General features: G+C 40.5%; 2 protein-coding genes across 7 annotated transcripts; one reads left to right on the top strand and one right to left on the bottom strand.

The window, feature by feature from the left end:
* Nucleotides 1-56,740: 56,740 nt before the first annotated feature.
* Nucleotides 56,741-195,464, bottom strand: LOC100557693 (cytosolic beta-glucosidase). Of its 5 annotated transcripts, none has more exons than XM_008111286.3 (7): nucleotides 195,176-195,464; nucleotides 146,216-146,305; nucleotides 128,277-128,590; nucleotides 110,887-111,114; nucleotides 104,534-105,339; nucleotides 99,817-99,940; nucleotides 56,741-58,872 (listed from the first exon to the last, which is right to left on the bottom strand). In XM_008111286.3, exons 3-7 carry the CDS (start codon nucleotides 128,398-128,400, stop codon nucleotides 58,667-58,669), a joined length of 1,488 nt encoding a protein of 495 aa, XP_008109493.2. In that variant the 5' UTR covers nucleotides 128,401-128,590; nucleotides 146,216-146,305; nucleotides 195,176-195,464; the 3' UTR covers nucleotides 56,741-58,666. The 5 variants fall into 5 exon arrangements, with proteins under 5 accessions (XP_008109493.2, XP_008109494.2, XP_003221399.2 ...); XM_008111287.3 differs by having other exon boundaries at nucleotides 195,181-195,464; XM_003221351.4 differs by lacking the exon at nucleotides 146,216-146,305.
* Nucleotides 195,465-195,558: 94 nt separating this feature from the next.
* Nucleotides 195,559-258,582, top strand: adgra3 (adhesion G protein-coupled receptor A3). 2 transcript variants are annotated; one of them, XM_003221352.4, is made up of 19 exons: nucleotides 195,599-196,014; nucleotides 217,464-217,535; nucleotides 223,289-223,360; nucleotides 224,542-224,613; nucleotides 226,450-226,521; nucleotides 226,982-227,142; nucleotides 227,732-227,945; nucleotides 230,719-230,883; nucleotides 237,525-237,726; nucleotides 239,362-239,511; nucleotides 243,363-243,524; nucleotides 243,750-243,953; nucleotides 245,325-245,538; nucleotides 245,674-245,882; nucleotides 247,096-247,211; nucleotides 250,634-250,757; nucleotides 254,653-254,798; nucleotides 256,759-256,854; nucleotides 257,005-258,582. In XM_003221352.4, exons 1-19 carry the CDS (start codon nucleotides 195,779-195,781, stop codon nucleotides 258,248-258,250), a joined length of 3,933 nt encoding a protein of 1,310 aa, XP_003221400.2. In that variant the 5' UTR covers nucleotides 195,599-195,778; the 3' UTR covers nucleotides 258,251-258,582. The 2 variants fall into 2 exon arrangements, with proteins under 2 accessions (XP_062838213.1, XP_003221400.2); XM_062982143.1 differs by lacking the exons at nucleotides 250,634-250,757; nucleotides 256,759-256,854; nucleotides 257,005-258,582 and having other exon boundaries at nucleotides 195,559-196,014; nucleotides 254,653-254,792.
* The last annotated feature ends 29,776 nt before the right edge of the window (nucleotides 258,583-288,358 follow it).

The raw sequence follows: 288,358 nt of genomic DNA, 5'->3' as shown, positions 1-288,358 counted from the left end.
AACAGAGGCTAAGATCACAAAAAGAGGCTGAAGAAGAACCTCCATGTGGTAGAAAGGATTTTGAGAGATTGTGGTACTGACTGCTACTATAATTTTCTTGGGAAAGATCTCTACTAAACTCACTGGCTTCTTCACCAACCTTCTTGCCAGAAAATGTTTAGTTGTGAAGCAGTTTAATATGCATATTTATTAGCTGATGTCTGTAGCAACAAGTTATGGTGTCCATATGTGAATGACCCACTCCTTGATCAATTCAAAAAGCTACATTTCCTATTGTGTTTTGTGACCTCAAATACAATGTTTCTCACTTGAGCCATGCCTCACAATCAGTTGCAAGTTACTTTAAGCTGAGTACTCAAAGTGATCCATATGACTATGTAGAACAGGCTAACACAGATTATTTCAAAAGGTCAGAAGTAATGCCAAAAATATAATCAAAACGAATGAAAAACTCACTACCCCCTAGATTCCATAGTGTGTAATTCTATGGAATGGTAAAGGTGGTAAATCCATTATGGGCATTAGACTGAACTTTAAAGAAACTATCCAGGATGCTGAACCTATTGGCAAGTTATGATTTAAAACTTTGGAAAGCTCCTTTAAAGCACATTCTAAACCAGGAAATGTATTTGTCACACGTGAGGTGCCATTCCATTCTTCAAAATACATGAACCCTATTCTTTCATTTGGTATCTGTAGAATGAAGAGACCAGTGGGAAAATACAAGGCTTTATCCATGCCCCTGACCACTTCTACATATGTAGAGTTTTCTCCATAGGCCCCTTCCACACAGCTGAATAAAATCCCACATTATATGCTTTGGACTGGAATATATGGCAGTATGGACTCAGATAACCCAGTTCAAAGCAGATATTGTGGGATTTTCTGCCTTGATATTCTGAGTTATATGGCTGTGTGGAAGGGCCCATAAAGATGGAAGCCCTGGTCAATCTGGAGCCCCATTCCTACAGAAGTGATTTTGTAAACATAGAAGTGGCATGCTTCAAACACACATTGATTTGGACATAATCGTGCAATGAACTTCATGGCTGCACTCATATTTAAACTAAATTCATAGTAACCAACCACTCTAAGTCAATGTACGACACTAGCTCTCTTGATTATGATAAGCTTAAAAACTATGTAAGTTCTGAACAAAGCACACATGCTGAAGATGTGAATGGAATTCAAATTCTGCATTTCAAACAGGAGTAGAAAAGTGATGATGTTAGAGCAACAGACCTGCATTTTGCTTCAGATGTTACTTCTGTTGTCCGTTAGATGGTCTGGAAGAAACTCAGTGCAGGCAGAGGCTCACCACCCTTCTTGTTTTTGTTTTTCAGTTTTTTATTTAAATTATTGAAAAATTTTGAATTTTACATATTCAGTACTTAAAACTTATACATTCTTTAACAAATTGCAATACAGAGTTATGTATATCATAGCTCCTATGGTATTTTCACTCTCTAACTATATTACATATTCATATTATTTACCTTTTGTTATCCTTCACCTAGTGCTATCCCTTCACCCCAGACCAGCCAATTACAATATTTCCAAAATTCCATTGTTTCTTTTACAGGTTTCTCCCCCTTTCCTTCTACGTATACAAACTCTATAAATTTTCCCCATACTTCCCAAAATCATCCTTTTTAATAACCCTCTTTTAATTTTAATATTACATGTCCATTTATCATTTATCGTAATATCCCAAATCTCCTTATACCATTCTTCCAATTGGCACTCCTCCCTTCCTTTCCATTTTTTGGCTATTAACAATCTTGCTGCTGTTACCAAGTTGGCGATTAGTTCCTTTAATTCTTTTGATATTTGAATATTATCCATAGATGACAACAGTGCTATTTCAGGCGTTCCTATTATTTCTGTTTTGGTGATTTCCTTTATTTCTTTAAAAACGTTCTCCCAAAATTTTTGAACATATTTACAGGACCACCACATATGTATATATGTACCGATTTCCTGACAGCCCCCCAGCACTGCTTAGAGTATTTCTTATCCATTTGATTTAATCTAATTGGTGTGAGGTACCATCTCCAAACCACTTTATAATAATTCTCTTTTCTTCTTATAGACATGTTTTTTTTAAATATACGCACATTCTACATTTCTTTCCATCCTTCTTGACCATGTGGCAAGTTTTACCTACATAGCACCTACATTTTTTCCAGAGGTAACAGGTCAGAGATGTCTTGAGAAATTCAATGTTCTCTGCTTGGGGGCCCTTCCACACAGCCATATAACCCAGAATATCTAGACAGGAAATCCCACAATATCTACTTTGAGCTGGAATATATGTCAGTGTGGACTCAGATAACCCAGTTCAAAGCAGATATTGCGGGATTTTCTGCCTTGATATTCTGGGATATAGGACTGTGTAGAAGGGCCCTAAGAAAGGGACAGTTCATATTATATGAGAGATATTGGATCTCAATGGAAGTTACTTTGCTGGTGCTAAAGGATTTGAAATTTTATTGCTTGTGATTTAATGTCCTTTATGCCTGGTCCTCACATGGTCAAGAAGGGGTGTGGTCTTTGTCTGCCTTGAGATCCCTTTCTAGACCATCTTAAGTAACAACAAAAGTTACATCTAAGATAAAATGTAGAGCCTGTGATTCTAGCACTGTCACTATTCTTCTCCTGATCAAGAGGCCAATAAAGCTTCAAAGCTTGCTTGATGGCTTGCTTGATGTATTTTGGTTTTTTTAGGTGGCCCAATATTCTTTTGTATTCTGTTGTATATTGCTGTGTGGCTAATATCCCTTAATATATTTTAGAGGGATGAATCTGTTAAAAATTACTTATTTCCAAATTTGGTTTTAATATAAAACACTTGATTCTGCCAAAGCATTTTCCCACAAAATGCCTATCCCATGTACTCTGGTGCTCTTCAGTCCTTTTTGTTCTCTGTTTGCTGCTACTTCTCAGTAAGATTTAGGCTCTTCACTTTCTTTCTTTGTCATTTAACAACATCTGTGTTGTGATTTAGTTGGATATACCATTCTTATTTTATTGACCAAATCCCACACATTATTATAGCAACATTATTAGGAAGCAGTGTGAGATGCAGCCCTGAAATAATTTTAAAATGTATTCAGAAAAATCATTGGAAAATGTAAAAGCCCCAACAAGTTGAGTAGTATTTTTCGCCAGCAGTTTGCCAGATAATTCAACTGGCAGTTATGCAAAAATATACAAACTTTGCTGATGTGCAATCCAAATAAATATGGGGAAACGGCATGCTTTATGTTGTAATATGACATTTATAATATAGAAACCTAGCTTTCCACTACAGCACAAAACTGTGTGAGTTCTGCTTTTCTCTTTTATGTGGGGGTGAATATTCTGCACTATTAACATCATTAACTTCTTTTTCGCAACTACTCCACTACCTATTACACTAAAATAGAAAAACACAGCAAGCTTCTAATGCTGCTGAACAGCAAGAATTCCTTAAAGCAACTTTGGATAGAGAGAGGCAAAAAAGAAAAAAGAAAAGACTCCAATGAAAATCATTCCAATAAGTATAAAATTATTATAAAACTGTCACATTTCTAATATTTCATATCGCTCCTGACCATAAGCTCTGCAGCTATAAAAGCAATATCTCTGTCTCTTCAATGTACGGAAATGATGGTTTGCATTCTGCCAGACTTACGATGGTAAAATGCCTTTAATTATGTTCCAGACGGCTGTTGGTAAGGAATTCTTAAACTCCCGTCAAGGTCAAAGCTTTACTTTCTTGCCGATCCCGAGATCATCAATCTGTGAATTCTATTTCGCTGACATAATATCTGTATTATTCTGGAGAAACACTATATTACTGTGTAGTCCTCAGAGGTATTGGATAGCATCTACTGTCCCTACAGGTTCAGATGCAACATGCTGATGTCTCTTTCTCCTTTACTAGTCTTTAAAGGTCAGCTAGTCTGAAATCTAATGTATCTGCTTATTCCACAGGTGAAGAGATAGTAATATCACAATATTATAGTTTGGGACTGAGGAGGGGGTTCAGTTGGAGTCTTTAATCTCAACCACACTATAAGCAATGACAACATCCTACAAATGGTCCCAATGATTCATTTTAACAAAAATGAGAGAGTGGAATGATTGGTTGCCAATCATAGCTGCAGCTGGGCACCTTGAGAGGCCCAGCCTCTCTATGTGGTTTTTGTTAAATCTAAACGATTGCTAGCTATTCAGCACACAGTAATACACTCTTACTCCCAAACCATTAATTTAAACTCTGGGACACCAAAACAGAAAGAAGAATCATCTTCATGGATCACTGACCTTGTTAACGAGTATAAAATAGAATAAATTCTCTTAAAGTGATGCCCACGAGCTCTGCTGGATGGAAGGGTCTATTAATATATTTCTGGTATGGCCGAGTCCGAGGAAAATATGACATAATACTTGTAAGATGATATAACCTTGTCTTTTGAGTGAATAATATAAGTATCTTATTTTCAAAATATTCTTTTCTGTTTTCAATGTGCACTGCTGCTTACACACGTGCCAATGGTTTGACATTCTCAGCATTCTTCACCATTTGCTATTCCTGTTAATGTTGCTGGGACTTGCATGCAACAATACCTGGAAAACTGTACAGGGTTCATCTATGTTTTATGTTCAAACATCTTAACTATTTCTGGAAAAGATCTGGAGAAAAGCAGCAGAGAAAGAAGAATAAAACAGCAGAAACTACGAAAGGTTTCCTTGGATTTTTTTTTTTTGGTGCCTCTTTGGAACTGTTTTTTTTTTCTTCCTGAGGGCTCTTCCACACAGTCATATAACCCAGAATATCAAGGCTAAAATCCCACAATATCTGCTTTGAATTGGGTTATCTGCCATATACAGTGTTCTCTCACTTATTCCTGGGGTTAGGTTCCAGGACCACCCGCAATAAGTGAAAATCCACGAAGTAGGGACGCTATATTTTAATATTTATACATTATTTTTGTAGTTATACACTATTTTAAGTCTTTATCAACCAATTGTGTGTTGATAAATCGCCTCCTTCTCCTCCCGTTGCCGCTTGGGCTCCTTTTCTCTCTCTTTGGCTTCTCCTTCCTCCCTTCCCTTAGGCTGTAAATTGTATTTTTTTTATGATTTATAATAGTCTTTTAGAGTTTATTGAAAAACCGCAAAAGAGTGAATCTGCAAAAAGTGAACCGCAAAGCAGTGAGGGAACACTGTATTCCAGTTCACAGCAGAAAATGTGGGATTTTACTCAGCTGTGCGAAAGGAGCCTGAGACACCTGCATGGCTAAGACTCACTACACAGTGCTTTCTTATCTATTCATTACCTGTCTTCCAATTTGTTGATGATCAGATTGAAAATAGCAGATTCTAGAAAAGCTACTGCTGGGACTTGTGTGCAACAATACCTGGAAAACTGTACAGGGTTCACCTCTGTTTTATGTTCAAACATCCATAGCCTCCACAATTCTGGGAATTGTGGCCTGAAAAGTACCTTTTCCAAACTCTGAGTTTCCTACTGCACTCCTCCCTCCCCTGATCTATACCCATCAACTTATTCCCAGTTTGACTAAATCTAAGATAGCAAAATACAGCTCTGAAGTCCCAACAACTCTAGTCTGCTAGAGCCAATGATGAGGAACACTGGAAGCTTCAGGCCATTTTTGACCTGAAGTTCCCAGCAGCCTTAAAAGGAAAACCAATCAAAGGCAGAGAGTTGTAATTTAGCAACATCTGGAGGACTGCATTTCCCATACCACTGAATTACATGGTTCAAATCCCTAAAAATATTTTGCAGTTCCAAAAATTAGCTCCACTCCTCTGCTTTTGTAATGACAACAATATATAGCCCTTATTTTTCATGCATGCTTTTCAATTTGGCCAGATGTCTCTCTTCAGTCTTAAACCCTACAGCCCAGTCCTATGCATTAACACATCTGTTCTCTGATATTTATGTCTAAATTAAAGAAGCAAAATAATAAAGGCACTCAATTGTAAAAAAAAAATGGAAACTGGCCAACTATCAATCACCCTCCAGTACTACAATAAACTAGACTCCTGAGCAATCTTTGGTCACAATAATGCAGGAAGCCATACGTTGCCAAATATCATCTGTAAAATTGGGTAGGGAGATATTCTATTTATTGCCTTTATTTTTAGGTTTCATGTTACTTTATTATTCTGGCTTTTGATACAACAAATTCTTGCCTTATGTACATTGTACCAGCTCAACAATAAAATCTTTTAACGCAGAGGTGGGACTTGAGTAATATTCCAGCTGTTCAGCTATAGCTTCCAGCAGTCCTAGCCAGCACAACCAATGGTAAGGAATGCTGTGGGTTGAAGCTCAATAACCTTTGGAGGGTTACACAATTCTGTGTTTTGGATTTGGATTTTTTTTTCATATTTTGGAATTTTTGCGTAACACATAATGGGTGATTTTGGAGATGGTACCTAAGTCTACAGGGGAAAAAATCATTTATATTTCATATACTCCTTATATGAACAGCCTGAAGATAATTTCTTACAAACTTTTAAAATAATTTTGTGCATGAAACAAAGTTTGGATACATCAAAAGCAAAGATATCACTTTCTTACGCCCTGTGGGGATAATTTTGGCTTTTGGAGCATTTTGGATTTCCGGGTAAGAGATTCTCTGCTTGTATTTTAGAAAAGCACAAAGCTATAACTATTATTTTTTTTTCCAACCCACACTAGGCCATGCAGCAGCATTTTGTACATTGTATTTGTTCAGATTAATGCCATGTTAAATGAGACTAACTACCAGGTTAGACTGTATACTTCACTTCACTTTATTTAATTAGTCGCTCTCCACCAGAGTGCTCCAAGTGACTTACAATTTAAAAAATCATTCCACAATATAAAAACATTCAACATAAAAACATTCAACAGTGACTCTTTGGCAAATTAGATCTGATTTACTTAAATGCACAACCAAACAGCCAAGTCTTGAGCGCTTTTACAAAAGGTCGCAACTCCGACATTGCTCTAACATATGGAGGCAATGAGTTCCACAGAATTGGAGCATAGGTCGAAAAGGCTCTACGCCTTGTAGCTTCCAGGTGTACCTCCCTAGGGCCCGGTACAAGAACAAGAACACAGCTAGCATTGCCAAGTGTTGTTTATAATAAGGGATATCCCCTTTTCATATTGGAAAGATTGTTCCTTATAGGTTGGATAAGTGTCCTTTTAATTTGAGGATAGAGAAGCATTTCCTATAACCTGAACAGGATGTCCAAAATCTCATATTTAAGAGTGCCGTCCATTCATGAGTACACTTTAATTTATGGAGATGGAAAATACATCTGGGTAAATTAACTGAAATCATTACTTACAATTGTTAATTCAGTAGAACACAAACTTAATAGTTGCTTTCTGATTGTGAACCTTGCATGTCATGCCATTCAGTTGTCCTTATTGTTCTGCCTCCGCACTAGCTATTTATTTGGAAGGTGTCTGTGATGCAGGGAACAGATCTAATGCTACACATTTGAAGTAAAAACAACAATTTATTAAATTACAGCTCTCAAACTTCCTCTCCTCCAGAGTTTTACTGCTAGTCTTTGTGAAGGGAGTTAAAAGTCCCTGGAGCACAACCACAGTTCTGACTGGATGTTACTTCTGACTGGATGTTACTTCAATAGCTTCAATTGGATCTCAATCTGTTATATTTTCGACATAGCTTTCCTTTGTGTCTTTACTTTTATATAGCTTTGATGTAACTTGTATGGCATTGACGTGACTTCTGAAACTTCAGCATAACATTCTATTTTGTGGTTCTTCTGTCTTCCGTACTTTTCACCTTCCAATACCACACTGCCTGGCTCCCCAAGTAGCCAGAAGGGACGTGGCCAAGGCTTCGCCCTGAGAGAAGTCTTAAAGGGACAGGGCAAGGAGGAAGAGGCTATCTAGACTAACCCCACAAACAATACATAAAATACTAATCTCCTCCAACTAAATGAAGGCTTAAATGGGGCCGGGCTGTGGCTCAGGCTGGTAAACAGCTGCTGCAATAAATCACTCTGACCATGAGGTCATGAGTTCAAGGCCAGCCCGTGGCGGGGTGAGCACCCGTCAATTAAAAATAAAATATAGCCCCTGCTCGTTGCTGACCTAGCAACCTGAAAGATAGTTGCATCTATCAAGTAGGAAATAAGGTACCACTTATAAAAAGTGGGGAGGCAAGTTTAACTAATTTACAACGTTGGAATGAGGAAGTGAGGAAGTGCTGTCAGAGTGGATGATGAAGCAGCTGCTCCCCCCTGTGGCCAGAATCGAACATCCCCTCAGGAGAAGGTTAAATTGCCTCTGCGTCTGTCTGTCTGTTGTCTCTGTCTCGATGTGTTTATGGGCATTGAATGTTTGCCCTATATGTACATAATGTGATCCGTCCTGAGTCCCCTTCAGGGTGAGAAGGGCGGAATATAAATACTGTAAATAATTAAATAAATAAATAAATAACAGGAGTAAACAGTGAGAAATCTTGCATGGTGACACCCAGTATGACCCTAATTTCTTAATGAATGAGGTTTTCTATCATTTTAAAAAATAGATATTCAATATAGATTTCTTCCTATAACTAAAATACCCAGGGCTCACAAATGTAACATTAATTTTGTTACTTGTAATTAATATTAATCAAACCTGAGGTTTTTAAAGCTTGAAACGCTAAAAGAAGCGGCAGGGTTCAGGCTCCCGTTTGTCAATTTTTATTTGAAACCAGCAGGTGAAGTTTTGATCTGAACAATATTTTGCCCCAAACCATACTGCAGATTGTTTTGTGTGGCTGTAATTGCGAAAAGACAGCTTTGGTCGAAGCTCCTGAACACTTTTTATTGCTAATTTTGGCTGTAAACCTGCAAATTAGTTACTAGTAAAACATTAGTGAATGGAGCAAAAAGGACCCATCTGTTTAGCATTACAAAGATGTCTTCTAGGCATAACATTTTAAAACAATGGTGCTAATTACTGTATCACCTATTTATTGAAGAAAAACCACACCAACATGTCTTCCTTTTCATACTGCCACCACCTATGCTTCAAAAAGCCTGGGCTTCCATGAAAGCTTTTTCACTTTGAAAACATCAGGCAATTTAAGACAACGTATATGAATGACACTTGGCAGAATAAGGAAAAGGATTGCTGAAAAAAGCCTGTCACCAGTATAAGATTTATTTAATATGGCCTTTCCTGTTAGAAGCATAGGGCAGTTCTATACTGACAAATAATGTGGCCTGAATTGGCAATCAAAATGCCAGTTCTGGCCCACATTGTGGTCTGACAGGAACATCCTGAGACAACTTGCTTGCTGGGAGGAGGGTATCCTTACTGCCCAACTGTGCCGAAGCTATTGCTGGGCAGAGACCCAAAAGAAACCCCTTCTCTCATTTCCCCCAGGCTCCTTTGCCAGTCCTATGGCATGGAAACAGAAAGGAAGATTGCCCAGCAGCAGGTAGGTCCCTGTCACTGCTATAGCTGTCAGTCAAAGGGACAGAGAGGGAGGGAGGGGACAGCTATTCCCTGTCTCCAGGCCACCTGAACATGGAGAGTTTGGGATGGGTATGGGATATATCAGCTGCTTCAACATAGGAACTGTCTGCAGGTATTTGCACAACCAGAACACGGGAAAGCCCAAATCCTAGTGAAACATTCAGGTTTTCCCATGTTTCTTTTTCAATCCGGGATGCAATCACATTACGCAGCTTTCTCAAAATTAATCCAAATTTTGTAGCCATCCACAAGCTGATCCAACTCTACATTGACCTCAATGCCACAAAGTTTTTAGCCTCCCACAAAATGAATACTCATTTAGAACACTATTTGACTATTCCAGTTCCGTTACCCTTAAGAAGAATATATACCAGGGCCAGGTTTGAACAACTCGGTATTATGATGCAAACTGGTCGCTACTGTAACATCCCAAGAAATGAGAGATTTTGTGTCTGGGGAGATCAAATAGTGGAAGATATTGAACATTTTTTGATTGACTGCCCAGCATATGCTGAACTTCGACAGTTATTTACATCCATTACTATCTAATTTTAGGTCCCCCAACAGAAATGATCTTCTGACAGTCTTCTTGCAAGGACAAGAAAGATCCACCATAATTAAAGTAAGCCTTTTTATCCTGAAAGCTATCAAGAAAAGACCAACATTTCCTGAAAGAAGAATCAGGAAAATAAGATTTTGTCGGCAAACAGATGGTCAGTTGCCTGTCCTCCCATCCTTTTTGCCTTGTTTTTATTTATGTTGTACTTTGAAATGGTCATATGACTGGTCAAACAAATAAATTATTATTATTATTATTATTATTATTATTATTATTATTATTTTATTATTACATTGACCTCAATATGTAGATGGGGCCATAGAAAACTAGTTATCCAAAAGGCACTTACTATGAGAAAAAAAAAACATTGAGTGTTGTATGGTTTCCGGACTGTATGGTCGTGACATTTTACCTGCATCTGTGGCTGGCATCTTCAGAGGATCATCTGAAGATACCACCCACAGATGCAAGTGAAATGTCAGGAGAAAATGCTGCTAGAACACGGCCATACAGCCCGGAAACCACACAATAATCCAATGATTCTGGCCATGAAAGCCTTTGACAATATAAAAAACATTACTTATATTAGTAACCAAGAAGCATCAATGACCTACTATAGACAGTCTACAAAATAACAAGCAATCCCTAATGCCAATACGCTTTTTTAAAGCTTAAAATTCAGGTCCATCTTACTTATCTGACCACATCTCCTCATATCAATCTGCTCGATCCCCAAGATCATCAGAGGAGACCCTGCTCTCACTTTCACCATCATCCCAAATGTGGCTGACGGTGGTGATGAGGGAGGGGGCCTTCTCGGTGGCCACCCCAAGCCTTTGGAATACCCTTCCCAAGGTAATTAAAAACACTCCCTCCTATTCCTCCTTTCAAAGAGTAGCTAAAAACTTTTCTGTTTAGTCAGGCCTTCAGCAAAGAAATCTAGACTGAAGTGTCAGGAAATGCCAAAATTTTTATTGACTGGAGCATATTGCAATATAACCCTCACAAGATCACTTCACTTCACTTTATTTCTTAATTAGTCGCTCTCCACCAGAGTGCTCCGAGCAACTTACAATTTAAAACACCATTCCACAATATAAAAACATTCAACATAAAAACATTCAACAGTGACTCTTTGACAAATTAGATCTGATTTACTTAAATGCACAACCAAACAGCCAAGTCTTGAGCGCTTTTACAAAAGGTCGCAACTCCAACATTGCTCTAACATATGGAGGCAATGAGTTCCACAGAATTGGAGCATAATTCTGTGGAACTCATTGGAGCCACTTAATGTATATTGTTTTTAAACTGTTTCATTTTAAGATGTTTTTATGTTCATTAATAGTTTTATTTGTCTTAGATATGTGTTTGGATTCTTGTTTGCAATATATTAATATGTTGGAAGCCGTTTTGGGTCCCTTCGTGGAAGAAAAGCGCAATATAAATAAAGATTTATTATAATATTATTGAGAATTCCAACATAATCAATATAAGATGTCTGTTGATAAAGATTGACTTCATTTTACACTTTGAAATCTAAGCAGTGTTCCGCAGACACAACTATGTGAAAGATGGCACTGCCACTGATAATAGTTCGGGAACGATATGCAAAATTAAGAAGATAGTATTCAAGTTGATTCACTACAGAACCATTAAAATTCTTAAGACGTCATACTGGTTCCTTGTCTATTGTGGAACCTAGTTTGAAGTATTGATTTTTTCCCCTTTAAGATCTAAATTGATTAAGCCCAATATCAAGGGAAGTACTCTTTGCTCTGTCTAAAATGTACAAATTTCATCACAAAATCAGATGACAGAACTTGAGATAAAAAATATTTTGAGTGTCAGACAAAGTGAAATTGTGAAGAAGTGTATAATTATATTTTGTTTATAGATGATATGTATATTTGATTTTGTTTGAACAGCCAGGTTTGGCTAAGTTAAAATGGTGAGTATTTAAGTTGACAATATGTATGGGGGAAGGTAGCCATCTTAGAATGCTAGAGCAGGTTACCATAGCAACAGGGGCGGAGCCAACCGCCGCCTGGAAAGGAAAAGGGGGAATATTTCAAAACCCAGCAGTCTGTGATTTCCTAGTCACAGGGAAGGATCTGATTCTTGTGTGGAGAATCAGGCTGGCTTAAATAGAGAGATTTGAGTCAGATTTAGGTTAGACCAGACTAGGCAAGTTAGGTGATTTGTCTAGGGTCAGTTATAGAATCTGTGGATTAGGGAACATTAATCCCAGGGGATCCAGGAGGATCAGGGTTTAGTGTAATCCAGAGAAAGAAGTATTTTGAAAGTTTAACCACCTTATAACTGTTTGTAACCATTAAGCGAAGTGCCTTTAATAAGTTATCTGAAACCATCAAGCTCTGTACCTGCAATAAACTTGTTTTGATTTTATTCTAATTAAGCCTCTGTCATACTCTTATATTAAGTTAAGTAACATCGACATCTGAAGTGGAACAAATAGAAAAAGCTTATAAGAACCAGTACCATCTGCCTGACGTCTCCATTGGTGGCAGCGAAGAAGAAGATAATCAAACAAATAATTAATTAACATCATCTCTCATAAAACATCTTTATTAAGTGGTGGTATCTGTGTGTGTGCGTGTGTGGGATCAAAAGGGTTCCATCCCGGCCTCACATTCCTGTCAGACACCTCACCTCTGTACATATTGGTGGCAAAGCTGAGGGGATTCTAAAGGGATTCCATTCCTCTGCCACATCAAGTCTCCACATAAATTGGTGGCAGCGGTGGGATTCAAAGGGGATTCCATCCTCTGCCCCATTAAGTCTCCACATAAATCAACACTAGATATTTTCCAGCTGTGCATTATCTGGAGCTTCTATGATTTTGTCCCAACTGGACTGTTGTGGTGGAAATCATAAGTCGCCTTATTGCCTGTCGCCATCAGACTAATGTTAGCTCACCTAGCTTGCAAAATTCATCCCCCTCCCCAACTCATTCAGCACTGAATCTCACGGTTTGAGTTGGAACCCCGTTCCTCAAATTTCATTTTGATTGTATCAGAAAATTAATTTGTTCTGTGCTTCAGTTGCTGGCTCATCTATAAATGTGCAGCTTAATACAATACTGTTTATGGTATTATTCATGAACAAACTAGCTCCAGATTGACAAGCAAGTTTCTTTTCTGATTATTTTTTATCAGTAAAAAATGGTTAGTCAGTCAAGACATTGACATGAACCATATTTCAATTGCCAGAATTAGAAATTATAAAGCATAAAAAAACAGCATCAACAATAACATGCAGTAAGAAATATTTTTAAAGTCCTCCAGTATATTAAAAAAAACCACACAAGCTAAAGCAAGCAATCAAACCAAAACAAAGTGAAAACTAATGTTACAAAAATAGCTGGTGCTAAAAGAAACAGTCTTCTAAAATTATTCTTCAAAGGTGAAATGGTTGCAGAAGACACAGTGAAATGCTGGTTGTCAATGCTGACAGCCAAGAGAAAGTTATCTTTAAGTAACTGAAGGACTGTGTTCAATGAAATTACAAATATCAAGAAACTCCAAGAAACTATTTGGCCACTTCTTGTTGGGGAAACCAATACATAAAGACATTTGTTATTTATTTGTCTTCCCCTTCACATATAAAACAGGAGATGGAACACTAATTTTAAGATTAAGCCCTTGAAAGTATCCCTGAACACTCTCCTATTTACCTCCATGGGTCATTCCCATTCTGTTCACTTTTGATAAAGAGCAATCTGGTAAGAGTGGCAAGTTATGGCAATAGACATGTGGAGATATGTTTAGTTGAGCTGCAAGTAGGTCTGAAGAGCTAGCTAAAAGATTATTTTCCCTTTTCCTCACCACTATAATTTTTGTCTGGGGTTTCACTAGACTACAGCCCATGGGACAATGAGTGATAGTAGTGAATGTAGGCTGCAACACTGTTGTTCAAATCAAAGTATAGCCACATTATATTATAAATATAAATAAAAATAATCCAGAACTGTACCTGACTCCTAGAATCCTTTGAACTGGGTAGAATATCTCTTTCTCTCTTTTTCTCTCTCTGTATCAAAAATAAAGCAGAACAGAGAACTATTTATTTGTTGTCGAAGGCTTTCATGGCCGGGATCACAGGGTTGTTGTATGTCTTTCGGGCTGTGTGGCCATGTTCCAGAAGTATTATCTCCTGACGTTTCGCCCACATCTATGGCAGGCATCCTCAGAGGTTGTGAGGTATGGATAAACTAAGTAAGGAAAGGAAAGAATATATATTTGTGTAGTTTTTCAGACTACACAGAGAAGCCATTGAAATCCACAAGCATGTGGACAACTTCAACAGAAAGGAAGAAACCATGAAAATGAACAAAATCTGGCTACCAGTATTAAAAAAACTCTAAAATCAAAACAGTGGATGGGAACCAACACACTGAGGGCAGAGCACAGCTAATGACTAACAAAGGATTCCCCCAGGCAAGAGACAAAAACCTTTCCAATGCTAATTAGGGTGATTAACTGAAGCATTAATGCTGGCTTCCCAGTGACAAAGGACTCTTGCCACACCCTGGACTCTACACAGATATATAATCTTTCCTTTCCTTACTTAGTTTATCCATATCTCACAACCTCTGAGGATGCCTGCCATAGATGTGGGCGAAACGTCAGGAGAGAATACTTCTGGAACATGGCCACACAGCCCGAAAGACATACAACAACCCAACTATTTATTTATTTGATTAAAATATTTATAGGCTATTGGGAGGAGGGACAATAAGATCAGCATTTCATGAGGGTAGAACCCCCAAGTCCTTAGATGGCATTATCCCCAATGAAGATACATAAAAACCATCCAATCGCACAGTATGATTTGACTTTATTCTACCTGTTGGCTCCAATTATACAGCATACCTCAACTTCTGGTGGGGCTGCATCTTAAAGGAGAAGGCAACCTGGCGCTTGGGGGGCTTCCCACATTGCCTTGGATCAATAGAGGGAAGCCGGGCAGTAGACGCTTTCTCCCGTGGGATGGGAGTATAGGTGAGTCGGACAATGTGGGGCGTGGGACAACGTGTTTCCCATGCCCCTGGATGTCCACTGCTGGAATCACCATGATCTGTGGTGATTCTGGCGGCACGTGTGAAGAGGTCAATGGCTTCATTCTATGGAACTCTGGGAGTTTGCTAAGAGTGCATCTACACTGTAGAATTAATGCAGTTTAAAACCATTTGAACTATTATGGCTCAAGGCTATAGAATCCTAGGATTTGTAATTTGACGAGGACCCAGCAGTCTTTTGCAGAGATGACTAGGGACCTTCTAAAACTCCAACTCTGATGATTCCACAATACTGAGCCATGGCTATTAATTTTACAGTGTAAATGCATCCTAACAGAAAATACCAAGTAGTCCACAAAATACAGTAGAGTCTCACTTATCCAACATTCACTTATCCAACGTTCTGGATTATCCAACACATTTTTGTAGTCAATGTCTTCAATATATCATGATATTTTGGTGCTAAATTCGTAAATACAGTAATTACTACATACCATTACTGTGTATTGAACTACTTTTTCTGTCAAATTTGTTGTATAACATGATGTTTTGGTGCTTAATTTGTAAAATCATAACCTAATTTGATGTTTAATAGGCTTTTCCTTAATCTCTCCTTATTATCCAACATATTCGCTTATCCAACATTCTGCCGGCCCGTTTACGTTGGATAAGCGAGACTCTACTGTAGAAGTCCCACCAATAGAACCATGGGAAATTAAAGTGTTCACACTGTTATAACAGTGTAGCACAGATACACTTTACATTTCACACTGAAGTTTTGTGTCCTGCTATAAAAAGATCAAACCAATCCATACTCCAGAAAATAATGCCCAACTGCTCACTGGAGGGAAGGATACTAGAGGCAAAGATGAAGTACTTTGGCCACATCATGAGAAGACAGGAAAGCTTGGAGAAGATCATGATGCTGGGGAAAATGAAAGGAAAAAGGAAGAGGGGCTGACCAAGGACAAGATGGATGGATGTTATCCTTGAAGTGACTGGCTTGACCTTGAAGGAGCTGGGGGTGGCCACAGCCGACAGGAAGCTCTGGAGTAGACTGGTCCATGAGGTCACAAAGAGTCAGAAGTGACTGAATGAATAAACAACAACAAATAAGCACATATTTATAGGGATTGGCAATAGTTGATAGCTAATGGCTTCATATCTTATTGGTAGGCTTCCTATAAGCAGAACTGACTCTTGAACATATCCAGTAGTCCTCTTATGGTTATCATATTACAAAGTGTATATAAATTTGGATAGATTTGAGCTTAGTATAGGGATAAGGAATTCAGAGTCCTCAAGTGCTACTGAATTGTAGCTCCCATCTTTCATCATCACTACTCTCCAAGATGGATGAGAGTTGCAATTTAGGAAAGTTGAAGGTCCACACATTTAAAAGATAAAAACCTTATGCCACAGAAGAGAAACTCCAAGAAGGGACTGGCTAACTTACAATGACATAATTAGAAAAAGAGAGGGGAAGTGGATACTTAAATCACTAGGAAGAAATAAAGAAAATAGACCAAGAGATTTCGTGGTTCCAACACTTTCAAATAAAGGAGTACTTCAATCAGGATAACAAGACTGGCTTTGAGGAAAATGAAACAACATGGGATAGAATTATGAAATCAAATAAGAAATTAATATCGAAAATATACAATAAACTTCTGGAATGGTCAACGCTGACGGAAGGAGTAAAAGACTGTATGAGCATGTGGGCAAAAGATGTAGGCCATACGATAATGTTAGAAGACTGGGAAAAAATGTGGACAATTAAAAATAAATGGACATATGCACAGGATCTAAAGGAAAATTGGACCAAGATGATGTACATTACACCTCAAAAACTGGTGAAAATGTATCCAAAACTGAGCGACAAATGTTGGAAATGTGAAGAAAAAACGGGGACATTTATACATATGTGGTGGAACTGCAGAATGGCTAAGAAATATTGGTTGGAGATCCATGAAGAGATACAGAAAATCTTAAAGGTAAAAATTCGACTGAAGCCAGAATACTATCTGCTGGGAATAATTGATGATAAAATGGCAGAAAACAAAGAGAAACTCTTCCATTTTTTTTATCAACGGCGGCCAGGATCAATTATGCGAAGTCTGGAGATCAAAGGAGAAACCCACAATAGATCAATGGATTTTGAAGATAATGGATATTATGAATATGGATGTACTGACCCAAACATTAAAACACTTCCAAGGAGTGACATGCAAAAAAATAGATTGGTCACCATTAAAGAAATATATGTTACAGAGGAAAATGAAAATGATAATAACGATCTAGAAGAAAATGCAAGAATGAAACAAAACAAGGTCTAGGGAAGAGTAGGGGAAGCCACAGCGATCATTAAAGATGCTAAAAGAATAGGCCGCAAAGAAGGAGATTGGAAGCAGACGACACCCCTTATCCTTTCCCCGATTTCCCGTATCCCATTACCCCTAGTGTTAGATATATAGGATAGAGTAGAGTAGACCTTTAGAGTAGTGCTATCCTTTCCTACTTTCCTATCCCTATGACTGTTCCCCCACTTTTTAATGTATTACTTTTGGAAAAGAGGTTTCACAATAAAAATCTATAAAAAAGAAAAGATAAAAACCTTTAATCTTGTGTTTGATCCATATACAATCAAAAATGATATAGTCCAGGAAAATATTTCCTAAGCAAAATATTACAATGCTGGAAGAACTCAAAAGATCTGAGCCACCATTTCCATGTTGCGTTGGTCTGGGAAATGCTGTATCATAATCTCTGCCAAAATTCCCACCAAGGGCTTGTCACCTCAAATTCACTTTGTATAGGAAGGGGTAAATTTCACTGTCTGCGCATATCACATAACCCTAATTATCCATCTCTTTATATTAATGATGAAATAATACAATCTCCTATTTTCTCTAATTAACTTTATTAGGAAGGCATTTTATGTGCCTATTTTTAAAGAATGAAATTCCATTAAAAGTCAGCATATCAGATCTTATTAATTCTATTACATTACAACATGAAACATTTCATCACAGAAAGGGTAGAAAAAAGAACTGAATCAAACTGTAACACCAAGCTTTGATAATATTGATTTTTTTTTGAAGAAAAAAACCCCAGTGCATTCGCTTTCCTCTCGTTCTCATTTTTTAAATCATTCTGTGAAAACTTTCCTAATGGGAATTGTGTGTGTGGGGGGGGGGGTGTCCTTTACTCACCAACAGAAGTCAGTTTATCATATTCCACTTCAGAAGCATTTTTAATGTATTTGTCTTTAATTCTTCCTAATAGTACAATAAGGAGCCCCGGTGGCAAAGTGTGTTAAAGCACTGAGCTGCTGAACTTGCGGACCAAAAGGTCCCAGGTTCAAATCCCGGGAGCGGCGTGAGCTGTTAGCTCCAGCTTCTGCCAACCCAGCAGTTCGAAAAGATGCCAATGTGAGTAGATCAATAGGTACTGCTCAGGTGGGAAGGTAACGGTGGTCCATGCAGTCATGCCGGCCACATGACTTTGGAGGTGTCTATGGACAACGCCAGCTCTTTGGCTTAGAAATGGAGATGAGCACCAACCCCCAGAGTCAGACATGACTGGACTTAATGTCAGGGAAAACCTTTAATAGTAAAATGGAGTACTGCGGCCTCCAACTATTCCAGCTGTGCAGCACACAGCCTCCAGTTTTAATTAATTTAAAATTTGTACTACTTCTGTTCAAATAATAAGCAAAGTGGATTCTACTAAAGAATCTAAATATTGCAAAATAAAACATTAAATAATGCACTTATAAACACAACAATAAACAAGAAATTTGAGAAGCAAAAGTACAAAAGCTCCAAAGAACACATCATAAAATGACCATATTGAAAGTAAGCTCAGTCAGGTCAGTTCTTTGGACTTGTCTTAAATATATAAAAATAAAATAAAAATAAAAAGTGAATTATACCTTCTTGCATTAGGAGCATATCTCATCTCCTCTCCGCCTCCTTCAACAATGCAAGATTTGTACAAAGACTGCATGGCCAAAGTGTTCCTGGAGCTTCTACTGGCTGTGCTGGGTTTTTCTGCTGCCACTTTGATAGCTCCTGGTTTTGCCCCTGCTTCTCCATGTCTTCTTTCTCCAGGCCTCTTGGCTTCTCTGCTTATATTCCTTTCCACACTTGCTTTATTTTTGAACCAGTTGGAGCAGGGGATAGGAGGAGCAGGGGACACACTTGCAATTTGTATGCTCATGCGTCGTCATTCGATCAGAATAAAGCTAGACATTTTGCTCCATAGCTTGGTTCTTGTAAAGACAAAAAAACTTTGCAGTCGTCTGTGGGAAACAGGCACTTGGTGGAAGACTGCTGATAAGAATCCAGCCAACTGGGTAAAATAGAAACCCGCTTGACCCTGTTCATAATTTGTATCTGCCCAAGAGTGCCATTTGGTGGCTGTGGATTTCATACACATACAGCACCTGGTATTTGATGGTGGTCTCCCATCCAAGTACGACCCAAGGCTGAGCTTCAAAAATTGCCCTTCAAGAGGTTTGAGTCTTACTTTTTCCCTGGTGCTTGTTAATTGCTCTCCAGCACAGCTGTCTGCATTCTCTTCATCATTGATCCTACCTGCAGCTGGGGTTTCCTCAGTTTGGAGAAACAGAAGAGGAGGACATAGGCAGCATGGCAGTCCCCACTACAGTCTAACACAGGGGTCCCCAAACTAAGGCCCAGGGGCCGGGTGCGGCCCTCCAAGGTCATTTACCTGGCCCCCGCCCTCAGTTTTATAATATAATATTTTATATAATTTTAATAATATAATATATTGTATACATATAATATTGATAATAATACAATATAATAATATTAATTATATGTTATATATTACATATAATATTACAGTATAGTGGTATCGTTCAATATAGTAATATATAATGCTAATATTGTGCTATGCTAATAATATAATATATTGTATGTACATACAGCTGCTCTGAGTCCCCTTCAGAGTGAGAAGGGCGGGATATAAATGTAATAAATAAATGTAGTAAATGAAAAAATAAATAATTAGACTTAGGCTCGCCCAAAGTCTGAAATGACTTGAAGGCACACAACAACAACAACAATCCTAATTAACTTGACTATCTCATTGGCCAGAAGCAGGCCCACACTTCCCATTGAAATCCTGATAGGTTTATGCTGGTTACAATTGTTTTCATTTTTAAATATTGTATTGTTCTTTCATTGTTGTTGTTGTTGTTTTGCACTACAATTAAGAGATGTGCAGTGTGCATAGGAATTTGTTCGTTTTTTTTCCCAAATGATAATTCGGCCCCTCCACAGTCTGAAGGATTGTGGATCGGCCCTCTGCTTTAAAAGTTTGAGGACCCCTGGTCTAACAGAACCAAATCTGTTTGCAGTTTCTCCCCTTTTCAAATTACTTCTCTATATTCCACTTCTTGTTTTTCTGCCCTCCACCCTTGTTAGCTTTTAAGGCAGGTGCTATTTTACCCTGTGCTTTAATCAAGGAAACATCTTGGGCCAGCCATGCAAATCTCATGGTGATCTCCCACACAGAAAAGCACAGCAAAACATCACATGGCAAAAGCTGTGACTAAAGGGGATATACACACTGGCTTGTGTTCATTTCTTCTATGTAGAATCATAGAGTTGGAAGAGACCTCATGGGCCATCCAGTCCAACCCCCTGCCAAGAAGCAGGAAAATCACATTCAAAGCATCCCTGACAGATGGCCATCCAGCCTCTGTTTAAAAGCCTCCACCACACTCCAGGGCAGAGAGTTCCACTGATGAACAGCTCTCATAGTTAGGAAGTTCTTTCTAATGTTCAAGTGGAATCTCCTTTCCTGTAGTTTGAAGCCATTGTTCCGCATCCTCGTCTCCAGGGCAGCAGAAAACAAGCTTGCTCCCTCCTCCCTATGACTTCCCCACACATATTTATACATGGCTATCATGTCTCCTCTCAGCCTACCCTTCTGCAAGCTAAACATGCCCAGATCTTTAAGCCGCTCCTCATAGGGCTTGTTCTCCAGACCCTTGATCATTTTAGTCGCCCTCCTCTGGACACATTCCAGCTTGTCAACATCATCCTTCAATTGCAGTATCCAGAACTGGACCCAGTATTCCAGGTGTGGTCTGACCAAGGCAGAATAGAGGGGGGGGGGCATGACTTCCCTGGATATATATATATATATATATATATATATATATATATATATATATATATTTTACAGTATTTATATTCTGCCCTTCTCACCCCCAAGGGGACTCAGGGCAGATCACATTATACACATATAGGGCAAACGTTCAATGCCCATATACACATAGAACCGAGACAGACAGACGCAGAGGCAATTTAACCTTCTCCTGAGGGGATGTTCGATTCTGGCCACAGGGGGGAGCAGCTGCTTCATCATCCACTCTGACCGCACTTCCTCATTCCAATGTCATAAATTAGTTAAATTTGCCTCCCCACTTTTTTATAAGTGGTACCTTATCTCCTACTTGATAGATGCAACTATCTTTCGGGTTGCTAGGTCAGCAACGAGCAGGGGCTATTTTTTTATTTTTAATTGACGGATGCTCACCTTGCCATGGGCTGGCTTCAAACTCATGACCTCATGGTCAGAGTGATTTATTGCAGTAGGCTGCTCACCAGCCTGCGCCACAGCCCGGCCCCTAGACACTATACTCCTATTTATGCAGGCCAAAAGCCCATTGGCTATTTTAGCAGCTGCATCACATTGTTGGCTCATGTTTAATTTGTTATCTACAAGGACTCCATGATCTTTTTCACATGTACTGCTGTCTAGCCAGGCATCCCCCATTCTGTATCTCTGCATTTCATTTTTTTTCTGTCTAAGTAAATATCTTGCATTTGTCCCTGTTGAACTTCATTTTGTTAGTTTCTGTCCATCTCTCTAATCTGTTAAGATCATTTTGAATTCTGCTCCTGTCTTCTGGAGTATTGGCTATCCCTTCCTCTTTGGTGTCGACGGCAAAGTTGATGATCATGCCTTCTAACCCTTCATCTAAATCATTAATAAAGATGTTGAACAGAACCGGGTCCAGGACCGAACCCTCCGGTGCTCCACTCGTCACTTCTTTCCAGGATGAAGAGGAAGCATTGGGGAGCACCCTCTGGGTTTGTTTGCTTAACCAACTACAGATCCACCTAACTGTAGTTTTGCCTAGCCCATTTTGACTAGCTTCTTTGCCAGAAGGTCATGAGGGACCTTGTTGAAGGCCTTACTTAAATCCAGATAAGCTACACACTTGGCGTTATCTGCATCTATGTCGAAGAGATAAGCAAACACTATAAAGGTTCAAAACATAAAAAGAGATGTGTATATTAGAGCATCTTGCAAAGGCCACAGAAATAGTCAGGCCTCTATGAGTATAGAGCTATCTTCCTTCTATGTAAAAAGGATAAGCAAATACTATAAAGTTTCAAAACATAAGTTGCACTACGTAATTCAGAGCACCATATACATACAATAATACCTGAGAGTTAACAACAATAATGAAAATAATAAGTACAGTCAACTGTTATAATCCACAGTAGTATCTTCCAGACTGTAATGTTTAAAGGAAACTGTAATTATCAAGGCTTAAATGTGAACTAAAGTCAAAACATATCAAGTAGTCTCCACTATTTAAACATCAATTGAACTTGGCAACCAAAATAATAGTATTATTTTTATATAATTATAATACAGTAGAGTCTCACTTATCCAACATAAACGGGCCGGCAGAATGTGGGATAAGCGAATATGTTGGATAATAATGAGGCATTAAGGAAAAGCCTATTAAACATCAAATTAGGTTATGATTTTACAAATGAAGCACCAAAACATCATGTTAGACAACAAATTTGGCAGAAAAAGTAGTTCAATACACAGTAATGGTATGTAGTAATTACTGTATTTACGAATTTAGCACCAAAATATCATGATATATTGAAAACATTGACTCCAAAAATGTGTTGGATAATCCAGAACGTTGGATAAGCGAGTGTTGGATAAGTGAGACTCTACTGTAATTATAATAATAATTATAATTTTCATTATTGTTGTTAACTCTCAGGTAATATTGTATGTACATGGTGCTCTGAATTACATAGTGCAACTTATGTTTTGAAACTTTATAGTATTCGCTTATCCTTTTTACATAGAAGGAAGATAGCTCTATACTCAGAGAGGCCTGACTATTTCTGTGGCCTTTGCAAGATGCTCTAATATACACATCTCTTTTTATGTTTTGAACCTTTATAGTGTTTGCTTATCTCTTCGACATTGTCTAGTATAGACATTTGTATTTATCGTTATCTGCATCTACCCAGCTCGTAACTCTATCGAAAAAAAGCAATCAATCCCTGAATACACTTGATGTGTAGCTTCAGTTGTTTGCACTTATGCAAACAAGTACAAACCCTTTCTCTTCCCACCTCGTTTTATCCCTATGGTAGTACATTTCAGGAGAGTAACATCCTGTCCACACCCCCCCCCCCCTTTAAATTACCACTTTTTTGCTATTGGTATTTTAGCCAGGTTTTTTTTAAAGTACTTTTACTCAATTAATAATCTTTCTGATAAACTAACTGCCTGTCCTAGCAAAGGCTCTAACACTCCATAAGTGTGATAGAGTCAGTTTTGCTTTCTGCTGGGGTTCTGTGCTGATTCCCAGGCAAGAATTGATACACTGCAATGTTTTCTTTATCATTACTGGGCAGTGGGGACTTGAGTTTTTAATGATTTTCTGTCACCACCTGAAAGTGATAAGGCCTACAAGCAGCCCTAGCAGAATAAAGGACTCTCGAATACTCTACTGAGAAGATACAATGTGCTGTTGCTTTTCCCAGCACACTCTACAGATGTGGCTCTAGGGTACATACAACCTAAACATTTTGGGCTTAGCCTGAAAACCCTCTATTTCTCACACAGCCATTGCACAGCATGGGTGACATAATACCAGCAAGGGACAGATCTCAGGGGCTAACTGACAAGAACAAACAGTTCCAGCTTGCCAGAGACAGAGATATTCTTATTTGATTGCTGCAGGAAAGACAAGCATAACCATTATTATTTGGCTGTTTTATGAAAGAAAGACTGAATGAACATAGCTGGTGAAATATATAGGCTATGTCAGGAGAGTGAAAATATCACCCAACGCCCAGCGGAATGACTTGTAGTACATACCTAATTGGCTTAAATTGCTTATTTGGGTTTTCCGTACGCTGCAAATGTAGGCCATATAACTTGTCTAGCCACAGCTGTTTTCTTTATTCAACATTTTATCGCCTGGAAAAGAGGTACAGCACAATAAATTATACCTGAAAGGATGAAGAATTTCTAGAGCTTTGTGGAATTTCTTCCTACACTTAGCACTTTCTTTCATGCAAGGATGAGATGGGAAAAGATGCATCCGCTTTGTACCTTCCCTCCATGCCAGAATGAGGACTAATAAGAATAGATGTGGATTTAGAGATAAAAGCACAAACCCCATTTGTGTACTCGCTTGCATAAAACCTAGGTTCAGGAAAGATTAAGAAAATGAGGGGCAGAGCGGAACGGAGGAGGGAGCGAGCTTGTTTTCTGCTGCCCTGCAGACTAGGACGCAGAACAATGGCTTCAAACTACAGGAAAGGAGATTCCACCTGAACATCAGGAAGAACTTCCTCACTGTGAGGGCTTTTCGACAGTGGAACTCTCTCCCCCGGGCCGTGGTGGAGGCTCCTTCGTTGGAGGCTTTTAAGCAGAGGCTGGATGGCCATCTGTTGGGGGTGCTTTGAATGTGATTTCCTGCTTCTTGGCGGGGGGTTGGACTGGATGGCCCATGAGGTCTCTTCCAACTCTATTATTCTATGATTCTATCTTATTTAATGATGGCAAAACATGGGCAATTGCACCATTCTTCAGTCTCAGCTCAGATGCCCTCCCTCTCCTGATATATCCCACTCTTATGACCTCATCAGACAGGCTGTCTTCGGGGGTGGCCTCCCATTCCATGTGAGTTCCTGTCCTTTTCCCATCCTTTCCCTGATTCCTCTTCGTGTTTTTCAATGAAGAGTCGGGTAACACCTGACTCCTACAAAGCCACTCTGGGTTCTGTTTCTCCACATTGGTGAGATGAAGCCCCATGGAGTCCCACCACAAGTTTCCCTGTGTCATGGGATTAGCGCCGTGGGACTCCATTTCAGAAATGTGGATAAATGAGAAGAGCCTTCTCTGTGTCTGGTAAGGTTCTTAGATCCTCTATATTATCTGTAGAGAGTTGGGAGCCACCTGTCTCTGAGACAATCATCTACAGCTTATGCTTTATAAGCTTTTCTCAAAAAGGATGTTGTTTGCAAAGATAACACTGACACAATCAGTTGCACCAACATAGCTGGGTCATTCACAAAGTTGGCTCAAGACATGTTGCAGCCTGAAGCAGAGTAGCAAAGGATGCCCCTCTATGCTGACATAACAAGAATTTTAGGATCGAAATTAATGCCAATTACAGTAGAATCTCACTTATCCAACATAAATGATAAGTGGCAGGCAGAACGTTGGATAAGCGAATATGTTGGATAATGAGAAATTAAGAAAAAGCCTATTAAACATCAAAATAGATTATGATTTTACAAATTAAGCACCAAAACATCATGTTATACAACAAATTTGACAGAAAAAGTAGTTCATTACACATTCATGCTATGTAGTAATTACTGTATTTACGAATTTAGCACCAAAATATCACAATGCACTGAAAACATTGACTACAAAAATGCGTTGGATAATCCAGAACGTTGGATAAGTGAGACTCTACTGTACCTTTGAAGAAGGAGCAGTGTGTTAAAGCGCTGAGCTGCTGAACTTGCAGACCAAAAGGTCACAGGTTAGAATCCAGGTAGCGGAGTGAGTGCCTGCTGTTAGCCCCAGCTTCTGCCACCATAGCAGTTTTAAAACATGCAAGTGTGAGTAGATCAATAGGTACCGCTCTGGCAGGAAGGTAACAGCGCTCCATGCAGTCATGCTGGCCACATGATCTTGGAGGTCTCTACAGACAATGACAGCTCTTCGGCTTAGAAATGGAGATGAGCACCAACCCCCAGAGTCGGACACGACTGGACAATAAATCAGGGGAAAACCTTTACTTTTATCTTACCTTTGAAGAGGGGAGCAAACACTTTCAAGCACCTTTCCTTATCTCTAGCATTATAAATACAACATTATGACTTTTTCCCTATTTTCTCTCACACAATTTAAATTTGCTACCTGAGTTAGCTGCTTCAGTCTATCTAACAATAGGACTCACCCTGGTTATTCATGTCAAATTTTATTTGCATTAATCATTAGACTATTGCATTTCTAACAAACCAGCATATGTACTCAAAGTTTCTCAGGTTTGCATTTTGGGATGGCAAAATGCTTTTATGATTGTAGGTAAAGGTTTTCCCCTGACATTAAATCCAGTCTTGCTGACTCTGGGTGTTGGTGCTCATCTCCATTTCTAAGCCGTAGACACCTCCAAGGTCATGTGGCCAGCATGACTGCATGGAGCGCCGTTACCTTCCCACCGGAGCGGTACCTATTGATCTACTCACATTGGCATGTTTTCGAACTGCTCGGTTGGCAGAAGCTGGAGCTAACAGCGGCTGCTCATGCTGCTCCTGGGGTTTGAACCTGGGACCTTTTGGTCTGCAAGTTCAGCAGCTCAGTATTTTAACACACTTTGCCACCGGAGCTCCTTATGATTGTAGCAATAGTTTTATCACCAAACTGAAACACAGGTAGTGACCATGCTCAGCTGATATACTGTAGGTCTCTATGGCAACCCTCTAATGGCCTATGTTTACACCTGCATCTTTCCTTCTTATTTCTAAGTTGTCAATCATATTGTTCAGTTGTCTCACATGCTTGCAATAATTGTACTGTGTTTGTTTTTGGAGTGACATGTCCCATGGTAGTTTTTTTTTAGGTATTCCACAGTCATCTGACTTTATTAAATGGTAAATAAATAACTACCATAATGAAACACAAAGCAGTAGTTTCTCTGTCCCTCAGGTATTGACCGCATCCTGGTGATATAGGTCTCCATTTAGTTGCTCTAAAGCTCTCTTGCATTCAGTTCTAGCTGGCTGCAACTGACAGCAGCCCCAGATCTGTCTAGAACTTGCAGATGTCCTCCTAATAAGTCAGATGGCTCAGTCTGCCTCTTGGGCACCACCTCCCATCATTGCCAGTCTATATATCTATCTATATCTATATCTAAATCTGCCTTTGATTGTGCAGAACATGATGCATAGCTCTTAAAGAAATAGATGTGCCATAACATTTGATTGTCCTGAGTGATCTATATTCAGAACAAGAGCCTGCAATCAGGAAAGAATAGGGAGAAATGGTTTCCAATTGGCAAGAGGACTTCATCACCTCTCTGTTTAACCAAATTGCTGAATACATGATCCATAGAGCAGAATGATACTGAGACTGAATGAAAATTGGAGGGACAATTTAAGATATGTCAATGACACAATACTACTAACAGAAAATAACAAAGACTTTGAACAATTAAAAAATGGAACTTAGAGCAAAATAAGGCAGAACGATTTGGGACCCGCCTACCTTTGTGACCGCATCTCCCCCTATGAACCCACTCGTCCTCTTCGTTCATCCGGTAGGGCCCTTCTATCGCTCCCGACGAGGGAGCGGGCCTTTTCTATTGTTGCTCCCCAGATCTGGAATTCCCCTCTGGAGGAGATCCGGCAAGCACCCACCCTGACTTCCTTCAAAAAGCTGCTTAAAACCTGGCTCTTCCACTGCGCCTTTGGATAACTGAGCCCATAGCTATAGTAGTTGCACAGGCCATCTCTTTGACTTGAAACACTGCACTTTATTCCTCTGCCCCAAAGTATCTTAGAATATAACATTGCACTTTAGTTCTAGTGGCCCCTCCAGGCCAGTGGTCTTTTTTTTTTCTTCTTCTCTAATTCATATGTTATTTGAGTGATTATATTGCTTCTGTTTATGTGATTGTTTTAGTTAATTGTTATGTTTTTTTTAATTCTTATAGCGTTTTATAGTGTTTTCAGTGTTTTATTGTACAATGTTTTATGCTGATTTTATATTGGAAACCGCCTTGAGTCCCTTTCGGGAGAGAGGGAGGTATACAAATAAACTTTTACTTAATTACTTACTTACTTACTAACTCTACTTAGAAGTCAAAATAATTAAATGGATGCTGTCATACTTTGTACATATCATGAAAATAGATGACTCATTAGTAAAGGCAGCTATGCTTACTAAAGAAGAAGGCAGTAGAAAAGGAGGACTTTATTCCATACTGAGTCAAGGAAGCCGTAGCCCTTTGGTCTGCAAGATGATAGGGGGTCTTGTAGGTTTCTCATTCAAAAAGTCACCATAAGTCTTAGTAGATTTGACAAAGGTCATGACAATAACAGGTAACCCCCAAAAAATACTAATCTTGGTTATTAAATGAAGCTGTTAACTTTGTGTGACATTCTAAGAAACTATGCAGCAAATGAAGTAGCCACTATTAACCCAACTTTCCATTTTTGGTCTTGTTATTCCATGAATGGTCACCAAAAAATGACCATAGATGACTTAAATAATTTTAAAATGAGCAATGAAGTCATTGAAAGATATATTATGCTTTTTTTTAGTTATTAATCAAAATTGAGACTGCAGTCAAGAAATCTGAAAAAAAAACTTTAGGGTGCCAACAGGAAGGGAGGAGGAGAAAAATTGTCCCCCCCCCCCCAATCTGCTGGTGCATCATTGGTACAAGCCAGAAGAGCTCCAGAGAAGGGAAAATGGCTTTTGCATGAGTTATTTTCCTGTTTTTACGGCTTTTTAAAGGGGTTTTGGGAGAGGATGGGGGCTGTCTTGGATTTCTTGGGCTCCGGCAGCCCAAGAAACCTGAGAGAGATGTGTAGCTGAGTACCAGAAGTCATACGACACGATTCCCGGCCTGATTCTTCACAGCACCTGCAGCTGGAAAGAAGACCCACTTCTTACCCACTAACAAATAATCTCAACACAAAGGAGAGTTTCCCTCCTTTGTGCCGAATGCACTCGTTTTTCTGTGGGGCATCATCTGGGAGCTTCTAAGGAGCTGTCTGGAGGTGCCCATAGGGTCTCTGATGTATTGACTGAATCAGATATATTTTGTTATATGCTTTCACGCTTATAGGTTCTCAAAAATTGAAACCATTTCACATAAGGAAATGTCTATCATCTTCTTATGAAATTACAACTAAACCTAATATATCAGCTTTAATAGTTCAATGGCTGAGTAAAAAAAAAAAAAAGGAAACCTGTGCTTTCTTTGATTGTTTCATATAGGTTTTCTAATCATGTCATCTTGTAGAAAGCTGGTAATGAACATGTTGCTTCAAACTGTAACCCCAGCACACTCCTTTCAGAGCACAGAACATGGCCTCTATTTCATTACTGCTTAATTCCAGAATAAATGTTGCCGTCACTCTTTTATAGAGTTATGAACAGTGCCTTTATTTACTCGGAGAGTGCAATTTTCTCACATTTGACAGACCATTGCTCATGCTTTTCATTGTCACAGTGTTAGTGAAATGTAGCGTAAGCTTTAAATCTTCAACCAGTGTCCAATCAATAAGAAGATCCTACCATCCGAATAATGCCATGATATTTGACCAAAATCTATTCAACTGGCTCATTCCTTGTGACTCACAAATGCCATCTCCCTCAAAAGGAACACAGTCTTGAGCCCTGAAATGTTTTTCCCTCACTAGCTGCATTTTGATTCAGTGCTTCTAATGAATATATTTGAAAATGAGGTAGCCGATTAAATAAATTTTATGTGCCATATCAAAACAGTCATATTAACATTATTTGCAACAGCAAAGTTCTGAGTAAATTACAGGAAACTTACATATGCAGTACATTTAACAAGAATGGGGCTTTTGAAAGAACATAAATCTTGGAAGACGTCAACATGCCACAGGAATGATATGTAGACTTTCTTCTCCATATTTCGATGACAGGAACAAAACGTGTTCCTTGGTGTGGCTTTCAAATGCATCAAATTAGTATCCAAACCAGAATTTATTGCTAATGCAATAGCTTTGGAAAGCATGGCCTGTAAACTGTAATAAAAGGGCCCTATATCTCTGGATCCCAAGATGCCCAATCTGACAAGACTATGATTATGCACTCTCCTCACCATAGCTATTTTTCCTTCAGCCATGTTGTTTAATTTGCAGGCTGGCTTGAGCAATGAAATTTTCTTTGCTGAAAGATGTCTTCATTAATAAAATAGAGTCAATTGCCTAAAAAGACTGCCCTGTAGCTTACTGGGCATATCACATATTACCGGATAATAGCAAAGTAGTGAGAATGGTTAATACCTGCAGCATGGCCCAATTTTCCTTTTATAGCTCATGACACAAATCAAGAGGAGAACATGGACAATTCCACTCATGGCCTCACAAACATCTAAAAGATAATTAATGAGATGGCCTTCAATGTGTCAGTCATTCCCTTTTTGCAGGCATTATTCGTTATTCCTAAAAGTTTACAATAAATTAAAATCAATATTTGATGTACATGAAACTCAGGCTCTTATAAACCATCTTGTAACCATACATTTAAAGGGTGATTATGGCATTTTACAGTATCATTTTATCACTTTATGGTACAGTAGAGTCTCACTTATCCAACACTCACTTATCCAACATTCTGGATTATCCAACGCATTTTTGTAGTCAATGATTTCAAAACATCATGATATTTTGGTGCTAAATTCATAAATACAGTAATTACTACACAGCATTACTGTGTATTGAACTACTTTTTCTGTCAAATTTGTTGTATAACATGATGTTTTGGTGCTTAATTTGTAAAATCATAACCTAATGTGATGTTTAATAGGCTTTTCCTTAATCCCTCCTTATTATCCAACATATTCACTTATCCAACATTCTGCTGGCCCATTTATGTTGGATAAGTGAGACTCTACTGTACTTTTAAAATTGATGTGTTTGATAATTTTGACATTTCTCTTACAAAATTCACCACCATGTACAGGCAGTTCCCAGGTTATCAACAAGATAGGTTACATAAATTTATTCTTAAGTTGAAATTGTATGTAAATTGGAAGAAGTATAACTCCTGCCAAATGTATATATTTCTGAGCTTTGGATAGCATAGGGAAGGGTTAACACTATTGTTGTGTTTCTTTTGATGTTTGTGCCCCTATTCAGAAGATTTCACTTTGCTTTCTGCCCCTTTGATAATTGGATTTTGAAAAAAAAATGGTTTGTTGTGGAAACAAAGATTGGTGAGAAAGCTTCCATGTACGCAGAAAACATCATGCGACTTGCGGGGCTTGACGATTCCAAGGCCGGAGTTAAAATTGCTGGAAGAAACATTAACAACCTTAGGTATGCAAATGATACCACTCTGATGGCCGAAAGTGAGGAGGAGCTGAGGAGCCTTATCACCAAGGTGAAAGAAGAAAGTGCAAAAGCTAGGCTGCATTTAAACATAAAGAAAACCAAGATCATGGCAACCAGACTGATTGATGACTGGCAAATAGAGGGAGAAAACATGGAGGCAGTGACAGACTTTATATTTCTAGGTGCAAAGATCACTGCAGATGCAGACTGCAACCAGGAAATCAGAAGACGTTTACTTCTTCGGAGAAGAGCAATGGCCAACTTCGACAAAATAGTGAAAAGCAGAGACATCACATTGGCAACAAAGGTCAAAGCAATGGTATTCCCCATAGTAACCTATGGATGTGAGCAGGGCCGTAGCCAGAAAAATATTTCGGGGGGGGGGGGGGTGTTGAAAATGGGGGGGGGGGGGTTGAACCCCTTACCCCCCCCCCCCCCCGGCTACATGCCTGTCAATATCTGCTTGAGATAGTGCCTGGAGGGACTTTTAATTTGTTGTGTCTCATAGACTTAGCATGGGGATTTGGTTAACCAGTTAAAACTCATGAGTAAACCAGGTTTTTTTTTTCACTGCAGATACAGACTTCAGCCAGGAAATCAGAAGACGTTTACTTCTTGGGAGGAGAGCAATGGCCAGCCTTGATAAAATAGTGAAGAGCAGAGACATCACACTGGCAACGAAGGTCCGCATAGTGAAAGCAATGGTATTCCCCATAGTAACCTATGGATGCAAGAGCTGGACCATAAGGAAGGCTGAGCGAAGGAAGATCGATGCTTTTGAACTTTGGTGCTGGAGGAAAATCCTGAGAGTGCCTTGGACCGCAAGAAGATCCAACCAGTCCATCCTCCAGGAAATAATGCCTGACTGCTCACTGGAGGGAAGGATATTAGAGGCAAAGATGAAGTATTTTGGCCACATCATGAGGAGACAGGAAAGCTTGGAAAAGATCATGATGCTGGGGAAAATGGAAGGAAAAGGGAAGAGAGGCCGACCAAGGGCAAGGTGGAGGGACGGTATCCTTTAAGTGACTGGCATGAACTTGAAGGAACTGGGCGTGGAGACAGCCGACAGGGAGCTCTGGCGTGGACTGGTCCATGAGGTCACAAAGAGTCGGAATCGACTGGGTGACTGAGCAGCAGCAGCAGGCCCACATTCACTTTTCTTCTTTCTTTCCTTCATTTATTCTGTTTACAGTTTTAAAAAATCAACTTAATAAAAAGAAAGCCTAAATGGAAGTTTTTCTCACTCAGTACAACTTAGCATGACTGGTTCCTGCCCATGAATCGGTTTCCTCTTCTTGTAGCTGTTACTGCTGTTCTTCTTGGCCTTATAAATTACTCCTCAATTTCAGCAGGCTAACCAGTTGTGGCAACTGCAACATGTCACTGTGCAGTCAAAGCTAACCTTCCTGCTTTCACTGCTTTGCCTCTTCAAGTATGATGCTCACTTTGCCCTCCTAATGAGACCCACACATTTCAGGTCTTACTCTAAATGAAAATGTTTCAACACTGTGGTGGCAGGGCACAGCTATAGCCACCGGAATCACAGATAAGTGTCAATAACCCTGCCTCCCTTTTTCCTTTATCTTCTGCTCCTGAACCTTCCCAGCATTATCTCAAAGGGCCTTTTCTGCTTCAGTAAATCTGATCTGAACAGGATTAAATGCAATTGAGAGACAATAAGAGAGCAGTAGGTCCTATAGGAGCCCCGGTGGCGAAGTGTGTTAAAGCACTGAGCTGCTGAACTTGCAAACCGAAAGGTCCCAGGTTCAAATTCCAGGAGCGGAATGAGCGCCTGCTGTTAGCTCCAGCTTCTGCCAGCCTAGCAGTTCGAAAATATGCCAATGTGAGTAGATCAATAGGTACCACTCCGGCGGGAAGGTAATGGCACTCCATGCAGTCATGCTGGCCACATGACCTTGGAGGTGTCTAGGGACAACGCTGGCTCTTCGGCTTAGAAATGGAGATGACCACCAACCCCCAGAGTCAGACATGACTGGACTTAACGTCAGGGGAAAACCTTTACCTACCTAAGTCCTATAAGAAAATGGTTATATAGGATTTGATTATATAGGATTTGGAAGCTATATAAAGGCCCCTTCTATACTACCCTATGTCCCAGGATCTGATTCCAGATGATCTGCTTTATAAGAGTCTCTACTGCCAGATAATCTGGGATAAGAAGATAATCTGGGATGAAATACTGGGATATAAGACAGTGTGGAAGGATACATAGTCTTCCCCCACCCTGGGCAAAGAAAAAGAGAAAAGAAAAAACAATTGGGGGAATTCCCAGAATCACTCTCTGTACTATTGACATTGTAAGCATGTGGGTTCAAAATTAGTAAAGTAACTATGTTTTATTACAAGAAAGACAAAGATGGTTGGGTAGTTTCCAATCACAATGGTTTGTTACTACAGAGGTATATGAAAGGTCTTTCATTCTCCATGGCAATGATTTAATTCCCAACTACAGTAGAGTCTCACTTATCCAACATAAACGGACCGGCAGAACGTTGGATAAGTGAATATGTTGGATAATAAGGAGAGATTAAGGAGAAACCTATTAAACATCAAATTGGGTTATGATTTTACAAATTAAGCACCAAAACATCATGTTATACAACAAATTTGACAAAAAAAGTAGTTCAATATGAAGTAATGCTACATAGTAATTAGTGTATTTACGAATTTAGCACCAAAATATCATGATATATTGAAAACATTGAATACAAAAACATGTTGGATAATCCAGAACGTTGGATAAGTGAATGTTGGATAAGTGAGACTCTGCTGTACTTGCAAAAACCACCAGCATCAAAAAAAAAGTTAAGGCTAGATCCCCAGAATGGCATCTAGACTGTGATAACTTCCAGCACATAACTTTCAAAGAACCATTTCAGTATTGCAAGGAATGCATCTTGAAAAGGCCATCTTCAATAAAAGCTTTCTTTCTATCAATGAGGGAATCCATTGAAGAGGAGCTGCTTCTAAGCAGAGTAATACCAGACTGTTTGGATAAAGTTGGTAAAGACATTAGAAACAATGCTGGTAAAAGAGAAACTGGACTCCAGATCCAGTTACAGAGTATATCATCATCCAAAATAATATTGTAATGCACCGATAAAAAACCTAGGACTTCCAGAAGGGTTTATCAGTCAGAATATGGCCTAATTAACAAGTAAATCTTGTTGTATTGGCTCTAGTATTCTGACTCTAGTACCTGTCAAAATATGGCATAATTAACAAGTAAATCATATTGAGAGGTTCTCTTAGAATTATCTTCTGTCCAGTTTAAGTCTTCCAAATCAGTATGGTTTCCTTCCACTTTAATAGGTAAGTCACACTGTCTAATGATATGACCAAAATACAATGACTTCAGTTTGGTTATCTAGGCTTTTAAAGAGATTTAGATGTGATTTATTCTAGGGCACCTTCTTTTGTCTTTTTAGCACTGGATTGGTAGAAGTCACTTCTAGAATCAGCTTTCAAATGTGTTTGTTTTCTTCTTGTAAACTTTCTTCATTGCCCAGCTTTCACCTCCATACATAGAAATCAAAAATATTATATCATGGACGATTTGCGTATATTTTCCATTAAGCATTGTTAAGTAACTTGGAATAGATTTTGGAGCAGTTCAGAAATTCTGTAAGTTGTGGTCCAAAATGCCAGTCTCTCATACACAAATTTTGCATTGCCTAATAGGGAAAGAATTGGAAGAGGAAAAAAGAAATGTTAGAAAATAATATTAAAATGATTGGCATTGTGTTCATTCTCAATCTTGATAAATCATCTACCCAATCGAATAGATATAAACATAAAATTCATAAAGAAAATCTGTTAGTGACATGAAAGATTTTGGCTGGTAACACTAGGAAATCTATTGATTCACCACATACTATAGATTGGCCAAGTAAAGCTAACATTGAGAAATTGATTAGATGTATTTCTTTGCAATGGGCTCGAATTCAATTTTTTCACAAATTAGTATTACACACACACATAGAGCCATATATATGAATGCATAGTTACTACTTATTTATATATACACATAGGCACTATACATATGTTTGCATATGTTTATGTGTATAGTGTGTGTGTGTATGTATATGAATATTGTAATTGTTGAAAATTTTTTACCGACTATTTGACAATGTAGCATTAAAGCTTAATTACTTATAGTTTGAAGAGCCAAAAATTAGTTGCTATTGCAGACACAATGTTGATCATCATTTCCCCATTTATCAAAAATAACTACACTAGCTGTTTTTAGTTACATAAAAAAGAATGCTATAAGTCACTAACCTGGGGTACAAAATGCACTTTCTCCCTGTCTACGTTATAGTTGCCTGAACATCCACAGCAGAGCAAGAGTCACAAGTGTGAAACATCACATGAACCACAGTTACAACCACAGCAATGAACATTTATGAGGGGGCCAGGCTGTGGTGCAGGCTGTTGAGCAGCTGCAATAAATCACTCTGACCATGAGGTCATGAGTTCGAGGCCAGCCCATGGCGGGGTGAGCACCCGTCAATTAAAAATAAAAAATAGCTCCTGCTCGTTGCTGACCTGGCAACCCAAAAGATAGTTGCAAGTAGGAAATAAGGTACCACATAAAAAAAAGTGGGGAGGCAAGTTTAACTAATTTACGACCTGGAATGAGGAAGTGCCGTCAGAGTGGATGATGAAGCAGCTGCTCCCCCCTGTGGCCAGAATCGAACATCCCCCCAGGAAAAGGTTAAATTGCTTCTGCATCTGTGTGTCTCGGTCTCTGTTTGATGTGTTTATGGGCATTGAATCTTTGCCCTATGTGTGTATAATGTGACCCACCCTGAGTCCCCTTTGGGGTGAGAAGGGCGGAATATAAATACTGTAAATAAATAAATAATAAATAAATACCCCTAATTATAAAAGTAACCAAAAGTTAAAGTGACAACTCAAAAAGAATGAAATATCTCTTCTCATATTTCAATTGTAATGTGATGCAATTATTTCTTAGTTAGTGGGAAATGAATTCATTACACATAGTTACTCATTTGTAATTAGCCTTTGCTATAAAAAATATCCAGAGATTGCACTATACTCCAAGGCAGCATATTCTACTGCTGAACAGTTCTTACCATCAGGACGTTTTTCCTGATATTTAGGTGGAATGTCTTTTTCTACAATTTGAATCCATTACTCTTTGCTCTAATCTCTAGAGTAGCAGAAAACAAGCTTACCCCCTCCTCAATGTGATGTCCCTTCAATATTTAAACATGTGGTGCCATCTGCAAAACGTGGAAAAACAGAAAAAATGGTGATTCTAAGACCCCTTCTATACTACCATATGAAAGCCAGATTATGTTTTGAACTGGATTATATGGCAGTATGGAGCCCCGGTGGTGAAGTGTGTTAAAGCACTGAGCTGCTGAACTTGCAGACCGAAAGGTCACAGGTTCAAATCCTGGGAGCGGAGTGAGCACCCGCTGTTAGCTCCAGCTTCTGCCAACCTAGCAGTTCGAAAACATGCCAATGTGAGTAGATCAATAGGTACCGCTCCGGCGGGAAGGTAACGGCGCTCCATGCAGTCATGCCGACCACATGACCTTGGAGGTGTCTACGGACAACATTGGCTCTTTGACTTAGAAATGGAGATGAGCACCAACCCCCAGAGTCAGACATGACTGGACTTAACGTCAGGGGAAACCTTTACCTTTACCTATATGGCAGTATAGATTAATAGAATCCAGTTCAAAGCAGATAATGTGGATTATCTGGTTTGATATCCTGGATTATATGGCAGTATAGAAGGGGCCTAAGATGCAATCCATTTTTAAGGATGTTTAAATGGAGGGGTGTGAATCTTGCAACCACATCAGATGGGCTACTTGGCCCATTGTACACCGCTTGTTCTTCCCTTTCAGGACAGAGCCCATAACACAACACATGTGTACTTCTGGATAGGTTCCATCCAGAAAGGGGAGAAGAAGCTGTGTATGCCACCACTGTGGCAATACTGGAGCCTTCCTGTGTTGCCTTATTAGCAAACCTTCCTCCCATGGGATAAGGATAAAAGCAAATTGCACAAGGTGGGGCATGGAGCAATGGGTTATCCATACCCCTTTCATGATACTTGGCGATCCATGGCCCTTTGTGATGAGGTCCTTAGAATAAAAAAATGTGACATTCCCTTCCTTGTCAGAAGTGGGGAGGTGATTTCATAGGAAAATGGGGTTTGTCTTTTTCCAAATTGGTTAAGGATCCAGGAGGAAACATTCTCGCTGCTTATTGGCTTCTTGTCCAGAATCTGGCAGAAGCATCTCTCTGCCTAAAAGTTTGCCTGCAAACAGGTTTCCTATGAGTAACTGCTCACCCTTTGAACAGAATGTTGGACTAGATGCCATATTTCCAACATTTCATAAATGCAAACTGGGAGACATGTGGCCCAGCTACATCTGAGTGTGGTCCAAATGGAGTGGCCAGGCAATGAGAAAGCAAATCTTATACTAAGTAGTGAAACTCTGGAACATTTTTACTGAGTTTAGAGGAGCCTCCAGTGGCCTAGGGGATAAAAGCCTTGTGACTTGAAGGTTGGGTTGCTGACCTGAAAATTGCCGGGTTCAAATCCCACCCGGGGAGAGTGCGGATGAGTTCCCTCTATCAGCTCCAGCTCCATGCGGGGACATGAGAGAAGCCTCCCACAAGGATGGTAAAAACATCAAAACATCCGGGCATCCCCTGGACAACGTCCTTGCAGACGGACAATTCTCTCACTCCAGAAGCAACTCCGGTTGCTCCGGTTGACATGAAAAAAAAACAACAACTGAGTTTAGAAAAGTTGAAAGTAATCCAAAATAGTAAACAGACATACCTAAACATTTCTAAGCTCCTTTTTATGAAGGATTTGGGCACACATGGCTTTTAGGCGCATATTATTTCCCACTCTCCTGACTTGGTAGAAGAGAAAAGCCCACAAGCAGGCTTGAAGCTACAGTGGTGAATCATCTCCCTCCCTTTGCGGTTTGGACAGAGACTAATCTATAAATTGCTATCGCAGGTTTACTGGAAGTAAAACATACCTGTTTACAAGTAGAGAAGATTAACTCTCTCAGTGGAGAGAGAGACCCACAGAGAGAAGAAGTGGCTATTGGGGATTTTTAACTTGATAGGACATAAGTAAACAAAGTATTTTGAACCTTCCACAGACCACTGGAAATTGTCTTCCAAAAATGCAAGGATATCCGTCTTGTCTTTTTTTATTTCACCACACAGCATCTTGCTGTAGCAATATAAATGAATTCTCAGAAGCTTCTGTTGAAGGACTCAGGCTGAGTCACCAAAATCTGTAGACTACATTTCAGAGAATGGAACTGACAGAACCACCTCTGAGTATTCCTTGCCCAGGAAAAACCTATGAAATTTATGGGGTCACCATAAGTTGACAGGTGACTTGAAGGCATATACACACACAGGATATAAGTTAACTCTACCCTTTCCGTGTTATTTGTTTCTGCTATTACATTTTCTATTAAAGAGGCAACATTCAGGAATACATCTACTTCACTGAGGCATATTTGTACTCTATGTGTGCATGAATGTGTACATCATAACAGTAATTATGATATTGTATCCACTGTAGGTATTCTGTATATGCACTACTTACCCACTCTATTCATTGTATCCACTCTACGTATTCTGTTTATGCACTACTTACCCACTCTGTCCAATGGCGATAGGTCAGATCCCAGTTTCCCCATCACAAAACACTCATGAGGTCATCTCGAGTGTATTGTAGCTTCTCTCTGGTAATGATAAGACTTCGATCCATCTTCTATAATAATAATACCCTGTTTCCCCTAAAATAAGACATCCCCAGAAAATAAGACCTAGTAGAAGTTTTGCTGAGTTGCTAAATATAAGGCCTCCCCCGAAAGTAAAACCTATCAAAGGTTTTGTTTCGAAACATGCCCGCCAAACAGAACACTAGAGCATGCAGGATTGGTAAATGTATGTACCAGAGTGTTGTACATGGAAATAATGGTAGTAATAAGAAATTCTTGATAGGATTCACAGTTTGTCTGGTTATGCAGGTTTGTGATGACAACTACTATAGAGTATATAATAAATGTTCTCTCTTTTTTTTTTGTTCAACAATAAATGTGATTTCTTCTTCATGGAAAAATAAGACATCCCCTGAAAATAAGACCTAGAACATCTTTGGGAGCAAAAATTAATATAAGACACTGTCTTATTTTCGGGGAAACACAGTAATAATAATAATAATAACAAAAACAACAGCAGCAACAACAACAATGACAACAACGACAGCACACCAGACAACACAGTTGTGGAAAAGAAAAAGGTTTGGATTACTGATGTCGCCATTCCTGGTGACAGTTGAATTGATGAAAAACAACAGGAAAAACTCAGCCGCTATCAGGACTTCAAGATTGAACTTCAAAGACTCTGGCAGAAACCAGTACAGGTGGTCCCGGTGGTGATCGGCACATTGGATACCATGCCAAAAGATCTCAGCCAGCATTTGGAAACAATAGACATTGACAAAATCATGATCTGTCAACTGCAAAAGGCCACCCTACTGGGATCTGTGCGCATCATCTGAAAATACATCACACAGTCCTAAACGCTTGAAAAGTGTTCGACTTGTGATACGAAATCCAGCATATCTATCTTGTTTGCTGTGTCATATTATGTTGTTGTGTCAATAATAATAATAATAATAATAAATATTTATTTACACCCCACCACCAACTCCCCAAAGGGACTTGGGGTGGCTCACAGAAGCACTCCAAGTGCCCTATATAAACAACAGTACATAAGAATATACACAGTAACATAAGTATGGAGCCCCGGTGGTGAAGTGTGTTAAAGCACTGAGCTGCTGAACTTGCAGACCGAAAGGTCCCAGGTTCAAATCCCGGGAGCAGCTTGAGCGCCCGCTGTTAGCTCCAGCTTCTGCCAACCTAGCAATTCGAAAACATGCCAATGTGAGTAGATCAATAGGTACCGCTCCAGCGGAAAGATAACGGCGCTCCATGCAGTCATGCCGGCCACATGACCTTGGAGGTGTCTACGGACAACGCCGGCTCTTCGGCTTAGAAATGGAGATGAGCACCAACCCCCAGAGTCAGACATGACTGGACTTAACGTCAGGGGAAACCTTTACCTTTACCTTTAACATAAGTATAAAAACAACAATGCACATAAAATCCCAGCTAATAAAATTGTAAAAACTATAAAAATTATAAAATTTCCTAAAACTCAGCAGAACCTGCGAATAAAGCTGGCTATCTGCAGTAACAAGTCAACGTGCAAAGTGACATAATCGTTGGATCTTCTGTTCTTTTCTCCCTCCAGTTGAACTTATAGTAGTAGAGGACAAAAGAGAAAATGAGAAAAACCAGGATATTTTTCAAACAGCTAGGAAAGTGGGACAGCAGAGGTCCTTCGAACTAAACTGGGACAGTTGTTATGAGATAGACCTTTCGTAGGATCTAACGGGCTATTTCATGTTATTTTGGGCTCTCCATAAACCTTGAGAAACAATAAAGGAGCAGAGGGAATTCATGATGCCACCTTTCAAAAATGCATGAGGTATACCAGAGGTACTGAAGTTTTTTCTGTTTTCTCATAACTACACACTACACCAGTTCTCTCAACTGATCTCTGGGGGATAGAAATATCTTTTGTTACACAACTTGATCTCTCATAGGTCCTCCTGTAGCATCACAAGCATCACAATAGGTAAAAGATGAAATGTGGACTGCTCCCCTCTCTGCTTTTTGCTTTTCTATAGACAAATTTATGTATAACAAACATATGTATATATCACTCTTTTGCTGCAATTTGATGACAATTTGGTAATCTGACAGACCAGATGAAATTACTTTGGGATTGCATTGGCTTCCTTGGGTTCCTGACCTAAAGTGGTAGAGGGAATGTTTAATTTTTTTAACTTTCTGCAGAAGTATTACCATATTAGACTGAATTCTGCCAACCCTCCCTTTTTCAAGTCTTTTGGCATTTCTTTGCAGATTCTTTTAATTCCACATTTCTTCTTGAAATAGCTACTGTGACACTGTTAGTATAAGGAGTGTGGAGCAGGTGGAATGTGTAAACCCATCATCGTGCTGTAGATGAGAAAAGGCTTCCTCTCTAACCCTCTTTGTAAAGTTCACATATATTTTGCTCTCCACCTGACAAAATATAATTACATGCAGACAAAAAGTCTTGTACAGCAGAAGATAGTAGGAACACTATTTTCCAAGGTACTCCCTAAGCTAATTTTATGGAAATACCACATCTCATATGGGACATTCAAAATATTTCCCACATTATTTTCTTTCCCATCTCTTTTAATAGAATTAGTTTCATTTACTTGTAGTATGTTAATAAGCAGCATAAAATGTAAGGATTTTATTTACTGAAGCTTCATTTCAACTCCTCTAAGATTATCACATGCATTTAGGTTTGAAATAATTAAATTTCACCTTCATTATTATTTTCTCACATTTTAGCTTCCGATGACGTTTATCATAGTTTGCACTATGAATTATCATGCTCCAAGGGCAATTACGTGTTAACATATTGGCAATTGTGACTGAATCTGGTACTCCAGGTGAAGTATATACCTGATAATTACAGACTATTAATTTTGGTTTGTTAGATTTATCATCTGAACCTCTGGTAATTAAGCACAGATTTCTGTTTGCTGTGTGATTTTAACACATGACTCTAAACAACAGCTTTGAGGAAACAGATTTTCACTGTACACTTACTGACCAATATGTCAAAAATTAGTTTGAAGAATGGATTAATTATGCATACACAATGTGGCTGCTCTTTTATAGTTAGAAAAACCTTAATGGAGAACATTACTAATCTGTTCAAGGAAAGGAGTATTTGGGGCTTGCCAATTTTTCACGTTTATAACCCCTCTGAAAACCCTTTGCAACAACTTGTGAACCTCACAATTCATTGTCTGAAAGGTTTGGGCTAGGTTCCTTAGTTTTTCTTTCTTTTTAAAATAAAGTTGCTGCAGAGGTGATTTACTCTGTCTATGTGATATATGCTTGTGACCTCATCAGACTTGCAGTTGGAATTGCCACACATTGTGGCAAATCTGGTGATGCCTAGCAGGGGGCATGGGCAACCCCGTGCCACACGTCGCCTGGTTTCTTCCCACCTCATGCCATGTGGGGAAGCATCTCCTGCCCCGACTTTCCCCTGTTGACTCCAATTTAACATGGGAAGCCTCTCATGATGCCGCCATGGTGGTATGCACCAATTCCTTGGTAGTTTTACCTTGGAGCCCCACCTGTCAGGACTCAGCCTCCTCTTAAAGGGCCACACACAATAAGTAGAGTTAACAAATGTTTATTAAATGATATTTTGAACTTAGAAACACTTAAACTCAGTGTTCCCAACAAAAGTAAATGTCCTTGTTGCAAAATAAAGGCAAAAAGTCAGAACAGAAAATAATCTGGATTATCTGGCCTGATAATCCGTCTTAACCTCAACCAATTGTTCACTAGAGTTAGAGTCACGCCCCGCTAATGCACAAAGGGCCAAGGAAGAGTCAAAAGGCCAAGCCGAACCCAGAGACCCAAAAGAAAGCCAACTGGGAGTAAAAATGCTGTCATCAAAAGCCAAGCCGAATTCAGAAACCAACAGGGGAGCAAATCAGGAGTAACGATGCCGTCGTCAGGAGCCGAGCCAAATTCAGGAACCAGCAGGAAGCCACCAAACGCCAAGACAGGAGCGAGCAACGCCGTCGTCAGGAGCCAAGCCAAATCCAGAAACCCAAAAGGAAGCCAGCGAATGTCAAACCAGGAAAGAGTCATCAGGAGCCAAAACTGGATTCAGGAGCCAAAGGGAAGCCAGGAACGAGCATTGTCGTCGTCAGGAGCCAACACCAAACTCAGGAGCCAAAGGGAAGCCAGGAATGAATGTTGTCGTCATCAGGAGACAAAACCGGATTCAGGAGCCAAGGGAAGCCAGGAACGCCAAACCAGGAATGAACGTTGTCATCATCAGGAGCCAACACCAAACTCAGGAGCCAAAGAGAAGCCAGGAACGACGTTGTCATCGTCAGGAGCCAGACCAGATTCAGGAACACGAAGCTGTACAGCCAGGACCCAAGGAGAACAGGCAGCGACAAAGCAAAGTCCCAAAATGACACCTTGCCTTCTGCAAGGGACCTTCACTTCCAACTCCACTTTTAACTTACACCTCGGAGTCCGATGATGATGAGGTCTCCGCCCTGTCATCATTATCCACAGCTGATCTTGATGTCATATGTGAACCTCGCTCATCACCCCTCCAATCACTCCATCTTTGTTCAAGACTTAGAGCTCCCCATGTCCCTGGTGTACCAGTAGTTTGCCAGCCTCCTGATGCACCCTCAGAAACCGGTTCTGCACACACATTTACTTGAGTCCAATCTTCAGCATCTTCCATCCCACTCCCAGACCCATCATCCCCAGAAAAACCCTCAAACATTTCATCTTCCGTGGGAGCAGTAAGTATATCCTGGATCTTCTTCCTTTCCCTTTCCTCATCTGACTCTTGCTCCCGAGCTGACCTCTTAGTTCCTCTACTTTCTGTTAACCCATTTATTTATTTCGTGTCAAAAGCATTGCATAACAAATACATTTTAAAATGATGAAAAAAAAATAGAGGAAATCACAAACAACTAAATAGTTTTAGACCAGAAACGGGCAACAGCAATCGCATTGTCCGTAGCTTTAAACAACTCCTCCTCCGTGCATGAGGCAGGACATTGTGGGCAAGCATACATATGCGGAGTTTTTTGTTCTGCTCCACAGTCACACAAGGTGGAGGATTCCTCCAGGTAGTGCTACCTTGCCAAGTTGTCTTTAGATCTGCCCACTCCGCTTCTGAGTCTGTTCAGGGACTTCCAAGTTGCCCATTCTTGGTTTGCCCCAGGAGGAAGACCCTCATGGGGGGCCATCCAGTTAGAATTGCCAGGTTTAGCTGCCCAGAGAGACAACCTTACTGTTGCTGGAGGAACATCAAGAGGAGTGGTGGTTCTCATGAAGCCCTTCCTTGATTTAAGTCTACTGGGAGGAAGCTGATAGTCATGCAGTGGGTGGCTTTCACAATGTTCAACCTTATTTCTCTCACAGTTGGCAGCAACTTCCCGTCGCACGTCAGGAGGGGCAATGCCAGCTAATTTGTAGAGTTTATCAACAGGTGTAGGTTTAAGGCATCCTGTGATTATTCTGCATGTTTCGTTTAGTGCTATGTCCACTTGCTTCGCATGGGCAGACTTTTGCCAGACAGGACAGGCGTACTCAGCAGTTGAGAAAGACAAGGCCAGGGCTGATGTTCTTATTACTTGTGGGTCTGCACCCCATGAGCTGCCAGTCAGTTTCCGCAGGATGTTGTTGCATGCAGCTACTTTGTGCTTGGTGTTCGATCTATATGTTAGTGTTCGATCTAAGGTGACACCAAGATATTTAGGATGGAAACAGTCTTCGAGCTCTTGGCCTTCCCAAGTAACTTTCAGTTTCCTGTTGGCTTCACGGTTACGTAGGTGGAAAGCACACACTTGTGTCTTGGCAGGGTTGGGCTTCAGGTGGTTCTCTTTGTAGTAGCTGGAGAGGTCTTTCAAGGCATTAGTGACTTGGTTTTCAACTGTTTCAAAATCTTTCGCTTGTGTTGTAAGACCAAGGTCATCAGCATATATAAAGCTCTTTGTGAGTGGTGGTAGTGGCTGATCGTTCGTGAAGATGTTAAATAAGGTTGGTGCAAGAACGCTGCCTTGGGGTAAACCATTCTTTTGCCTCCTCCATCTGCTTTTCCGGCCCTGAAATTCCACATAGAAGCTGCGGTTTTCCAAGAGGGTCTGGACAGTTTTTGTAAAGTCAAAGTCCCGGGTGATATGGTAGACTTTATGCAGCATTTTTCTATGTTGCACCGTGTCATAGGCTGCCGTAAGGTCCACAAAAACTGTTCCCGTAATGCAGCCTTTCTCATAGCCTTCCTCGATATGCTCAGTCAGATGAAGAATTTGACCTGTACAGTTTTTCCCTGGTCTGAAACCTGCTTGTTGTACAATAAGCTTGGGTTCGATAACAGGTCCTAGTCGATTTAATAGCATCCTCTCATAGACTTTATATAGATGACATAAGAAGGAGATTGGTCGGTAGTTCCTGGCATTGGAGGCATCTTTACCAGGTTTTAAAATGGCAATGATCTTAGTTTTCCTCCATGCTCTGAGAATCTGTTTGTGTGCCAAGCATTGATTGTAGAATTTCAAAAGCCAGTTTTCAGCTTTGGGGCCCAAGTGTTTGATTTGCTCCATCATCAGGTCATCTAGGCCAGGTGCTTTACCAGTCCATCATCCTCCAGCATTGACTCCTCTTCACTAGAGAACCCTTCAAACGTTTCATCCTCCTAAGGAGCCATATGTATTTCCCGAACCCGCTTTACTTGCTGTTCCTCATCAAACACCTGCTCAGCATTATCCCTTTTTCTCCTACTAGCAGTTTTACCAGTAGTATCAGAACTGCCCCTTGGCCCAACTACAACACCACCAGAAGTAGTTTTATGTGGTGGGATGGGAGCCGGCGGGCTCCATCATAAAACTATTGAGTAATAATAATAATAATAATAATAATAATAATAATAATAATAATAATAATAATAATAAATTTATTTATAATCCACCCTCTCTCCCCAAGGGTATTGGTGCATGCCACCAAAAACTACCCCATGTGATGACATCATTAGTTTTAATTTGCTTTTTTATTTTCTTTTTTAAAAAAATCTTTGTCCAAAAAGACCCCTTCCAAATTCACCTTGATTTTGACTTTTAGGGGAATAAATATGGTCTATATATTTTGGATTAGAAATGTATACAAAAGGGTTATTCCTTTGCCTAATCTCTCATGTTGTGTGAGCTATTTATTAAAGTCAATCCTAGTTAACCCATCTTGCCTAATCTGAAAAATGTTTCTCACCACATATGGACAATCCTCCCCCCCCCCGCCCCCCGCCCCGCAACTCCCAAAAAAGTTTACATGAAAACAGACTGCATCAAAAAGTAACCAGCAACCAGTTTCAGATGAATGAAACAGGTGCATATTGTTGCTGATCTATCCTCATTGCTTAACTGGAGGATTTCTTCTGGTTCACTTGGCTATATTACTTGTAATGCTTACAACATCTGAATAGACTTTGTATTCCGATTTAGCCTATGTGAATAAGCTAAATTAGATTGCTATACACTTCAATGCAGTGCAAATGCTCAATTAAGTTGTAATTGTTGTTCTGCTCAACTATAAAGGCAACTTAAGATCAAGTGCCCAACCCACTCAAGTCTCTACTAGGATCCTGCAAAGACCATCTGGGAATGATGATCTACAGTGAATTTGAAGCAAACTATTCAAATATTTTAACTTCTTCTTAACAACAGCAGGATTTATATTTTGAATCATAGAATCAGAGTTGAAAGAAGCCACAAGGAAAATTCAGTTCAAGCTCCTGCCATGCAGAAGTACACAACCATCATCACAGGTGATCACTTGTGACTGAGTATGTCTTCCAAGTATAGAGTCTTGGTGTTGGGTCCATAAGTGTCTGTAGAAACCTATTCTGGATCCACATGGTCTTTCACAGTGAAGACATAGATTTCCAGATGGAAAGTAGTCACAACAAGGGTTTGTTTGACACACCTTCCTATTGGCATATTTTCTTCCTTTTGCTCTCTACTCAAAATCCACAGCACTGTTGATAACAGCTGACTTCCAGTTAGAATGGTGAAGGGCTAGGGCTTCCCCTTGATGTTTATGCTTCATTTTTTAAGGTTAGCTTTAAGTCCATCTTTAAATCTTATTTGCTGTCCACTGACATTCTATTTTCCATTCTTCAGCTGAGAGTAAAGTAACTGCTTTGGGAGACAGTAGCTGGTCTAGCAAAGTTGACAACATAGAATCATTGCTTCAGTCTTTGCTTCTTCCAGAATGCTGATGTTTGCCATAAGATGTTAACCATCTTATGGGAAAGAGAGACAAGTAATGTGTCATAGTACATCACTTCAAAGTGTAGTGAACCTTGAGAAAGTTATACCTTTGGATTAAAATTCACAGAAGCCCCAAACCATTCTTAGATGTGTTGATCCCTTAATTGATAAACACAGAAAACTTTCTGATCATTGCCTCCTCACCCTTAGTCTAAATGTTCACACTGGGAATATGCACATATTCCTTGTTCAGATGGATTCCAAGGTATTATGCTATGGAATTTTTTTCTACATTGCTATCCTGAAGTTTTACTAAAATTCTTTCCTGTACTGTATATATGTTTTAATTCAGCAAGGCAGAATGGCCTTGTCTCCGATTTCAGTAGATTAAAAGTGCTATAGTTTGGTGTGTCACAGCTGGGGACAACAGGAGATTGTTATCTCATGTCTTTGGGCCATCTGAGCCTGGGAAATGCATGATGGGAGTGCATACAATTGTGGCTAGTTTCATTTAGGAACTGGCTCAATTGTCTTCACTGGTCCTAGGTCAGGGGAAAGCCTGAATAAGGGTTCAGGCTTTCTCCAAATTTAGCTTAATCCAAAGCAAAGCTACATCAGGCAGGTGTTGCCTATGGTTAAACTGGATCCATTTTGTGCAGTACTTTGCCATCTCAGGGCTAAGTCAGGAATGTGTTAACCTAAGTGGTCAATTTTAGTCTGAACTGCCATCTGCAAACTAGGTTCAGAACCTTGGACAACTTCTTTAAAGTTTGGACTGACAACCAGACTATATTCACTACTGCACTCACATGGAACCACCAGCTACTACAGTCTGACAGTATGATTTGTAGGAGCTGTGGTGGTGCAATGGGCTAAACTCTTATGCCAGCTGAACTGCTGATCTGAAGGTCAGCAGTTCAAATCTGCAAGATGGGGTGAGCTCCCTTCTGTCAGCCCCAGCTTCCATGCAGGGACATGAGAGAAGCTTCCCGCAGGATGGTAACACATCCAGGCATCCTTTGGGCAACGTCTCTGTCGACGATTGATTCTCTTACACCAGAAGCAACTTGTAGTACATTCTCAATTCACCTCTGACACGATAAAAAAAAATCCATGATGTTTATGCCATCACTGAAATACAGCCTCAAAGAAGGTGATGAATGTGGTCTCTTGACATTTATGGATCATAATATTAAACATAGGAATTTCTGTCCTGAAGCATCAACTCTAATGTAGTTGCAAAGGTGCCTCTATTTGTTGTGAAGTAGTATTAAATGTGGACCAAAGTCAATAATTAAGAATGCAGCTAAACCTGTTACTGAGCTTACCTGCGCAAGGATTTGGCTGCCCTTCAAAATATCAAGTGCTGAAAGCCTAGGGCCTTTTTCACTGAACAGATTCTCCACATGGTCAAAAATCTCCATCAACTGATTTTAACAAAGTAACCATTGGGGAAACCAATATTGTCCCTTTCTTATGGTGCTGCCATCTGTCCATTTGTCCATCCTCTGGAAGCAATTGAATTCTTTTTGCAGCATTGAAATTCCCAGAGCTTCAAAAACATTGTGGTTCTTCTGTTGCTTCTGCAAGAACCATCTAGGTCACATGTGCCAAACACAAGATCCATGGGCCAAATGCACACTGATATGTCATTTTATGTGGCCCTCCAGACGCCAGATTACAATGAAGTTATTCCTTTTCATTAGACATCATGATTATCGCTGATGGGAGTTGTGATACAGTAACATCTGGGAGGCTGCAGTCTGTTTGGTTTAGTCAGGATAGTAGGAGCCTCCGGTGGCCTAGGGGATAAAAGCCTTGTGACTTGAAGGTTGGGTTGCTGACCTGAAGGCTGCCAGGTTCGAATCCCATCCGGGGAGAGCGCGGATGAGCTCCCTCTATCAGCTCCAGCTCCATGCGGGGACATGAGAGAAGCCTCCCACAAGGATGGTAAAAACATCAAAACATCCAGGCGTCCCCTGGGCAACGTCCTTGCAGATGGTCAATTCTCTCACTCCAGAAGCAACTCCGGTTGCTCCTGACATGAAAAAAAAAAAAAGTCAGGATAGTGGAGTTTGAATTTAGAGACAAGGTGGATAGGATGTCAGACTTGAAAATGTCATTTAACCTTTTCCCAACCTCATAGCCAAGACATGGCTCTTCCGTTGTGCTTTTGGAGAGTAACTGTCATATACTTCTTTCTTGTTGCTCCCCTCCTATATTTATCCTCTAGACTGTACCACTATCTTATGACCCTGTTCCCTGTGGTTTTTATTCTTATTTCTTTCTCACCCCGAGTTTTAGCTTAGAGTTCATGTGGCCCGCCCTGGTTTTTATTGCTTTTCTGATTTTGTGCTGTATTATGTATATTATTATCTATTGTATTGTTTAATTGTGTTATGATGTGTTGTTTTATATTTTGTTATATTGTATTGTTCTGGGCATGGCCCCATGTAAGCCGCCCCGATTCCCCGTTAGGGAGATGGTGGCGGGGTATAAAGTATTATTATTATTATTATTATTATTATTATTATTATTATTATTATTATTATTATTGCCACAAGTGCCCTTGGGTTACCATTCCCATTATCCCCAGTCCACATGATGGATAATGCCAAGTGATGGGAGTTGTTGATCAGTAACATTTTGGTAAAAACTAGAGCATCGGCCACTATGTAAAGAAGGGAAAGTTGGCCCTTTTTACAGAGATTCTCTGCTCATGGGTGCAACGGCTCTTTGAAGGCAACCATAAGGCTGATGTAGTCTTCCATGAAAATGAGTTTGATACCCCTGATCTCAGTGATGCCAGGCATAGTAGAAAAGCACTAGAAAGTGGTTCTTTCACTAGCACTTGTTGAAAGAATAGCATGGGGAAGTTCCTGGCCGCTGGATAAACTCTAGAAGCCTCCTTTGCCAACTAGGTCTGAGTTTCAGCTTTGATATTTTCTGTTCTAATCTTGGTCTAAAGAAGAACAAACCTTCTAAACTGAGGGACTTCTTAGAAACATCAAGTAGAATGGATTGAGAAGCTAATTTCCATTATTGACTCCATAATCAGGCGACAGGTAATGTTATCTGTTCAAGAGTTTTCGAATAAACAGACTCCAAAACCACACCTACTCTGCTATACTGTGATGACCTTCTAGATTGATATGTATGGTACCTATGGATTTTAAGTATAATTAACAACTTTCCATTCCGTATTTAACAGCTTCAACTGTTTCTTTGATGGTCAAAAGCTAATCAATCTTGTTCTCAAATGCTAATACAAGCAATTAAAAATAACATTAATTGAAATACTGCAGGGGCTGGCTAGTCTCCCCCCCCCCCCCCACTTTAACCTCATGGCAACACTAATTTACTGTACTAATTAGTGAATTGCCCTTTGTATTATAAAACTTTGGAAGAGAGAGATGTCCTTTAAAGCCCAACAGAGAAGTGCAGATGGCCACTGCACTTTTGGGGGGTGGGGTGTCTGCCAGCATTTGGAATATTTATTTCACCTGATAGGCCAAATGTGACTGAGCATGTTATTTAGAAAGAGAATATTAATACTGCTTTGCTGAGGAAAATATATAGCCTTTTGTCTCATAGTAAAACAAATAAATATGCCCACTAGGATAAATAATATTCCACCCAGTGTCCTAATTAAAGGAAGGGAAACTCTTCTATCTTGGATAATAATATAAGAGGATAAAGTGCATTGTAAATAAAGATACACTGTAAAATCTGAGGCGGAGGAACTGTTTAAAATACAAATGAAATAAACCGCAGACATAAATTCATTTTAAAGTTATGTGATTTAAGGATGTTTATTGTGCAATTAGATAGTAACAATTAGCAGACTAAAAGAAGACAGAACTGAATTTATAATCTTGCATACGTATACTTTAATTCACTTTTTGTGAAGTAAGTTGACTTTAAAAACAGTGGGATGCAACTCAGTTCTTTTACCCTTTGCTCCAGAGTAAGTGACAGTATTTTCATTGCCAATTTTTTTCTACCTGCAATCTAACATGAAAGGCATCCAGGAATCAAGGTGCCTTTGATACAGGAAGATAGAGTGCACAATGATTATACTATTGCCTAAACAAATAGGAAATTTGACTTTTTCTTTAAAAAATAAGTTGAGTTTGTTTCTGAGAGGTATCGTGTCCTCTACTCTTTCACGAAACTTAACGAAAGCAGTGTCTAATTAGCCTATACTTTGTTCATGGCTTTATTACCGGAGGGCGTTGCATATATGCATATTAATCACTTGATGCCTAAAACATTCAGAGATAATATTTGCGTGTCTGAATGTACTGTGAACAGGTTAGTTCACATATGCATGTAAAAGTTTTCATAATTTCTATGATGGGTGGAGCAAGCATGCACATGGAAGACATATGTAAGCGGCCTAGTAAACAAGGTCATTTAAGAATCAAAGTGAGGCCAGGAAATCAGTCTCTACATCAGAGCTTTCCAAACTGTGTGTCATGACAAATTAATGTGTTGGCTGCAATGTGTAGGGGCGCATCCAGAGCAGGACTTCCCGCAATAAAAAGGGGGCTGTCTAGATGACGTCTGTGACAAACCCTGGTTTGTGGTGAATTAATTTGATAATGTGTTTATTCCGTGCCTTCTTGGATCCCCAAGCCTCTTTAAAAAGTAAAATAATTTACCTGGCTGGCATTTCCCTTCTGCTGGCCCTATCTTCACTTCACTTTATTTCTTAATTAGTCGCTCTCCACCAGAGTGCTCCGAGCGACTTACAATTTAAAATATCATTCCACAATATAAAAAACATTCATCATAAAAACATTCAACCTAAAAACATTTAACAGTGACTATTTGGCAAATTAGATCTGATTTACTTAAATGCACAACCAAACAGCCAAGTCTTGTGCGCTTTTACAAAAGGTCGCAACTCTGACATTGCTCTAACATATGGAGGCAATGGGTTCCACAGAATTGGAGCATAGGTTGAAAAGGCTCTACGCCTTGTAGCTTCCAGGTGTACCTCCCTAGGGCCCAGTACGTATAGGAGATTTTCCTGGGAAGATCGAGGTGACTACTGATGGAAAAAAGGTCCCTAAGATATAATGGTCCTTGGCCATTTCGTGCTCTAAATATCAGGATCAGTATCTTGTAAGAGATCCAATGTTCTATTGGTAGCCAATGCAGTTGTTTGAGAATCGGTGTAATATGGGATCTTATAGATTATCCTGCTAGCAGCCTGGCTGCCGCATTTTGGACCATTCGGATCTTATGGGTTTTTGTCTTCAGAAGGCCAGCATATAAGGCGTTACAATAATCCAACCTAGTGGTGACAGTTGCATGGATTACTGTTGCCAATGCTTCTATCGAAAGGTAGGATGCCAATTTCCTTGCCTGACGAAGATGAAAAAAGGCCTGCTTATTTATGGCAGTGATCTGGGCCTCCATTGACAGCAATGAGTCCAACACAACACCAAGGCTTTTAACAGTAGGAGATGGAACCAGAACTTCCCCATCAAAGTCAGGCAGTGACTGGATTAACTCTGGTGGCTGGCCGGGCCAGAGTATCTCAGTTTTTGTGGAATTCACTTTTAGTCTACTTGCTCGCAGCCAACTCATCACTGCTTCCAAACATAGCTTGAAGTTCTCAGGAATTGTGGTTGTCCCACGATTAGAGTGTCTGGGTGTTCTGCCAGAAGGTACCGGGAGCACATCTGGACACTCAGCCACAAAAGCACTGGCTTTTGTGGCTGGCGTGTGGACTACAGTCCACCCTAACCTGGGTTTTTTAAACCTGCATCGAAGCAGACTTTTCCACTGTATGGAAGTGCTCTAGGTGTGTCATGGGAACATCATGGGAAACCTCTAAGTATATATGAAATAAGCAATAAATCATTGATTAAAAATACTAATGTGTCCGCATACATTTTATTACAATAGTTTACGTTGTATCTCTTATAAGGGGTTGGTTTAGCCTCCAGTTTACTAATAAATCTGAATTACTGTGCTGCAAAATGATGCATGGCTAAAATGTGTGTCACCAATATGAAATATTTTGAAAGCTCTACTCTACATATTGAAGTCTACACATGTCCATACCAGGGGAGAAATAGTCCCAGAATCAGGAGGAATTTATTTCTGAGTTCTCACTGTGGCTAGGCTTTTGGATTGGTTTTCTCCACAGGAATGGGAATGAATACCAGGCATTCAATTTTGCACAAAGGTATATCCTCAACAGCAGATAGAATTGCCAAGTGCCCCTTATTGTAAGTATCTCCCAATTTGAGGGCTGGGAAGATTTTCATTTTGTGTGAACGGGAACAAGGTGCCAAAATAGCTTGCATTTTGGAGGGCAGGTCCTTTCTAAAAGTTGAAATGTGTACATCACATTTATGAATGTGATCAAGAGGTTAATTTTTTAGAGAAAGGCAACGCTAAGTGAATAGAAATGAACCTTTACAAGCAGAACCACAAACCTGTTTAGAACTACTTCCCGATTGTCAGTCCTGCAGGTCATGAATGTCGAAAGCCTGGTAACACCAGTGATATGATATTGATGGCTATATCTTGCCTTCGTTGATTTCAGCAACTTTGGATCCAGTTTGCTTCTGTCTGTATCTGTAGTCCTATTCTGGGTTCTTTTTTTTTTTTGGTCACTCAATAGTATGAAAGAGTATGTAGAAGAAAGAAAGCATAGGCTAAACCTATTCGATGTGTTCGGTGTATGTATGTATATATATGTACAGTAGAGTCTCACTTATCCAACACTCGCTTATCCAACGTTCTGGATTATCCAACACATTTTTGTAGTCAATGTTTTCAATACATCGTGATATTTTGGTGCTAAATTAATAAATACAGTAATTACTGCATAGCATTACTGTGTATTGAATTACTTTTTCTGTCAGATTTGTTGTATAACATGATGTTTTGGTGCTTAATTTGTAAAATCATAACCTATTTTAATGTTTAATAGGCTTTTTCTTAATCTCTCCTTATTAACCAACATATTCGCTTATCCAACATTCTGCCGGCCTGTTTATGTTGGATAAGTGAGACTCTACTGTATATATATATATATATGTGTGTGTGTTTGTGTGTGTACGTACGTATGGGGTAAATATATGATGGTTACTGTACAGTTGATATCTTCCTCTGTAAAATGAGAATATTGTTTTTGGGAAATTATTCTGTGTCAAGATATGTGTGTATGTATGGATGTGGCAGAGAGAATTTTTAAATAGCACTTAAACCAGAAATGGACAATAATATGTTGTCGAAGGCTTCCATGGCCAGGATCACAGGGTTGTTGTATGCTTTCCGAGCTGTGTGGCCATGTTCCTGAAGTATTCTATCCTGAAATTTCACCACATCTATGGAAGGCATCCTCAGAGGTTTTAAGGTATAGATGCGGGCAAAACGTCAGGAGAGAATACTTCCGGAACATGGCCATACAGCCCGGAAAACATACAACAACCCAATGGACAATTAATTGTTTAGATCATATATTTATTAGTGCACACATAACAAACAGAAATATTTGTTTGTGACTTGAACATCAGAATCAAGACATTGGAGGAAGAAATGGGCAATTTCTAGATATATAGAGCTAACATATAACAGCATACAGCCTCAGCCTAGAAGATAACACTTTTCTTTTTTGAAATATTCTATCTTTTGTACTCGGTAACTGCCGCCTTGGGTATAGCGCGCTTTTATTCAAAGCAGTCAGTGCAAGTAGAAATGACAACATTTTGCCATGATATTAAAATATTTCCATTTGTTAGTCATACCAAGATATATAAAGGTACAGCTACATTGCACAAACAGACACAGTCACTCACTGACTCTTGGGACAACCCACTTTCTTTCTGAATTCCTCCACTGATAGATACTACATGTCAAAGGGAGTACAAGGATGCTTTAATCCCAACATAACACCTTGATGTACCATTTGCACAGGTAAAGTAGATGTGAGATTTACACAAAACAGCAGAACAAAGCCAAGCAATCTTAGACACTTTTGACTTCTAGTCTTTTGTGAACAGCTGCAGAATGTAAGCACTGTGATTTTTTAAAACAAATAAAGCATATATATTTTTAAAACTAAGCAATCAATCCTGTGTGTATTTTTTAAAAAATGCATACAAAAGATGTAACACTTTGTAAGATTACATTTCCTATTGTAAAAGCTTCCTTTATATAGTCTTTTAAAAACATCTTTTCTTCCATTGTTAGCATGGCAAGGTGGCTACTGGTCGCGAGCTCTTTTGTTGTCTGCCTATATTAGTATGACTAAATTTTGGTGAATTTTCTTTGCCTCTGCACACAGGTGGAAGAGAGGGTGAGGAATGGTCATTTCTCAGTACACTAGGTTTTCCCTTAATGGAAGCTTCACTTATCCCTGTAAGCACAGCCTTGGGCATGATGCCTGCCGTGTTTTAGGAAGCACAATGATCTCCCTCCCCCACATTTTTTTGCATTAACCTAACTATTCTATTGGCAGCCCAATGCCTTGGGTTTCCCCCCTAGGCTAATCAACATGAGTGTGTGGCCCTGCAGAGATTCTCCTATTGCTCTGAACCACATTCTGATCAAAATGACGTTTGCATGAGAGAAACTTAAATAGCTCCCAGGCAGTATATTCTCTCTCTCCTTGTTACTCCCTCACACTGAGGTACTTAACCAAAGCATTAGCTCTGAGATAGGAACAAACTCATTTGCTAGCCATTTCTACAGGCAAAAAGGCCTTGGGGTACACCTCTGAAACTCTGTTTGTGCCTTTCTCAGACTTATTTCTTGGAAGCTCAGATAGGCTATTTGGACTTTCCAGTTCTAAAAATTTAATGTGAAAGAGGACTTCATCACATGGAGGCCCCTAACATGGGTGACAGTGTGGGGATTTGCCCTGTGATCTATGGATTGTGAAACATTTGCCTTGTTGTGGAAACAAGGATTGGAGATAAAGCTTCAGTAGAGACACATTTTCCCCATGATAACTCTTCCAGGAGTAAATTTCCCTTCCAAGGGGTAGATTTCTCTCACCTCCTGTTGCTTCACCCCGTTCTTAACTATGAGTCATTTGTAAGTTGGATATTTGTAATTCGGGGATTGCTTGTAGTTTAAATGTTTTTTAATGTTGGTCACAGAAATTACAAGTGCCAGACTGCTAGATTATGATGTTTTCCAATTGTTGCAGCCCTAGGCACCTCAAAATCACACTGGAGCCCTAGAATATAAGCAAAAAAGCTGTTTATTGAAGGTTATAAGTAAGCACAAGCAAATAAAGTTCAGAGTCAATAAAATGGATTTAAATCCACAAAAGTAATGTACTTGAAAATCTTAAAGCAAGAGTTTAAGAAAGTCACCCAAAAACATAGTCCAAACCAGATATCAAACTCAGTCCCAGGAAAGGCATCAAGAATAGACCAAACAAGGTTCAAATCCAAGGCATGAGACAAACTGGAACCACAGGAAACAAGGCTAGGTTGCAGGATCAAACTCCAAAGTAATCCAAGTTAATAGAAATCCAAGCAGCAAAGTTATTGGAACATATACCTGGATCCAAAGGCAAAACAAGGCTGGAATTTGTAGCAAAATCCATGGATGCAAGAATATACAGGAACATGGAACAAAGATCTTTCTCTCTTGAATTGCAATGTTGCCACCTCTGCTATAGCAGAGAAGAGCAAGGCATTTAAGGAAAATCTAAGGTCTTTCTTTCATGAGAAAACTCTTTCTCTCATGAGAAAACTACTCATTAGCAGTCGTTTACTTCTCTGTAAACATTCTCGTTCCTTCCTTCGATGAGTTGTTGCTCCCCTCCTGTCAAACTCATTATCCTCCTCCAAACTAAAATGTCCATCTGACACCTGGTGAACTGGCCTTGATGGCGGAGAGGAATATGATTCAAAATGCCTGCTTGCAACCATTCTGTCTCTGGTCCCAGAATCTACTGGAACAGACTCTGGCTGCATCTCAGGCTCAAACCCAGAGTCCTCTGGTAAAGCTGGTTGCATCTCAGGCCCAAACTCTGGCTGCATGTCAGGTCCAAACCAAGGGTCCTCTGGCAAATCAGGTGCAGGGACAATTACTGGCTGAATGGGCCCAAGCTCAGGCTCAGGCTGAGCTACAACACCAATGGCCTGGTGAGGATTCTGCATCTTTCACAGCTTCTGGACCCTCCCATAGATTACTTCTGTTTAAAATATGGAACTATTCTTTATATCTGCAAAGAGAAAGTATTCTGAAATTTACAGAAAATTGGCATTTTTATTTTTCAAATTCATTTCTCATTCTTTTATGGATCTCATCACATTGATGAGGGGCAGCAAGGGCATTTGCTAGCCTCCATGGCAAATCTGTGGGGTAGCAGGGCAATCCTGGTGCCTGTGTCCTGACTTACTCACAGCGATGTTTCCCCATTACATGTGAAGAAGTGTCACCATGTGGTTTCTTCCCGTGCTGGCCCCATTTCTCCTTACAAAACACCGGGAGGCTTTCGTGTTCTAGGTGAAGTGTCATAGGATGCTTGCGCCACAGTTTATCTACAGAGCCCCATCGGAAGTGAGTGTGTGTCATGTGATGGGCATTGCTGACCTCTGGGGATGAAGTGTGCTGCAAGCATCTTACAACGCGAAAATTTGTGTGATGAAGTCCTATGTGTGCCTTCCCCTTTATGTAATGAGGAGTAGAAATATGCAGCTCCTGTGGCCTCCTCAAACAACCTTCAACTATTATTGAGGATTTGCAAGATGCCTCAAAACCCTGAGGAACTGCTGAATTTTGGTTTCATGATTGCTCAGGCATGCCATTTGCATGTGATTGTCCTGCCTGACCCAAAAGAGAATGTAGCTGAAGTCAGAAATCATCACAGGGAGAGGAACCGGTAGAGTGAACAATGCAAAAAAAATAAAAAGGCAGTCATTTCTCTATTTATTTTTAAAAGGGAAATCACTTAATTACACTTAATACAGGGGATAATAATTAATTATGAATCCAGTTTACTTGGTGGCCTTTTCAGAGGCTTTCTCTTGCTGCAACAGAGGTGCTGTCAAGTAAACTGTAGTGAACATTCTGATTTTTTTTTATTAGCACTAACCAGATTTTGTTTTTTTAAAAGGAAGGAATTTATAAGTAACCCATTGTTAACAGGCATTTGTTACTCCTGTGATTTAACCAGCCCATTGTTGGCAACAACCTTGGCATATTCAATGGCTGATTTATAAGGAACTCGAGGAAGAGCTGGATTTTCAAAGTCGACATGGAAGAGTCCAAAACGAGAGCGGTAGCCACAGGTCCATTCAAAGTTGTCCAGAAGGGACCACACAAAGTAGCCTTTCAGTTGGACTCCATCAATGTAAATTGCTGAAAGAAAGAAGCAAAAAGAAAACCCTATTTGATTCATTTTAATTATATTTACCTTTCTTCCCTAGGACTGGAAGGGATGCATACAGTGTTCATAGGAACACATTCATTCACATATTCACAGACTCAGACATCTTACAGACACACAAACATACATACAGAGAGAGAGAGAGAGAGAGAGAGAGAGAGACATGCAACTCAAAAGCTTAAAGCGATTTATTGATCAGACAGTTGGCCTTATCAAGACACACATACATGCAACTCATTTAACTAACAATGTTTAATTTTTAATATACATTCCCAAATTCCCTGAAGTTTCTATATACCCCATAGGATAATAACCTTCCATCTTTTGGAAATATTTGTCTCTGTTATGCTATTATTATTGATTTTAGCTTGTGATTTTTTTTAGGTTTGTTTTCAGATTAGGAACAGTGGGATACAAATTATTATATGCAAATAAGAAGCATTCCTTTATTATTTAGTCTACAATCTTAACACATTTACTTGCAAATAAGACTCATTGAGCTCAATGAAATTTGCTTCTTAATAAGCATGTTTATGACTGCACTGTTAAGCTCTTAAAAGTTGAGAAAGATTCAGCTATGAAAACAGGAAAGATAAAGCGCAGCACTATCAGAACTGAAGGTTGAAGCACACATGGGGGAAAGAGAAGAGACTGGGGAGCAGTAATATGAATGCAGCTTAATGGAGGGAGCTTTCATCATTTGGGTGAAAGCTTTCCATCAGTTTTGACGATTTTTTTTGCATTTGGCCCTGCTTGGATAAATTCAGTGGAGAAGTGAGATCAAGTCTGTTGTGCCTGCTAGGCCTCTTTGTTCCGTATTTAGATGCAATGGTAACCAATTTGGACAGAAAATATATGCTAGATGAAAAATGCTTACAAAAACATTGGGCTCGGGCTGTGGTGCAGGCTGGAGAGCAGCTGTAATGAATCACTGCAATGAATCACTCTGACCAGGAGGTCGTGAGTTCGAGGCCCGCTCGGAGCCTATGTTTGTCCTGTCTTTGTTCTATGATGGAAGGCATTGAATGTTTGCCTATATGTGTAATGTGATCCGCCCTGAGTCCCCTTCGGGGTGAGAAGGACAGAATATAAATGCTGTAAATAAATAAATAAATAAAAACAATGAATGTTAGTTTGAAACATACATTGCTGGAAATAGCAACCTTCTTCAAGCCTCCACTAGTAATTTGTTTGTATATGATTCTGTTTGCTTGCTGTATTATATCTGTATGTTTTGGTATGCAGCTTTCCCTTTACTCTTTGTTTCTTGAAGTTGTGGGCGGGGCTGCAGACCACATGATCAGATCTAGGACTATTGCTGAGAGCTCAGATTCCATTTTAGACTTCAGACTTTATTAGAACACAGACTCCATAAGATGCCATGAGACTTTGGACAGTTAAGAGCAAACTCATGTTGCTGTTGATTGTAAGAAAGATGCCCTGTGTTATCTGCACAGAGAAACCACTTCAAATCCTATCTGTAACTGGATTGGCAAGTTATGTACCTGTATGCTGAATACATGAAGGTTGTGAGTAAACCAGATATGTTATTTTTAACAAAGTCTATTTTTGTCTCTTGAGAGCATGATATAGAAAAAAGATGTTTTATGGGAGAGTAGATATTTTTGGGCACTGAAAAGAACATTTCTGAAGAACTGCTATATTTTGTGCATTGGCATAATTTCTGTTCCTAACAGATCAGAGACAACTAGAATATCAGTCTAACAACTGGGAACCAAATTGCCTTGCATAAATACATGTGGATATATATCACTGAAGACAAGATTTTACTCAAACTGGTTTTTTTGGCTTTTCTCTGGAGGATCATACTTTTATAAAAGGCTATGCTTTTCAAATTGTTGTGAATGCCATTTTTCTCCAAAAGATTATGGAGATTCTAGTTTTCCAAAAGGTTGTGATCTCTAAAACGCCATGCCTTTCCAAATACATTTGCTTATAAGTTTATTATCAACAGCCCTCAGACACAGCCCATGCATGTAACCGCTATATACCAGTGCTCCCTAGTGGGGCAAAATACGTTATATTCTCTTTCTTCACTGTATTTCTTCACAGCATTTTCCAGAGATTGCTGAACTACAACTTTCATAAGTCTTAGCTCAGCACAGCCAGTAGCGAGGCATGCTAAATGTTGGAAGGAAGCAACATTTACTGTCTTTAAATTGCCCACCCTGATCTAGACCACTGCTTCTTAAATGTGGGTCCTGGCCCCAAATGGGGTCCCCTTAACTCAATGTTGGGATCACAAAAAATTAGCAACAATAAATGATTTCCGAATTCCACCCATTTACACCAATCTGGTAGCAAAAATGTGTAGTTTACAGTGCTTTAGTTGTACTCCATAAAAAGGAAAATCAGCTTGTGTTGATGAAGGTTTTCATGGCTGGAATCACTAGATTGCTGTGAGTTTTCCGGGCTGTATGGCCATGTTAAAGAAGCGTTCTCTCCTGAAATTTCACCAACATCTATGGCAGGCATCCTCAGAGCTTGTGAGGTCTCTCAGGATTCCTGCCATAGATGTGGACGAAATGTCAGGAGAGAACACCTCTGGAACATGGCCATACAGCCCAGAAAACTCACAGCAACCCAAAAATCAGCCTGCTTAGCAAGTCTTGCAAATGCTGATTTATTATCACCAAATGTTTATTTTGTATACGTATTTTATATAACTATATATCCAGTGCCATATAAAAATTTCCCGTGTGGAAAAGTTTAAGAAGCCCTGATTTAGACAACATTCCATTCAAGTATATAATGAACTGCTTCCCTATAGTCTTCAAAACACAACTTAATATATTCTTAAAACTCACTAAAAGGATTTTTTAAAACAATGTGTTAATATGGAAGATATTCACATCAGGGCCATAGCCAGAAAAAAATTCAGGGAGTGGGAGTTTGAAACTCTTTTTAGCGAACAGTAGTTCCATAAAGCAAAATAAAATGGAAATCAGGTTCCACTGATAAACTTCAGTGGATACTCAAGACAGATAAACTTCAGTGGACACTCATGGAGATTTGGTTAACCAGTTAAAATTCATGAGTAAACCAGGTTTTTTACAAAACCTGAAAAATTTCAGGGGGGGGGTTGAACCTGTAACACCCCCCTCCCGCCAACAGCCCTGATTCACATGCAAAGGATAGTTTGTGAAAAATGAAGCATTGTATGGGAAAGCCCCTAAATATAATTGTTGAAACTACTGCTGATTTCAGAGTAAGATTAACTGCACAAGGGCAGCAAGAGAAATCTACTTTTTTTCTCTCTCTCTCAGACACACACACAAAATACACACCAATATAGACACTTATTTAGCTAAAGCTCACCTATGTAGAGTCTAATATAGCCTGGTGAGAATATAACCCTCTGACATTATTAGACAATAAGCCACTGAGGACTCTACTGTATAATCTCTTGGCATACCATAGACAAAACAGGAGGAAACCTTGCCACGTGACTTGTCAGCTTGATTTATGAGGTACCTAAATCTTGGGGGAAACAATCTTTTGTGTATTAAACCTGTGCTCAAAACAGCACTGCATACAAAGATAACTGAGGACGACAGGGATGGTTCTTGGTCCGCCGAAGCTGGAACAAATGTGATAAGGGTTGCTCTTCTTACACATCTACTGTTTTGTGGGGAGGGAGAGATGGCTTTAAACTATTATAAAAGGGAGATGGGTTGCTAAAGAAGGCAAATGTAATACAAAGGTGAGGTAAAAAATAATATCCATGGTGAACTTTTGATGTACTGCCTCCTTGATGATAGGACGTTTGCTAAACATGGTGACTTCATGCCGATACTTTGATTAGAAAACATGTTGGGAGCTCATTATTTCTAAGCCGTGAGGCATGATTTCCCAATATTCTTTGCTAAATTGCACACTGCTGCCATCCTGCACCAGTTATTCAATTCATTTTCTCCCATCATTGTTTGGGCAAGGGGAAGATTCTTAACTAAATTTTGCCCTGGAAGCAGACTATCTAATTTAGAAATACAAAGGTCTCTCATCTTGGAAGAAGGAGGTGAGTTCAAACTTCCCTTCGCCTGTGTAGCACAAACCTAGAACTATGTCACTCTGCCCAGATAATCTTCAAGTGATGGGAGAGACACAAACAAGCCAGATGACTTGTGGGATTCCGACAAAAATTAGGAAGAGAAAATGCTAACTTCTCAGAAATTCTTGAAGGTCTATACGCCCCTACCTTTAACAGAATTCACTATGAAGAACACAAACATTTAAAGCAAGGGTACAAGCTTTCCCTCTGTTACACTTTGTATAATATTCTGTGCTTTCCAAATTATTATTATTATTATTATTATTATTATTATTATTATTATTATTATTAAAAGTTTATTTATACCCCGCCACCATCTCCCCGCGGGGACTCGGGGCGGCTTACATGGGGCAGAGGCCCAAACAACATAGGACAAAATATAGGCAACATAATACAAATCACACTATAAAAAGATAAAACAGTAATACAATATATCAACTAAAACAAAAATACAAGATAAAAAATTGCATTTAAAACACATAAATGGTAAAATCATAATAAATACAGGATAGATTATTAAAAACCCTCTGGGGCTGATTAATTAATGACTGTATCTCCAAAGGCACTATCTCCAATACACTTATTACAGTGGGTCTGGGGCTTAAATTTGGCAAAATAGAATACAGGCCATCCCCAAATTATGAACAAGATAAGTTCTGTAAATTTGTTCATAAGCTGAATTTCTATGTAAGTCACAACTGGTACATTTTGTAAGTGTAACATCAATCAAAGACAGACAGACAGACAGACAGATATAAAAGTTTTGGATAGCAGAGATGGGTTAATACCCCTGTGATGGTTGTTTTGCTGTCTTTGCCCCTGTTCAGAAGCTTTCAGTTCACTTTCTGTCCCTGTGATCATTGGATTTTGGGGGGAAAAAAGACTTGTTGTGGAAACAAGGATTGGGGATAAAACTTCAGTTCAGACATCTTTTCCCCCATAATAACTATTTTAGGAGTGAATTTCCCTTCTTGGAGTAGATTTCTCTCACTTTCTGTTGTCTCACCCCCTGTTCTTTACAATGAGTCATTTGTAAGTTGGATGTTTGTAACTCGGAGACTCCCTGTACCAGATTAGTGCTCATCCTGTAACAGCTATCTGCATATGGTGGAAGATGTTCCAGGTCCCATCTATACTGATCACTATCTGCATATAGTAGAAGATGCTTCAGGTCCCATCTATACTGAAAATCTGCTGGTGACATGGCACAGACCCAGGAAAGAAGGCTGCTGAGGAGCAGGTATGTAGACCTGTCACTGCTGTAGCTGACAGTTGGGCTTCTACCCAGTGTAACTTAACTGGCTTTGGCATGGCTGAGCTGTAGGAACACACACATACCTAGCTGTGCCCCTAAAAGGTAAAGGTTTTCCCTGATGTTAAGTCCAATCATGTCTGACTCTGGGGGTTGGTGCTCATCTCCATTTCTAAGCCGAAAGGCCAGCGTTGTCTGTAGACACCTCCAAGGTCATGTGGCCGGCATGACTGCATGGAGCACCGTTACCTTCCCGCCGGAGCAGTACCTATTGATCTACTCACATTTGCATGTTTTCGAACTGCTAGGTTGGCAGGAGCTGGAGCTAACAGCGGGCGCTCAAGCTGCTCCCGGGATTTGAACCTGGCACCTTTCGGTCTGCAAGTTCAGCAGCTCAGTGCCACCGGGGCTCCTGCCCCTAGCCCCATATATATTGACTTTTGAGGTCGGTGTGGGGTTGGATCAGCCTGTGGGATGATCCAGATTAACGCAGGGAAAGGCTATTCAATGTGGCTGCACCCCAGGATTAAAAAAAAAAACCACAAAGGGGAAAGCTAAATCTTGGTGCACGATGTCTTGACAGCCATTCCATAACTCCCCAGCATCAAGCAGCCCGATGATGGGGGATGGCTGTCTTTTCCTGCCCCCTCTTTCCCTGTCGCTGCCAGAGGACAGAGACGGGGTGGCTATTGGGCCCTTGCCTAGTGGTGCTGAACTAGCTTCAGCACAATTGGGCAGTAGGGACACTCTCTCACTGCTGAGGTGGCTCAGGATGTACCCTCAGGTCACAATGCAGGCTGGAACTGGTGTTTTCAATAACAGTTCCCACCCGCATTATGTGTTTGTGTAGAATTGACCCCAGTTAGCTTCACAATTTGTCTCTACTTTGGGTCCCAGGAAATGGAAATGAAAACAAATAATATCCTCTACCACTTTGTCTACTACCATATCTTTATATCTACCTCCTTAAGATTGGTGGCACCATTCCAGAAACCTCTATAATGAATTAATTTTTTACCCTCCAAGTTTCATTTTGAAGAACATATCCTACTTTCTGACAGCCCCTTGAACCATTAGAATCTCAGTGCTTGGGAAAGACCTCCACAACTGGGGTGCAACAACAGGGAGTACTGGTCGGCACCTGTTTCTGCACAGAGGAGAAGATCAGCCAACAACCTTAGCATTTGAACCAGATGATATGGAAGTCAACTTTTTTCAGAGAGCTGAATCCCAGTGATAGAGCAGGTTGCATGGAAACCAGTGGTGCAGGCACCATCCTTAATATGTCATACATTGGAAATAGAATTCCAAACCCCATTTATAAGCTAGAGTTTACTGCATGGATAACACTCCTATGTGTGGCCATCTATGTGTGTGATGTTTCTACGTGACAGGATACCTACAGACGAAAAACCGTATTCTGAATCCCAGCTCCTGTGCCTAAGTACTCTGATGACAGCCCCATTATTAATTAGCATAGATTTATTTACACCCATTGTGCCATTAATCATTGTATCAGGAAGACTGGCTAATTAATTAATCACCATGGGTGGTCACAACAGCTGAAAGTACCATTTCAAGTATATGTCAGAGTACATCATTTGTCTTGCCTTATACATTGCCCCTCTTCTTCTTGTAGGGTTTCTTCTGCACACTTTCTTTCCTTGATCTTTGTGTTAGCTTTGATACCATGGGACACTCAGTCTCCACAAGGTCTTTCCATCCTTAAAGTGTTATGACATCAATTTACTGGTTCTTCACACTGACAACTACTTGAATTTCTCAACTGAAAGATCTCCATACAGCTAGGAAAAATAGCCTTTCATAGTACAATATGGGGCTGTGCCTCCAGATGTTTGGGCCTCCAGCTCCTATGGCATGACCCATGCTAGTTAGTAACAATTGAAATTGTGTTCTAACATATCTTGTGGCTGTTAGATCAGTGAAGACTGTGATAAAAGCCAAGGGATTGAAACTGCAAAGTTCCTTCAATTAGCCAACTGAGACATACTGTATTTTATGTTTCCTGCATTTGGTGTTCCAAAAAGAAAAGAAAAGAAAATCCTTCAGTTTAACCACTATATACAGAAAGATGTATACTAATTTGTGATAACCATAGTCCCTTTTTGTGCCTAAACCTGATTTTTAATTAATGCAATGGCATGTAATGACATTGATTCATACTATCTACATTTCCATGTAATTTATGCCAACTTGCAGAGCTATATGCTTACATAGGTGATATCTGGGTACCACCAAACATATGAACTGGACCCATATTTACAGTGTTTGGGCTAGAAGTTGTTTGCAACTCACTGACTGTAAACTAAAACAAAATATGAGCTGTCAGTTCAATGTGTCAATGCTGATTTACATTTCAGGTGTGTGTGTGTTTCAGCTGGTAATCGTAGCTATAGTAGAAGACAGACAGAAACTAAACATTTGAGCATCAATAAAGAGGATTAAGGATAAATACTAGGGATTTCTTATGAGTGGCATTTTGCAAGCATTGTTCACAAACTGACAACTTTATAGTGCCTACTGTCTAGGAAGAGACAAACAGCAGATTTGTGACTGTGGAAGCAGGTACAGTGAAAGAGTCAGCATGTTTAATAGGAAAAAATAGGCAGGGGAAAACATCAGGTGAAATTCAATTTATCAAACTTCTCTCGCTTTTATCTGCTTAAGGGTTTCATTGGCAATAAATTGAAGTGCTTTAGATCAGTGCTTCTTAAGCTATCTAGGGAAGGGAGGGGGGAATCAAGTCCCAGGTAACTGTACCATACTTTTGCCTCCCGTTGGCCACATAATTGTTTCTGTCCTTCCTGGAAACTCTCCAGGGATGCATCTTCCTGGTATGTAGTTCCTACATCAATGTGTGGAGGGGAAATTGGGCCTTGAGGCACCCTTGGGAGCAAATCAAACACAGTGATCTGCATACCTCACCACATATTCAGTCTATACACTGTTAGGAGTGTGCAAATCAGCCCCGACATTTAACCAAAGTTTTCTGACAAATCATAACTATATGAGTCGTGAGATATATTTGAGGTAGTGAAGACAGTAAAAACATTTTGCAAACAGGATTTGCTGAAATATAAGGCCCTACTCCTAAGAGTAGAATGAAATTCAGGAAAAGATCATTTGTATGGAATTCTCCCAGTAATATCTAGAGATGTAAAGTTCCTGGGGGAAATTGTCCAGCCAATCAAACAAAAAAAAAACAAAATAAGTGGCGAAATGGGAAAGGCTGCAGTATGAAAGAACCAGTCCCTTCTCTGAGCAAAATGGTGAAAGGTGAGAACTTAGTTCATCCTAGGAAAATCTGAGAAAAAGTACCAATTCCATCTAGTTTCTCCCCCGTGGCACCACCTCTACCCTTTTTGAATGCCAGACAGGGAAATGGTGGTAGTAATGGCCAAAGGTGGTTGGCTCCACGAGGCAGCGCTGGCACTTTCCCCTCTCTACAGAATGACCTTTGACTTATTCATAGTCACATCAAAATCTGTAATGTTAGCCCTTGACTTATATATGAAAATGCAAAGTACTTTAAAATATTTTCATTTCTGGAAGAAGCACTAGTGTAGAAAACTTTGCACCACATGGTTTATAAGGAGTAGGCAAAGGTGATATATGCAACAGAAGAAAGTATCAACAATATAGTCGTGAAGTGATTAGATTTTCTGATCGAATCTTCTCCATCATATCTCAAAATATTTTTAAAGTCAATGCTTTAGTTACACTATGACTTTGTTACACTATGAGTTTGTTATTAATGCATTATTTGTATATTGCTTAAGTATTTTTTTTAAAAAACTCTTAAAATATACAAAAAGGCGTCAATGCTTCCCCAAACCCATTATTTTAGAGTACCGCATAAACATTACGTATTACACCAAGAAACATAACAACATTATCTGTTATTTATATAAAATAGCAATTATTTTGTTTTCATGACCTCAAGAAATTACAACCTAGAGGAACAGTAATGTTGTTACTTTTAAAACACTGTGTCCTCCAGGGAAAGAAAGCCTTCATTCTAAGCTGAGAAAGAAAGGGAGGGGGAGACTCACTGAATACTAATTTTGGGACATGAAACTCTAATCAGTCTCTTTTTCAGAGCTATGACCATCAGCAGTTTTTGCTTCTTTGATCTTTCATTTTTATCGTCTTTATGGACAGCTAAAAATCTAAAGGTTTGCCCAGATTGAGACAAAGTTCTCCACCCCCTTTCACATGCCAGCTATTTTTTGATTTGTTGTATTTCCTAACATAGTGCTGTTTTTATGCTAGAGACAAGAGGGGAATATGAAGCAGGCAAGAAGCAAAAAGTCCAAGGTTGGATCCTGAAAAGGCTCCTGCAGGATGCTACATTTTTTTGCACTTGGCAGAACTGCAGCCTCCATATCCAGATCAAATAGACCTCAAGATGTTTTATATTCTGCAGTGTTTGAAACCTCCATTCCAATATCCAAGCCCTATATGTGCTTAGAAATGATTCTGGGGGAGCAAATACAGTGGGACCTTGGTGTCTGCTGGGGTTTAGTTCTAACAGCCACTCCTCTGTGGATACTAAAATCCATAGATGCTTAAGCCCCGTTATGTATGATGATACAGTAAAATGTGTTCCTTATATAAAATGGCAAAATGAAGGTTTACTTTTGGGAATTTTTTAAATTTGGTATATTATCAAGCTCTGGATGGTTGAATGGATACAGAGGCCCAACTGTACTAGTTAATCAGATATGAACACATATGTGAATATATAATACAAATGAGAATAATTTGGACTGAATGAAAGCAGGAAATAATGAAATTTTTTCAGCTATTCCTGTAACCATAAAACATATACTACACACAAAGAAAGAGCAAGGGGAGAGGAAGAGGCATGGAAAGGAAGCAGAGCGGGTGGAGAAAGTAGTCAGTGCCTCAATCAAAAGTTGTGGGGTTTTTTAATGGAAAGGTTAAAGCTATCTTCCAGAAATGTGGAAAACATACCAGGTTTATCCTTCTCGGTCTATGCTCAAGAGCAGAGCCGGTCCAACAATGAGGCGAATTAAGCGGTCGCTTTGGGCGCCAAACATACCGGGGCGCAGTCGAGACTGCTTTTTCTGTTGATTTGTTGTAAAACATGATGTTTTGGTGCTTGATTTGTAAAATCTTAATGTAATTTGATGTTTAATAGGCTTTTCCTTAATCCCTCCTTATCATCCAACATTTTCGCTTATCCAACGCTTTTATTTTTCAGTGATTGGTTGGGGGGGGGGCGCCAAAATTCTGTTTGCCTACACTTGAAAAATACCTAGGGCCGACTCTGCTCAAGAGGCAGGGTTTTGCTACATCAGGCACTTCAGGGAATGAAAGTATATTTACAGGTCTGCCACATAATGGGAGTATGCTGCAGGCTAGGCTTTTACACAGATTTGGGTTGATTGGGTCCCTTCAGCCAATCTGGCTTGTTTGGCTTGTTCAGATGGCCGTAAGTAAAGGTTCAGCCATCATGTTTTTTTTCGCCTGAAACGGCCCATGTAGCTGACAGGCGTGGCTTCTTCCCTTCAATTCGGGAGTACATGGCACATGCTTTCTTAACCATGTTGCTGAAACCCAGACTCCCTTGAAGGCAAAAGAAAGGAAAGGGTCCTAGGAAAGGTGCTTCCTTAACCCTGTTCCTCAAATCCAGGCAAGAAAGGAAAGGGTCCCAGGAAGGGTCCTTGCTTAATCCTATTGCTGAAACCCAGACTCCCTTGAATGGAAGAAAGGAAAGAATCCCAGGGACGGAAAGGGGAGCCTTGTAAGTTCCCCACTGCCACCAGTTGGCCAGATCTTCCCAGATTTTTCGGCTGCCTAGCTAAAAACATATTTCCATTAGCCGAGTTTTGGGAGGCCGAAAACGGATCTGGGTGCCCAACAAAATTTGGATACCCAAAATGGATCACCCTCCAGCTGAATTGCTCAAGCCTAGTGCTTACCCTGGGATGAAGAATGTAAAAATGGGACAGTAAACCTAAAAAAAGGCTGGCTCTGCTCCATTCTAAAAATACTTTTACACGCTCCACAAATCTTGGTGCAGATAAAAATTACACCTTAGAAATACTCATTATGAAGATGCCTCTCCTGACCACATTACTTCATAAGAGAATCTCTCCCATCCACCGCTACCTTCAAAATGATAATGTGTGAGACTCTCCTTTGTCATGCATTTATCACAAGTGAAAAATTGTTATTCTAATCCAAAGCAAAGAAAAAGAGCTATCAATCTAAAAGCACCTAAAACATTTTTGCTCTCTACCAACACCCAACCATATCCCTTTGAATTAAAAGAAATACTCTCAATTTTGCCTTAGTCTACAAATGGCAGATCAATACTTATTCAGAAAACATTGTTGCTTTTGTATCAGGAGTTTAATGCTATGAAATATGTATTCTACTTGAAAACTTTTTGGATTAAAGAATTATGCATACTTTTCATTTTTGAATGAAAAAAGAACCAGCTCACTCCAGCCTAAATTAACTTTAAGCAATGTCTCCTTGAATTACAATGGTGCTTGGTGGTGAGGTATAAATCGGATTGTGACATGAAGCAATCCAGGAAAACCAGATCCAGATGCAATGAATTTCTCACTACTGCACTGGGTTAATATATTGAATCACCACTGTTTGCTGCTTCCAGTATTCAAATCACCTCTCCCAGTATCATTTGGAAAAGAATAAGTAGAGGCTCAGGTTCCCAGACTGGTGTTTGCCTCTAGTTTCACTTAGTTCTAAACATATATGATGTTGCCTTACTGTGACTAGAGAGCTAATGTGGTTTAGAGCTTTGAATGACAAAATACTTATCTTATTTTACTTATTAAAATATTTATATCTCACAATTTATATCCAAGGATCTTTGGGCAGTCTATAATAAAATCATTATAGGACAATAAATAACAATAACAATATTAAAAGGTTAAACCTGTATTAAATACATATTAGAGGACTAAAACATATAATAATTTGTGGCTTAAAATTAAACATTTTAAGGGAAGCTAAAACATCAAAATAATGCTGGTAATAATAAGTCATGGACTTGCAACTGGAAGGAAATCAGTGTTGGTACAAACTGGGCTTCTGAGGGGAACAAGGGTGCCCTAACAGAAAAAGGTTTATTTATTTATTTATTTGTTAGACTTGTATACCACTACTCCCAATTTGGCTCGGAGCGGTTTACAGAAGTAGATTAAAACAATACAATTAGCTTTAAAATATCAATAAGGACAGACATAGCCCCGAGTTTTTCACCCATCGAAAGCTCGTCGGAAGAGAAAGGTTTTACAGGCTTTCCGAAAGGCAAGTAGGTCTTGGATAGTTCGAGTTTCAACTGGCAAGGCATTCCATAAATAAGGGGCTACAATTGAGAAAGCTCTCTGCCTAGTAGAAGACAAATGATAAGTCCGGATGTTAGGGACTTCAAGCAAATTTTGGTCTTTGGACCGAAGTAATCTCTGGGGTTGGTAGGGGGATAAGCAGGCCCTCAGGTACGCCAGCCCCAAACCATGTAAGGCCTTAAAGGTTAGTACTAGCACCTTGAAAGTAATCTGGTACTCAATCGGTAGCCAGTGCAGCTGTTGTAGAATTGGGGTGATACGCCACCTCGCCGACACCGCGGCGAGAAGACGACAGCCTCCTATGGTATATTGTCCCTAATGACAGAAGACAGAGGAAGGCTCCCTCTAACAAACTCAAATTCTCAGGAAGGTGTAGGATGACGACTGTCTGGGGCACCAGGGACTGCATTCTTGCTTGAGCATGGAAACCTACTCAGTCATGGAAACTCATACTGAGGATAGAGCAAGCTTGTGTTCTGTTGTTCTAGAGACTAAGACATGGAGCAACGGATTCAAACTACAGGAAAAGAGATTCTTCCTAAACATTAGGAAGGACCTCCTGACGGTAAGAGTTGTTCAATAATGGAACTAACTGCCTCAGTGTGATGACTCATGGGCCTTGTAGTCCTGTTCCTAGTACTATTGTGGCAGACGAAGAGGAAAACATGGGGTTTTCGCCGGTTCAGCAAGAGCCGGAGTCTCTTCACCTGCAGGATGTTGATGTTTGTCCTCAAGAATTTAGCCAAACAGGCCTTGGGCAGAACTCCCCCCCGTTTCCCAGAAAAGAATCTTATTCCAGAGAAAGGGGAAACAGAGAAGCTCAACGGAGGAGTTTATGCATTGCTGCCAGAAATCAAGCTGATTAGGCTTGCTTCCCTTGGGAAATTCTAAGGAGTCACACATCTGGACAGAGTTGGGTTTCGCTTCTCGTTCTCTAGGGAAAGAGTTCTGTTGGTGGGAAAACGAGACCCAATATAGGTGGTTGGCGCGAGGAATTCTTTGCGGAGTCAATTGATCAGCTTCAGGAGAGAGATCGTGTGTGGACTTCGTACCCTAGTTCCTTGCTTCTTGGATCAAGTTTTCAAGCCTTGCCTAGCCTTGCAGTTTTACCACGGACCCTGCTCCACGCTCATGTTTTGCCTTTGTTTCCAGTTATGAATCTAGCCAAGAATCAAGTTTAATTCCAGCCTTGTTGTCAAGCTTCATTGAACTCTAGGACTCTGCTAATTCCCCACACTATTGCTTGGAAAAGTGTGTGTTTCGGTCAAGTGGATTAAAACTTTGTACTCTAATATCTCATATTGGACAATACATTTTTGGACTATATTTGACCTCTTTTGAAAGGTCTGCTTCTGAACTATATTCTTCACTTGTTTTTATTGATTTTATATATTTCTTTAATAAAGATATTAGATAGAGACTGGCCTCTGTGTAAGGTTATTGGTGCTCTGCAGCCAGGGTCCTGACGCTCAGAATATGATGGAGTCTTCTTCTTTGGAAGTTTTAAAACAAAGGTTGAATCATCATATATTAAGAGTCCTTTGTATATTCCTGCCTGACAGAATGGTATTGGACCGGGTGGCCCTTGCATCCTCTTTCAGTTCTATAATTCTTTGATTGTAAGCTTTATGCTCTCAGCCTAAAGCAAACACAAAAGCAAACCTTCTCTCAAGATATTTTGCCAAGAAGATCTTTTGATAAGGTTGCCATAAAAATGGCAACTTGGGTCTGTGATGACTGATCCATCCAGGGCCACTACCATGTTAACTGATTAGCAGTTACTCCCAAGAGCCTTATATAGATATATTTTCCAATCTTGCTGCCTAATTCATTTTAACAGGTGTTTTCTTTTTAACAAGGAGGTTTTTATATGCAAAGCAGATCCTATAGCACTAAGCCATGACCCCTTCTCAACACCAACCAGGCACATAGCAGAGGGTCATTTAGAAATCTCATTTAGAATACACACACACTCACACACCCGGATTTATATATTCCATTCTATCACATGACATTTTGACTCGACTTTTCAAATATTTGATTTGCGTGGAATGTTTCTGTCCTTGCTGGTCTAACAAAGTAGAATGAAACTACGAGGCACATTTATTCTTTGAACTCAGCTTGGACTGATCTGCCACTGCAAAAATCTCTGCCGATTATCCAAATTCTGCAAGACCAGCATTCTCCATTCACTACGCAGACGGTGAACTACTTCTTCACCCCAGGAGGGACCAAAAGGTCACCTGGGGTCTGGGAATAAGGTTATTAGTGATATAGCAGCAGCAGCCACATCACAGTGCTGTCTCTCTGCAAAGCACTTAGATTTGCAAATGCTCCAAAGCCAATGGCAACAATGAACAGTGTGTTCTGATCCTATTTTTCTGCTATCTTCTGATGAAGAAGAATTCCTTTCGAATTAGATCAAAGGCAGACCTCATTGCACGCACAGTTCTTGTTATGATTGAGCCTCATGGCTCTGTTACTGACAGACGTGGGCGTAAGACTCCTCGAGAGTCAGATACTCTCGAGGAGCGAGAGAGAAAAAGACTGCGAGACATATTTGCAGCACCATCTGACGAAGAATCTTTCGAAGGGTTTACGGAGAGAATGGAGGAGGGGCTGGTTAGCTCAGAGGAGGATGAGATGGATTGGACTCGGGTAAGGGAGGAATTGGGTGCCACTGGCCATGATGGGACAGAAGATGAATGGGGACCTTCAGGATTAGACCCATGGCTTAGCTGGAGGGATGGGACGGGATCCACAGCTGGAGATGCTGTTGGGCGTAGTCAGAGGTGTTCCAGCTCTGACGAGGAGAGTGATGAGGAAACGCCCGGGTTAAGGAGGACAGCTGACAGTGATGAAGATTTGTAACTGGCATAAAATGGGGCTTGGGAGCAATTGCAAATTGCGTCGGGCAAGGTAATCTGGGCAAACGCTTGGGATCCGTGTGTGTGTGGGACGCTTCCCTGAAGACTTGTGTGCTTTCCTGTGCTGTGACGTAAGTTGATTGAAATCCAGGGTCAGACGGCGGGAGGGATTGTGTGGGCATTTGTTTGTGCAAACCTGTGCTTACTCTTATTAGCTTGACCTTCCGTCGTCTTTCTGACGGACGCCATCTCCTGCTTTGAGAACCCGGACTGAACTGACTACGGCTTGTCTTCCCCCCTTCTTGGACTTGGAAAAACTACAAACGTCTGCTTCTGGCTTTGATTTACGGAACGGAACTGGTCTACTCTACTTCTACAATCCTTGGCTGAATTGCTCGTGTTGGAGATCCTGTCTACTGTGTGTGTGTGGGAGCGACGCAAGTTACTCTAAGCACAGTGCTGGCAGCAGAGAGGAATCTGCTGCCAATTAGTTGCATTCTTTGTATCTTTTGTTCCTTGGCTTTCGTTCTGTTAATACCTAGGCTGAAGCAAGCAGTTTGTTTTTACCCGGATTAAACTCCGGTTTAATCCGGTTTATCTTTTGAACATTTACTTTTGTCCCTTTTTGCTCCTAAAGGCAAAAACTGCCTGGCCCTTGTGTTTTTACGGGCATTTTTGAGTTCTGTAATCTAATAAACTCTGTTACTTTGAATCTTGTGGCGTTCTGTCCTTGACAGATTGCCCGACGCCATAAAAAGTTTATTGCAGCAATAAACCCGTCAGGAAGACGATGGATGAGTTAAGAGCCAAAGTAGACCAATTGCAAACGGCCTTAAGCCAAACAGCTTTTGCTGTGAAAGGACATGTTTTGACTCCTGAACGCTTTGACGGAACCAGGTGCAAGTTGCCAACCTTTTTGGCACAAGTGGAGCTTTATTTTTCTCAGCTCAGTGCTCATGCTTTTCCTACTGACACTAGCAAGGTGGCTTTTATTTTGAGTTTGTTGACCGGTCCCGCAGGACAATGGGCCACTAATTTAATTTTGGGAAATGACCCAGTCAAGGACAATTTGAATAATTTCAAAAGGTTGTTAACTGATACTTTTGGGGATCCTCTCCGCACGGAGAACGCTGGGTGGGCTCTGTATCGGTTGAAACAGGGAAAGGGGACTGTTTTGGATTACTTAAATAAGTTTAACCTGTATCGCCACCAGCTGGATTGGGGGGAAAATGCATTCATGCTTTTATTTACTGCCGGGTTAAGTGATATGCTCCAGGATGAATTAGCACGCTTGGAGCCGGCTGAAAGCTGGGACGCCTTAGTAGCTAAGGTGTTGCGTTTAGACGCAAGGTTCGAGGCTCGTAAACACTCAAACGCAATGTGTGCGCCACCTATGCATGTAACCAGGGCACCTGTGGTGATGGGGGAAGAGCCCATGGAGCTTGGGGTCTTTAAAAAACTGTCTACAGAGGAAAAGAGCCGTAGGAGGCAGCTGGGCTTGTGTTTGTACTGTGGGAATGCTGGGCATTTTGCCAAAAATTGTAATGTGAAACCTTCCCAGCTTTCGGGAAAAGGCCAGCCCTAGTGCGACGTGAGTCCAACGCACTAGGGCTCCTCAAGCAGTCAACTGAGGGGAGGAAGCATGTTTTCGTACCCATTACATTATCTGTTGGGGGAAGGGAACTTGTTTCTACTCTGGCACTGCTGGACTCAGGAGCTACGGTCTCCTATGTAGATATTGAGTTTGCTAAGAAGCATGGCATTCCTAGAGTGCGCAAGGCATGCGACGTGTGGGTGGAGGGAGCAGATGGGAGACTGCTGGAGACTGGGGTGGTTAACCAGGAAACCTCAGCAGTAACGTGGGAGGTGCAGGGAGTAACGGGAACGTTTGTGTGGGATATTACGAGCTTGCCTAGATATGATGTGATCCTGGGGATGGATTGGCTAGCTGTAGTAAACCCACAAGTGGATTGGGCAACACGTAAAGTGATCTTAAAGAGGCAGGATTGTTGCACTCTAAACGTTACTCATGCTGATATGGAGGGAGTGCCTGCTGAGTATGGGGAGTTCTCTGATGTATTTTGTAAAAGAGAAGCGGACAAATTACCACCGCACAGGCCATATGATTGCGCCATCAAGTTGGCAGAAGGTGCGAAACTGCCAGCAGGGAGGCTGTATGCCTTGACTGTACCGGAAAGGCAAGCTTTGCGGGAGTTTTTAGATGACAATTTAGCCAAGGGGTTTATTCGCCCATCTAGCTCTCCAACTGCGGCACCAGTATTCTTTGTAGCCAAAAAGACTGGGGAACTTAGGCTGGTCTGCGACTATCGGATCCTAAACAAATACACCATTCGGGATAGGTACCCGCTCCCTTTAATCTCGGAACTGTTATCAAGGGTGCAAGGGGCTAAGGTCTTTACCAAGCTTGACCTGCGGGGGGCCTATAACTTAATCCGTATACGGGAAGGGGATGAATGGAAGACGGCATTTAACACGTGTTTCGGATGCCACGAGTTCCGAGTCATGCCTTTTGGGCTTTGTAATGCTCCTGCGGTCTTCCAGAGGTTCATGAACGATGTGTTCAGGGACCTAATTGACCAATTTTTAGTGATTTATTTGGATGATATCTTGATTTTTTCTAAGGACGAGAAAGAACATCGTCAACATGTCAAGCAGGTTCTGCACCGACTGCGGGCTAATGGGCTTTTCGCCAAGGCTTCCAAATGCGTCTTTCATGTGCCTGAAGTGGAGTTCCTAGGTCATGTAGTGTCAGGTAGGGAACTTAAAATGGACCCACATAAGGTTGACGCCGTCAACTCATGGCAGGAGCTGAAAACTAAGAAGGATGTACAAAGGTTCTTAGGTTTTGCTAATTACTACCGGGAGTTTATTCCGAATTTTGCAAAGCTCACGGTACCTTTGACGCAGCTTCTGCGCAAGAAACAGCCATTTGTGTGGGGGCGGGAAGCTCACGAGGCGTTTCTACAACTTAAGTCTAGTTTTCAATCAGACAACATACTAACCCATCCTGATGTTGACAAACCGTTCGTGGTAGAAGCGGACGCTTCTAGCTACGCGTTGGGGGCTGTATTGTCTCAGAAAGATTCCTCAGGGACCTTGCGTCCCTGTGGATTTTACTCGCGGCAACTAACACCCTTCGAGCAGAACTATACCATATGGGAGAAGGAGTTGTTGGCGATTAAGGTGGCGTTTGAGGTGTGGCGGCACTGGCTTGAAGGGGCACGGCACCAGATCGTGGTCAGATCTGATCACAAGAATTTAGAGCACTTGCAAACAGCAAAGAAGTTAAACCAGCGTCAAATCCGATGGGCTTTGTTTTTCTCCAGGTTTAACTTCAAGGTGCAGTTCGTAGAGGGGAAGGCAAACTTGCGGGCCGATGCTTTATCCCGCAAGCCGGAGTTTAAGACCAATGAGCAGGTTGTATGTCAGACCATCTTGCCTACTGCCTCTCTGTGTGTTGTAGATAATGAGCTCGGGTTACATGACCAGATCCTTGAGGCTCAGAGGGATGATGTGTGGACACAGGAGCAACTGATGCTGCTCTCAGCAGGTAATCGTACCATACTGCCGCATCTACAAGATCAAGACGGAGTATTGGTACGCAGGGGGCAGGTCTACGTACCAGTGGGGGCCCTCAGGTTGGAGGTGATTAGAGCCCACCATGACGAACCCATGGCTGGGCACTTTGGCAGATTCAAGACCGTGCAGCTCATTACCAGGAGCTATTGGTGGCCAAAGATGCGGCAAGACATTCTGCGCTTTTGTGACAGCTGCGCCGTTTGCCAGCAGAGTAAGACGCCTGTTGGGCGCCCTAGAGGGTTGTTGTCGTCTTTACCTGTTCCGGACAGGCCATGGCAAATCATTTCCATGGATTTCATTTCAGATTTGCCTAAGTCTGGGGGTTATACTTGTATTTGGGTGGTGGTGGATTTATTTAGTAAACTGGCTCATTTTATTCCTTGTTCAACCATTCCGGCGGCCCCTACGTTGGCCTTACTATTTACTAAGCACATCTATCGTTTGCACGGAGCACCCGAGGTGATTATTTCAGATAGGGCTCCGCAATTTGTGTCACGCTTTTGGAAACATTTCCATGAGTGCTTGGGGACTAAGTTAAACGTTTCTTCAGCCTTTCATCCGCAAACGGATGGACAGTCGGAACGGGTTAATGGGCTCTTAGAGCAATATCTGCGTTGTTTTTGTTTAGATCAACCCACGGCTTGGGTGAAGTGGCTACCGGTGGCGGAATTTGCTTACAACAATGCGGTGCACACATCTAGTCAGCATACGCCGTTTGAGCTAACTTATGGTTTTCACCCACGGGGAGGTGTGGCGCCGTCGACCAATGTGGTCTCTTCGGACCCTGTGTACCGCTCTACGGAAATGGCTGCATTGCATGATGTTGCCCGTCGCTTACTGCTGGAAGCTAAGGCAACGCAGAAGACTCAGGCTGACCGCCACAGGCAGGCAGGGGAGGAGTTGGAAGAAGGGGATTTGGTGTGGTTATCTTCCAAACATATTAAACAGGCTGGGGGAAAGTTTGCGCCTCGGTATTTGGGTCCCTTTCCTATCGTTAAAAAGATTTCTTCCGTTGCGTTTCGTTTGCGTTTACCGTCTAGTTTAAAGGTCCATCCAGTCTTTCATCGTTCGCTGTTGAAACTTGATACCTCTAGTCGTCGTGATGCTATAGCGGAGGGTATCACTGCCACTTCTCCGCCATCGGGGGAGGAGGCCTTTGTGAGAGGGGATAGTGTTATGATTGAGCCTCATGGCTCTGTTACTGACAGACGTGGGCGTAAGACTCCTCGAGAGTCAGATACTCTCGAGGAGCGAGAGAGAAAAAGACTGCGAGACATATTTGCAGCACCATCTGACGAAGAATCTTTCGAAGGGTTTACGGAGAGAATGGAGGAGGGGCTGGTTAGCTCAGAGGAGGATGAGATGGATTGGACTCGGGTAAGGGAGGAATTGGGTGCCACTGGCCATGATGGGACAGAAGATGAATGGGGACCTTCAGGATTAGACCCATGGCTTAGCTGGAGGGATGGGACGGGATCCACAGCTGGAGATGCTGTTGGGCGTAGTCAGAGGTGTTCCAGCTCTGACGAGGAGAGTGATGAGGAAACGCCCGGGTTAAGGAGGACAGCTGACAGTGATGAAGATTTGTAACTGGCATAAAATGGGGCTTGGGAGCAATTGCAAATTGCGTCGGGCAAGGTAATCTGGGCAAACGCTTGGGATCCGTGTGTGTGTGGGACGCTTCCCTGAAGACTTGTGTGCTTTCCTGTGCTGTGACGTAAGTTGATTGAAATCCAGGGTCAGACGGCGGGAGGGATTGTGTGGGCATTTGTTTGTGCAAACCTGTGCTTACTCTTATTAGCTTGACCTTCCGTCGTCTTTCTGACGGACGCCATCTCCTGCTTTGAGAACCCGGACTGAACTGACTACGGCTTGTCTTCCCCCCTTCTTGGACTTGGAAAAACTACAAACGTCTGCTTCTGGCTTTGATTTACGGAACGGAACTGGTCTACTCTACTTCTACAATCCTTGGCTGAATTGCTCGTGTTGGAGATCCTGTCTACTGTGTGTGTGTGGGAGCGACGCAAGTTACTCTAAGCACAGTGCTGGCAGCAGAGAGGAATCTGCTGCCAATTAGTTGCATTCTTTGTATCTTTTGTTCCTTGGCTTTCGTTCTGTTAATACCTAGGCTGAAGCAAGCAGTTTGTTTTTACCCGGATTAAACTCCGGTTTAATCCGGTTTATCTTTTGAACATTTACTTTTGTCCCTTTTTGCTCCTAAAGGCAAAAACTGCCTGGCCCTTGTGTTTTTACGGGCATTTTTGAGTTCTGTAATCTAATAAACTCTGTTACTTTGAATCTTGTGGCGTTCTGTCCTTGACAGTTCTGATGTCACGCGAGATTTTGGGATGTGTGTGTGCGTGCATTTTTTTTAAAAAAACAACAATACATTTATAAATACAGGGCACATTAATAAAAGTGAAGTTCTGGAAAAGCTTTTTGTTTAAATAAAAGACATTTTTCATATCATGTTAATCTTCCTTTCCTATTACAAGCTAGCAACAGGTGCACATCCAGAGCTTATTTAAGATCAATAGATTAGAGATGAAAGAATTAAAGGAGACTTTTCTCCCACTAAAAAGGGATATGAAATGGATACAGCAAAACACTGCCACCTCCAGTTTCATAGAATGTACCGTCTATAGCTTGTACAATGCACACACAGATGAAGAATACATATAAAGCAGATGTGAACTCTGGAGGCAGGCAAGGTGTCCAAGGCTAATTGAATGCCAGCGAGGTCTCAGGGAAAGTCTTTGATCACATGTTGATTATTTTCGCTGCTGTGTGTAATTCCCATAATCAAAAAATAGGGTATTAATTCTCAGCTAAGGTTAAGAATTTACAGAGGCCCCTTCAAAAGCAGTGAAACACAAAGGATGGGTCCGGGAGATGAGGTTCAATTTCCTATTCAATCCTTAAGCCAGATATGTGTGTGTGGCCCCACTCCTCCAGGCATGTTTTTGTGGCCCTCAACATTTCCAGAATTCCCAGGTTTACCTTTTTCCTGTCACTACCTCTCAAGACAGTGAAGCCTCCATTTGGAACAACTGACCTTTCAAATAAGTTGCAATCCTATAAATAGGTTCCTATTCTATTTAATATGAGAAATAACATTTTGAGAATTGGAATGAGACTCCTAGACTCTTTAATGTTTTTTTTTTTTTTAATACCCATCTATAGTCCATGTGGCTTTTGGGGCATAAGAATAGCCCTAGACCTGCCTCCATTGTCTGCCCATGTTAAGCTCGTGGGATAACCTTGTGAAGGTACTTCATCTCCAGATTTGTTTTAAGAGTTACCATATATACTCATGTACAAGTCTAGAAATTTCAGCCAAAAACAGACACCCAAAAGCTGGCCAAATTATCCATAGATCAATGTAAGTACAGGTAGTCCCTGAGTTACAAACATCTGACTTAGAAACAACTCATAGTTACAAATGGAGGTGAGACAACAGAAAGTGAGAGAAATTTATCCCTAGGAAAGGAAATTCACTCTTGGAAGAGTTATCATGGGAAAAAGAGGTTTCCACTGAAGCTTTATCAGCAATCCTTGTTTTCACAGCAAGCCTTTTTTTTTCAAAATCTAATGGTAACAGAGACAGAAAGTGAAGTGAAATCTTCTAAACAGGGGCACAGACAGCAAAACAAACACCATGGGGATGATAACCTTTTCCTATGTTAACCAAAGCTTGCTTCTCTCTCTCTCTCTCTCTCTCTCTCTCTCTCTCTCTCTCTCTCTCTCTCTCTCTCTCTCTCTCTCTCTCTCTCTCTCTCTTCATCATCATCATCATCATCATCATCATCATCATCATCATCATCATCTCTTTATCTGGAGTTACACTTAAAAATTTACCTGTTCCAACTTATAAACAAATTCAATTTAAGAAGAAACCTTGGGACTGCCTGTATTGTATCTTAACTTTTATTTTAAAAAAGAACAATCTTTTTCTCTGAGTGACAAAAGCTAAACATTTAGTCCATCCTGGGAGAACCTAAAAGAAGCACTCTACTCTCTCTGCCCCAGCACTGCTTTTGATATTTTTGAACACCTATGTAGGAAATAGTGGAACTGATGGAACTGACAATTTCTGCTCTCTACAAGTTGAATTTTCCACTGGTCATGTAAAAATCCATAACTTCGGCCCTAAAACCTGCCCTCGAAATATATACGTTGGTTGACTTATACATGAGTAGATACATTATTTACAGAGGGAAAAGCACGAAATGGGACAGTCCTTATGTTAAGCACCCTGGAATAATTAGGGGAAGCATGTGATAAAAAGATGTTTATTATTTTGAATTTTGCAAAGCATCTCTGATAAGGTGATCTTCCCCTCAGAACAATCTGAATGATCTATAAACCATTGCTACAGAATATGGGGGGGGGGAGGAAAAATTTCATTGATTTCCATTGGTCAATTAAACTAATAAAGTGGCATTTCCATAAGTGCTGCTTCGGGAAGGCCTGGGAAGGTGCATTCTACTCCCATTAATGTTTTCAATCAATTGTGCAACTTGGAAATAACTTGTTAAATCTAACTAACTAATTAGCTATATATTTCCACCAACAACATTTAGTAAGTTAATTTCTTGCTTAACAGCACTCAGTACTAGGACTGGGGGAAAAAAACCTACACAAGTTATGTGCTCATTTGTTTCTGCCTCCATTGAGGCTTAACTAACACTACTGACTATTTCTATGTGGCAACAAACAAGTTTTGATTCATTATGGAGAAGGAAGAAATCTCCAGAATGGGAGGAGGACCTCATGGCTCAGTGCTGGTGTGCTGTGTTTGAAAAACTGGGGAAGGGATCTTTGTCTGGCTGCCTTTTGGGAGGGAGAAAGCAAAGGACTGGAGACAGCACCATCTAAAGAAACTTAAGGAAAAACAATATTTCTTCCTGCCTCTGCAACAAAAATACAGAAAGAACACTTTTGAAGAAGCTGATAACAAAACTTGTGACTAGCGCAAAATAGTGATGGTGAAACATGACATTCTCTGTAATTCCAGCTATCAGTATATTTAGTGAATAAACAATTAATGCAGCAGTAGCTACCTCCCCCAAATCAATGAAAACATATTTATTTGCCTTTTTTTTAAAGCTCTAGTACATATCAACATTAGTCAGAAATCCCTAAATATATGACACATAGCTGATTTGCCCCCAACATTGAGCAATGTTGGAAAATGTCTTGGAGCCTCTCTGCACTCTGGGACAGTGTGAATAACTAGTTCGGTTTCATTTTGTACTCGCTGACACTGTTCACATGGTCATTCTGGGATTCATGACCTGGGACAGAGGAGGGTCCTTACTTTGGTCATCTTGTCACAATGGTGGTGGTGAGAGCTCATCGCCTTTGCCAATGCTTGCAAAAGTACTAATACGACTCAGATCACACTCTTCCTTTCCCTGCTCCACTCTTGGACATGCTCCCACCTTTGCAAGTGTCGGCAAAGGCAATGAATGCTGGCCACCCCAGGGTATTTGGTCCATGTAGATACCCTATAAGATTCTAGGGCAAAATGTGTGTAGAAATCTCAAACACAGTTTTTCCCTCATCCATCAGGGTGAAATTCCCTATCTAGAAAAGGAAATCTTAATATACACAGAATTATACCTAACTGTAATGCTACAACAGAGGTGGACAAAGTATTCACCACTGGCTGGGGCTTCAAAGAATTGCAGTTCAATAACCTTTGGAGGGTTGCATTTTGCCCAGCCCTGAGGAACACACACTTCCTTGAAGAATCACAGAATCTTAGAGCTGGAAGTGAACATAAGGGCCACCCACTCACAACAGATGGCCATCCAGCATCTGCGTAAAACCCTCCAGAAAAGGGGATTCTGTCACACTCCCAAGGCAGCATATTTCACTGTCAAACATTTTGAAGTTCTTCCTAATGTTTAGGTGGAATCTGAGTTGAGCCAACATGAGGATAACCAGAATTTAGAAACATTACTTTTTGGAATAATGAATTTTCCCATCAAGCATGACTATCAAAATTTTTAGAACAAAACATCTGGAGGGCAACAGATTTAGAAGACTATTCTAGCAATGGGGTAGTAAAGTAAGACGAAGAAGCAGTGTAGGGCAATAATATTTCTTCAAGTGGCAAGAGAAGTCTATTTGTCAAAGAACCCAATTTTCCTCCTCCACTATATTTTGTATTTAGCATGCTTTGTTTTGTGACTGGTCAATGGAAGGCAAATGTGGAATTAATCTACTAGTCTAATGGATAAGGGACGTAACTCTAAGAAACACCCCTGTGGGAAGGAAAATCCATTTTAAGGAATACAAACTGACTCCCTTGTCCAAGGAGTCAATATCCATGGTTCCACTCACTCTCACCCCCCAAAATATCTCATTCTTCTGTGTTTGTGGGTCTCTCTAGGTCCTCCAGTGCAGTTCTATAATTTGCCTCTGACCAAGGTTTAGCCAAACAACAGGGTTTAATATTATCCATGATTTCATGTATCTACAGTGGATGTTGTATATAAGGGTCATACTACATGCATACTCCTTAATCTAGTTGACCCATAAACTCTGAACAGAAGCATTCCAGTTAAGAGTGAGGACATATTGCAACATTTTGTTGCAGTTCCCTTTCTTTTCATTTATTGCTTATGACCTTGCTAAAAGTATTGAAATTGCATTCAAGAGCACTTCTCAAATATTCCAGCTCATTTTAAATTTCTTACTTGTAATGTATTTCCCACTCAAAATAAAAACAACAAAAAGTGAAGGCCTTCATTAGTTCTTTGATGCTTGTAGCTAATTTTATACTTTTTGTGTACAAGCTAACAACCAGGGATGCATAAATTGTGAGTCAACCATAAAATCACTATAAAACTGATCTTTAAACTCTTCACTTTCACAATATAAAATAGAGCAATGACAAAAAAAGTTTCTCCCAGCAGGGGATAATCAGAAGGAACCATATTTAATTGTAACATTGTTGTTGAGAAATTGTATGAAGGAGTAAGCGCTCTTTTCAGGCACAGATATGAAGAATTAAATTACCCTTTGGGTTGAAAATCCACAGGCTTTTTAATTTCTCCTAAAGATGAGTTCTTTGGAGAACTCAGTGAAAACTCCAGGATTTCTTCAGCTACAAGCACCGACTCTAATCAGAAAACAAACATGCCTGCTGCTTGGAATACATCACGCTCCTGCAGAACCTCCTCCAACCAAATAGACTGACTGTTTTAGGTCGGGGCAGACTTAACCCTGATTCCGTGCTAACAATAGTGAGGAACCTAGGAATTAACTCCTCTACCCACAGTCTTTTTCCTTCCAGAAGCCAATTCCACACTGTTATTTTAACTGCAGTTAAGCTGTTAATTAGTTGAGGAATAAAGCTTTTTAAAGGTTAACTAGGATTTACCAAGTTAATCAGTGCTTGCATTTCACTCATAGTTTAAGATAAACCCTGGTTATATCCAGTTGGGTTAACATCAGCTTTAGCATTTTAAAAGGAAGGCACAGGAATTGGGTCTCTGAGCTTGGAATTTAGGTGCTTGTTCTTCTTTTGCCACATGGAACAGAGACCGACAGATAACCAGCAATGATAGAAAACGGTGAATGTGGCAGCGCGTGTGTTCCTCCCTTCAAGTCATCTGTTGGCTTATGGCAACCCCATGAGTTCTATAGGGTTTTCTTAGGCAATGAATATTCAGAGGTGGCTTTGTCAGTTTCTTCCTCCGAAATATAACCAAAAGCACCTTGTATTCATTGGCAATATGGTTGTGATACCTACCAATATACTGTATTTCACAAAATGTAAGGTGCCTCTGAATGTAAGGCACATCCCATTTCTGAAGCTTCAGTTTTAGAAAAAGAAATTTTCTTAGAATATATATTTTTAGAATTTCCTTTGCATGTACAATACCTTTTACAGTAGAGTTCCAGTTGTCTGAGATAAAGGGGCGGGCCCTATCTCGGATAACCCGAACTACTATTATCCCTCCCAGCAATCCGGTTTAGGGAAGTGCCCCGCAATCGCTGCTGCCTAGCAATGCTTGCAGAGTGCTACCCAAGGGGCGAGGGCTCGCTTCCCTGGGCCCTCGCCCCTTGGGAAGCACCCCGCAAGCGTTGCTAGGCAGCAGCGATTGCGGGGCGCTTCCTCCTCTCTCTCCCTCTCCTTCTCTCGAACTCGAAAGAAGGAGAGGGAGAGGGAGGAGCGCCCCCGGTGGCGCCTCGAAAAATATGCAGTTTTGGTTAACCGGAACTTGGTTAACCGGAACTCTACTGTATTTTGTTTCAATGCAGCTTTGTAGTACAATCTTTCCTGTGGGGTGAAGAAACTTGGAAGTCAATTTGTCTGCATGAGTCTATTTTACTAAGTCTATGGGCCCACTAGGGAGGCAATAGAAGTAAAAGTTGGTGCTTAACTCAGCTAGATGGTAAACAGCCATTAGGTGGAAGCTGAGGACTAAATGGTGTAAATCTGAGAAAGACCAGGGTCCTTTATCCTCTTTCTCCTTTCTCAGAGGTAAGACACCTTTTAAAAAAACTCAAACTGGTACAGTAGAGTCTCACTTATCCAACATTCGCTTATCCAATGTTCTGGATTATCCAACGCATTTTTGTAGTCAATGTTTTCAATATATCATGATTTTTGGGTGCTAAATTCATAAATACAGTAATTACTACATAGCATTACTGCATATTGAACTACTTTTTCTGTCAAATTTGTTGTATAACCTGATGTTTTGCTGTGTAATTTGTAAAATCATAACCTAATTTGATGTTTAATAGGCTTTTCTTCATCTCTCCTTACTGTCCAACATATTCGCTTATCCAGTGTTCTGTTGGATAAGTGAGACTCTACTGTAAATGTAAGGCACCACAGAACCTAAGGCACACTATAATTTTGAAGCCCCTTAAAGACAGAAATGGGGGGTGGGCCTAGATTCAATGAAATACTTTATTGTAATTTGATAACTGCACAGAGCTAGTAATTTTAAAACAACACAGTAGGTTTGTGCATTTTGGCTGATCCTTGATCCGTTTCTGCTGGCCAGATACCAGTAGACCTTCGTATCAGGCACGCAGCCAGATGAAGTTTTTGAACGATAGCCAATAAATATGGCTAGATCCAGCCCATTGGCAGCAATGAGGTGTGGGCTCCCTGAGCTCCCCTTCCTATCATTTTAGGCAATTGCATTGTTTGTCCTTATATCCTTCATTAAGACCTGGATTAAAAAGCATCAAAGTGAAGATATCACTCTTTCTGTGATCTAATCTCTTTGTCTGTAGAGGAGACCTGGGTTTAATGTTTCCATAAAGCTGTTTCTACTTTCTACTCTAGAGGAGAGGTAACTAAATACGTTGAAGCTGAATAGGGGAGAAGGAGGGGTGACTGGCTGCCATGTGGTCCCATTACAGACTTAAAAACATGACGGCTGGGCCTTTGCTGTTACAGCCAACTGGTTGAGTCGAAGAAGCCAGTTTGGCCAAAGTAAAATGGCTAAAATGGATGCGTGCAGAAGTCTACAACACAGTGTCTTCTGGCAAGTTTTATTTGGCATACATGTTAATCTGTTCAGCTCAGCATTTGGTAAGCTGTAGTCTAAAAAGGTTTGTCTATATGATAATACAAAGTGCTTTTGTGCTTGTCTGTTGTACTATGCAAACCCACATGCTTGATAACAGAGTCATCAAATATGGTGTGCTATCTAGTGGAACCCATATGAAAACTGTAATAATAAGATTTTGGACTTTATTATCCAAGTAAATCCTGAACAACTACTGGATTTCTGGATTTTGTTTTAGAATACGTATTTGTAAATCAATTTCAGCCAAACTTTACAATTTGGCTGAGGTCATTTTCATGCGAGTTTGAGACTGTTTGGTGGACTTCGTTTTTTTTAGTGGAAAATTGTTTGGGGTTCCTTTTGTCTAGAACTTGGTGTGAAATAAATCTTACAGATAGTAGGTACAATTGGTTACACTTCTGTTTCATTTAAATCATAAGCAAAATGTGACCATCAGTCCAAGCAAAACTGCCCCAGCATAAATACATGTGTTAGTCAATCTATTAAGGTACTCTGAGAGCCCTTCCAAACAGCCATATAATGTAGAATATCAAAGCAGATAATCTACAATAACTGCGTTGAACTGGGTTATCTGAGTCCACACTGCCATATAACCCAGTTCAAAGCAGATAATGTCAGATTTTATAGAGCTGTGTGGAAGTGGCCTAATATTCAATTTTTTTTAACTTCAACTATCTAATGTGGATACCTCCATATACTGTATATAATATTCCAAACAAATGTGACTTGCAGTAAAGCTCTGCCATTTTATGCAACCTTCTCCAGTCCCTCTACATTTTCATTCTCATGTTCAAGTTTCCATCTAGTTTATAAATTGGCATAATCTAGCAGTGGAGACTTCAAAATTATGTAGAACAGCTCTTCAAATACAACTATGCAATGCAAACAAAATCCAAAGAAAGATGGAATTCTGGATGCTGCCTGTCTTTCTTAGAATTATAAAGTGGATTTTGTTATCCATAAATGAAACTACTGCCACATTTTTTGTTTTTTTATCCACAATTTGGCTAAAATGTGGTAAAAAATGCAGGGCTCATTATATTTTTATGAGCATGAAATCATTCATACAGCTGATGAACAGATAAATGTATATTACACAGAATTGGGTGTCACGAAGCTGTGGCAGATGGTTTGTTTCAGAATCAAAAATGGTATTTTCTCACAGTGCTGCCATTTTGAATGCAAAAGCTGTGGGGTTCTTAATCATTCCTCTCTGCATTTTGGCCACCCAGATAAACACCAACTCGGCTACAAGTTCTGTCTGGTCTTGGAAGCTGAGCAGGTTCCGTCCTGGTTAGTACTGGGTTGCAAGATAACCAGTGAATTCCAGGTGCTGTGGACTATATTTAAGAAGAAAGAACTGGCAAAACCATCTGAGTATTCCTTGAAAATCTATCATATTCATGGTGCTACCATAAGTTGACAGTTGTTGAAGACACACACACTATATCCATATAGTATTCCAGATAAATGTGTGCATCTTTATGATCACATATTTGCAACTCCACACGGAGAAAAACAACATGAAAGAATTTCTTGGAATGAAAAATGACTGGCGGAGGGATGTATAACTCCTTATCTCCAAATGGCAGTTTCCCTAGGTTGTCTTACTATATCTATTTTTATGTTACCAATAGTTCGTTTCTTATAAATATGAATCATGGAAGTACAGATGGGTAAATGTTCTCCTTCTCTGGACCTAACTACCTAGGATGATGAGTTAGATACCTTTGGGTATTTTCCTCTAAAATGCATTCAGAGAGGTTGCAATCTCATACGGGAGGTGCTGGGGAAAGGTCCTACTATTATATAATTAATAAAATAGCAATGCTTCACCTAATAATCACCCTAGCTGAGTGTTTTTGTTGTACATGAATGATAACTGTATCATGAAAACGTAGAGAAGATGATTCTTCGCAGAAATCATAATCACTAACCAATATAACAACATTCTATTGTTGTTTTTTTGAAAATAATTCCAGAAATTAGATCTGGCCTTCAGACTACAAGTGGGCTCCAGAAAAGAAAATGCAATATATGTACAATGTGTGCGGGCTCACATTTAAAGCTAGTGTTTTAAAACCATCTTCTGTTTGCGAGCAAAAATCCTCCACTGTAACCCTGTAAAGTTATTTGCATTTAATATTAATAGGACTTCATAACACATAATGCATTGTGTGCATTTTGTCCAGTCACTTTTAATGCACCGTTCTATTGATCAATATTTGTGTTTCCATTTTATTCTGACATTATAAAGGCAAATACACAGAACTGCAGTGCCAGGGCTTCATTTTGACATTGTAATATTCTTTCTGAACACTTGCATTTTCATTACCTGGAGACCATTGGAATGACAAGACGTCCCCTTACAGGAGCTGACAAAAACGCCTTAACTCAAAACTATAATGAAAAGGAATAATTGCAGGAGAAGGGTAGCAATTTATCAGCCAAACAGTCTATTCAGAACACAGTTTTCCCCTCCCAAAGACTGAAATTTCCCCTCTCCCAATGCCCATCAAAGAAATCAATTAAAATATCAGTCTATAACTGGGCAAGCCTTGCTCAGGGGAATGTTGGATGGTTTTGCCAGTTCCTTCCTCTGAAATATAGTCAAGTATTCCTTAATATTAACTCGTGCTCCCCGTGGTGTAATGGACTAGAGCTTTGTGCCAGCAGGTCTGCTGACTTGAAGGTTGGGTTACTGACCTGAAGGTTGCTGGTTCAAATCCATGCGGGGATATGAGAGAAGCCTTCCACAAGGATGGTAAAAACATCAAAAACATCCGGGTCTCCCGTGGGCAACATCCTTGCAGACAGGCAATTCTCTCACCCCAGAAGTGACTTGCAGTTTCTCAAATCACTCCTGACACACACAAAAACCCTACTAATCAAGGCTGTGCTTACCTCTCAAGATCAGACAAATTCTGGTGTCTTTAGGATATTTACCGTATATACTCCTGCATAAGTCAATTTCATGCATAAGTTGAGGGCAGATTTTGGAGCCAAAATGTTGGATTTTGAAATGACCCATGGAAAAGTTGATGGTCATTCCATGGACCAGAAGCCCTGGTTCCCACCACGATTTTAGCATCTAAGCATTCAAAAAGGCTATTTGCCATTCTACTCACAGAAAGAGATGATTTGTTTATAAATAAAAGTTGAGTTACAATCCTAATTCTTATTTTAAAAAAGGAGCCATCCTCTTATTTGGGTACAATGGCAAAAGGAAAGTCCCAGGAGAGGTTAATAGATGCTGCTGCCATTTTCTTGCCTAAGCATTAAAACAGGCTGGAAACAATGCTATGGTGGAGAGAATATGAAGGGGTTGATAATAATAATAAATAAATAATAACTTTATTTATACCCCACCACCATCTCCCCGCAGGGACTCGGGGTGGCTTACAACGAGAATATGACAACATAGCATACAATACACACAATCCAATAAAACATTGAAATTTAAAAACAATGCAATACAAGATAAAAACAACATAATAGTTACTTTAAAAACCGGAACATCAAATTGTTCTGCACAGCAGAGGGTGACTAATACATCATTCCACCAGGTCCGAGAATAAAATCAAAATGGGTAAAGAAGGAACAAGGGAACAATTTCATTTAAAGTGCTATAGCATATAGAGTGAGGAGCAAGATAAAGTGCCAATAAGGTTGTAAACATAGAGTAGATACCAAGTCAGATGAAAAGATAAGGGTATGCTCTGCCTAATACTATCCAGTCCCACAGAAGTTTAAATATTCAAATGTGCTCCGGAACATCCATGTCTTCAGTTAACAGCAAAAGATGGGCAATGACGGAGCTAACCTGATCTCCCTGGGGAGAGAGTTCCAAAGCCGGGGGGTCACCACCGAGAAGGCTCTCTCCCTCGTCCCCACCAACCGCATCTGAGACAGGGGCGGGAGCGAGAGAAGAGCCTCATAAGATGATCTTAAGGCCCTTGTAGGTTCATAGGGGAGGAGGCAATCACAGAGATAGGCAGGTCCTGAATCATTTAAAGCTTTATAGGTGATAACCTGCACCTTGATTTGGGCCTGGAAACTTATTGATAGCCAGTGGAGCTGCTTAAATAGGGGGGGGGGGGGGGTGGACCGCTCCCTATAGCTTGCTCCGGTTATTAATCTGGCCGCTGATCTTTGTACCAACTGTAGTTTCCGAACCGTCTTCAAAGGCAGCCCCACGTAAAGCGCTTTGCAGTAATCCAACCTGGAGGTAACTAAGGCATGGACCACCATGGCCAAGTCAGACTTCACGAGGTACGGTCGCAGTTGGCGCACAAGTTTTCATTGTGCAAAGACCCTCCCGGCCACCGCCGACACCTGAGCCTCAAGTGTCAGCGCTGAGTCCAGGAGGACCCCTAAGCTGCAGACCTGTGCCTTCAGGGGGAGTGCGACCCCGTAGAGCACAGGATGCCACCCTATGCCCCGATCGGCCACACAACTGACCTGGAGGACCTCTGTCTTGTCTGGATTAAGCTTCAGCTTGTTTGCCCTCATTCAGTCCATCACAGCGGCCAGGCACCAGTCAAGGATCTGGGGGGCTTCCTAGGAGTTAGGTGGAAAAGGTTAGTAAAGTTGGATGTCATCTGTGTAGAGATGGCACCCAACTCCAAAACTCGGGATGACCTCACCCAGTGGTTTCATGTAGATGTTAAAAAGCATGAGAGACAGAATGGAACCTTGCAGGACCCCACAGGACAATGGCCAGGGGTCTGAGCAGGAATCTCCCAGCTTCACCAGCTGGGAACAGCCCTCCAGGAAGGAGCGGAGCCATGCAGAGCAACGCCCCCAATACCCATTCTGGAGAGCTGTCCCAGGAGGATACCATGGTCGATGGTATCAAAAGCCGCTGAGATGTCCAGGAGAACCAATAGGGTCACACACCCCCTATCAAGTTCTCTGCAGAGGTCATCCACCAAGGTGACCAAAGCCATCTCCGTACCATGACCAGGCCTGAAACCAGACTGTGATGGATCCAGATAATCAGTCTCTATCAGGAACCCCTGGAACTGCGAAGCGACCACCTGCTCCAGAAGGTTTCGAGCTCCCCCACCACCCAAAACAACTCCGCTGGTCAATGTGGGCAGTCGAGAAAGCTTTTCTGGCTGCCCGCAATGCCGCGGAGTAGGCCTTAAGAGAGGCTCTAGCCTGTGCTCAGTTGGATACACCCTGAGTTCAACGCCAGATGCACTCCAGTGTCCATCTCATTCGCTTCATCACGGCCAGCTCCTTAGAGAACCAAGGAGCTGCCCTGACTATGCAATGACAAGGGACGTTCAGGAGCGATTGTGTCTACCGCCCTGGCCATCTCGCTGTTAACCAAGGCTTCGACAGGATCACCAGACATCATGATGGGACACTTCCCAAGAGACATCAGGAATCCATTTGGATCCATTAGTCTCCTGGGGCGGACCATCTTAATCGGTCCACCACCCCTGCAGTGAATTTGAGCTGTGGTTAATCTAAAGCTGACCAGGTGATGGTCAGTCCATGACAATGGAAGAATATTTTGCTCTTCCACATTGACTTTTCCTCCGTCCACAACAAAAACTAGATCCAACGTGTGTCCTGCCTGATGGGTTGGTCCAGAAATCATTTGGAACAGGCCCATGGCCGTTATGGCAACCATGAAATCCTGTGCTGCACCAGAAAGGGTGGACTCCGCATGGATGTTGAAGTCTCACAGCACTACAAAGTGCTGGGACTCCAACACCAGGCTGGAGACCACCTCAGTGAGCTCAGGCAGCGAGACTGCTGTGTTGTGGGGTGGTCGGTACACAAGCAGAATCCCCAGCCTGTCCCGGCTTTCAACCTTCAGGTGGACATAGTCAAACCCAGGAGATTGTGGAACAGGGCACCTGGTCAGAGAGATAGAATCTCGATAGACCACTGCAACTCCACCTCCCCTCCCCCCCCAGAACTGGCCTGCTGGTGCACACCGAAACCTGGAGGACACAGCTGGGTGAGGTTGACCTCCCCCAGCTCATCCAACCAGGTTTCTGTAATGCATGCCAGATCCGCTTTTTCATCCAGGATTAAGTCCCGGATGACCGCTGTTTTTCCATTTATGGATCTGGCGTTTAGCAGCAGGACCTTAAGTCCAGGGGGACCGTCATGTAGGCTACCTGGCCCATCTCTCCCCAGGACCACAAGGACTCTTGTGCGCTTCTCCCTGGGATGATAGAATCGATCGCATCCTCTCCTACCCCACACGACCCCGATGGTGTCCCCCCGGCCTCGGAGCCCCCCCCCCCTCCCCGGTGGTAGAGCTAACTGGTATAAGGTCTGAGGAGGTTAATCAACTCCTTGATGCTTTTTTTATTCTCCTGGGATGGACTAAGCTATCACCTTTTGCCTCTCTACTCAGAGAAGGAGATAGTTCTTTTTTATATAAGAGTTTTCAGTAGAATACTTATAGTTGACACAAGTTATTGGGTCAATTTTTTTTATTAAAACATCTATAATTATACATGAGTGTATACAGTAAGTTTATCTTATTGCCTCTTTACCAAGATACAAGCATTTAGTGGTAAACTGTGAGTTTTCCGGGCAGTATGGCCATGTTCCAGAATCATACTCTCCTGACATTTCACCTACATCTGCATCCTCAGAGGTTGTGAGGTCTGTTGGAAATTATGGAAGTGAGGTTTATATATCTGTGGCAGGTCCAGGGTGAAACATGGCCATACAGCCAGGAAAACTCACAACGCAGTAATTCCGGCCTTGAAAGCCTTCGACAACACATTCAGTGGTAAGTTCAAAAGTAAAATGTCTAGGTTTGCTCAATCTAATGATTCATCTAGTCATCTATCCTGTCAGATGGAGAGCAGCCAGCTTCTTCTGAAAAATCAGGACCTATTTATTATAGTATTTGTCCCACTGTTCCTCTGCCCTCATTATGAGCAACTGGTATTCAGACATATATTGCATCTGAATATGGAGGTTTCATTCAACAACATGCTTAACTCAAAGATCCTACCTTTGTTTGGAACTTGAAATAATAATAATAATAATAATAATAATAATAATAATAATAATAGTTGTTGTTGTTGTTGTTGTTATTGCACTACAGCTGTGAGAATCTCCCATAATAGGTAGCCAAACTGGTTGGGTGAGTCTAGCAGTTAAAGCCTCCCAAAATATTTTCTCCAAGCTCTTGTGTTGCTCCTTTTAATCATTTTATTTTGTTTCAGAAATGAGGAATGTGATTCATTTTCTTTTGTTGTGTTGTCACTGGAAGAAAGAGTCATCTTTCAAAAGTAGGGTTCTTGTAGATTGAAAGATAGATACGGTCATCTTGTTACTATAGATCAGATTGCTCTTCTATATCTGCCTTGACTATTTTCACTAAAGTCTTCAATAACTACAATGGCACCTTGCCGGGGGTGAGTTGTCATTAGGAGCCTAGAGCTGGCCATTAGAAACCTTCTCAGCAGTCCTAGACTGCTGTGCTAACTGATGCATATTTCTGTGCCTAAAAAGCTGGATTTTGTTAGGAAAAACTGACAGAAACATACATTGAAATCTTAGAATGTGCCTCTTATTTCTGTGAAAGGAAGGAGGCCAGTTATTTCTTTCTCTTAAATTGATTTTCTGTCATTGGAAGGGAGAGCAAAAATGCATCTGTCTTTATATAGCTTGATTTTGATATTACTCCCACAGGAATGAGTGCTGAGCATTTTAACTTCTGTATGGTAATAGCAAATGTGAGCACTGTTAAAACTTTTACACAAGTTTTCAAGGCAGGCATCTTGAAAGAAGTAGCCATTTGTTCCTGGGGAGCCATTTCACATTTCAGTGGGAGGGAAGATTGGGCAGCAGTCCCAACAGGGGTTCACACCCAGGTTTAAAAAGACTAAAGATTAAATTACCAAAAGCTGTGCTTCTCAAGTGAATTCATTGTAGTTAAAGCTCAAAAAATCTTGGAAAGTCTTGAAATAAACATGGGTATAAGATTCTTATCAGCACAGGTTAAATAGTAAAAGATGGAGGTGGTTGACAATGGATGGTTTTTTTGTTTTTTTTTTGGCCTAAATGATGACTTAACTCCTGACTTAGGACCTCATTACATGGAGGTCCTTGATGTGAGAGAGAGCAGGGCAAGTCACGGGGCAGCAGAGCGAATCTGTCATCCAGCGTCTTGCATCACCCACTTGCCCATCACACTCCAGAAAACATACGTTTCCGACATGTTCCCACACTGTCTCCATTATTTCCTTTCTGAACATGGATAGTCTCCCATGTTCTCATTTCTCCCTCGTAGTTACATTTCACTGATGCAGCTGGCACAGAGCCCCACCAGAAGTAAATGTACATCACGTGATGAGATCCGGCGGGCTCCGTGCCGGCTGCGTGGACCAAGTGTTCTACAATGGGGAATTTTCTCCATGTGATGGGGTCCTTAGTGTCAGTTGTGTTGTTGACTTCCAGAAAGTCAACTTCAATTTATGGCAACCCTATGAATGAGAGACTGACAAATCATCCTATCATCAAAAAGCCCTGCTCGGGTCTTATAACTTAAGGACTTGATAGAGCCTACCCATTTGTAACATAATCTTTTTTTCTTACTGCCTTCTACCTTATTAAACATTTTTGTAGTTTTTAGTGATTTCTGTCTTATGATATTCTAATGTTTAAAAGTCTCATTTCAGTCATCTTGGCTTCCAGAGACAGTCCATGCTTGATTTGTTCTACAACACATTAATTTGTCTTTTCAGCAGTCCATTGTATTAATAAAACCCTTTTCTAACAACACATTCTTTTTTTAATGAACAGTTTCACCACCATATACAGAAATTGGAAATATGATGGCAAATCCTAACCTTCATTCACATAGCTTTACATTTCACAATCTAGTCTAGTTCCTTCATAGCTGCCCTTCCAAGTCCTAGAATTCTTTTGATTTCTTGACTCCATTTTGATTAATAACTGAACCAAGGTATGGAATTATATTACTGTCTTCATCGTCCATTTTAAAGTTATGTAAATGAACTCTGGTTATTTTTTTTCTTAATGATTAACTATAAACCTACTTTTGTACTTTTTCTCTTTTCTTTCTGCAGTAATCATTCCAAGTCATTGCTATTGGTTTGATTTTTCCTTTGATTTCTCAGAACTCAAGAAGATATATCTTGTTTTTCCTTTTTTCTTGGCATTTTTTATTTTTCTGAATTGATCACTATAGTTGGTTTCTTTGTCCTGTGAATATGTTACTGAACAGTTAGTTGCAATAAGGGTTCGGAACACATTTATCTTCCCTTTTTTGCTTCCTGTCTGTCCTTTACTGAAAGAGTTTGGTCTTTCATTCATTGTGGATTCTCATTACTTTTGGTGGCAGATATTGTCTTATTGCATTCCTCCCTGTCAATGTCCCTGCTTTTAGTCTAGAGTTCTGTTTGTTCTGGTCAATAACACTTAATAGATTTGACACATTAAAGATAATTCTATAGGAATGTTATTTTGGCAGAAATCTTGTTTTAATGTTTTCCTTTAGCTTTACTCTAATTTTTGATATCGGTAGTTCATGGTCATAATCTGCTCCTGATCTTGTTTTCACAGAAGAAATGGAGTTCTTCTGCTTCCAATTATGTCATCTATTTGATTTTTCTACTGGCCATAGGGTGATGGCCATGTATATAGTTGCTTGAAAACTGTTTGCAATTAACAAACTGTCGACCTCATAAAATTCAGTTGGTCACTCTCTTACTTCATGTTACAATTCCCCAAACCCAGGCAGTGTAATTTTCATGTCAGGTAAACAGAATAAATCTACTGGGCACATTTTTACATTCTGCAAATTAAACATATTAAGTATTCCATTGATTTTCTATCACTATATATTCGTTTTGACACCATTTGATTCAAAACAGCAGGAATTTCCAGCGGTATGTTATCTGTTTGATTTCCTTCAAGGGCTCAAAGTAAATATTTTATTCTAACTAGGTATTTGGTTTGTTTTGAGCTTCACCACAATAAATGTTATTTCTTCCACCCTGAAGTATATAGACAGCTAATCAATTACTGTTTGTTAATGACTACAACTAAAGACATGAACAGCCACAACCTTGAGAAATCTTTCCATTTTCTATACTTCAATTATTTTTCAACCCACTAATTTTACCCTTCCATCCAAACATTTGTGATTTTTCAATGAATAAAACACACAGTGCATTTGATGGAATGGGGTACAGGTCACAAACAGGACCTGTCTTGTACTTAGGCAGTGTGAGGAAATAGGAAAATGACCAAGGAAACATCTACATTGGCCACTTAAGTCAGTTTCAAACTGATATTGAAGAAAGTGGTTTCACTGATTACATTGAAAATCCTGGAAAGAGTTTGAGGCCTGGATAGTGATTACAAACTACAGAGCACTGGTGCACATTAAGGGCTTTTTTGGCATGCTTTTGTGGGTGTTTGTTGCCTAGCTGCTGCAGTTTGAAGCTGGCTCTGAACTGCATTCAATGGTTAGTGTGGATGGGGCCCTAAAGAAAGAGGTAGGAACAGCACTTCTCAGCTCAGGTTGCTGAAAAGCTTGTGCCAAATAAAATGTCTTAGCCTTTAAGGCATTACAAAACTCTTGGTTGCTTTTCCTGTACAGATGAAAATGACTGGTTCCCTAGACAGATTGAAAGATGTTCCTTTGTGCAATTTTTCTTTCAAAGCCAGTACCAATCCCATGGTACTACATTTCGTTTCCTCTCTCAATACTAAGCTTCCATATTTTAATTTCATTTCTCTTCAATATAAATCTCTTTTGCGCCATTCATTCTGCTGTTTTGTTTCCCTCATATGGGTTGTGCTGCAGCTGCAAATGGAAGAGATTCCTTTTACAAATACATAAATCTCCTCTGTTCTTTTACTTAGGTATAAAAGCCATTTGGCTTAGTTGGACATGGTGACTGGCGATTCCCATGTGAGTCCAGAGGTGAATCCACTCTGTGTTTTAATCTGAGCTTCAAAGGAGGTGTCCCAGGTTTGAACCCATTCTGAGAATAGTTCCTTTAAAGTTCAGTTTAAATCGCGGAGTGGCCATGTGAGGATCAAGACAAGAGGCAGTAACATTTAAACATCATTAGGCAGCAATAAAGTGACTCTTACTTTAACTCTTTGAGGTTTCTATCTCCAGCAAAGATAAAGGCTTTTCTTTAGGATTATAACTGACTTGAGTTTTACCTAAACAGCATGTAAAAGTCCCCTCTCCATGCACCAGGTGTAAGCAGTACAGAGAAATTTAATATTTTCTACCTAAAAAGGGAGGGTAGTGGCCTCACAAATGTCAGAAGATGTATCTACACTGGAGCATTAATATTGTTTGACACCACTTTAATTGCCATGGCTATGGAATCCTGAGATTTATAGTTTGGTGAAGCACCAGCACTTTTTGGTAGAGAAGGCTAAAAACCCTTTAAAACAAGAACATTGCCATCATAGGATGGGGAAACAGTTGGGAGGATTACCTTTCCAGGGTTCCAGACAAGGCTAATGCAAAACCCTATGGTTCTCAACCTGTGGGTCCCCAGGTGTTTTGGCCTACAACTCCCAGAAATCCCAGCCAGTTTACCAGCTGTTAGGATTTCTGGGAGTTAAAGGCCAAAACATCTTTGGACCCACAGGTTGAGAACCACTGCCTGGCAGTTTCCTACTACAGCAGTGGTTCTCAATCTGAGGTTCACATGGCCCAGGTGTTTTTGGTCTACAACTCCCAGAAATTCCAGCCAGTTCACCAGCTGTTAGGATTTCTGGGAGTTGAAGGTCAAAAATATCTGGGAACCCCAGGCTGAGAACCACTGTACTATAGCTACAGACCTCAGATGAATTCCTTGCTCATCACAGGAAAGCAGTATTAAACAAATATTACTTACTCTCAACTCCATTTTCTTCTGCCAAGACATATGTCACTTAGATTAGCCTACCATTTCAGCATTATGAACCCATACTGAAAAAATACTTCCCCCTTAATATGTGCTAAAATCTTTTCATTTCCTTCCACTCCAGGAGGGCACAGAAGACTGAAACTACTCTCCTATCTGCAAAACATTTCCCCCTCTAATCACAATGCTTTTGTATGATGTACATTAGTTTCAAGAATCACTGGCCATTGCTAAATGCAAATAGGCATATAAGAAAATTATATTAAGTTTGCACAATTGATCTTTTATCATCCTTAAATTGTACCTTTTAAAATCTCCTGTAAAGTCAGCTTGAAATACTCCCAGCGCTGAGTGTCATCGAGTGGAGCAGGGTCACTTTGGGAAAACCCATTCTCTGTGATGTAAATTATAGGGTGATTATATGTATCCTAGAACAAGAGAGCAGAAGTTTTATTCAGAACAGATGTTAAGAAAAGCCCATAAAATCAGGTGCATTACCCTCTATCTGTTTTAAGCTACAACCCAAAACTAGTTTTCATCAAATTGCACTGACCCTATTAACTTAATTTTCCACAAGCTGACCTTTTATGACTAACAATGGAAAAGCAAAACTGTGCAAATATCCATGAAGACAGAGAAATTACTTATTTTAATGAGAATACTAAAATATCTTTTCTGCATTAGCATCTGCTTTATTGTCACTGCTTTTTAACCCTTGGTCTTAGCAAGCCATGGAAAATCCCATGAGAAGAAATGATCTGAATATCCAAGCATATCCACCCAGGTAATGGAAGCAAAATGTCTGTTCCGATGGTTAGAAAAATTCAGAGCCACTATGGAGACATTTTTTTTGCATATTGGAAATTATTTACTTATTCAAATTAGGACCTGAGCAAATTATGAGCTATTTCTCATCAGTCCCTCACTTCAAGGGCAGCCTTACCAAAATTGATGAAATTTGAACATAATTATCATGGAAAAGTACATTGGATTTAGCGGATCTGGGTAAGCAACTCAAAATATGGCAGTGTTATGATGGTTGTATCTTGTGTATTAATTTGACAACTCAATAGAGGCAACAAGTTTTATTTTGAAAAACCATGGATCATCTCATTTTTCACTGAGTTATTGGGATAAGACACAAAAGGTGTGACCACAATACAAATCAGAGGCATGCACCGAGTTGATCCAGAAACTGAGTCCCATTTACATAAAAGCTTCACCATCCAGCACAGTCTAGTGGATAGTTAAATCACCTCTTGTCTCTAGGTTGTCTCTTTCTTGCATGCAACATCCTTTGTACTGATCAGCATAGATCCTGAAAGAGGTTTCTTCAGAGCCACCTTTCACTTTAAACCCCTATCCTTTCTGTCCTTTCCCTCAACCCTTCTTCTAATCTACAGTCCTAAAATCTTTTCCCAGGGCCCATCGAGACAGCTTCTTTAATGCGGGACTTCTCACAACAAAAAGGGGGCTGTCTAGACAATGTTTTTGGAAAACACTAATTAAGTCGCCACAAACCAAGAAACCCCTGATTTGTGGTGAATAAATTTGATAGTGGGCTTATTCCACACCTTCCTGGAAGGCGCGGAATAAACCCACTACTTCTGCTGTCTGGAGTGCCCAGAAAACTGAGAGGACACCTACCCCCTCCCCAAAAGCCCTCCAAACCACTTTAAAAAGTAAAAAAACACCTTACCATGCCTCCATTACAGTGTTCCTGCAGCTCTCCTGGTGCATAGCAATGATGCGCCAGGAGAGGGGGGAGAGGAGGAAAATTGCTCCCCTCCCCCTGCTCTCCTGGCGCATCATTGCTACACGCCAGAAGAGTTGCAGGAACACTGTAATGGAGGCATGGTAAGGTGTTTTTTTACTTTTTAAAAGGGTTTGGGGGCTTTTGGGGAAGGGGGGTGACAGTGTCTGGGTGTTCTCCCAGAAAGTTCCGAGAGAACATCTGGACACCCACCCTAGAAAGCACGGGCTTTCTGAGGTGTGTGTGGGCAGGCACCCAGGAACATTCACGTTTTTTAAACGCGAATGTTCCTGGGATAAATGTCTGTCTGGAAGCGCCCCCAGTCTTCCTCCTGCCCTACAGTGTTATTCTCTGTAATGGTTTGATCTCATCAGACCATTTTCCCCATTTTGCTTCCTCTGACTTCTTGCATATGAACACAGTTCAGTCTATGTTTCTAACAAAGAAGATTTTCCTTTGAGTTTGCAGTTCTTAGAAAGAGTGCTTGTTGTTGCATTTTTCTGCCTCAAGAAATTGTTAGAACTCATTATTTTTGCGAGTGGTGTCACCAGGGCTCCTTTCTCTTGACAAACAAAAAAATCCTACTTATTATGGATCATACCAAATACGTTTCACCCACATTGGGAGCATCCTGTAATTTAGGGCCCTTCCACACAGCCATATAATCCGGAATATCAAGGCAGAAAATCTCACATTACCTGCTCCAAACTGGAATATATGGCAATCTGAGCTCAGATAATTCAGTTTAAAGCAGATATTGTGGGATTTTCTACCTTGATATTCTGAGTTATACTGCATGGCTGTGTGAAAGGGTCCTCAGTCTACAGAAGCTCAGAGTATCTGAAGAGTGGGGTGAGATGGCAGAGATCACTGAATCAAGAGTCCAAAGCTCTGATGAGGATGTTTGTGAAATTCATAATACTGAGCCAGAGGATGGGGTGCAGAATGGAAGATATGAATGTGGGCCTTTTGAATAAATATTCAACACTGGACTTCTGCTAGCAGAACAGTAGAATCGAGTTTTCCCTCTCTCCATTGAAGACCAACCAAAATAGTGGCATCTGATGGCTTCCATGTTAGTGGAAAAGTAACTCAGGTCCAGGTTTCAGCTTGAACTTTAAATAAACTGTCCTACATGCTGAATCTTACCCACAATAGGTCCAGCACCTTGGACAGGTTTTTCAAAAGTTTGGACTGAAACAGGTGCCCCACTGGCATGATAGCTAGCTATCAGCCATCACTGTCTATCAGCCATCACTGTCTGGCAAACCTGCTGGATTTTCTGGCAATACAGAGGGGAAAGGAAGAGAGTTCTCTTCCAGTCACCAGCACAATGCTGCTGCATATTTTAAATGGCTCAAGTAACAGAGTCCATGTTTATGTTTCTCCTATCCCAAAAGTAAAGCAAGCAAACAAACAAGAAAAAAAATCTTATGGATTTAAATCCTCAGTGTGGGACTAAAGGACCTCAATTTAAGCATCAGGAATTTATTTACGACCACTCCATGTCTGCTACTTAAGGAGAAGCATCCTTATTCCCCATTCAGGAAATATTTATCAAAAAGGACGTGCTAAAATGCTGCCTAGCTTTACATTATGGGAAAATTGCCTTCATTAAGTTCTTCTGTGAATAATAATAATAATAATAATAATAATAATAATAATAATAATAATAATAATACAATAATACAATAATAATATAAGCAGTCAAAGAAGAAGAACATGCCCTGGCAGAATATATAAAGCAAAGTGAAGAACCTGCTTTGATTGAAGTCAAAAATCAGAAACTCCTCAAAGCACAGCAGACAAAAAACCAGTACAAGAAAACCACACTACAAACTAGAGCTGACAGCTGGCACAACAAAACACTGCATGGATAGTTCCTTGACAAAATTGAAGGAAAAGCTGACAAGGAGAAGACCTGGCTCTGGCTCACGAATGGGACCCTGAAGAAGGAGACAGAAGGCCTGATCCTTGCAGCCCAGGACCAAGCCATCAGAACAAATGCAATCAAGGCCAAGATCGAAAAATCAGCTGATGACCCAAAATGCAGACTGTGCAAGGAAACCGATGAAACCATTGATCATATCCTCAGCTGCTGTAAGAAAATTGCACAGACAGACTACAAACAGAGGCACAACTCTGTGGCCCAAATGATTCATTGGAACTTATGCCTCAAGTACCACCTCCCTGCAGTAAAGAACTGGTGGGATCACAAACCTGCAAAGGTTGTGGAAAATGAACACGCAAAGATACTGTGGGACTTCCGAATCCAGACTGACAAAGTTCTGGAACACAACACACCAGACATCACAGTTGTAGAAAAGAACAAGGTTTGGATCATTGATGTTGCCATCCCAGGTGATGAAAAACAACAGGAAAAACTCAGCCGCTATCAGGACCTCAAGACTGAACTTCAAAGACTCTGGCAGAAACTAGTGCAGGTGGTCCCGGTGGTGATGGGCACTCTGGGTGCCATGCCAAAAGATCTCAGCCGGCATTTGGAAACAATAGACATTGACAAAATTACGATCTGCCAACTGCAAAAGGCCACCCTACTGGGATCTGCATGCATCATCCGAAAATACATCACACAGTCCTAGACACTTGGGAAGTGTTCGACTTGTGATTTTGTGAAACGAAATCCAGCATATCTATCTTGTTTGCTGTGTCATACAACGTCGTTGTGTCAATAATAATAATAATAATAATAATAATAATAATAATAATAATAATAATAATTTCTTGAGGCAGGGCACAACACAGTTAAAAACACAGCATTATAAAACATTATGTAAAATGCATATATTAAAACATATTTCTATGAAACACACATATTAAAATACACAGGACAAAGATTAAAATACAGTAAACACAAGACATGAGTTAATTATTCATAATTAAAAATTGACTGGAGAGGCCTGAAAACATACAAGATGTGAACATAGTGCATCTTCAGCAGTGGGCATTTGGGACCTTCTAAATGCTGTTGAATTGCAACTTCCATGGTCTGTTCATGAAGATGATGATGATGATGATGATGGGGACTAATAAGAACTCAAATTCAACTACCAGGAGATCAGATGTGTCCCATCCTACTCTGAGGAATGGTATGATGCCTTGCACTGGATATAAGACAACTCTTACACAAGGAACTATCAAGGCACTGCAGGTTGTGGCATTACTGAGACACACATAAATAATAAAGTATATGAGAATTAACAGTTGTTGGTTCAATAAATGGACCAAGTAAAGGGAAATGCCCTACCTTGATGTATTTCAATAGTCGACGTAAGCCCCATGGGACAACAGCCAGCCAAGAACTGCCACTTGCAACCGGCCAAGAAGGATCTGTTACTTCTTCTGCTTCTTTGTCTGCAGACATACTTGGCTGAGCATTTGTATTTTCTTGGTGCTTCATTTTGCGGGATGTATAATAATTTAGAGCAAAGAAATCAGCAGTGCCCTTGATCATCATCTTCTCTGCATCGGTAAATTCAGGAAGCCTTGATGATGGAATGCCTTGCCTTTTACACACAGCAGAAATCTTAGATTTCATTATGGCTGGGTAATCGCCATCAAGAAAGATGGGGGTAGCAAACCAGTCAAGGCAAAATGCCATGTGCCTCTTGGCAGCTTCCTGGTCAGCAGGGGAATTTGGATCAAAAGGTTCAGCCCAGTCTGAGTTCAGTGCTATAGAAACCAGCCCACCCTGCTTTTTTCGGAAGAGTTGATTGTAACTGTGCCAAGCTACAGCATGAGCTTTGATCATATTATGAGCTGATTGGTATGCTCCAGTACCAAGCTCTTTAATACCCGGAGCCATAACACCCTCCTCATAACCAAGAGTGGCAAGAACATAGGGCTCATTAATGGTGAGCCACAGCTTGACCCTGTCCCCAAATGTTCTGAAACAAAACTGTGCATATGCATCGAAGGCTGCCACGATGGCCCCTGATCTCCAGCCACCTTGATGCTCTAAATGTTGAGGTAGGTCAAAGTGGTACAGTGTAACCACAGGTGTCACCCCATTTGCTAGAAGGCTGTCAATCACTGTGTCATAATAATCCACTCCTAAACAAAAGGAAAGAAAGAGACTGGCATCTGTATTCAATGACACTGACAAATAAAAGACCTGGGGGCATCTACACTGTAGATGTAATGTAGGTTGATACCACTTTACCTGCCTTGGCTCATTGCTATGGAAGACCTTGTAATTCCTTAGCCATGGGAGGTGTCAAACTGCATTAATTCTACAGTGTAGCTGAACCTATCATTGTTCTTTCTTTCCAATTATTTCTTGCATTGCAAGATATCTATAGAGCCACAATGGTACAGTGGTTTGAATGTTGGACTAAGACTCTGGGAGAGCAGGGTTCCAATCCAAACCCAATTATGAAGACTCCCTTAGCCTTGGAGGATGGCAGTGGTAATTGACTGAATAAATTTTGCCAAGAAAACCCTATGAAGGGGTTCAATACATCAGAGTTCACCTGAAAGCACATGACAATAACAAAGAGTATCAAGTCCCACATGTGGGGTTATCTCCTGCCGTTAGCATTAGTCAGTTATCTAATATACCTATATCAGAAGGATTTTTTTCAGTGTTGATTCAGATACAATATTTTTAAAGTTTTCTCTATGAATGTTTGGTTATGTCACATAAAAATTAATAAATAGTTATATAAATACAACATACTCACAAATTAGGACAGCATTATTATCCCCACATTATATAGAGAAAAAGAAAGAGCAGGAAAAGGTGAGGAACAGCCAAAAATATCCAGGATCTGGAAGATCCTATTGTGAAAAAGTTGTGGTATGTGCTCTTTTCATTAAATAAAAAGTAAAAAATAAATAGAATATCTATTGTGATTTTCAATATTTTTGGGGAATATTTACGTTTACATAATGAGATATCATGGGGATGGGACCCACATCTAAACACAAAATTCATTCATTTGAAGGTAATTTTATACTCAATATTTTTAATAAATTTGTACATGAAACACAATAGTGAACCCTCATAAAGTCACTAACTTTCCATGTGGGTAATTTTGGATTTCTGGATAACTCAACCTGTATTACCAGAAACTCTTGTCTGTGGGGAAGTATCTGTCATGGATAGCTTGGAAAGCGAGGATAAAGAGATGCTGGTGGAAGGCTCAGAAGTTGAGCTGGAGCCTAGCAGCTCCCTCAGCCATGCTTTCAAGGAGATGTTAAGAAAAGCCTATAATATTCTCAGTCTTCAGAACAAATGCAAGAGAGTTCCTCTGAGCAGGCTTTGGGAGAGATAACTGCTCCAGCCTTTGTGGACTTGCGAAGAGAGAGGTCTCAGCTTCGCAGGTCCTTGAGAATAGCTGAGAAGGAGCTCAGGTGTAGCCACTTGTTGCTGGTTGCAACGTCAGTTCTAGAAGCTATGGCCTTGGATTCGTGCTATCTTGTGTTCCTGAACCCCAGACTTACCTTGGACCTTGGCTTATGGATTCTGATTCAACCTTCTACTCTGACACTCTGGTAATCAGCTTATGACCCTGGAATGGACATTTGGCTCTTTTATTTCTGTTATCCTATTAATGACTGCACTTCTGTCAGTCTATCAGCTTGACCAGCTTGACCATTAATTAACGATCTGCTAGTATTTGGGGCTGAAGCTTTTGACAGTATTCAGTGACTAAGATTCCATTTCTTCTATTCTTCTGGCTCTCTGTTCAATTAGTGTTAAAGGAACACAAAACAACAGCCTGGGCCCAGATGTCATGTTCTACATTATCTTTACAGAGACAGTGTTGGGCATAAAAATGATTCTGCGTTCACAGCTGTACCATATGGCTGGCTTACCTCAAAGCTTTTCAGCCATTCTGTTTTTGATGGAGCACCTGATGCAGCATGATGCCACTAGACTTTGTATGGATCTTGGTAGCCAAGCACACAGAATGCCTGAGCTGAAGAGAGAAAGCAAATTGCCCTAAATTTCAATGTCCTGAACTCTGCCAAAAATGTGGCCACACACGTAGTTCCCTTCTGTCTAATAATACCCACGTTGGCTTTATTTGCCCTTGTGGCAGGAAACACAAGCACACATTTTGGCTCAAAGCAAAACCTGTCTAATTTTAGCACTCAGGTATTAGATGCATGGCACACGTGAGATGCCATTTGTGTGTGAGAGGGAGGGAGGGAGGGAGGGAGGGAGGGAGGGAGGGAGGAAGAGAGAGAGAGACAGAGAGAGAGAGAGAGAAAGGGAGAATTGGCAAGGTATTGGCAGTAACTATCGCAATATGTAGATAAAAATGCTGGCATAATTTGTAGGACCATTGCAACAATTGCACAAAATGTATGTGGAGGACTTTGAATGTTCAGAAAGCCCAATATAATTGCAAAATTATATTACCATGATACTTAACCAGTCTTAAAACAGGAATGATCTTATTATGCGTTTGCCATGAAGGTGGTATTTTAAAGGGAATGAAACATGTCACCACATTTAATTCAAGATATCTGGGGCAGTAAAGGGTGCAACAGTAACAGCAAAAATAATGAAAAGGAGATGACATTTACATTTTCTAAGACAAAGACATGTATGGGAATGTATGGTTCTCAAGATGTTGAACTACAATGTCCATCGATTCTCACACCAACGGCTACGCCACTAATTGGGGTTGATGGAAGTTGCACTCCAATATCTTCAGGGACACAAACTCTCAATTCCTGCTTTTTATGGATATTTTAAAATCTGTTTTCTAAGTCTGTTGTGATGAAAATGTTAATGCCTTGCTTGTCATATTGTTGCTCTAAATTAAAATAACATTTAAACCCATACATATTTAAATATCTGACAGTTCAGAAAAAGTCATCTATCCCCATCAAAGTCCCACACTTTAAGTGTGAAATTGGTAGTGAAGATGTTCTTTTGATTATTTTAAAGGACATTGCTCAGGTTTCTAATTCTCTCCATGCTCCTTTTAAAAAAATATGTTTATACAGGGGATGGTGGCCTTTTCCATGCTATGCAGTTTGAATTGCTTCAACAGATCACTGCTCAGGAGAAACGAGATCCTGCCTAATGAAAACCAACCTACTAGGAGAGCTTCCAGTGCCCTTTTGTTAAATTTAAAGTTCATAATATTAATCAGAAATGTGTTTACAATAAGAGCCAAGCAGGAGGGAAAAAATCTTTAAATTACAAATGAATTTGTAGGCATGGTGATTTCTCTTACTGCTCTCTTCTCATGTTGGTTAAATTTATCCTTTCCTTCCAAAATGTACATTAAAAAACCTATTTTGAACCACAGAGTTGTCAACCATCAAAGGCTGTGATACTTTCAATCTAAAAGGCCATTCTATGGCATTTTATATGACAACAATGTTATTTTACATCATTACACCAAAAGTAATATGGTACAAATATGTATGAGTTTAGTTTTCCGTTTCTTTTGTGATCATTTTGGCTTTAAGCAAATAAAAACTGAACCCAGCTCAACTCAACTAACATAATTATTTGGCACTGTTTTATTTCCAAAGCCTGCTGAAAGGAAAAGACATAATTTTGTAAAATGAGAGTCAGATCCTTTCACACTACATGATTATAGTGCTATGATTCCAGTTATCAATGCCACTAAAACATCCTATGGAGTCCTAGGATTTGTAATTTGGTGAAGTACTAGGGTTCTCTGGCTGATAAATCAAATTTCCACTCTCCAAAGTACCAACCTCAAGATGCCATAAGATGCCATGGCAGTGAAAGTAGAAACAGAGCTGCAGTGATATGCTTTGCTCTCTCAAAACCTACCCACTGCAGGTAGGGGAAGGAAAAGAAGGCCCAAAATAATTTTCCCTTACTTTACTGCTAAATTCCTAATAGGATAAGCATCTCTGTTATTTGTTTTTCCTACCTGGCCTCAGTTGAAAACCCTTTTTTCTCAAGTCAAACAAACTAGATATGCTTAACACATGGCAGGAAAGTAGCAGAATTACCCCAACAGACATTCAGACTGCTGAAAAAACAGTGTACATGTATGCATATGATGTTAATAAGCAAGAATTGTCTATTATCAAGGTTTTTAAAATAGAGCAATTCATTAAAATAGATTTTAATGTAGATTGTTTCACTCCAGCCATAGTGGCTTACATAATCCTGAACTCTCCTACTCTAATAAGTTTTCTCCCCACCACTCCTTTACATCTTGAAGATATTTTTTATCCCAACCTCTTTCTTTTTTGCTATGGAATCCTCTCTTAAAACTCAGCATCACCTTTCACTCCCCTGCCTCACTTTTCAATAGGTTGAATCCTTCCTGGAAGGCTGAATCCTGAGGTGACCTTCTAGTTGAGGAAGAAGTCTTCTGAGGGTGAATCAAGATAGGCATTAACATCTGGACTCCGGCTTGTTTTCACAATGCTCTGGTGAGTATTGTGGGGTATTCTGCATTAAACTGGATTTCTCTTACTTTGGGCACTCAAGGATGCCAGAATATCCCATTGCTTCAGGGCAGTGTGGACACCTAAATTGGGTCTGATTTGGATCAGTCTGCTGTCAATACAGGATACAGTCATCACTTTGCGCTCATCATCCATCACTGCTCTTAGCCAACTGCATAGCTCTGCGCAAGCTCTTGCAGGTGCCACGTTCGACACCAACAGAGACACCTGCATGGCTAGGAAGAAAGTAGGGAGATCTTCTTCCTGGTCACATATGTGCCTCTGCTCATGTCAGAACAGGGTGTCTGTGATGGTGAGGAGCTCGCATGGAGCTTTGCAGCTGGCTGGGAGTAGCAATTGTGAAATTGATAGTGAAGTAATGGTCCAGCAGGGCTGGTGTGATCTTAGCATAGCTACACTGTGTGGACACCACCACAGGGGGGTTTGACAGGATGTGTGTGGCCTCCTCTTCTACTCAATGGTCCTTGATTTACTGACCAGTGTAGGCTCATCCTGATTCACAGGTTGCATGGTGACGTTGCGCAAGAAAGAGGAAAATGGCCTCCACTACTGTTCTTCCATTTCCCATGGATTGTGTAACATGTATCCAAGCAGAAGCAAAGTAACAGCTCAGAATTGACCTAACAGAACACTTTCTACATGTAGTTGACAAGTTATGAGTAGATTTTCACTAGGGACTATATTGTTCCTGCCCATGGCTCTTTGGATCCAACTCAACATTTTTGTTGTGGTTACCTCTGCATTTTTCCTTTTTTCACTTCCCTATCACCATCTCAGAACTTAAACTGTAAGTTCCTTGTAGCAAGGGTCTTTTTTCTTTCTTTTTTGCTAACGCATTTCTGCAAAATTAATATTAATAATGCTGAATTCGGCAACAACAAGAACAATAATAGAAGATATTCTATGTTAAAAATAGCCATCATAAAGCAATATAGCTTAGCACTTATCTCATCTAAAAAGATCACATTACCAGGAGTATACCAGAATATTAATTAGGACAAGGTTTTCAAACCCCCTTTTTCTTAAAAAAAAAAAAAAATCAAGATCATCCCATAATTACTCTGAACAAAGTTGCAATTTCAAAACTGCACTGCAGAATAGCACACTGGATTAATTATGCCAGACTGCAGCAATAACCTTGAATTAAAGCAGCACAACTTTCTATTTTAAAGGAACAATTGCCTTTCTGGTTGATGAAACCTGTCGTCCCATCAGGTAACAGACGTGACCAGGAAAGAGAGAAGCGATAATGAGTCAATCCAAGCTGTTTGAGACATTTCAAATCTTCCTCCCACAGAGTATAGCTGCCACAAGCTACATCACCAGTCTGGTTCTTGAAAACCCGATCTCCTCCCTGATGGGTGAACGTGTCCCAAACACTGGGGCCTTTTCCATCTGCATCCCAGCCTCCTGATTAAAAACAAAACAATCATTACACTCTTGACATGGAAAAAGACACACGTTGAATGTAAAAACAACACAATCAAATATACCGGACAAAAATAGGTGTCTTGTAAGGAAATCGTACTTTAATATTGACTTGTTCTCCTTAAACTGAAGAATAATTGGTACTATGCTATGTATTTTATTCACATCTGCAGACTTCAAGTGGATATGCAAAACTGTGGATACTAGAGAAGCCTATTGGTATGGAGGACTTCTGTCCTCCAAGAAAGGTTGCATTGGAGGATCAAGTAAATGCCTAGAAATGATGTATGTTGTTGGCTGTGTTTAGATAATAATATAATAATACTTTATTTTTCTGTCCCTCCACCATCTCCCCAAAGGGACTCAGGGCGGCTAACATGGGGCCAAGCCCAAAGAACAAAACATGAACAAGATTAAAAGCATATATAAACAACATCAACGAACAGTTAAAATAAAAACAGATTAAAAACACAATAATACAGTATAACACAATAATAGTAAAATAGAATGGTAAAATGATAAACACCCCCAGTCCTGCAATACTGTGTGTAAAGATCCTTTTAAAAATAGGTTTTGCTTACAGTTGAGTATACATCAGTCCAACATTTTTACCTAAACTCATAAGTTTATGAACCTTTGAAATAATTGTTCACCAATACTACTGCCCATGTCCTCCTTCCTCACCCTAAATAGCTGATGATGAAGAGAAATATAAGAGAGAAAGCAGTAGGATCATAGTGATAAAGAAAACGAGAAGAGACTTAAAGCAAAGAAGACTGGCCAGTCTCAGTAGTAGAGACAAGCAGCAGATTGCTCTGAAACTGACTGCCACTGCCTCATGACTTGTCCATCCATCATGATGTGCTTGTGGAACATTTACAACATTGCAATTGCTATTTAGCCAAGTTACATATTGTTAGACAGGTACTTGCTTGTCTCTTGAGTAATTAAGTACCACCTGTGCATCCTGATACAGAAATGTGAAACATACATGCACTGTCTCAACTTCTACCATTTTTGGAAGAAGAGGCAAAAAAAGAGATGGAAGGAAACTCTTAGTTATCTATCATGTTTCTAAACAATGGCATTATCAGTGTGGTAATGCCGAAACCAGCTGGGCTCAGAAATAATGATCAAATCATGTCAGGTATCACAAAAGTGTAAAAATAGTTACGGAAGTAGTTGTGCTTTCTGAGAGGTTGAATATGTGTGTCATCTAGCTCAGCCAATCATTTCAATTTACTCCTGATTAATTAAACACCTGGGAAGATCCAGACCTTAATGTAAGGTCCGGATCTTTCCAGGTATAGGCCCTGTGGGGATTGAAAATCAAAATCCCTCCCCACTAACCTCTCTACACGTCATTTTGATGTGTCAGGAGTTTTTGCTGGAGTGTACATGGGGTTGGGGCTGGCTCCATGCCATGCACCTCTGAATTACCTGGAAGGGAATGTAGCCATTAGCCCAGGGTTTCAGGGAGATGTGGGGCTTCGATCCTGGGAGGAGCTGGGATATAATATTCCAGTTCCTCCAGGGATTGAGGCCTGTCTGGAAGGGCCCTAAGAATTGTATGCTTGCTCTGCTTACTTGAATTCCTGGATTCTGAATACTTTCACTCTATTTGGTTGTTGTGTGTTTTCTAGGCTGTATGGCCATGTTCCAGAAGTATTCCCTCCTGGAACATGGCCATACAGCCCGGAGAGAATACTTCTGGAACATGGCAATGCAGCCTGGAAAACACACAACAACCCTGTGATTCCGGTCATGAAAGCCTTCGACAACACATTTTCACTCTATTTTTTGCATAATGTTCTGATTGATGGGTACTATGGAAGAGCCCCGGTGGCGAAGTGCATTAAAGAACTGAGCTGGAGACCGAAAGGTCCCAGGTTCAAACCCTGGGAGCGGTGTGAGCGGCCACTGTTAGCTCCAGCTTCTGCCAACCTAGCAGTTCAAAAACATGCCAATGTGAGTAGATGAATAGGTACTGCTCCAGCGGGAAGGTAACTGCGCTCAATGCAGTCATGCCGGCCACATGACCTTGGAGGTGTCTATGGACAACGCCGGCTCTTCGGCTTAGAAATGGAGATGAGCACCAACCCCCAGAGTCAGACATGACTGGACTTAACGTCAGGGGAAACCTTTACCTTTATGGAAGAAAAGACAAAGCAGAACCAGCAAGTGTAAGTTCTCCTGAGCTTGGTCTAAATAACAAATGATAAAGAAAACCCAACCGCATAACAAACCTATGTTGCAGTGCTATCTAAAGCAAAACAAAGAACCATGGAGCTGGTGTAACAAATGAACAACTCAAATTGTTCTCTGTAATATATAACTCAACTTTGTCTGGAGTGTGATTGTGTTAGGTTGAGCACTATGCTTGCCCCCGTCAGTTAGTTACATGGAATAGGGAACAGGTAACTGAGCAGTGAAATGACATCGAGAGACACAGAATAAGTAGGACTAGATTCTGCAAGGAAAGAGGGGAGAAGGGTAATTTGACACAGGACTGACATTTAGGATGACAGCTCTGTTTCTTATAATGCATAGTTCTGTTCCAAGATAAGGAAGCATTCATCATTCATTTCTTTAAAAAAACATTATTCATAAATTCAGGTGGTTTTCAGTTTAAGGATAAAGTGTATGAGTGAAAGATGCATGAGACTTCTGAGATCCAACAGAAATAAAGATTAGGAATTATTACAAATTACAAATTCCATCCCTCTATAGTTGTAACACTCTATTATGGAAGATGACTCTGAATATAATTTCATTGAAACTGAAATCTTTGTTATATATCTACTTCATTTCTAACTGGTGTTTTTAAAATCATGACTTACTGGGGATGTGTGGGTTCTATCTGAGGCCACTTTCTGATTAGTAAAGTGTTTCCTTTTCCAAGTATAGGTAAATTAAATGTACAAAATTAGTCTATATCAAAGAGCACATTTAGGAAAAGACAGATTCATCCAGCAAAACAGGCATTTATGGTTGTCTGGGATGTCCTTTGAAAGTCCTGACAGTCTGTTAGAAAGAAAGGAAATGCCATTATAAGCCATGGCCCTAGGCATGGGAGAAGATGAATTAATGTAACAGCGCCTCTGCGAAATGTCTGCCTTTCGCTTAGACAAGCGTCTGCAGGAAAGGGAGAAAAAAAGGCAAAGGTTTTCACCAAATTAAATTTTACACTAGGTTTTTGCAGCCTTTGCATAATTTTTGTGTCCTGATAGTTTAAAGATATTTCATAGTGATTTCAAAGTCTTTGTTAGAGGTCACTATTTAAAATGTCATTACAGGCTGCAATCATGCATACTTTGGGAGGGGGGAGCTGCTTCTCTAAGCATAGAGCTAGTGTAGCGTAACAGACTGGGCTGTGAACCAGGAAATCCCTAGTTCAGATGTCATCCCTGCCATGAACTCACAAGCTGGTCTCTTATGCAAGCCATTATTTCCTCAACCTTCTTTACAATGTGGGAATAACAACACTGCCTTATCTTGTAGGGCTGTTGTAAGAATTATTGAGATAATGTAGCTGGAGTGTACTGAAAATCCCAAAGGCCTGTTTTCTTTATTTAATTTTGTAGTGTCATGCACATCAATAGGAACACAGTGTACAATATTCTTGCAAATAAGTGAAATGTGGGCTAAAAAAAGGGTAGTCACCGATGGCCCCTCTTCATCATGGTGCCACAGGATTTTTTATTAATGATTTGTATGATGGAATAGAGGGTGTGCTTATCAAATCTGGTGATGGCACCAAATTAGGAGTGATACCCTGTTTCCCCGAAAATAAGACATCCCCAGAAAATAAGACCTAGTAGAGGTTTTGCTGAATTGCTAAATATAAGGCCTCCCTCAAAAGTAAGACCTAGCAAAGTTTTTGTTTGGAAGCATGTCCGCCAAACAGAACAGAACATGGAGGATCATTAAATGTATGTACCATAGATTGTTATACATATAAATAATGGTAGTAATAAGAAATTCTTGATAAGATTCACAGTTTGGTTATGCTGGTTTGTGATAACAACTACTGTACAGTATATGGACAGGTTGCTCACCTGTAACCATGTTTCTTCGAGTGTACTCTGTGAATTCACACTAATGGAGAGGCTGCGCCTGCGCAGGTCCCAACGGAAACTCTTCCCAAGCTGAAGTTCAAATTTTGGCGGTAGCCACGCCCCTCCGTCCCCGGAGGGCATATAAGGCAGCCCTCGGCGTCTCCTCCCCAGTTCCTACGCCGCTAAGGCAACGAGAAAGGAAGAGGGTTTGCCAGAGGGGAAGGAAGGGCGGGCTTGTGTGAATTCACAGAGTACACTCGAAGAAACATGGTTACAGGTGAGCAACCTGTCCTTTTTCTTCGTGTACTCTGTGAATGCACACTAATGGAGACTAGCAAGCTTAGGTCTTGGAGGCGGGCTAAGCAAACCCTGACAACGAGAAAACTGTCCAAACATATGTTTATTAACATCAGAACATGGTCCGAGGACCCAAAAAAGTATTGCATCAACACACGCCAGACACCGAGAGCAGCCCGGTAAGGCATGATATAACCCTTTAAGAGCACATGTGCAAGTAGGAACATCATTTCCCAAAAGGGGGGAAAGGCATTTGTAAATAAGGCACAAATTGTCAAAAGAGCAGTGCAAACATGTAACGGACAGGAGAAACAATAAAAAAGGGGTTGCATGAGAATAAACACCCGCAGAGAAGTCATAAATGCATAAAGTTAAGACAAGCATGAAGATAAAACTGCCCTAGCAAAGGCTGAATCCTTCAGAGTTCTTTGGTCTACCCTATAGTGGGACACAAATGTAAGGGGGTTGGACCAGATCGCTGCCCTGCAGATGGAGTCCAGGGGAATGCCCCTCAGGAAGGCAGTCGACGTGGAGAGGCCTCTCGTCGAACGCGGGCGAACCGACGGAGGGGGTGGGCGTTTGGCCAGTTCATAGGCCAGTTCAATGGCCTGAGCAATCCAATGGGACAGTCTTTGTGAAGAGATAGGATTCCCCAGCTTATCTGGAGCATGGGCCACGAAAAGTTTAGGGGTCTTTCGAATGTCCTTAGTACGGTCCCGGTAGAAGAGAAGTGCTCTACGCACATCAAGGAGGTGCAGTCTCCGCTCAAGGGGAGACGAGGGATCTGGAAAGAAGGCAGGAAGGACAATGTCCTGGTTAAGGTGAAAGGCCGAGACCACCTTGGGAAGGAAGGTGATGTCCGGACGGAGAACGGCGCGGTCGTGATGAAAACGGAGGTAAGGTTCATCAACCCGAAGGGCGGTCAGCTCCGAAGGCCTGCGCGCTGAAGTTATGGCCACCAGGAAGGCAACTTTCCAAGACAGGAGACGAAGGTCGGTCGAAGCCAATGGTTCGAAAGGGGAAGCAGTGAGCTGGGAAAGGACGAGCTCGAGGCTCCAACCCGGAGTAGGAGGCTGAGACGGCGGGCAGATGTTATTATAGCCTTTCAAGAAGGTTTTGACGAGGTGATCGGAGAACAGCGATGGTCTACCATGTTGTTGAAAACACCAGGATAGAGCGGCCAGGTAAGATTTCATAGAGGCAAGAGAAAGCTTTTGATCTGCCAGAGACATAAGGAAGTCCAGCACAATCGGTATCGAGGTTGGGAAAACAGTAATTTTTCGAGAGCGAAGAAAGGAACGAAAGCGAGAAATTTTATAAGTGTAGGCCTTGGTTGTAGCCGGCTTGTGAGCTGCGCGGAGGACCTCCTGTAGGTTCTGCGGGAGGGAAGTCAGGCGAGAATCCTCCAAGCAGTGAGATGTAGAGAGGAGAGATCCGGGTGCAGGATCTGGCCGTTCTCCCTGGACAAGAGATGAGGTAGAAGGGGCAGAGTGAAGAAGGTCGCTTTGGAGAGGCGAAGAAGAGCCGGGAACCAAGATTGACGGGGCCAGGCTGGAGCTATCAGGATCGCCGACATCGGTACCGACCGGAGTTTTTGTAGGACCCTCGGTATGAGAGGAAAGGGCGGAAAGAGATAGATCGGTTCCGCCGACCAGTCCAGAAGGAAGGCGTCTCCCAGGCAGCCCGGAGAGGAGGATGGGGGAAGTCTCGCACCGTACCGAGGCAGTTGAGCGTTCTGAGGAGAGGCGAAAAGGTCTAGAGTGGGAAAACCCCATTTGAGAAAAAGAGAAAGAAGAGTCTCGGGGTCGAGCATCCACTCGTGGGAGGAAGTCGTCATCCTGCTGAGGGCGTCTGCTAAGTTGTTCTGGATCCCGGGAAGGTGAATCGCCGAGATTAGAATGTTGCGGGCTATGCACCAATACCACAGCTGGGAGGAGAGAAGCATCAGCTTCCTTGAGCCCGTGCCGCCCTGTTTGTTGATGTAGAAGACTGCTACTGTGTTGTCTGATTGGATGAGGACCGATCTTTGGGAGATCAGGCGGGAGAAGGCTTTCAGAGCCTTGAAGATGGCAAGGAGTTCGAGAAAGTTTATGTGATTGGCCTTCTCGGAGGGAGACCAGAGGCCTCGAACAGTGAGACCTTTCATGTGGGCTCCCCAGCCGAAATTGGAAGAGTCTGTGGTTATGGTGGTGGAGGGGGGAACCGGGTGGAACGGGAGACCCCTGCAGACGTTGGAGAGGGATTTCCACCAGAGAAGCGACCGACGAACGTGGGGCGGGACCGAGAGGAACCTCGAATTGGGGTGGCGAAACGGCTTGAAAACGTCTATGAACCACCTCTGCAGAGTCCGGAGATGGAGCCTGGCCAACGGGGTCGTGAGGACTGTGGAGGCCATGTGGCCGAGGAGAACCTGGATGGATCGAGCCCGAACCCTCCGGTGGGTCTCGCAAAAGGTGATCTGTTGTCGAAGGGCCAGAAACCTGTCTAGCGGAAGAGAGACAGTCTGAGCGATTGAGTCGAACAGAGCGCCGATGAAGCGGATTTTGTTCGACGGGGTGAGGTGAGATTTTTCGTGGTTTAGCTGGAGACCGAGAGATTTTAGAAGAGAGAGGGTGTAGTCGACGTGACGTCGGAGGAGGGCAGGGTCGGATTCGACCAGAAGCCAGTCGTCTAGATAAGGGAAGACTGTGATTCCCTGGAGCCGGAGGTGGGCCGCCACGACAGCGACGACTTTGGTAAAGACCCTTGGGGCCGTAACGAGGCCAAAGGGTAAAACGGTGAACTGGTAGGTCTGGTCGAGAACTTTGAAAAAGAGGAAGCGCCTGTGGTTCTCCCGAATCGCCACGTGGAAATAGGCGTCTCGAAGGTCTATAGATACGAAGTAGTCTCCGCGCTGCAGCATCGGGAGGATGGAGGCAATGGAGACCATCCTGAACTTGGTTGGACGTATGAAGGCATTGAGCATGCGTAAGTCCAAAATTGGGCGGAGGCCCCCACCCCTCTTCGGGACCGTAAAGTACCTGGAGAAGTAGCCTTGAGGGTCCTGTACCGATGGAGAAGGCCGAATAGCCCCTTTGGCGAGAAGGGCGTCGACCTCTGCGAGAATTTCTTGAGAAGGGTTGGAGAGAAGGACCTGACCCGTGGGCGGGAGTTCCTCGAACTCTAAGGCATAGCCTTCTTGGACAATTTTGAGAACCCAGGCATCTGAAGTAATAGATTTCCACCGGTAAAAGAAGGGAGCCAGGCGATCTAGAAAGAGACCAGGAGGTTGATTCGGAGAAGAGGAGAGGAGCTGAGGAATGAGAGCTGCATCGGTACCGTAAAAAGAGTCTTTGGGAAAAGAGATGGCGTCAGGAACGCCGGGGAGGTTGACCAGCGGTGGGGGTGGCCCGGCCGCGCTGTCTTTGTGGTTGGGCAGCCCGACGGGGCTGTTGACGGTTATTGTTGTTCGATACCGAGGGACGCCTGAAGGATTGATGGCGGTAAGAAGGAGGCGGGAAGCGTCGAAAGCGTTGAGGAAACCACTTGGTGCGGTGAGCTTGGGGTTGATCACCGCATTTAGTGGCCAGCACCTTAAAGTCATGGTTGGTTTTAAGCTTGTCGTCGGTGCCAGAGTTAAAGAGGCCCATGGCGTCGAAGGGGAGGTCCTCGATGACCTGCCTCGAGGAGGAAGACAAACCAGACGACCTCAGCCAGGCGTGGCGACGAATGGCGATGGCGTGGGCAATCATCTTGCCGGCCGTGTCTCCCGTATGCTTAGCCATCTGGATTTGATGATGTGCTAATGAATCTGCCTCTTGTTGGAGGGTGGACATAACCGACCGGTCTTCATCGGACAACTTCGAGAAGAAGGGTTGAGCTTTTTCCCAAAGGATCTGCTGGTAGGCCCCCATACAGGCCCCATAGTTCGCCATCCTACAAAGCAGAAGGGCTCCGGAGTAGAGCTTCCTACCGACCGCGTCGAACCTCTTGCCTTCCCTGTCTGCAGGGGTGGTGGATTCACGACCGGAGGACTGAGAGGCTTTAACAACCATGGAATTTGGGTCGGGATGGTGCTTAAGCCACTCCAAAGTATCGTCGTCCGTACGATACCAGGACTCGATTCTCTTCGAGGTAGGAGGGATCGAGGAAGGAGTCTTCCACGAAGACTGGATGACATCTAGGAGATAAGGCAAAAACGGCAGGAGTGTGGCCGGAGGGGCCTGGGCTTGGACCCGTTTGAAGACCGGGTCAGTTACTGCCTTGGAAGTCTGTTTGATTTCTAGACCCAGGGCATCCGCCATTCTAACCATTTGTTCGGAGAAGGCCCGAATGTTGTCGGTAGGCGAAGGAGGGTCCACCTCATAGGCGTCATGAGGAGGAGAGAGATCAAGGCCCAAGGATACCACCGAGGCCGAGAGAGCGGAATCAGGGCGATCTATATCAATCTCATCGTCCCCAGCCCCTTGAGGGGACTGAGGGGGAGATGACAGCACAGTCTCTGGGGGAGGCAAAACCTCAAGAGCAGGAGCCATCTGCGGCCGAGTTTCTTTGGAGGCCGAGGCCTGGGCCGCTCGAGCCAGGCGAGTGGTTTGTCTACCCCGTTCCGGTGTCGAGGTCGGGGGAAAAAGCTGTTGACGGGACGAGCGCTGAGAAATAGCAGGTCGAGGAGATGGCACCCTGACCACTGTCTGAGTGGAGTGGTGGGGTGAGTCCTGCAATTCGCCATCCGAAAGTTGTTGAGGAGAAGGTTGGCGAGGTCGCTGAGCTGGAGCGATCGGAGAGGATCTTCTAGAAGAAGTCGCCGAAGAAATGACGCCCATCTTGGAGGAAGCGGAAGAGGAAGAGCGTTGGGTTGCCCTCTTCTTAGCGAGTGGTTGCTTAGATGGAACCCTCAGGGATTTACCTGGTGTGGGAGGGACCATTGCTGAGTCGGATTGGGACCGACGAGCTTCCTCGTGAGCTCTTTTAAAGGCGATCTTCATCGCAGAAGACGACGGAGGAGCCCCGAGATGGGAACGAGCCGAGGACACGGAGGCCACCGAGCTCGATGTCGAGGAAGGGCCCACTCGACCAGAGCGTGTCGACACCGTAGCCGTGGTGAGAGTGCACGGTGGTTTGGCGGTCTTAGACGACCTGGAGGCTCTGGACGCCCTAGACGAGGCCGAGGGAGCTTTAGCTGTTGAGGCCGACATCAGTGCCGGGTTAAGCGGCGGCTTCGTGCCCGAAGTCGACGGAACGGGTTCAGGTGCAAGCGATTTTTCGTAGAGCGCCGCTCTAAGCCTCGCGGCTCTATTTTTTCTAGCCTGGGCCGTTAGGGCCAGGCAAAAACGGCAGGTACCGACGACATGTGCCTCCCCGAGGCAGTAAAGGCACTTGGCGTGGCCGTCGGAATCAGGAATTTTAGCGGCACACTGAGTGCAGCGCTTGAAGCGAGTCGTAGACATGAGAATCCGAAGTGAACCTTGCGGCGGAAAAAAAGGAACTGGGGAGGAGACGCCGAGGGCTGCCTTATATGCCCTCCGGGGACGGAGGGGCGTGGCTACCGCCAAAATTTGAACTTCAGCTTGGGAAGAGTTTCCGTTGGGACCTGCGCAGGCGCAGCCTCTCCATTAGTGTGCATTCACAGAGTACACGAAGAAAAAAATAAATGTTCAATTTTTTTGTTGAACAATAAAATGGAAGAATAAAACATCCCCTGAAAATAAGACCTAGCGCATCTTTGGAAGCAAAAATTAATATAAGACGTTGTCTTATTTTCGGGGAAACAGGGTAGCTAATACTCTACAGGACAAGGACAGGATTTAATGGCTGTCGTATTGAAGATGGGATAGCCTTGTTTTCTGCTAAACCAGAGACTAGGACATGGAGCAATGGATTCAAAGTACTGTAGAGAAAAGAGATTCCACCTGAATATTAGGAAGACCATATTAGGATGTCCATTCTGGAGGAAAAACAGACCATCTAGGGTGAAATTGTCCCCGCATGAAAGTCTTCGCTTGGGGGGGGGGGCAGAATAGTGCTTGTGGAAGACACTGGCAGGGTTTGGGCCACATGTTCATGGCGCTCACTATAAACTGCATGTCAGTGGAGGGAGGGCCATTGGTGTCTCCTGCTCATTTAAAACTATAGCTATTTGTGGAGATGGGAGGCTGTCTGTGCAAGTGGACAACTCTGCCACATACACACATACACATTTTTTATTTTTATTATGTGTATAGAAGATAGAGAGATGATACTTGAAGCAGAGAACAGCAAAAAGGTAAGTCTCTATTGCAAGGAGCTTACAATCTAATTTTTGACAGCTAGTGTGATGACAAAGCATTTTGTTTACTAATAAGCAACAACTACAAACTATATGCTTTGGGAGTAATCCTAATGATTCCAAAGGGAAAACCTCTGAGTTAGCAGGCAAAAGATGCTAAATTGCTGCTTTTCAAGAACAGTGGAACTCTAGTTTGGGGTGTTTTTTTAATTTTTCTTTCGCACAGATGTATTTAAACAGCTAATCTGCAGCACTGCATAGGGTGCTTTGATCACGGAAATGAAAGTAGGCTAAAATCTTCCAGTCTTTATAAGAAGTAACATTTTTCAGAGTTTCCTGTCTCAAAAAATTAAAGGGACATTATGGCTTAGAACTGTCTATAAATTAAATATCAGCTACTCTGCAAGATTAATATCTATGTAATAGTTATACACCAGCCCTCAATAAAAAGAGTTTTAATAATCAATTAGTATAATAGAAATTAAAGATGGAAGAGACCTATTAGGAGGTCATCCAGTCCATCCCTTGCTGATGCCAAATTGCTCCCTGAAGTATATTCAGTACTTTAATACACATCTGTCTTATTAAATCTAAGTTTAATGCAAGGTTAAGCATATTTCAGGCACTCGAAGCATACCTAGAATATGTAATATCCCTTCCACAACTGGTCTCCTCACAGGCTTGCAGTCACGTCTCGTGTTCTTAGCAGAATTTTATCATAGCTTGAGTGCTCCAATATATCTACGCAGGGTTATTCGGCAAATTGAACTTTAATGTGCGACAACCTTCAAAGTAGGTCAATTATTAGATCAAAGTGCTCTGAGTGTCTCTCAAGGTTCACGTTTTCCTGTGGTTCGGTGACTCAAGGCAATCGTATTTTTGTCAGCTCCTCAGAGCAGTGAAAGTTTTCTAACACATCAACTTTGACATCAATTAAAGATTCAATTTCTTCCCGTGGAAAGATTTAACTCTTCAAACTTTTGCTATTCTGTGCAACAACGGAACATTTAAAAAATGTAATAGCATGCTTTTTAACAGCATGAATTATTTAAAAATTATTAGGCCCAGATTTTGAACATGCGATGGATTATGGATGTCTTTGAGAATGCATCTGTCCAGTATATATTGTGCTGTGGGAAGGTACATGGCTTAGTACTAAAGTATATGCTTTTCATGCAAAGAACCAGGTTCGATTCTGGGGATTGCCTGGTGGAGCTTAAAAAGAATTCGCTCTCAAACCTTGGACAAGTGTGGAATCTTGGAAAATCCAAAATTATTTTACCCAATGGTCTGATTTAATACAATACAGATTATTTGTTCTTCTCTGAAAGACTTTAGTCTCACCAACATGGATCAACACTTGTATTCAGCTGTCAATTCAGCAGCCAGGAAACCTATATTCTAATACACATTGATATCTCTGGGTCGTAAGATTCCTGAAATTGCCCTTTGAGTTTACTAAGTCCATTAGATAGAACTTCAGCTCATTTAAAAGATAACAGATAACTCACACTAGCAAAAAAGCACAGTGAAGGCTGATGTCCTCTGGACTGTGATCTCTTCAAGCTACAAAGTAAAGTATGTAATTGGGCATAGATTTTCTTTCATTGTAGCCTGGAGTTCTTAATAAGAATCTGTCAGTCATGTGGTGCACTTTCCCATAATTAAAGAAACAAATAGGATTTGTTTCCTCTATAAACTTGGCTAAATCTAACATCAATAAATGAATGGGACTAATAAGACTCACTCATTTCAACTGGTCTACCATAGTCTGGACCAGCATTGAATTTCCCCCACATGTAGCCAAATCTTTTTATCTGACAAACTATACTTTATTAATCTATTAATGGTTAACTACTTTATGTATTCAATAACTTCAACCAAGACACAAATAAAATATTAAAAGTTTCCTTCTTAAATCAGGAGAGTTAATGCTATCCCACCCCCACCACACAAGATATAGAGCCAAATTAGAGAAATAAACATAAGGGGATATGTATGTGTGTGCGTGGGTGCTTTGAATGAGATTTTCCTGCTTCTTGCAGGGGGTTGGACTGGATGGCTCATGAGGTCTCTTCCAACTCTATGATTCTATGATTCTATGTGTGTGTGTGTGTATAAAAATGTGGTATCTCTGACCCTCCATATTTCGTTGAACTAAAGCCCAAAACATTCTTAAACATGGAATGTAGGACTGGTGTTACTTGGAGACCAATCTCACTGCTGTTCTGAACAGTGTTTTAAAAGTTGTCAGAATATTTGATATCTAAATCAAGCAGAGTGAAATATAGCCAGTGTGATATACTTGTTGCAGAAAACAGGAAAAAATGCTCTTATGAGATTAAAATGCTAAGCTTACATTTATTGGGTTGTCTAGAGTTTTTCCGGGAGCCCCCAGTGGTGGAATGGGGTAAAGCCTTGTAACCTGAAGGTTGGGTTGCTGACCTGAAGGCTGCCAGGTTCAAATCCCACCCAGGAAGAGCGCGGATGAGCTCCCTCTATCAGCTCCAGCTCCATGCGGGAACATGAGAGAAGCCTCCCACAAGGATGGTAAAAACATCAAAACATCCGGACGTCCCCTGGGCAACATCCTTGCAGACGGCCAATTCTCTCATACCAGAAGCGACTCAGGTTGCTCCTGACACGAAAAAAAAGAGTTTTCCATGCTATATGGCCATATTCCAGAAGCATTTTCTCTTGACGTTTCACCGACATCTATGGCAGGCACACTCAGAGCTTGGGAGGTCTGTTGGAAACTAAGCAAGGGAGGCTTATATATCTGTCCTGAAAGCTTCCAGGATGCAGAATCCACCCCTAAAAGAAGGCATGAAAGCTCTTTCAAGTGAAACTTTTAGGTGGGAAGGTGACCTTCTGGTTTACAGTTTTCAATGATTTTTAGGGGTAGAAAATTGGCAATTGAACCCACCAAATGTGCTCACCTCAATTAGAGCTTCATCTAGAGCAGGGGTTCTCAATTTCTTTCAGTCGCAGAGCCCTTTTTGAAGCAAACGTTTCTCATGGAGCCCCAAAAATGTTATATTATATTATATTATATTATATTTATCAGGCATGGGCAAAATTTTTGACACATAGTTTTTTAAAAGTTGACAGGCGGGCCGGACAGTGGCAGATGGATGGAGAGTGTTTGTGTGAATTAACTGAAAAACATCATGAATGAATTCCTATGCACACTGCACATATCTTACTTGTAGTGCAAGCAAGCAAGCAAGCAAGCAAGCAAGCAAGCAAGCAAGCAAGAAAGAAAGAATATTATAGTATTTAAAATGAAGAACAATTTTAACCAACATAAAGGTAACAGTATTTCAGTGGAAGACCCCAGGGGCTATTCAGTCCAATCTCCTACTGCAATGCCAGAAAAGAACAATAAAAGCACCCCAACAGATGGCTACCCAGCCTCTGCAATAAATAATAATATTAATAGGAGAAACCCCAGGGGCAATCTGTTGGTAAGGAAAAAAGCTTTTGGGGGCAAGAAAGGAGGGGGAAAAGACTTTGGGGTGAGGAGAACAAGAGGAAAAGCTTTTGGGGGGCAAGGGAGGTGGGGAAAGAGGCTTTTGGGTGAGGGAGATGGGGAGGGAAAGGAGCAAGAAAGAGGAGGGAAAGTTTGGAGGGAGAGGAGGAGGAGGAGGGAACCCCAAGGGCTCTACGAAGCACACTTTGGGAACCACTGATCTAGAGCAAGTGCTTAACATTGAAACATGAAACTTTAAAGCAGATTTTTCAGTCTGGATCCTCACTCTATATTTGTAACATTTCATTTTAAATCCACAGCCTGGAGAAAATTCAAGTCATGACCTGTAAAGCCTTATACATCTTAGACTATCCAAAAGGTTGTATCTCTTCACTTGAACCTGCCAGAATTCTAAGAGTTACAGGGGAAGAGGATTACTTGGTGAGGACATGAGAGCCTTCACAGTGGTTGCTCCCATAGAAACGTGCATCCATGGGAGGCTAGTCCCATCCCTGCTTTCTTTTGCAGGCAGGCAGACTGGCAGGCAGCCAAAGACATGTTTAAACAGGCTTTTAATGTATAAGCAGGGGAGCTTTTATTGGGATGTTTTATTTATCTTTTTAATTTTTTGTTTGCTTTCAAAATAATTTTATATTGTTTATGGGATGATTTTAATTGTTTTTAAATTCTACTGTGAATGTTTTTCATTGACGGCCTCTGGGTCCCAGTCTGGGAGAAAGGCAGAATACAAATGAAATAAATAAAATTCCCTTTGTAATATAGCTGCGCATAATATACAAACGTGTATCACCATCTAAATAATTACAAATATCAGTAATAACACTATCACCAAAATCTAGCATTCTATGTTCAGCAAGCAGGATTTTTCTGCTTTTGGGTGAATATAAACACACGCACACTCTGCAGCTATAGCTGGAATTATTACAATCTACAACTTTAAGACTTTATTCTATGGGCTGGTCTTGAACACCACCTGAAAAGCAGAAGGAAAAAAAGGCCACACTTTTTAAATCTCTGCTGTTTAAATAACTCTCTGGGTTATTACAATAAAATATATTTAATGCTGGTCTACAGTCGCTTGGTGACTCTCTGACTGTTTCTAAGCAACTGTTCTTTCTCTTCAATGCAAGGTTATACAAATGTGAACTGGGAGGGTAAAGTTCAACACCATAGTTTGAAATTAGATATAACTGGTACTAGGTTTAAGACAGCAGAAACATTGAAATGGTACTATAGCATAATGTTAAAAACAGACTGGGAAGAGAAAATCAAAAGTAGGAAATCAAAAGCTAGCATAAGAATGATTGAGAGTGTGAAAGGATGCGTGGGAAAGCCACTATTAGCCATGTATAGTTGTGTCCATGCACCGATGTGCTTTCAAATCTCTTGTCTACATATGTTAACCCTTACCTCAAACAAAGAGCAGTAAGATATGGCTTCTGCTACAAATAAACAATTGCACATCTGAGAAGGACTTAACCACGGTTGGATAACCTCTCCAGAAAAGAAGGAACAATCAACAAGAAACTGTCAGACATCACCAAGTGGCTATCAGTTGGCCACTATTTACAAGCAAAAGTCAAGCTATGCTGGCATGTAAGTACAGAGAGAAGCCTGAGAATTATCTCTTTCAACAAGCTGAATGGAACCAGGCATTTTTTTTTCTCTTGCTTCAAAAGCTTTCAGGCCCCCTTCCAAGAAGGTATACCATCTCATTAGAAAGCATTTGGAAGCTGTAGATAATTTGGCTTGCTATGTATTATTCAGAGATTCTCACAGATTGTTGATGGGGACACGAGAAGTGTTTGTGTGCTTAAAGTCTTATGTCTATAGTATAGATAACATAACAATGGCATTCTGAGTCAGGCAGCAATCCACCTGATAACATTTTGACTCAAAGGAAGTACTTTTACTGGCCATACTTTAAGGACAACTGCCAAGACACTGTCTCCTGTTGTCACAGATTGATGAGTAGAGTGACCAAAAACTTATTTTGGAGTTGAAAGCTATTGTAATCACACAGGCTGTGTCAGAAGCAGTTCTCAAACAATGGATTTCAAATAAGGGAACTCCAACCTCTGTTCTGGTTTGGGGGATTCCCATCAATCTGCCCCTTCTGTTGTGACACACAGGCCAGGAAAACATTTGCAGACATGTTCTATTTTATATATCAAATATTAGCAAACCAAGATAATACAGCTGAATATATACAGCAGCCAATTTCATATCCCTATCAGTGCACAAACAGTTCCTAATTGTGGTGATTTACATGTTTATCAATAAATTACTTTGAAGTTTGATGTTATAGTAGAAAGGTGCAATATAAATGCTTAAAATTTTAAAGCTAAATCAACATCAGGAAGAACTTCCTCACTGTGAGAGCTGTTCGACAGTGGAACTCTCTCCCCGGGGCCGTGGTGGAGGCTCCTTCTTTGGAGGCTTTTAAGCAGAGGCTGGATGGCCATCTGTCGGGGGTGCTTTGAATGCGATTTCCTGCTTCTTAGCAGGGGGTTGGACTGGATGGCCCATGAGGTCTCTTCCAACTCTACTATTCTATGATTCTATGATTCTATGAATTGTTAGTCCACTGAATCAATAGAGATTACACATATGTAGATTTACCAGGTTCCCATTGAGTCAGTACAACTAATTTATTTGGAACTAGTAACCAGATTTAGGCATTTAATTGTTACTTTATTTTATAGCTGAAAACATACGGTATTATGTGCAGCAATTCTCAGGTTGCAAGAGTATGATTAATTCAAACTTGGTTCTACTTTTCTCTGAAGTTGGAATCCATTGCCATTATTCACCAAGAGGTTCCTTTGTTTTGCTGCTGTCCAAAGCAAGAGAAAAGTAATGGGAGAAATCTCCCGCAGAACAACATGAGATTTAGTGGCTGTAAACAATAATGAAAACTCCAACTCAAGTACCTCCTTCTTCCTATTGACAAGGGCTAAACCATTATTTCAGTCAATATATTTTAAGCACTCCGTTTTTTCCTCTTCACTACAAACTCGAACTGTAGAAAGATAAAAACAAAAAGGAATACCTTCAATCTGATAGGCTGCTGTTGATGCTCCCCATGCAAATTCTTCTGGGAAAGAAACATTTTCTGGGTCCCAGTTACTTGGGGAAGGAGAGGAGAGGACAATACTGGTGGGAGCCAAGGACATGTTGAGAAGATCAGTATCTCAGTCAGCCTATGGGAGCTTCTTCTTGTGCTCTTTCTTTGGCCCAAAACAGATTCGGTGTCAGTCAAAGAAGAAAGAAGAAGTGAAAAGTGTTCTTCGACCTTACGGGATATGCCCTCCTCCTTCATTCATAATCTCATTGCCCCAGGTACAAAGGGCAGTGTAAAACCTCCTGTGAATACAAAAGATAACAGAGATGGAATAAGCTCCAATGACTCTTGTCTTGAGAAACACCCAAAAAACAAAAAACAAAAACAAACCCTAGTTGAAAGGAATATTTGTATCTCACAGAAAGTTGATTAATCACATATTGTATGTGTGAGAGAGACAACATTTCAGCATGTAGCTCCATGGAATAGGTGACCCTTACATGCACACATGCATACATACATTCCTTATACTGTGTGAGTAAAAAACAGAGGAACACATCCCCTTCTCTGCTGAGAAAAGACAGTTTTGACCCAGAAAATGAAATGAATCAAGAGTAGCTTATATTTGAACCAAGCAACTACATATATTTTATCCTGGGGAGGGTTATTATTTATTTTTGATAGTTTAATATTTAATCCTATTTTAGAGTTTGTATTTTTTAATGGCATAGTGTACTATTTTTTAGTATTGTTATCTGCTTCGGAGTCTCATTTAAAAATTAGGATATAAAATAAAGCAGGATATTAATAATAATGAAGATGAAGCATTGGACAATCTCCATTTCTTCTGGAAGCCTTCTATTTCTGAACACAGGGAAGCACTGTCAAACACAAAGCTATGGGATCCTGCATAGACAAACTCCATTCAAGGAAATGTTTTCTTCTGTTATGAATAGGATTCCAAAAATAGGAAAATAAAAACTATAAAACAAGTGAAAACCCTTTCTGGGAATGCCATAAAACCAATCGATTAAGCCAAAGTGGCCCTGAACAGCCCCATTCTTTTAATCACCACTATCGATCTCATTGGACGGGGTAACTTTCAGCAGCATATGCTGGATCCCCTATAGATTTGCGATGGAGCCCTCTGGCTCCCATCTTGTGACAGAAATACTTCTGGTGGAGTTCTGTCGCAAAACTTTAGAAGATCCAACATATACCGCCATGGCAACATGGGAGGTTTCCCATGTTAAACTGGAATCAACGGAAGGAAACTGGGCGGGGGGCGCTTCCCCTGTGGGATGAGGTAGGGGGGAAGCTGGACATTGCGAGGTATGGAGCAATGGGCACTGCTGGATTCGTTACGAAGTGTTGTGATTCTGGCGGCCCATATGATGTGGTTGCATGTAACTTCATTACAATCTCATAGTGCAAATTATGAGCTATAAAGCTCTTCATTGCTTAGGTCCTGACCCTATATATAAGTTGCCCAAATCTTAATAGCTTTGTGGGGAGGAATTTCTCTCAGTCCTATCATCATTAAAGGCCTAATTGGTGGCTGTATCCAACATCTCAAGGAAAAGGTGTGACTGTTGCATAGGCCTTAACTGTGCAAATACTTTCTTGGTCACTGTTGACTCCTGAGCTTTCAGATTCAGTTTTGAATCCACGTTACTAGATTTTGAAGTGTGTTTATTTTACTCTATTTTTTAAAAGTCAGCTTGACTCCTGTACTGGAAGAAGAAAAGACATATATATCAAACAAACAAATGTGGAGTGGTATAAGACAGGGCAAATGTTTCATTTGATTTCCTAGCGCTAGTTGGAGAAAGTACCCAGTCAACAACAGAAAAATGTTCCAAACAAATTGAACAATGTATGGTAAAGAGTGGTCACGATATAGCAAATATAAAATGGTTGCCTAGCCCAGGTTTTATACCTAGCCTTTTAATTTGTCTTCCTTTGACTAAACTATTGGGCCACGTGAAAGAATACAAATTGATTTCCGTTTGGTAGATTAGAAAGTATACTTATTGCAATCTACTACTGAATGGTGATACAAAATCTACATAAATCCCATTGCTTCAGTGGACCTACCCTACCTTAACCTGGAGAAGTAATAAATCGAGAATTTTTGAAGCCATGGGGAAAATGGGGGCAAGGGTTTTGTAATTCGGGATGGGAAATTTTCAGAAAAGAGAAATGCAATATTAAAACCCTTTACAGACTGAAAGTCATTTTGTTCCTCCAGGAACATAAAATTCATTATATATAACACTGATATAACATTATATCGTTTGGTACAAGTTGAGTGTCCCTTACCCAGAATTCTAAAATCCAAAATACTTCAAAATTCAAAACTTGTTAATATGAATGACTGAAAAAATGACACCTTTGCTTTTTGATGGTTTGGTGTACACAAACTTTGTTTCATGCTCAAAATCATTAAAAGTGTTCTGTACAAAATTACCTTCAGCCTATGGGTATAAGGTGTATAGGAAACATAAATGAATGCCAGGTTTAGACTTGGGGGCCCTCTCCAAGATATCTCATTATGTATATGCAAGTATCCTAAAATCTATTTTTATAAAAAGAAAAACCCTGAAATATTGAACATTTAAGACCCCAAGTGACACTCAGCTTGAATATTAAAAGTACAGTATATTCATAATATAATTACTTGTTGCACTAAAAACAAGTTGGTTTCATTACTAGTCGTTAGGTTGATCTGAAATATAACATCACCAACTGTTGCCTTCCATGGAAGACATTATTGGTTAACATCCATATTTATAAAACTTCACTTCCAAGTTCTTCACAGAACATTTGGGGGGGGAATAGAATTACCATTGCTCTCCATTGTCTCTTCCTACCCAAGAACAAACATAGTTTCCTCATACAAGACTAAACTCTCAAGGCCTAGCTGAAACATATTTTATAAATATCACACTAGATGGCACCATTGCAACTTTATTGTTCAGATTTGTAAGAACCATTTTATAACACTTATAGTAGTAAAACACAACCATATTGATTCACGCTCAGGTTATTATTCATGTTTATTGGGCTGTAGGCAACATGTACCTTTGGAGAAGGAATGGAGAGGGGAGGAAAGTCAAACTTAATTACGTGAATCCCACACTTGCATTATATTGCTTTTATTCACATGGATCTCCTGACTTGGTAAACATTCACCCAGGAGAATTTATCTGCTATTGATGAATCACTAACATGCCTTATATGTACGAATGGAGTTGGCACTATACTTGGTTTTGCCTAGCTCAAATTGTGCTACAGTAGAGTCTCACTTATCCAACATAAACGGGCCGGCAGAACGTTGGATAAGCGAATATGTTGGATAATAAGGAGAGATTAAGAAAAAGCCCATTAATCATCAAAATAGGTTATGATTTTACAAATTAAGCACCAAAACATCACGTTATACAACAAATTTGACAGAAAAAGTAGTTCAATATGCAGTAATGCTATGCAGTAATTACTGTATTTACGAATTTAGCACCAAAATATCACAATGCATTGAACACATTGACTACAAAAATGCGTTGGATAATCCAGAACGTTGGATAAGTGAGTGTTGGATAAGTGAGACTCTACTGTACTTGATTTTTTGTATTTGCCCATACACATGATCAGCAACACTATTATTATGATATTAAAGAGATTCAACTCTTTACTTTAAGATTCCTTATAAAATCCTAAATCCAAATCGAGAAAAGCGGGGGAAAGATGGACATTGAGGCAGAAAGGCAGTGGGATGGCTAACCATCCCAGAAGATAGGGGAAAATGGTAGGTAACAGGGATGATTATTCCCTCCTTGGTACAACTCTGAATGCTAGTTTTGCCCTATAAAGGCTTGTATTAGTTCTATCCAACAGATCATCTCATCTTATATGAATCTACCTATACCTTGAGATCCCTAGGATTGTTTTCTTGGTTTCCCCTAAGCTTTGAAGCTCCCTTTCTTGAGAAACTAGAATCACTTTGTCATTCCAGACAAAATTTTGGCCTGACAAACATTTAGAACTGAAGAAAGTATATTTTTCAAACTACGTATTTTGAAATTTGGAGTTCTACTCATGCATCATCAGGGGTTAGATAGGGAACTACTGCACATAGAGTAGAACATTCTCACTGACAATTTATAGGTATCACTGACCATGATTAATGTGAATGTAAGGAGTGAGCCTTTTTAATAGTGCAAAGTAACAAAGTAATTGAGACCAGTATATGTTCTTATGTGAGTACTAAATTGAATGCTGGAAAGCAAGAAACAGCCACTGTGATACAGCCAGATTTTATAAAAATGCCAATCAGAATGTTTTACAAAAAAAAAATGCTTAATTTGGAAATAAGCATTCTTGGTGATTGAAATGAAAGGCAATGATAAACAACAACTTTGGAAGGGGTGGGGGAAGCTGTTAATGCATTGTTGAGAAAATGGTATTACTTCTGATCCTATTTAGTAACTTCATTAAAGTTCTGGAAGAGGGAGGAAATAGCAGATTAATTAAATCTTCAGATATTAAGAGTGGGAGGAGCGGAGACATTAGAAACATGGGCAGAATTTAACAATGATGTTCACCTTGGAAAGTGACAAACTACTGCATCTTGTACAAAAATAGGAGAAAGAGGTTAATGGGAAACTAGAAGGCACATGATGTTTGATAGAAAGAGAAATACATGCCTTCAGCTTCCACCTTGAACACACTACTAAATTCATAGTTTACAACCTTCCTCTTTCACATAATTGCTTCTCCTCAGATCCAGATGACAGGGATGCCAAATTTGTGGAATGACAACAAAAATTTCACAAGCTAAAATATTAACCAAATGAAGTGAAGATATATATCAACAAGGCAAGGCTTGTACTCAGGGATAATTCACCAACTACAGGACAGACATCTCAACCACAAGTAGGCTCTCATGCCCATTTTCTCACATCTATCTTCTGATCCTCAACCTGGTATATCATATACCATTCTCCATGATGCCATTATTTACCAAAAGATCTTGGCTTCATACAGATACAGTAATTTGTTCACTAAATACTCTTTATGCTTATTGCTGATACATACACATTTTGCATTTCTATTACTGATCACTTAGGTTGGATGGGCCCCAAATCAGCTGTGTGGTGGCCAATGCCGCACAAAGTGGATCTCAGGTAATGCAGGTCTTGCCACACATTTACCAAAGTTGGGAGTTAGTCCAAATTTTGGACCAGAATTCATACTATCCCCAGATTTTGGGTCCGTCTGAATAGTTAGGTAGTTTCATAATGGAACTTGCCAAAACTGCTCTTACTGTCATCCTGTGTTTTGCAGGCAAGGATGGCCCAGGAACATGGGATGAAATTTACTATCCAATCCACTGTCATCTTTCATGTCACTGTGGTCTCTGGCCATAACATAGGTTCTACCTCTCGACCATCACTTGCAATGATCTTATATGGGGCAATGGGGTGATCATAGAAAGTGGGAAGGGGGAGGAGAGGAGGGACGAATCTTCTCCTCTTTCTCTCACCCCCCTCATTGCTCCATCTACATCACTACAGGCAATGACTGTTGAGGCCAGAGAGTTCCGTGACATGAAGAATGGGAGAGATGGTAAAGGTGTTCGTCCAGCGGTGCTGAAATATGGTGGTATGAGATCTTTTTTATACGTATTTACTATAACTGTTACATTTTTCAGAGTAGAGGTGGTGAGCCTTTGGCCTGCCAAGCTGTTGGACTATTAACTTATAATTTCTTGTCATTGGCTATGCTGACTGGATTTATGGGAGAGGGTGTGGAAGAGTAAAAGCACCATGTCAATATTACCTACATTTAGAGCCTCATGCCAAGTTCCTATGCTAAGAAATTGGGAAGGAAGGTATCCCCAGTGAGCTGATCTGAATTCTGAGGAAGAAAGGAAAGACGTTCAAGGGAACTTCTAGAACACTTGGCCAAGCAGAAGAGTTTTCCAGGATGGGAATGTCCATCCTTTTACCCTGTGCTTCCAAAAGAAAATGAATGAAAGAAATAATTTCTGATGTCTCATATCAACTTGTGCATCCAAAAATTGCTCAGTGACTACATTTCCCAGAAATCCACAACCAAATACTGTAATTATTTAAATGGGTGTTGAAAAAAATTGACTTCCTCAAGCATGGTCTGCATCTTACTGCTTAAAGCAAGATATACTATATTACCAACTTGCATCTGAACTGCCCTGACTAGCCATATAGAAATTCTACTTTCGGAAGTCAGAAGCAGCTGTGGAGCCCAAGGACCATGGCAACAGGCTAAAGTTCTGGTTCCTTTCCCTCTTTAGTTCCTGCAACATGTATCTTTCTTGCCCTGCATTCATTCCCATCTTGTCACTACTCTGTATATTATGATTGCTGTAGGAAATCCCAGTGTTACACATTTACCCTCTCTTGGGTATGTTCATAGACTCTGATTCCAGCCTGTGAAAGTTGAGTAGATTATATATATATATATAAAAAATCTAACACATACACGCACACACACACACACACAGACCTTTGTCACCTTCCACTCAAAACATGGAGTTGGTCTGAAGCAAAAAGTCCACATTTATGGCAGGAAAAAAACAGCATCCAAGTTTCTGTTCAGACAGCACAAGGCTGATTTGTTTGTGGTATTGTGCTTCCCACAGCAAACACATAAAGTGTAGGTTATATGTATTTAGAACATCTGTAAACATGTATTTGGAGCCCCATCCAGCTATCTGCTCCTATATCAGTCAACCACATGCCTACAGCCTAGAAGCAGGATATGTGTTTTAGCCCCTTCCTGCTAATGTTCCTTAGCAAATTCATCCTGAAAAATAAATTCTTTATTATCTCCATTTTGTTTTGCTCTAGTGAACTCAGGGAGGATAACCACTGAGCCTGAACCATACCAAAAATAAAACTAATTTAAGCTTTATTGAAATAACAATCAAGATGGTGAAAAGACATAAATGTTTGTAAAAAACATTGAAAATAGAAATGATATTGTACACATTAGTAATAAGGATTAATACATAGTGACCATGTAAAGGCAGAACACCTGAATCCATTATAATGCAAGTAACATAAAACACAATAAGCATAAATAATACAGTAGAGTCTCGCTTATCCAATGTAAAAGGGCCGACAGAACGTTGGATAAGCGAATATGTTGGATAATAAGGAGAGATTAAGGAAAAGCCTATTAAAAATCAAATTAGGTTATGATTTTACAAATTAAGCACCAGAACATCATGTTATACAACAAATTTGACAGAAAAAGTAGTTCAATACACAGTAATGCTATGTATTAATTACTGTATTTACGAATTTAGCACCAAAATATCACGATATATTGAAAACATTGACTACAAAAATGTGTTGGATAATCCAGAACGTTGGATAAGCGAGTGTTGGATAAGTGAGACTCTACTGTAATAAAAAAATCTTTATTTGTAACCTGCTTTTCTCCCTCTTTATATTGTTATAAAACAATAACAAATGATATATTGTAATAAAGTAAACAAAGGAAAATAATTAAACATTATTAAGTGAATGCAAAAGAGCAATAAAGCCCCCAGCACACTTTCCAACTCCACTATCTCAAAAGCAAAAAAGAGGATCTACGTTATGTTTACACCATATAATCAAGCCTGAAGTGTATTATATTTCCCAACTCTATTCAGCCACAAATGTTGAAGAGTCAAGACAATGTCAATGAAGCTTTAACTATACTGATCACAATATTTTATTTTGTTAGAACCCAATAATCAATGTTACTTGTCAAAAAATTAACATAACACCTGTGATAGGAACTTTAACACTGAACAGACTCACTAAAAGTCCACAAAGTTAATAAAATAAGTTAATACAAACATAAAAGCAATAAGCTAATAAAAAACATAAAACTGTTGTTGAAAAATAGCCATAAAGAATGCAACAATATGGAGAACTATTTTTAAAGATACAGAAGGCCCTTTCCGCACAGCTCTATAAAATCCACATTGAACTGGATTACATGGCAGTGTGGACTCAGATAACCCAGTTCAAAGAAGATATTGTGGATTATCTGCCTTGATATTCTGGGTTATATGGCTGTGTGGAAGGTCTCTATGGCTTCGCTATATCTACATGGAATACATTCCCGGATAATCGGAAACTATAGATACTGTATGACCAAATGCCATTCAGTGATCTGACTTCTAATCTCAACATCTCATAGATTCACCCTGGAAGACCTATGCGGGATCTACACGGCCATATAAAATCTAGATTATCTGCTTTTGGCCACTGCTTGCAATATATGATATATTTCTCCCTCCTCCCTTATCAGTATGTTTTCTTTTCCAAAGCCTCCCTTGCTCTTACCCAAGGGAATGTTTTGAAAAGGGAAACAAGAGGGAGAGAAGCTCTTGGAAGTCAGGAAGAAGAAAAATATATATCAATTAATCTTATAAAAACACTAGCTGTGCCCTGCCATGTGTTGCTGTGGCAAAGTATGGTGATATTGGAAATAAAGTATTGAAGAATTGATGGTAGTTAGTATATGTTATTTCCTAAAGCTTGTGAATATACAATATTTCTGGTTGTTCCTTTTTTTTTTTGGTCTGTTGGAGGCAAGTATGAATGCTGCAATTATCCAGAATGATTAGCCTTTCAGCTTCAAAACCTGGCTTCTTTCTCCCTGGGGGAATATTTTGCTGGGAGGTGTTAGCTGCCCCTGATTGTTTCCTGTCTGGAATTCCCCAGTTTTCAAAGTGTTGTTCTTTATTTATTGTTCTGATTTTATAGTCTTTTTAATACTTGGAATCAGATTGTGTTCGTTTTCATGGTTAACAGCAACACAATAATAATAATAATAATAATAATAATAATAATAATAATAATAATAATAATAATAATAAAATAGTAATAATATTGACTCTGATAATACACACTACTTTTCTCCCTCCTCAGCTTCCTCCCTGGGGAAATCCTTTGTTGGGAGGTGTTAGCTGGCCCTGATTGTTTCCTGTCTGGAATATCCCTGTTTTCAGAGTGTTGTTTTTTATTTATTGTCCTGATTTTAGAGATTATATTGTCCTGTTTTATTAGAGCACAGTAATTTTTTATATATATTTATAATCTTATATTATTGGCTTTGAACTGGATTATCTTGAGGCCCCTTCTACACAACTGCATAAAATCCACACTGAACTGGATTATATGGCAGTGTGGACTCAAAATAATCCAGTTCAAAGCAGATACTGTGTATTATGTGCTTTGGCATTCTGAGTTATATAGCTGTGTGGAAGTGCCATGAATCTACACTGCCATATAATCCAGTTCAAATCAGATAATGTGACACCCCTGGCTGCGAGAGCACTGGAAACCAATACACTGAGGCCAATAAACAATCTAATATCTTTATTAAGGAAATGAAGAATTAAAGTAAAAACAAGCAGAAGATATAGTTCAGCTATAGACCTTTTGGGTGAGGTCAAAAATAGTCCAATAATATATTGTCCAATGTCTGATATTAAAGTCCAAAATTTGTAATCCAAAAACCGAAATGCACTCAAACTTCCAAGCAGTTTGAGTGGGGAAATGACCAAGTCTTTTACTAGAGTTCAAAGGCAAGTCCAAGGCAAGGAATTGAAGACAAGGCTGGACACACGGCGCGACAACGCAAGACTGGAAATTACGGCTAGGCAAGGCAAGGAACACAGCTAGGCATGGCACGGCAAGGCGAGGCAAGGTTGTGGTCTCATACGCGGTCCACTCTTGGCTGGAAGAGAAGTTGATCCTCCGACTGACACGTTGACTCCGCGCTGGCTAGCCAGCGCACAGAACTTTTAAAGAACTTCGAATCTTTCCTCAGAACAGGTGTCTCAAATGCTCTTTTCCCAAGGGAAAAGAGCTAGAACAACATCTTGGCCAGATGCAATCCTCCCTTAGAATTCTCAAGGGAAATAGGTTAATCAGCAGATTCCTTTGCTGCTAATCGCGCGCTTCGTCTCCTGCCAGCTTTCTCCTGTCTGTTAGTTTCCACAAACATCCTTCTATCAAAGGGAGGGGAACTGGGAAGAAAAGACTCCGTTTCAAGGGCCTTTTTAATGAGCGTTGAACTAGAATTGTCAATAGGGAACATCTGGAACAAGGCAGAGTCTTGCTGAATCGGCACAAAACTTATTTCCTCATCACTGTGGTCCACAATGGAGTCAGGTTCACGGCCCAAGGGTCCATGGGACATCACAGATAATCTGTATTTTATAGGAAGTATGGAAGAAGCCTAAGTGAACCTAAATGAAGAGGGCCTCAGTCATTGTGGCTGGGGGGATTGCTAGGACACGAAGTGAGCAAGGTCTAAAGGGGATGGAGCCTACTCTTCTGACTGGCAGCCTGGGGGAATGGCTCTTCCTCTGTAATTTGGACTTTATTTTTCTAGGGTTTTTTATTGTAAGACATAGATTGGATGACCATGGCTTTTGTGGCCAATTTTGGTGTGATTTGGTTCAGTGGTTTTGTTGTTTACTCCATGGGAAAAATGCACATTACATTTATATATATATTTTCCTTGAAATATTTGCTAACCTCTTCTACAGATATATAGGAATTTTCCCCGCAAGCTTTTGCAATCCCTATGTACCCATATATCTCTATCTATCTATCTATCTATCTATCTATCTACATTAATTTCATATTCACTAGAGTTCTGGTTATCCGACTTCCGCTTATCCAACACGCCGTATTATCTGATGCGCCGGCTTCTCGCGCCTCTCCACTGGTGCCTGGCACTCGGAGAGGCCTGCTGCATGTTGCTGTTTTTCTAGGCAGCAACCCACAGCAGCTTGCCGGGAAGGACGAGACTCAACCCATGCAGACCTTTCCCTCCTTGCCAAGCCCCCGGCTTCCTCTCTTGCAGCAACGAAGGAAGCCCGGGGCTTGGGGAGAGAAACGTCCCTTCCCTCCCTGTCATGGACCTGGCTTGGAGTGTGGAGAGGCTTGGATAATAGGGCCTCCCTATTATCCAACAATTCAGGTCATCCGACATTTGGCCCGCCCCATTGTCAGATAACCGGAACTCTACTGTATGAATTTTCCCCTCATATGTTTGCAGGTCTTTGCAAATCCTATCTAGAGATTTCCATGTACCTGTATATCTGTATTTATATTTATACATTATTTTTAAATATGAATTTTCCCCTCACATGTTTGCAAGAATCTGGAAATCCTATATAGATGTAATTATATATATAAAGAGAGATGTCTAGATAGATAAATATGAAGATAGATATATAGGGCTTGCAAATATTGCAGGGGAAATACACACATACACACACAGATATCTAGAGAGATATAAACATAGATATATATGGTTTGCAAATATTGCACGAGGAAAATGCACAAATATATAGAGAGGATTTGCAAATGTTTCAGGGGGAACTGACTATGTGAAATTAGTATATATAATTATACATCTATATCTATCTCTGCATTGTTTATATAGACACTGAATGTTTGCCTGTTACTTTGTTGGAAAGTGGCTTGAGTCCCCACAGGGAGATAGGGTGGGATACAAATGAAGTTTATTATTATTATTATTATTATTATTATTATTATTATTATTATTATTATTATGTTATTGTTGATACCATATTGTTTTTGTTGACCCTACTTTTCCACTTACAGAACTAGTTTACTGTTTTTCTTTGAAATACGGTAAATATTCAAAAACATTTAACTTACTGATGTCTCAATTAATGTAATTTTATTGGTATCTATTTTTATTTTGAAATTTACCAGTAGCTGCTGCATTTCCCACCCTCAGCTTATACTCGAGTCAATAAGTTTTCCCAGTTTTAGGGGGTAAAATCAGGTGCCTCGGCTTATATTTGGGTCGGCTTATACTCGAGTATATACGGTATATGGCAGTGTAGAGCTAGTCCTCAAAATCCCTAAAGAGATATCCTAAGATGACATTTGGGAGAAGCACACCATAGAATTCCCTGGAGAATGTAGCAAATTCCCATTTTTTCTCTGGGGTACAGGTTAGTTAAAACTGTGGATATAGGATCCATAGTTATTGTGGTTTTCCTGTATACACCCCAAAAGTACCAAATATGTCCTGTTTCCTCTGTATTATTTATATTTAAACAACTCAGAGTCTTGGGTCCCATACTGGAAGAAGGGCAGGGCATCAAACAAATAATTAAAACAAAATAAATAAAATATAAACTCTCTTTTCAAAGTTTGATTTTTAATTTCCCAAGTCAGAGAAATGCAAGTGTTGAGTTATCTTCATTACCTTCATCTCTCCGGCTTAGTATTTGAAATATCCCTCCCTAAACTGCAATTCCCAGGATCCCATAGGATGTAGCCATGTTATTTAATCATAGTAGTATAATTGTGTGGTGTGATGGAGCCCCTGGAAGCAGGGGAAGCTTTTTCCTCATCATTTTCTCTTTACCATGCATATCTGTAATACACCTCTGGCACCCTCTTGTGTTTGTTGAGACCTTAATTTCATTTTTTTCTGTTTTCCACCCCTTTCCTCTTTTCCTTTGTGTTTTTGCTTGTCCTTTCTGTGACACTAAGTTTTCGACTGATATTTCACCACTACAAATTTTCTACAAGTCATAAAAGCCACAGATATTTCATCACAAGCAGCCTGTAAAAGAGTGCATAACACAACTTGTTAAAAGATGTGTGCTATATTTTTCCATTCTGTTTTCTTCCATACGGAACACTTGTTTATTGAGTGTGCCTGTTTTTATCCTGCAAAACATTAGTGGGTGCTCTTTCGAGCACCTGCAAAGCAAGATAAGTAGCACAGCAGCAGTTTAATTTGACAAAGGAATCTAAACACTTATTTGAAATCTAGTTGAGTACTGACTATTTGAAGAAAAAAAAGTATCTTGTGCTTTTATTTTATGTGTTGTTCCAGGTATTATTAAAGATGCACAGCGATGCACAGTGATTATGTTATTCTGAAAATATCACAAGACACATACCTGCCCCAAAGCTCAGCTAATGGAATCAGAAAGAAGGAGAAAAGATCAATGCAGCTTCTTTTTAGCATGGCTGTCTCTTGATTTTGAACACATAAATGAAAAAGGAGATTAAAGGGTACAGTACTTAAAATGGCATAGTGTTGATTTTTTTTAAAAAAATTATCATCTTAAAGATTGCTTGCCTAATAAAAAAAGTCACTGGGATAGATCCAGTATCTCCTTCAATTTCAGCGCTTTTGATCTCTCATACTCTTTTAGTTCAGTTCAGAGACATCTGAACAGATGCTCAGTAAAGATGAAACCACAAGTTATCTCCTCTTCTTTCCTGAGGAAGATAATTGTAAACACCAGAAAAAGTGGAGTTTATGGTGAAACAGATGGCTTTTTTCAGCTCTCCTGGAAGACAGGCACCTCTCCCATTAGGTTTTCTAAAAACATTGTTTGGTATCTTGGATCTGTCACAGCAGATCAGAGCTCCAAAAAGTCCCCTTTTTTGACTACTTCTCCCAGTGGGAATGCATAAGAAGAACTTATTCAACTTCTGCAGAAGTATCGAGCCTTTGTAAATTCCTCTTAATGAATCCCTGCAAACTATCCAAAAAAAAAACAACAACTGTGAAACATAGAATCACTGGCCACCAACAATCAATCAGATTCAAAAAACAATTAGGAAACATCTTTGCTTTATCCCTATCAGGGACATAAACATTAATCAAAACAATTAATTTATCAACATATCTTATAAGTATGATCAAAAACTGTCTACCAGCTACCACACATTGTACTGAAACATGTGTTTGTGTATTAGGAGTCATATCTCATCTAGAAATATTTATTGTACCTTTAAAGCCCTACATGGTTCGGGTCCAGGTTACCTACAGGACCACTTTATCCAGTACAATCTACTCCGAACATCACCTTCTCCCATACAATCCACCCTATCCTCGGGGGGGCGGGGGGCGGGCAGCTACTCCAGCCTGCCAGAACCCGACTGACAGCTATCACACCTTTTTTTCAGCCACCCCAATACTGTGGAATGACCTGCCAGAAGAGCTCTATCTCTTCCAGCAGACCTATCCAGCCAGTTTTAATCATGCATTTTAAACTCGCATCTTGTGTCCATAGTATTTTAATCATTGTTCTGTGTATTTTAATATATGTATTTTGTAGAAATATGTTTAATATGTGTATTTTATAAAACAATTATCATTATTATCATTATTGTAATTATTATTATTATTATTATTATTATTATTATTATTATTATTATTATTAATGGCAGACTTCCAAATGTTCCTGTATCACAACTCCCATCAGCTCCTGTCATTATGTCTAATGATAAAGAACACAGGAGTCCAGCATCTGAAGGGCCAGATAAAATGACATGGCAGGCTGGATTCGGCCCATTGGCCTTGAGTTTGAAACATGTGCAATAAATTATGACACTGGCTTCATGAACCCAAGGCTGCTCTATGTATTTTGTTAAGCAACACTCCCATCTACCCTCATTTCATATGGCAAACTTCCTTTGAAATTGAGAGGGTTTGCAGAAGTAGCTGATATTATACAATGAAATCTACTATTGCTCTATACATTTTGAAGGAACTCAGATATCTTCTATCAGAGGTGAAGAGATTCAGGATTCAGCTGCATATCGCTAGCAAATGGGTGGCATGCTAATCTGGCTTTCAAGCTGGTGTTTCTATTCTCTGTTACTAGAGGCAAGACACTGCATAAAGTAGGAAAATATTGCATATGATCTGCAGATTCATGTGGTGTTGTACACATAAATTGAACTAACTATTTTTAACTTCTGCAGAAAAAAGTGCTGGTTGAAAACAGTACTTTTTTCAGTACTGATCAGTACTTAACTTAAAGCAAAACAAGCCGAGGCATTGAATTCTGCATTTTTAGCTAGTGCTTAATTTAAATTAAAAAAAAATATTTTATTGTGTTTGAACTTTTTTAATGAGGGCTTTTTATTGTGTTGTACAAGTTCTTGGATCCCTTGTGGGGAGAAAGGTAGAATATATACTAAATACATAAATAAGCAAGCAATAACCCACTAACTCAATTTTACTGCTACCATTATGAAGCAGTTTGCTGCTTTTCAACCAATGGGAATCAAGACAGCAATAAGAAGTTTCCGGAGTGGTAGTGGTGGTTGTAAGACTTCAGAAGATTTAGGCCCATTCTACACAGCTGTATAAAATCCACATTGAACTGGATTATATGGCAGTGTGTACTCAGATAACCCAATTCAAAGCAGATATTGTAGATTATCTGCCTTGATATTCTGGGTTATATGGCTGTGTGGAAGGGCCCATAATGATAGGCTAGGAACTATCTGAGCTAGACTTGTGCATGGATCCATTTTAGGCGTTTTACTTTGGCCAAACCGGGTTCTTCAGCTCTACCGGGTGGCCGTAATGTCAAGGGCCCAGCCATCACATTTTCCCATCCATAACAGGACCACATGGCAACCGATCATGGCTCCTCCTCCCCTATTCAGCTTCACAGTTGTGTCCTGGCTTCAGTGTATTTAGTTATCTCTCCTCTAGAGTAGAAAGTAGAAACAGCTTTAAGGAAGCATTAAACCCAAAGCAGAAAAGCATGAGGGAGTATAAAAGGCAGGCAGGGCCTGTAGTGCAAAAGCAAATCAAGAGTAAAGAGAGGGCTTTTTAAAGGAAACCCAGAGAATAGCTCCAGGTCATCACTCTTCCTTCCCAGTAGGAAGTGGGAAGCCTCCTTAAAATGCCTTAAAGGAAAGCTGTGTGCAGGGAGAACAGGGAAAGAGTGTGTGCGCTACCACTTGTCTCCTCTAGAGTAGAAAGAAGAAACAGCTTTAAGGAAGCATTAAACCCAAGTCTCCTCTATAGACCAATGGGAAAGGATTACAGAAAGAGTGGTATCTTAACTCTGATGCTTTTTAATCCACATCTTAATGAAGGATATAAGTACAAATAATGCAATTGCCTGAAATGATGGGAAGGGGAGCTCGGGGAGCCCTCCCATTGCCGCCAGTGGGCCGGATCTAGCCATATTTATATGCTGCGGCCCAAAAACTCCATCCCGCTGTGTGCCTGTTTTTGGGAGGTGCATGAAAACAGATATGGGGGTCTACCGGTATCCAGCCAACAGAAACAAGTCAAGGTTCAGCTGAAATGCACAAGCCTAATCCGGGTCCTCTTTCTCTCACACATCTATTCCCAACTTTTATTACCGAGTTATGAATACTTAAAATGTAATGAATACGGCTCAAGATTTTCTCACCATAAAATTGTTAAAAGGGCATTTGCTCCTGCTCATTGCAAAATACACAACAGCTAATTTTGATATCTATAGCTCCAAACTGCCTCGGCCACAAAATCTGGAGAACTATCTGTTGGCATAAATCTGCCTGCGAATCTCACAGCAGATGCCCTGCTTCAGGTCCTTCCATATTGGATGTGAGGAAGATACCCAGAAGAGTAGCTTTTTTGTATTTGCACCCAAGCTCCTGAATGGCCTCCCAAGAAACCTCATCATGCCTGGTCTCACCTGTTTCCTTTGGGTAAAAAAAAAAAAATTAGTATTATTTCATCAGGCTCTTCCAGAATTAGGAATTAGTGCTATATTTGGGGGGTTTTTTGTAACCTGTTCTGAAGTTTGGTTGCAATTTTAATTTATTTATTTATTCAAATTATCTTTGGTTTGGTTTTGGCAATCCTGTCAGCTTTCTAAATATTCTAAGGTAATGATGAGGTACATTTTATTGTTGCTGTTATTGTTCCTACTTTTTAGAAATAAGTCCAATTTCAAGCATTTGAGCTTATTTCAGACTGAATGATAGTAGGCTGTATGCAAAAGTTTTTTTAAAAAGACATGTTTATGTTTAGTAGTAGTACAAATTTTATACCCACAGACTTTTAAATATTTCCAACATTTACATCGGCTCTCAGAAATTTTCTACTAAATGTCACAATTTGAAGTTCTAATCTTTGTTGCTTTTGGCAACTCAGACACTGACGACTTTAAACTATCAGATCTGTTGACACTCTGAATTGCTCAACACAAATTCTTTCCTGAGATACAATTGAGGAAGTACCCAGAATGTGTCTATACTTGTAACTTGCAGACAATCTAGGCACCCATCCAGCAACCTACCTAGAAGCTAGTTAGCTAGATGTGCCATTTGTGGGGAGGAAGAATAAGATGGTTCATAAGGGGCTTGTTCAGAAAAACATGCTCCCTTCCACCTTGTAAATGCAAGCATTTCCAACTGTTTGGGGAGAGGCATACATACAGTATGTACTACTGTATTGCATGAGCTGCCTGACTTTGAAAGATGGCTTGGCAGATAGACTGTAATTTTATGAATTTGCCACAGATTACTATATTAATAGAAACTTTTGGAAGTACATAAAGACAGGTAAACAGCACAGGCAAACAAGTAAATATATGTAAATAAAATCATAACAAGCAGAGTAGTGTCTCTATGTATTATTAGCACAATTTCAGGGTAACCTTTCTGTATAGATTTTCACATTATCAATCATTACCTATATGAGTTTCACGTGTTATTTTTTGACATCATGTTGACATCAGCTTATGGCAACCCTAAAAATGAGAGTCCTCTAAGATCCCTAGTCATCAGCTGCCCCATTCAGGCCAGGGACACTGCTTCTTTTATTAAATTAACCCACCTGTAACATACTCTCTCACTTTTCCCCACTACCTTTCCATTTCCCAAGTATTATCGTATTTTCCAGTGAGTCACATCATCTCATGTGTCAGAAATAACCTCAGTGGAATTGTCATTTTAGCTTATAGTGAGTGTTCAGCCCTGATTATCTGGGGGCGCTTCCAGACAGCACTAAATTGCGGGTTTTAGTAAGGGGCAAAAAATCCTGGAACTTCAGAAAAGATCCATACAGACCTGTTGGTCCCAGGATTTCTGCCTCTGTCGTCCACACTTGGTGCTTTGTTGCGAGATTTAGAGGCTTTACAGGACATCCGCTGGAAACTTCTGAATTTTTTTTTTTTTTTAAAAACTCAAGATGCAGATATGCGAATCATTGCAAAAATTCTGTTCTTTGTTCTGGCCTGAGAAACTGTGCATTCAATATGTTTAAAGAAGTTTCTGGCATACAAATAAGGTTTGTGGGATATGACCACTTCTGTCCAAGTCAGCACTAAACAATCAAACAGGAACATGCACTTTCAAGCCAGGAGCAGAACAACGCCTTTATGACCTTGCTGCCTGGCCATCTGTGCAGACAAATTTGGTCATGTAGTTGTGGAACAACAGGGTGCTGTTCCGGGGTTTAAAATGTCTGATCCTGATTGCTCTTATTGTGAAAGAATGAACAATGTTGTCTACAGGGTGACAACTTTGTCCCGGCCAGAGAAACTTTGTGATCCACACATTTAATGAAGTTTCTGCAAACAAGGTTAATGGGTAGGACCACATTTTTCCAAGTCAGCACTACACAATCAATCAGGAACACACACTTTCAAGCCAGGAACAGAACTTTGGCATTATTGACACTTTTTAGAGCCTGCCTGCCTGGCCATCTGTCCAGGCAGATTTGGTTGTGTGCTTATGGCATGGAACAACAGATTGCTGCTCCTTGTTTGAAGGTGTCTGTTCCTTTTTCATTGTGTACTTACTGTGAAAGTACTTCTTCTACCCCACAAACTTTGTTTTTCTGCCACAAACTTCATTAAACAGGTGAAGGACGAAGTTCCTCTTCCCAGAACAAAGTTTTCGCCTTCTACTCAACTGTCACCTTCTTTTTAGGAGCTGACCAATCGGGAACAAACATCTAAAACCCGGGAACAAACCCAGATTAAAAATCCAGTGTTTGCAGGGACATATAGACATTTGAAGATGTGGATTTTCGGCTCAGAACTGGTATATTCCCACACCTGAAAACCCTGTGGTTTTTGCCATTTGTAGTGCTTCCTCCCCCATTTTGAGGGAGCAGCATCTGGCCACCCTCCATTTTGCTGCAGAAGCTCCTAGATGAGCCCTTAGTTTAAGATCCATTTATTTGTATTTTTAGTAACTGCAGAATGACATTTCAAATGAGTTGATTTTTTCCAGTAAACTTTCTTTACAGTGCCATCTTCCATAACAACCTATAGAAATCAGAAATAGTGATTTTACACAACTATTATACAATTTCAAAAGCCTTGAATTGTTATGGCTGCATCCTATGGAATACTTGGAGTAAGATGACTAGGCTAATGCTAGACAATGTCAGTAGGCCATGCTAGATGGCATGCCTGAAACTGGGAGTGGTACAAGAAACATGTTCTTCTCCTCAGAAGATACCTTTGGGTGATGAACACATGACAGTAATGCAGCATTCTGAGGCCTGAACATATAATTCCAGATAGCTTAGTAGTGTTTTTTCCCCCCTGTGTAGTCCATAGTTTAAAATCAAACTGTATCATTAACTGCATAATATCTTCAACATTGCTCACAATGTGAGCCTGTCCCAGTAAGTAAAATAAACAGGCTCTGGCATGCTTATATTATGTATACTATGTATATTTCAAAGCATTCAGCTCTAAATAATGAAACTGAGCAGACGAAATACACAAAATTAATTTTAAAACAAGTCAGTGTACAAACATGTGCATAATGTAGCTGAAAATGAAAACCGTGAAGTAAGGGAAACTACTCTTAATGTAAGGTGTTCCTCTATAGAGCAGCGGAAACAAATGTATTTGATATGAATAAGTTCTTGGCACACAAAGAACAGAGTTTCAGTCTTAATCCTTGAGGGAAATGTAAGCCAAAACTCATTTCCAGAACCTTATTATGACCAGATTATGAGAATAACAGAAGACAACCTCTATATAATCCTGGGTCCTATACAATCATGTTCATGTGTTATGTCTGAATGAATAAGCACATAGCTCTGCACTGACTGATTCAAAATGATAGTTAGGTAGTCAAACTTTTCCTGAGCTGTACTCCTTCAGACCATTGAGGGGAAATTGCATACATGGCTTCACTTCCATATAAAAATTGCTACACAGAAACCAAGCATTTCAGGAATTCAGAACTAGCTTCTTATCTTTAATAGGCTAGAACTTCCTTATACAAAGTCAGGAAGGAGTAGTATGTGTAAGGAGATTAATTATATTTAATCATTTATTCATTCATTTCCCTCTGAGATTTCCCTGCTCTCTGAAGTTGTGTAGGCTAATTTAGGACTTTATGATGCTGATGATTTGGAATCCTCAAGAAGGGGGGAAAGTCCTAAAACCATCACCAACAATTCTAAAAGACAACTGGAGCCTAACAGGTGGAAAACACACTAGAAAATAACAAAATTCCTATGTAGGCATTCAACTATGTTTAATAGTCGTAAAACATATATGATGTACAGTATAGGCATACAAATAACCTACGTTCTCCATTTCTGCATTCCCAGCTGCTGTTTATAGAGTTTTGTCTCGTCAAAGTCTCTGGTCACAATGTAGCTTCATCATGTGCATGAGAACTAAGAGAGTCATACTGAAAAAAAAGCCTGTTTCCCATTTTATCTAAAACTATTAATCCAAATATGATGCCATTACACCACTCTAGATAGAGTCATTCTTACTGCATGACTGACATAATTTCAGAATGTTGCATAGCCATGGATATGAATTGAGAACAAAGAGTAGTCATTGAGTTCTTGACTGAAGAAGGATGTATTACTGCCAACAATCACAGTAGGGTCAGAAATGCATATGATCTTGAAAACTGGGACCAACCATCAAGAAGACTGTCTCCTTTCTTCTCACCAAACAAACCCGACATGAAATGTGACCAAGGAAAGGACCTCTTCCAAGATTTTTGAGCTCCAACAAGCTCATAGAGAGAGGTATAATCCTTTTCTGAATGCCTCAATGGGGGTCTATCACCTTGATCCCAACCAGTATTTTGTTAGGCTCTTGCTTCTCTCTTTGAAAGTTGTGCTTTCTTTGTTTATTTCCAGAATTTAAAGAGATGTACCAAGGGCAGCTAACTGTACTTTTATATATTGGGTGTCTTGTAGTATTATGCAGAATCACGATCAGATGATTGAGCATCATCATCATATATTTTGGGGTTGGTTACTTTTTGTATCAGGAGCGACTTGAGAAACTGCAAGTCACTTCTGGTGTAAGAAAATTGGCCATCTGCAAGGACATTGCCCAGGAGACGCCTGGATGTTTTATCATCCTATGGGAGGCTTCTCTCATGTCTCCGCATGGGAAGCTGGAGCCGACAGATGAGAGCTCAACCTGCTCCCCGGATTTGAACCGCCGACCTTTCGGTGAGCAGTCCTGTCAGCACAAGGGTTTAACTCATTACGTCGAGAGTAATTAATACAAAATTGTCAGAAGATATTGCATTGCACAATCAGTGGTTCACTGTTTATTCCTGCAGTCCACTACAACATTTTAAACAATGCACACAGTGAAGATCTGATACTTTGCAGATGCAAAAACATGGCTCCCAGAGACATTACATTTTTAAGAGTAATATTTTAAGCCATAATGGAAAAATTTAGAAAACCTTCTGTTTCAACCAAGTTCAATTTCTTACTGAATTGACCCATGAACCGCTGAATTATTTGTTTCTAAAAACCCAATTTTACCAGCCAATTATTCAGCAGAACATGACATGATCAATGATGCTGAAGGATTCAAGCGAGTTGTATTGATCAACTTTGTGTACAAATATATGTGCAAAACACAACTGTCAGCTCATTTGGGTTCACTGCTGATAAAGTGATGTTTAAAACAATTAATGAAGTAACGCTTTGAACATGAAGGGCAAAAGCGCTAATTGATATAAAAAAAGTCAGAACACTAAGTGCTCAATTAATTAATAATTTTCTTACTAATTGATTTCTTCAAGTATTCTGGAGGGCAAAACTAGAGTGGTAGGGATCTATAATAATTGTCTCTCTATAATAGCTTAACATTTGACACGTTTCTAAAAGGAACCTAGGGAAAGGAGCTGAAAGACCAGTTAATCCCTCAAATCCATATGCAATTATTCCAGAGATTTGGTAGGGTGGAGAATCAGAAATAAGCAAGCTCTCCAGCAGTGTGGTTTGGGCTGTTGGTTTTGAAGTGTGTTGCTTTAAGAAGTGCTGACTTGTGTCGCTCTGGTTTTAAAAAAAAAACTGCAAGAACACAATTGCTTCTTTGAGAGATCAAATGTAAAACCAAGAATAATTTGAGATTAAATCACTCATAACATACAAATAGGTCTTATCTTGATAGAAAGGTATATAATGGATGTCTTTAATCAACTCTAATTGAGATAACCAGCTCAAACCATACATCACTAATTCTTCTCACTCATTTTAGTCCATTTCTTGAACTTCTTGATCAGTATAGCACGTCCTTTCTTCCCATACTCTCACTTATCCTGAATTGATGTGCTCTATTTCATGAATGATACCCCCATAGCTTATTCTAGGGATAGGCCTGGAACAAACTGAGCCACATATACAAACACTCTCTCACAACCATCTCTTTCTGTCTCACACATACATTACTCCAGATTAAATCAATTCCTATCCTCTTCCACTATGTGATGACCCATGGGCAATGTAGTCCCATTCCTGGCACTGTGGTGCCAGATGAAGAGGAAAACTTGGGTTTTTCGCCGTTTCAGTCAGAATTGGAACTTTCCCAGCCAGATTTGGAAACCTTGCACCTGCAAGAGATTTGTCTTCCAGAAGTCTGTCAAACAAGCCCTGAGCCTAAATCTCCTACGTTTTCTCGCCATGATTTTTGTAAACAACAGAGAGGAGTCGATCAGGCGTCTCGCAGGAGTGCTAGGATAGCTGCTAAGCATTCAGCTGATTAAGCCTGCTTCCCATGGGAAACTTTAGGGAGTCATGCATCTGGACTCAGAAAATAGCTTTCGTTTCTGGTTCTCCAGAGAACTGCTCTTGGGCGGGAAAACGGGACCCTATTTAGGTGTTTTACCCACAAAGGGATCTTGCGGAGTCAATTCGTCAGCAACCGGAGTAGCGTGTGTGGACAGCTACTCCGCTTCCAAGCCTCCGTTCCTGTCGCCAAGCCTTCGTTCCCAGCTTTGTTTACTCCACGAATCCTGCCTTGCTTTCTAAGACTCAGCCTCGTCTTGTTTCCCGGATTTTGCCAAGAAATTACCACGGATCTTGTTCTTGTTCCTTGTTTCCTTGTTGCCTTGAATCAAGCCTCGTTTTCCCAAGAATCAAGTTACTTCCTAGCCTCGCTCAAGTTTCACGGATTAAAAGACCTTGTCATCTCCCCTCACTTTGCCTGGCAAAGTGAGTGTTTCGGTTATTGGATTACAACTTTGGACCTTAATATTTCATATTGGACATTGTTTCTTTGGACTAATTTTGACCTTTCCTGAAAGGTCTATTTCTGGACTATTTCATACACTTGCTTTTATTAACTTTATATATTCCTTCAATAAAGATATTAGTTAGATTCTGGCCTCTGTGTATGGTTATTGGTGCTCTGCAGCCTGGGTCGTGACAGTTTGACTCCGCCACCCTAAGCACCAATTAACCTAGGCCAGTATGTCTACCGGAACCGTGCCGGGTGGCCAGCCACTTAGCTACACCATCGACAAGGACGAAGTGGACCGCATCCGTGACAAGCTCAATGCGCAGGATGGGGAAATAAGGGGTTTGAAGGAGCGCGGAATCCGTCTCCCGGCCATGGCGTTGCCAACCAAGTTTTCTGGAGAAGCTTCTAAGGTTCATGTTTTCCGTCGCCAATGCCAGGCTTATCTAGAGGCCCGTGCTGCCGAGTTTCCCCAAGAAGACATCAAGGTGGCGTGGATTTACAGTCTCTTGGACGGGCCAGCGGCCAACTGGGCGACGGCACTGTTCGACCAAGTCTCCCCACATCTAAGGTCAGCGCAACATTTCTTGGACCACCTTAAGGCGACCTGGGGAATCGAGGACAATTTGGAGGCAGCCGGCCACAAACTCCGGCGCCTCTCCCAAGGGGACAGACCCTTGTCCCAGTACATAGCCGAGTTCCGAGTGCTGGCCCACAACACCGGCTGGAACGATGTAGCCCTCAGAGGACAATTTCGGGAGGGTCTCAACATTGAGATGCTGGAAGAAATCTCCAAGGTGGATCCTCCCCACTCTCTTGAAGCACTCATTGATCAATGTTTACGAGCTGAAGTCATGCTTGCCAACAGAAAACAATGGGTCCGAGGCCAGAGCGGTAGAGCTGGGGTGAAACCTCCCGCTCCCACCGGCGTCCAGCCGCGTCCAGTATGGAGACCCCCGCCACCAGCCCCATACCCCAGAGGGAGCGAGGAGGTGCCGATGCAGTTGGGCAATGTGCGTCCCAGATTAGATGCCGCCGAGAAGGCCCGCCGCCAACGCCTAAATCTCTGTTGGTACTGCGGAAACGGGGGCCAATTCGCCAGAGAGTGCCCAGCCAAGGGGAAGCCCGCCGCCCGTCTGGCGGCGGCGTCCTCCACGGAGACGAAGGCGTCTGAGGCGGCTGGCGCACAGCCGGCGGGGGAAGCCAGCGACCGGGCGTAGAGAGGCTCGCCAACCCGGTCAAAAAACCCACTCAAGAGCCGCCAACCGGGGTCCTATTTCTTCTAGTGGTCACCTTGTGGTCAGCAAAAAAAGGGCCCGTCATGGTCCATGCCATGATAGACTCAGGAGCCACAAACAATTTCATTGATAGAGAGTATGCCGACTCTCTGGGATTACAATATCATGACTTCAAGAACGCCCATGTGGTGCAAGCCATCGATGGCCGCCCCCTCAAGACGGGTCCCGTAAGCCAGTGGTCGGAACCCACCAGAATGTGGATAAGGGAACATATGGAAGAGATTTCCTTCTTTGTTACCGAGGTTCCCCATTTCCCTGTGATTTTGGGAATTCCATGGCTGACACTTCACGACCCAAGCATCTCCTGGTCCAACAGAGAACTGCAGTTTGCTTCAAAATATTGTCAAAACCATTGCCTTGTAGCCAAGGTCTGCCATGCCACAGACACTGAACCCATTATCACCTTGCCCAAGAAGTACTCAGAATATTGGGATGTATTCAATGAAAAAGAAGCCGAGAGATTACCCCCACATAGACCTTATGACTGTGCCATTGACTTGGTGGAGGGGGCCCCGATCCCGCGAGGACATCTCTACTCCCTGACTGAACCGGAGCAAGAAGCTCTCAGGGAGTTCATAGAGTCAAACCTTCGCAAGGGATTCATCAGACCCTCTCAATCCCCAGCCGCTTCCCCAGTGATGTTTGTGAAAAAGAAGTCAGGGGACTTACGCTTGGTGGTGGACTATAGAGCATTGAACAATATCACTAAGCGGAACAGCTATCCCCTGCCCTTGATCTCGGACCTACTAGACCGACTTCGAGGAGCCAAGGTCTACACCAAGCTGGATCTTCGGGGGGCTTATAATCTAGTTCGCATCAGAGAAGGGGACGAGTGGAAGACCGCCTTCCAGACTAAATTCGGATTATTCGAGTCCCGAGTTATGAATTATGGTTTATGTGGAGCTCCCGCAACGTTCCAGCATTTTGTCAATGACATCTTTCAGGATTATCTAGATCGGTTCTTGATCATCTACCTGGACGATTTTTTGGTGTTTTCTAGATCACAATCAGAACATGAGAACCACGTCAGAATGGTGTTACAACGATTGCGGGATCATGGACTTTATGCCAAGCTGGAAAAATGCGCTTTTGATCTACAAGAGGTAGATTTCCTGGGGTACCGCGTCTCGCCACTAGGGCTCTCCATGGACCCGGCAAAGGTTTCAGCAGTATTGGAATGGCGGGCGCCAACCAACAAGAAAGAGGTGCAACGATTCTTGGGGTTCGCGAACTACTACCGCAAGTTCATTCCAGACTTTGCTCGCTGGTCTGACCCAATCACCAGCTGCATCCGTGGGAAACAGCCTTTCCGCTGGACAGATCAAGCAGAGAAAGGGTTCCAGCAACTAAAGAAATTATTCACGTCCCAGCCAATCCTTCAGCATCCAGATCCTGAAACCCCTTTTGTTGTGCAGGCGGACGCCTCCGATGTGGCAATCGGGGCTGTACTCCTACAACCAGTGGGAGATCATCTTCATCCTTGTGCCTTTTATTCCCGTCAATTGACCGCACCAGAGAGAAATTACACCATTTGGGAAAAGGAACTATTGGCCATAAAGGCAGCCTTTGAAACTTGGAGACATTGGCTAGAAGGGGCCAAATTTCCCATTGAAGTCCATACTGATCATCGGAATCTAGAGCATCTAAGAACTGCCCGCAAGCTAAATCAGAGGCAACAACGCTGGGCTTTATTCTTTGAACGTTTTAACTTCCAAATTCATTATGTAACCCCAGCCCAGACCAAGCAAGCAGATGCTCTGTCACGGAAACCGGAATACACTGCAGGGCGCAAGGAGACCTTGGAGTCCCAGCTGCTACAACCCGAGAACTTTGCCACGCTCACAGTGGGAAACACCAAATCCACTCCCATTGAATCAACTCCCTCTACTCCAGGGCCCCTTTGTGCTCAGGAAATCAGGGCTAGTCAGCAAGCAGATGCCTGGGCACAGGACCAACTTCGCCAAGGACTACATTTTCCCTTTTCGCTTAAGGATGGGCTACTTTGCTATAGAAATCATGTTTACATCCCCCCAGGACCGGGCAGGGAAAAAGCACTTCGTCTGTGTCATGACTGCAAGCCAGCAGGGCATTTCGGACTATTTAAAACCATGCATTTGATCCTAAGAGATTTCTGGTGGCCCAAGATCCGCAAGGATGTGGAAAAATATGTCAACACCTGCCCAGTATGCCAGCGCTCCAAGACAAGAAGGGAAAAGCCCTCAGGGCTTCTGCATCCCCTCCCTACCCCATCCCACCCATGGGAAATAATCTCTGCGGATTTTATCACTGATCTACCACCTTCCTGTGGATTCACCACGATCCTAGTGGTGGTGGACCTTTTCACCAAGTTAGCCCATTTCATTCCCTGTGATGGCCTTCCCACGGCCAAAGAGACTGCAGATCTATTCCTCCAACATGTTTTCAGATTGCATGGGTTGCCCAAGAGTTTGGTCACAGACCGTGGGTCCCAATTCACCTCTCGTTTCTGGAAAGCACTACAAAAACTATTGGGCATAGACTCTCGTTTATCTTCGGCTCATCATCCCCAAACAGATGGGCAAACTGAGCGCACCAATGCCACTTTGGAACAATACCTTCGCTGTTATGTGAACTACCAGCAGGACAATTGGGTTTCCCTGTTATCGCTGTCAGAGTTTGCCTACAACAATGGGGTCCAGGCTTCTACTAAAGAAACCCCGTTCTTTGCAAACTACGGCTTCCATCCACGTTTCTTTCCCCCTGTCATTGAAACCTCAGAAGTTCCCGCAGCAGAGGACTGGCTGCAGGAACTCACAGCGGTGCAACAACTCTTGCTCCAGCAACTAGACCAAGCCAAGGAGGACTATAAACGTCACGCGGACAAACATCGCCAGCCGGGCCCCGAAATCAAGGTAGGAGACCGGGTTCTTCTGTCCACTCGCTTTTTGCCCTCCCATCGCCCTTGCCGGAAGTTAGATGCCCGTTTCATTGGTCCCTATCCAGTGGTGGCGCAACTTAACCCCGTGACTTTCAAACTCCAACTTCCACGCTCTATGCGCATTCATCCAGTATTTCATCGCTCCCTGCTCCTTCCGGCGGATGGTGTGCGCCCTGATGCAGACCGGCCGGCCCCCACTCCTGTTTTAGTGGATGGGGAGGAATAATTCGAGGTTCAGGACATTTTGGATTCTCGCTTTCACCGCCGCCGCCTGCAATATCTCATTGACTGGGCGGGTTTTGGCCCCGAAGAACGCTCTTGGGTAGACGCTTCCGCAGTCCATGCCCCCGATTTAGCCCGCCGCTTCCATCAGAACTACCCTGCTAAGCCGCGGTCCCGCACCTCGGGGAGAGAGCCCATTTTTGAGAGGGGGCTTGAGGGGGGGGGATAGTGTGATGACCCATGGGCAATGTAGTCCCATTCCTGGCACTGTGGTGCCAGATGAAGAGGAAAACTTGGGTTTTTCGCCGTTTCAGTCAGAATTGGAACTTTCCCAGCCAGATTTGGAAACCTTGCACCTGCAAGAGATTTGTCTTCCAGAAGTCTGTCAAACAAGCCCTGAGCCTAAATCTCCTACGTTTTCTCGCCATGATTTTTGTAAACAACAGAGAGGAGTCGATCAGGCGTCTCGCAGGAGTGCTAGGATAGCTGCTAAGCATTCAGCTGATTAAGCCTGCTTCCCATGGGAAACTTTAGGGAGTCATGCATCTGGACTCAGAAAATAGCTTTCGTTTCTGGTTCTCCAGAGAACTGCTCTTGGGCGGGAAAACGGGACCCTATTTAGGTGTTTTACCCACAAAGGGATCTTGCGGAGTCAATTCGTCAGCAACCGGAGTAGCGTGTGTGGACAGCTACTCCGCTTCCAAGCCTCCGTTCCTGTCGCCAAGCCTTCGTTCCCAGCTTTGTTTACTCCACGAATCCTGCCTTGCTTTCTAAGACTCAGCCTCGTCTTGTTTCCCGGATTTTGCCAAGAAATTACCACGGATCTTGTTCTTGTTCCTTGTTTCCTTGTTGCCTTGAATCAAGCCTCGTTTTCCCAAGAATCAAGTTACTTCCTAGCCTCGCTCAAGTTTCACGGATTAAAAGACCTTGTCATCTCCCCTCACTTTGCCTGGCAAAGTGAGTGTTTCGGTTATTGGATTACAACTTTGGACCTTAATATTTCATATTGGACATTGTTTCTTTGGACTAATTTTGACCTTTCCTGAAAGGTCTATTTCTGGACTATTTCATACACTTGCTTTTATTAACTTTATATATTCCTTCAATAAAGATATTAGTTAGATTCTGGCCTCTGTGTATGGTTATTGGTGCTCTGCAGCCTGGGTCGTGACACACTATTGGAGTCTAATTTTCTCCAATTTCCCAGAAGCTTCCAAAGGTCTCCCACTCATGAGATTGCCTGCTTATTTTATACACCTTCTCTGTTTTGCCTTGCTGGTGGGTCATCAATTGTCACCAGAAAGAAGAAAGCTGGGAGATCTTCCCTCTGCGGCTGTAACGGTAACCATCAAAGAAAGATAAGCAAGCAAGTGGATAAGAGTCAGGATTTAAACTTGGAGAAGAACATGTAGATTGGTAATGCTTGCTTCACCTTAAATGTAAACTTTTAAAGCTACTAGAAATCCATAATTGGGACTGCAGCTCTCAACTTCTTCCCTGCAGGTACACGTGAATAAATCAAGATTGCAGCAGACAAGCAGGGGTGATTTAAACCTTCCTTCTCCAGCCAAGACTCCATGGAAAGCATCATCACATACTTACACATGGCAGTGAACTATGCATTTTTGAAAAAACCCAAGTGTTGTATCCCAGAGCTACACCTCTCTGACCATAAGACACCACACCAACTGAATATATCAGCAAGCAGTTTATTGAAGAAGATACATAAGAACATACATAAAAACCAAGCAATAAAAAGGATTAAAAGGTAAAGTCTCGAAAGGTTTCTTCAAAACATCAGCAATAGTCCACCACTTCCAAGGTACAGGAATAAATCACAAGGTACAAGGTTGTAAAATCCAAAAACACAAGGCAAAGCGAATCCCAAAAGACAAGGCATGAATTTGGTAAACTAGAACCAGGAAAGAATACACTTGGGTTCAAAGAGCAAAGCTTGGCATGACAGGAACCATGAATCAAAATCCATATCGGAAACTCAGAGCATGAATAGGCATAACTGATTAGAAGCACCAATGTTGACTCAATGAAGTAACAAGCTTTTCCCTTTGCCTTAATAAACCTCCTTCCCTGAGAAAAAGACATTTTGTTTCACTTTCTCAGCAGATAATTTATCTTCTCTTTTTTCTCAGAGACGAACTGATTGATGAAGAAGCTGGGAATTCTCTTTCTGTTTACAAAAATCTCATCTCCTATCTGCCCGCTAATTGCCCTCTGCAGCTGCATCTGTATCTGAGAATCTCCCTCAAAAAAGTGTCCCCTTTCAGGAATTTGGCCTTGAGGCTCTGGTCTCTGTTCTGCAGAAGTCTCTGGCTCTAAGGCAAGCCTGTCAAGAACATCATCCCTATTGCAATCAGGTAACACAGGCTAAACTTCAACGCCAGGTTCCAAAGTATCTTCTACTCATGGAGCTGTGTTGTTTTGTTTTAACTATTGCTATTCGATATGTGGTAGGGGTTGGGAATTGCAGAGGGAACTTTATCTGGAATACAATGGATTATAATTCCCCTTCCCATGTTGTCGATTCAGTCTATGATGGAAACCCACAGTCTTTCTAAATAAAAGAAAGAACAGAGCTGCATGTTATGCGTTGAGCCTTTGTAACTTTACTTCATCAAGAAAGAAACCACCAACAACTCTGCTTCTGAGAACTGTAAACCTGAAACTTCCATCTATTTGTAAAGGATAAAGGTTGGAGCTTGGAAATATTACTTATTAAGACTATATATCTCATCATGACCAGGCATGATTTCTAAACTGACTGGGTAATTCTGAAAAGTGTGGGTGTAAAAAGTAGCCTTTCCAAGATCTGATTCCAAGGCTAAGGGCCTTTAATAAATCTATCCAATTCTGCTTTAAAGCCGTCTGGGGTCACTTCCACCTCTAAAGCTGACATTTTAGTGTTAAGTCGTGTTAATGATCTATAAAGCTTTATCATCACAACCCAATGACTTGACTTTTCTCCTCCTAAACTAAAAAGCCACAAGCACATTAACCTTTCCTGATAGAAAAGATGCTCCTTTGCTCCCCCCCTCCCCAAAAATTTCCTCAGTTTCTTTTGGTTGTTTTACCCATCACACAGCAATAAACCCAGATATGCCATCAAGAATAAACTTGGGGTTATGAGTTTTTCAGGCTGTATGTCAGAGTAGTCTAGAATTTCTGTGTTCCCAAATAACATTTCATGTCCAGGTTGGTTCATGAAGAGCTCTGCTATAGCTGACTTCTCTGGTTGAGATAGTCTGCAGGGCCTTTTATGTTCTGTGATTCGTGTCTGGGTGCTGCATTTGGTGGTCCCTATGTACACTTGTCCACAGCTGCACGGTATACGTTAGACTCCTATATACCTCACAACCGCTGAGGATGCCTGCCATAGATGTGGGTGAAAGGTCAGGAGATAATACTTCTGGAACATGGCTATACTGCCCGGAACTCACAACAACCCTGTGATCCCAGCCATGAAAGCCTTCGACAATACATCTATATAGATTCCCTCACTGATTGATTTTTGCAGCTTCATGGCTACTCAATGCTATTCAAGCTTGATAATTGAAACATTGACACTTGCCGTAAACAGACTAGGGTTCTTTCTTCCACCCAGGACATTTCACACACTCCACTTGCCTCACCTCGAACAGACCTCTGAAGATGTCAGCCACAGATGCAGGCAAAATGCCAGGAGAGAATGCTGCTAGAAAGTGGCCATACAGCCTGAAAAACTCACAGCAACCCAGTGATTCCAGCCATGAAAGCCTTCGACAACACAATAATAAACTTGCTAGACACAACCACTCTGGAGCATATTCCTATAAGGCACACCTCTTTTAATCTACTTGTTTAACATATTCAAATATTAGAACATGAGGCTGATAATTATAATACCTTATTAAAAATGTGCTTCATTCAGCAATTTCTGGTTGCAGTTCATCGGGGAGTGAATAGGAAAAAAACATGGGTGAATGCAAAATGAGTCCATGTTTACAAAACACAGCTGACACAGTTCCTCAGATCAAGGTCCCATGTGCTGCCTAGGACATCCCTGCGCTTTGAAGAAGCATGTGGATGGATATATTTGTGGTAAAATCCAATGCAAAAATTCTTGGAAGAATGATGTTTGGGCAATGTGCTTTATTTTTCCATCTCCTTGTTTCTTTTTCTTCAAATTCCCTTCCTCTGGTGTCTTCTTGGGAGTGTAGCAAAAGATTTTCCTTCAGTCCCCAGATTTCAGCTTTGCAGAGAGAAAGGCCTTGAGAATCCTTCACAACTAAAACTGGACAGAATTTACATTTTTCCATTGTGTCCCCTGTGCTTTCTCTTAGTTGTATCTGTACGGTAGATACACAGTTCCTACATCTTGGGGGAGAAAACAGTGAGGTTGAAGAGGTAACTGAGTAACTCTTTCTACATGCTACTAACTATTGTACCATTTCTCTGCTCCTTTTCAACTATTTGACATCCCTCAGTTTCAAGTCACAGGTCCACCACTAAAAATATAGTTAGAATCTTAAAAATACTAGAGCCTAAACCATTACATTTATATCACTTTTTATCTGTATGATTTTAATAAAATTCAATCTGATTGGCATATCAGTCTATTTTCACTACAGCATTCAGAATATTGTTGGCAAGAACATACAGAAAGTGGTCACTGAAAGAGTGGTGTCAATATTAATAGCTGTACAGCATTGTTATTCTTACTGAAATAGCACTCAAAAGTGACTTACCAAGACATCTTGTGTTATTGGTGCTCTAGGATTTTCAAAGCAAAGGGGAAAAAACCAATAGGCAGGATTAATGGTTAAGGTTATGCAAAATCCATTTAATCAGCATGGCTAATTTTAGCTTTAACTAAAGCTGTTGGCAACAGCGTGCATTTTGCTCTAGGGCTTTACTTTTAAACAGTGATAGAATACACTTTTAAAAGGTAAATTTATCTTAACAGAGGGCCTACCTAATGCTCTTTAATTGCTGGAGAAATTATTTGAATAGTATTTGCATGAAGAAAATGGAGGAATTCTTCAGAAGTGCAATTTCAAAATTGTCAAGTAAGCGCTTTAGTTCTTTGTAGTTAGTTCATTCTCTTGTTGAAAATATGATTGGTTAAAGCATCACCAATCTGAACTTTGTTTCTGGGTTAATTACACAAATTATGACCACCCACCTCTCAAGAAAAAGTTAAGGAAACCCAAACTTTGAAACACAGATGTTTTTAAGCTTTGTACAATGTTTAATTGTGTTGTTGATTTTTATTGAATGTGTTTGGGCATTGAATTTTGCCAGTTTTGTAAGCTGCCTTGAGTCCCGTCGGGTGAGAAAAGCAGGGTTAAAATGTTGGAAAGAAAGAAAGAAAGAAAGAAAGAAAGAAAGAAAGAAAGAAAGAAAGAAAGAAAGAAAGAAAAGTCCCCAACACTAGGGATGTACTACCCAGAAATTCCTGTTTTCTCAGCCTAAGACCATGAGTTCAACTGTGGGAATTGTTTCACTAGGTCAATGTTTTGTGTTAACTAAGCCTCACCACAAAGGGGGGATTTAATTTTATGTGTTGTCGAAGGCTTTCATGGCCGGAATCAATTCTGTGGTGGAGCTCTACATGCCAATGGATACTCCACCACAGACATCAGAAGAGCTGCAAGGCCAAGAACAAGATATGAGAGGAAAGACAAAGATCCCGACCAGGGAAAAGTGTTCTTGCCATACATCAAAGGAACTACTGATCACATAGGTAAGCTGAAGAAGAAACACAACCTAGAAACTATCTACAGATCCACTAAGAAAATCCAACAAATGCTACGTTCAGCAAAGGACAAGATGTATCCTCTCACCTCTGTAGGAGTCTACCACATACCATGCAACTGTGGACAAGTCTACATAGGGACCACCAAACACAGCATTTCCCAGACACAGATCAAGGAACATGAAAGGCACTGCAGACTAACTCAACCAGAGAAGTCAGTGATAGCAGAGCATTTGATAAACCAACCTGGACACAGTATATTATCTGAGAACACAGAAATGCTGGACCACTCTAATAACTATCATTTCAGACTACACAGAGAAGCCATTGAAATCCACAAGAATGTGGACAATTTCAATAGAAAGGAGGAAACAATGAAAATAAACAAAATATGGCTACCAGTATTTTTTTTAAAACCCTCTAAAATCACAAAGTAAATAAAGAAACACTCTGAAAACAGAAGAATTCCAGCCAGGGCCAGCTAACACCTCCCAACGAAGGATTTCACCAGGCAGGAAGAAGTCAGGCCTTGTAGCTGGCAAGGCCATTAATGCTAATCAAGGTGATTAATTACAACATACACACTGGCCTCCAACAGACTAGAGTTCTTTCGCCTACCCCAGACCTTCCACAAATATATAAACCTTCCTTGCTTAGTTTTCAATATACCTCACAACCTCTGAGGATGCCTGCCATAGATGTGGGCAAAATGTCAGTAGAGAATGCTTCTGGAACATGGCCATACAGCCTGGAAAACTCACAACAACCCAGATTTAGTTTTAAATTAACAGCTTGAATCAAGCTTGAAACCGATTAAGTTATATGTGAAAAGTTTTTATGAGCTAAGCACTTAGTTATAAGATCTGTCTCTGTTCTTACGAGCTGAGAATATCCAGAAGGAAATGAATGTTCTAACCATATTTCAGTTTTCATTTTTGTCCCATACTGCAAAATAACTCTAATAACTCTAATAATAAGCATTGGTTGCAGTATTTGACAGAAGTAGTGAGTTCAAATCCTCTACATATTTGGTGGTGCAGAAATAGAAATCTCTGCACTTCTGATAATTTAAGAAAATCCTCCCTATTGTATATTGTTGAAAACCCCCCATCCTCCATAGACAGTATTTAGAAAATACTTTGGCTCAAAAAGAAATCTGTCCAATCCTCCGTTAAGGTGAGACATACAATCTATAAAACACAAGATAACTAAAGAGCAGAAGAAATCCTGTATTGCCTGTCACTGGCAGAGATCCTACTTAACATCTTCCCATGTATTCCAAAGAACATCACATGAGCTACATAAAATCTCTTTATGCATTTTGTAGCTGCCATCCCTTTTGAAGTAGAATCTGCATCTTATATGCAGACCACTCCAACAACTATCATGTCAGACTACATAGAGAAGTCATTGAAATTCACAAGCATGAGGACAACTTCAACAGAAAGGAGGGAACCATGAAAATGAACAAAATCTGGCTACCAGTATTTAAAAAAAAACTCAAAAATCAGAACAGTAAATAAAAAGCAACACTCTGAAAACAGAGGATTTCCAGACATTAATCAACCAAGGGCAGTTAACGACTCTAAACAAAGGATGCCCCAGAGGCAGGAAGAAGACAGCAGATAAACTTTTCAATGCTAATTTAGGCGATTAACTACAACATTCACACTGACCTCTCTCACCCTAGACTTTCCACAGATATATATTTACCTCTTTGCTTAGTTTTCTCCATACCTCACAACCTCTGAGGATACCTGCCATAGACGTGGGTGAAACGTCAGGAGAGAATATTTCTGGAACATGGCCATACAGCCCGAAAAACATACAACAACCCTGTGATCCCGGCCATGAAAGCCTTTGACAACACAATCTATATTATCTCTTACTTGAAGGCTGCTTCCTTCAGGAACAAGTAGGAGAAGTTTCAAAGTTACAAAACAATTTAGGTGAGGTTAAAGCCACCAAAAGCTGAGGATGTTTCATCCAGCCTCAACCCAGCTCTTTAGGTCAGACATCCCTGTACTTTGTCTCTCTTTGTGTGTCTCTCCCCAATTAGCTGCCAGGACATTAATTTTAATGTCTTAATTGGATCTATCTAAAAGGTTTTCCACTAGTGATCCTCACTGGACAATTGTCTCCCACGGTCCCTATAAATTAGTGGTTCCCAACCTGTGGTCCATGGACCACCAATATTCCCCTGGAACTGAAATATGTTCTGTTACTACACTATTGCAATGAGAGCGACTGGTCTCACAAAATGCTTACAGTGCTGGGGCAATGGAGATGTCAGGAGGAGAGAGGCTGATTACCAATGAAAGGTGCGACAACAAGCCTCCTGAATGCTGCTTTTCCTCCTCCTCCCTCCCCGTGAGCAGAGCTGTTCCATGTGCCACCTAGCAGCGGGGACGCCTCTGTGTCTTCATTTTTAGGCCTATTCCTGGGGTTATTTGGGGTGCTAATTCAGAAAATTTCATTGGGTAGACTACATCATTATTAAATATGGTTTCCTCTAGGTGAGCAGATGGTGACTACTGGATGACATATATTCGGTATCAAAAACTAAAGCTGATGTAGTTTATCCAATGCAATTTTCTTGATCAGCACCCCAAATAACGAAACCGAACTAAAGATTACCAAAAATCGATTAGTAACCCTTTTGGTATTAATGTTGGAGAGTGGTCCCTGTTCAAGTGGTCCCTGGTCAAAAAAAGGTTGGGAACCTGCTCTAAGTCCTCTGTGATGCTGACTCCAAAAAAAATGTAATATAACCCAACACATTATTAACCCATTGTTTACCTGGAGGAGGAGACAATGCTGTCATCCACACTGGTCAGATAATGGGGAATGCTCACTATCACAGTCTCCAAAGGAGACTTATCTCTCATTGTCATATATAGTGGGCACAGCGGAATCAGGAAAGGAGTTTGAGAGCCTTCAGTTCCTGCCTCCAGTGTGTCCTGGAGAAGTGGAAGGAAGCAACCAAGGAAACAGCTTATCAGATTCTTGGATGCTTCTCTCCTGATGTCATACAGCAGTGGCCCAAAGAGATCTTCCCTCCACTCCTGCTGCTGGACACTTTCCCCTGAAATGAGACCTCTTCAAAAACTGCATAGTTTTATAAGATGTCTGAAAATGGGGGAAAAATACAAGAGTAATAGTAGCTCTATGAGCATTCCTTGGTTTGGTCTTCTCTTCAACTCTAATAATCAAAGGGCACCAAGTTGAGTAAGGTTGCTTAAAACCTTACTCAACCTGCATGCTTCTCAAAACTGGCAAGAGAAGAAAAGGACCTACTCTTAAGTGTTTAGGTGAGTTGAAGAAGGTACGGATCAAGACCTTTTACTTTTCTAACATATATCAATCTCCTTAAGGACACGTTATCATTTTAACCGTTGGAAATTCCCAGACAAATAAATATGTTTTAAAACAGTTTTAAGCTCCATATACTTATAACATTAATATGTTTAGGACTGCAATCCTATACATATATATTTGGGAATAAGTCTCATTGAACTCAAGGATCTTCCTTCTGATGAGAAAGTTCAAGGCAGAAGATCAAGCCTATTTGATAGAGAAACATTTCAAAAGATGAAACCTCCCTCAAGAAATGACTTCCCAGACCTTATTTTCAGCCTAAAGAGCATGTTCTCTCTTGTCATTGGCCCCAATTTTTTGCTGCTTCAGTTTAATCACACCATCTTAATTAACAGATAGCTCTTGATATATTGAGTGAAATTCATCTGACATCTCTTCTTCATTCAATTATCCAAAAAGAGCAGAAACGTTAATTTACTAAAACTGCTTGCACTAACAGCAAAGAAATCATTAGTATGCCAGGGGCATGTAGAAGCTTAGACTTATGTAGGAAAGCAAGTACTGTATATCAAAATTCAATATAAAATACCTTTCAAACTATGGCTTTAAGTTGGTTTCCAATTATGGCTTGCAAAGCCTTAACCACAGTTTGTAGTTTCGCATAGTGATAAGAGACAATACTTATAGAAGTCTTAGTGCTTTCTGTACCTTAATCTCTGGGAATCAAAAGACCAAAGAGATACTCTTCAGCACTGGGAATCCAAGTGCCTCACATTTACCACTAAATTTGAACCTGAAGCCAACCAGTCCAAATGGAGTGTTAGCCATTACATCCTTGCAGCACTCGGCAACTTCCAAGAAAGCTTGGGTCACATTAATCCCGTCATGTTGTTGAATTTGTCAGCATGGAATTTGCAAATTTATCAATTTTCATTTAAATAAATGTATGAGGAAACATACATTAGAGACATCACACTGGCAACGAAGGTCTGCATAGTTAAAGTAATGGTATTCCCCATAGAAACCTATGGATGCGAGAGCTGGACCATAAGGAAGGCTGAGTGAGGGAAGATAGACGCTTTTGAACTGTGGTTGGAGGAAAATTCTGAGAGTGCCTTGGACCGCAAGAAGATCCAATCAGTTCATACTCCAGGAAATAATGCCCAGCTACTCACTGGAGGGAAGGATATTAGAGGCAAAGTGCCTTGGCCACATAATGAGAAGACAGGAAAGCTTGGAGAAGATCATGATGCTGAGGAAAATGGAAGGAAAAAGGAAGAGGGGCCGACCAAGGGCAAGATGGTATCCCTGAAGTGACTGGCTTGACCTTGAAGGAGCTGGAGATGGCGATGGCCAACAGGAAGCTCTGGCCTGGGCTGATCCATGAGATCATGAAGAGTCAGAAGCGACTGAATGAATAAACAACAATTAAAACAACAACAACAACAACAACAAATGAGGAAGCATACTTCAGGAAGCTTCTGAGCATGCATTTTCACTGTTGCTGCACTCTCCCATTTATCTGATTTTAAAGAAGAGGAAATTCAACAGAGGATGAGGTAGCCAGGCTTCACCAAGATGAGGTCACATACAACCAAGGTATAGCTCGGTGGTAAGGAGACAAAATTAAGATATTGCCCCCCCAACCAGAATTCTGCTCCCCCCAGTGAAATCTTTCTATAGTCCTCAAAATGTAACATGACTGAAAACCAGACCTTGATAATCATTCACACCAAAAACATTTGCCATGTTTGCATTCCATTGATAACTATGCTTGCTCCTTTTCTCTGGATGCGTAAACTGTATTTCCAAATGCTAAAATGAAATTTTAAATTACTGCAATGCTAGAAATGTGGGATCTGGAGGAAAATTTCATTTGGGGGTAGATTACTTAGGGAGGGGGTGAATGAGCTCATTTTGCTCCCTCACCTAACTATATTCCTGCATGCAAGCCATGCCCAATTCCTCAAGTACGAAATGCAGAATAGGGCTCTTACATAATGTGGTTAAGAGGCCCGAGGCAGGGAAGCCTGTAGATATAGCCTGCTTGTTGCACGCTTAGCAATTTGAACATAGTGGGTGGTCTTTCAATCACTTAAGACAAATATAAAAGGTTGTTTAAAATTCTGATTTTGCCCTCAACATTAACATAAGCAGACAGCTCCTTCTGCATGCCACAGAAATAACTGAGCACTTTCTATGTTCCTGAGAAATGAAGAAAGCTTCAGTTTGCACTGGTAACTATCTGCAGACCCTTCATACGTATCTTGGTGTTTCATACTTTTTGTTTGTACAATTAAAAGCAGTAGTTTCATAGACTCATAGAATTGGAAGAGACCTCGTGTGCCATCCAGTCCAATCCCCTGCTAAGAAGCAGGAATATGCATTCAAAGCACCCCTGACAGATAGCCACCAGTCTCTGTTTAAAAGCCTCTAAAGAAGGAGCCTCCATCCTACTCCAGGGCAGAGAGTTCCACTGCCGAACAGTTCTCACAGTTAGGAAGTTCTTCCTAATGTTCAAGGTGGAACCTCCTTTCCTGAAGTTTGAAGCCATTGTTCCGTGTCCTAGTCTTTAGGGCAGCAGAAAACAAGCTTGCTCCCTGCTCCTGATGACTTCCCCTCACATATTTATACATGGCCCTCATCATGTCTCCTCTCAGCCTTTACTTTGCAGGCTAAACATGCCCAGCTTTTTAAGCCGCTCCTCATAGGGCTTGTTGTCCAGACTTTTGATCATTTTAGTCACCCTCCTCTGGACACATTCCAGCTTGTCAACATCTCCCTTCAATTGTGCTGTCCAGAATTGGACATAATATTCCAGGTGTGGTCTGACCAAGGCAGAATAGAGGGATAGCAAGACTTCCCTGGATCTAGATCAAGGGTCCTCAAACTTTTAAAGCAGAGGGCCGATCCACAGTCCTTCAGACTGTTAAGGGGCCGAATTATCATTTGAAGAAAAAAAACGAACAAATTCCTATGCACACTGCACATATCTTATTTGTGGTGCAAAACAACAACAATAACAATGAAAGACCAATACAATATTTAAAAATGAAAATAATTTTAACCAACATAAACGTATCAGGATTTCAATAGGAAGTGTGGGCCTACTTCTGGCCAATGACATAGTCAGGTTAATTAGGGTTGTTGTTGTTGTGTGCCTTCAAGTCATTTCAGACTTTTGGTGAGCCTAAGTCCAAAATTATTTATTTATTCATTTACTACATTTATTTACTACATTTACATCCCACCCTTCTTGCCCCGAAGGGAACTCAGAGCAGCTGTATGTACATACAATATATTATATTATTAGCATAGCACAATATTAGCATTATATATTACTATATTGAACTATACCACTAAACTGTAATATTATATGTAATATATAACATATAATTAATATTATTACAGTAGAGTCTCACTTATCCAAGCTAAACGGGCCAGCAGAAGCTTGGATAAGCGAATATCTTGGATAATAAGGAGGGATTAAGGAAAAGCCTATTAAACATCAAATTAGGTTATGATTTTATAAATTAAGCACTGAAACATCATGTTATACAACAAATTTGACAGAAAAAGTAGTTCAATACGCAGTAATGTTATGTTGTAATTGCTGTATTTACGACTTTAGCACCAAAATATCACGATATATTGAAAACATTGACTACAAAAATGGCTTGGATTATCCAGAGGCTTGGATAAGCGAGGCTTGGATAAGTGAGACTCTACTCTATATGGTCTTATTATTAGTATTATATTGTATAAAATGATAATATTATTATATATTATATTATTAAAACTGATATAAAAATATTGTATTATAAATGAGGGCCAGGGCCAGGTAAATGATCTTGGAGGGCCGCATCTGGCCCCCGGGCCTTAGTTTGGGGACCCCTGATCTAGATCAACCGGGGGTCCCCAGATGTTTTGGCCTACAACTCCCAGAAATCCCAGCCAGTTTACCAGCTGTTAGGATTTCTGGGAGTTGAAGGTCAAAAACATCTGGGGACACTATACTCCTATTTATGGAGGCAAATAATGCCATTGGCTTTTTTAGCCACCATGTCACATTGTTACATTACATTACATTGAAACAAAACATCAAAGTTATCTTATAATTAGTTGTTTTAAGAAATTGCAGTGCTCACTGCCCGATTCTGTTTTGACAGACATTGTGAAGCAAACTGCGGCTTACAGTTAAATGGGAAACAAAATAACATATGGAGGAGGAAGTACTTGGCTTTATAGCCCAGTTATAATTTTCTGAGGACAACCAGAATGGTATAGGGGTTTGAATGTTGAGCTATGTCTCTGGAAACCATGGTTGGAATTTCTGTTTGGCCACAGAAACCTACTGGATGACCTTGGGCAACTCACACTGTCCCAGCTTCAGAAAAAGGCAAAGAGACATAGAATAAATTTTGCAAAGTTCATCTTTGGGTCGCCATAAGTTAAAAACAACTTGAAGACACACAACAAGTTTTTTGGGACATAGATAACATAGATAACATATATATCCCATTCAGTGCACTGAAGCAATCATCCACAACCTGGCACCCTTCAGCTGCTTTGGACTAATATGCATCATCCCCATCCAACAGGGTTGGCATTGCAGTGCAATACACATAGAGGGTGCCTGGGTGGATAAGGAAACAGTCTGAAATTATTTTCTCTTATGTGTACTAGCAGAAATGGTAAATTTAAAGACATATGCTCGAAACCATAATATTATTTTATTGCAAGAAGGATTTTGCAGGGACAAGGGAGAGTAAATTAGGACTGAATTTGCCTGTTGATACATCTTGCCCTTATCCAAACTTATCCCAGCCCTACAAAAATTGCATAGCCTAGTAATTCCCGGTGCAGTAAAAACATACGGGACAAATACTAATCACATGCATGCATTTCCTCAAGGTCTAGGTCAAATACTATTTTTATATTTAATACACTGAGTGCTATAAAAGAATCTCAGCAGAAATGCAATACGCTATAGGTGATACAAGCTGTTCTATTGATGGCAGTGTGCCAAATATTGAGGTCTGTTTGCTGACATGTGGTGCTTCTTTATTTAGCCTTTTTATATTAACTGTTGCTAAAATAACATTCTCAACCTAGACCACTTTCTATTTATTGTACATTCGTCTGATCGGTTTTACTGCCCCCCAACCAGCAAGAACAAGCAACATTATTTCCAATATTGATTTATTTCACTCATAAATTTTATTTATATATATATATATATATATATATATATATATATATATATATATGTCATGGAACCCAGTTACAGGGCTTTGGTAATTCAGCCCTGTAACTGGGAGTCATAACATAAACAATCCCAGGAGCACCTGGCAGAAGAAGATAGAATATGCCTGGGAACTTGGGGCCGAAAGTATAAACAATTATAATTGGTCTAGTGTGTGAAAATGGTAGTAATGTGATATTGGGGGTGGGACTTGATGATGATATTTACGTGTGGTGTTACGTAGCATCAAAAGTTATAAAAATAGTTGTATGTAAACATTGGGTCATTCCTGACTTTTCCAAAGTCATGTGTTCTTCAATAAAGATTGGATTTGAGAGCAGCCATCTCTGATCTGCGTTCAGACTGATCCTTTGAAGTGAGCAGGACATATATATATATATTATCTTGTAAATCGCCTAGAGCATCATGGATGGAGGGCAATTAATAAGTAATTAAATGATGATGATGATGATATATATCATTAATTTGAAATTCCAAGTTAACTTTGACCTGCATCAAATGGTCAGTGTAGATGGGGCCATAAGATTAAAGTCGTAATGAATACTTTATCAGCCAAATAAACATACAAAATGCAAGTTCATTGACAAGCAAGTATTGGCAGGCAAGCATGTTGTGCATTGTCGGGAAGTGCAGCATGGATAAACAGGAATATGTGAGTGTAATGACTTGTTTACAATAGAATCATAGAATCATAGAATCATAGAATAGTAGAGTTGGAAGAGACCACATGGGCCATCTAGTCCAACCCCCTGCTAAGAAGCAGGAAATCGCATTCAAAGCACCCCCGACAGATGGCCATCCAGCCATATGATACTATGAATAGGTGACATGTATGAAATCTAGTTTAGATTGTTTCTGAATTGTATGACAAGCAGTTAACAATAATGCAAATGCAAGAAGTATTAAAATTTATAATTAATATTCAATACCTTCTATTTTATGGAATACTGATCACAAACAGCAAATTGCATTATTGTTGTTACAACAAAACAGCAATTAACACGTATTTTTATATATTTTATTACATATAGATTGTACATTTCTGTGTCTTCTATTGCTTACTACTACTAAAAACATAGACTTGTCAGTACAATGTTATTTGAAGTGCACAGTCAATATATTTCTCATATATTTATTACAATATTAATGAAAATGGTTATGAAATGGTAGAAAAACTGTTAACCATTAGCATTAATTTATATCTATCTAATCATCTGTGTTAATTGGTAAATTTGGTGTGTGTTAATAAGGAACAATTATTTAAATTAGGGCAAACTAAATTAAAACTGGTTTTAATTACATATTGATGTTGACAATAGCGTATTGAATATCTGAACTATTGGTGAAGAACTAATTCTACTGGCTATAAGTGAGGTAATACGCACTATGTTACACACGGCAGCATCTGATATTACCAAGAAAATTTCTTTGAGAAAGATGAGAGAATTTAAAAACATCCCAGTTCTCTATACAACTTGATAAGTCAACTTTGCTAGGGATGAAGCCTCACCTTTAGCATATGTGCGATTCATACAAAAAGAAAAAATGCAAATAATTATTTGCTAAAATTTTGGAAACTGATACTAAAGGAGAATTAATATTTCATGCACTAGAATAGGTTTTAAAGAACATGAAAAAGAAATCCCTCCGAGTCATATCTTGTCAGTTGCTATTGATGATGCTCCAGCGATGATAGAGAGCTGCAGGGATTTTCCTGCATATTTTTTTAAGAGCTGTTCCGAATGTTTTCATTGTACACTGTGTCATTCATCGTCAACATTTAGTTGCCAAAAAGCTGAGTGAAAGACTACATAGGTCATTACATTATGTCATTAAAGCAATCAACAAAAGCAGAAGCAATTCCTTGAATGATAGATTGTCCAGACAACTTTTTTTTGAAAATGGTGAAGAATTTCTAACTGCTTTCACTGTCTATCAAAAGGTGCCCATTAAGATAGGTTTTATAAATTCCTTGACTCAGTATTAGAGTTCATAGAAAACACAGATGATGCTTTATGAGCCCACTTGATTTTTAAAAAATGAAATAGCTTATTTGACAGACTTGTTTATTATTATTATTATTATTATTATTATTATTATTATTATTATTATTATTATTATTATTATTATTTTATCCCACTTTTCTCCCATAGGTGGGATTCAGAGCGGTGAATAAATGGTCAAAAAACAATTACATAATGCAAGAACACAACATCACCCTCCCCCACCCAGCCAAGTAAACAATAACCAAACACATTACCTAGAGACATTATACAAACCATATAAAATAAGCATAATAAATAACAACATTTATAAATTATCATTAAAAATCCCTGGGCCTCAGGCCACTGAGATTACCCTTAAAATATTATACTAAAATTCACGAAGCTCCAAATCTTTAGCCGTGTGGGCCTTGCCAGACTGAGATGGCCTTCAGTGATGAGTCTTGGTAGTGATCACTGGCTGCCTAGTCATGGCTTATTAATACTTGTTTAATACATTTAATGAAACAAATCTGCAATCCAAGGTGCTGAGATGGATTTAATCAAAACAAAACCTTTTATTTTTGCATTAGTGACAAAACATCTGTACAAATGAAATTTAGGACAAGGGGAATTCAGCCACTTTATCAACAATAGTTTAAGTATCAAGTTTGCAACCTGAAACAATAGAAAAACATGATGTAGATTTGTATACCTATTGTCACCACTTGAAATCTCTCCATCCTGTGAAGTCAAGTCAATAATTTGAAGATATTCTTAAAATGAATACATCTGATCAGCTTTTGGACTTCTTTTAAAGTAGAAACAGAAGAATCTCTAAAAGTACAAGAGCTGATAGAAGTAACAAGAAATAAGAAGCTTAAATTTAAATTCAAAGAAAACTACCAACACTTTTGGCTGCAAAGGCTGATACCTATACTTTATCCTGGATTATGGACCATGGTACAAAAAGGATTAATTGCATTTCCTTCATTATATTTAGCAGAATGTAGCTTCATTGCCATCACAAATCTGTTCACTAAAAAGAAACCAATTGCAAATAGCTAATCACTGCGAGTTAAGAATGCTGCTGACAAAAGTAGAGGCGACCATCAATAAATTGATAGCAGCACACCAAGTTCATCCTCTGATTAGGATTATTTTTATTTCTTATTCTATATTACTGTCTGTTTGTAATACAAATGTTACTATGGTTGATTTTAATAAAGAATGTTATAATTTCAAGCTTCAAGGTTTCTCATTTACAATAACATCTTACTTTACTAAGTTGTAGGATGTAGGTAGAAATATAGATACATAAAAAATGCAAATTTATCATAGCATTTTTCTGTTTATTCACTTAAAGAAGGTAGATTTCTAGCGGGTGCTATGCTTTTAAAAAAATAGGTCAAATAAATTTGGGAATATTGGGAATGTCTGCTTAGTTGGAAGATAATATGTTGATAATAACATTATGGGAATAATATAAAAATAATAGTAAAATTTTAAAAAAGCTTCCTATGATTTATCTTTATGCAGGAACTGACCTTTAGATTTTGCCGGTTATCTCAGCACACAGCTAAATCTCCATTCCAACCCACTTCAGTCTGAAGCAGAAGCTTTGACATACAACTTTATCCAGTATGTGTTCTAACTTCGACATATCATTAAATTCAATAGAACTTAATCTCCATTCTTTACCTGGTTTTACAGAAATGCTTGGTTATTTATTCTTGTTTCTTTGTCTATGCATGCTTTACAAATTCACTGCTGTTGGTCTTCTAATTGTTCAAGTCACTGTGCAAACTGTATACTGATGATAAATTTAGTAGCTTGTAATTCCTTCTCCTCCGGAAAACGTCTCCATTTTTAATGCACTGAAATACTAACTTTATTTTGCATTTCTCTGCACTGCTCAGTCCTTTCATGCATTCCAACCCATCATCTCAGTTTAAGAGAAAATCTCAAAAACTCATCTAGCCTTAACAAGAATGTCATCAGAAGCCCTTTCAGCAAGATTGGGACTTCTCAATTTCCCATTGGCATTAGCCTACAAAATTATCACTGAGGAATTATGCATACTGTTATGCAACAATGGTCCACCAATACCCTAAAAAAGCATAGACAATTTAGAACCAGATGAGACAATCATGGAAGTACTTCAGATAAAGAGCTAATGTAGGTAAATTGTTTCAGTGTTGGCCGCAGATTTGAGAAGACTAGGACTTTGAACCCTTGTATTCCACTACCAAGCCTGCCCCTAATGGTGCAGTGGGTTAAATCCTTTGAGTTGGATTGCTGACCTGAAGGATGCAGGTTTGAATCCAACCTGGGAAGAGCACGGATGAGCTCCCTCCATCAGCTCCAGCTTCATGTGGGGGACATGAGAGAAGCATCCCACAAAGATGGTAAAACATCACAACATTCGGGCGTCCCCTGGGTAACGTCTGTGCAAACAGCCAATTCTCTCACACCAGAAGCAACTTGCTGTTTCTCAAGTCGCTCCTGATATGAAAAAAAAAAAACCCACCAAGCCATGGAAATCCACTGAGTGGCCTTGGGAAAATTATATCTGTTTTGGGTGAGAGCAATGACAAACTTCCTCAGAATAAATATTGCCAAAAAAACCCAAACTCTAGGATAGTGTTACCGTAAGGCAGAATTGACCAGAAGGCATATAATAATAACAGCTTCAAACAAACAGGAGCTTTTCCAGGGAAAAAGATGCTTCCATCATTCAAACTTAAATCTAGTTGCTAGTCCCAGGGATCAATGGGATTTACCAAATGCAGTTGATGCAGTAGATTTATCCTAGCTGGAACTAGTAAGGCTTTAGGCCTTAAACTTCTTGCTTTACATGCAATTGAAATCTTAGGATAACCACACGGCTGCATTTTTGACAGTCTATCCCAGCAGGGCTCTGGCCAAGAGAGGGGAGGATAGGGGTTCAACCCCCCCCTCCCCCAAATTGTTCAGGTTTTTTAAAAAAAACTGGTTTACTCATGAATTTTAACTGGTTAACCAAATCCCCATGAGTGTCCACCGAAATTTATCTGTGTTGAGTGTCCACTGACGTTTATTGATGGAGCCTGATTTCTAAATTATTTTGCGTTATGGAACTACTCTTCATGATTCGCTAAAAAAAAAAAAAGTTTCAACCCACCCCCCACCCCAATTTTTTTTCTGGCTATGGCCCTATATCCCAGATCGTCTTTAAATATTTTAAATTGCTCTGCTAGATTAGACCAAAGTCCAATTCATCCAGTTACATATTCTGAGTGTTCACTAGTAGAACATTTTACTATATTATGTTTCTAGGGAAACATCCTGTTTTGGCAACTTGAGTATATGATTGTCTCATCAAATACAAAAAAATTATCACAAAACATGGAAACATTACTTTTGCGGGGACAGGAATATCCCAGGGCTATCTTCCCTAACCATAGGAGACTCTTCAGATTTCAGACATGGGAATCTGTTCCATCAATACCTGGAAAGGTAAATTGAATCTGGGCCCTTCTGCATGCAAATCATACTCCAACTCTTCCTAGAAGTAGAGTTTCATTTTAGAAAACTAGATGAACAACTGAATGTCAACTCAGGAATAACCTTTTCAAAGCATTGTGCAATATGCTTCTTACCAAAGATAACATTACTTGAAGCTAGATGACAACGGGCAAAAATATTACTGTGATTTCTTTTACTTCAGGTGTTCAAAATGTGCCATAAGTACATCTTAATAACACATGAAACAAATTTACAGAGTCTTTAACACTAATTTTAATGAAAAAGGATGTTATGGAAAGATCAGATCTGCAGGGAAAATAGGTAACCTTTCAAATTAGTATTCCCTATAGCACAATTAATCTCAGTTTAATAGGACGGTTAATGTCTGTTATTTAAATACTGATTATTAAACATCTTCTTATGATTAAAAACTGTAATAGAGCTGTTATTGGGAAATGGATATGAACCTATGCTGTAGCTTTTAGTACTCAGCAAATATGTTTAATGTGCAGTTGGTATTTATTTAATTTGCAGTGGAATTTAATTAACATGCAATAACTTTTTATGAAGTCTAAATTAAATACTTTACTCGCAAAAGACTAATAGGAAACTTGCTCTCCAGAAAATGCAAAAGTAGAGCAAGCATCTCTTCCATGCCATCATATTCTATGAGAGTTTCCATAAGACTATACTGCAAAGAAAAAAAACTGATAATATGAAGTTGTGTTGCTTGAAACACAATGAAAGAACTTTACAGTACAGGTAGTCCCCAAGTTATAAACAAGACAGGTTCTGTAGGTTTGTTCATAAGTTGAATTTGTATGTAAGTCAGAACAGGTACATTTTAAAGTGTAATTCCATTGGGAAGCATTGGGAAGGGAGAACACCCCTGTGGTGTTTGTTTTGCAACTGGAAAATCTAGTTCAACAAAAACCTATATCAACTTTATATTTATATGTCGGAGGCACCAGACAGCCTGTGTCTAAAAAAAGAAGACATCCCAGAACTATGGCCAGAGGACAATACATCTCTCCAACATGAGAAGCATGTTGTTTGTATACAGAACATACAATAAATTACCAAATGGTAGCCCAGGTTTAATTTATTTCACAAACACATTCTTGCAGAGGGGACCAAACAGCTCCTGAAAACTATGTGTTTATATTACAAGGAGAGACATTGATTGCAAAGAAGTATAAAGATAAAATGATGAAGTACTTGAACGACCTCTCAAAATTCACTCATCAACCCCATGCTGATATTTAAAATGGGGGCCACTTTACAGAGTGAAACTACTTTTTTTCAAGAGATGAGATGCCTGGCTAGTGCCAAAATAAGGAGTCCTGCATCTCTCACTCTCCTGTAATATTCAACAGGCAAGGTGAGCAATATGATGCTATCTTGCTTGAAACTTTCACACGCTTATAAATAGCAGCCAATCCAGTTAGGTGGAACAACATATTAGCTTTATTCAGACAACACAACCAGTCAGTAAACCACAGGAATCTGGGGATATTGGTTATGAGCAGGATACACTCCTCAGTCAGTTTTGGCATTCAGTGGTAGAGGCTTAGTAAAGCATGGAGCTTTGCTCTACATTTTTAATACAGGAAGAGTATTCCTTTTCCAAAATGCTTGCGACCAGGAAGGCTTTGGATTTCAGACCCCTCACCCCCACGAGACTCAAGTCTAAACACAAAATTCATTCATACTTATACACACACATCTGAAGGTGATTGTATACACAACAAACAAAACAAACACATCTTTATTACAGTCATAGACCAGCATAAGTGATTGTATACAAAATTTTAAATAATTTGGTGTATGCAGAAAAATTTACACACACTGAACCATCAGAAAGAAAAAGTGTTAAATATTAAGGATGAATATATGTCCTATGGGTGGTGGATGCATGTAGATATTACATGTATAACAATATATAATTAATTGTTTAACTGATTAATTGTACATTTTGTGTTAATGTTCATTGTGTGTGATTAGCATAATTTATTTGTAATTTTCAAAAAAAGAGAAAAAGTGTTGCCATTTCAATCACGTACGTGAACAGTTTTGGTTTTAGGACTATTTTGGATTTCTAGATAAGGGATGCTCAAGTTGTAATAGTATTGTGTGAATGGGTCTGCATCTGCTATTCTGGTTTATTTCTTTTTAATGCCTCATAATAATGGCAGCAAGTTCCCAATAAAATGAAGAAAGCTGTGCCTAATATAAGGGTCCCTTTATTCATTTATTTTATTAGTAAAACATTTATTGAGTGTACACAGTTGATGAGTTGAATAGAAATACAAGGGGTGTTGAGGGGGCAAAAACATGGTCTGAAATACATGGCAGGGACCCTCACAGTCAGATAAAGAGTTTCACGTAACTTGAACGTTTGCACATCAGAGTGTGGACCTTTTTGGCCTTAAGAGGGTTTTTTCTCCTATGCATTTTGTTCTAATGTATCAACATTCCTACCTGTTTTCGACAAAATTATGATATGATTCATAGAACATTTCTTATTGAGGATATAGAGTGCATGAGCCATTAGACTCCTCAAGAATGTTCCCTTTCAAATGCTTTTTTCACTCCACAATGCAAATGCTCCTCTATCTAGCAAAACCTAATCAACAGCCATAGTGAATACAATTTTCTTATTCTCCAACGATAAGCAAAAACTCTGATGTATTAGTAGCTGGTAGGCTTTATTTCCTTTGGTTATAAAATTGACTGTAAGAAAATAGCATTTATTGTGACTACTGTTTGTGTTAAGACTAATAAAGAAAATGCACTTTGTTTCCATTTTATTTAACAGTTATGTTTATTACTTTACTCACACCAGGAGATAAGTACACAGACGTCATGTTACTTCATCCCACTGATAAATGGACCAATTTGCATTTTTCAGGGGGGAGAGAAAGCTCAAAATGGCAGTTGCAGTATATAAAACATATATACATTTTACTATAATTGCCATACATTTTATCTGAGCAAATGTAAATTTAGAGATTCTATAAAAAGACATCTCTTTTCATGCTGAATGTATTGTTCTGTAGTTGTACAGATAGTGGAGGCATTTAAGCAATTCCAATAAAATTTAAAATTATGGTTCCTTTAAGTACAATCTTTCTAAATAACTTTCCTTTTAAAAGAAAACAGAGATAAGGCACAATTCTCCTCATTTTCCCATCATTTTCCAGGACAGTTACAGACTAATTATGATTTAGGATTAGAGGTTGCATTTTCTCCTTGCAGTCAATTTATATATATTTAGATCACATTTTCACACCTCGTGCTCTTCATAGGCTGCCATACGCTTCAATTTGTCCCATCCAAATTACAATGTACCATCTAGAACTAACATGGTATTCCTCAAACTTTCAGAACTTAGCCTTCTTAACTCTACTTTCCAATGCACTTCCCATAAAAGCTGCACCATCTGGGCAAAAAGCGGGTGCACGTTGAATAAAATATTTTAGAGAAGCCTTTTTTGCAGAGGGTCTTTCGATATGCTTTGCCATTCTCAATTTCTTTGGCCATACTGGGTGGAATAGATAGGAGATAGGAACTAAAATATCTTTAAGTATTATACCAGCCTTCCTATAGCTAGTTGGGCTACCATAACTCGTTTTGGCTGTACTGACTGGAAGAAATAGGAGTTATGCTGAGCATATTTCCTCATCTAGAAGGATAAAATATATGCAAACACACCTATCTATAATCACTATTGACATCAAAAAGTTCTAATAATGTTGGGATGTCATACTTTGATGGTTTTGCCTGGATTATGTTTCTTCATCAGAATGAATGAGAATGAGAATAGCTGTGAAACACCCTCTAGTCCAGTGGTTCTCAACCTATAGGTCCCCAGGTGTTTTGGCCTACAACTCCCAGAACTCCCAGCCAATTTACCAGCTGTTAGGATTTCTGGGAGTTGAAGGCCAAAACATCTGGGGACCCACAGGTTGTGAAACACTGCTATAATCTTTAAAATTCATGGGAGTTAGCAAGCTTCAGCTATAGAAAGGGGAGAGGATCAGAGGGAAACTGACTGCATTTCAGATATACGAAGAGTTGCTTCCTAGTTGGAGATGGAGTATTCTTAGGATGCAGACCTGCTGGAAGATTATTAACTCTGCCAGCATATTATAGTACCGGTAGGAACAAGAAATGCCAGATATCCAAACTGTGTTCAGAAAAGGAAGAGGCACTGGGGACTATATTGTTAACAATATTTGGGTAATACCAAAAAATCAGAAGAAAATCAATTTGTGTTTTAAAAGTTAAAGCAAAACCCTTGACTGTGCAAATGACAAGAAATTAAGGTTCACTCTAAAAGAAATGAGAATGCCACAAGATTTCATAATCTTGATGCACAACATATACTCTGGAAAGCAGGCTATTGCCAGAACACAATATGGTCCCCACTAATAAGAGGGTCAAACAAGGCTACCTTTTTATCACCTTTTCTATTTAATTTGTTTTCTATTTAATTTCTTTGTCTATTTAATTAATTTAATTTAATACAAATTAAAAGTATGATTGGGATCACAGGAAGTAGAGGGTGAAAATTGGGTGAAGGGACATCAACTTTAGATATGTGTAGATGACACTATTACACTTGCAGAAAAAAACTTGGAATGATAATAGATGAAAGTTAATGAGGAAAGGTTAAAAGCAGAAATACAGTTGAATATTAAGAAGACATAAATAATGACCACAGATGATTTATATAATTTTAAAGTGGGCAATAAAGACACTGAAACTGTTTAACAATTTTTTATGCTTTGGCCCATATACGAAGGTTTTAGTCAAGAATCAATAAAAACTAAGATTTGGAAAGAGCTAGATAAGATTCTCCAATATAATCATTAAATAGCAATCGAAACACCTACCCCATTGTATTTCCAATGTCTATGTATACTGCAAAAGCTGTACAGTGAATAAAGGTGATAGAAAGAAAAAAACCTTCCTTTTATATGAGGTGCTGGAGAAGAGTCCCCCGGATATGATGGACTGCTAAGAAATAAATGAATTTGTGTTAGAGCAAATCAGGTCTGAACTCTCATTAGAACCAAGAATGATTCAACAGAGCCTATATACTTTGGACATATCATGAGATGACACAACTCATTAGAAAAAGCAATAATGCTTGGTAAATTGGAATGTAATAGGAAAAGAAGGATCCTGCATTACAGGTAGACTGATTCAATCAAGGAAGCTATCACCCTGAATTTCAAGACCTGAGAGGTCAGTTCATGACCGGAGCTCCTGGAGGCCTCCCATTCATAGGGCCACAATAAATCAAACCTCACTTGATCACCAATGGCATAACAATAAAGGAATTATTGTCCTCCAATTGTTGCTGAACGGCAACTTCCAGCATTCTTCACCACCTGCTATGTTAGCCAAGACCCTTGGATATTACAGTTAATTTCTCTTGGAGGTTGTACATGCTGTGCTGTCAATTTAGGTATAACCATGAGCAGACATGGAGCAACACAGTGGGAAACACTGCTAGGTTTCATGAAACCTGGCTTATTGCAGGCTCTTTAGGCTAAAAGTTTCGGAATCAATCAAAATAGGCCCATCACCACACAAAAGCCTCTAAGATAAGACTATCAGAATTTTAAAAGCTAAGTTCTCCATAACAAGGAATAAGTCCAGTCCTTCGCACTCTCCTGTACAGCTTCACACAGCATAACAAAACAGGAAGCAACTAGCTGTGCCCGGCCACGCGTTGCTGTGGCGTTGTCTGGTGGTGTTGGTGAGAAATTGTAGAGGTAGTTGTCAGAACCCTGCTACTAGAGCCTGGATGTGGCTCTGAGTTTCAGGGTCACTGACATTGATAAGACACCTGCGGCTCAGGACTCGGAGAAGAAACGGCCGCTGGACTTGGCGGGGAATTTGTGCGGGGTTTTGCTGAGCGGGAAGAGACTTTTCAAATGAGGGGGAGGGTATATAAAGGATGGTTGGCCGGAGCCTCCCATTCTTGGCTTTTTTGATGTTCATGTTTCCTACAGTAAAAGTTTCTGGTGATATCACAGAGAGTCTCGTGTGTTCATTCAGGAGCGGCTGTGGTGAGCTGACACTAAGCCAAGAATACGGACACCATCCCGCTGTAGCGGTGAGGTGTAACATGCAAGTGGAGGATGAAGAGCTCTTGGGCGCAGGAGGAGGAAGGTCGGAAAGGGCCACTCCCGAGCCGGACGCTGAGTTCCACCAGCTGGCGGCCCTGGCGTCATCCACCGCTTATGCCCAGCCAAATGGGGTAACCCAGAGGCGTGGAGTGGTGCGGGGAGACAGCACCGGAGGAGAGGAAGGTTCACCTTCCCCAGGCCCACAAAGGATGGTGTTTCTGGAGGAGAGGATGTCAGCGATGGAGACCACCCTGGCAGTGATGTCGAGGGCGATGGAGCGCCTGGCGTTTTTGGCGGAGCCAGAGAGAGGAAGGGAACTTCGGGCTGGCTCAATGTGGGACGTGAGCGTGGGAAGCAGCCAGGGCTTTGCAGACCTCCCAGCACCGAAGGGAAGGGAAATGCGAAAGGAGCCCGGCGCCCGGCCCAAGACCCAAACAAGCCTGACGCGGGTGGAGGAGAGTGACGACGAAGGGGAAAAACCTCCGAGAATCCCAGCTACGCTCCCAGCTGAGACCCTGGTGCCCCTGGCGAATGCCGGGCGTGGCACAGGGCCAAGAGAAGCAGCAGCGGGGCCCACTGGTCCGCAAGGGGGCTTGCGACGGGCGGAGAATTGGGGATTGCCACCACAGGGACCCCTACCGAGACGAGAGGAACTAAGGATCGAGTTTGGGGGAGAGTCCTCTGAACTGGATTTTTTCCTGACCACGGTGAGGGGCTATATGGAGGACAATGCTCACACTTTTAGAACGGAATCCAGCCGGATACGGGCCATTGGTGCAGTGTTGAAGAGGGGAGCGGCCAGCTGGTACGTTCAGCTGCACGCGCGGCGCGACCCATGTCTGGGGTCACTCCGACGCTTTATGGGGGCCCTGGAGACCCGTTTCCGAGATCCACTGGAGCAGATCCGGGCGAGGGAGAAGTTGAAGACCGTCTCCCAGGGGCAGAGGTCGGTATCTGAGTATGCGGAGGAGTTCCAATGCCTCGCCGAAAAGGTGCCGGAATGGTCTGCAGTAACAAAGATAGAACTCTTCAAAGAGGGTCTCAGGCGGGAGATCCTCTCCTGGGCGGTGCATCGTGATGAGCCTGACACACTGCGCGGATGGATTCAGCTGGCGGGGCGCGTCGAGACATCGCTGGCCCAGGCGAGGAGGCACCGAGGAGGGCTACAGCAGCGGCCGCAGATGAAAGAGGGGAGCCGGAAGGAGGGATCAACCCCAGCCGGGAGGAGAACGGAGCCGACAGGGAACGTGAGCGCCAGCAGGAGTGGCTGCTTCGTGTGCGGCCGGTTGGGCCACAGGGCTGCCGAGTGCTGGCAGAGAAAAGGGGAAGGCGGAGGCCAGCCCAAACCAAGAGCCGTGGCAGGAAAACGCGCCGAGGAAGAACCACCGATGAGGCACCACTCGGGGGGGTTGGTAAGTCAGGACAAAGCTATGATAGTGATCCCCATTCAGCTTGAAAATGGCAGCAAACAAGCAACCTGCAAAGCATTTGTGGATTGTGGATGTTCCAGGAACATCATCTCCCCTGAATTAGCCGAGGGATTGGGATGCGAAAGAACGAACCTAGAATCCCCAATAGCTTTTTCGCAGTTGGACGGATCCACAGCATCGGGATCGTTAGCTAAGTACAGTGCCGAAGATGTAAAGTGTAAGATAGGGAGTTGGGAAGGAAAGGTGTCATTTGTGATATCACAAATAGCCAGCTATAATGTTATACTAGGCATGCCGTGGCTGGGGCAGGCCAACCCGCAAATCAACTGGGAGGATAAGAGCATGATCTTCAGGATGAATTTGGAAGAAGGGAGCCAGGAAGTTGAGAGGGAGCCAGGGAAAAGGGGGGAGGAAGACTCTATCAGAATAGCAGAACTGGCAGATAAATTACCCCCAGAGTATCGGGATTTTGTGGACGTGTTTGATGAGAAGGAAGCAGACAATTTCCCACCGAAGCGGAGAGTTGAAGTGAAAATAGAGCTAGTCCCAGGAGCAGAGCTTCCCAAGGCAAAAATATACCCGATGTCAGCTAGGGAAAAGGAGGAACTGAGAAAATACATTGATAAAAACCTAGCGAGGGGTTTCATAGAGCCTTCAAATTCCCCTCTAGGGGCGCCTGTGTTGTTCAGGCGGAAAAAGGACCAAACGCTGAGGCTCTGCATTGACTACAGGGGCCTAAATGCAATCAGTACTGTAAATAAATACCCCCTACCCTTAGTGAAGGACTTGATCGCCCAGTTATCGGAAGGACAGATATTCACTAAATTGGACTTAATTGAGGCCTACCATAAATTGCAGATCAAACCAGAGGACAGGTGGAAGACGGCCTTCTCCTGCGCATTCGGATTATTCAATTATCGTGTGCTCCCCTTCGGTTTGTGCGGGGGAGGGGCCGCGTTCATGCAATTAATCAACGAAGTATTGCATCCATTGTTGTACAAGGGAGTCTTTATTTTTTTAGATGACATATTGATAATATCTCGAACTAAGGAGCAACACGTAGAACTAGTCAGGGAAGTCCTACAAAAGTTGAGGGAAGCGAAACTGTATGCGAAGCTTGCCAAGTGCGAGTTCAATAAAGACCAGATAGACTTTCTGGGGTATAGGATTTCCTCCCAGGGAGTGGCGATGGACCCTGCGAAGGTGGAAGACGTGAGGGGGTGGGAAGCCCCCAAAACACGGAAGCAGCTGCAATCCTTCCTAGGGTTCGCAAACTTCTATAGAACATTTATCAAGGACTTTGCGCGCCTCACTTTGCCATTAACGGATTTGTTAAAAACTAAAGGCAGGGGAGAAACAGCCAAAGTGAAGGCCCCAGGGGCCAAACTGACATGGACAATAGAATGCCAGGAAGCTTTCGAAGCCCTTAAAAAGCGTTTTACTGAGGAACCTGTCCTACAGCACCCTGATATGTCTAAGGCCTTTGTACTACATTGCGATGCGTCAGACCGGGCATATGGGGCAGTTCTGCTGCAGAAAGACGAGGGGGGGAACCTGAAACCATGTGGCTATCTGTCAAAAAAGTTTAGCGATACAGAAAAAAACTGGCCGATTTGGGAGAGAGAAGCCTTAGCGATTCTAAAAGCACTAGAGTGCTGGAGACACTTTCTGGAAGGAAGTGGAACACCGTTTGAGGTGTGGACTGATCATAGAAATTTACAGTATCTAAGATCCCCTCGTAAACTATCAGCGAAGCAAATTAGATGGGCCCAATATTTCAGCCGTTTTGATTTCAGACTCAGATTCTTCCAGGGGAAACATAACATACTCGCTGACGCTCTCTCTCGGATGCCTCAGCACGGGGGAGGAATTCAGGAATCTGAAGGGAGCCTGTTCCTAGATAAGCAGTGGGGCCTGGCAGTACTAACTCGAGCACAAGCGGCCAAAGAAAACAAACGTACTGCCATTTCCACGGGGGGAGGAGAAATATGGGAGGAAGAGTTGAAGCGAGCGTATGGAATGGACAAATGGTTACAAACTAACAAAGAAAAGGGAGAATTGTGTGGGGATTTGGTGTTTGTAAATAAGAAATTGTATATTCCTGAATGTTTAAGACGAGAAATGTTAAGGAAGTGCCACGATAACAAGGGTGCGGGTCATCTAGGCCCCACCAGGACTATTAAACTGTTGGCCAAACAATGCTGGTGGCCCGGAATGAGGAAAGACGCCAGGGGGTACGTCACGCAGTGCGAATTATGTGCAGAGGGAAAAACACCACCGGGGAAGCCCCAGGGGCTATTGCAGAAGGTGGTGGAGCCCATGAGGCCATGGGAATGCGTGGCCATGGATTTTGTAGGCGAACTACCCCCCAGCAGAGGCCACAGATACATTTGGACAATATTGGACCTATTCTCAAAACAGGCACACTTTGTGGCCCTGCCAAAACTCCCCTCAGCTGAAAAACTTGCTGATTTGTATGTGAAGCATGTATATCGCCTACATGGGTGTCCCGACAAAATAATTAGCGACCGGGGAGTCCAATTTACTGCAAAATTTTGGGGAAAATTCTTACAGCTGTTAGGAGCAGAAAGGAACCTGAGCTCGGCTTTTCATCCCGCAACCAACGGGGGAGTCGAACGCACCCAACAAACACTGTGCCAATTCTTGAGGATGTACACCAATTATAGACAGGATGATTGGGCGGACCTTCTACCGTTTGCTGAGATGGCTTTTAACGGGGCCGTACATTCGGCCACAGGTCGTGCCCCATTCGAAATAGTATACGGACAGGAGGTGGCACCTTTCCCCAGGCTACCCGAGTGGAAGGAAGGAGAGGCCCAGACCGACAAGGAATGGCCGGCCAAAATTAAGCAAGGGTGGCAGACCGTGGTGGAGGCATTGCGGGAAACACAAAAGAAGTACAAGCTCTTTGCAGATCGTAGGCGCCGGGAGGGGGACAAATTGGGCGAAGGGGATCTGGTTTGGCTGAGCACAAAAAACCTGAAATTGGGGTTCCCATCTAAAAAATTGGCTCCACGCTATATAGGGCCGTTCAGGGTAGCAAAAAGAATAAACGAAGTGACCTATGAGCTGAGGCTACCCAAGGACCTAGGAAAGGTACACCCGGTATTCCATTGCAGCCTGTTAAAAAAGTATAAAGGAACTCTGGACAGCGGAGAACAATAGTTGTGTTTAATCTTTTCCTTCCAGGACGAAGGGGAGGAGGACGCCATGTCAGAACCCTGCTACTAGAGCCTGGATGTGGCTCTGAGTTTCAGGGTCACTGACATTGATAAGACACCTGCGGCTCAGGACTCGGAGAAGAAACGGCCGCTGGACTTGGCGGGGAATTTGCGCGGGGTTTTGCTGAGCGGGAAGAGACTTTTCAAATGAGGGGGAGGGTATATAAAGGATGGTTGGCCGGAGCCTCCCATTCTTGGCTTTTTTGATGTTCATGTTTCCTACAGTAAAAGTTTCTGGTGATATCACAGAGAGTCTCGTGTGTTCATTCAGGAGCGGCTGTGGTGAGCTGACAGGTAGTGGTGGTATTGAATGTCTGTTGTATGGTTGTCTTTATGTTTAGTATGCATTTGGTTGTTTGTATACTGTGAAAGTGGTGAGGATAGAGGGGGTCTATGTCCCTGTGTAGTATTGTATAGTATTTATACGTTGTCCATGTGTTGTGAATGCTTGGATTGTGTCCTGCTGTATAGTAGAAAGGGTTGGGCTGGATGGCCCTTGGGGGTCTCTCCAAACTCTTGGATTCTATGCTTCTATTATTATTATTATTATTATTATTATTATTATTATTATTATTATTATTATCATCTTCATCATCATTATTATGTAGAGGCTGGATGGCCATCTTTCAGGAGTGCTTGGATTGTGTCCTCCTGCATGGTAGAAGGAAGTTGATCTGGATGATCCTTAGGGGTCACTCCAAACCTTAGGACTGTATGATGTTGTTTTTTGTTGTTATTATTATTATTATTATTATTATTATTATTATTATTATTATTAATATTATTAGTATTAATATTGAGAGGCTGGGTGGCCATCTGTTGGGAGTGCTTGGATTGGGTCCTGCATGGCAGAATTGGTTTGGACTGGATAAGTGAGACTCTACTGTATATTTATAATCTTATATTATCTGTTTAGAACTGGATTATCTGAGACCCCTTCTACACAGCTGTAGTGAATTATCTGGCAATGTGGAGTCAAGAAAATCCAGTTCAAAGCAGATAATATAAGATTCGAAATGGGTTATATAGCTGTTTGGAAGGGCCTTGAGTCTACACTGCCATATAATCCAGTTAAAATCTGATAATCTGTGGAAGAGGCCTAAGTGAGGCCTAATTGTGCCTGTCCCCTGGGTTGAGTAGGTTGCTAGTGGGTGGAGCTTAGCCTTCAAACTGGCAGCAATTGGATTAAAATTATTATTCCTCTCCCTGTAATTAGGACTTTATTTTTCTTTTCTTTTTGTTGTATCAACGTAGAGCCGTGAATGATGGGTTGTGTTGTCAAATTTCAAGGTTGGGGGGCCTGTAGTTTTGTTGTTTTGTCCACTGCCCTGATGCCATCACTCTTTTATATATATAGATAGGCATACTCTCTACAAAGGAATCACCTCTCTCTCTCTCTCTCTCTCTCTCTCTCAATAGTTACTCATCTAAGGGCCTTCCAGACAGGCCCTATATCCCAGGATCTGATTCAAAGTTTTCTACTTTAAATTGGATTATATGAGTCCACACTGCCAGATAATCTGAGATAAACACAAAACCTGGGATCACATCCTACGATATAGGGCCTGTCTGGAAGGGCCCATAAAGGAACTCTTAAATTTTCTATAGATCTGATGATCTGGATGGCTTCAGAACTCCATAGCAGTAAAAAAAACACCTGCCAACATCAGAAATGCTCCATACAGATTTACACCTGACTTATGTCCTGCATAGTTAGATGCTGATGTATACAGTGTTCCCTCACTTATCATAGGGGTTATGTTCCAGGACCACCCGCAATAAGTGAAAATCCGCGAAGTAGGGATGCTGTATTTATTTTAATATTTATACATTATTTTAGTCGTTTTACACTATTTTAAGTCTTTATCAACCAATCATGTGTTGATAAATCACCTCCTTCTCCTCCTGTTGCCGCTTGGGCTCCTTTTCTCTCCCTTCAGCTCCCTTCTCCCTCCCTTCCTTAGGCTGTTAATTGTAATTTTTTATGATTTCTAATATTCTTTTAGAGTTTATTGAAAAACTGCATAACAGCGAATCCGCGAAAAGCAAACCGCAAAGTAGTGAGGGAACATTGTATCCAATTTCTTCTCAATGCCTCTGAGTCCACAATCCATTCCCCGATGCAGTTGTCTTAGTCTTTCATTTGAGTACTGTCCTATAAAGGAAGTCACATTCCCTTGGTCTAAAAGGATTATTGTAAGGATAAAATAGGGTAAAGGGGTGCAATGTAATTTTGACACACTGAATGAGAGGTAATGTGGAATAATGAATAGCTACAATTGTATGCTGTGGAATTCTACACAAAGACAAGAGGATATGTTTGAGAAAGAAACAACTAATGCAGGGTGAACTGTAGTTCTCCAAATGTTGTTGGACTCCAACTCCCAGCATCCCAGACTCAGTAGCCTTATACTAGGTAAAGCTGCCAAGACTACTGTCCAGCAACATTTGTAGAGAAGTATTTTACTCACTGTCTCAAAAATCAATACAGCATGCACTAAAAAGTGAGGTAAAGATATTTTAAAGCCAAGTTTTAACAAAATAACTGTTGTACACTATGAGATAGGAGATATGATGTATTATAATAGTATACAGTGTACATAAATACCTGCATTACCTAAGCAGAAGAATATAATCAAAGATGAGGAAAGGGCAAAATGTTTATAAGGGCTCTGAAACCTAAATTCAATTCTGAAGGGACAGACACTTAAAATATGTTTGAAGGGGGGAGCGTACAAAATGGAATTTAGCATACTCCACTCAAATGATGTTATTTCCATCTGAACTGCTGCCAACAGAGATTATCTAGTAATGCAAATTTGGACGTCCAGGTCGTACGGTTTAGACGACTACTTGCTGCAAACTGTCTGTACAATTCTAGCAAAACAGTATGCCCATTTTTCAGGAAATATGGAACTCTCAAAATACATTCCATAAACTCTCTCTTAAAAGCAGCTAGCGTAATTTATACAACATAATTTCATTTTAATTATGAGCTAGTTGCAGCATTTAACGCTGCTTAAGCAAAAATCTCCTTTGGCATTTGAGTGAAACACCTGTAAAAATATAGGTGAGTGCTTTTGGAAACCCTTTCATCCCCTGGAGTGCTACACTCATTGTTTTGGATTTTAAATTGCATTGTAAGCCATCCTGGGAAAGTATTTATGAAGGGTGTTGCCAGACCTTTTAAAGTTATTTGCTAAAAGTTACACATGGGCCTTAGAGAGGAAGAGATGGGCAACTTATGACTCTTAACAAACATTAGAGTGCGGTTCCTATTATCTGTCACTACTGACAATACTGGTTAGAATGAATCCAACAACAGCTGTGTGGCATGAATAACCCACTCTGCTTTAGACAAACACATGAATATTGAATAGACAAGAACAACTTTGTTCCATGTTTACACAAAAAAGAGCTAAAATCATGCAGCCTTACAAATGTCGTTAGAGTGCAAATCCTAGCATCTATTGGCTACTAACTGAAATGCAACATTGGGCTAAGTGGACTTTAATACCAGAAAAGTGGGTATAGGATTGTAAATCCCAGCACCCACTGGCTAGTTATTCAAAGGCCACATTATTTCCATCTATGAACATTGCTTAGATTTAGAGTAAACATATTAAATGCAGAATTTCTAATGAAGTGGCTATGTATATTTTAATAACATTAGGTTAACCATCTCTATACCTGCTACACCAGTCTCTCCACCTATCTGTTTATTTAACGTGTATCCTATCTTTCCTTTTGACACATTGTTCTGCCTACTCCACTTTTTCCAAGGGCATGCACAGTGCCTAGGAGCAGGGAGAATGAGACCAAATCTAGGGTTGTCCTATTGTATCTTTACAATAATGCTGGGAGACTCTAACCAATGTGGAATGCTAGTGAAAATATGTGAGTTTCAAGTTCTAGTCCTCATTAAGCTCTGGGAGACCTATGGCCAATAACACATGCAGCCCCCATCTCTTTTTTTATATCAGATTTGTTGTCAATGTCAACAACGTTTCTCGTAAACAGCTAATATTTTCAACCAAAAAGCATTGCTTTAATTTATGCAATGCTTTTGACACAAAATAAATAAAAAAGTGTCAAGTAAATAGAAGATCCTCATGTCACATTGAGCTCATTGGAAGAACTATGTAAATGTAAAAACTAAACATGCTTTCAGTATTATACCACTTTGGCTCACATCCTGTTTAACAGTAGCATCTTAGAACTAGCCTTGGTAACTTTTTTTTTTTTTTGTAAATGCAGGACTTTATTATTTTTGAACAACAACCATTTCATGAACTAAAGAATTAACTACCATTTCTCTTGAAAGAGGGAGAAAAACGGAAACCACTTTTCAACACACTTGTTATTGATGCCTGGACAAAGTATACATGGCCCAGAAGACCTGATTTGATGAAAGAAGCTAAATTATCAAAGTGAAAAGATGAATACAATTGGAAAAACAGGTTGAAATCCCTCCAAGATGATAAGTGAGCTCTTTTTTATCTCTCCCTGCCCTGAAGATGTGTGGAGGTTTGAAGTACTGCCAAATTTCCTTCTGTTCAAATATAAATAGAGAAAACTATTTATCTTTCTTGTCTTCTGCTTTCAGCTGATAGATAGCGGAGGATGGGGAGAAGAAAGTGAAAATACTAAAATGAGAGGACTATTTATCTGTACAGATGTACATTCACAATTATGATCTACCAGAAATTGGGCTAAAGGTGAAAGACAACGGAAATCTGTATTTACATGTTTTCTAAAACTTCACAAAAGAAAACACATTTCAAGATTTTGTTAGTTTTTTATATGTTGGATTTATACTTTGCATTCTTCCCAGAATGGTCACTTGTTTGCTAAAAGGCCTGATATATATCACCCTGTAAATGATCTCAAGAGGTTCTTCAGGGACTTATACAAGAAAACACAACAGGGAAACTCAACCTCTGGGTCCCCAGGTGTTTTGGCCTACAACTCCCAGAAATCCCAGCCAGTTTACCAGCTGTTAGGATTTCTGGGAGTTGAAAGTCAAAACATCTGGGGACCCACAAGTTGAAAACCACTGGGATAAACCTTTGGAGGATCACAGGTTTCCCACATAAGGCTAAGTTAGCTGGCAAATAACACTGGGAGACTTCTGCTCAGAAATCGCTTCTGTCAAGGTCCTAAAAGGTTCCATTTTATTCTCCATAATGTTTAACATCCACATGAAACTTCTGAGACTCATTCCTTGGAGATCTAGGCTAGGATGTTCTCAGTACACTGATGCTATTCACAGAGATTAAGAAGCCAGAGTAGCAGGAAGACTTTGGCGTGTGTATTTGAGTGGGGATTAAAGCCTTTTTCGGAAAAATAGATGATGCAATATTTTCTTTCAGAAATATGAAGAAAATATTTATCACAAGGTGTTCATATATTTACTCCCCCTACAGTATTTTACAAGAAGTAGGAGACAGTCATCTACATGAGACTACGTATAGTACAGTATCTCACATTGACATTTCCAGTCCTACTTTTCTTTTCTAAGCTCTTTTTATGGAAAGGAGTGCTATAGTTCTCGTTGGCATTATGTAAAAATAACTAGAGGACAAATATGTTTTTGTATATTGATGGTTTCTTTTGTTTTTAATGAGTTTCTTTCTGCTCATAAATTGGCAAAAGCAAAGAGGTCCCTTATAGTCAAAATATCACTATTGCCTTTTGAAAGAATTATACTTGTAATGTTAATTTGTAACTATTTCCCATAGAAACTATACATTTAGGACAGTGGTTCTTAACCTGGGGTCCTCGGATGTTTTTGGCCTACAACTCCCAGAAATTCCAGTCAGTTTACCAGCTGTTAGGATTTATGGGAGTTAATGGCCAAAAACATCTGGGGACCTAAGGTTGATAGACACAATTTTTTCAAGCCTAACTAAATTATAGAAAGTGAATTTTATATTCCCAAAAGCCACAAAGTAGCTTTCAAAGGGTGCCAATATTGTTAGGAAAAAGGAGAAAGAAACCAGTGTTTCCCACAGCTTCAAAATTCCTTGACATTTTACATGCCTAGACGTATAGTTCTATCTCCCCATTTTCGCAGAGGCTGGTACTTCTTATACAATTCTTTTTTACAGGCTCTATTGGTCTTGCGAGAAGTTATGTATCTACTTTAAAAGTTATGTCTTGTAAAATATCACTAAAGAAGCCATCCATGCTTGTCCAGTTAACAATGGTATTTATCTTTTAGATTATTCCAACAAATAGGATTTTCCCTTTATTTCTGAATAAATTACACACCATGTATATTCCAAACATGCATCTCTCAAATGATTGTACTAGTATCAAAGATTCAAGCATGATAGTGTATTTAAGGCCTGGTAGCAACCTCTATAAAACCTATTTCATTCTGACACAAGTCAATAAGACAGCTGGTATAAGTGGTCCAAGTGCTGGATTACAACTCTGCTCAGCCACTGAAACTCACTTGGTGACTTTGAGCAAGTCACAATCCTTCAGTTTTAAAGGAAGGTAAAAATCAAAATCCTTCAGATCTTGCCAAGAAAATACTATGATCGATTTGTCTTAAGAATAAGAAACAACTTGAAGGAGTATAACAGCAGCAGCAGAAGCAACAACAGACACACAAGACAACAAAGGAAGATGTGATTTGCTACAATCAAGCTGTCATCATGAATGACGAATGAAACATCTGATTTAAAACAAATGATTCAATAATGGCTATTTGGCCAATTTTTATATTGACAAAACGTTTTCGAATTTAACCTTTCTTCATGCTTTAAAGGAACTGTATGGGACGGACCTTACATCATTCTGCAGAGATTATACTGCTGTGCTCTCTGTGTGAAATATTTTAATTATTTTTGGTCACTAGGTTATATACTGGTAGTCCCCAAGTTACAAACAAGATACTGTATATACTTGAGTATAAGCCTAGTTTTTCAGCCCTTTTTTACGACTGAAAAAGCCCCCCTCGGCTTATACTCGGGTGAGGGTCCTGGTTGGCTTATATTTGGATCAGCTTATACATGAGAATATATGGTACATTTATTATTTTTCTCTATTATTGGTATTATTACATTTATTATTTATCTCTATTACTGTTGCTACTATTACATTTATTTTACTATATTATTATTATTATTAATACATTTATTATTTCACTCTGATCTTACTATTAGTATTATTATATTTATTATTTTACTCTATTACTACATGTATTATTTTCCTGTATTGTTTATTATTATTACAGTATTATTATTGCATGTATTATTTTACTCTATTATTAAAAGGATACATAAGCACATTCACATTGAAGAAGATGAGAATAATGATTTAATCAGAGTTGGACAATCTTATCTTAAATTAGAGCTTTATGTAAATATTCAAAAACATTTAACCTACTGATGGCTCAATTAATGTAATTTTATTGATATCTGTTTTTATTTCTGAAATTTACCATTCTCGGCTCATACTGGAATCAATGTTTTCCAAGGGTTTTCTTTGGTAAAATTAGGTGCCTCGGCTTATACTCGAGTATATACGGTACGTTCTGCAGATTTGTTTTTAAGTTGAATTTGTACATAAGTTGGAACAGGAACATTTTAAGTATAGCTGCAACCAGACATACACTCATAGGTAAAGGTTTTCCCCAAACATTATATCTAGTCATGTCTGAGTCTGTGTGGTGGTGCTCATTTCGATTGCTAAGTTGAAGAGCCACCGCCTAGGTCATGAGGCTGGCATGACTGCATAGAGCGCCATTACCTTCCCGCCAGAGCAGTACCTATTGATCTACTCACATTTGCATGTTTTCAAACTGTTAGGTTGGCAGAAGTTGGAGCTAACATCAGAAGCTCACCCTGATCCCCGGATTCGAACCACCGACCTTTCGGTCAGCAAGTTCAGCTTCTCAGAGATTTAACCTGCTGTGCCACCGGGGGCTCCTGTATTACATTACATTGATTACATTTATTTAATTTATATTATTTTATACTTTTAGATACACTACATGCAAATAATATTTTGTGAGGAACATTTTACAAGTAAAGACACAGTGAGCAATAGTGTCCCCTTTCCCCTAGGTATGGTGACTTTTGGGACTCCCTTAGGCCCCTTCCACACAGACAAATAAAATCCTACATTATCGGCTTTGCACTGGAATATATGGCAGTGTGGACACAAGGCCCTTCCACACAGCCATATAACCCAGAATATCAAGGTGGAAAATCCCACAATATCTGCTTTGAACTGGGTTATCTGAGTCCACACTGCCATATATTCCAGTTCAAAGCAGAAAACGTGGGATTGTATTCAGCTGTGTGGAAGTGGCCTCAGATATCCCAATGCAAAGCAGATATTGTGGGATTTTCTGCCTTTATATTCTGGGTTATATGGCTGTGTGGAAGGGCCCTGGGAGAAAGATATTTGGAGCTCTACCTGCCTCTCCAGACTACCAAAACTTAAGACTCAGCTGTGGCATACTCTACTGTTCTGAAGGGATTTCTGTGCGCCAGGAGTCCAATTCCCACGCTGCTCAGGCGCTGCTGGAAGTTGCAGTCCACACAGAACTTTGTCAAGTTCTGGGAAGTTCAACCTGTACCGTCAGGACGTTTCTGCTTCGAGAGGAAAAACCAGAAGACTCGGTAACCCTATCACAGTAAAACTCAAAGAATGGGCAAAGTAAATGCATCCTATTTGAAAACCTGTGGCTGCTCTTGCTGCATTCTGGGGCTTGTAGTTTAGAGGAGGGGCCTTTGAAATCTCAGCTAGAGAGAGCCTAGGTCTTACTCAACTACAAACCCCAGAATTCTGCAGGAGGCAGTGCTGACTGAAACAACCCACGGCTTCAGGCGGTCCTACTGCGCGTGCTCAAGGAGCCATGCTACTGCGCATGCGTCTTTGCCGTCCAATACAGGCGCTTGGCGAGAGGGGTTCGGCGCCGAGCTTGCTCCTTCACTCGCCCCGCCCCCTCGCTCCGTCCCTTCATGGCGGCCGCTTTCTCCGCGAGACTCCCGCTACTCCGCTCTCGTGCGCGCCTCGCGCCGCCGCTCTAGGCCCCTCAGGAGCGAGGAGCGGGCGCCCAAGATGGCCGCCCCGCCGTCAGGCCTCCTCCTGCTGCTGCTGTTCCTGGCGCTGGTGGAGGGCGGCCCGGGGCTGCCCCCCGGTTGCAAGCAGGACGGCCCCGGAGGGCGGCCCAGGAGCGGCAAGGCGGGCCCTCTGTCCCCCAGCGAAGCGGGAGGAGGAGGAAAGGTGGTCTGCACCAGCCTCGACTTGGCCCACGTCCTGGCCCCCGGAGCCCTGCCCAACGGGACGGTTGCCCTGTGAGTACAGACATCCCCCCCCTTACTCATCTTGGGAGAAGGAGCCCCGTCGAAAAAGATGAAGGGGCGGGTAGGGACCGCCTCCCTCCGCGGATTTGTTTACACACGGAATGCAGTGCTTGGGGTCAGAAAGATTTTGGTGGTTGCATATACAGGCAGTCTCCAAGTGACAAACACCCGACTTATAAACGACTTCTAGTTAAGAACAGGGCTCTTTATCGTGTCAGAAGTGAACCGAGGGTGCAGTTGTAATGTATTTAAAAAAAACACAAAGTTAAAAACTTGGCGTTATACTATGTGCTCTTAGACCAGTAGTAGGCCACTTGGAGTGCCTCTGGTGTCGCTGTAAGACAGTGGTTCTCAACTTGGGGTCTCCAGATATTTTGGCCTACAACTCCCAGAAATCCCTGCCAGTTTAGGAGCCCTTTGTGGAGCATTGGGTTAAACCGCTGAACCAAAGGTCGGCAGTTTGAATCCAGGGAGCGGAGTGAGCACCCGCTGTCAGCTCCAGCTTCTGTCACCCTAGCAGTTCGGAAACATGTAAATGTGAGTAGATTTTTTTTCCATGTCAGGAGCAACCGGAGTTGCTTCTGGAGTGAGAGAATTGGCCGTCTGCAAGGACGTTGCCCAGGGGACGCCCGGATGTTTTAACATTTTACCATCCTTGTGGGAGGCTTCTCTCATGTCCCCACATGGAGCTGGAGCTGATAGAGGGAGCTCATTCAAGCTCTCCCCGGGTGGGATTCGAACCTGGCAGCCTTCAGGTCAGCAACCCAACCTTCAAGTCACAAGGCTTTTATCCCCTAGGCCAACGGAGGCTCCATAGATCAGTAGGTATTGCTCTGGCACTCCACGCAGTCATGCCGGCCATATGACCTTGGAGATGTCTACAGACAATGCCAGCTCTTCGGCTTAGAAATTGAGATGAGCACCAACCCCCAGAGTTGGACACGACTAGACTTAATATCAGGGGAAAACCTTTACCGTACTAGCAGTTAGAATTTCTGGGGATTGAAGGCCAAAATATCTGGGGACCCACAGGTTGAGAGCCATGTGGCAGGGCTCAAGCTGCATTGTAATACCAGTAGGTGATCTGTGGTTTGCGCTTCTCCACACTTGCATGTCATGGAATCCACTTTGTGGCCCCATTTTTTAAGGGTGGCCCTGCATCCCGTGGTGCCAGAGCTCAGTCTCTTCAGAGCCTTCCAAGTCGCCCAGTCTTCTGTGTGCCCAGGATGGAGTTTCATTCTGTATCAGCCATGGCTTCAGGTTCCGGGCTTTAGTCTGCTACTTTTGGACTCTTGTTTGCTGAGGTGCTCCTGCAAGTATCTCTGTAGATCTTAGAAAATTATTTCTTAATTTAAGGCGTTTGCATGCTGACTAATATATGAACAGATGGCAAAAAGGTTTGACTGGATGGTCCACAATCTCCCAACTCTATGATTCGATGAACAATGTGATGCAGCAGTTAAAAAGAATGGGATTTGGGGCTGCATCAAAAGGGGGATAGTGTCAAGAAGATCGAGGGATTCATGGGGCCTCTCTATTCTGCTTTGATTAGACCTCACCTGGAATACTATGTCCAATTCTGGACACGGCAGTTTATAAGAGATATTGATAAGCTTGAAGGTGTTCAGAGGACGGTAACTAAAATGATCAAAGGTCTGGAGACCATGCCCTTTGAGGAGAGTCTTAAAGAACTGGATATGTTTAGCCTGCAGAAGAGAAGGTTGAGAGGGGACATGATCGCCATGTATAAATATGTGAAAGGATATCATAAGGAAGTGGGAGCAGGCTTGTTTTGTGCTACCCTAGAAAGTAAAACTGGGAGCAATGAGTTCAAATTACAGGAAAAGAGATTCCACCTGAACATTAGGAAGAACTTCTTGACTGTAAGAGCTATTCAGCAGTGGACCACTCTGCCTCTAAGTGTGGTAGAAGTTCCTTCCTTGGAAGCTTTTAAACAGAGGCTGATGGCCATCCATCAGAGGTACTTTGATTGTGTTTTTCCTGCATGGCAGGGCGTTGGACTAGATGGCCCATGTGGTTTCTTCCAGCTCTCTTATTCTATGAAGTGAGAGAAATCTCCTCCTTGGAAGGGAAATTCACTCTTTATAGCTTGATTTGTCATTGTGCTATTGCACAACGAAATTGTATTCCTCTCCTGCGCACACAACAAAACAACACACCTACCCCTCCACACTCCAACCACCACCACACAGCCCTGAATGCCGCATCAGTGTGAAACCACAGAGTTCAATATAGTTACAGTTCTATGATAAAAGCCCCTTCCTTGTCAACCTTTAAAAAAACCACTCAAAACCTTCCTGTTTAAGCAAGCCTTCAGGGATGAAATATAGTCTGAAAGGATAGGAAGCCCAGCTTTTATCAAGCTGAGTGAAGTGCAATATGATCTAATGTGACTACAACAGGAACAGGCAAACTTTGGTCCTCCAGGTGTTTTGGACCCTTAAACGTCCCAGGTCAGATCCTCCTTAACGATGATACCCAGAAATTTAAAATTGGCCACCTGCGCCACTTGGTCTCCATTTATGAACAAGGGCTGGATTCTTGGTCTGTTCCTATAATCCATTATGAGCTCCTTGGTCTTATTGATGTTAAGAACCAGATTATTGTCCTTGGATCACCAGAGCAGCCAATCCAACTCATCCCAATACACAGACTCATCCTCTTCAGAGATAAGCCCCACCATGGTTGTATCATCTGCAAATTTGGTAATGATATTGCTATGGTGAACGGGGGTACAATCATATGTGTACAACGTGAAAAGAGTTATCATGGGAGAAAGGTGCCTCCACTGAAGCTGTATCACTAATCCTTGTTTCCACAACAACCCAAATGTGCATGTTGAACTCTTGGGAAGCTAGCAGTGCCTCAGCCACTCATTGGGGCCATTTCGGACTTTGCTGTGTTTTGGATTTCTAGATATTCATCCGAATAGCTCCAGCTGTACCATCCTCTCCTCCTCAGCCCATTTCCTATTTTTGTTGGATGGAATCAAAGTTCCCATCTGTACAAAGGCTCCACAGGTCCATAAGTATCCTGAGCATCTTAGCTCTGTTGAATCAGACCAAAGTACCATCAGGCCTCATTTTTAGTAGGGCCAAGTCCTAATCTGAAACCTAGGACACATTTCTGTTCCATTCATCCTATTCTTCATACTTCACTTGTATCCATTTTTCCCTCTCATCATAATTGTTTCAGAACTGAGTAGGCAGATCAGAAAGCTTATAAAATTATTATGATGGTGGTTTGTCCCTAGCATTAGTTATTTAGAGGCACACGGGTTTCTAGATTTCATGTAGTTGTCATATGACTACATAATGCCTGGCTGCCTTACACAGCTGTTGGGAGAATGAAAAAGGAGAACAGCATGCCTCAATTTAAACATGGGCTCAAGTTGGGATAGGAATGTGGTAAGAGTGTACTGATGGAAAATAATAAAAAGCCAAATCTTCGTAATGTTTAGATTAGGTGTGAACAGTCTATGATTTAGGACTCTATGTGGTCATTGGCCTAATTATTGCGACCATCAGAAAAATTTCAAAAGCAAGAAAAATGCTTCGTAGAGGAAATGTCACCATTGCAACCAAACCCACTGTTGGTTTCAGCCCTGTTCACTCTACGCCGATGTGTGCTTTTTGACAGATTTCCCATTGGGGGTGGGGGAACTTTGGCATGAAAAAATGTTTCTCAACTCAATGTTAGAGGTGCATTTGGAGTTTCTGGGTGTTAAGAATGTGTGTAACAGCTGTGAATGTCAGTTGTCGTTTATCTAAATTTACAACCAGCATTTTGCCTCAATGAAAAAATATTTTAAATATTAAAATATAAAACAGTGTTTAAAAAGGCAGCAGGAGTTAGATTAATGCAAATGCTATTCATATCTATTGAAAGTAGGCCGCCAATCAAAGGACCTTCTCCTTAATTTCCCTGCTTACTTTGTCTCACTTGGTGAAACTACTACTGTTTCTAAATTTGATTAAGTAGGTATGTGTGGAAGGAAACTATTTTTAGGCCAGTGATCCCCAAACTCTGATATTCCAGGTGCACTGGACTTCATGAAGCTCCTAGAATCTCCAACCATTGCCCAAAATGGTGGAGGTTGCTGGGTGTTGAAGTCTAAAGGACCTGGAGGACTAAGGTTGTAAGTTGTAGGTAAAGTGTTGTAGATAACTATTGTAGGTAAAGTGAAGTAGCAATATATTCTGTTAGGGCATTTCACACAACCATATAACCCAGACTATCAGGGCAGATAATCCTCAATATCTGCTTTGAATCGGATTATTTAAATCCACACTGCCATATAATCCAGATCAGTGTGAATTTTATGCAGCTGTGTGGAAGAGGCCTTAGATACATTTGAAGTTAATTATTCTGATTCTTTTACTGTTATTGCTCTTTGGTATTTTTCTTTCAGAAATTTTAGGTTGTTTTAAACATTAGTGTAAGGTATCCTGGAAGATTTATTAAAATGTATGAAATATATGCTAAGTAAGTATTAGCATATATTTGGCAGTTTGAATCTGTGGAGTGGGGTGAGCTCCCACTATTAGCCCCAGCTTCTGCTAACCTAGCAGTTCAAAAACATGCAAATGTGAGTAGATCAATAGGTACTGCTCTGGCGGGAAGGTAACAGCGCTCCATGCAGTCATGCCAGCCACATGACCTTGGAGGTGTCTACGGACAACATCGGCTCTTTGACTTAGAAATGGAGATGCACACCAACCCCCAGAGTCAGACATGGCTACACTTAAATATCAGGGGAAAACCTTTACCTTAAAGCAATCTACAACTTAGTAAGATACATATCAACTATACTGTTAATGTAAGGTGCGTCTGTACCAGGCATGAACAAATTTTGGTCCGCCAGGTGTCTTGGACTTCAACTCCCAGAAATCCCAACCAGCTTACCGGCTGTTGGGAATTGTGGGAGTTGAAGTCCAAATAACCTGGAGAGTTTGCCCATGCCTAATCTATATCAACCACTTAGGTCAGTTTCAAACCTACATAGAAGAAAGTAGCTTCAGTGTTTGGGTGATTAGATTGGTAATCCAGGAACCAGCTTGAGGCCCAGATGGTGATACACATATTGCAGAAGCTTCCCTTGAACCAGCTCCAAGATCCGCCATATCCGTGCCTTGACAACTGCAAAGAATGCAAGGTTTTTTCCAACTCCTGTGCACATCAGCAGAGTGCTTTGGGTATCCACTCAGCGATTCAAATTCTGGGGAACCAATTTCATGGTGTAGTGTGGCTTATGCTAGAATACACTAATGTGTTTTAAGAACTCTGTTTTGGACTATTTTTGTATCCACAGAAAACTAACAATTACCAGAGCATATTCTGGAACCTTTTGGGGTCATATTTATTGAGTTACTTCTGAATATCTTCATTCTCTTCCACCAGAATGCATGTTTTGTCTGATTTAAAATGCAACAGCAGCAGACATGAATGAAGCTATCCACACACAACTGGTTTTTTGTTTGAGTTTGAAAAACAGGAGAGGCAGTGAGGTCTTTAATTTGAAGACCCAGTGTATGTGCTGGCTTCCTCCTTCTATTCATAGGAGGTTGTTCACAAAAAGGCTAATGTGCTTAAGACATATTATCACTGGAACATAAGAACACTTTACTTTTTCTGAATTGTGACCTGATAAATAAAGGTGAGGAATGAAGATTAGGACTTCATTCCAGCTAATACAATTGTTTAACTTTGAAGATTTGGGAAACAGTAAAATATTGCAATATTGGGGTAAATATTTGTTTATATAAACCCCCATGGATGCTTTATTTTTTGTTTTATGCATGTGGTTTTATACAACTTTATCCCACATGAAATCTCAGATCTCAGTCAATGAAGTTTGAACATTAATCTTGAAAATTCACATTTGTTGTTTCGAATATGCAGAATTATATTTTCCTTTGTTGTTGTTCTTGCTGTATGTGTGCCTTACATTTGTTTCCAACTTATGGTGATTTTAAGAACCCTATCATGATGGGTTTTTTTTTTGCCAAGATTTGTTACTTTCCTCTGAGACTGAATGTGTCTTGCCCAAGGTCCTTTGGCAGGTTTCCATGGCTTAGTAGGGACTCAAACCCCAATCTAAAAAGTCCTAGTCCTAGACTTTTTGATTTTAAAAAGGATTAATGAGATAAATTTCATGGTCAAGATTTATCAGTATACTAGTGGTATTTGTTATCTAAATGTGAAATACAATAAGCGTGAAGGAGCTGATTTTTTAATGTTTTATGAATTGGGCCCTTTGCTTATGAACATCCTACTTATAAACAACTCCTGGTTAAGAATGGAAATCTCCCCCTTGAAAGAGAAATTCACTCTTATCATGGGGAAAAGGTGTCTCCATGGAAGCTTTCTCACCAATCCTTATTTAATAAATAATAATAATAATAGTTTTCTGCCATTGTATATTTCTGCCGCTTCTGTGACTGTTCATTTGTATTTTGATTCCGTAGCCCACTTGTCGATGGATGTCCAGAATCAGCAGCATCCACCGCAGTCCTTTTTATTCTGGGCGATGACCAAGCCAGTATAGACTTCGTTTTGGTTTGATTCTCCATAATGCTAATGGGTTAAGTGCTCTTAGTTTTGCTCCTCAGCTGAGGCCCCTCTGGCTTGGTTGGACCTGCCAGTAGTTACACTACCGCCAGCACAGCCCTCAGTCATCATTGGAGCAGCCAAGCCCCCCCACCACGTCAAGGTGTCACCTGCGGAGGGGTGGTGACCCTGGTGTGATATTACAGCTGGACAACATCAAGCATGAACATGTGAAAACTGTGGTCAGCAAAGAATACACACAAAGGGTCAAAAAAAATTCTCAAAAGCAAGCTCAATGGAGGCAACACCATCAAGGCCATAAACACCTGGGCCATACCTGTCATAAGATATACTCCTGGCATCATAAACTGGACACAGATGGAACTGGACAATTTGGACAGAAAAACAAGAAAACTCATGACCATTCATCATTCACTTCACCCCCGCAGTGATATTGACCGGCTATATCTGCCTAGAAGATCGGGGGCAGGGGACTCTTACAAGTAAAACAAACAGTCAAAGAAGAAGAACATGCCCTGGCAGAATATGTAAAGCAAAGTGAAGAACGTGCTTTGATTGAAGTCAAAAATCAGAAATTCCTCAAAATACAGCAGACAAAGAATCAGTACAAGAAAACCGCACTACAAACTAGAGCTGACAGCTGGCGCAACAAAACATTGCATGGAAAGTTCCTTGACAAAATTGAAGGAAAAGCTGATAAGGAGAAGACCTGGCTCTGGCTCATGAATGGGACCCTGAAGAAGGAGACAGAAGGCCTGATCCTTGCAGCCCAGGAGCAAGCCATCAGAACAAATGCAATTAAGGCCAAGATCGAAAAATCAGCTGATGACTCAAAATGCAGACTGTGTAAGGAAGCTGACGAAACCATTGATCATATCCTCAGCTGCTGTAAGAAAATCACACAGGCACAACTATGTGGCCCAAATAATTCATTGGAACTTATGCCTCAAGTACCACCTCCCTGCAGTAAAGAACTGGTGGGATCACAAATCTGCAAAAGTATTGGAGAATGAGCACGCAAAGATACTGTGGGACTTCCAAATCCAGACTGACAAAGTTCTGGAACACAACACACCAGACATCACAGTTGTGGAAAAGAAAAAGGTTTGGATCATTGATGTTGCCATCCCAGGTGACAGTCGCATTGATGAAAATAACAGGAAAAACTCAGCCGCTATCAGGATCTCAAGATTGAACTTCAAAGACTCTGGCAGAAACCAGTGCAGGTGGTCCCGGTGGTGATGGGTACACTGGGTGCTGTGCCAAAAGATCTCAGCTGGCATTTGGAAACAATAGACATTGACAAAATTACGATCTGCCAACTGCAAAAGGCCACCCTACTGGGATCTGCACGCATCATCCGAAAATACATCACACAGTCCTAGACACTTGGGAAGTGTTCAACTTGTGATTTTGTGATACGACGATACAAACAAATCTGAATACAACAATAAATAAATCAAAATATAACATACAGTATCAACAATTTAAAAACATACTCAATGACCAAGAGTGACATAGATGGATATATAGGTGAATATTTTGTTTTTATGAATGACCTACAACACTGACGGACACACATTTTGCTTCCTCAAATTTTTAGTTCTGTTTCTGGTTATATTTGACCTGATGATTCTAAACATGGTGTGAGTTTTCCCCTATCAACTCTAGTTTTTTAAGATGCATAACATATGCCATCTAGCTTTTGCCATCTGCTTGCCCATAGAAAACCATAATAATCCTATCTAAGAAACTAGAGCTGATGCGGTCTACCCAGTTTTCTGAATCAGCATCCCAAATATCCCCAGGAACAGCGCTTCAAACCAAGACACCAAGAATTGGAGGGAGGAGGGACCGTATAATTTGTTATACATTTTCAGGAAATATAAATTATCTGATTAGAAATTTTCAGAGTTTAATGAAGCTAAAGAGTTCAGTTAACTGTTATTTCCATGGAAAGTGGACAATTTGAACTTTCCTTCACAGAAAATACATCTTCTTTTAGCTCTCCATTTGGTTGGAATGGGTTTATGTTATTTAGTGTATTACCAGTTTTTTTTCTGTGTTGTCAAATTGAATACTCTGTGAACAAGAAAAATGCTAAATTAGGTTGTCTAGACTTGCTTTTATGATCTCGTTGTACCTTGAGGTAACACACTGCCAGTTAATTTAAACTAACTTGTGCCTTTGTAATTGCTAAGGTTAGGCACCTTGCAAACATAGCGCAGTGCCGCCAGCATCTGTCAGGCTCTGGTTGAGCTCCAAGTCTCTGGATGTAACTGAAGTTCAGTTCAGAAACAAGAAGATGAAAAACAGAAGGACAGTAATAGACATGGAAGAGGTCAGATATTGAATCAGGTGAAGTAGGAGCAGAGCACAGCAGATATGGTCAAGGATAGGTTGATGTTCAGGCATCAGATGTGGCTCAGAGGCCAGATGCAAAATGAGGACTACTTGAGTTTCAAAGTATAAAGTAGAGTTTCAAGATTGCAAAGAATTGGGAAGCAACCAACACAAAGATCGCAAACTAAGAATCCTTAAGCCAAATGCCATAGACTGCAAGGTTTGCTTAGGTCCTAAGACTAATGTGTCTGATTTGACTGACCTGTTTCAGATTTCATAGCACATTTTCCCTTGAATATGCTAGCTTTTGGAAGACATAGCATGCTAGTGGTACAGGGAGAGAGATTCTGCCAGAAACTAGCTTACAGCATCCCCTTCAAAATTGTTATGTGAAGTACAATAAAACTATTTCAAGTTCTTGTTTTCTAAGAGTCTGAATATGGTTTGTTAATTAGCAGAAGAAAAATATTGTTTGATTAATGGCAAAATAAGAATAATTTGGATTTTTAAAAATATCATTTATATCTTTGTTTCAATGTGTGTAGAAAGTATTGCTATGTGCCAATGTGCATTTTTTCAATCTTCTATAGTTAATGAAGGTATTGATCCCAAAGATGTACTGCAAAGGGTTAGGGTTAGGGTATAAAATTCTTCTGGCTCAGTTGTGATTTTTTGAAAAACTGATGTGCGAATTTATAGCGTTATCTGTTGTGATCAGTTCACAAAAGGTTTTTACCTAATGCTGTATTGAACGGGCAAAGTTGTACAGTGTACTTACTGTCTTACCTCAGGTAGTATAATGTCTAAAGTATTAAACATGGGACAGGAAAGACCTTGTAATTCAAGTTCCTTCTCAGCTATAAAGCTTGCTGGGTGAGCCTGAGCCAGGAGCTGCATTTCAGGATATTAACAAGGTGGACAACATTTGAGGGTTTATTTCCAACAGGTGAAAGTGGTTGGGTATATGCGTGTTTAGGCAAAAGCCCAATTTTTCCCTGTTCCCTCATCTCTCATGTATACAGTTGTATTTTACCTTGTTTACTTTTCTTCAAGTATGGGAGATTCCAGGGCTGTATACAAATACATCTGCTCTAATGTAGTTTGGAACAGTATGGGAGCTCACATAAAGCTGGAGAATTGTTTGGTTTTCTCCCCAGAAAATTGCATTCCTTCATTCCAATCAGAATACTTGCTGAATTAAAGATCCTTCCATGAACAGAACTACAGAAATGGATAGAGCCACTGATAAATAAATTCCTCACATATTAAAATGAATTTAAGAATATGCTATATTAATATTTTAGTACCTATAACACTTTTAATCATATGGTTGTAAATCCTTGGTACAAAGCCACTACTTGAGTTCACTTATGAAATCCAGAAAAAGTAGGGGAATTGTGTTGTCAAAGGCTTTCATGGCTGGAATCACTGGGTTTCTGTGAGTTTTCCAGGCTGTATGGCCATGTTCCAGAAGCATTCTCTCCTGATGTTTTGCCCACATATGTGACAGGCATCCTCAGAGGTTGTGAGGTATATTGGAAACTAAGCAAGGGAGGTTTATATATCTGTGAAAGGTCTAGGGTGTGAGGTAGCCAGATTTTGTTCATTTTCATGGTTTTCTCCTTTGTGTTGAAATTGATACACTGAAACATTACTTGCATTTGATACTTCAGTGTTTTTGTTTGTTTTATTTTAGCTACTTTGCAGGCCTACAGGATTTATTTATTTTGTGTCAAAAGCATTGCATAACAAATACATTTTAAAATGATGAAAAAAAATAGAGGAAATCACAAACAACTAAATAGTTTTAGACCAGAAACGGGCAACAGCAACCGCATTGTCCGTAGCTTTAAACAACTCCTCCGTGCATGAGGCAGGACATTGTGAGCAAGCATACATATGCGGAGTTGTTTGTTCTGCTCCACAGTCACACAAGGTGGAGGATTCCTCCAGGTAGTGCCACCTTGCCAAGTTGTCTTTAGATCTGCCCACTCCACTTCTGAGTCTGTTCAGGGACTTCCAAGTTGCCCATTCTTGGTTTGCCCCTGGAGGAAGACCCTCATGGGGGGCCATCCAGTTAGAATTGCCAGGTTTAGCTGCCCAGAGGGACACCCTTGCTGCTGCTGGAGGAACATCAAGAGGAGTGGTGGTTCTCATGAAGCCCTTCCTTGATTTGAGTTTGTTGGGAGGAGGCTGATAGTCATGCAGTGGGTGGCTTTCACAATGTTCAACCTTATTTCTCTCACAATTAGCAGCAACTTCCCGTCGCACATCAGGAGGGGCAATGCCAGCTAACTTGTAGAGTTTATCAACAGGTGTAGGTTTAAGACATCCTGTGATTATTCTGCATGTTTTGTTTAGTGCTATGTCCACTTCCTTCGCATGGGCAGACTTTTGCCAGACAGGACAGGCGTACTCAGCAGTTGAGAAAGACAAGGCCAGGGCTGATGTTCTTATTACTTGAGGGTCTGCACCCCATGAGCTGCCAGTCAGTTTCCGCAGGATGTTGTTGCGTGCAGCTACTTTGTGCTTGGTGTTCGTGCAGTGTTTCCTATATGTTAGTGTTCGATCTAAGGTGACACCAAGATATTTAGGATGGAAACAGTGTTCAAGCTCTTGGCCTTCCCAAGTAACTTTCAGTTTCCTGTTGGCTTCACGGTTACGTAGGTGGAAAGCACACACTTGTGCCTACAGGATGAGACAATGTGAATGGAATAAATGTGATTAGGGGACGGGTGAACAGTCCTAAACATTGTTCTCACCAAGTTTTGTGTAACCACCGCCCTTTGTATCTTTGGCATTTCAGCAGATGAGGAGGAGGAATTTAATCTTTTCATCCCCTGCTACCTCAGGGATTTGTAGGGGGATTCAGCCTCTTAAGTTCTTGATTGTGTTTGAGGTCTCAGTTGTATATCAGCCCAGATGAGCTGATATAAACCAAAAGAGAGAGACACAAATACATTAACTCAAATTTGCAATATATTTCCGGAGCAAAATGCATGCTATTATGCATTAAAGAACATACATTTTCAGACAAAAGGCAACATTCCCATTCAAGCATTTCTGGACAGGACACCAGTCTCACTGTCCAAAGTGGAACCTACTACTGAATAAGTGTGCATAATATTGGGTGCAAGTGAGCTCCCAGAACTTTGCAGAAACCCCTCCCATGTAGATAATGGGTGCAATATGGTAAGCCCTTGATACCTGCTTGGGTTTGGTTTCTTCCCAAGTGCCGGAGACAGGGCTGAGCACCTGAGGCACCTGTTAGGACACAGAGGGCGGAGCTAGAGGAGTGTGATGACCCATGGGCCTTGTAGTCCTGCTCAGGACATTGTAATTCCTGATGAAGATGAAAACTTGGGTTTTTTACCTTCCCAGTCTGAACTGGATTCCTCTCAGCCAGATCTTTCCCAGGCAGATCTGGGAACCTTGCACCTGCAAGAAAGTTGTCTCCCAGAAGTATGTCAAACAAGCCCAGAGCCTACTTCTCCCGTGTTCTTGCGTCGGGAGTTTTGTAAACAACAGAGAAGTTTGGAATCAGCTTCGCGCAGGAGTGCGAGGATTGCAGCTAAGAATGTGGCCAATTAAGACTGCTTCTCGTGAGAATCTTTGGGGAGTCTCACATCTGGCCTCAGAGTTAGCTTTCGGTTCTGATTCCCAGAGAACTGCTTCGGCGGGAAAGCTAGACTCTATTTAGGTGTTTTACCCGCGTAGTAACTTCGCGGAGTCAATTCGTCAGCCTACGGAGCGAGTTGTGTCCGGACAGCGCGCTCCGATTCAAGCCTCGCTCCTGCTCAAGCCTTGCCTTGCTATCCAGCCTTCGCCTTGCTTCCCAGCCTTTGTTTATCTACGGACTTTGCCTTGTTTCCCAGGATCAATCCTTGCCTTGTTCCACGGATTTTATCAAGTTATTCCACGGACCTTGTTCTTGTTCTTAGTTACCTTGTTCCACGTTCAAGCCTTGTTTCAAGTATCAAGTTATTTCCTAGCCTCGCTCAAGTTTCATGGACTAAAGGACCTTGTCATCTCCCCTCACTTTGCTTGGCAAAGTGAGTGTTTCGGTTATTGGATTACAACTTTGGACCTTAATATTTCTTATTGGACATTACTTTTTTGGACTAATTCTGACCTTTCCTGGAAGGTCTAATTCTGGACTATTTTCTACACTTGTTTTTATTAACTTTATATATTCCTTCAATAAAGATATTAGATAGATTCTGGCCTCTGTGTATGGTTATTGGTGCTCTGCAGCCTGGGTCGTGACAGTTTGACTCCGCCACCCTAAGCACCAATTAACCTCGGCCAGAATGTCTACCGGAGTCGTACCTGGGCCGAGCGGCCAGCCGATTACCTACACCATCGACAAGGATGAGGTGGACCGGATCCGTGATAAGCTCAATGCACAGGATGGAGAAATAAGGGGTTTGAAGGAACGCGGAATTCGTCTTCCGGCCATGGCGTTGCCAACCAAGTTTACTGGAGAAGCTTCTAAGGTTCATGTCTTCCGTCGCCAATGTCAAGCTTATCTAGAGGCCCGTGCTGCCGAGTTTCCCCAAGAAGACATCAAAGTGGCATGGGTTTACAGTCTTCTAGACGGGCCAGCGGCCAGCTGGGCGACGGCACTGTACGACCAAGCCTCTCCACACCTAAGATCAGCGCAACACTTCTTGGACCACCTCAAGGAGACTTGGGGAATCGAGGACAATTTGGAGGCAGCCGGTCACAAACTCCGTCGCCTTTTCCAAGGAGACAGACCTATGTCTCAGTATATAGCCGAGTTCCGAGTACTGGCCCACAACACCGGCTGGAACGATGTAGCCCTCAGGGGACAATTCCGGGAGGGTCTCAACATTGAAATGCTGGAAGAAATCTCCAAGGTGGATCCTCCCCAGACCCTCGAGGCACTCATTGATCAATGTTTACGGGCTGAAGTCATGATTGCCAACAGGAAACAGTGGGTTCGAGGCCAGGGCAGTAGAGCCGGGGCAAAACCCCCCGCTCCCGCCAGCGTTCAGCCACGTCCGGTGTGGAGACCCCCACCGCCAACCCCATACCCCAGAGGAGGCGAGGAGGTGCCGATGCAGTTGGGCAATGTGCGTCCCAGACTAGATGCCGCCGAGAAGGCCCGTCGTCAACGCTTAAACCTCTGCTGGTACTGCGGGAACGGGGGCCACTTCGCCAGAGAGTGTCCAGCCAAAGGGAAGCCTGCCGCCCGTCTTGCGGCGGCGTCCTCCACGGAGACGAAGGCGTCTGAGCCGACTGGCACACAGCCGGCGGGGGAAGCCAACGACCGGGTGTAGAGAGGCTCGCCAACCCGGTCAAAAAATCCATCCAAGAGCCGCCAACCGGGGTCCTGTTCCTTCTCGTGGTCACATTATGGTCAGCAAAAAGGGGACCCGTCATGATCCACGCCATGATAGACTCTGGAGCTACCAACAATTTCATCGATAGAGAGTATGCCGACTCTCTGGGATTACAATATCATGATTTCAAGAATGCCCGTGTGGTGCAAGCCATAGACGGCCGCCCCCTCAAGACGGGCCCCGTAAGTCAGTGGTCGGAACCCACCAGGATGTGGATAAGGGAACATATGGAAGAGATTTCTTTCTTTGTTACCGAGGTTCCCCATTTCCCTGTGATTTTGGGAATTCCATGGCTGACTCTCCACGACCCTAACATCTCCTGGTCCAACAGAGAACTGCAGTTTGCTTCACCGTACTGCCAAAACCATTGCCTCGTAGCCAAGGTATGCCATGCCACAGACACCGAGCCCATCATCACCTTGCCAAAGAAGTACTCCGAGTATTGGGATGTATTCAATGAGAAAGAGGCCGAAAAATTACCCCCACATAGACCTTATGACTGTGCCATTGACTTGGTGGAGGGGGCCCCGATCCCGCGAGGGCATCTCTACTCCCTGACTGAACCAGAGCAAGAAGCTCTCAGGGAATTCCTAGAGACAAACCTTCGCAAGGGATTCATCAGACCCTCTCAATCCCCAGCCGCCTCCCCAGTGATGTTTGTGAAGAAGAAGTCAGGGGAACTACGCTTGGTGGTGGACTACAGAGCATTGAACAATATCACCAAGCGGAACAGCTATCCTCTGCCCTTAATCTCGGATCTACTGGATCGGCTTCGAGGAGCCAAGGTTTACACCAAGCTGGATCTTCGGGGGGCTTACAACTTAGTTCGCATCAGGGAAGGGGACGAGTGGAAGACCGCCTTCCAGACCAAATTCGGATTATTTGAGTCCCGAGTTATGAATTTCGGTTTATGCGGAGCCCCCGCAACGTTCCAGCATTTTGTCAATGACATTTTTCAGGACTATCTAGACAGGTTCTTGATAATCTACCTGGACGATTTTTTGGTGTTTTCTAGATCACAATCAGAACATGAGAACCACGTCAAAATGGTGTTACAACGATTGCGGGATCATGGACTTTATGCCAAGCTGGAAAAATGCGCCTTTGATCTACAAGAGGTAGATTTCCTTGGTTACCGCATCTCGCCTCTAGGGCTTTCCATGGATCCAGCCAAGGTTACAGCAGTATTGGAATGGCGGGCGCCAACTAACAAGAAAGAGGTGCAGCGTTTCTTGGGGTTCGCGAACTATTACCGCAAGTTCATTCCAGATTTTGCCCGCTGGTCCGACCCCATCACTAGCTGCATCCGTGGAAAGCAGCCTTTCCGCTGGACTGATCAAGCAGAGAAAGGGTTCCAGCAACTAAAGAAACTATTCACCTCCCAGCCAATTCTACAGCACCCAAATCCTGGAACCCCTTTTGTGGTGCAAGCGGACGCCTCTGATGTGGCAATTGGGGCTGTACTCTTACAACCGGTGGGAGATCACCTCCATCCCTGTGCCTTTTATTCTCGTCAACTAACCACACCAGAGAGGAATTACACCATTTGGGAAAAAGAACTACTGGCCATAAAGGCAGCCTTTGAAACTTGGAGACATTGGCTAGAAGGGGCCAAATTTCCCATTGAAGTCCACACTGATCATCGTAATCTAGAACATCTAAGAACTGCCCGCAAACTAAATCAGAGGCAGCAACGTTGGGCTTTATTCTTTGAACGTTTCAACTTCCAGATCCATTATGTGACCCCAGCCCAAACCAAGCAAGCAGACGCCCTGTCACGTAAACCGGAATACGCTGCAGGACGCAAGGAGACCTTTGAATCCCAACTGCTACAACCCGAGAACTTTGCCACGCTCACGGTGGGGAACACCAAATCCATTCCCATTGGTTCAACTTCCCCTACTCCAGGACCCATCTGTGCTCAAGAAATCAGGGCTAGTCAGCAAGCAGATGCCTGGGCGCAGGACCAACTTCGCCAAGGTCTGCATTTTCCCTTTTCGCTTAAAGATGGGCTGCTCTGCTATAGAAATCATGTTTATATCCCACCCGGACCGGGCAGGGAAAAAGCGCTTCGTCTGTGTCATGACTGCAAACCAGCAGGACACTTCGGACTATTTAAAACTATGCATTTGATCCTAAGGGATTTTTGGTGGCCCAAGATCCGCAAGGATGTGGAAAAATATGTCAACACCTGCCCAGTATGCCAGCGCTCCAAGATACGAAGGGAGAAGCCCTCAGGGCTTTTACACCCCCTTCCTACCCCATCTCGCCCATGGGAAATAATTTCCGCGGATTTCATCACTGACCTACCACCTTCCTGTGGATTCACCACGATCTTAGTGGTGGTGGACCTTTTCACCAAGTTAGCCCATTTCATTCCCTGCGAAGGCCTCCCCACGGCCAAAGAAACTGCGGATCTATTTCTTCAACATGTTTTCAGACTACATGGATTGCCCAAGAGTTTAGTCACAGACCGTGGATCTCAATTCACCTCTCGTTTTTGGAAGGCACTACAAAAACTATTGGGCATAGACTCTCGCTTATCTTCAGCTCATCATCCCCAAACAGATGGGCAAACGGAGCGCACCAATGCCACTTTGGAGCAGTATCTTCGCTGTTATGTAAACTACCAACAGGACAATTGGGCTTCTCTGTTACCACTGTCTGAGTTTGCCTACAACAATGGAGTTCAAGCTTCTACAAAAGAAACGCCGTTCTTTGCAAACTACGGCTTCCATCCACGTTTCTTTCCCCCTGTCATTGAAACTTCAGAAGTTCCCGCAGCAGAGGATTGGCTGCAGGAACTCACAGCGGTGCAACAACTTTTGCTCCAGCAACTGGACCAAGCCAAGGAGGACTATAAACGCCACGCTGACAAACATCGCCAGCCGGGCCTCGAAATCAAGGTAGGAGATCGGGTTTTCCTGTCCACTCGCTTTCTGCCCTCCCACCGCCCTTGCCGGAAGCTAGATGCCCGCTTCATTGGCCCCTATCCAGTGGTGGCGCAATTAAACCCCGTGACTTTCAAACTCCAACTTCCGCGTTCAATGCGCATTCACCCAGTGTTTCACCGTTCCCTGCTCCTTCCGGCGGATGGTGTGCGACCTGATACAGACCAACCGGCCCCCCCTCCTGTTTTGATGAATGGGGAGGAGGAGTTCGAGGTTGAGGACATTTTGGATTCTCGCTTTCACCGCCGCCGCCTACAATATCTCATTGACTGGGTGGGTTTTGGCCCTGAGGAACGCTCTTGGGAAGACGCCTCCACAGTCCATGCTCCTGATCTAACCCGTCGCTTTCATCAGACCTATCCCACCAAACCGCGACCTCGCGCCTCGGGGAGAGGGCCCCAGTTTGGGAGGGGCCTTGAGGAGGGGGATAGTGTGATGACCCATGGGCCTTGTAGTCCTGCTCAGGACATTGTAATTCCTGATGAAGATGAAAACTTGGGTTTTTTACCTTCCCAGTCTGAACTGGATTCCTCTCAGCCAGATCTTTCCCAGGCAGATCTGGGAACCTTGCACCTGCAAGAAAGTTGTCTCCCAGAAGTATGTCAAACAAGCCCAGAGCCTACTTCTCCCGTGTTCTTGCGTCGGGAGTTTTGTAAACAACAGAGAAGTTTGGAATCAGCTTCGCGCAGGAGTGCGAGGATTGCAGCTAAGAATGTGGCCAATTAAGACTGCTTCTCGTGAGAATCTTTGGGGAGTCTCACATCTGGCCTCAGAGTTAGCTTTCGGTTCTGATTCCCAGAGAACTGCTTCGGCGGGAAAGCTAGACTCTATTTAGGTGTTTTACCCGCGTAGTAACTTCGCGGAGTCAATTCGTCAGCCTACGGAGCGAGTTGTGTCCGGACAGCGCGCTCCGATTCAAGCCTCGCTCCTGCTCAAGCCTTGCCTTGCTATCCAGCCTTCGCCTTGCTTCCCAGCCTTTGTTTATCTACGGACTTTGCCTTGTTTCCCAGGATCAATCCTTGCCTTGTTCCACGGATTTTATCAAGTTATTCCACGGACCTTGTTCTTGTTCTTAGTTACCTTGTTCCACGTTCAAGCCTTGTTTCAAGTATCAAGTTATTTCCTAGCCTCGCTCAAGTTTCATGGACTAAAGGACCTTGTCATCTCCCCTCACTTTGCTTGGCAAAGTGAGTGTTTCGGTTATTGGATTACAACTTTGGACCTTAATATTTCTTATTGGACATTACTTTTTTGGACTAATTCTGACCTTTCCTGGAAGGTCTAATTCTGGACTATTTTCTACACTTGTTTTTATTAACTTTATATATTCCTTCAATAAAGATATTAGATAGATTCTGGCCTCTGTGTATGGTTATTGGTGCTCTGCAGCCTGGGTCGTGACAAGGAGTGGGCATGGCTTCTTCCAAGAGCCCAAGACAGGACTGAGAATCTATACCTCTCCAGAGGCGCTTGTTAAGACACAGAGGGCGGAGCTAGGGAAGGGGGCAGGGCCTCCTTCCAAGAGCCGGAGACAGGTCTGAGCCTCTATACCTCTCCTGAGAGACCTTTTAGGACTAGAGGGCAGGGCTAGGGGCAGGGCGGGACCTCTTCCCAAGAATCTGAGACAGGGCTGAGCCTCTGTATACCTTCTTTGAGGCGCTTGTTAGAACACGGGGTGGGGTATAGAGGTTCAACCCCATCGGCACTTCGGAAGAGGCCCTGCCCCCTCCTCTAGCCCCGCCCCCTGTGTCCTGGCAGGCACTGCAGGACAGGGATAGAAGCTCAGCCCTGCCTCAGAGCTTGTAACTCCACCCATCCCAGTCCTGGCCACCCATTTGTGGCACCGCCCACCTCCCCCTCCCAGCCCTGCATCTTGGACTAGGGGAGAGGCTCAGCCCCGCCCTCTTGAGCAGGAGCCACGCCCACCCCTCTAAGTCACGCCCCCTTTCCAGCGGGGGTGCAGAGTAATATTTTTTCTGGAAAGGGGGCAGTAGGCCAAATAAGTTTGGGAACCACTGCTCTAAACAATCATCGGTTTCATAATTTCAGAGATAACAGTTTACGAAGCTCAAATAGGTTAGACACAGAGCATCTGTTCAGGATCATTGTTATGGGTTCAGTTAATAATCTAAATCAAATAATGAGATTGCATGTATTATAGTGCTGGAGGTTGCTTAGTAATACCTGGCCACTGGTATGCAGCTATAATAGAAGCAGTAAGGTATTGTGTGGCTAAAGCTTTTCACTGATATTTTAACGTATAAAATCATCAGCCTTCTTACATTTAAAAGAAGATCTTAAATTCACTTTAAGAAGATTCTATGTTTGCTTTCCAGTTCTGAGAGACATGTGGATATAGCAGTTTGAGTATTGGACTAGAACCCTGGAGCATCAAGGTTTAAATCCTCACTCAGTCAAGGAAAACTGGCCTCAGATAAATGCAAAGGCAAACCTCCCCTCTGGACATTCTTGCAAGACACCCCTGTGATAGGTGCATATTAGGGTCACCATAAGTTGGAAATGACTGAAAGGTACACAAAAAACCTCCAAGTTGTGAACTGATTTTAATTTATTTAAAAAGAAAATTGTGCAGGAGAATAACTGACACTTAACATTAATTTTCATATTACAGAAAGATTTAAATAAAATCCAGTTAAAGTGTGACTTTCCGAAGGTCATCCAATGGGTTTCCATGGGTGAGCAGGGATTCAAACCCGGATTTCCTGAGTTGTATCATAATGCTCACATTTCAACATCAATTTGGCACTTCAAGGATGCATGTACACTATAGAAGAAATGCAGTTTGACACCACTTTAAATGCCATGACTCAATGCTTATGAAATCATGAGAGTTGTAATTTTACAAGGTCTTTCGCCTTTTCTTTCAAATAGTGCTAGATTCTCATCAAACTCCATAATTCCAAAGCATTAAATCATTACAATTAAAGTGGTATTAATTTCTGTTAATTCTACAGTGCAGATTAACCCCTAGAATGTTTTCCTAGAGTCCCCTCATAAAGTACTACAGTAGAAAAGATTTGAGACTAGCCTTCTAAAAGTATTTTGTTTTATCTGACATGATGGGAAGCGATTTATATACAGTAGAGTCTCACTTATCGAACATAAACGGGCTGGCAGAATGTTGGATAAGCAAATATGTTGGATAATAAGGAGGCATTAAGGAAAAGCCTATTAAACATCAAATTAGGTTATGATTTTACAAATTAAGCACCAAAACATGTTATACAACAGATTTGACAGAAAAGTAGTTCAATACGCAGTAATGTTATGTTGTAATTACTGTATTTACGAATTTAGCACCAAAATATCACGATGTATTGAAAACATTGACTACAAAAATGCGTTGGATAATCCAGAACGTTGGATAAGCAAGTGTTGGAAAAGTGAGACTCTACTGTAGATTGATTTAAATCACTATTTTTTTGTATACTAAACCAGTCAGCGTTTAGTAGAAATATAACATAGCAAAGTAAATATGGCTTTCTTCATAAACCAAACACTTTGAATTCTGCTTCCGCAGTCATTATTTTGAGAGCCAGTGAGCTACAGCAGTTAAAATCTTGACCTAGGATAAGATGTCGTTTCAAATCCTGACTTGCCCATGGTATTCATTGGATGACCTTTGGCCAGTTACCATCTATGAGCCTAGAGTATTTTGCAGAATTGTTGTGAGGATAAACATGGGGATCTGTATACATTGGCTCAAATCCTTAAAGGAAAGATGTGATATGAATGTAACAAATGTATCAATAATCATGCAACAGAAGAATTTCTGTGTATCATTGTATGTCTCTCTCCCCAGTTGCTATGAAACCCTGCATGGAGAAAGAAGGTTGGGGGGATAGAGGATAATGAGGAAAGGACACAAATGCAAAGAACTCTCTCAACTTGCTCATCTTTTCTGATTATATTGGTCATTATTGTAGGAAGGCTTAGCAGGAATTGTCATTTAGCCATGATACTTTCTGGCTTGTCTGATAAAGTGGCAGGTGTTACTAATGTTGCAGTTAGCTTTGAAGGCAGTTCTTCAAACTCTCAAGTAATTCCCTCTCTTTTAAACAAGGACAATAGAATCTTACCCTGGAGCCAACTGTATTTATTTGTTACTTTTTAAGAATTTGCTTTCTAAGAATCTCCTTGTAATGTTCTTTCACTGTTTGTTTTATAGGATTCTGAGCAACAATAAGATAGCAGGATTGAAGAATGGTTCTTTTTCTGGATTAAGTCTTCTTGAACGATTGTAAGTCCATCTTTACTTACCTGTTGTTTGATCTCAGAATTCTGGTTACGTTTCTGTCCTCTTGGTTGCATTTTTTCTTGTTATGACTTCCATTGACACATTTAGCAAATGTTCATGTTATGGTGGTAAATTTCCCAAAAACTGTGGCCACTGCAAGTGAAAGAAGGGCATTCAAAAATATAGGCATTGTCAGGCCTTTGTATCTCAGGCCTGTAGAAACTGAGAATATAGACTGAAGCCTCTACTTTGGGAGTAGGCCTCGGGCATACTTGATCACACAGCAGATAATAGTTCCTTGTATACACATTGTTCACATTCATCTGCCTTCCTTCCAGGTCCGCCTCATGCTTTGTTGGTTTTGACACCTTCCATCACATTGGTCCATTTGCCTTTGAAGTATTCTTTGGCTGAAGTCACTGCCACTCCCATCAAAACCTAGACTGTTTGCAGACAGGCCAGTTTCAGAGCCAGATCCTACTTGCTTCCTGACACTGTTTTGGTTGGAGCTGTGGCTCTTCAATGCTATGGCTGATTACGCTCCTCAGGCCTTTCATCCCTAGCTAAGGCAACAATTGAAGACTTGCCTTTTGACAAAGTAGGCTATTTAATGCTGAGACAGACAGCATGTTAGAACACACAGCAAGTTAAAAATGTTCTTGTGCCTTCAGCTGGCAGTGTAGTTCTATTTGTGGATCCACACAATCTCAAATGAAGTACTTTATCTTCATTGCAATCTCATAAACCTGCATTTCCAATTGAAGACAAAAATGAGTGGTTGTCACTGAGCTGTAATGAGAAACACAAGAGCAACTCTGGAGACTTGGTTTCAAGCTTTCATTAACAACAACTACTACTACTACTACTACTACTACCTTATTTTTTTATATCCTGCCTCCATCTCCCAAAGGGATTTGGGGCAGCTTACATGGGGACAAGCTCAATCCAACAAAAATTCACCCATAGACAGCTCAGAGGAAGGTAAAGGCATCCACACCCCATCCCAAATGCTAAGTAACCTCAATGATAGATTTCTCCTTAGAGTTACCGTAAGTCAGAAATGCCTTAAAGGCACACAACAACAAATAAGCAACATAGGCAAATTTTAAAGATTGCTCAGAGCAAGGTGCCATTCTGAATTATGCCCTTGAATCCTGTACTTTGCTGAAACTCCTTCCAGGTAAATTTTGAAATAGTTTTCATTTCAGGATAATTTTGTTTAGAGCCTTTTTTTCCTAGTGTGTTTTTATTACGTGAAAATAGATCCTCTGCCACTCCCAAAAGTGTGCAGTGGGCAGTATGAGCTGCTGTTGCTTTCCTAAAACAAAATTTAAGGGGCAACAATTAGGAACAGATGTTTTAGCCAGAATCAGCACTTACTATCTCCTTTTTTGAAGCTTTGAAACAAACAGAGACTGCTGAGAGAAGGGGGGTGTAAAACAATTGCACTGCAAAAATGTACACTTGTTGAGATTGTGTTATGGTGTTGTGTTATTTTGCAAGTTGGATGTTTAGCAGTGTGAGAAGAAGCCAGAAAAAACTTTGGAAGGCAGCAAGACATGTGAATTCTCCTTGAAAAGAGACTAAACAAAGAGTATCTATTTCAGAGTAAACAGCTAGCGTGGAAGCATTCGAAATCTCTGTATGTCCCATGTCCATCTTGACAATGAAAAGATAAGCAAGAGAAAACACTGTTGTGACATAATGGATTTCTTCTCCAAAACCGCAATACCAATGAACTATCCAGTTTTGTTCCAGATATTATCATTATCTCACTCAGGGCCATGAGGAAATTTGAAAATTGAATGTGAAAGCACTTGAGAGTGAAGGGGGGGGGGGGCAAAAATGCAGACGTATCTATTAAGATGCAAGTATAATATAGTTGATCTGAATTACAAAGTAACTAACCCAATTTGTAATTCCCTTCTGTACAGTTAGAACATGCAGTTCATCATTATTTGTGAGAAATCGGTCAAACCTACATAAATATGTCTGCCTTCCAAGCTGGAGTAGAGTCTAGCTGTACTTTTCAAAGTCAGTGAATATTGCTGTGTCATTTGACATTGCTGTCTGCATAATATTAGCTATGCTACCTCTGCTTCCATTGTTACTGCCTACTAAATATCTATATGTTATGATATCACACAAAAAATTAACAGCAACTTTTACAATTATTGGTCAACTGAACAGCAAAACATTCAAAAGTGTTCTTTTTCTTTGCACAGCTTTATTCTATAAGTAGTACGTCTCTTTTTAATGACTGCAGAGGTCACCCTTAGTAAGCAGATGATCTTTGATTAATGAGCCATGGAAGGTCAAGACTAGCCCAAAGCATTTTTGCCAAATACCAAGATTCAAATAACGTCTGACCTTAGAGAATTATGTTTTTGAATAAATGCTGAAGGAAGCAAAGAGCTAGGCAATTGTACTAGTTAGAGAATTTTGTAAAGCAGGTTTGTATACCACTAATATATCTGCTTTCTATGTTCACATATTCACACTATAGTAAAGCTTGCTTGTTTTGTTAATTAAAGTTAATCAGCTAAAATATGAAGATGGTAATCTGAAAAGCTTCCCAAGCTTTCCAGCAGTTGAAATCTTGCTGCTGAAAATATTTATGCTATACAGTATTTACAGTTTAATGCATGGGTCGATGATACAAACATGGTTCATAACATCCCTATATCTTTGTAATAGATTGAGGCTTCTTTGCCTTACACTTGTCAATTTATATATATATCTAGAATTTCCGTTTTTGGTCACCTAAATGTCAAGGTCGCAGACATTAGAATAGTTCAGCAGGAGCATCGACACCGGCATTCCCCTTAAGAATAATATTAAGGTTTTTTTCCAGAAATTGTGTATTACAGAACAATAAACACTCAGTTCTGTATTTGTATTTCTTTATTGGTTTCTCATATAAAACAGTCCACTCATGCAGTTACACGCCTCTTATGGAGGTCTGTCAGATTTCTCATACGCACTTCACAAGTTAGTACATCTGCTTACATGGCCATTATAGAGTCTAGCTATATGTTTTTCTTTCAAGGCACATTTTCAATACTTTTCAGCATGTTTCAGTATTTTCAAATACACCGAATTATTTCAGCACATATCTTTTATAAACAAGGCAGTCAAAATCAAGATAGGTTCTGTACTCGGAACAGGTACATTTTGTAAGTGTAAGTGTAACTCTAGCCCCCCCCCCCATATATATATGTGTGTGTATGTATGTATGTATATGTATGTATCTCCCTGCTTTCATAGCTATTTATTTCAATGCGTCTCATTTTATAAAAAATGGAGAATCACTTTCTTTTGTTCTCTTTTCCTTTGGAACTTCAGAAATCATTCTCTGTTTCTGGCATCTTTGGGGGATTCTAACCATGACATTTTAGACTTCTCATTTCAGTATTTTGTATGAAACTCATTTGTTTACACAGGTGGCCAGGTTGGCAGTGTTCCCGGACATTCAAAGGAAGTTATTCTTAAATCCCATTTCTTTGGGCTGTCAGTTTTGAGTGTTCCCCAGACTCCAGTCTCTTAGGAAAGAGACCACAGTTTGAGAACCCCTGAACTAAGAGGAGACTTAACCTGACTTATACTTCAAGGAGTCGCTTGATATGGGCTAAAAATAAAATTCATTTTTTTGTAATAGGGGTGAGAACACACTACAGGGTTAGACTAAAAGTATTTAAAAGGTTAAGGTAGATAATCCATTTTATTCTCTATTGTTGCAAACAAATTTGTCAGTAGAATTATTAGATTTGGAATACTGCCTAACAAGTTGGAATTCTGATCCCAAAAAGTGTTTCACAGCTTTCGTGATTTGATGCAATTTACTGCCCAAGGGAGGAGTTCAGCAAATTCCTGGCTTGAATCGTGCCTGTGAAATCTCATTTTGGCAATCATTTACCTCAGCCTTAGGTCCTTCATCTGCATTATAGGGATTATAGTATTGACACATAGCCTTTTCCAGGATTTTATATGATAACAAGTCTTGCAGAATACTGATGGCCGACCTTGTTGAGAGATTTGTATGTCAACAGTGAGATTTTGAGTGCAATTCAATAACTCACAGGTAGCTGGTTAATTACTCTAGCACTGGGAAATGTGTATGGCTCAGCCCTACACTTAACATTCCTGCTGCTGAATTCTACAACTTCCAAGCAAAGGGAAAAAGAAACCCTACACATAAGACTTGTTATGATAAATCTTAAGTATGAGGTAACCAGTGCATAGATTACAGTGGCTAGTCAGTCCTTGTCAAAGATAAGACGTACTTGGCATATCAGACAAAACTGGAAATAGGTGCTCCTCACCACAGAGAATACTTGACCCTGTCATGACAGTGGCGAACCCAAGAACATCTCCAAACTATATCTGTTCCTTCTGAGTGCAGTCCCATCAAGAACAGACATATCCTGCCCAATTCCTGCACATGAGAGCCCCTCCCCCCAGTCAACATTTTTTCAAGATTCGATCTTTGTTGGCCTTCATTCAGCATATTACCGGGTCTGAACATGTACAGCCTTTTCTGTTTTAACTAGAGATTACTATCATCTACATACTGGTTACACCTCATCTCATCTCTCTGAATGATTATCCTCAGAGGCTTCACATAGATGGATAAGATTGCACCCTGCAGCATTGTAGTCACCCAGTGCTACTACCCAGTAAAGTAGGAGCAGAATCTATGTTAAAAAGACATCCAAATTGTAGAAAAAATCTAAAAGAATTCAAGTTCAGTGTTATACTGCTGCGTAGTGAAGCAGAAATAACAAGAGTTACATTTCTTCTGCTTTTCTCGCACAAGAGGCCTATCACCACATGGTTCTTTTTTCAGAACTAAGCAGGTCAAGTAACTGGTGTCCCCCAGGAACAATATTTCTAACTACACAACCACCATCCCCTCAAACAATGAGAAAAGGCATGGTCACTAGTTAGGATATAGTTCCAAATCCACAGGTTGGATTTTCAGTAGTGTAATTTATGACAGTAAAAACATTTCCATTATGCAGAAGAATTCAGTTTTTCATGGACTCACCTTTTCATCCACTATTGTGTTCACTCCCAGGCTAGTTTGAATAAGCCTCGGTGGAAATACCTCAGTCTATGGTAGCTGTAAACTGAAAGGTTTCTTGTATTAAATTCAGTGCATTTTTTTTCTGAATACATAATATTAGCATATTACTTTTATGCTGGTCCAAATAATACACAATATGTTTTATGTTCCTAAACAAAGTGAAATAGAGTCTGTATATGTTTCTGAAAATGTAGTTTGTTTTTGTTTTTGTTTTTTTAATTTTGTTTTCTGAAAAGTAATTTATAAAAAACAGCCCCCTCCTTCCCATATTTCAGGGAGATAAGGAGAACAAATATAAGAAAATAAAAAATGTAGCTACTTGAGTTGAAAATTTTGGAAAAAAAATCAAATGTTAAAAGGATAATTTCTACTGTGTTTACCTGTTAAGCAAAGTCAATGAGTGCTCCAAAGCTTTCCTGAAGTTCCAGAGCAGCTCAGTACTTTGATGTGTTTGTGTTTATTAATGGTAAGCCGAGATGAGTCCCAGTTTTGTAAGAAAGTCAGGATATATAAATATAAAAACAAAAACAACTGCTTGAGAAGGAGGGAGGGATTCCAGAAAATTTGTGATGGGAATTTTCTTGCATATTCTTTTATAGTTATCCAGTTTGTAAATTTAGTTTTAAGATTACTTTTTAAATTATATAACTTTGTCCTTTTTTAAAAACAGGGATCTTAAGAACAATCTTATTAGTGTTATAGATCCAGGAGCTTTTATGGGACTGACATCTCTAAAAAGACTGTAAGTATTTATTTTTGAAAACTTAGAATTAAGTGCAGTGTCAGGAGGTAGCAGTTGTAGCCTGTGTTTTTAAAATCCCATAAGTTTTTTACAGTGTCTCCGTGGTGTTGCTTCGTGCTAGCATTACTTTTGTGTTTTGTAATACTGTATACAGATTTTGTAACTTATCTTTTTGTAAAAAAATTTTGGAGAATGTGCAGAAAATGTCAACTAAAATTAGAGAGTTGCTGTATTATGCTTAGAAAGAGGGCTTAAATGCTTAAGCAATAAACAAGTAGTGACTTTTTCTGATAATACTGTGTTCCATCTCTCTATTCAAGATTATTTTATGAAGTTGTCTTTTTAAGATTTTACAACCCATATATAGTCATCAACTCTTAACCAGAGTAGGCTCATTGGATTGCTGGGACTCACACAAAATGGCAGGCAGGGTGGGGAGAGGTTGTGTGACTATTATGCAGTGAAATACGGTACTTCTAACTTTTTTCTGTTTGTTACAATTATAGCATATATATTGCTTGGTGATTAAATTTTGAATTTGATTGCTACTTTTTGTTTTGTTTTTTTTTTAAAAAAATAGGCTTGAATTAAATTACCTTTATCAGTTTATTGATGTGCAGTCTAATCAATAATCATTGAGAATCTCTGATAACTATTCATAACAGCCAGTATTCTGTTTCAGCTACTTAGTTATTTAACAGATATTTAACTAAGTTAACCTCTTCTGGCCTGACTCCATCAAATCTGACAGAAATGCCCACTTATATTCTGATTGTTGCCAAAATGGGCTTCTTTCTTCCCATGCAGCAGATGCCAATGTAGGTTGGAGGGGAGTTGCAATCATAAAAATATCACACTTATGATTAATTAACAATCCTGAATAAAGAACAATTATGGATGCATAAATCTAGGTAACTGTTCTATATTCATGATCACTTCTTAGTCATGATTGTGATGCCACTATCACAATCATATCTCTACCTCATTTATTATACCAGACATTCTCTGCAAGGGGAAAAGAAGGTTCCTTCTGCCAGCAGTCAGCACATGGATGAGTAACATTTCCATGAAGTGTGGAATTAAAGGAGGCCAATAGAAGTTACTAGGTATACTTAGCTAAGTTAAATAAGCTAAATATATTGTGTGGTGAAATTTTTTTTTGGTCTTTTTCTCACTAATAGAGATTTAGCAAACAACCAAATAGGATGCCTCAATGTGGATATGTTCAAAGGACTTGCAAATCTGGTCAGATTGTAAGTATGGCTATGTTAACAATATTATTCTATGTACACCATGCAATTTACTTTACTTTAATCAATCCTTTTGCTAAACTATGGTCCAGTCTGTTGGTTAGATTGGATTTTTTCACACCATTCATGAAACTATTATAGTCCCACAGTTTTTAAATTTTATTTGGGAATATTATAGTTTCTGCTGGGAGAATCTTTGGGAATTATATTAGAACTTGTGTTGACAGGAATGAATATGCTGGATACAGACTGGTGAGCAGTAAGTACTGCTTGGATGGTGGTCTCAATGGAAAAAACCTCACTTTCCCACCACTAGAAGTTAACATTCCAGCTCTCACCCATGATTGACTATTTACACTATCACACTTTTCTTTGTAGCATACAGAAAGTTAGCCTATGTAGAAAGACATGGACATGGGATAGATAACCACCAGTATTAAGTAAGAGGCTTGCCAGCATGCATGCTTTTAAATTTAAGAGATAACGTATAATAGTTAAAATTTGAAATGTAACATATCCATACTGATCCAGACAGAATTGAACTGTTCTTTCTGAAGTTTGAGAATTGTTGGAAATTTTGGAGGTAAATGTTTCTGCAGGAACTGTTTAAAAGAGCTCTTGGCTTTAGCTCTAATCATCATCAATTTTCTACATCCAGCTTTATAACTAGATATAAGGAGCAAACTGGCAAAAGAAAGGTGATAAATAAATAAAGGCAATGTCTGCAAGGTTTTTTGGTTCTTGTAACTACTGGCAATAACTAGGGGATATCCCAACCCCAGGGAGTTCATTTCTGAACACACTGTCCTAGCTAATTTTCAGTGTTGTTTCTTTATCATCAATGATTTGTTATTTGAGTATCACTATTTTCTTTATAGCTAAGATTTTACTTTATACAGCCACCTGCTCTACAGGTGGTGGATCTTTTGATATTCTAATTGGAAAAAAAGATTGATTTGAATGCATTTCCTGATCCTTCTCCCATTTAAAAATGTTGAGTGCTTTTCATGAATCAGTACAATAAATAGTATATTATTATACAGTCATTATATACTAAATGTCTTCATGATCATAAAGTGATCGGTACAGTATGACATCATTGTTGGTATAGCACAAATCATAGATATATGGAAGAAATAGTGGAATATGTAATGTTAATTTGTGCCCTTACTAGAATTTGAGCAGTCACTGATTTACTACCATTTCTTGCAAAATTGGAGGCAAGAGATAAACAAATAGATTGATTCTTATCATTTTGTTGAAAATTCCCCACAATTTGGATTACACCCATTATCATTGAAGCAACTTCAGCTGTCAAGAGTCAGACGCCAGTTAACAAACAAAACAGAGTTTATTCCAAAGATAAGCCAAAAATAAAAACACAGAAAGTATCCTTGAAACACTTCACTTATCAGTGTTTCAAGAGTAGTTTAGACAAAAATAACTCAAAAACAAGCCACGTTATTTTTCAACGCCTCCTCTTTCCTCCTCCTGAGAAATGCAGAAACATTGAAGTTTTGAGCTGCTGTAAACAGCAGCAGCATGCTCCCTGGGCATATAATATAATATAGATAAACATTTATTGGGGCTCTCCAAGAAATCTTTGCTTCAAAAAGCGCTCCTTGTCTGAAAAAAATTGAGAATCCCTGTTTTAGAGAGAGGAACTGGAAAAACAAACTATTTTTATTACCTCCCTGCTGATAGTTGAACTGGAAAGTGAAATTGGGAGAAACCAAATGAAGTGTCAATACTGAACTGGACCACTCCACAATATAGTATATTCTAAAGGCCCAGTGACAAATATGATTATCTAATGTAATCATTTTTTAATTTTTCAAGAAATCTTTCAGGAAATCTGTTTTCATCACTTGCACAAGGAACATTTGATCATCTTACTTCACTGAAGTCACTGTAAGTGTAAATCTATGAGTGTTGCATGTATGCAAGCCTTAGTAAACTTCAAAAAATTAAGTACAGAACATTAAACTGAATTTCATGTCATATTACTTGAAGTCAGTATTGCAGTAGACTTATTAACTTCTTATTAAAAGTTGTCTGTCTCCATCTAAAATTATGTACTGCGATCACAGATAATGATCTTAGTATATGTTCACTTCAGGCATAATTATCCACTTGCCTCATTACCTATGGCAAAAAAATGCCTCCAAGTAACCAGATATAGATGTTGGAGATAAACGTTGGTTGGTTTTTGGTTTAGGTTATTGTATAACATTTCATTTTTTAAAAAGATATGCATGGACAAATAGACTTAATAAAAATGCTTTAATATTTATTATGTAGTTGGGCATAGGATTTTCCTCTTCATATCAAAAACACATGTCTGTTTTTGTTTGTTTTTTGTATGTTCCAGAGAATTCCAAACTGATTATCTGCTATGTGATTGTAACATGTTGTGGATGCAGCAGTGGGTGCAGGAAAGAAATATAACTGTTCGTGACACCAGATGTGCTTACCCAAAATCGTTGCAGGCCCAACCAGTTTTGGGTGTTAAACAGGGGCTTCTAACATGTGGTATGAAGAGTATTACAAATAAAATAATACTGGATCTGTATAATATGTATTTGTTTGTTGTCAAAGCACACCTTTTTCTTTTATTTTCCTCTTAATTTGGTTTATTTGCATTCATTTTCATTAATGTTCAGTCATTATAGCTGATCTTGATGGGCAAAATCTTCTCGAAGAGTTGTAATTTGTCTTGGATACATGTTTATATGTCACTGAAATATAGATATATTGAATTGGCCCTCATACCAACTTGAGATGGCAATCATTATCAGGGTGGCTACAGTCTAGTATATTATATTCATTGCAGGTTTCCTGAAACATAAGCAAAGCAGGAAAGGGTTGCATGCATACAACAGAGTGAGAAGGAGACATGTTTTCTGCCTTCTTAGGGCACAGGTTCAAAGGAAAGTGCTACTCATTATGTTTGTTGCAGATTATATCATTTAGCCTGGTAATTTTAATTCTATTTCTAGTTATTTGACATGGCAGTATAATAATTTTGGTTTTTTGCATTATTTTCACAACCAACAATATTAATCCTGTGATGGTGTATTTTACACTTAGTTCATGGTATTTTTGTTTCAATGGAACACAGGTCCACCTCTGGAGCTACCATCTTTCTACATGACTCCTTCACATCGTCAGGTTGTGTTTGAAGGAGACAGCCTCCCTTTCCAGTGCATGGCTTCATATATTGATCAGGACATGCAGGTTCTGTGGTATCAAGATGGGAAGATAGTTGAAACAGATGAATCCCAGGGTATTTTTATTGAAAAAAGCATGATTCATAACTGCTCACTCATTGCAAGGTGAGAGTTTGGCAAAGCAGTGGGATTTTTCGTAGCCATGCATTAGCTAAGAAAAACATTTTCTCTGTCATGTTCCATTACTATTTCGTGTTTACAGTAGAGTCTCACTTATCCAAGCTAAACGAGTCGGCAGAAGCTTGAATAAGCGAATATCTTGGATAATAAGAAGGGATTAAGGAAAAGCCTATTAAACATCAAATTAGGTTATGATTTTACAAATTAAGCACCAAAACATCATGTTATACAACAAATTTGACAGAAAAAGTAGTTCAATACGCAGTAATGCTACGTCGTAATTACTGTATTTACAAATTTAGCACCAAATTATCACGATATATTGAAAACATTGACTACAAAAATGGCTTGGATAATCCAGAATGTTGGATAAGCGAGGCTTGGATAAGTGAGACTCTACTGTATTTAAATTGTCTTCTGTAAAAAAAAAAACATTCAAACAGAGACATAATTTTACAAAGTATCCATTTATAAATTCGTTCCGTATGCAAAGCCTTTGTCTTCTAGAGTACTGCTTCTTAAACTGTGGGTCCCAACCCCAAATGGGGTTCCCTTAGTTAAATGTTAATGTCCTGAAAAAAATTGGGAATAGTAAAAGGTTTCTGAACATCACCTACTGTGTTTCCCCTAAAATAAGACACTGTCTTATATTATTTTTTGGTCCTAAAGACACGCTAGGTCTTACTTTTGGGGAAGGTCTTATTTCGCTCTCTTCTCCACCACCACGCCTGCGGCGAAAGAGAAAACTATCACCACTCGAGAAGGAGAACAAGGGCTCCTCCTTCTCCTTCACGGGCGGCGAAGGGGGCCGCTGCCACTGTCGCCCGAAAAGGAGAATAAGGGCTCCTCCTTCTCCTTCCCGGGTGGGAAAAGGTTCCATCGCCGCTGGGGAAGGCGAAGGAGGGTTCCTCCTTTGCCTTCCCATCACTGCCAGGGAAGGCATGCCTTCCCTTCTTCTTCGGCTCCCTCTTCCTAGGTCTTACTTTCGGGGCGTGTCTTATATTAGGCAATCCCCCCAAATCTCTACTAGGTCGTATTTTATGGGGATGTCTTATTTTTGCGGAAACACGGTAGTGGCCTCTTAAGACATTTACACTAATCTGTTGTAAAAGGATTACAGTGGCATCAGCAAAAGATGCTACAGCTGTACTTCATAAAAGGGAAAATCAACCTGTTCAGCATGCCTTGGAAATACTGATTTGTTACCAGTAAATGTTCAGTTTTTATATCTTACTTTATATACCTACTCTCTTAGGGACCTGGTGGTACCTGGGTTATTAGAAGACGGCATTGTTTGTTTTCGGGTGTTAGGTAATGTCACTTACGTTTGGTCCAGATCCGTCATTGGCTGGGTTCAGTGCTGTCTGGATAAGGGTGAACTACAATTCCCAGATCCGAGGTCATTCACCCCCAAACCAAGCCTGTATGCATAGTTAGCCAAGTTGGGTCTGTGTGCTAAGTTTGGTCCAGATCTGATGTCAGCTGGGTTCAGGGCTCCCTGGATAAGGGTGAACTACAACTCCCAAAATCAAGGTCCATTCCCCTAAACCTCTGTGTTATGTTCAGTTGGTCATGGGGCTTCTCTGTGCCAAGTATGGTCCCGATCCATTGTTGCTGGAGGTCGCTGTTTCTCTGGAAGCAGGTGAACTACAATTCCCAAAATAAAGGTCCATTCCCACTAACCCCACCAGTATGTTGAGTTGGCCATGGAGCTTCTCTGTGCCAAGTTTGGTCTTAGTCCATTGTCAGTGGGGGTCACAATATCAGTGAAGGTACTGAAAGTCCCATAATCCATGGCAAGTTTGGTCCAGATCCATCGCTGGTTGGGTTAACAGTGCTGTCTGGATGTTGGTCAAGTACAACTCCTGTAAATCATGGTGAATTCTCCCCAAACCTCTTGTTCAGTTGCTGATCAATTCCTCTGTTAACTGTGCGCCATAGGAGGCAGTGGGTGGGAATCATGCAAATTAAGGAACCCTGGGATGTCCATTCTGGAGGAAAAACAGAACATCTAGGATTAAATTGTCCCTGCTTGAAAGCCTTCACTTGGGGGGGGGGGGGGCAGTATGGTGTTTGTAGCTGAAACTGGCAGGCTACATGTTCATGGTGGTCCCTATAAACCTGTATGTCACTGGAGGGAAGGCCATAGGTGTCTCCTGCTCAGTGGGAGCTATAGCTGTTTGTGCAGGTGGGAGGCTGTCTGTGCAAGTGGACACCTCCGCCATATACTCACATGCACATTTTCACTTTTATTATGTGTATAGATGTGTTCATAAAAAAAACTGGTCTGGACGGTGTCATGAGTGTAAATGTTTAATATTAGTGTCTATTTGTCTGTGTATTTTTGTCTTTTATTGTTGACATGGTAAGTGAACTAATCAATAAATTGTATATCTGACACAAAGGTAGATAATTAGTGGGCAAAAGAAAACTAAAACCGTCTTACATCAAAGCTTAGTAAGATTTTAGTAATCTATGCTGCCCTTATTCATTGTGATTGTGTGTGTTTTTTAAAAAAAATATTCAAGATGTTTTAGTAACTCAGTTTGGGAATGTGTTATTCAACAACAACAATTATTTATTGATTAGTCACTTTTGACTCTCTCGTAGGATGACAGTCTGATTAATCAGTTTCCAATTTATGTTTGAATATCTAAGAGACATTTCTAACATATCTACAGAAGCTGAGTGAATTGTCTTTCTTAACAGAATTAGCTTTATGTGATTTTGAATGCTGTCCTTGCCTTTTGTTTCATAGTGCTCTGACCATCTCAAATATTCAGGCTGGATCTACTGGAAACTGGGGGTGTCATGTGCATACCAGACGGGGGAACAATTCAAGGACTGTTGACATTGTGGTATTGAACAGCTCAGCGCAGTACTGCCCGCCGGAAAGGGTTGTCAACAATAAAGGCGACTTCAGGTTGGTGATGACAGCTTTGAAGGGAGATACATTGAGTGTTCTTATAGACTGCTTTTGAGCTCAAGAGTTTCCTGATTCTTTCTCCTTCCGTGATAGTAAATAATGGGTTATTGTAGCTCTCTGTGTTAGATAAGAAATGTGGAGCAAAAATCTTACTCAACCTGTTAGTTAGTAGAAAAACAAAACAATTCTTCCACGTTATGGTTATTAACAGTATAGGTTGAAGTTCTAAATATTTCTTAAGAGCAACTCAAAAGAGTGTCTGCAATTTAATATAGTTGTAGTGATGCACAGGATGTTCCTTTGATCTCACTTGAGTAGTTAATTGAAATTTCTGTTTTTATCTAATGATAGAACATTTGGAAATGTTATTTGTCCATACAGTTTGTATAGAAGGTAACTAGTATGCCCATTTTTATGAAACAATCAGAAAACCCAAATTTAGGAAGAGATTACTTGCTGTTGCACATTGTATACACTCATCTTCTTTTGGTACTTATTTCTTTTTTCAACTTTTCTCATTTTGATTTTTTTGCTGCTGGTAACTGTAACAACACATTGCCTCTGGAGGCGCCAGCTATAACAATTAGATCCTCTCTGTGGAAGGTAACTTCTTTTTACAAATGTATGTGTGTTGCACTCTTCAGCAGTATTACATACTATGAAGTGTAGTAATATGATATCAGCCCTGTACAGATGACAGTCGTTTTTATTGATGCTTGTTCATAATCTTGCACCACAACTTTACATGTATATATACATACAGAACATCACTTCAGATTTACTTTACTCATGATTCCCTGCATGGATATCACTTCTGTGTGGGTAAACTGCATGCCATAATGTGTGGAATATAGATTACATTCAGTGAAATCTATTGGATTAATTATTAAGGTACAGTGACACAGTCTCTTATCTAGGGCCAGACAAATTCCTAGCTCACATCTATTAGCCTACTATTTTACACATTCTTGTATTAATTTTTGTGAGACACTAATGTTTGAAAAAGGGAGTAAAATAAAAACTGTTTTCCAATGTATGCAGTTTTATCCCTGCTTACTTGAGCATTCCTTTCTTGAATGACAATACAAAAGGTTGACTGTACGATTTATCCCTGTGGGTAACATTTATACACTCAGTACAGGCTACTGTCTTCCTCCTTCAGGTATAGCATCATAAATCTTTCTTCAGCTTGAAAATCATTTCTGCAGGAATTTGAGATATGGAGTGGGGAATTTTTAATTTTCCAGGGGATTATCTAATCCCATGTATGTCTAAGTAGTCTTTTGAATCAGAACCATTGATGTCCTGATCCTTTGGTTTCATCCTTTGCCTGATGCATCCTGTTCTATTTGTATGAATTGTTATTTAAAGCTCAGAGATTAAAGACTATGAAAAATATTTCAGGCAGTGTTCACAGAGAAACATGCATAGAAATGTAAATGATTTTTTAAATGTGTGAATTGTTCGTTTTTGGACTTGCAATTAGCAGTAAAAACAGATGGAAAGAGCCTATTTTTTAATGTTCCTTATTAAATTAACCTGTCCTGCTCAGTCGTGCTTTAGTATAATACGATTTTGTCCCTCTGGAATTGATTGGAAGAAAACCGTTTCTGGAAGCATCATTTCATCAGAAGGTTTGCTAGAGCTGAGATTTCTACAAAAGGTTTCTGCCTGTAGTATAGACAGAGCAATAACTAAGATTTATTTTTCACCTTTTCAGATCATACAGAAATCAGCATTTGATTTGTAAAGGAAATTATTCTGAGCAGATGGCAGTGAATGCACTAAGGAACATTTACCTTTATTGTGCTTGGTCTGGATAGCTAGAGCTTAGCTGGAAGTATATGTTTTGTTTCGTCTTTGAAGCCATTTCACGTTGAAGTAGTAGAATTAAAATGCATCTCTTCTCCAAAGAGAAAAGTAATATATTCATGCAAAAAGAGGTACATATTCATTGGATGTACTTCATTTGTTTTACTCTGATTGTCCTTTGTAATGTAAAAAGTCTTAACTATTTGCTCAGCAGTATAGTTTTCTACAGTTGCTTATTACATTGCACGTCATACATACAGTAGTTATATCTCACCATACCAAAATATAAAATAGCAAACCAATTCTTAAAAAAATGTTTTAGTGTATCTTTCTTTTAAAATTTTCCTGAAGTGAAGAGAGCTTATATTTTAAGACCTCTGGCAATGGTTTCTTTATTCTAGCAATGGCTCACCAGACACTTCCAGGAAACCTTCAGATCTATCCATATATTTGTCTATAACTCAAAGTATGTATGTATGTTGGTTTGTCCATTTGTAGCACAAAGGCTCTTGCATGGCTTGAGGAATGTGGATCAAACTTGCCCTTCGTTATCCAAATTAAAGTAATTGGGAGGTTTGAACTAAAAGAACCACTCCTTTTATGCCCAGAGCAGTAGATTGGCTGTGGCTAGGTGAAGGATTGACAATACTATGTCAGCAAAGAAAGATGGCAAAGAGGAAAAAAAATCAGATAAGAAGAAAAATATGAGTAAAAAAATATGTGGCCTTCTGTGGTGTCACTGGGAAAGAAAGGCTTGGCTACTGCTAGTGATACATATATGAGGGGAGAGAAGAAGGGAGGAAGGGGAAAAAGAAAGAAAAAAGGGAAGGGGAGGCAGAAAGGAAGGAAGGAAGAAGAGATGAAGGAAGGAAGGGAAGAGAAAAAGGAAGGGAAAAGGAAAAAAAGAAGAGGGGTAAGGTGTATGTGTGGGAAACTAAGGAAGAAAAGAAGGAAAAAGTATATCAGGGAAGGAAGGAAGGAAGATAGGTGCCACAAAAAGAGCCTGACCATTGTTCTCAGAATATTGCCATAGAGACATTGTGAGATGTCTCAGAGCTGGAGAAGTGAGAAAGTAGGTAAGCAGCGGTCCCAACAACTCCCAGGCGACACTGGGTACATATGTTTGTAGGACATACCGGCAATAGTATCCTCTTGTTGTCCAGCCTAGTAATTGGTATTTAGTGTTACACATCCTCTGATTGGTTCCACTTTACCTATTGTAAAGTGGGTACTGGTAAATCTGTCCTCTCTAAATTTGCATGCTGCCATTTAAAACCATGTTTTGCTTTTGCTGTTGATGATGATAGCTGCTGTCAAGTCTGAATTATAGTGATTCTATGCATTAGAGACCTCCAGGTCAGCCTGTACTGCTCACGTCTTGCAAGTTCAGAGCCATGGCTTCCTTGGTTGATTCTGTCACTTGTAATCCTCCTCCTCCTACTGCTTTTTGCCTTACCAAGCATTGTTGGCTTTTCTCATGAGCCATTACTATTATCTTCTGGCTAACATCATATTTGGGTGGTGGGAATATCTGGCTGATATATAGGACAGGATATATAGGATATACTCATCTGTTCCTGTGAAATGTCTTGTCTTGTGAGATTTACTATTTTGCTCCCTCCAGGATGCCTCTTAAGTAAAGCTGAAGTGTGACGTTCTGGCAGGCCTTCTGTTGACTTGATGTTTTGTTTGCTTGCTTCCCTGATGCTGTTTGGTTTTTAAAAATATTTTGTTGCCTTCTGTCATTTGGTCTGTGTTCAATATTTTTTAAATATTTTTATTGATTGTTCAGTAGCATATGCCACATTGAGTGCTTCCATTCCAGGAAGTAGGGCAAGTAGGGCAGGAAACCAATGTTTTAAATAAATAACCCTGCAGTGAATTTCATAAGCTATATTTTTACACTGTCTTTGATGTATTGCCCATCAGTTTGATTGGATGACCGCTAAATTACAATGTTACTAAAATAAACAAACACTTCAGTGAGTTCATTTTTGCCATTTATCTTTGATGATGATAAATGGATTTTTCTTGGAGTACTCCCAAGTCAACTTAAAATACATAATACATATACTTAATGAGACTATTAAAGTGGCTGTTTAAATAATTGGCAGGTTACAATAGAGCAAGATAGAACTTGCTACAAGTCTGAGAACAGCATCTAACAACAGAAGACAGATTTCTGTAAAATTCTGAAGTGATTGGAAAATCATAGAATCATAGAATCATAGAATAGTAGAGTTGGAAGAGACCACATGGGCCATCTAGTCCAACCCCCTGCTAAGAAGCAGGAAATCGCATTCAAAGCACCCCCGACAGATGGCCATCCAGCCTCTCCTTAAAAGCCTCCAAGGAAGGAGCCTCCACCACGGCCCCGGGGAGAGAGTTCCACTGCCGAACAGCTCTCACAGTGAGGAAGTTCTTCCTGATATTCAGGTGGAATCTCCTTTCCTGTAGTTTGAAGCCATTGTTCCGTGTCCTAGTCTGCAGGGCAGCAGAAAACAAGCTTGCTCCCTCTTCCCTATGACTTCCCTTCACATATTTGTACATGGCTATCATGTCTCCTCTCAGCCTTCTCTTCTGCAGGCTAAACATGCCCAGCTCTTTAAGCCGCTCCTCATAGGGCTTGTTCTCCAGACCCTTAATCATTTTAGTCGCCCTCCTCTGGACGCTTTCCAGCTTGTCAACATCTCCCTTCAACTGTGGTGCCCAAAATTGGACACAGTATTCCAGGTGTGGTCTGACCAAGGCAGAATAGAGAAATTACCAGTATGTTTCATCCTTCTATATAATTATCATGGCTCCATCTTAAGGAATCTTGGAATACTCTGCTTGAGAGCTCTATTTCAATCCTATACTGCAATTCCCAAGGTGCCCAGAGAAGAGAGACATGGAGGATTTTCAACTTAATTCAGTAATGCATATAGGCACTTAGTTTCAAATTTTCTCTGTAAAACTCTTATGGAGAGGATATATGGAACAAGTTCATCCAGTATTTTAGCTAAACCCTGCATATTGTTTTCTCTGTAACTCCTTTTATGGCTGTAAGCCTCCAGTAATTGTTACATACTTTTGGTATAAACAACTATATATTTATTCCACCAGGACACCTTGGTACATAATTACCAAAGTAACAGTTTTGGTTGAAAAATAAATTACAGCCTCCTTAAGTCTCTTAAATGGAGCAGAGATACAACTCGTGACTCTCCAAAGTCAACACAATCCTATGCATGTTTGTTCAAAGGTAAATTGTACACAGTTCAATGGGATTTACTTTCACACTAATACAGGCTTAGATGTTTAAAGGCTCAATTTCAGATGCCTCATCCTGCTTTTGAGCTTTATTGGTACATTTTTCTTGGTCCCAATATTCTTCTGTTTATTAAAACAAAAATATGAGGGGAGGGAAATTGAGATTTCAAGGGGAAATTTAATTAAGTTTCTGTGTTTTCGCATTGAGAGAATAAAATATTGTCTACTTAGTTTTAGGGTTCTTTTTAACACAATCCCATGGATATTGTTTATCCTGATTTTGTGAGAAGTCAAAGGGTTTGATACTTTATTTGACAAGTGGAATTATCATTCTAACTTGAATTACAATGCTGATTCATATCATGTTTATTAAATTACAGTAAGAGTGAGAGATGAATAGGATAAAATCTCTTCTAAACATCAAAAGCGGTATTTTAATATACCTGCTTAGTTTAAAGGACATAGTGCAAACTTTATGTGTTACTTGTTGCAACCTTCTTATTCTGTAGTTGTGTTGCCATATATTGATTTCCCCCCCCCCCCAAAAATCCCATTTCACTTAAAATCATGTGTCATGGATGTAGCCAGGTAGAATCACTTTCTCCCACTGCTCCTGTAGTTACCAGCAAATCTTCCTAAAACTACTGAAGAGTCCCCCCCCCCCCCAAAAAAATCTGAGTTTTAAGTCATCTTGGTATTTTAAACAAGTTAATTGCATCCTTTAACTGCTCTGAACAATATCCTGTTTGTTAGGACCTCCTAAACTTTTTTCCATCCCTTTCTGCCTGGGAAATGTTTATGTGAGCTCATGTATTTAGGTATAGAAAATAGGTATACATATAAATCATTTACTGATAATAAACCAACATGTACAAAGATTGCTAAACAGGCTTATTTTCCTATTTGTGGAGTACAGCCAATGCATTTTCTACAGAGTCCACTGAACACTGCATGTTGCTGCTAATAGTTTCATGTAAGTAGGTGGCATTCAGAAAGCTTTTACTGTTGCCATATTTTTATGACCCCAACATTAAATTAAAGGGACCCCATTTGGGGTTAGGACTCACAGTGCTGTAGATCATTTAAATAATGGGAAATGTTGTCCCAAGACTCTATTTTTGTTTGTCTTGCTGGGTCCTACTGCCACAGATGCATTTCCATCTATACTAGGAAATCTTGGTGTTAGCAGATTGGTTGCCAGGTATTCCACATTAGCCATAATTTCTCAGGACAAAAAAGTTAAATTGTGAGCAATAAATATATTCCTTTGGGGAAAGTAGAACCCTTCTCAAGGATTGCTTTTTTCAAAAAAAAAAACTAGAATTACCAGATTGTATAAAGAAGTGTTTTAACAGTAGGATGTTGAAATAAGGATGTTATAACATTTAATATCACAAAACCCAATGGTGCTAAGGACTATCCAGTGTCATCTTTCTATCTTTCATAGGTATGTAGATTAGAGTGTAGTTTTTGTTGAATAGTTCTTAGTTACTTTGCTAATATTTTCGCGATAGCTGCGTACATTTCTCTGATTCATTTTATTCTATTTTAATTGTTTGCCTTCTACTCTTTAGGTGGCCCCGAACATTGGCAGGCATTACTGCGTACTTGCTGTGCACTCGTTACTCAGCTGGCAGTGGAATATATCCTGGCAACTCTCAGGATGAGAAGAGAGCTTGGCGCAGATGTGATAGGGGAGGATTCTGGGCTGAAGAGGATTATTCTCGTTGCCAATATGCAAATGATGCCACTCGAGTCCTGTATATGTTTAATCAGGTTATCCATGCTTTCCCTCTCTTTTGTAGAATTGTTTACAAATAAACTCTGGATGGCTTTTCAGGAAAACTTTGTGAAGAGTGTATAAAGATTTTAGGGGAACACAAATTGCCCTTTGTCTGCTCTAAGAAGGGGATACCTGCAAAAGCCAGCTGTACATGCAGTTAGAGTTTTACTTGGGTGTCAGTATAACTAGAATAAGGCACATCCTTTTGTTCTTTTAAGGTGGTTCAAATGTTAATTAAAGAATAATTCTTAGCCCACTAAGAAAATAGCTTGTTAAATACTTTTTTATTTGGGGTGGCTCAACAAATATTCATATTAATATGTAAATAGGATGGAATTAATAATGAACATATTCAGAAATGACATAAACTAGGGTTTTACTGATTTTGCTACCTTAGTTGCAACAGGAAGACAATCGTGGTTTAAGTGTTGAACTATAACTCTGGAGAAAAAAAGCTCAAATCCTCATTTAGTCATTAAACTTACTGGTGACCTTGAGCATCCTTAGAGGAAGGAAATGGCAAATCTTTTCTGAATGAATCTTTTCAAGAAACCCTTGTGATACATTTGCCTTAAGATTGTCATAGGTCAGAAATGTCCTGACGGCATATAACAACAGCAGCAAAGTAGAACATAAACACATGCTGATAATTATGTGGGCATTCGTTTTTGAATACTAAAAGTGATGCTAGTGGATGGATGAGTAAATGCTAGTGGCTCATTGTATGACATAGCAGATATTGTTCAGTAAGCATAGCCAGTTCCTTGTTTACTCCTCATTCTGTAGGGTCAACTTGATATGTATGTATTTAGTATATACATTTAGTAGATACTTGTTGACCACACTCTTCATAGTGGTTTAAAGAATTTGTAAAAAAATACAATGTACTACACTAAGATATAAAACTTTAAACCAATTGAGAGGATGTTATCTTCATGTGAAAGGGATAGATACTAATGGAACAAGATCATAGCATTTGCTTTTTCTCTTCCATATGGATTCTTTACTACAGAACATTTGGTATTAGCTAACAATGTGATGCAGAAGTCTTTCCCGAGATTTAAATAAATTACAATCTATATTGTATAGGTCAACCTGTTGTATAAATTAAGGGCAAGTTTTGGGGGCAAAATTACAGATCTCGATATCACCCATGGATACGTCAAGGATCATTCTACAGAGAGGAAAATGCTAGTGCTATCTCAGGGGGCCAGCCACTACTGGCCACCACCATTTTCCCATCTAGACATGTAAAGAGGACAGAAGTGGTGCTGTGGCAAAAAGAGTAAAGACCTTCTTTTAGGTTCTTCAGAGACAGTCTAAGTTCTTGCCTTTTGGTACCCTACCCAGAGAAAGGAAATGCTACTTTTTATATAAGAGTTACTTATACTGAGCAATGGATAAGTTGGCCCAGGATTTTTGGGGTGATATTTTTTACTAATTTTTCTAATCTTATACATGAGTATATACAGCAAGTTTAAGACTTTTTTAAAAATTCCGTGTTTGTACATGACAAAGTAAACTAAAACAATTTGGCATTAACTCATCCATGTCTGTATGATTTCACTGTAATCAGAATTAAGCATGCTGACTTTGTATAATTTTACAATGTTCTGTGTTCCATATAGATGCCACTGAATCTCACAAATGCTGTAGCCACAGCTCGACAACTACTAGCTTACACTGTTGAAGCAGCAAATTTTTCTGACAAAATGGATGTTATTTTTGTGGCTGAAATGATAGAAAAATTTGGAAGATTTGCTGAGAAATACAAAGAGGTAATTATTGTTTAGTTTTAACTATTTTTACAATGTTCCTATTGAGGCTAAGCAATGTTATCAGTTTATTTCCAAACAATTTTATTTGAAATTTCTTACAACTTATACTGCACAACTAAATCAGAGAACTCTTACCACAGAATAAGTGCTTTAGGCTATATTTCAGAGGAAGGAATTGACAAAAGTACCTCTGAGTATTTGATGCCTAAGAAAACACTGTGAAATTAATAGGGTCACTGTAAGTTGGCAAACAACTTGAAGGCACGTGCACATAAACATCTCCTTTTGGTAAGAAGCATTCTTGAACTTTGTCTTCCATTTTAAACATTTGGAGACTGCTGTGCAGCAACTAAACTAAAAAGAGGTTCAGAAATTAAGTTTGAAAGCATCAGAATCATTTTTAAAGTTATGTCGGCAAGCTCTAATTGCAATTTCATCAAAAAAAGGTTTATGGAACAGTCCAAGTACTTCATTAAGTATCCAATTTAATGTGACCTGACATACATGTAGGTCATGGTTTACTAGTTGATTTATAGCATCATAAGGATGGTGTTTAACTATTTTTTTTTCTGCTGTGATGTATGGGATTCCCACTAAGACAATCTGAGACTGTTCTGGTGCAACTATAGAGCTGCCAGACAATAACAAGTATGAACATTGTGATAATAGACAACAAGTTTTAATATTGCTTTGTAAATAATAATATTATAATAATATATTAAAATATAGTTATCATGCAACCATAAAAGTATACTTTAAAACATACACATATTAAATACATGAGACAAAAATTAAAACACAATAAACATACAATATGGTTTGAAAGTCATTGTTGAAACTGACTGGGTAGGTGTGCTGGAAGAGATGCCATATAACAGCTCCTTTTAGGAAGAGCACCCATCCCTAAGCACCACCATCCAAAGAATAAACAGTTCAAACATTTTCTAGTTAGAGGGTTGTTGTATGTCTTTCGGGCTGTGTGGCCATGTTCCAGAAGCATTCTCTCCTGACGTTTCGCCCACATCTATGGCAGGCATCCTCAGAGGTTGTGAGGTATGGAGAAAACTAAGCAAAGAGGTTAATATATATCTGTGGAAAGTCTAGGGTGAGAGAGGTCAGTGTGAATGTTGCGTAGTTAATCACTTTAATTAGCATTGAAAAGCTTATCTGCTGTCTTCTTCCTGCCTCTGGGGCATCCTTTGTTTAGAGTCGTTAACTGCCCTTGGTTGATTCATGTCTGGAAATCCTCTGTTTTCAGAGTATTGCTTTTTATTTACTGTTCTGATTTTTGAGTTTTTTAATACTGGTAGCCAGATTTTGTTCATTTTCATGGTTTCTTCCTTTCTGTTGAAATTGTCCACATGCTTGTGGATTTCAATGGCTTCTCTGTGTAGTCTGACATGATAGTTGTTAGAATGGTCCAGCATTTTTGTGTTCTCAAATAGTATTCTGTGTCCAGAACAAGCCATGAGAGTCAAGACAAAGATCCACCCAGAGGAAAGGTGTTCTTACCATACATCAAGGGAACTACTGACCGCATAGGGAAGCTGATGAAGAAGCACAACCTACAAACTATCTACAGACCCACGAAGAAAATCCAACAAATGCTACGGTCAGCGAAGGACAAGAGGGATCCTCTCTCTTCTGCAGGAGTCTACCGGATACCATGCAGCTGTGGACAAGTCTACATAGGGACCACCAAACGCAGCGCCCAAACAAGAGTCAAAGAACATGAAAGGCACTGCAGACTAATTCAACCAGAGAAATCAGCCATAGCAGAGCATTTGATGAACCAGCCTGGACACAGAATACTATTTGAGAACACAAAAATGCTGGACCATTCTAACAACTATCATGTCAGACTACACAGAGAAGCCATTGAAATCCACAAGCATGTGGACAACTTCAACAGAAAGGAAGAAACCATGAAAATGAACAAAATCTGGCTACCAGTATTAAAAAACTCAAAAATCAGAACAGTAAATAAAAAGCAATACTCTGAAAACAGAGGATTTCCAGACATGAATCAACCAAGGGCAGTTAACGACTCTAAACAAAGGATGCCCCAGAGGCAGGAAGAAGACAGCAGATAAGCTTTTCAATGCTAATTAAAGTGATTAACTACGCAACATTCACACTGACCTCTCTCACCCTAGACTTTCCACAGATATATATTAACCTCTTTGCTTAGTTTTCTCCATACCTCACAACCTCTGAGGATGCCTGCCATAGATGTGGGCGAAACGTCAGGAGAGAATGCTTCTGGAACATGGCCACACAGCCCGAAAGACATACAACAACCCTGTGATCCCGGCCATGAAAGCCTTCGACAACACATTTTCTAGTTAATATACATGCTCAATATTTAAATAAATAATTAACATGGAAGTGAAAAAAAGATTAATGGATGAGTCTTAATGCATTTGCTATAAGTGTACTTTTGCTGAAAAATGAAACTTAGAATTATGTGGCAACACTATCCTCTGCAGAGTTTATTCCCACTTTTGTAACAAGAATATTTGCTGTGTCCACTCAGATGTTCTCTGACTCAATATTATAAAATGTAAAGGGTAGATAAATTATTCTAGACTACAAATGTACTTCTATCTCCCTTAGGAAATAGAGAGGGGAGAATCCGAAAATCCCCTGGCGTGAATTTTCTTCCACTCACAGCACTTTTTTATAAATTGCTATCTATACTTATATATGTATGTCTAGAAGTGTTAGTCAAAAATTACCTCAATTTTTGAGTCTACTTAAATACTATATCTTATCTTTTTTCAAAAAAGGAACCATCCACTTCTTTGAGTTGAGTGGCCAAAGGTGAAAGCTCAGTTCATCACAGGAGAACCTAAAGATGCACTGTCACAACTTTTGAGCTCTGGTGATGGAAGAGACACTAGTACTTTCCCCTCTCTCTGAAATGACCCTCGACTTATCCATAGGTCATATCGAAATCCATAATTTTGGCCTCAAAACCTGGTTTCAATTTATACATGAGGCCAACTTACATATGAGAAATAAACAAGTGAATTTGTAGAGCCTGAAAGGCCAACCACTTGGTCTTACATCAGGTTCCACACTCCTACTGGACCATGGCATAGGTTTAAAAGTTTATTTGCATAGAAATACAAGCAAGGATAGTAACTTTAAAAGTTTTCTTCTCAGATTCTAACTTTTAATAACAGGTCTTATTAGAATACTTAAATTATCGTCTGTTCTGATATGATTTCAGGAATGGCTGTTCTGGTAATTACTCTTCTAAGGAGAAAACAGATTGAAACTGAGAGACCTGATTACAAATTATTAGCAGAGTTTGATTTTTGTCCCAGTAAAATCTGTTTTCTAATCTGTGACAGACATATGTACCTGAAGAGTTGATTATAAGCCTGAGGACTTCTATATATCCTAGGGACACAATGATACCAGAATCTGTATGTGAATAAATGCTAGATTAAAAATAAGAAACTGAAACACAATGATTAAAAGTAGCAATGTGTATAATATAGAAGTATATGTGAAATATAAATAACAGATCTGAAACAGAACAGTTGATATAATTGAAATGTACATTGCAAATCTAAAAGAAGGTTATTTTTTATATGGGGATTCAAATTAACAAGATTTTAACAGGTAAGTTCTACTATATATGCTTTGAAAACAGTTCTAATGGAATTGTACAGCAGAGATAGAAGGGCTTTGTACTGAATTTCTTGAAGGAAAGATGTGTAAAATATCTGACAAATATTTGGGTCAGTGGAAGTTTGTTGGTTTGTTTATTAAAAATATTCATGTATAACAGATACTACAAAAACACAGATGTCAACCCTTCTTCTTTCTTTCTCTACTAGCTTGGTGATGTGATGGTTGATATTGCAAGTAATATAATTCTGGCTGATGAACACATCTTGTGGATGGCACAAAGAGAAGCTAAAGCTTGCACTAGAATTGTACAGTGTTTGCAAAGGATTGCTACATATCGGCTAGCTAATGGTGCTCAAGTTTACTCAACAGTAAGAACTGACATTTTAAATTAATTATTTGAACTTTAGAGTTTCTTTTCTTTTAAAAATTTCACTTCTAAGTTACAATCTACAATACTTGTAATTTTGATAAGAAATTTCATATTCTATCCAATCACTATCAATTTGTAAAGACATTTCTCTGATGTTTATATAGCATTTGAAGAGCAGTGACAATATTTGCAGGAGAACAATTTAATTTTTTTGTTTCTACAGTATTCTCCCAATATTGCTGTAGAAGCCTATGTAATTAAGAGTTCTGGCTTCACCGGGATGACCTGCACTGTGTTCCAAAAAGTGGCTGCGACAGACCGTATAGGACTTCCTGACTATGGGCGAAGGGATTTGGATGGAGGTCTTGATAAACAACTAGGCTTTAAGTGCAATGTTTCAAATACATTGTCCAGCCTGGCACTTAAGGTAGGTGAGTGAGAATGACACATTACTGGGAAAGCGTTTTAGCATCAAGGGCTACTTGGTGTGAGTTGAGGAAAACATAGCTGTACTTAAGTAAAGATTGTCCCCTGACACAAAGTCTAGTCGTGTCCGACTCTGGGGGTTGGTGTTCATCTCTATTTCTAATCTGAAGAGCCAGCATTGTCTGTAGACACCTCCAAGGTCATGAGACCGGCATGACTGCATGGAGCACCGTTACCTAACCGCCGAAGCGCTACCTATTGATCTACTCACATTTTGCGTGTTTTTGAACTGTTAGGTTGACAGAAGTTGGGGCTAACAGCGGGAGCTCAACCCGCTCCCCGGATTCGAACCGCTGACCTTCTAAGTTCAGCAGCTCAATCAGTTTAATCCGCTGCGCCACTGGGGGCTCCTCAGCTGTACTCACTAATCAAAATATTTACACCCAACCCAAAGCCAAAGCTATCTGTACTGTACAATACAATAATGTTGAACAATTGAAACTTTTAAAACAGTAGACATAAACTAAGTGAGAGATTAAAGCTAGTTAAACCCTTAAAAAAATAGAGGAGATCTGTGTTCTTTAATTATGTATGGTATAGAAGTACATAATTTCCAGGGTATTTATTTCTCAAGTAAGCGGCATTTTTAATGCATGATTTAATTTTTCTCAAAAATCATGCAGCAATTATGGAAACATGGTCTCTAACTGAAAACACAGTCTGTGCTAATACTACCTGATTACTTGGACCAAAATCCTTTTGTAAGAATTCAGAATGATATGCTTGTAGTGGCAGTTTTTTTTCTTAACAATTGACTGTGCACCTTGTTTCAGTTATAAGAAAGAAAGCATTTGTTTAAGGGATAGCCTAGAATAATATCCTCCTGCCATATTTCATGGGATAAGTGTCACTCCCTCGCCAAGTTCACTAAAATTCTTATTTTGGTCAGATTCATTATAATGTAATTTTAACTGTCTTGTAATAATTGCTTGTCAAGCTTTTCATAGTTTAGTTAATCTTTTATGGATTGAGTTGGAAAATGTGTAAGACATAACTGCATATTCCCTTAACTTTGTAGATCTCCCCCTCCCTCTTCCATTACCACCAGCTTTTGGTGGTATTTCTAGCACAAATGAGAAGCTACTCCACATGCTCAGAATGATGTGTATGTCAAGTGACATTAGTTATTAGTTGGTATGTGGTGAATCAATAACATGAATGCAGCTCCAGAAAAGCTAAGACATGTGCAGGCTACTCCACCCATTGAGAAAAAGGAATTAATTCTCTTGGATGGAGAGAGCAGCTGATCAAATCAGAGACAAATCTAAGACCCATTACAATATTAATCTTGTTTGTTTATTTTTGCTTGTAGAACACAATTGTAGAAGCCTCCATACAGCTTCCACCCGCTCTTTTTTCAAAAAAGCACAAAAGAGAAATCAAGCCTGTAGATGACACTGCCTATAAACTTCAACTTATTGCATTCCGTAATGGAAAACTTTTCCCAACAACAGGGAATTCAACAACTTTAGCAGCTGAATCCAAACGCCTTAGTGTGGTCACGCCAGTTATCCTCACCAAAATAGGTTTGTTTCCCCCCCTCAAATTATGCCTTAACTTAGTGTTGCTTTGTTATAATAGCTTGTCTTCCCTCTTCAAATGTAGTTGCTTTAACCATGCATAAAATAAAAATTCATTTTCTTTGTTTCTTTATGAACAAGATGGCTTAAACATACCCCATCCGGACATTCCTATTAATGTGACGTTGCGGCGCATAGCAAACGGAGCACATGCTGTTGCAGTCCAATGGGACTTCGATTTACTGAATGGACAAGGAGGATGGAAATCAGATGGATGTCATATTCTTTCTTCAGATGAAAATGTTACTACTATACAGTGCTACTCACTCAGTAATTATGCTGTCTTGATGGTATGTAAACTGATCCCTCCCTAAAAAAAAGTTCTGTATTGAATGGATTTTCAGTAAAACTGATACATTTTAAAAACCAAAAAACATACAAACATTAAAATAGAATTAAATATTAACGGTATTAAACATAAACAGTTTAAACCCTTAAAACTGATTCCATGATGATTCCTAGATGTAACTGTTGCTAGAGTTGCTATAGTGCTATAGACACTGTTATGTTTGATATATGTAAGTTCAATTGTCTGACAACCATGTTAATTTTTAGCAATTTATTTCAGGCCAAGCTTTGTAAGTTTGACTGGAGTCCCCTCCCTACTTTTTTCCTTGAGGTTGCCAACAGTTTATATTTAATTATGACATGTATATTTGGACTGCTGGCTGCTAATCTATGAGGACTGAATCATACGACTTTCTTCACTGTTAATATATTTCACATGAATCATGATAATACAGTAGATAAGAATTTTTAATCATACAATGAAAAAGCAGTGGTACAGTGACAACCTGTTTTTTAACATATATATATAGTTCAATTAGTGCTTAAAAATTCAAGTTTTCATTACAGAGCTATCATAGAATGTTCTGTTATGTCTTTGGATATTCAATACCCATGAAATTCAAAGTGTATACTTAATCTTTCTATTAAGATATTCAGTATGTGATGTTGTGGTCTGTGAAGCCCTTATATAGAAAGAGATAAAATAAAAGTTTTTTGAACCGTTGATGTTGGTAGGTATTTTTAAAAAGTTAATCAGTTTAATCCCAGAACTGAACACTCTTATTCTTTGATTCTTACAATTACTTCTAATCCTTCAGTAGAAAGGAACAGCCTATTTGCTTAAAAAAATTATCTGCAGTTTGGCATATAGTTAAAGAAGGAGTCCGTTTCAAATAAAGTATAACTGTGCCACCTGGAGGAACAAAAACAAACATTAATCTGTTTTATCTAACAGGGCTTTATTCAGATTAATGGATTTAAACAAGAATGTTAATTTTGAGAGAGGTTCACAGCCCTCCAGACTTTAGCTTTTAAATCTGGCCACTGCAATTTTGTTCATGGGGTCTTAATAAATCCTCTAAGCTAAAACTTTGTCTACACCTCTGCACAACTTTGGAGGGTTATAATGAAATGTCTTAATTTTTAATTATTCTTAATGTCAAGTGAAAATACAGATTGGACTGACACTTTCTATTATACTATCTTGTCTGTCAGGATTTATCTGGACACATCCAATCACTTGACAGTCTGCACCCAGTTATCTATGTGTCTGCTGTGGTTTTGCTGATATGCCTTTTGGTGATAAAAGTTACCTATATCTATCATCACAGGTAAGTTAAGTCTGAAAATATAATAAAACCAAGTGATATTTAGTCAGATTGCTGTGAATGGGCAACACCGGTTCTTTTAAAATATATAGCATGTCATAAGCTTGAACAGAGTCCCTCCTCCTAATTGTGTTAGATTAAGCAGAATCAAAAAGTTGACTTAATTATATCAATTCAGAACAATTTAGTGGCACTTTTTGTTATACCATTAGCTAACATCCACATTATATATATATCAGCTTGTAAAGCATAGCTTCAATAATTCTAAGAAATTCACTCTTTCTGGACTAGAGAGTTGCCAGTCTTTGGAAACTACACCTAAATGAACAGTTCTAATTTGGAAGTCACTGGTCCACATCCCATTTCCAGCGTAATGTGACATAGTCTGTTGATTAAATGCTCTGTGTTAGAGTCAGATTTAGGCTCATGCATATAAACTTCCCATCCCTCCTCTCCAAAACAGCACATGCAGCCCTCTGAAAATTTGATTGACACAAATGATTAGAAAACCTATTATTGGGTTGTTGTATGTCTTTCGGGCTGTGTGACCATGTTCCAGAAGTATTCTCTCCTGACGTTTCGCCCACATCTATGGCAGGCATCCTCAGAGGTTGTGAGGTATGGATAAACTAGGAAAGGAAAAATAGATATCTGTGGAGAGTCCAGGGTTTCCTCCTTTCTGTTGAAGTTGTCCACATGTTTGTGGATTTCAATGGCTTCTCTGTGTAGTCTGACATGATAGTTGTTGGAGTGGTCCAGCATTTCCAACAACTATCATGTCAGACTACACAGAGAAGCCATTGAAATCCACAAGCATGTGGACAACTTCAACAGAAAGGAGGAAAACATGAACAAAATCTGGCTACCAGTATTAAAAAACTCTAAAATCAAAACAGTAGATGGCTCTGTCCTGGGCCTGGTTCTGTTCAACATCTTTATTAATGACTTAGACGAAGGGTTAGAAGGCACGATCATCAAGTTTGCAGACGACACCAAACTGGGAGGGATAGCCAACACTCCAGAAGACAGGAGCAGAATTCAAAACGATCTTGACAGACTAGAGAGATGGGCCGAAACTAACAAAATGAAGTTCAACAGGGACAAATGCAGGATACTTCACTTCGGCAGAAAAAATGGAAATCAAAGATACAGAATGGGGGACGCCTGGTTTGACAGCAGTGTGTGCGAAAAAGACCTTGGAGTCCTCGTGGACAACAAGTTAAACATGAGCCAACAATGTGATGCGGCAGCTAAAAAAGCCAACGGGATTCTGGCCTGCATCAATAGGGGTATAGTGTCTAGATCCAGGGAAGTCATGCTCTCCCTCTATTCTGCCTTGGTCAGACCACACCTGGAATACTGTGTCCAATTCTGGGCACCGCAGTTGAAGGGAGATGTTGACAAACTGGAAAGCGTCCAGAGGAGGGTGACTAAAATGATAAAGGGTCTGGAGAACAAGCCCTGTGAGGAGCGGCTTAAAGAGTTGGGCATGTTTAGCCTGCAGAAGAGAAGGCTGAGAGGAGACATGATAGCCATGTACAAATACGTGAGAGGAAGTCATAGGGAGGAGGGAGCAAGCTTGTTTTCTTCTGCCCTGGAGACTAGGACACGGAACTATGGCTTCAAACTACAGGAAATGAGAATCCTACATCTATAGAAAGCAGATCCTGGATTCAGTTGGAGATTTTACTTCCCTGCATATTGGCAAGATATGGAGAATCATAAAAAAGAGAATATATTTCAGCAGCAACAAAATAAACACCCAACAGTTACATTAGGTTAGAAACTCTCAGATAAACAAATGCATTCATTCTCTATGTAATGCATTTCTTAGTCACAGTGATTAAAAATCACAACTTAATTCAGTGTGGAATTCTCATATATAGCAAACATTAGATATGTTTTGACCATAATTTCCATTGTCTGTGGTGTCATATTCCCATTCTGACATATGCATATGAAAAGAAATTTTACCACATCTCTCATCCAAACATCCTAGGCAAAGGAAAACCAAAGGGAAAAAGTAATGTTATTTGTAAGCAAAATGGAAATTCATTGTTACAAATAACAGAAAAGGAATAGATTTTGAGAACAGACTTCAAACAGTCCCTCAGCAAAATAAATAAATACAGTAAACAGTCATACCCATACTAAATATGACCATCAGTGAACATATGATTTTATTTTTATTTTATTGTATGACACAGCAAACAAGATAGATATGCTGGATTTTGTTTCACAAAATCACAAGTTGAACACTTCCCAAGTGTCTAGGACTGTGTGATATATTTTCGGGTGATGCATGCAGATCCGAAAAAAAATAAATAAATACAGTAAACAGTAAATAAATAAATAAATAAATACAGTAAACAGTCATACCCATACTAAATATGACCATCAGTGAACATATGATTTTATTATTTTTATTTTTATTTTCAAATGTTTATTCTACCTACCCTAGACCCATAGGAGTCTCATCATGACTAGCAAGTTTGTCCAACAAGTCCCATTCACAAGGACTTGTTCATAGACCACTGAACGTGTGTTTGGTGCTTGTTCTGTATTAATATTTTTTATATTTATGTACTTAAATCTCCATTAAGATGCTTTCTTGAATGTTGTGATTATAAAACTCTTACATATATTTATAACATGTTTGTAAAATTAATTTATTTGGTATTACTTATTCCACTTTGATTATTGATTTTTCTCCTAATATTTGGGCTACCTTTAGTCTGGTATATTAGTATAGCAGACTATTGGGAAACTGTCCTGCAGAACTGAAACTGAATAATTGACAAAGTACTTTTTTTGTAATACCCCGTATCTTATGTATAATGTTCCCAATAATTCAATCTAGTGTATTTGAAACAGTCTGGGAAAACTCTGTTGTTTTTTGTGTTGGATGGGTAGAATTGTTTGTAGAAGCTTCAGACATTTCAGTAGAAAAAGAACTAATGTTGAACCAATGTTCTATTACTTGACTGTTTATATCGCTGCTACTAGTGTTCTGTTGCAACGTGCAGATGTTGGGAAGTGGTAGCGAATTTCTAGGGCATTTTCCTATTTACATGGAATTATAGGCTTACATTAATTAAACTCTACAGTACGTCTAAGATTCCTTGACAGTTAGATGGACATTGGCAGAAGAGCAAAGTTGATATAAAAATTTTTCCTAAAATAAAAGGGTGCAAACCTAATAATATAGCCCATAATACTGTCTCCAGTTACATTTAGTCATCTCAGATTCTCACCTAGGAGAATCCATTTTATATCTTCACATAACATTGTACAAAATTTTTAGCATTGATATTTCTAACTTACTACACAGATTTTAGGTTTATGGATGTTTTAGGTTAACAATGTTTTGTCTTTATGATATTTGAGTCTGTGTGTGAAATGCTGTTGTTTTTGTTGTTTAACAGTGTCATCAAAATCAGTCTGAAAAGTTGGCACATGTTAGTTAATCTGAGCTTTCATATTTTCCTGACATGTGTGATGTTTATTGGAGGCATAACCCAGAGCAAGAATGCTAGCATCTGCCAAGCAGTAAGTGAAATGTGTTTTGGGAGAACTGAAGGGAACTAAATTGTAATAAGTGAATTTAGGGATGACAGTAATTGTTTTGTTGAAACATACAAGGCATTTGTCTGTAGGTCTTTCAGATAATTTTTTCAGTTACAGATGATCTAGAAAATTGCTAAATCAAAATATACTTTTCTGGACCTTTGTGTTAAGATCATATTTTATTGTTTAAAGAAGCTTGCCACATAGTTGATGGATACTGTTATCTAGAGCAGTGGTTCCCAAATTGTCTTTGTTTAGATGATCTTTTCAACATAGATTTCTCTGCCAAATAATTCCTGAACAGCACAGAGGATGTGGAAACATGTTCATGGATGCACAACTAAATTACAGGCACATAAGATGTCCTCATGCTTTTATGTTTGTAAAAAAAAAAAAAAAGATTAAATAGTAGCCCTACACATCTTGAAATTACTGAGTAACTTCAAAGCTCTTTGAGGCAAAGTTTCACTCAATGAATGATAGCAGATTGGAAAAAAATATCAAGCAGGGCCCTTCTGATGTTCTTAGAGTGCAGCTTTATCATCCCTTACAATTTGCTATATTATAGACATAGAGGGCTACAAACTGCCCATCTCTGTTTTAGTGTATCTACATAGAACATGCCTAGTGTTCATAAGAGCTGCTGTCCATCTTAATGCCCATGTGGACTTTCAAATAAGTCCACAATTTTGTTACTAACTCATCTGTCTAAAGCAGCGGTTCTCAAACTTTTTCAACCGCTGCGCCCTTTTTGAAGCAAAAGTTTCTCATGGAGCCCCAAGAAACACTTATATGTTTTATGATATTATATATAATGTATATATATATCAGATATCGGAAAACTTTTTGACCAACATAAGCTTAACAGTATTTAGGTGGAAGACCCCAGGGGGCATCCAGTCCAACCCACTTCTGCCATGCAGGAAAATATTTATTTATTTATTTACAGCATTTATATTCCGCCCTTCTCACCCCAAAGGGGACTCAGGGCAGATCACATTGCACACATAAAGGCAAACATTCAATGCCATAACATAGAACAGAGACAGACACAAGACGCAGGCACGGGCTGGCCTCGAACTCATGACCTCTTGGTCAGAGTGATTTGTTGCAGCTGGCTTGCTTTCCAGCCTGCGCCACAGCCTGGCACAATCAAAGCACCTCCTGAGTGGTGAGAGGGAAATAGGGTTTTGGAAGCAAGGAAGGTGAGAGAAAAGGGGTCTGGGGCGGGTGAGGGAAGTGAGGAAAAAAAGCTTTTGGCAGCAAGGGAGGCTGGCGAAGGGAAGGAACAGGAAATAATAATAATAATAATAATAATAATAATAATAATAATAATAATAATAATGATTTTTTTTTAAAAAAAACTTTCTTTGTATTCCGCCCTATCTCCCCAAAGGGATTCAGGGCAGATTCCAACATACAATGGCAAACATTCAGTGAACAAACAAATACTGACATAAAAATCCCAGAGAAACCCCACATATAAAAATAACATTAAAACCTAACATCAATTTAAAGTCTAACATCAGTAAATTAAACCTAACATCAATCAATTAAACTACATGTAGTCAAACAAAATTATATAAAAACATCATATCCAAACAAACATCTACATTAATTTACAACAGCCAAGTAGAGTTCACAGCGTGGGTTGGTTATGTGGTCAAACGATGACCATTGCACTGGCATGGACTAGGAAGGTCCAAATACAATATAGTCCTCAGCGAAGAGCTCGGTAGTGATCTCTCTTTATCTAATCCTCCTCCTCTCCATATGCTAGTGAGCATAGCTAGGTCTTCAGTTGTTTTTTGAAGGAGAGGAGGGAGGGGACCAGCTTTATTTCTTTAGGGAAGGAGTTCCAGAAGTGGGGGGGCCACCACGGAGAAGGCCCTCTCTCTTGTTCCCATGAGCCGTACTTGAGATGGGGGTGGGATCGAGAGCAGGGCCTCCCCCGCTGACCGCAATGCCTGGGCTGGTTTGCAAGAGGAGATTCATTCAGTCAAATAGAAAGAGGAGAATGAGGAAAGGAAGAGGAGGGAATCCTGGAGACCCTCACTATACACACTTTGAGAACCTCTAGCCTAAAAAAAATCGTTGTGCTCCTGTAAGAATAGGAGTGGCGACTTTGGCAGAGCTATTATTCGTACACACCTGGGATGATTACTACTGTATTTGCCACAGCGTATGTATATTTCATGCAGACATAATCATTGTGAGAGTTCCCAAGTGAACTGGTCCTTTAAAGACCAAATCACACATTACGGATGTGTGTGATGGTAACATTGATAGTCTTTCACATGGTGAAAGGCTGCTTTGTGAGGAAAACATTAAGAACAGATAAATTGTGGATGGGAGAAGTGTTTAATTTTCCCCATTTGCCATAGTTTTGCTCATAATCACTCCCTCCCAAAGCTGAAAAGTGAGATATTAAGTGACTACTTCATCCAATAAGGAATACACCAATATTTTGCTTTTGGGGAAAGTCCTTGCAAGTGTGGTGTTGATTTAGCTGTTAGATGAATGGATCATTTAGATCCATTTTGATACAGATCATGCTAGGATTTAGTACTGAAGAGCCTTGATCTTCTTGATGGATGACTTCTGTTGACAGAAGGATGGAAAAATAGATAGCACTGACTCCAATATCTCAATGGCTTTTGATGCCATATTTTATTTACTATCAAGTACAGTTCATGATGGTCATTTGTAGAACCTTAAGATCGGGGGAGGGTATCTTTGGAGTTTCATAATTAGAAAAGGTGCATGTATATACCCTCCCAAGAATAATGTGATTACTACTGTCCATGTATTACTTACATCACAAGGTCTCTGTTTGCCAGCCTTTTCAAAATTAAAGCAATTTAGTTAATTGCTGTTTGAAGAGTTTTCTTAGAGGTACCAGATCCCAATGGATATTGGAAGCATAGTCAGCCCTGATACTTGGCTGAAAGCCCACAAATTAATATCATGTGCTATAGCAGAGGTTCTCAACCTGGGGTCCCCAAATGTTTTTAACCTTCAGCTCCCAGAAATCCTAACAGCTGGTAAACTGGCTGGGATTTCTGGGAGTTGTAGGCCAAAAACATCTGGGGACCCTAGGTTGAGAACCACTGTGCTATAAGATATATTTCAGAAGAAGAAACTAACAAAATTACCTCTGGGTATTCCTTGTCTAAGAAAACTTTATGAAATTCATGTAGTTACCTTAAGTCGGCAAATGTTTTGAAGGCAGTTGTGCATGCACACACACATAAACACAAGAGAGTGATTGAATTGTTTTTTATGCATCTTATACTGTGTGAATTTTATTGTATGTTAGTGTTTTAATGGAAACAGCTGTGTCTAACCAACAAGACATGTAGATATTTTGTACTTTGATCTCTGCAACAGAGAACAAATTGCTGTATGAAAAATGCCCTTTTATTACTGCAGAGAGATAAAGAGAATGTAGTTTGAAGCAAACTTGAATTGATTCATTAATAGTAAAATGAATAGAGGCCTCTCACAGATTATAGTATTTCAACAAAATTACAGATTTTCAGTTAGATAAATCTTATTTATTTAATCTTATGCTTCTTAAAGAATCTATATCCTTTATATCTGTGTGTGTCATTCCCTTCCTTATCAGAGGTTACTAGTTTAGTGACCCATCTTTACAAGTTGCCGAGTTGTTTGAGAATTAATAATGAAACCTTTAGAGTTTAGCAGTCACATTACCTTAAGAGAGTAGTTATTTTGTATGGAAAAAAGCCCTTCTACGCTTGAGGCAGTCTTTCGGATGAGTCCACACTTTTATTACAGCATGTGTTAAGTATTCAGAATGCTAAGTAGACACTTTATTTCATAGCAATGTTTTAGTGAGTTATCTATTTTGCAGGTTGGGATAATCCTGCACTATTCTACCCTTGCCTCATTATTGTGGATGGGAGTCACTTCTAGGAACATTTATAAGCAAGTCACTAAGAAGTCGAAAAGATGTCAAGATCCTGATGAACCGCCACCACCTCCTAGGCCAATGCTTAGGTGAGAAATATTTTTCTGCTTTATTTAGCATGTCACTAATGGAATTTCTGCTGAGCTAAATAGTACAGACAGTGAAAGGCTGAGACTAGCATGCTTAGACCACATCCAGTGTTTGGGTAGAAGATGAGTTTTTAAATATTTCAGTCTTATTTTTCCATAGCTTCAACTGCAGCATGAGAAACTACTCTATCCCATTTCTTTATTTTTATGGTTCAAAAGCTAAAGCAATTTTGGAGATATTGTAACGACCTTCAGTAAAAATTTTCATGGTGGTGTACAATAAATAATAAAAAAGAGCGACTATATAAAAATGCAGGAATAAATAGCAGAAACAATCAAATGGTGTATAAAATTACTTAGATCATTGACCATATGGCATTTACAGAAAATAGTTATGTAAAGCGTGAAGAACTACACGGTATTATCAAGTCATGGCATGTTAATTCTAGTTGGAACAAATTTATATATTTAACAATTAACATCTTTTATATGCAAAAGATTGTAAAACATTGTATCACAACTGTGCATAATTTTGAGCTAACAAACATTCTGAAATTCGCATCACCTTCCTTTAAAAGCCTGTCTGTAGTTTTTCTTGTGTATCCAGATTGCCTGTATACCTTATTGGTATACAGAATAAGGTATAGAATTTGTGCCAATACTTAGATTTTGACAGCATTAAATTGTCTTTTAGTATAATGAAAAAAGAGGACATAGTTACAGGTTATAAGTATTCCTCTGTAATTAAATGTGAAGCACAAATGTGTGTGTATGCATGTTCAAAGTGTTGTTCATTGAATTGCTATTTGTATTCCAGTTTACACTTTGAGGAGACCACTACCATAGTTTTCTTGTAGTTTATATCTTATGCATATAAGTTATAGTTCCTATAGTTTATATTGAATACATTGATTCTGCAATATTCTACCACTTTTTTCTCTTATAAATGCACTGATCCTAGAAATGAGACACTAAAACCATATAATTGGCAAATAGCTTAATTAATATTGTTGACCTATCGGGGACAATAGGATTCAGCTGTAATTTTATAAAAATCAAATAACTGAAAGATCTAAGTTGAGCAATAAAAGGATGAAAACATTGCCATGTCAAATCCCTCTTGTTAGTAAAATTGCCTGGATGGATCGTTTGCTTGAAAGCAACATACTGGTGATGATGAACATTGGTCAAGGACTTTCATTAAATAGAGTTTGGTAATATTCTACAGTGTTTTTGTAAACTTTTAATTTGTCCCAAAGTTTGAGGCATGATAGATCAGCATCTGATGCAGTTCTTAGATCAATGAAAGCTACAAACTGCTTTGTCACCACACTGAATATTTCTCAGCAAATTGGAATAAAATTAAGCTATGATTTATCTTTTTGAATCCCATTTCTTTTTCATAAGTAAAGGTTTCCCCTGACGTTAAGAGGTACTATTTAATTGTGTTAATCTGCATTTGTCCACAAGGTGGCAGAAGCTGACCAGCCTTCTTCAAAACTAAATGAAATTTGATAACCCCCTTATATTCACTGTATTCAAGAAATGTTTGTTTCCTAAACTGTTAAAATATTACACATGGCAACATCAGTTTGGCATTTTCCTCAGCATTAACCTGATTGTTAGGAGAAGATGGAGTGGCACATGTCGGTGGTTGGGCACAAGTTCAGAAAATTAGGCTTTGTTGTAAGGACTTTTTGCTTGAAACCCTGGAGATTTGTTGCTGTTCAGTGGCAAATAGGATAGCTTCCTGTATTTTCTGCAAACAGAATGCTATCATATTTGTACAATGTCCATTCATTTCAACAGAATGTGCTGCTTTGTCCTATCTAGTCGTCAAACTACCAAACAGAGCTGGCTCATATGTTTCCAACTACACTATAGTCCATCTTGTGAATGCTGTTTTAAAAAGTTGGTAAAGTGTACTTCATTGTCTTCTATGTTGTTGTTGTTTTTTTAGATTCTACCTAATTGGTGGAGGGATTCCCATCATAGTTTGTGGGATAACAGCTGCTGCAAATATAAGGAATTATGGGAGCAGACCTCACTCAGCCTAGTAAGTATTGTCTCACTGATATTGAGGTGGGGATATACAGGGACTGATTTTTGGCACCGTATTACAAAGCTGAAATACATTGATGTTAAATCTAAAGTGCTAATGTTAAAATGGATACATTTCTCAAGATTTGCTTCTTTTCTATTGCAGTTGTTGGATGACCTGGGAACCAAGTTTGGGGGCATTCTATGGACCTGCTGGCTTCATTATTTTCATAAACTGCATGTATTTTCTCAGCATTTTTATACAACTGAAAAGGCACCCCGAGCGTAAGTTTGAGCTCAAAGAGCCAACTGAGGAGCAACAGCGTTTAGCATCCAATGAACATGGCACTCTGAACCATCAGGATTCAATGTCTGTATCCCTCGTTTCCACTTCAGCTTTGGAGAATGAGCACAGTTTCCATGCTCAGCTTTTGGGTGTGAGCCTCACTTTATTTCTGTATGTGACACTGTGGATTTTGGGGGCCTTTTCGGTTTCTTTCTCTTACCCATTGGATTTGGTATTTAGCTGCTTTTTTGCAGCCATATGCTTAAGCCTCAGTGGTTTTCTATTAACACAGCATTGCATTAATAGAGAAGATGTCAAACATGCTTGGATGACAGCTTGCTGCCCTGGAAGGAGCACATACTCAGTACAAGTTAATATTCAGCCTTCGTCCAGTGCAAGTGGGGCAAATGGAGAATCTGCCAAGTGCACCAATAGCAGCGCAGAGTCATCTTGCACCAGCAAGAGTGTATCTAGCTTAAAAAATTCTTCTCAGGCTTGCAAACTGACCAACATACAGGCTGCGGCAGCTCAGTGTCCACCAGCCTCCTTGGCACCGAACACTGGTGCCACCCTCGATAATAGCCTGACCGAACACTCAGTAGACAACGAGATCAAAATGCATGTGGCCCCTTTAGAGGTGCCTTTACGGACAAATGGGCATCCTGGTCGCCACCATAAAAATAGGAGTAAAGGACACCGTTCCAGCAGACTGGCAGTCTTGCGGGAGTATGCCTATGACGTCCCCACCAGTGTAGAAGGAAGCATCCAAAATGGTTTAACTAAAAGCCGTCAGAGTGTCAGTGAAGGGCATTCAAGGAGCCGAAGAGCTTATCTGGCCTATAGGGAACGGCAATACACACAGTCCCAACAAGACAGCAGTGATGCTTGCAGCACTCTTCATAAAGGACACTGGAATACTGAAAAGTCAGTGCCCACAAACCTCAAAAAGGATGTGCTGAGGAAACCAACTGTGGAGGACCTGGAAGGGCAGCAGAAGTCTTATGGCTTAAATTTAGCTGTCCAGAACGGGCCGTTGAAAAACAGCACCCAGGATGGAACGTTACTGAGTGCAGATAGCACAGGCAATATCCGGACTGGGTTATGGAAACATGAAACTACTGTGTAGTATTAGTGGGCCTCCTTGAAAGCAATGAAAAGGAACATTCCTTTTATGCTATGAACTTTTCCCCAGTTTACTTTGGGTACTTTGAACTGGCTTGGGAGTGTATTAGACAAGGGAAATGTAACATGTGAACATATTTTATACTTTTTTAAAAGTATATTTGTGCCATTTTTACAAAGACTTCTCTTTTGTGAATCTGCCATTATCAGTTTTCCGATTTTAAATGGAAAATTGGACACTTATTTTTTTACATGTAATATTTCCTTTCTTGCGGTACGTCCAACACATTTCACTTTCATATTTAAATATGTAAAATAAATCATTTTCTCTAAAAATGTATGTATGATTTTGGTTCAGATAGTGGAAAAACTGCAGTTAATGTTGTGTTTACATCTTTGTGCATGTTTTGTTGCTGAAGAAGTCCTACAGCACTTACTTTGGAATGTCAGAAATACGGCATTGACATTAATGAAAACTCTGAGTAGGCAGGTATACCATTGCACAGTTAGAATAGACAAATTTTTCAGGGCCAGAAAAGGCAAAGAACGCACTGCCCAAACTTCAGATCTGTTACAAATTCCATTCTGATCTGTTTAGGAATTTATGGAGAAAATCTTCAAAGATATTACAGTAGAGTCTTGCTTATCCAACATAAACGGGCCAGCAGAATGTTGAATTATTGAAAATGTTGGCTAATGAAGGAAGATTAAGGAAAAGCTGTGCGTTGCTGTTTTTCTAGACAGCAACAAACAGCAGGCCTCTCCAAGCGCCGGGTGCTTTCTGGGAGGGAAAAGTCTGTGCCGGCCGTGTTTCATCCCTCTCAGCAAGCACCCGGCTTGGAGAGGCCTGCTGCACGTTGCTGCTTAGAAAAACAGCTGTTTCTCAGCAACACACAACAGGCCTCTCCAAGTTCCGGGCGCCCGCCAGGAGGGATAAGATGCGGTCGCCGTGTCGGATAATACGGAGTGTTTGATAAGCAGAAATCGGATAACTAAGACTACTGTATATTACATGTGCACTGGCTGCCTTGTTTTAAGGAAGTTACAGGACACTTTTTAATCAAATACGATCTTATCCACCCTGTAGAAAGGATCAACTCAGCCGCGTTTTGGGTTATAGCCAGACAAAAGCCTCACAGTTAGATAATTTAAATGGATGGAAAGAAGGAAGGAAAGGTCAACTGACAACATAGTAGATTACATTTTTCAAAGAGAAAAGAAAATACATTAGTAAGCTTAAAGGAGAGTCCCCAGTTTTTAAAAAAGGAGTAAAAGTAGTAACTTACTATCAAATTACTTCTGTGGTCAAAATTGTCCATTAGGTATATATTTAAACCATCATAAGCATTCACCTAGAAAAATGTGAGGTGTAGTACAAACTGACAAGTACGTGTGTTATACAGACATGCTTGACAAGGAAGCAAACCCATCTGTGACTTTTTGCCAGGATTGTAGCTAGTTTTGGGGGAGGGGGTTAAGGGGTCCCCCCCCCAAAAAAAAATTCAGTTTTTTTTTAAAAAAAATTTACTCATGAATTTTAACAGATTAACCAAATCTGAGCCCTGGTGGCGAAGTGCGTTAAAGCACTGAGCTGGCGACCGAACGGTCCCAGGTTCAAACCCTGGGAGCGGCGGGAGCGGCCGCTGTTAGCTCCAGCTCTGCCAACCTAGCAGTTCGAAAACATGCCAATTTGAGTATATCAATAGGTACCGCTCCAGCGGGAAGGTAACGGTGCTCCATGCAGTCATGCTGGCCAAATGACCTTGGAGGTGTCTATGGACAACACCGGCTCTTCGGCTTAGAAATTGAGATGAGCACCAACCCCCAGAGTCAGTCATGACTGGACTTAACGTCAGGGGAAACCTTTACCTTTACTTTAACCAAATCCCCATGAGTGTCCACTGAAGTTTATCGATGGAGCCTGATGTCTATTATTTTGTGTTATGGAACTACTCTTCATGATTCGCTAAAAAATCAACCCATTTTTTTTTTCTGGCTATGGTCCTGCTTCTTGCCAAGTGTAGTTTTAGTGACAAGCTTCCATTTGTCACCCATGTGAAACCTCACTGACAGAGCTTTAAAAAATTATTCAATTTCAAGTGTAAATATATACTAATTTAGAAGACAGCTCTTTGTATAATTCAAAAGCCAAGTTTTTGGTCCAAAATTATGGATGTTGCTATAACCTGTGGATAAACTGAGGGTTAAAAGTTAGGGGCATCTAACAAACAAACAAAAATCCCTCTATTTAAAAACACATTAAGGGAACATTAAAGAGAAGGTGGGGATCTTTTCATTTGAGAGGCTGAAATAAGTGCATGGGCAGGGTGTATAAATTGAGCTGCTGATCTTAAAAGGTGTAAATCTGTACAACTACAGATATGGAAAGGAATATGAATGAAGGGGGAAAATGAGACTGAAGCTTGAAAAAAAAGGGGAGCGGGAGACAAACAAGGAAATGTCCTGCCTCTATAAGGGGCCCAATTCAACCCAACATTTAAATGATTTTTTCAAGCAAAATAATTTGCCATAATTCTTATTAATTCATCCTATCATAACTTCATAATACAGTACATGTTATTTCCATTTACTTTACCTTAATTTTTTATGCAGAGCAAAAAATTAAAGTAAAGTAAGAGAATGCTTATAGACTTCATTTCCTTGGATGAAGGCATAAAGCCAACACAATGGGTCACACTGATGTTCTCTTAATGGAGGCAATCCATTTCTGTTGAAGTCATTGCTTCCACTAATTGAAGATAATGCATTATCTCCCAGTTCTCCACCCAATCATCCATCAAAACTTCATTTTTAATGATGCAGTTTTACCTGGCTCTAACTTTTATGTCATTTGGTTTAAAAGTAGAAAACTTCCTATGATTTCTTGGGTTTTTAAAAAGCATTAAATGACCTGCTCCCATCTTTTCAAGGACAAACTGGGGACAAGTAATTCATTGTGTTTTTTTTTTCATGGGATAGCAGCTAAATTCAGAGGTAGAGGGGGGTTTTGGGGGGGTTTGGGGCATTTAGAAGGGGGAAAGGCGGGATGTAAATTAAATGAATAAAAAAAAATCCTGATGCCACCGTGCTCCTATCATACGAATGACTTTGTTGGTCCCCTGGTAGTATCATATGATTCTTTAACCATGGATCATGTATGTTTCAATATACACTACCCATGTGTATATTGAGAGGCAAACAGAATCATAGAATCATAGAGCTGGAAGAGACGTCATGGGCCATCCTGTCCAACCCCCTGCAAGAAGCAGGAAAATCTCATTCAAAGCATCCCTGGCAGATGGCCATCCAGCTTCTGCTTAAAAGCCTCCAAAGAAGGAGCCTCCACCACACTCTGGGGCAGAGAGTTCCACTGCTGAACAGCTCTCATAGTGAGGAAGTTTTTCCTCATGTTCAGGTGGAATCTCCTTTCCTGTAGCTTGAAGCCATTGTTCCGCGTTCTGGTCTCCAGGGCAGCATGGAACAAGCTTTCTCCCTCCCCCCTATGACTTCCCATCACATATTTGTACATGGCTATCATGTCTCCTCTCAGCCTTCCTTTCTGCAGGCTAAACATGCCCAGCTCTTTAAGCAGCTCCTCATAAAGCTTGTTCTCCAGACCTTTAATCATTTTTGTCGCCCTCCTCTGGACACTTTCCAGCTTGTCAACATCTCTCTTCAACTGGGTGCCCAGAATTGGACACAGTATTCCAGGTGTGGCCTGACCAAGGCAGAATAGAGGGGTAGCATGACTTCCCTACATCTAGACGCTATACCTCTATTTATGCAGGCCAGAATCCCATTGGTCTTTTTCGCCGCCGCATCACATTGTAGGCTCATGTTTAACTTGTGGTCCACGAGGACTCCAAGATCTTTTTACACATACTGCTATCGAGCCAGGTGTCCTCCATTCTGTATCTTTGCATTTCATTTTTTTCTGCCTAAGTGGAGTATCTTGCATTTCTCCCTGTTGAACTTCATTTTGTTAGTTTCTGCCCATCTCTCTAATCTGTTAAGATTGTTTTGAATTCTGCTCTTGTCTTCTGGAGTGTTGGCTATCTTTCCCAATTTGGTGTCATCTTTAAACTTGATGATCAGGCCTTCTAACCCTTCATCCAAGTCATTAATAAAGATGTTGATGAAGGGTAAGAAGGCATGATCATCAAGTAACTAACCATGAGAGGCAAACATGGCTCTTTGCCTCTCATGGCCAACAGAGAGGCATTTGACAAGTGCTGAACTTTAAACCAGGTGGCAACCTGAACTTAATTCATACAGATCAAGGCAAATTCTACATTAGACTTGCAGCTATGGTGTATGTCAAGCATATACAACGCTGAGTGTATAGAATTGCAATTTGTTTCTGTAAAAAATGCAGAAAAATATCTGACATTTGAGATCAGTGAATGTGACCGTATGAATGTGAAATGAGAATGTATGCTGCATTAGGAATGTATGATAAAAAATTTATTTGCTAGAATAACTGCAAGTGGAGGAAGATGAAGCAACCCCACAGAAGCAGAAAACAGTTTGTAGGTGTTACAACAATAAAGGTAAAGGTTTAACCCTGATATTAAGTCCAGTCATGTCTGACTCTGGGGGTTGGTGCTCATCTCCATTTCTAAGCCGAAGAGCCGGCGTTGCCCGTAGACACCTCCAAGGTCATGTGGCTGGCATGACTGCATGGAGCGGCACTACCTTCCCGCCGGAACGGTACCTATTGATCTCACATTGGCATATTTTCGAACTGCTAGGTTGGCAGAAGCTGGAGCTAACAGCGGCTGCTCACGCCGCTCCCGGGGTTTGAACCTGGGACCTTTTGGTCTGCAAGTTCAGCAGCTCAGCCCTTTAACACACTTCGCCACCAGGGCTCCCCGGTATTGTTACAACAATACAAAGCAATAAAAGCCATCCCTATCACTAAATGCTTGCAAACTGCCAGCACAATTTTAATGGTTGCTGCCATTGCAATCCCCCTTCCCTTGTCACTACAGCTCAAGTGGGAAGAGATTTGCTGACATCCAACTTCTGTCATTGTAAGACTTCCTTTCTGACCATATAATTCACCATTGGTGTTGCCGTCTGCATGACAAGTAACTGAATTTGGCCTATGTGTGCAGGAGATTTCATTCTATATCTCCCTCATAATCATCACACTAAACCAACCTAAATTCCAGATATAATTCACATCTGATTCCTTTCTTAATATAGCTGAAGGGAAATCCAGGGTAGGTTTTCATACATAACTACACACCTTTTTCTAAAATTAGTTGAATATTCTAGCAGGTATTCTGTAGACCTACACATTTAATAAATATTGGTTCTATCCCGTGTTCCAGAATATTTCTGATCCTTAGATTGGGCTGAGTCTAATAAGTTACTTTAGGGAAGACCTTCTGTGTGGTACCTCGGTGTTTTGTTTTGTAGCACTTAATACAGAAGTCAGTTTATAGACAGTTGCTGCCTTTGATCTTTCATTAATATTTGATTTGGTAAAGCAGGACTAAATTATGGAACATATTGGGAGGCTTCAAATCTTGAGAGAAAAACATTTCGGTCCAAGTTCTTTCTACTGATTCAAGTATTTAATTGAAGAAAATGATATGACTCACCACTCTTTACCCAACTATGTTACCTGGGCAGAAAACAATGTGTAGTAGTTAGACTCCTTTTGAAAGACTGTTTCAGTATCTCTGTCACTGGTAATATCACATTTAAGTCAGGCATGAAAACACATGGCCCTCCAGGCATTGTTGAATTACAGTTCCCAGCATTCTTTACCATTGGTTGTTCTTTACCATTGGCTCCAGATACTATCCTAGGGAAGAAACTTTTCAGTATTGTGCCTTCTCTGTCTAGAAAAACATTACAATCAATTCACTGACATTTTGGAGGAAAGGCAATTAAAAAAAATATTGTTCAGCTGAATAATATGAGCACTGCAATTTTGATTTCTTGGTTGTGTTGTTTTTTCTGTATTAGTGAATTCATTTTCTTTGTGTTGACTTAGCTACCTTTGGACCAAAATGCAGTTCACTATATAGAAAGCTCCTATATGTACTACACAAAGTCGGTTAGATCAGTAATAAATTTGCCCATTTGTGACCTTGCTCCAAGCGAGAAGACACTTTAGTACTAAGTGTTTCATCTCTGGTGATTGATTTAAATATATTGTTTTTTAAATACAATTAATAGAAAAAGTCTGTGGAGTTTTGACTCTTGCAGTAATGACAGAGCCACTAGATGGAGCAATAAGAAAACCTTTCAAGTCAAAAAATTTCAAATTTTGAAAAACAAGGTTATGTTTCTATTCGTTTCCTAACAAGCTGATCATAATCTAAAATATAATATAAATCCTGGAATATGAAAATAATGTAAAAGTGATTCATATTATTTTTATGTATTACAGTATATTTGTATGGCAAGTAGCTCCAGGGCATATATGAAGAATGATTGACAATGCTAGAATATTTTGCACAGGGATATAGTGTTATGGTTGAGCCTCATGGCTCTACTACTGGGAGACGTGGGCGTAAGACTCCTCGAGAGTCAGATACTCTCGAGGAGCGAGAAAGGAAGCGGCTGCGAGATATCTTTGCAGAACCATCTGATGAGGATTCTTTTGAGGGGTTTACTGAGAGAATGGAGGAAGAGATGGTTAGCTCGGAAGAGGATGACATGGAATGGACTCGTGTAAGGGAGGATTTGGGTGCCACTGGCAATGATAGTATGGAAGGCGATTGGGGACCTTCAGGATTAGACCCGTGGACAAGCTGGAGGGATGGGACGGGATCCACAGCTGGGGATGCTGTGGGGCGTAGTCAAAGGTGTTCCAGTTCTGATGAGGAAAGTGATGAGGAAACGCCCGGGCTAAGGAGAACAGCTGATAGCGATGAGGACTTGTAACTGGCATAAAATGGGGTTTGGGAGCAATAGCAAATTGCGTTGGGCAAGGTAATCTGGACGAACGCTTGGGATCTGTGTGGGAAGTTTTCCTGAAGACGGGTGTGATTCGTTTGCTGACTACGTAAGTTATCCTGGACATTGGGCTCAGACGGCGGGAGGAATTGTGTGGGGTTTTGTTGTGCAACCTCTGCTTAATCTTAATAGCTTTGACCTTCCGTCGTCTTCTTGACGGACGCCATCTGCTTGCTCTGGACTTACGGACTGACTGACTACGGCCTCGGATTCTCCTACCTGTGTCTATCGTTGGAACTGGTGAACTACAAACGTCTGCATCTGCCTTACGACCTTCGGAACGGATTGGGACTTTGCTGACTGCTTCTGCCCTCGTCTGCTGTGTTTGTATCGGGAAATTGCCTGCTGTGTGGAGGAGTAACCTCTAAGTTACTCAAACATAGCTTTTGGCAGCAGAGAAGCATCTGCTGCCAATTAGTTGCATTCCTTTGAACTTTTTGTTCACCAGCTTCTGTTTGTTTATTCCCAGGCTGAAGCAAGCTGTTTTGATTTAACCCGGATTAAACTCCGGTTTAATCCGGTTTATCTTTTGAACGTTTTTCTTGTCTCTTTTTACTTTTAAGGCCAGTGTTTGCCTAGCCCTTGTCTTTTACGGGCATTTTTGGTTCTGTAAACTCCAATAAACTTTGTTATCTTTTATCTTGTGGCGTTCTGTCTTTGACATATAGTTTCCTGAAAGAATGAGAGGGTGAAAGTTTGGAATGACGTGATATGAATGAGGGCATAGGAGACAGGACAGAAGATTGGGGGTAAAGGAAAAGGTAACAGAGAATATCTGCAAGCTGCAGTTAATACATTTTGAGTGCTGTGGCTCTAATTCACATCCCTGAACTTGGTGTCTTTAGCAGAGAATTCCAAGTACTAATAATAAATATAATAATAATAATAATAATATTTGAATCCAAATGTACAGCCATTCATTTCTTTCTTCGCGATGATAAGGTTCCTTCAAAGTCTGTGAACATGAGTCATATAACTCCCTACTAAAATGAAATAGGGCAGCAACAGAAGTGGAGGTATGTTTGCCACTAGGCATGCGTTTTTCAGGTTCCCCAGCACTCACCTGCTTATGGCAAGACCCCTGGAGAAGGGAGAACTGAAATATTGCCCTTCACTGCTTACTGCTATTCCACTGCTGCCCTACAATTCTAACAAGAATAAACCAGAGCTTAACAGCTCAAAGAGGGTAGGGGACAGGGTTCTGCACAGATCTGTTTTGAAAAATGGGCTTCCGCCGATCTGGCTGGATCAGCCAACCATCATGGCACATGCTGTGAGATTTGCCTGCTGAGCAAATAAAACAGAAGAAAGCCATGACATGTCTTTTAGCCAAGCTGGGCTTCCATTATTCTGTTGTGAGCAGGCTTCTGAAAGAGATAGATTGTTGATCTAAATTCTTAGTGCTGCTCACAGCTCTGCATGGCTTGGCTTGCTTTTTGACTCAAATAGTAATAAATAAGCAGTTTACTTTCTACACACTTAAGAAATTGCCACCGATGGTGCTCTTCACACTAGGCAAGCTTCAAATTTGGAGTAGAGGCATCGTACCATTTCTAAAGCCGCCACAAAATGAGGAGATAATTTGTATCTTTTTTAAGAATGACTAATGCTCCTTCAAGTGGTGAGGCTCCCATTGAAATAAAGGGTGTTGAGGGCAAACAATCCCAGAAAGGGTGGTTTCTTAAGTCTGATGCTTTTAATCCAGATCTTACTGAAGGATATAAGGAAAAGGAATCCAGAAAGGGGGATTTCTTAAACCTGATGCATTTATTCCAGGTCTTATTGAAGGATATGAGGAGAAAGGATCTCAGAAAGGGGATTTCTTAAGATGCCCTAAAAATGATGGAAAGGGGAGCCTCATAAATTCCCTATTGCCGCCAATGGGCCGGATCTTCCCAGATCTTTCAGTTGCTTGATCGAAAAATGGATTTCAGTCCTCTTGAACTCAAGAAGCTCCCAAAAAACAAAAAAACAAAAAGGGAGGGCCACCAAATTCGGGATACCGAAAATGGACCGGGGTTTAGCAAAATTGCATACTCCTAGTAGGAAAGCATTTTTTAGTTGAAAAAAAAATCCAAACAACAACAGGAGTACATTAGGAAATGAAAGTTGTAATGGTTATACTTTGTGGAGAAGACAATAATAGAATTTATATAGTTCTAAGAATGGGGTTGTTCCTCCTTCAGGTCTTATTCTCTACATAAATGGACATCTGCTTTGTTCCATGAAAAATACATGCAGCAGCTGCTAGTGAAGAAAATTGGCAGCTCAGACCCATCTATAATATTAATCATAAATATTGTGTTGTTACTAATTGCACTGATCCAGGTTGCATCTTTTCTGAATTGATACACCTCAAGCCTAATCTATGACTCATCCCATCTCATAAATTGGTAGCAGGCTTGCTGAAGCAAAGCAAAAATCATAAAACCATCTGGCACAATGTTTGATTTCAACAGAAGAAAAAACAAAAAGCCATCTAACAACACAAAACTCTATAGCTCAGTTGTCTGAGAGAGACACCAAATTAAATCAAGAATCTCCACTTTAAACTGTTCTGAAAAGAATAAGAAATATACAGTAATGAAGCAGCTGAGACCCTGACCAAAGAATCTGGAATTCACAGCAACTGTGCAACTCAATTTCATAATCACTTAATATCATAATGGCTCCCCCTTTATACTTTGCATGTACAGTAGAGTCTCACTTATCCAACATAAACGGGCCAGCAGAATGTTGGATAAGTGAATATGTTGGATAATAAGGAGGGATTAAGGAAAAGCCTATTAAACATCAAATTAGGTTATGATTTTACAAATTAAGCACCAAAACATAGTGTTATACAACAAATTTGACAGAAAAAGTAGTCCAATATGCAGTAATGCTAAGTAGTAATTACTGTATTTATGAATTTAGCACCAAAATATCGCAATGTACTAAAAACATTGACTACAAAAATGCGTTGGATAATCCAGAACGTTGGATAAGCGAGGCTTGGATAAGTGAGACTCTACTGTACTTCTTTAACTCACAACATCAATTAGCTTTATTATAGAGCCTGGAAGATTTCCATTTTTGAAGAATCCCCACTTGGGGATTTCTTCAAGATGTTACCTTAAAAAGGCATGTTTCCAAAAACAGTCTTTCACCCAGTAAAGTTGAAAACAGAGGGACATTCAAAGTATGGTAGAATTGATATGCATGGAATCCCTCTTCGCATATTCTTAGTATGCTGTATAAATCAAATAATCTATATTTGGTTACAGGGAGCTTTAAAGCTGGACTTCTATGTATAAGAATAGTTAGCAGATACCACTAGAGATGCCCCTTCTCAGAAAAAAGGGGAAAGCAGTAAACTCTACAGGTAAGAAAGGAGCAAAATGGTCAATAGGTTTAAGATACAAAGGTGAAAATAACAGGGACCATCTATCAACCCATTGTCATAACTTTCTTGATATAATATGACCATGTTTTTTTTTTTACTTCCAAAAGAACTTTGAAATGGACTAAACACATCACATATGCCTAATCCAAAGTCTAACTCAGCTCAGTCTGAATTCTAACTCATTCAGCAAAAAAAAAGATACAGCAAAAGTGAAGAGGCTGCTAGCATGGATTCAGATAGGTTCCATTCTGTCAAGTGAAAACAAAATGGTGACTCATGTGACAAATAATTAAATAAAATGTGTTCAATAGCCTATATAGCCTCTTTATTTCTCTAATTCATAAACAGAAGGAATCTCTGTGACACTGTAGTCTCACTTTCTTTTTGAACTCCATATGAGGAAGGACGATATTTTGGACTCATCAGACATCAAATGGTGATCAAATGTGAAAGTGGCCTATGAAAGATGGCATTTAGTGGCACCTACATCTTTTCTTAAGCAATTTGTAAACCATGTTAACACAAATGAACACATTGCTTTCTAGCTGCATTAAATAAATAACAGAAGATGAATAACAAAAGTTTAGCTTCTGTTATATCCCAGCTTCCTTTGGGTTCTGAACCTGGTTCAGAAATTAACTTTGACCAGGATGAAGCTTATTCTGACTTTTTACCCAGTTCTCCAAGCTCCTTCCAATTACAGACCCCAGCTGTGGATAGCTCTGAGGCTTCCTTAATTGGGAGAGATACTGGAAACATTACTCCCGTGGTAGAACCAGATGTCCTGAGTTCCCCAGGGAATGTATCCTTTAACAGAAGGGAGTTTTTGCACCAACAGAGATCACAGAAACAGGAGTAAACGTTTGGCATCTAGTGGGGATACTGGATAGCAGATTGCCTTGAGAACCTTTGGGGAGTTGCTTTCCCTTTGCTGTGATTAGATCTAAGTTCTATAAAAGTGTCTTGCACTGTGAACAAGTTGTGGTGTCAACGTAGCGACTTCTGAGAACACTTCACCATTTCCAGTTCCCTGATTTCACCAAGCCAAGTCTCCTGTTCCTGGCGGCCAAGCCGAGCCGCGACTCCCGATTTAATCCAGAGTAAATTCACGTCCTTGCCTTGTTCCTGAATCTAGATTGCTTTCAGCTTCGTCCTCTGCCTGCCTTGATATCTAAGACTTCCTAGTGACTTTGGACCTTGTTATTCACTCCTGCTTTCTTGTTGTTTTCCCCGCTCAAGAACTTCACAACAGTTTTGAGCGTGTTTCGGTTTGGACAATAATATTGGACATATCTATTCAACTCTTTGGACTAATTAATATCATTTCTTAAAGGACTATTGTTCACTCATCCTTTCCACTTATTCTTTCCTGAATTTATTATTGTTTTAATAAAGATATTATATGATTATTGGTCTCTGTGTAGTTTCCAGTGTTTACGCAGCTTGCTTGGAAGGAGCTAAATATTTGGTTGCAGGCTACTATATGCAGCAATTGGTGAACTTCTACATTCATGACTCAGTGTTTGTAGTGATTTGAGGTTTGGGCTCAGACGATGAGAGAGCAGGGTTCATATCTTTGCTCAGCCATGGAAATCCAGCAGAAGTCACACTAAGGACCTCATCACATTGAGGGGGAGGGTTTGCCATGCATCATGGCAAATCTATTGGGGCCCTGCATGGGATGTGGGGAACTCACCACTTTGTGCCCCGCATCTCCCGCCTTGCCCCTTACCCCATCCCATGAGGGGAAGCATCGCCACCCGGCTCCCATTCCCCTGTATCCCATGAAACACAGGAAGTCTCCTGTGTGGCCAGTGCTGCCTCCTATCACATTTGAACTTCACTTGAGGCATGGAGCTCCACCAGAAGTAGATCATGTGAAGGAAGCTGGCAGGCTGTGTGCCTCAAGTGAAGTCAAAGTGTTGTAGGATGGGTAATTTTGCCTGTCTGATGAGGTTGCATATTAGTCTATTGGGCAAACCTCTGAATAAATCTTGCCAAGTGACCTCTATGATAGGGCCATAAATTGCAATCAACTTGAATGTACCAACAGTAACAACAATAATAAAAACCTACATCTAATTAATCAGAGTAATACACAAAAGTAAGTTCAGTGAAACACAAGGTCATGGAAGGGGTGGTGGTCAGGTAGAGATGATGTGGTGTTCAAATGTCTGGGGACGATCAATATGTCTATACATTGAAATATTTGAGGATTAGCTCCAGATACAGAAACTTCTGTGCTTTTTGCCTGAACAACTTCATTTCACCCCTGATACGTTTGCCTCCTACTATATACTATTCTGAGGAACAGACTTCCCAGTTGTGTTTCAAAATAACATTCCTTGACACTTTACACAATACTTGGCAACCTTTGAGAATGAAGGAAGAAGCATTGGACTCTTTCCTCTTTCAAATATTTGCTAATTGGTCCCTTCAGCAGTCTCCTTTTGCTCTCTACAGTATCCTTTATTTTCTTTACTCAGAGTCTTGTGAGCATCCTACTGTCTTGATGTAATATTAAAAACAAACCCTGAAATTAGATTTCTCAAGGCAAATGTGATTGTTTTAACTCATGTGTTGTCTTTGTCTGCCATTCTCTAGATCAGGGGTCCTCAAACTTCTTAAGTGGAGGGCTGGTTCACGGTCCCTCAGACTGTTGAGGGGCCGGATTATGATGAAATAGTCCAAAATTAGGATTGCATTTGTTGTGTGCCTTCAAGTCGTTTCAGACTTAGGTCAACCCTAAGTCTAAAGTTTAGGGCAGGGGCCAGGTAAATGACCTTGGAGGTAAATGTCCTTAGTTTGGGGACCGCTGCTCTAGATATTAATCTTTTTGCAATGTGGACAGCAGCAGTAGATGGTTTCAATAAACAATAATGATGAAACCCTTGAAATGGATTGTTGTATTCTTAGAGTGCACCTACACTGACACTGCTTTAACATTCATGGCTCAATGTTATGGAATCGTGGAAACTGACATTTTACAAAGTCTCTAGCTTTCTCTGTCAAAGAGTACTGCTGCCTGACTAGAATGGCTAACTCTCTTGTGTTTCCTGGGAGATCCTGTATTTCAGGTATTTGGGGGGTGTCCCCAGTCCCATTATCAGTCTCCCATTTCCTCCCATGAAACTTCACTTCACTTCACTTCACTTTATTTCTTAATTAGTTGCTCTCCACCAGAGTGCTCTGAGCGACTTACAATTTAAAATATCAATCCACAATATAAAAACAATCAACATAAATTCAACAGTGACTATTTGGCAAATTAGATCTGATTTACTTAAATGCACAACCAAACAGCCAAGTCTTAAGCGCTTTTACAAAAGGTCGCAACTCCGACATTGCTCGAACATATGGAGGCAATGAGTTCCACAGAATTGGAGCATAGATCTAAAAGGCTCTACACCTTGTAGCTTCCAGGTGTACCTCCCTAGGGCCCAGTACGTATAGGAGATCTTCCTGGAAGGATCGAGGTGACCACTGATGAAAAAAAGGAATGAGGCGGTCCCTGAGATATAATGGACCTTGGCCATTTCAAGCTTTAAATGTCAGAATCAGTATCTTGTAAGAGATCCAATGTTCTATTGGTAGCCAATGCAGTTGTTTCAGAATCGGTGTAACATTAGGATCTTATAGATGATCCCGCTAGCAGCCTGGCTGCCGCAGTTTGAACCATTCAGATCTTCTGGGTTTTTGTCTTCGGAAGGCCGGCGTATAAGGCGTTACAATAATCCAACCTAGTGGTGACTGTTGTATGGATTACCGTTGCCAATGCTTCTGTCGAAAGGTAGGATGCCAATTTCCTTGCCTGGCGAAGATGAAAAAAGGCCTGCTTACTTATGGCAGTGATCTGGGCCTCCATTGTCAGCGATGAAACCATAAGATCACCTCATCAAACCACACTTCTGGTTGTTGTTTTTTTAAAATTAAAAAAAAAACTATTTTGGAAAGCCCCTAATGAAGATCTAAGAAATCACTACAAAGAGTTCCCAAAAGAACTGGCCAAACCCAAGGAGCTATATTGAGAGAACTCACACTTCTTTAGAAAAGTCTGAAAATGTCCTTAGCTGTAGTCAAGTTCTGTCTAGCAAGGTGGAGAGAATGCATCTTATCTCGTGACATCATATCCCCTGAGGTGCAACCTTATTGCAACACATTTCAAACCAATTTTTCAAGTTCGCAGAATTTCGTCTCTAACTACAAATCCCCTGACAATGACTTCTAGCAAATATTGACCTTTCCTGTTTCTTCTCGATAGCCAACCTGACAAAGTCCCAGAGGTCTCCAATACTCACATTTTCAGTAATAGTGTAGTGATAATATAAAGGTATTCCACAAGAGTTAATTTTGGATTTTGCTCACAGGCCAAATGGCTATGTTTTTCTTTCCAGTATAACATATACAATGTCAGAGATGCTACAGCTACTCTGGCCCCTGAGTTAGCCACTCTTGATGAAAAGGACAAGATGGCAATGTCCCTCACATGAACCTGCAGATTCTTTCTCCCCATTTCCCCCTATAGAAAATCTGCAGACAAGACTTGATTCACCCTGATTTCTTGTGGTGGGTGGACAGTGTGGTTATATTTTAGCAATTCAGTAATGCATGCTGACCTAGTTGCATGTACTTTGGAATGCTTGAGTTCAGCTTACTGATATTTTGATCATAGCCCACAAGATTACAAAGAATTATTTCCCAGCTACTTCATTTTTTCCACACCAGCAGGAATTGCAATAAGGGTTGGCAGGCATTCTGGATTTTAATGGACAGCCCCATATGTGAGCGAAATGTCTCGCATCCCATTACATTATTTCCCAGGATGTCAATTGTCCTGTTAATTTTTTATCACTTTTAAACTTATTTATTATGCAATGCTTTTGACACGAAATAAATAAATTGTCCTGTATTCCCGCTAGCCTCTCCCCCTTCTCCTCTCTCCCTCTCTTCCCAGACTGGAAAAGGTGCAACCCAAACAACGCAAAAGGTGGGGGCAGTAGCAGCAGCATATTTGGGGGTCCCTTTAAGGGCTGAAGTCCTCTCAGAGAAGAGGCCACAGCCCAGATTCATCGTTGATCCTCTGAATGAACTCCACCATAACAGACTCCACTGGGCAGCCACCCTCCTAAACCATGCCTTGCCTTGGACTTTGGATGTTTGCAGTTCCAACTTCAGGTTCTGTTCTGTGCCTGGGTCTTATTTTCACCTTCGACACTTGGCAACCCTGACTGCAATAATATATTTCAAAATGCAAATCAGTCTTTAAATACCCCTTGTATTTGTGCACCCTACATTACTTGTAGAACTAGTTGTAGTAAGGTAAAGGTTTCCCCTGACGTTAAGTCCAGTCGTGACTGACTCTGGGGGTTGGTGCTCATCTCCATTTCTAAGCTGAAGAGCCGGCATTGTTCATAGACATCTCCATGTCATGTGGCCGGCATGACTGCATGGAGCACTGTTACCTTCCCGCCGGAGCGGTACCTATTGCTCTACTTACATTTGCATATTTTCAAACTGCTAGGTTGGCAGGAGCTGGAGCTAACAGCGGGCGCTCATTCCGCTCCCAGGATTTGAACCTGGGACACACTGTGTTGTAGAACTTCAAAAATATCTGCAATGTTGGTACAACAAAAGTCCCATCTTGGAATTTAGAAAAATGCTTCCAGTATTTAGAAAAATGCTTCCAGGGCAGTAAGGATTATGAAGAATTCAACTTGATTGGATCGAAATATGATTTCCATCACAGATAAACATTAATCCCAAATCACAGAAATATAAAAATATACTATTGTTCAGTGAAATTTTGATCCAGTTTCCACTTATAACTTTTTCTCCTCCTTCCAGAAACCACCACAAGATGCTCCTTTGCACAGAATGTAGGACATCCTCACACAAGACTTATAATGTGAGCTGCAGCCCTCCCAACCAAGAATGGAATCACTTAGCATCTCACATCGTTGTCCTATATTCACTTCAAACCAGTCTGATTTTGAACATTTGGGATTGTGTAAAAAGGGGACATCAATGAAGAAACAATGCATGGATGGGGAGGAGACAAGCTAAATGTACTTGCTATTTTCATAAAGTTATTGCAGAACTGGTTGATACAATAAAAGATTAGCAATCCTGGTGTGCTCCAGCTGAACCCAGAAACGGAACACCAAACCCACTTTTAGACCTCATGTAAAAATATCCTCCCCATCCCAGTTAGTGTAGTTGGAATCAAATGTGTATTATGAGCATTTGCAAAAACCATAAGCATGTAAATGAAAACATTTAATACTGAAACTGGGAAATATTCTTAGTTACAAAATCTTTGTACAATGTTGTTATTATAGAAATTAACTAGGCTGGCTGGCTGGCACAAAGCGGTATCTCTGGTTTTAAAGAAGGTATTGGAAGATAGCAATTGTTAAGGGCCTTCAAGTGGAACTTGAGGTATTGTATCTGAAAGAGTTCTTACATTTTATTATAAATCCTGGGGCTACAGTGGTGCAGTGAGTTAAACCCTTGTGCCGACTGAACTGTTGACCTGAAGATTGAAGGTTTGAATCCACAAGATGGGGTGAGCTCCCATCTGTTAGCCCTAGCTATTCAGGGATATGAGAGAAGCCTCCCAGCAGAATGGTAACACATCCGGGCATTCCCTGGGCAACGTCTGTGTAGATGGCCGATTCTCTCACACCAGAAGTGACTTGCAGTATATTCTCAATTCACTTTTGACATGATAAAAAAATATTATAGATCCTACTAGAACTCCCCCACCAAGTGGAAAATCTTTATGTGGAATGACAACAGATGTTGAAGACAATGAAAATTTCTGTTCCTTCTGTCAAGAAATAAAAGAAAACAAGGACTTGGAAGGGCAGCTATAAAGGAACTAGACAATATTAACATGTAAAGATATATAACTGAATGCTAAAGTTAATATAGTCTATGCCAGGGGTCCCCAAACGTTTTAAACAGGGGGCCAGTTCACGGTCCCTCAGACCGTTGGAGGGCCGGACTATCGTTTTTTAAAAAAAATTATGAACAAATTCCCATGCACATTGCACAGATCTTATTTTGAAGTTCTCCTATCAATCATGTTTTATTGATTAGCCCATCGGCCATATCAAAACATTTAGCACATAGACATACATGCAACATACAATTCGCAGTACAAAAGAAGTTAAAATAAACAAGCTGTTAACAAGAAGTAAAAAAACAAAACAGGCACAAATACAGCCTCAATGTTAATAATAATCATAATAATCATAATAAAAATAAGAAAGGGGGTTGGAAGAGACCCCTTGGGCTATTTAGTATAACCCCTTCTGCCTTTGTGCACCAAAAGCACTAGCAAAGCACCCCTGACAGATGGCCACCCAGCCTGAATGTTGTTAATAATAATAATAAATCACACAGTCCTAAATGCTTGGGAAGTGTTCGATTTGTGATTTTGTGATACGAAATCCAGCATATAGATCTCGTTTGTTGTGTTATACTGTGTCCTTGTATCAATAATAATAATAATAATAATAATAATAATAATAATAATAATAATAATAAGGCATCCTTCCTTGCTTAGTTTTTTTTCCAATATACCTCACAACCCCTGAGAATGCCTGCCACAGATGTGGGCGAAACATAAGGAGAGAATGTTTCTGGAAAATGGCCATACAGTCCGGAAAATACACATCAACCCTTACCATAGACTGCTTAAAAAGACAAATAAATGGACCTTAGAAGCAAGGATGACTAAGAGACTGTCATATTTTGCTCATATCATGAGAAGGTATGACTCATTTGGAAAGACAATAATGCTTGGTAAGATAGAAAACAGTAAGACCTTGTTCTAGTTCAGTGGTCCCCAACCTTTGGGCCTCCAGGTGTTTTGGACTTCAACTCCTGGAAATCCCAGCCAGCTTACCAGCTGTTAGGAACTGTGGGAGCTGAAGTCCAAAACACTTTGAGGCCCAAACGTTGGGAACCACAGTTGTAGTGGGATGGACTCAGTCAAGGAAGCCACAACTCTGAGCAAGGCTGTTGATGATTTGGTGACTTAGATGTTTCTCATTCATTGAGTCACCATAAATCAAAGTTGATGGCAGTTAACAACAACATAGATTGTTCCTTCACACACCTACTTTTTTTATTTCATGTCAAAAACATTGCATAATAAATAAGTTTAAAAGTGATAAAATAAAGGAATCACAAACAGCTAAATAGTTTTGGACCAAAAGCAGGCAACAGCAATCGCATTGTCCGTAGCTTTAAACAACTCCTCCTCCGTGCATGAGGCAGGGCATTGTGGGTAAGCATACATATGAGGAGTTGTTTGTTCAGCTCCACAGTCACACAAGATGGAAGATTCCTCCAGGTAGTGCCATCTTGCCAGGTTGTCTTTTGATCTGCCCACTCCACTTCTCAGTCTATTTAGGGACCTCCAAGTTGCCCATTCTTGGTTTGCCCCTGGAGGCAGACTCTCATGGGGGGCCATCCAGTTAGAATTGCCTGGTTTAGCTGCCCAGAGGGACACCCTTGCTATTGCTGGGGGGACATCAAGAGGAGTGGTGGTTCTCATGAAGCCCTTCCTTGATTTGAGTCTGGTGGGAGGAGGGTGATAGTCATGCAGTGGGTGGCTTTCACAATGTTCAACCTTTTTTCTCTCACAGTTAGCAGCAACTTCCCGTCACACGTCAGTGGGGGTAATGCCAGCTAGCTTATAGAGTTTATCGACAGGTGTAGGTTTAAGGCATCCTGTGATTATTCTGCATGTTTCGTTCAGTGCTATGTCCACCTGCTTTGCATGGGCAGACTTGTGCCAAACAGGACAGGCATACTCAGCCATTGAGAAAGACAAGGCCAGGGCTGATGTTCTTATTACTTGTGGGTCTGCACCCCATGCACTTCCAGTCAGTTTCCGCAGGATGTTATTGCGTGCAGCTACTTTGTGTTTGCTGTTCATGCAGTGTTTCCTATATGTTAGTGTTCGGTCTAAGGTGACACCAAGGTATTTAGGATGGAAACAGTGTTCGAGCTCTTGGCCTTCCCAAGTAACTTCACGGTTACGTAGGTGGAAAGCACACACTTGTGTCTTGGAAGGGTTAGGCTTCAGGTGGTTCTCTTTGTAGTAGCTGGAGAGATCTTTCAAGGCCTTAGTGAGCTGGTTTTCAACTGGTTTTTTTTAACACACCTACTGAGCATTAGCATTCACACTGGCTTTGCGGTGGGAAAATTCGACATGGCTCTGAGGTGCCCTTGTACAGACATTTACCTAGAGCAATTGTCCTCAACCTGTGGGTCACCAAATGTTTTGGCCTTCAACTCACAGAAATCCTAACAGCTGGTAAACTGGCTGAGATTTCTTGGAGTTTTAGGCCAAAACACGTGGGGAACCACAGGTTGAGAACCACTGACCTAGAGAGTTCCTGTGAACCCCTATTGTCAACTCCTAGCACTAAAGTGTCTTTAGAAACTAGTTGCAATTTCCTCCAAGGCAAATTTTTGTGGCCAGAGAAGAATGCATAAAATCTTCACTTCAAAACTACATCCTCCAATCTTTTTTTCTGTCATAAAGTTTATGAGCCCCTACCTGCTGTGTGTGAAGTTCAAGAACTATTGCCACCTTTAAAAATGGTAATTTTCCCTTGCTGTTAACTGCCTAGCCCACAGAAATTCAACTACTAAAGTTTTATCTGCCATGGAGCTAAAATGATATAAATTACATAAGTCCTGAGTATCAAGCTGTTGCAAAAGGGGAAGAAGAGCCAGTAAACATGTAAAACTAACAATTACGTTATCAATTATTTTTTACAAGAAAGGCATCATTAAATTAGAACTCAGTCTCTGAGCATATTGCCACTTTATAGGAGTCTTAGAAGGCTTAGTACAGAATCATCTTCTAACACTTAAATCACTTTTATATTAACCTCTTTAGAAGCTGGCAAAGCAACACTGAGATTATGAATTATTTCAAAGAAGTGATTGCTAACAATCTATAGGGTATTTTTCCTCAACAAGCTATTTGGTTTCTTCTTAATCTCCCTCAAGAGAGGTTATTTATTACTGATTTGCCTATTTAAAGTGAATTTGTAAGAGAAAATTTGAAACATCCATGACCGCTGGAGTAAAAAGTTCACAAGACCCAATTTTAAACTTTAGGTCTCTGTTGCAATCGAAATTATCCACTGTAATTATATGAAGTCCAATTTTGCATTTCTAAATCTATTACAGCAATGCCTGCTTGTATGGAACAAATAAAATAGCTGGGAAATAATTCCTTGTGATCCAGGGGGCTATGATCAAAATATAAGTACCAACACATTCCAAAGTACATGCAAGTAGGTTAATGTGTACTATTAAGTTGTGAAAGGATTACCACGCTATCCACCCACTACAAGAAAACAGGCTGTATCAAGGAATGTTAAACAACTTTGTGAAACCTCCAGAGGAAAGCTGCAGCATCTTTTTTTCTCTACTACAATCTGTTTAAAATTTATTTTGGCTTGTATTATGCAGAATCATTTCTAAATACTAATTGGAAATCGTGGAATGTTTCAACCCTGAACAGTGCTGAAAAAATTCATAATTAGACAAGGGATAAAAGGGTTATATGCTTTCCCTTTTGTATGCAGTTTATCACGAATGGGTACTAAACCAATGTTTCTTGCTCATTTTACTGTTGGGAAACAGGAGCTAGCAACAGACCCACAAGGCTTGCCACATGTTCCTTCAACAGCATAAGAGGTAAAAGTTCAGCTAGTATAGCTGTTTTCATGCTGAGAAGCTTCTCCTGTTGAGATTCTGCTTGTTGTGCTGTTAAAAGCACAACAGTTTTACCAATTGCAAACTGGAGGAACATATGGCTGCCTTTCAAACATATAAACTGCAATAATGCTGTCAATGAAAAATGCTTGCTTAATGCCAAGTTAGTGAATGGAAAAACAGTCTTGATCCTCATATTGAAAATATTGAAAAATAGTGCAGTGCAATAAGTTGACATGGAAATCATGCAACTGATAATGGAACAGCCTTAGACCTTGCTTTTGGATGATGTATCTTAACATTGGAATGTATTTTAATTATGTTTTTATGTATGTATTTAATCATAATTTAATTTTACTTCAAGTGTATGTTTTTATGTCCAAGCAGGGCCGGTCCAACAATGAGGCGAATTAAGCGGTCGCTTCGGGCGCAAATCATACGGGGGCGCAGTCGAGACTGTTTTTTCTGTTGATTTCTTGTAAAACATGATGTTTTGGTGCTTAATTTGTAAATTATTAATGTAATTTCATATTTAATAGGCTTTTCCTTAATCCCTCCTTATTATTCAACATTTTCGCTTATCCAACGCTTTTATTTTTCAGTGATTGGTTTGGGGGGTGGGCGCCAAAATTCTGTTCGCCTACACTTGAAAAATACCTAGGGCCAGCTCTGTCAAGGCACTATGCAAGTGCCGTTTGTAAGCCACTTTGAGTCCCCCTTGGAGTGAAAGGCAGGATATAAATATGGTAAATAAATAAACAATAAATACTTGATGAGCATGATTGGTTTGGGGGGAGGGCGCCAAAATTCTGCTCACCTACACTTGAAAAATACCTAGGGCCGGCTCTGTCAAGGCACTATGCAAGTGCCGTTTGTAAGCCACCTTGAGTGCCCCTTGGAGTGAAAGGCGGGATATAAATATGGTAAATAAATAAATAATAAATACTTGATGAGCATGCTGAACTGGCTTGCAATGCAGAGACTTGGCTGGATGAAGCTGGTGGAGGGTGTTATCTTTGCCCAGTTTTGTCTGCCTGAATTCTCTGTGAAGCAACAAGTGAGACATACAACCTCATCAGACCAGGCTGTTTCAGAGGCATACGCTGGCTTCCCATCCCATGACATACAACTACTTCCAGCAGGCCTCCATAGCTAAACCAAAGCGGAACTAGTATATGCCACCGCGGCAGCAATAAGGGCGACATCCCCGTGTTTTATTGGTAACAATAGCTGAGGCTTCCCCCATGGGATGGGGTTTCTCATAAGTCAGATGATGTGGGGCATGGGGCGATGGGCTCCCCACACACCCCGACAAGCACTGCCCGATTTGCCACGATCCGTGACAATTCCAGCTGCCAATATGATGAGGTCCCTATGGGGCAGGGAGATGGTGTTGCAGTGTTCTGTTAGGATGTTATCATCCAATAGGATGTTAGGTGTCCAGTTCCACAGTTTACTACCCTGTTTCCCCCAAAATAAGACAGGGTATTATATTATTTTTCTCTCTCTAAAAGATGCATTATGGCTTGTTTTCAGGGGCAGTCTTATTTTTCCAAATTGACTTTTTAAATGAACTATATCTAGGGCTTATTTTTGAAATAAGGCTTATATTTTGAGCATCCTCAGAAATGCTGAAAAATCATAATAGGTCTTATTTTCAGGGATTATTTTGGGGGAAACAAGGTAGGTCTGAGTGTCTGTATCTGAAAGTGGGCTGTAGGAACAGAACAGGGATTCTGCTGGTATACTTCCCACCCAGCTGTTCAACAAATTTTTTTCCTAAGCATATTGAGTTGGTCTTAATGGTGCCCTGTTGTGCTGAGAAACTTCAAGATCCATGCTGAAGCAGTCAGAAGCTAGGTGCTAGCATGGTGCTGTTCCAAGTAGCTGGTGCTATCCACGGCACAGGACATGCTCTGGGCCCTGCTGTTGCTGCTCAGTCGTTTAGTCATCTCTGACTCTTTGTGACCGCATGGACCAGTCCACGCCAGAGCTCCCTGTCGGACGTCACTGCCCCCAGTTCCTTCAAAGTCAAGCCAGTCACTTCAAGGATACTGTCCATCCATCTTGCCCTTGGTCGGCCTCTCTTCCTTTTTCCTTCCATTTCTCCAGCATCGTGATCTTTTCCAAGCTTTCCTGTCTCCTCATGATGTGGCCAAAATACTTCAGCTTTGCCTCTAATATCCTTCCCTCCAGTGAGTAGCCGGGCATTATTTCCTGGAGGATGGACTGGTTGGTTCTTCCTGCGGTCCTGGATTTTCGTCCAGCACCAAAGTTCAAAAGCATCTATCTTCCTTCGCTCAGCCTTCCTTATGGTCCAGCTCTCGCATCCATAGGTTACTATGGGGAATACCATTGCTTTGACTATGCAGACCTTCGTTGCCAGTGTGATGTCTCTGCTCTTCACTATTTTGTCAAGGTTGGCCATTGCTCTCCTCCCAAGAAGTAAACGTCTTTTGATTTCCTAGCTGCAGTCTGCATCTGCAGTGATCTTCGCCCATAGTTCCATTATCATGGAGATGTCACATGCTAGTGGGGCACAGAGTTTCTGCAGGAATGAAAGGCCAATTTTAGATGATTCACCCTAGGGTGATAATGGGTCCAGATAGATTCCTGGTGGCTTTTTGGGAATTTCCTGTTCTCTTAGCAGGGAATTCTGTTGATGTCTTGTCTGTTAATGGCCAGGGTGGTATGACAAATTGCTCCTAAGCAGCCCCTCCAAGGAGTAGAACAAAGTGAGCCCCTGACTTTCTAGGAGATTAATGATGATGAAATTGATGGGAAGGAGGCTAGAGTATTGATGGCAGAAAACTCAAAGCGAGTCTGATGAGCTGATGTCCATTGGAAAGCCAACACTATGGTGGTGGTGGTAGCAAAGAAATCATTCCCATGCACCATAATTCCATGTGTGCAGTGCCATTTAATTAAGCTGTCTGGAGTAGTCAGAGTAGTCAGTCGAATTTTATGCTCTGCCCCACAAGAGTGGCATGTACACTATTTGGCTGTCTACTGGGAAAGAAATCGCATGCCACTTTGCAGATAGTGGCTCCGAATCCACTCTGATACAGATGCTGTGAATTATATAAGTCCAGTGACTAATAATTTCTGTAGTCTGAGGATGTGTATAGGACTCTTAAAAGGTATTTTTAGCCACTACATGTGTACTAATACTAAATATTTGTCCTTCCTGTGTTGCATGAGCAACCAGAAGGGATTTGGTTGAGCAGGTAAGTAAGGTAGTAAGCAAAGCAGAATGTCATTGTGCCTACAAGAAGCTGTAGTGAAGACAGAGATATTCTTGGTCACCTTGGTAAATGACCTTCACTGAAAGCTGGGCAGGGAACGGGTCCCTCATTATCCAGCAGGATTTCTCAATGTCTCTGGATACAACTGACAATGATATTTTTCTGAGCTGCTTCTCTGGGATGGGACTTAACAGCACTGTTCAGCATTGGTCCTTTCTGGAGGGATGATCTTAGAAGGTAGTTGTGATAGATCATTTTAGCCAGATTTGTCTCAAAACTCCAGACCCTAGAAATCCTGCCACTTGTCCTTCTCTCTTGAATTATTTTCTTTCTAGATTGGATTACTGAGCTTCAGCGTGATCCCTTAAATGAGTACTTGTGGCTGTGTTGTGGTTTTGGTCTTTTAGTTTTGGGATATGTGGCTTGGCTCCAATTCAGGCTTGATGAAGAGCCAGATACAGTTTTAAAAAATAAGAGCAAAAAGAATAGGTTTATTAAACAGAGATGAATAATATTATAACTTCTAATAATTCATTCTCTAAGATCCGCAAAACTATGGGTAGTTCTCTATCTAGGCATGTTAAAAGATCACAGCAGGAAACTGTAGGGTCACAACTCAGTCCTTTCCCACTATAGAGTATGATGATCTACAGAGTGTCTTTTTGACTATTGCACATGTTTATGAAGTCTATACTACATGAATATAAAGAGAAATGTTTCTCAGTACAGTAGAGTCTCACTTATCCAACATAAACGGGCCGGCAGAACGTTGGATAAGCGAATATGTTGGATAATAAGGAGAGATTAAGGAAAAGCCTATTAAACATCAAATTAGGTTATGATTTTACAAATTAAGCACCCAAACATCATGTTATACAACAAATTTGACAGAAAAAGTAGTTCAATATGCAGTAATGCTACGTAGTAATTACTGTATTTGCGAATTTAGCACCAAAATATCACGATGTATTGAAAACATCGACTACAAAAATGCGTTGGATAATCCAGAACGTTGGATAAGCGAGTGTTGGATAAGTGAGACTCTACTGTATTTGTTTCATACCTCTGCAATTTCACTTCCTGAAATATATTACAAAGATCATGCTGGATCTCTGAAAAATCCTCCATATATGGATGAGCTTCTAATTGGCTATGTTCAACTGGCATTTCATTTTACATTTTTAACATTTGTCCTCTTTCAACTATTTGTATCAGTTTAAATAAAATATTTTAAATCATTTCCCATAGGAAATCACCAAGATAGAGCCAACTGAACTTTGAAATCATGGCTGCATGAGTCTGTGAGCTGAACAGAGCCACAAAATATATTGCAGCTCACAAGGTATGTATTGTAATATCTCTCCTTTTTTGCTTCCTGAAAAGTCAGGTTGTCAAGACCCAGGCAGTCCCATAAGATATTACTCATGGGTTGCATTTGGTATGGTGACTCACAAATTGTGCAGGTCTTCTAGATTAATTCTTCACTATAACACTGGCATAAATCTTTTTGTTATATCTCATATCCCATTTTAATACACTAAAATCGACAGAATGCCAATTTGAGTAAAATGCTGGAGTCCTTATATCTGCTGCCTTGATATGGAATTAATGTCCACACAGCCGGAAAGGTTGAATTCCCCTGTCTATTGCCCTTCCTTATATTTCCAACTAACTAAATAACCTGGCAATGCCCTGGTTATTTGAAAAGGGCCTTGTTTGTTTTTGGATGTTAGATAATATCAGTTTGGTCATATGTTATGCTAGTTCTTAGAAAAAACTCAGTCTTTTCTGTTGTTTTTTTTAATGAATACTCCCATTAGAAAATGCATAAGGATGTGGGTGAACAGTGATTCCCAAAAAAACTTGGGTCAATCCTTCCAAAACTCCCCCAGCATTCTCAGTTAGCAATGTTGGATCTCTGTGCCAAATATGGTCCAGATCTGTCATCTGCTGAGTTCAGTGTTCTCTGGATAAGGGTGAACTATAACTCCCAGATTACCAGGGAAATCACCCCCCAAACCATGCCAGTATTTACAGTTGGCTATGTTGGGTCTGTGTGCCAAGTTTGGTCCAGATCCATCACTTGCTGGGTTCATTGTTCACTGAATACGGGTGAACTATAAATCTGATGCCAAGGTCAATCACCCCAAGTTGGCAGCATTGGGTGTCTGTGCCCGGTTTTCTCCAGATCATCATTGTTGGCGTTCAGAGGGCTCACGGAATGCAGGTGAACTATAATTCCCAGAGATAAAGGTCAATCACCTCTCAAGTCTACTAGTACCCTCAGTTGGCCATGTTGAATTTGTGTGCCAAGTTTGGTCTTGATACGTCATCAAATGGGTTCAGTGTTCTCTGAATACAGGTGGACTATAACTCCTAGATGTCAAGATTAATTATGCCCAAACCTCACAAGTATGCAAATTTGGCCATGCTGGGTCTGTGTGGCGAGTTAGTTCCAGGTCCAGGTGAACTAAACATCCCAGTGTGATCGAGGTGACCCCCCCCCCCCCAGGACTTTGTAAAAGATAGTTCAAAAATCAAGACTTTATGTTCTATATTTCATATATTTATAGTAGAAGGTTATTGAGACTTTTTTTCTGGAGTTTACTGTGGTTTACTAAAACTCTCTGCACAAAAGGTGTTTGACCTTTTAGCCTGAGGCAAGAGATAACAACTTCCTTAATCTTTTCTTTAACCAGTGACAGAAGCACTTCCTTTTGTTTACCCAGACAAAGGAGTTAGCAAAGGGAAAAAGCCAGTTTTAAACCACATGCTTTACAATCTTTCCTTTGGATTCTGGATTTCGTATGAAACTTTATGAACTCTAGACCTTTGGGTGGCTGGGAGTGGGCAATATGATTTCCGATTCTATGAATATATTTCTATATGTCTCCCTTCCCAAAATGCCTCATATATGAAAAATAGAGTGACTGAGGTTTGACTCAACTATGTGCAGACAGCCCCCCCCTCCGATGGGCTGGAGTACCCTGCCCAGAGGAGATTATCACCTACTCTTGCATGGACAATTATTCAGGCTGTTCCTCCTTCTGAGTTCGGAGCCGGCCATCAGAAGGAAAGATAGCTCACCCTTCATCCACACAATTATTCAGGCTGTTCCTCCTTCTGAGTTCGGAGCAGACCATCAGAAGGAAAGATAGCTCACCCTTCATCCACACAATTATTCAGGCTGTTCCTCCTTCTGAGTTCGGAGCAGACCATCAGAAGGAAAGATAGCTCACCCTTCATCCACACAATTATTCAGGAAACAGCTCTCTCTTTGTCAATAAACCAGATCAGCGTGTCAGACACATATGTAGATTGGACATATTGACTCATCCATCCTTTTCATAATCTGCTTGGCTGTCCATTAATCGCTGCTCAGCCCGCCCCCTGTCCCTGATTGGTGGACTGTAGGAAGCCATCTGATTGGGGGGATTTCGAGCCACCCAGTCAAAGAGCCAATCAGAGTGGAACTGGGCGGGGAAAGGCGGGGAGGGAGATTTGAATTGCTCCGCCTGTCTTTTTGCTTATAAAAATTGCTGCAATGTATTATGTGACATGTCATCACGGCGAGCGATTGCGTCTTGACATCCGCGTCAGCTGACTCGAAATAAAGACAACTCGGTTCTCTCTCTTCAAAGGATTTGGGTGAGATTATTGTGGGAAATAGGGTTTTTAATTCGCAGTGCCCCCGCTGGCCAGGATCGAATCCTGCGGTCAGAGGGCATCGGTTCGTCCCTGCTCCAGGGACGAACCCTAAATTTGCTCGATAACACCAGTCCCTAAAACTCCTATAAATCATGGTAAATTCTCCCCATACTTCTCCAGTATGTTCAGTTGTTGATCAATTCCTTTGTTTGCTGTGTACTATAGGAAAGGGTAGGAAAGGGTTAAGGGAGAGGCAGTGAGCAGGGTCATGCAAATGGAGAGAGAATGAAACATTGGGATTTTCTCGCTGTAACCTGCAATGTTCTTGGAGAGAGTGACTTGGTGGCTCCTCAGCACTGGAAACTATAGCCTGTTTGTGGAGGCCAGAGGCTGTCTTTATAATAATAATAATAATAATAATAATAATAATAATAATAATAATAATAACTGTATTCTTATACCCCGCCCCATCTCCCTGAAGGGACTCGAGGTGGCTTACATGGGGCCATGCCCGGACACAACGAATGCACACCCGTGCCACATACACACATACAGAGTTTCACTTTTATTATGTGTATAGATAAAAACAACAACACATCAAAACCTCATTACAAACAGCACACCATTTACACATGCACTAGCCATATTAGCTTGTACTTTCTCTGTATGTGCTTGAAACTGATAAGGATTCACCTCTCAACAGGTTTAGCCAGGATCCGATATGAATTGCGTACATTCTAAAATGTGTCTGGCAACACAAGGCAGATGTTTGGGAGTTTCATGAAGGATAGAATGAAGCAACACACATTCCTTTTCTAAGCAGTGTTTAAAGCCCTATTGCTCTCTATATATTAAGTATCTACTTACCAGTTCACTGAATTAAACGAGAATAATTCCCAGAAAAGTGTGCATAGGTTTGTAACCTGAAAGATGTAATGAATCAGCTATACAGACTGAATTGGTCAGGATGTTTAAAAATGCATCTCAGTGTAATTTTCATACATTCACCTTGATTTCATGATTGGCATGCATTCAAAATAAATTATGCTATAAACAAAGTTCATGGTAAACAGTTGCCTCTCTTGGATACCTTTATTCTCCTATTTTTGTGCATGTTTACTGAGATTTAATTCCTATTTGATTAAATGATAATTACTTCTAGGTAGGTTTGCAGAGATTCACAACCTGAGGCACATTATAACAGAGCAAGAATCAATGCTCTTGTCTTTCCTTATTTCATCACATAGCTCTGAGTTCCAAATGTTTCTGGGACCATGGACAAAAAAGCAATAGAAATAATGATGAATAGTAATTAGAAATCACAGCACGCTGTCTGTTTTCTGGGTTCTCCTCTTCACTATTGACAAACAGGCTGTAGCCAGACTTAAAAACACAAGAAAAAATGAAAGGTTCAGTACTCAAGTGTATAAAGTGTAATTAAAATTGATTTACTTGGCAAAGTAAAACTTATGACTTTCTAAGGTGTGATCTATTTTTTTTTCCATTTTACTCTTTTCCAAAGGTAAGGTCAATATTGGGGTGCAAGGGAAAAGATTAGAATGCTGAAAGGCTATGTTGGTAGAAAAAAAGTCAAGAGAGATATCTGTAAACAGGAGACAAAATGCCAGGAGCTCAGAAAAGAGGGTTGTTGTATGTCTTTCGGGCTATGTGGCCATGTTCCAGAAGTATTCTCTCCTGACGTTTCACCCACATCTATGGCAGGCATCCTCAGAGGTTGTGAGGTATGAACATGGCCACACAGCCCGAAAGACATACAACAACCCTGTGATCCCGGCCATGAAAGTCTTTGACAACACAGCTCAGAAAAGTTTCAGTGTTCTCTTCCTATTGGTGAGGAGAAGAGGAACTGCAAAAAATGACTGATATTGTGAGTTTAGCTAGATGGGTCACAGGTTGCATAGGCCATGTTTAAAAATAACCCGTTCCATCCTCTGGGACAGAGGCAACTAGCCTAGATCCAGCATTTCATTAGAAGACCAAAATATATCGGGAATTTATTTATTTATTTTATTTACGGTACTTCTACCCCGCCTTTCTCAACCCCGGAGGGGACTCAAGGCAACTTTACACATCGGCAGCTATTTAATGC

The sequence above is a fragment of the Anolis carolinensis genome, chromosome 5 (genome assembly GCF_035594765.1).
Source record: "Anolis carolinensis isolate JA03-04 chromosome 5, rAnoCar3.1.pri, whole genome shotgun sequence".
Taxonomy (NCBI): Eukaryota; Metazoa; Chordata; class Lepidosauria; order Squamata; family Dactyloidae; genus Anolis; species Anolis carolinensis.
Note: the sequence above shows the minus strand (reverse complement) of the source record. Positions and strands in the feature narration are given on the sequence as shown.

Coding starts and splice junctions, on each gene's coding strand:
- LOC100557693 (XM_008111286.3), bottom strand. CDS start 128,400: ATGTCCTTGGCTCCCACCAGTATTGTCCTCTCCTCTCCTTCCCCAAGT. Junction 105,340..110,886: donor AGGTTTCATCAACCAGAAAG/GCAATTGTTCCT, acceptor CCTTTTGTTTAG/GAGTGGATTATTATGACACA. Junction 58,873..99,816: donor TTTACAGGAGATTTTAAAAG/GTACAATTTAAG, acceptor TCTTTCTTTCAG/CAATTTACATTGATGGAGTC.
- adgra3 (XM_003221352.4), top strand. CDS start 195,779: ATGGCCGCCCCGCCGTCAGGCCTCCTCCTGCTGCTGCTGTTCCTGGCG. Junction 217,536..223,288: donor TTAAGTCTTCTTGAACGATT/GTAAGTCCATCT, acceptor TTTTAAAAACAG/GGATCTTAAGAACAATCTTA. Junction 243,954..245,324: donor TGTCCAGCCTGGCACTTAAG/GTAGGTGAGTGA, acceptor TTTTGCTTGTAG/AACACAATTGTAGAAGCCTC.